The sequence below is a fragment of the Pavona decussata genome, unplaced genomic scaffold (assembly GCF_977016875.1).
Source record: "Pavona decussata unplaced genomic scaffold, jaPavDecu1.1 SCAFFOLD_2, whole genome shotgun sequence".
In the NCBI taxonomy this organism is placed as follows: domain Eukaryota; kingdom Metazoa; phylum Cnidaria; class Anthozoa; order Scleractinia; family Agariciidae; genus Pavona; species Pavona decussata.
The window spans coordinates 3,037,796-3,323,488 of NW_028145426.1; the positions used below are offsets into that span (position 1 = coordinate 3,037,796).

Consider the following 285,693-nt stretch of genomic DNA (forward strand, 5'->3'; position numbering starts at 1 on the left):
TCAGTAACTAGCATTTACATTTACAAGGATATCGCAAGATTGTTAACTAAGTTATCAATGAAAAGTTACCTGGCTCAATCGTTGTCGTCACTATACTCGGGCCTTGCCCTCTCAAAGCTTGTGCCTGGAGAATCCACGAAGGCGCAGATGAACCCGCATAACCTGCGAGGGCAAATGAACCCCTGTATTCTAGCACGATTGGTTCGTAAGCGCCAAGTCTCGGTAGCTCATCAAGAACCGGTCCACCGTACACTGAGGCCTCGTCTTGAACTGCAACAAGTACAATTTTCCTGCAAAAGGCAAATTGTGTCTAAACCTACCTTCAATAATGCTTTTCTAACTGTAACTATGTAATCCAGCGATGACCCCTCCCTTATCATGAGCTAAGGCTAGAACGAGAGTTAAAAGTAGTAGTAGTAGTAGCAGTAGTAGTAGTAGTAGTAGTAGTAGTAGTAGTAGTAGTAGTAGTAGTAGTAGTAGTAGTAGTAGTAGTAGTAGTAGTAGTAGTAGTAGTAGTAGTAGTAGTAGTAGTAGTAGTAGTAGTAGTAGTAGTAGTAGTGGTGGTGGTGGTGGTGGTAGTGGTGGCGGTAGTAGTAGTAGTAGTAGTAGTTGTAGTAGTTGTAGTAGTAGTTGTAGTAGCAACAGCAGCAACAGCGGAAGAGTCATGTTGCGATGAATGTTGTGATGTTACATGAATTACATCCAAGCAAAACTGGAAACTAGCTCCGTGACGTCACCGATAAAGTAGTAGGAACAACCGTTGTATAAAATGGCCGCCATCTTTCCTCTTTGTACAGACATGAGTTTCTTTCCTACAGTAGTCGTGGCAGTCGTAGAAGCAGTAGTTCATAGCACAAATTTGGCAAAAAGAACTCAGAAGCACTAGAGGTACGTTTATCGTCATTTGCTTTTTGACTGTGCCTACTCCATTTAGGTTCCATAATTGTGGCTTAACCAGGCTCTTAAAGTTGTACCAATTTCAACAAAACAACTGGCAGCTAATCCTAAATTGCACCAAATGGCATAGTGATAATCCCTGATCGCACCAAGTAGTTGAAATTATCAACAAATTATTATTTCACTTGGCCTTAAGAAATAAACAAGGTGTAAAGTTCTTACTCGCCGGACAGGCTATTCAGGTAGTTTGCTGCACTTGTTCCAGCTTTTGGGACTTTGTGGGTGTCAAATCCTCTGCTTTCCAAGAATACACCTTAAATATAAGAAGTAGATGAAATTGTTTCATATTCGGTACACCTTAATTGATAGATTGATTAATTGATTGTTTTCATTGTTTGGTTGATAGAGTAGATATGGTGAGGGATTATTTCATTGATTGATTGAATGACTCACTGACTAATTGATTTACTGATTGCATACAACACGAATGAATGAACGGATGAATGAGGGAATGAATGAATGAATGAATGAATGAATGAATGAATGAATGAATGAATGAATGAATCAATGAATGAATGCATGAATGAATGAATCAATGAATGAATGAATCAATGAATGATTTTTTAAAAGTTTTATCTTGTTGCCTTGCCTTTCTTAGTTGCTTTGTTTTTTTGGTCGTCTATTTAAACAAAAAATCGGCATGAACAACTTACCTTCCTCTGAGAAGGTGGCCACATTAAACCCTCTTGAGTAGACAGAGTACTCTTGATCGTTGACTTCGATGTAACCTCTACCACATCCAAATCTACCAGGATCATCACAGCCTTCACTCCGAAGAGAAACGTTCATTATGTTGGCTTTTCCGGAAAACAAGGCGAGAAGAGAATCTTAGCACACGATTATTTCGTCGCAGTGCAAGACAAGGCAACGCTAAGAATCTATTTAAGACTGCGGCGATAAGCAAAAGAGTGAATAAAAAACAAAACGAAATAATAAACGCTACACAGGGAAGAAACATTGTGTTCCTTCTATTTATATGTCAATGAATAGACCTACCGGGCGGTCCCTGCTCTAGTGAAACCCTCAAGTTGATTATGCTTTGTCCCTCGGCTCTCTTTTGCTGTTCTTGTGTAATCCAGAATGGTTTCTGTTCCCCGGCGTATCCAATAAAAGCAAACGAACTTCGGTATTCGCTCAATATGGGATCAGTAGCACCCAGTCTCTTGAGAGCGTCAGCCGCTGCATGCCAATAATTTGAAGCACTTTCTTGAGTTGCAATCAAAACGATTTTGCTGTAATGAGAAAACGAAATTTGTTAAGATGTTGTTAATAAAATGGTGGTCAAGTTTAAGTCAGCAAAATCAACTGCCTTATTCCACCCTCATGAAATAGTTTAACCAATGGATAATCGATTGATAATTAATTAGTTAATTTACAAATTAGCTACCTCTTAAACGACCGATTTTCACGGCTTGGCCATGTTGGGGTCTTTGAAAAAGTCCACAGTAACAACTTTGAACAAAAGTAATGTCGTTTTTTATTCAAGTTCATTTTACGGGATTTGTACACCTGAAATAAACCTTAGCCATTTTTGAACATCTAATGGGTTTGTTAAACAGAAATTGTTTTATGTGTTTCACTTTTTGCTCAAAGTACAACAGAGAAAGAGAAGAGCCATTGATATCTCGGAAAACCTTTTTTGGATATTCGAGAGCATGGACCAGAAAGACTTAGGACTGTAATTTAAAACCAATCAATGATAAAAGAATACCGTTCGAAAAGTATGGCAATTGAGAAAGAATAACCTGAAAGTGTGTAAACTGAATCCATCGCAATCTTTTGAAATTAAAGGCCCGAAAATGAATCCCAATCTGCCTCCATAAAATGTACAACTAGTGGACAAAAGACAAAAGGGTTGAGACTTACTCCCCAGTGATGGAGTTGAGATAATCTCTCATCATTTCACCAGCAGTAGTATCATTCTCAGTATCAAATGACTTGCTGTCGATAAAGGCACCTGCATAGGAAATGAAAAAAGGTATTGGTGAAGTGACAGTTCAGTATTTGGAAAAAATATTTGAAATGAATTTAGACTTTTTTTTCATTTTTCGTTTTTCTTTAACATTGCTGTTTTGAATCCAATAATTTGTATAACGCACGAATTAAAGAAAACAATTCGATACACTTTATAGCCCACTTTGAAAAAGAGTGATGGCCTGGGTCGAGAGTAGCTGCCCAAGCGATTGTGGGAAGGTTTGGGGGGACGTTGGCTATTGTCTTCGCATTTTTGCGTCCCCCCAAACAATCCCACAATCACTTGGGCAGTTACTCTCGACCCAGGCCATCACTCATTTTCAAAGTGGGCTATTTAGTCGGTAAAGTAATATATGAGAATCCCTATTTAACTTCACCCTCACACGAAAAAGAGGTTACTATGCCTATGAACCTAACAACACTTCCACTCAACCCCGTTTAGGTATAAATGGGTTTCCTGGCACTTTATATTGATTCGATGACGAGGGCGTTTGCAATTAAACTGTAGCCAATGAACGTGCAGGTTCTTTGCAAAACGTTTTTATCAAATGAATAAAATTTAAGGACCTGGAATATTGGAACACTGAGATGTTTTAAAACAAAATCGTGCAACGTTTGAATCAAGTTTTCCTCTACTTCAGAAAAATTTCAAAATTAGCCAGACATCGGCATAAGCAATAGTGGAATGTCGTCGTGCAGTCTGCTATGTGATAACTCTTTCAGTATTTTTCCGGAATCGAGATAGTCAAGCAGCCACGTTGGAACCCGTTGCGTTCGCGAAGGTCTGGTGTGGTCATTTTATCAGGGTTATTACAAAGAAAGACTGCATTCGAAGCATACCTGTTGTACCGTCCGCAACAACAACATTATGTCCCCGGTTTTTAAGTGAGCGTTCTACATTTTGCACCTTGATATAAGCAATACCACATGTGCCTGCTGTTTTAAATCTATCCTCGCAACCTTCACTTTTAACGTACATATTCAAGAACGTAACTGCAAAAACAAAAACAAAAACAACAAAAAAGAGATAATAATGTTCATGATGGTAATAACAAGAAGTTGGTAATTTTAATCTGTTCATGTCGCATGTATTTCATTTTTAAGGAACTGGGCATTGCCACGCTAGGTCAGGATTGCCATGAATATTAATTGTAATCGTATGAAACTGAAGATTAACAATACCATACTCGTGTGCATTTTATGGAGTAATCGTATGAAGTGGCGCATAAAGGTTAAAGTTTGAACACTATTAGCATACCCGTACAAGCACAAATCAGAAAACAAGGGCAAAATATTACTCATTTTACACTTTAGACTCATAACACTTATTTAGCCACTTATTATGTAATGTTAAACACAAGAGCAGCAGTGTTTTATCGCGATTTAAAACCACGAGGCGCAGACGAGTGGCTTTAGACCTGATAAAACATGTGCTGAGAGTTTTTTAACGGCTTCAAAAACATTCCTGGAAAAGAGTATATCAAGAGAGTTCACGACAATGATGTTTTTGTGAACGTTGGAAATTAGCATACGGGAAAAACATTTAACACCGCATACTAATAAGAAGGAGGTTTTATCGGGTTTTAAAACCCCTGCACGTGATATTTTGTCGATCATTTGATAGGTAAATGGGCTTACGAACTATTTATGAGTTTTTGAAGCTCCATTTTAAATGTTGGCATGGATTGTATCTAAAGATAAACGAAAGGATCCCACAGAAGTTTCAGTCCATAGTATTTGAATTTTCTTGACAGACAACCTCGACAGGAACATTAGCTATTTAACGAACCACATGCATCTGGTGCAGAAAATTTCCTTATGGGTGAACTTGAATTAAACACTAAGGATTTATCCGAAATATCATTAAATTTGTTTGACGAATTTGTAATAATACCTTGCTTACCTGAAACAGAGTTGCACAGATCTGCCATCTGTAGAATGAGCAAAAGGAAAACGAGAATCTTCATCTCTACAGACCTTTAGCGTCGTCGACCTGTGTATTGTTAACAGTGACTTAGATGAGTCAATTGCTACTCAGCTAAGGTTTGGTATTTTTTAAACAGAGGTACTTACAAGAAATATATTTTCGGTCACTACATTATGGGGAACGCATAAATACATTTATGAAACACTGGTAACACTCCTCTTAATTTTTTTACGTCAGTGTTTTATCCAGTATTATATCATGCAACAATAAAATTACAAATTAGAAAGAGTAATGATGGAAGGAAGTTTGGCTTTTGTTAATGAGATCTGAACTTTCGAGGAGCACTAAGTTAACCACGAAGCCATATAAACAGAACTGTTCAGGATAAACCTGCTTTTAAGGCAGCGAGCAATCTTGTTTCTCGCATAACGAAATTACACAGATAATGTGCAATTGCGTTAACTTAGAGGCAGCTGTCGTAATTAATTTCTTGTCCTTTTGCTCCATCTTAGCCCTTTTAAATTAATCACACCTGGAGCTGTAAAATGTACTCCGAGGTCTAACACTACTGTTTTTTCTTTCTTTGTAAGTCTGATTTAACAAGTTCAAGTCTTGATTTGAAGAAAGGTCCAATTCTCACCCTCTTCACTAGATTTTGCTTCTTGTTCCTTCTACATACCTTGTAAAAGGTTAATGTCATCTTCTTTTCAAATATAAAATGCTGGAATTCATTTGAAATGCTCTAAATTTGTTTAATTTTGTCGTAAGCGGAAATACTCACACACGAAATAGTCTTGAATTGTTTTAATAGAAAAATGCATTAGTATAGTTGATTTTGGGTGAGGAAATGGCATGTATCAAGATATTAATAATTTTGCATGAATATTGCCCCAAAATGTAACTACTAAAGGTTTTAAGGTATCAAAACTGACGAAAAAAACATATTTTCATGTCTTTACATTGATGCGTCGAAGTATTCAGTGTAGTAAATTTTACACATCTGATTTGATAACCAAAAAATTCATTCAAGTGACCACCAGCCATTGTTGGACGTTCTGGATTGTTCAAGCCTCAGACAGAAGAAAAGAAGGCAAGTGTAAAGGATATAAGCAAACCTTAATTCTGGGAAAACAATATTATGTAAAATTAGTACAGCCTAGGGAGGGGATAGGAAGTTACAAAACGTCAAAGGAAGAGAGAAACGTAGACTCTGTATAAGGGATAGCTTAAACAAGATACCCTTCCAATAGTTGTATCTTCCTGAAATAAAATTTGCTAAAAGAAGATGAATCAACGAGAAGGGTTTCGATTTTTCCGGTGGCATATTTTTTCATTTCCTTTATTCGTTTAATAAATTCAACAGGCACTTCAATTGGTCGACTCTTAATGGAGTGAATTTATTAAGAATATATCCTTTAGGGTTGACGGTTGCGTGATAGAGGTATTTTCATTCATTTTTAAATCCAAATTGCCTTTTGTTTTGGTCACAAAAAAGAGTCATAATGAGCGGGCTTCAACTCATGTCCAGTAAAAGAAACGAAACAACTGAAGAAGTTAGTATCATGAGTATAGAGGGACTAGTTCATTTCACGCAAAGTTAGTAGTTAAACTAAACCTTTCCGTGTGGCTAAAACAAATTGCAGTCATAAAACTACCCATGCATGGTTCATGAAACTAACATTAAATAAACGTTAATTCGTATAAAATCACAAACTCCGTAACTATCAAAAAATATTGAATTGCGTCGTAACCCACCTTTTGGTTTTCCAAGAGATGTAGTGAACTAGACGAAAACACCTTCCAAATGACTTGGGTGTATAATTGGTACGAGTAAAAGGTAAAATTTCTTGAATATATTGCTCGGCTATATGCAGACCGCAGCTAACCAAACACTATATTTTGTTCTGCACAGTTTTTTAATGGATTTTTTCTTGGGCTTAAAAGTGAATGGGGAAATAAGACAACAGTTTTTGAAGAATAAAGAATATTTTATTTTTAATTTCACTATAAACCTCTATAAGTCAAGTTTTGGAAGACAGTAACAAGAGTTTATAACTCGAGTTTGCTGTAATTATTACCACTTGATAAAATTGTTGCATTTTGCAGTTCACTGGGAAGCCAAACGGGTCATTGAATAACTAGGCAGATACTGGATAGCTTACTTATTTAACTTTGGTTCTCTTCGTTTCTGTTTAAGAAGAACGAAGAAAAATCTATTAGATGTGTCAAGTTTAATTTCGGCTACAAAAGTTTGTACAAGGAATAATACTTCTTGCAGAATTGCGCAAATCGCTGGGAAATGCAACAGCTCACTGAACAGCTAAGTATATACTGAATGCAAACTAATATTACCGTCATATTTGCTATGCAAATGTTGAAACTGGTAAATTGCACAAGTCTAGAATGAATATTTATATATTACAAATTCCAAGGCTTGTACTAAAATAAAAAGAAGGTTAACAGATCACATGGGACCCTCGGTGTCTAAAAAAAAAAATAAAATAAAAAGATATCACGAGAATATTAACCTAATAAGAAATTATTTTAAAAGACGATAACAAATACAACCGAGCGCATTTGTGAGTTATAATTATATGCACGCGGGAGTCTCAAAGAACAACGAAGGTAGTGGCTGTAGTAGCCGCCGGGGGCTTAGCACGTTCCTAGAGATTTCTATAACTCTTGATTGCTCGGGTAGTACAAGTAGCTATTTCTCAGTCTAAAAATTGTTTATTCGTGACAGGAAGATGTATGTCTACGAGGGCAAGTTTTTTCTCCGGCGTATCATTGAACGAGGTGCAGCGTAGAGAACTATTAATGGAAGACGGGTAGATTATTCCTATTTTTTTTGCTAGACACTTTAGGCAGGTTTATACGCTGTGCATGATATATTTTCGCTCCTGGCTTGAATTACGCGGCAAGCTCTGTCGTACCTTAAGATTTTTAGGGCTTGATTGAAATCTGCCGAAAAAGGTGATTTCAACGCCATAACACTGGCAAAAACTTAATACTACTTGCAATTGGTTAAAATGCTTACGGAAATTCAAAATGTCTCTAAGCGCGCCCCCGCTCTATTCGCGCGTCACGCCAGTCTTTACTGTTTACTTTATTCTTAACAACTTCTAACGAATCGTGAAAAAAAAGCCTAGTCTGTGCGGTAGAACTATGGATAATTTCTTCTTCTTTCACTCGCATTTTTGACTCCAACCAAAACTTGGTTATTAACTTAAAAATAACAGCTTTGTTTATTTTTCAAATGCTTTTTGGTTCAGTGCTGATTTGAATATATAAAGCGACCACGACGTACGTATTAAATCAGTTTTGTTCTTGAAACCATTCTGTTAAATAGCAAAAAAATCTTGCGCGATTTATTTTTATTTCCTATCGACATCAACAACATTCCCATCGCAATTTTCAACATTTTCTAGCACAATTAACAAAACTTGAAAAACTTCGAAAAGTGTCACCCCGGACTTAGCTTCATCTTTAGTGCCTTTCGGAATTGCATTTTCTTTCATCGCATTTATTTCTTCCTCAAAAATATCAACAAATTGGGAAGCGGCTATAAAATTAGTCTGTCCGCTGTAATCCCTCGTGTCAGTGAAATTCAAGCAGTGTATAAAGCAATCCTCGTGTAGTGAGATCAATAGAATCTCTCTAATTGTACTAAGATATATTAATTCCATTTCTTACATCACCGTATAGAAACCCATTTATCACATAAGATAAACAGCTGAGCAAATGTAGAAAAAAATCATTTTTCTGGTGTAAGTTAATAAGGCCCATGGCAGTTGTAAAATTGATTTTTAAACTCTGATTTATGCTTTACGCAGAGCAGTAAATCTACCATCAGTACCCTACCATCAGAATACCTTCAAATTTTCAACAGCGTAGACTCAAATTGTACCTTTAGTTGCAATTATTATATAACTGTCTTGTTGTTTAACTCTTTACTCAGACGCAACTTCTCTTCCTAATGAGTTCAATGAAACATTTCTCTTGGCAGAGTATTCAGCATCCAATTGACTGGGTGTACTAAACTCAGCGGGTTTTAGAAGCAAACCGAAGCATTAATGCGAGGACACCGGTCAAGGAGGATACATAATATCGCATTTGAACAAGATTTATTCAAGAAGCACCCTGCAAAAACGCTCTGAGTGAAAATGACTAAGCTGAAAACACTGCTACCACTAAAATTCGATCGAATTTGACTGGAAAATTAAACCTGGTAGACTTAAACAGACTCCAAGGTTTGTTTACAACTTTCGCACAGCAGATTGGAAAGGTCTTAAGGAGGATCTTGTTAAGGTCCCATGGGATACGATCTATCTATTTAAAAATAAAACTGAAATAACCATTAGGATGCTAATGATCAAAGAAATTGGCTAGATATTTGTTACGAAAAACAGCGACTCAAAACTGTTACCAACACACTAATAAATAGGTTCGGACCATGCACCTAAAGGAGAAATCTCGGTCACACCATTGGTTTTCAGAATTCCATTTCAAAATATTAACAAAACTTGTTGCATTCATTATAAGGTAATTATATACTACCGAGCATCAATGGCCGGACTTTCAAACACACTATCCCAGGTTTCTGGGCTATTGAAAACAACGGCTATTCAGCAAAGGTAAAACAAAACTCAACCAGCGATTAGATTTCCTGGGCTGGCTGCCGGCCTCTGTTAAATTAAGCCAAAGGATGAGATTTCATAGAGAATTTCCTCACTAGCATTAGTAACAAAATATGAAACGTGATTACAAAACTACATTTTCAGTTCACCGTAATTAAAGCCGAGAAAAGGTGACTATCATTAATTTAAATGAGAAATAAATCAAACTGTTAAGGACTATCGGATATTCTATATAACAAAGAATTATTGTCTGAAAGGTTGCAAAATGTAGACTGTAACGCGACATACCTCGCAATCCGATAAACTTGATGGAATGACCTGCTTACAATCTCCTTGAAATGACTTTGGTTCAAATTACGGGTGATTAAAAATGAATGATGCTCCATGAAATAACGCAGCCTTACACAAACAACAGCTATCTAAACACTGTACCTGATTTGTACATTTTATACGTAACATGAATTCATTCACAACCTTGGGCCTGAAAGCAGTATAAATGAGAAAATTATTAAGAGCACTTTTTCAAGATGTAAGGATCGTTTCTCTAAGAAATCTCCTTAAAATTTGATCGTTAACTTTAAACAACTACTGTTGGACGTTTGCTGTAAATTAGTTCAGCTACTACTTGATATAACTAGACAGTTCAGTGGGAAATCAGAGAGTTCTGTGAACAGCTAAACAAAGCCTGAATCCATCGCCACACAAAAAAGTAAAAATTACTCTCATTCCATTTAACAAACTTTTCTTAGATTAGGTTGCCATTGAGTAGTTCTTTTATTACACAATTCGAGACGATATGTCACGGAGGTACCTGTGATTTATTTTTAATAAAGGGCGAAGCTCAGTTAGTTTTTACAACTGAATATACAGGAAAGAAACAAACGCCTCCGTTTCTTCACCAAACGGTTCTCTAAGTCATCCAAAAATTAAATTGACCGGTTTTGTTCAAGTTAACTTAAAGAATGGAACTCCATTGCCTCTGTTTAACTCTGTTAAAGAGGCCAAATAAGTTCAATTCGCCCTTTGATCTGTTTTGCGATGACAGATAGCAGAATTATCGTAAAAAAAAGCGACAAATCTCTGAAACATCTCGCTGCCCAGTAAGTAACCCACCCAACAACAGATCCAGTGAACGTTGAAACATTTTCCTAGACATGCTAATCTCCTTTCCAACTTTTTTAGTGAAGGTAACTTGTCCCTTACTAAAAGCAAGAAGTCTTGTGATTTCCTTTATTCTCGCTAACCCACAAAAAAACTTCAATGTGCGTGTAATGTCCCGCATTTCTCTCTCTCTTGCCGTCTACTGCAGAGTAGGCAGGACGACACAATGTCCAATTTCTAACGCGCAGATTACACGAAATATTAATACGAGGACCCCGGTAAAGGAGGTTATTTAATATTGCATTTGAACAAAATAAGTTTCAGAAACACCCTGCAAAAACGTTCTGAGTGAAAATAACTAAGCTAAAAATACAGCTACCACTGAAATGCGGAAACGGAATCGATAAGGCTTTTATAAACCTTCTTGTAAAATTACCACAATAAAAAAAAACAGGAGATTTATCGACAACTTCCATGCTATTGTAGTATTTTTTTTTGTAAAAGCCTTTGAATAAAACCTTTTCCGTCTTCGGAGAATAAATGGGCGATTAGAAGATTTCACGAATTTCCATTTTTTATTGAATTTAGTTAAAGTAACCTGAGCCAATAATTACGAAGAAAAAAATTAACGTTACTAGCTGTAGTATTTTCAATGGAATTTTCTTAAACACCTCTAATTCATTTACAATTTATGGCAGTCTTTTTATAACAACTGCGGTTAAACTTTTTGTGCCGAAAGGCGTTCCGAATTGACCGTTAGTGGGCAGGCTGTGGTAAGAGAACTGGGCTTGGCCATTTTGTGTAGCGAGTGGTCACGAATTTCCTGAAACTTGCAGCTATGAAACTTCAGAGCTGTAAGGCTAATTTGATGAAGAGAAGAAAAACTCTGTCGTCGGATTTCAAAATTATGGGCATTTGTTTGTAAAAATAAGTTTAAGTAGCCATAACTGAAACCTGGCTTGATCAGTCAATTGAGAGTTCCGAAATATTTACTCACTCCTTTCAGGTCCATCGACGAGATCGCACAAGGCACGGTGGTGGAATTCTGCTCGCATGTAATATTGAACTGGGTTGTGTAAGGCGTTTGAATTTCGAGACGGAATGGGAAATACTGTGGTGCGAAATCATTATCCCTTCACATGGATCAAAATTTCTAGTTGGTGTCTTTTATAGACCGCCTTCATCCGATGCTGTTTATTTATGCGAGTTGCAGAAATCGCTTTCGCTAATTGATCGCAGTACTACAAACTTACCATTATTATTGCTTGGAGATTTCAATCTTCCTAATATCACATGGGGCGAGGTACCAAAATGCTATGATGCCTTATCGGCTGTGTTCCGTTATGTTGTGGATGATTATTTTCTACGGCAAATGGTATTTGAACCCACGAGAGGAGAAAACATTCTGGATTTCATTCTTACAAACACTCCAGAATTCTTAATGAACATTAATGTTTGCGAAGGCCTTGGAAATTCGGATCACTCCTCGATCGAATTTAACTGGAAAATTAAACCTAGTAGACTTAAACGGACTCTAAGGTTTGTTTACAACTTACACACAGCAGATTGGAAAGGTCTTAAGGAGGATCTTGTTAAGATCCCATGGGATACGATCTATCTATTTAAAAATAAAACTGAAATAACCATTAGGTTGCTAATGATCAAAGCAATTGGTTAAATCTTTGTTACGAAAGACAGCGACTCAAAAATGTTACCAACCGCACCAATAAATAGATTCGAACCACCTAAAGGAGAAGTCTCGGTCACACCATTGTTTTTCAGAATTCCATTTCAAAATATTAACAAAACTTGTTGCATTCATTATAAGGTAATTATATACTACCGAGCATCAATGGCCAGACTTTCAAACACACTATCCCAGGTTTCTGGGCTATTGAAAAAAAAAACAGCTCTTCAGCAAAGGTAAAACAAAACTCAACCAGCGATTAGATTTTCTGGGCTGGCTGCCGGCCTCTGTTAAATTAAGCCAAAGGATGAGATTTCATAGAGAATTTCCTCACGAGCATTTGTAACAAAATATGAAACGTGATTACAAAACTACATTTTCAGTTCACCGTAATTAAAGCCGAGAAAAGGTGACTATCATTAGTTTAAATGAGAAATAAATCAAACTGTTAAGAATTATCGGATACTCTATATAACATTTCTCATACAACGAATTATTGTCTGAAAGGTTGAAAAATGTAGACTGTAACGCGACATACCTTGCAATCCGATAAACTTGATGGATGACCTGCTTACAATCTCCTTGAAATGACTTTGGTTCAAATTACAGGTGATTAAAAATGAATGATGCTCCATAAAATAACGCAGCTTTACACAAACAACAGCTAACTAGACACTGTACCTGATTTGTACATTTTGAACGTGAAATGCATTTATTAACAACCTTGGCCCTGAAGGCAGTATAGATGAGAAACTTATTTTAAAAGAGCACTTTTTCAAGATGTAAGGATCGTTTCTCTAAGAAATCTCCTTAAAATTTGATCGATACCTTTTAAAAACAACTGTTAGACGTTTGCTTTAAATTAGTTCAGCTACTAGTTTTGATATAACTAGACAGTTTAGTGGGAAATCAGACAGTTCTGTGAACAGCTAAACAAAGCCTGAATCCATCGCCACACAAAAAAGTAAAAATTACTCTTATTCCATTTAACAGAGTTTTCTTAGATTAGGTTGCCTTGATAGTTCTTTTATTATACGATTCGAGGCGATATATCAAGGAGGTACCCGTAATTTATTTTAAAGGGCGAAGTTTAGTTACTTTTTACAAATGAATATACAGAAAAAAAACAAACGCTTTCGTTTCTTCACAAAGCGTTTCTTCGAGTCATCCAAAAGTTAAATTGACCAGTTTTGTTCAAGTTAACTTAAAGAAGGGAGTTCCATTGCCTCTGTTTAACTCTGTTAAAGAGGCCAAATAAGTTCAATTCGCTCAATCCGTCTTGGAATGACAGAAAGGTATCGTAAATTAAAACGACAAATCTCTGAAACATGTCGCTGCCCAATAAGTAACCCACCCAACAACAGATCCAGTGAACATTGAAACACTTTCCTAGACATGCTAATCTCCTTTCCCACTATTTTTCTCGCTAACCCACAAAAAAAATTTCAATCTGCATGGAATGTCCCGACTCTCTCTTTCTTCCTCATTACTGCAGAGTAGGCAGGACGGCACAATGTCTAATTTCTAACGCGCTCGTTGCCCATCACTGCTTATGCTTTTTTTAAACTAATAATTAATTATTGGTAATTAGACGTCACGTTCGTCTCCATGACATTTTGCCGCGCTCTCTCCTCTGTCTTCCTGTCGGGTAAACTCAGTTATACTTGCCCACCATAGAGTCTCCAGTATCTCAGTGGTTAGAGCATCCGACTAGATCACGGAGGGTCGTGGGTTCAAATCCCATCTGGGACTCGGATTTTTTCCGAGAATTCGTTTCTCCCTTATTTACATTTGATACAATTCGTTAATTATTAAAAAAAAAGAATTAGGATTGGAAGTATTCTATCATCATTAGCAGGCATATGCAAATTCTTTTAGTGGAAAGTACGCGAACGGACACTGGGGGATGTTTATTTCCATTAACGTTCAACAATGGTAGGAACGGTTAGCCTGGGTGTTACACCGTTCTTCACTGTCTAGTGTAGCACAGTCTGTTAAAATATACCAACATTTCTATGCCAAAAGGTAAGTAATGTTAGACGCCATAGCCATGAGATCGCTTTGGGTTAAACTAGGACAACATATTTCTAGCTCTTTCTTGCGTGTGATGGTACGCATTTTTTGGGAATTCGAGCCGGCGTGCAAGTAAGGCAATACAGCGTGCGTGCAGCTAACACAAACTACAAACGTTTTGTTGTGGCAACGCAATGAAGGTTTTGAAGACTGATGAATAACTTGCACATGTACATGTTGGCGCAAGAAATTACTCGTTAAGAATTGTCCGCTTCCTGTGTTAAACGATAGTAATTTTGGTATTTTTTATTTCCGAAAAACATTCCTGTTTTCCTCAATTTTCTCGATTTGCCGCATGTGAATATTAAATAAAGCTGTGAATGGAATACAATGATATCTCTGGCTCTCCTCTTGTAGTATCGTGCGTTTATTATGAAAGGACAACAGGATGTTATTAGATGAAAACTATGGTTTTCCTGGTTAAAAATAAACGATAAAACAGCGTGCAATGCGACAGGAAAATCCACACATACCAATCGCATTTCCTTCGTGCTTTCCTCGACGAACTTAGTTTCTGCAAGTTTGGCGACATCTTGCCCTTCGCGAAGCGATGAAGAATTCAGAATGACAAATAATTCTGCCGTCATCTTCCCTTGCCTTCCTGGCGATTGTATCAGTCAAAATTCGAGAACTGGTAGCACACAAATGTGAACTAGTGGGCAGTTTCGAAAAGTTCGCCTGTCGTGGTTCTGTCATGTTTATTTTTAATTGCGCATGTATTAGGTCACCTCCGTCAAGAGTATTCTATTTTAATTTCTTGAAAGTTTCAATTCCGCATGTCCTGTTATTTTTAAACGAGAATAAGAATAACTCGAACAATTCTCAAAATCTTGGCCTTTTAGTCGTTAACGTTTTACTTTGGAAAAATACTGAATACATATCCGTTATTGACCAAGCGTGAAGTCAAGATGGCTGGATATTGACCAAGTTCTTTTTCTGCGGAAAAGAGAACGAGGCCAATATCCAGGCATCTTGACCGAACAAGCTTGGTCAATAAAGGGTTTATTATATGGCTTTACCTTCAAGCTAAAACTACAAAAACAAAACAAACAGAATATGAAACTGTTCAGCTCAGAAAGAAATTCTTTAGAGCCGGTCGGTGTTAAGATTTACTTTCAGTGGATTTTTAGAGTACATGAGACAAGAAATATAAGTGATAGAAACCGACGTTTCGGTGCATCTTGCGTCATTATCAAGATTACATAATTAATGAATAGGCTAAGTTGAAAAGCGAATTTGCAAACCGCCTTTTTAATCTTTAATTATGTAACCTTGATAATGGCGCAAGATGCACCAAAACGTCGGTTTCTATCACTTATATTTTTTGTCCCAGGTATTTCCAAATCGTTTCTTATAAGATTTTTGGATTAGCATGATGAAATCGTGGAAAACAAGGAATCCTAAATTATCTTAAGGCTCTAACTTTATAATGGCTTAAAGGGAATATACAATTTTTAGTACGAAAAATTTAGATTTTCGCAAGTGCGGAAAATTTTAATAGAATCCGGAAAACTTGCCATTTTCAGCCGATCGTGCGGTGGCGTAAATAATAAACATTTTTATACAGTTTTCGGCCTGCAACAATACATTTTGAAATTATATGCAAGCATAAGCCGAAACTGATAGAACGGGTAGTCAGAAAACCGGGCGAAACTTTGGTAAGATTTTGTTCTTTACTTGGCTAAATTAAAAACGTGAGCTTCTTCGGCGAACTTAAGAAAAACACTTTTCTGAACCTAGAGAACTAATTAATTTACTACTCGACTTGAGACAATAAGTTTTACAACACCAATCTATCTAAGATATTACACAGAGAGCAACTCACCGATTCAACTCACATTCATTGTAACTGAAACAAAATTTTCGCTACAACAGGATAATTCCATTCTCTTTCCTTTCTTTTAGGTAAATGTTGACAGTCTACCAAACATTTTGTTGAGCGTTTTCCCCCCAGAACAAAGAGAAAATCGAAGAAAAGATTGCATTATTTCTCAGGATTAAACTTTCGATGCCAAGCGGACCGGCAACGTGTAATCCTGAGCGGGCAAGATAGCTCCATCTTGCCCGATCGGGTAGCCAATCACAGGGCAGGATTTGACCATCTTGCCCGCTCGCGGAGCCAGCCATAGCCAAATTATGGTGGCGCGCCGCTCCTTTTATAACCCATTTTATTTACTATTTTTCTTGTCGGTTACCTCCATAGACAGCAGATTTCCACTAGCTCAACAGAGAACCTGGCTGTTTGGTGAGGTAACGGTTCAATGTTTTAGCTTTTCAATTTATTACAAATCACGCCCTGGTGATGAATATTGAGCAGGCATTTGTTTTTGTTTTGCTTTTGTGTTTTTCGGGGTGTTGAGCAATAGACACCAAGTTACGTGAGTTGAAAGTGCGCAAATCCTGACAGGATATTTCATAAAGGTAACAATTAACGTAATGTAAGCGTGCTGTTTGTTGAGCTATCCAAACTTGGAAATTTTTGGAGAACAGTTGCGATGTTCGGGAAGGTTTATTTTGATACTGAAGACGCTTGGTCCCATCTTCTCTTCCTAACTTAATTAATTCCAAGAACGGCCTTCGAAATACCCCTTTGTTCCAGCAAAGGAATATGAATATATGAAACAAAGATGACTCATTTATTTGAACTCCCTTTTTATTAATGTATTGATTGATTAATTGAGAAATGCTTCATTGAAAAGAAACATTCATCGGCAGCTGGTGGTCCCTGAAACAGTAAGCAAAAAATAAATAAATAAATAATAGAATAAATAGAGTTAAATTCTTAATTTTTCTTGCGGAGAAAACGTATTCTTACAAAATAACGATAGAATTTAAAAATGAATTTCTCATCTGCATTGGTTTTGTACTTCTTTGCTGTATGCGTGATTATTCTTTCTCAACTAGCTAAGAGTAAAATGAAAAGTAGTCGTGCCTTGCTTGCAGGCTTTTTCCCGCGTTCGTCGCCAATTACATGTACTTCCCTCGAGTTCTTATTGATCTACATTTCAAACAGCATTTGCTCGTTTTATTTAAAAGTGGAGTCAATGTGTAGAACGCTTAACAGTTTTCGATTAAATAAGTTCTAGCTTAAGTTTTAAGATTGGTTTCAAAAAAATTACTCGAGGCACTTTCTCAAGACCAAAAATTGATCGCGCTCGTGTTCTCGCGCTTGGCAATGGTAACAAGAAATAACTTCGAGCTCTGATTGGTTAGTCTTGTCCGCTGTGATTGACAGGAGCAAGGGGGGAATTGAATATATGTTTTTAAATAAATAAATAAATAAATAAATAAACAAATACAGAATAAGTAAATAAATAAATAAATCAACTTTGTTTAACGAGGGTGACAGTTAACAGTCTGACGACTGACAAACCTGTGCGCCTCGGATTCCAGATCTAATTGGAATTTGAAATTGGAGGGAGGAAAACCGGAGAACCCGGAGAAAAACCCTCGGAGCAGGGACGAGAACCAACACCAAACTCAACCCACAAATGACGTCGAGTCCAGGAATCGAACCCGGGCCACATTGGTGGGAGGCAAGTGCTCTCACCACTGTGCCATCCATCTCTTTGGTTGTGGCATTACATTTAAAATCTCCAGATAATGAAATGTAACAACAAAGGCTGGCTGTCCAAGATCCAGGAATATGACTTGCAGCCAAATTTCTGAAGCCATCTTAGAATTGGATGTGTCCTGAAGCTGGTTGCATACGAGGATACGTTTCTTGAAAAGCACGCATTCGGTATTTATTAAGTAAAATAAAATAACATATACCAGTTTAAAAACCAACTAGGTTAGTCAAGGCATTCATCATCGGCTCCTAAAAACAAACATCAAAAAAAGTATTACTTATAAGAAACTTAAGTTCAAATAGCTTAAATCGTCATAATAATCATTTCGATCATCATGATCACCAGTTTATTATGATCATCAGTTGACATCAATACTGCAAACCAGATCGAGGGGTCAAATCTTTAGCTAACTCGCTTTAATTGGTTATTGTTTTTTTCGAAGACATAACGGTCCAACACCTCGCAAATTATTGACTTAACGTTAATTCGAATGAGGTAATTATTACTTCGTCAATTCCACGTGCTCCTTGCCGATGTCGGTTTGTTCCATCAAAGAAACAAATAAACAAACGGAAGGGTAATGGAAAAAAATTGAGTATTTGGGAGCTGCTGGTCTATGCATGTTTTTTTTTTCTTTTGTTTATTTGCCTTGTTTTGTTGTTTTTTGTTTTATTCTTGGTAGTTTCCTTTTTTCTTTTGGTTTAATTTTGTTGTAGTACTCTTGCAAGCTTGCTAATGAAAACTTCCGGGTTCCCATAGGACAAGTGAGTTCGAATGTGTTATTTCCTCCGATTTTTTTTTCTTATCATTTTCAGGGGGAGAGGAAGGGGGGAGTCTCCCTGGGTGCAACTAAAAATACGTAAACTTACATACCTGATTCTGCTTCGGGTTTTTGTGTGGCACCTACCAGTGGAACTGTAGTTGTAGGAGATGAATGAAGAAAACAGAGGTCAGTCTTAACACCAATTATCCTACTTCTTCTCTCCTTAATTTCCTTCATCTACAAGTATACTTTATACAAGTTCATCATAGAATCGAACCTTTTTAAGGGAACACTCAAATTTGCAAGGAAGTAAGTTTACTCCACACCACATGTGGCTGAATATGAGAGGTTAAATCGCATGACAATGAAGAGATCTACACGATAACCTGGCCGCTAATATACAGCTGTTTCGACAAAGGTTGTCAAAAAAGGTAAAAGCTTACGCGACAATGCCAAAAGGTAGTCTGTGAAATACCCAATAAATTTCAATAAAAGCTCAGAATCCGTATTGCCCACCATCTCGAGGCATTATGGATTCGAGGCAAAATGGATTCAGACTACTTTCGGCATTGTCGGGTAGAACTTTTACGCTTTTTTTGGACAACTTTTTTCGAAACAGCTGTAATCTCTCATGCAGGACTACATATTTGTCTGCTGTAAGCAAGATCGTGATGGAACCTGGTATTTGGATACGAAAATTACAATGGCATGTTGTTAACAGAAAAAAAAATTATGTTTTACTCATCAAGAGTCCATTTCTATAGGCCCAAAAGACGTGAAAACGTACAGAAGGCGTAAGCTCCTCTTCACAAGCTTTGGTATTACACCGATATTCGTAGAATATGACCGAACACTGTTAGTTTCCCTGTTGATAATTGTTGAAGCTTTTGGAACGTAAGTTGTGTGGACATATTATCCGTTTCGCATTCCTCCCTCCCCCCACCCCCCCCAAAAAAAGTGTGTTCAGCTATACAATCGCAGTGCCAGGTAACTTTCAACGAGATCCACACACGTGCCTTTTACTCTTGCAAGAGTACCGTATTTACTCCAATAAGCGCCGCATTTGAAAAAAAAAAAGTTAATACGCGCCGCCCCCGAATAAGCGCAGCGGGACCGATGCGGCGCTTATTCGAGGAATTCAGTATAACTAAAAAGACACTACAAAGCAAGTCTAACACAGCATTGGAAATCTCTTTTTATCAAGAGCGATGTTCTTCAGTTCAAAGTGCACCGCACGCCCATTAAGTTCTCTCTCTCCAAAATTCCTGCAATACGTGGTTCTGTTGTGAGAGCCGTGGATGTTGCCGGCACAAAAAAAAAAACAATTTCCGTACAGATAGAAAATACACCGTTAAATTAAAAGAAAAAATTCAGTTTTCGCGTCCAATTGCCAAATGAACGCCGCCCTCGAATACGTGCCGCATTTGAGTCGAAAAATTTAATAAGCACCGCGGCACTTATTCGAGTGAATACGGGCAATTAAATCTCTCATATACTGCCTCGATAGTGCCATACTCTGTTCTCAGGTCCGGTTCAGACTAAGTGCCCGCGCACTGAAAAGGACGTTGTTCAGACTACATAAGTCCTCAAGGAACGATCATTCTTGTTCGTCAATTTGGCGCCGCCATTTTGTTTACTTTATCGTAGAAAGGCATAAGAAAAAAACGTGAGAACTGAAAAAATTCTGTTCAGACACCAGTGCCCATACCAAGGAACGGTGCCTGAGTACCACCCTTGGAGGTACCAGTGCCCGTGCCAGGACATGGTGCCCAGATGTTTGTTCGGGCACCGACAAAGAGCTATGCTTAGACCAGCCCCCGTTCCCGAGAAACGAGTCCAGGCACCTAGTCTAAATGGGGCCTTACATTGTTCTATACCCAAAAGACGCCACTGAAAATTCATCGAACAGAAAACAAATCAAAGTGATAAAATCATCGGTTTACCCGTCTCGCAATTTGTTCCAGTATGTCCAGATTTACAATTGCAGCGGTAACCTCCAACAAGATCCACACACGTCCCTCCGTTCTGGCATGGATCAGGTGAGCATTCGTTGATGTCTACAGATTGAAATTGAGAATTTAATGTTAAACATATTTATTCCGTTATACTGTGTATAGGAAAATTGTTACAAATTTCAAATTTCTCGAGGTAACTGAGGCTAATTTTATTTATGTTCTTTATCAGCTATTATCTTGTCTTTTTTACTTTTCCCAAAAAGGAGGTTGATGTCTTTTTATTATTATTATTATTATTATTATTATTAGTATTATTATTATTATTATTATTATTATTATTATTATTATTATTATTATTATTATTATTATTATTATTATTAACACTGTATTGCTATTTTAAGCTTTCAGTCAGTGACACAGGTAAACTTGGAAAGAGAGAATCCAAGCTCTCCCAACAGGAGTCGAACTTATCACCTTCCAATGACGTAAGTCCGGATGCTCTACTGGCCACTGAACTACTGGAGACTCTTGGAAGCTAGGTCATTAAACTAGGTTCATGTGGCAAACATTCTGCATACTGCAAAGATTTGAACGCCGGTGGGTGGTTTCATGCAGATCAGTGGTAGAGCATCCGAACTATTTTAGTGGAATCTCTATTATTCGAAACTCTCGATTTTTCAAACCAAATTCAGTTTCCATAGGAGGTTCGAAAAATCAGTATTCCACTGTAATCGGTAAGTCACACGTTCGACTCAAGTTGAGAAAACTCGAATTTTCTCCCTCCGAGTATCCCTGGATCACTTACCAAAAAACAAACTATCACTGCACCAACCTGTCTCACAGTTACCACCAGTATATCCAGCTTGACAATCACAACGGTGACTTCCAACAAGATCCACACACGTGGCTCCGTTCTGACATGGATCAGGCGAGCATTCGTTGATGTCTGCAGATTGAAGATTTAGAATTTAACAATAGCATTACTTTTTTTCTGTTATGCTATGTGTACAAACTTCAAATCCCTGATCCAAAATCTGTTACTTGCTGTTCATAAGGTCGTTGCTTGTTTCCTCTTCCCAGAAAAGAGTTTGATGTCATTTTTATACTGTACCAACCTGTCTCACAGCTAGATCCAGTATATCCAGATTTACAATCACAGCGGTGACTTCCAACAAGATCCACACACGTGGCTCCGTTCTGGCATGGATTAGGCGAGCATTCGTTGATATCTACAGATTAAAAATTGAGAGTAAGTAATAATAATTTTATTCTATATTATGCTTCATTTAGAAAAAGTCCCTGATCCAACATCTGTTACTTGTTTTTCATGAGTTATTTGGTAGTTTTCTTTTCCCACAAACAATAAATGGTTGGGTTTTTTTTGTTTACACTGTACCAACCTGTCTCACAGTTTGATCCAGTAAATCCAGATTTACAATCACAGCGGTGACTTCCAACAAGATCCACACACGTGGCTCCGTTCTGGCATGGATTAGGCGAGCATTCGTTTATGTCTGCAAAAGTCAGAATTTAATAACAACGTTTTTATTTTGATGTCTGCAGATTGAAGATTTAAAATTTAGCAATGGCATTATTTATTATTCTGTTATACTGTGCGTATGGAATATATTACAAATTTCAAATCCCTGATCCAAAATCTGTTACTTGCTCTTCATAAGGTTGGCGCTTTGTTTCCTTTTCCCAAAAAAGAGACTGATCTGTCTTTTTTTACACTGTACCAACCTGTCTCACAGTTGGATCCAGTATATCCAGATTTACAATCACAGCGGTGACTTCCAACAAGATCCACACATGTGGCTCCGTTCTGGCATGGATTAGGCGAACATTCGTTGATCTCTGCAAAAGTCAGAATTTAATAGCAATATTTTTATTTTGATGTCTGCAGATGAAAATTTATAATTTAGCAATGGCATTATTTTTTATTCTGTTATTCTGTGCGTATGGAATATATTACAAATTTCAAATCCCTGATCCAAAATCTGTTACTTGCTCTTCATATGGTTGTTGCGTGTTTCCCTTTCGCACAAAAGAGTTTGATCTGTCTTTTTTTACACTGCACCAACCTGTCTCACAGTTGGATCCAGTATATCCAGATTTACAATCACAGCGGTGACTTCCAACAAGATCCACACACGTGGCTCCGTTCTGGCATGGATTAGGCGAGCACTCGTTGATGTCTGAAGATAGAAAATTCAAAATTTAATATCAACATTTTACATTTTGTTACACTGTGTGCAGGAAATTAGTTACAAATTTCAAATCCCTGATTTCAGTATTCTTCTTGTCACTTATTCTTATTTTTTGTTGCTACCTTCCGTTCACTTTGCTTGATATTTAACAATTATTCCATGAGCGCGCGTTGGATATGAGATGGTAAATAGCCAACGAGGCGCGAAGCGCCGAGTTGGCTATAACTAATCTCATATCCAACAAGCGCGAATGGAATAATTGTTTTATTAAATTCTCCGCGTTTGGACATTGCTGTTGAAGTTTGTTGAATTTTTATATGTTAGGAAAAAATTTCTTTCAAATTTAAACGACCGGATGTTGAGGCAACCTCCGACCGAAGCGCGCGAAACCTAATGATCACATGACACGTGCAGCGCTTTGCAAACGGAGTTGAATGAAAAATCGAAAGCGAAGAAAATCGGACACAGTCGGACATCTAAAATTCAAGAAACGTTTTATAAATGTACGAATTATAACCTTTCTGAGACTAGCATTCAAGTGCTTTTGAAGTTCCAGCTCATCGAGAAGCGTAATAGATGTGCACATTTGAGCAAATGTTCTACTGTGAAGCGAAGGAAGAGATCAGGGCAAGGACGGCTTTTTTCATGCTTTACTGAATTCCTCGCGGATGATTTAAAACACTTCAGGCAAGTCCAAGTGTACGAGGTACAACCTCACTGAGACAAGCATTCAGTGCAAGTTTTTAAACTTCAAGCTTATTTGAGAAGCGTAAGAGCTGTGCACATTAGTGCAAATGTTTTGCTGAGTGGTGCTGAGCGACGGAAACGGCCGCCGCTCGTACGGATTTCATAGATGAACCATCTGAAGTCCTCGTAAATTCGTAAAAACATAAAGGCAGGCATGAGGCTCTTCCTGAGAAATTTTTTCGATTGGCTTTAACTTCTTACCGCCAGGATTTGCAAGCCATCCTGAAATTTTTGAAGGTTACCGGTTGTTATTGTTGTTGTTATGTGATCTAAAAAATCGTAAAATCTTGCAATTTTGAAGATTTTAAGGGAAACTTCAGAGATACGTACCATTAAATAGTGTCATACCGAACTTTGTGGCTTTTATTGTTGTTATATTGAGATGGCATTGTTTGGTATTTCTTTCTTTTCCTTTTTTTTTCTACATTTTTCTGAAGAAACTTTTGCTTCCCGTCGAAAAAAATTTAGCTTAGCGACAAATGGGGCTTTCGTTTTCTATATAAGGTCAAACTACGGTATATGAGCTGATAACCGAGATTTAGTGAACCAATCAGAACGCTAGAAATGCAATATCCGAGGCTGAGAATTTAATAATTTGCTATTAACACTGTACCAACCTGTTTCACAGTTGCTGCCAGTGTATCCAGATTTACAATCACAGCGGTGACTTCCAACAAGATTCACACACGTGGCTCCGTTCTGGCATGGATTGGGTAAGCATTCGTTGATGTCTAAAAATTAAATCGATTAGGAAACCAGCCGATTAGCCTGAGTTAATAGCTATCTTATTCTTCCAGCGAAAGCGAAGTCTGAACATTTACTGCCAAAATTCCGTACTGATAATGGGCCAATTATTTAAACAGTCTAACTTAGGCCGCGGCTTAAGACAATCAGTGGGCCACCAAATCTGTTTATAAGTTGTTTATTTTAAGTTGATAAATAGTTTTCTTGTCTGGGATGCAAGCCTTCTTGTCACTGTCAGCAGCAGACAATGTTTAAATATGACTGTTGGCAAAATTGAAAATGGCTTAGAACGAGGCTTTGTTAAACACCGTCTAAACTGTCTTTTAATAACTGACCCAATGTCTTTTTCAAGGGCGCCGGAGTTTGGTAATAGCAGACGAGTGCAGTATGTTATTATTACGTCTAAACATGATCTTTCAAAATCGAGCGTTTGTTTTCCTGTTAGTTGAAAAAAATATGTATGTTTTTATTAATATCCCACTTAACACATAAGATAACTTTTCCATCTAAGATCGCCTTGTTGCTCCAAAACGTTGTCTTCTTCAGTTCTCGTGTGAAAACGGTTAAATTGAGCCATGCATGATACCTTTCGCTTTGGGAATAAGATTCCTGGTGATACCTACAACTAAACCAGGGAAATGGGTCTCACCTGTCTCACAGTTTTTGCCATTGTATCCAGATTTACAATCACAGCGGTAGCTTCCTTGAAGATTGACACAGGTAGCTCCGTTCCTGCATGGATTGTTGGCACACTCGTTTACATCTTTGAATAAGAGGAAAACCCTAACATTAATTTATATAATTAATGCAATCATAGCCCAGGAAAGGCTGATAAAAGTCACAGTAAATCAGTCAGTCACGTGATCTCAATAACCATAGAAACAACAGGTAATACAAATTATACTTAGAAGTGGATGGCATTAAAGTATCACAGATTCTATAACTTGAAGGATACTTTAAATTTTTCATAAGGGAAGGGTTTCACAGAAAGTTTAACTCCCTACCCTGTCACAGACCAAGTATTACGGAAACGCACCCTTTCCACATAAAAAAAAAACATTGTATTCCTTTTCGTATACCTCAAAGATAAGCTACCAAAGACTAAAGAGAGAAGAATATCCGCTATGTCATTGGGGCAAGCGTAACCTTTGCGCTGAAGTTTGGGCTCAGCTCTTTTTACCCTTTCTAATACGTACATATCTTCTTCGCGCCTATGACATGTGGTACAAAAGGCCAAACTATGGCTGTGCGTGGATCTAATTGCTGCCAGTTTCGGTTTATTGCGAGTCTTTTAGAAAGTCAACTTTGCTACCCTTTTCGACCAAGCCTTCCCGGCCAGACAACCTTTCGCCTCCCCTCCCCACGACAAATCACCAATGGCTTAGTACATGTAAAAGCATAGACTAAATTTACCTGCTTGGCAATTAGCACCAGAAAATCCGGACTTGCAAGCGCAGCGATAACTTCCCTGAAGATTAACACAGGTGGCTCCGTTCTTGCATTGGCTATGCGCACAGAAGTTTCGATCTGCAAGTAACGAAAAGTCAATGTGTTAGGGGAAACTAAAAAGATAGAAGAAAGGCTACAGACCACCGTGCTCTAATGTTCAGTTAAGAAGGAGAAATAGTTTCCTGTTTGAAAGTTAACCAAGGTTTCCTTCTCGCTCGTTAAAAATGTTTTGAAAAGCTAATTCTGAGCGTTTAAGTAGTCTTACAGTAGTCTTATTATGGTCTCAGTCGTAACTAAGGGACAAACGTCTTTTGGAAGAAACTTTATTGATTTGTTAGTTAACTTAATCGGGCATTGAACAACTGGTGGGCCCTGGTATTGGGTCATCCCCATTTTTTTTTTATAATCTCAGTAATAGTTGTTTTCGTCTGAAATCAAAATAGTAAATATAATGATTTTTAAAAGCGGATCAGATGCACTCTTTTTCTTTTTATCAGAATATTTAATAATTATTCCATGAGCGCGCGTTGGATATGAGATGGTAAATAGTTGCGCCGAGTTGGCTATAACCAATCTCATATCCAACAAGCGCGAATGGAGTGGTGCCGAGCGACGGAAAATGGATTTCATAGATGAACTTTTGTAACTGAAGTCCTCGTAAATGCGTAGAAACATAAGGCAGGCCTTAAGCTGTTCTTGAGAAATTTCTTTGATCGATTTTAACCTCTTACCGCCAGGATTTCCAGGCCTTCCTGAAATTTCTGAAGGTAAGCGGTTGTTTTTGTTGTCGTCGTCGTCTGATGTGATCTAAATCGTAAAATCGTGTAATTTTTCTGATTTTAAAGGAAACTTCAGCGATACGTACCATTAAATAGTGTCAAACCGAACTTTGTGGTTTTTATTGTTGTTATATTGAGATGGCATTGTCTTGTATTGCTTTCTTTTCTCTTTTTTCTCCATTTTTCAGAAGAAACTCTCGCTTCCCGCTGAAAAAAAAATTAGCTTAGCGACACCTGAGGTAATCGTTTTCCATATAAAGGGAGAGTTTCACGGTTCGGCGCATGTGCGAGCGATAACGTAAGCGCTGTCAAGTCAAGTGTTTTTGGACCAATTAGAAGCGAGTACACAACACCGGCGGGATACGGCGGGCAAGTCTCATAACTTGCTGGCGAAAAAATAAAACTGACCGGCCAGTGTTTCGGTCACGTTTCAGAAAGAAACAAAAAGGCTGTCCATGTAAAACACATGGCGATTTATGCAGCGCCGCTTCGTAAATGTCCCATGACATTCAAGAAATGCCAGAACTTTTGCGAACGTATACGGTTTTATTTTAGTACCATGTCGATATCTCGCCCCATCGACCTTTTTTTATTACGCGCGGTTCGAAAAGCCGAGAAGCTCCCTCAAACTTACGTACTTAAATCCAGTATTTCATCAGCATTCAGTGATAAACTTACTATAGTGTGTACGCTCGATAGCCTGATTTTATTAGACCAGCGAGAAGGCGAAGAACGAGAAATCCGCAATCTTCAAGAAGCGATGCGACCGTTTAGTAACAACAACACTGAGCGTCCTTCCGAGATGCTGGAATGCATTTGAGAAAACTCTGCCATGGTGGCAAATCAAAAGTACGCTTGCCATTCACAATAACCATAATTTTATAGATAAATGAATACCTTACAATAGATTTCGTAGTTTGCCGCAAATCTTTTGGATTTTTTTCTACTGCCCGCTATTCGAGCCCGCTAATAGACGACTACAATTAACTTGCACATTTGATCTCATATTTATTCGCTTCGCGTCTCGGTGTTGTACAATGTTTTCCATCCAAAGCAAAACACTGATGTTTGATGCTGTTTGCCCGTTAAATTCTCCGTTTTTGACAGTTGACTTCCATATGAACAAACAGTACGATTGAAATCTAGAAAATCCTCGCGAGTTCATCCAAAGCCAGTTGGTGACCTTTGCCATTTCCAGCGAAAGCAGATGTGCCCCGAAATCGTTGTCTATTTTAAACAGACTTATCTCTTTACCAATTTTTCATGTTTGGTGGACGTATCTTGTTAACCACACAGGATTTCTACATCCACTCCACTCTGTCCGCTTTAACTTCTGTGCTTCCAGAGAGTCCACAGAACGTCCCGTCGCCGGTCGGCCGCGACGTCTCCTTGCCGATCCATCGACAAAAATGTCGTTTTCGGATGCGAAAACACTTTTAACCTTACAAAAATCGAACTTATATTTACAACAGGAAACAAAGATTATAAAAAGTGAAGAATGAAGAGCGCATGATCCAAATTCGGGCGCGATTTCAACAGATTGTTCCATCACAAGCTCGCTTCGAATTTAGTGTCGACCCGTACAATTTATTTTTGAGCCGGTCTGCTCGCGCATGCGCTTGACCGTGAAACTCGGCCTATAAGGTCAAACTACAGTATATATAAACAATAGCCTCCAATTGGCGCGAATGAAAGACCATCGCAGTAATAAACACAACTAAGCAGCTGTGAAAAGAAGGTATAAAAGAATTCAAGCTTTAACAGGAAAAGCTCTCCAGTAACTGAACGTCAAAATCTTACAATCATGAAATTTTAACTCAGTTCACCCTTTTTCACAGTTAAGTTCATTAAAACGAAAGGTTGTACTTGTCTCCCCGCTTTGCACGCCATCGTGTTATATGTTTGTCCCTATAATTTTAATTGCTGCGCTGTGAAGATTAGTAACTGAATTATCAGCTAATAGCCAATTTGCACTTTAATTATCCTTTTTCATCATCACGTATGTCAAAGAAACATTACATCGAACAGCGTACTACAGACTATATATGAAAGCAGTTTGACGCAATGAGGTCAAACGCGTTTTTGGGTGTGGTCACATGACTGATGACGTCATCAAACTAAATTTGATATAACGAACATTTATGGCAAGTGTTATTTCCATGTGGTGTGGCATCCTCCTTGGCTTCAAATTGACAAAGTTATTTGGCCTTTGCGATTTTCAGTTGCAAAGATTTCTGGGAAGGTTCTTGTTATAATTATATATTACTTTTATCATTATTATTTTGCATTGATGTGCCTGAGCTGTGCTTGTGTTGGTGGTAAAACTATCCCTTCAGCATAGACTTTTGTGGGCCAATAGGCCAATACATATTTTAAAAGACGAAATATGGTCTAACCTGAATTTCCACAGTAACGCAAATGGCACGCTGGTGGCGGCTTGAACTCGTAGACGTAGTAACCATCGCAGTTACGAACCCGGATGTTTGTAGACCACATGCAGCAGTTGTCACTCCAGTGAAAGCACACTTTGACAGACCGGATGCCTTGAGCAACAGTGGGATGAGCTCCTGAAAGCCATCCTGGCGCGTGCGTACCGCAGCGGTTTTTTGTCACACAAGAGGTAGGCATCTCACTCCCGGATGAATCACTGAGTCTGTACCATTTGGTTGGCAAAGGACCGTCACATGTTGTACTGTTACCCTCGTATCCTCGTGCTCGCGAAGGATCTTCAAGGTATTGGTAGTTTAGACATTCTGAAATGATAAGGTATACCATAATTTTGCTGACAAGCGTTGTCTGCGTAGTTTGGCTGATAGACAAATGATGGAGGATCAGTGGTTTTATTTTTCATTGAAGAAAATTGATAATTGAACATAGTTCCTCTTGGCCTAAAAATGCCCGGATGAGTCATATTGCCATAAAAAACGCCTATGTATTGGGAACAAGTTTAGCGTGAATTGCAATATTAATTTATTAATGTCGACAACAGGTCACTCTCCCAAACTTATGAATCTACCGAAACTTCCGGCTTACGAAATGGTTGTTTAAAAATAAATCGTCTTAACGTCTTATATTTCAAGCGAACAAAAATCTTTTGGTGAATCGTTGCCTTAAAAACGTTGGTATTTTCTTCGCTAGACGAAACCAGACAAATAGAGTGAGAAATCATTTACATCCTGGTCATTCTTTAGACATGATTATTGTTCCTAAGTATCATCTACCATGAATTTAACAAATAATTCGCCCATAGTGCCCTAGGAAGTGATCATATCACCGGTTTCCTTACCCGGTGCAAGAGTGGGACCTGGACCTGAAACAAAACAAAACCAGTGAAAAGGCTTAGTGATCCAAATAAAACATAAAAGAAGAAATACGTTTTTGTCCACAAGATATGGAAAAAGTAGTTTAAAGATTTCTGCAATTTCAGTTTAGTTTATTCCTTAGTTCGTTCGTTCATTCATTCGTCCATTCATCAATTCATTCATTCATTCATTCATTCATTCATTCATTCATTCATTCATTCATTCATTCATTCATTCATTCATTCATTCATTCATTCATTCATTTATTCATTCATTCATTCAGTCAGTCAGTCAGTCAGTCAGTCAGTCAGTCAGTCAGTCGGTCAGTAAGTTAGTCAGTCAGTCAGTCAGTCAGTCAGTCATTGATTCATTCATTCACTCATTATTTCTTCGTTTCTGTCTATCGTTCTGGTTGGTTTCGCTCTGTCTGTGTATTCATCTGTTTGACTTTGTTTCTATTTTTCTGACCTGCATTTCCACAATACCGCAGGTCGCATTCTGGTGGTGCCTTTAACTCATAAACAAAGAAGCCGCCACAGTTTCTAACTCGGATGTTTGTTGACCATTGACAGCAGTTGCTATTCCAGTGAAAGCAGACTTTGGCGGTCTGAATTCCCTGGGCAACGGTGGGATGTGTTCCTGAGAGCCAACCCGGCGCATGTGTGCCGCAGCGATTTTTCGCTACACAAGAGGTTGGCATCTGGGTTCCGGACGCGCCTTGGAATCGATACCATTTGGTAGCCATTGATTTGTCGCATTGGCCGCTGTTAGTTTGGTAACCACGTGACCTCGTAGCATCGTCAATGACTTGGTAGGATGAGCATTCTGAAACAAAATTAATCCAAAATAGCAGTCTTTGCAAATTATAAGTCATAGTCAAATTACGGTCATTGTATTGTAAGCGTCGAAAATGTCGAAAAGTACCCAGTAGTTTGGGTGAGGAGCATAATATGCCTTACCATGGAAATTTCTGTACTGTTTGAAATGAACTCTGACGATTAAATGTAACTTCAGCATAATTTTTCACTCAAATTAACTCATAACTTTAGAGACTCGATTCAGATATTTGAAATAGTTGTTACTTTTCACATGGATTTAGTTCGAAGCTTGTAACTCGACCGAAGGGAAAACCATGTTTGGCAGGTTTGTTTTCCAATTAATTTTTTCAGTTGTCTGGAATATGGTTCTACGAGGAACGAATTTTATCTTAACGGGTTATCAATAAACATTGAAAATACTTCGTATGCCATCGGCAAAAGGCATGTACACGGCTCCATATCTACAACGACAACAAATGTTTTTATCCTTACCTTTGGCAGGTTGTGGGGAACCTTAAAAAAAAATAAACACATCATGGAATGCTATGTATTTGCCACAAATTTGTTAGACTATAAAATCATTAAGGTAACTCTCGAATAATGCAAGGAACATTTGTACAAACAGTAGCAAAGTGTAGCCGAATCTTTATGCAGATCAGGATCAGCAATGTTGAATAAAACGCAAAATTAAATGGGAGGCTGACTGGACAGCTAAAATAATTTTTTTGCCCAATATTTCGTTTAGACAAAACTAACCTACTTCAGAGGCCCCTGAAGAAGGTTAGCCATTAGCTAATACGAGCGTACCTTAATAGAGGAGATAGTTACAATAAAGGAACTTTTCTTTACTTTAAAGAATACTACTAAAGTACTTTTCTTTATACCCCGCAACTTCATTTATTAATCACACTTGTTATTGTATAGGAGTGCGTTCATCAATGGATGTAGATGTCCTTCCCATCATCATGATCGCTATCACAATTACGAACATCATCACTCGAGTACAGAATCATAAACTATGCTTGAACGATTTTGTTTGGAATGATTTTAATTTTATATTGTCGGGTCGAGAGATTTCTAACGGAGGTACTTTGTTCCATAATAATTCGGTCCACAATGATCTGTGGCCCATAGTGATTTGGCCTATAGTGATATGGTCCGTATGAGATTGTTCCATGGCGGCCCGTTTCTGACTCCGTGCAGTTCATAAGCTACACTTGGTTAAACGCAGCATTTTGGCAGAGGTACTGCGTCCCAGTCCATTTTGTTTGGCATATTTGAATTAGTTACGGCAAAATCGCAAGGTGTACCATAGGATTGATATATAATACGACATGCCGTTAATGGAGGGCTATATCAAACGGCGTGGTATGCTATCAGTCTGAAAGTTGTTCTGTTTCTTTTATTTGGAAAATGCCCTTTTAGCCTTCTGTGAGTTGCGAGGCAATAACTCCTATTTTCTTGGCATGTATATTATAAAAACATTAGGGATATTGCCGTTTGTATATCATTTGGTACGGTGCATCACAGCTAGGTAAGATGCGGATGGTGTTTGCAATGAGTGTAAACTGAAATGCAAGTATCGAAGTGAAATACCTACTTTCGTACATCTTACAGCATCTAATCTTCTCTATACAATAAAGCTTGTCACATGAACCCCTATAAATGCCAGTCATGTAATATCCATCGTCACAGCTGCTCAGGCCCTCCTTATCGAACGATAACCAATGTCTTGGTCGACACACTTTGCGTATGTATTGGGAAAGCCAGCAGGCTTGCAGCACTTTCCTTCTTCAATGTTATACAGCCAGTGACCTTCAGTTCGGTAGAAGCCTTGAAGGAAATGACCTGCTGGGCATAGGGCCCACTTGTAATTCCTGTAAAAAAAAAAACAACAACAAAAAACAAACAAACAAAAGATAGTTTAAACAAACGACACGAAACATGCGACGTTGAAAACATCAAAATGTGTCAAAACTGAAACGTTCCCTAGAAGCGCTCCTAGCTTAGAAAAAACAACAGAGATTTAAGCAGGCACTGAGTGAAAGCATTTTAATCTGTTCGTTGCCTCGTACTACAGGGACAAATTCGTGACTGATTGCAAAACGTTAGTTATTCTATTTCGGTTCCTGGACATTGTAGAAATCACCTTGAAATCACAGGTTTATCGTATGACATCGTCAAAATTACCAAACATTGGTTGGTTTAAGTTCAAATATAAACTTCTGTGGCAAAAAACAAAGGCAGTCACGTGTATCAGGCAAGTCACATGTGGTCATTCCACCGAACCGGCTTGGTTTTATGACATATAACACAGCGTTAAACAAGTACTATATGTCCTATCCCTGAAGTGCTTACTCCCTTATGGAAGACCTATTTGAGACCACTACATTTCGGACAAATAAACTTTCAGAGAAAAAGAAAAGAAAAAACATATATATATATCAAACAATGGCGAAGTTGTTCTGTCCGAACAAGAACGCACACCAAACATGTTATTTAATTTATATTTAGGTTACAAACACGCAAAAATGAAATTACTGGAATTCTAGCATTTCATAATAAGCAAGGCTTCTGAAAACTGTCGACAGTGTGACTACATTCGCCAGGGAAGTTTAAGATACAATGCAGAGGCGCGTTAGCAATAACGTATTATTTACTTTCTTGTGTTCCTAGATCGTGCTTTTCGGTGCTTTCAAAGTAACCTGCCTAAATACAACTGTGTTCAATAAATTTAGTATTATCTACACGCTGTATCATCTCAGTGTCACGCCCAAACTTTCAAGGAAAAGCGTTCTACATGGAGCAATAAGTCCTTCCACATGTTTTCGTCTGAAGTTTATAGTCCCCAATTAAAGGTCCGACCTTTTCCGTTGTTATACTGTAGACATTAAAGTATTTGATTAATACTTACGAATCTAGTGTACTCCACCAGTTTGCATATGTACAAGTGGATTGGCGTTCGCGATTTGGAGCGATGGCCTGACAACACTTTACTTCTTCAAGTAAATAGATTTTATCGTCATTGCCGCCGTGTGTATTGCGGTACATCCCTGTCATGTATTCTTTGGTCGATCCGCACGTCGACCAACCCCAGCGGTCAAAGCTACCCCACCAATTCGCCATTCTGCACTGACTACTGCTCAGATCCACCGTTAGTGAATAAATTAACAACAACGTCAGGAGCTTCATCTCGGCAAATGGTTACACCTTCAGGGGAAAGATCACCAGAATATTAAACTTAATTGAAACAAGCCTAGCAGGGAAGGTGGTCATTCACTAGAGGCATCTCGTCACTGTCATGCTGTGCTATTAGCAAATTGAAATGAGATAAAAGCATAGAAGCTACTGTAACAAATGTAATTTTTCTTAAAAATACAGTTTTTGGAAAGCCTTCAGTCAAAAGTTCGTTTCTACGGACACAGAACTGCCACATCAAATTGTTCCCAGGTAAATTGTGAAAATGTCGCGATAATGTTTGTGATAACGTTTGCTTGAGCATCAAAAAAATATATTAACGTTCAAATTCAGGGAGAGGGGGGAGGGGGAGAAGCCGAAAGGATTTCCAAGAATTTCTTCTCGTTTACTAAAGGATTTTATAGGTCAAGACTTCCCGAAATGCGTATTCTTTTGGAAGAAATCCGAGAATGGATTAGTTAAATAATTCTTATTGTTAACACTGGCGTACAACAGAAATTTTATGCGCGCTCATCTGCATGCTTCTTATAGAAAATTTGGATAATATTTTCCTACTCGCTTGGTCGATTTCATCGAAATAATTTGATGGTTGGCTGTATATTTCTCTACCTATCACGATTTCCCGCTTCCCGCGTTTTTTAAAGTTCACTTTTTCACAAAGGAAACTGAGGCGTGCGTGTCATCATCATTTCCAGTTCCAGGTTTCCATTCAAAACAGACGCAATTTTTAGTACTTATGGTTTCCTTCACAGTCGATTATGACAAACAACCCGAAGACGTTTTCCCGACCCAAATTTCAATGTCAAGCAGGGTATATATGGAAATAAAAATGGCAAATCTTACACTTTTATGAAGCCTACAAACTACATGACTTAAACACTGAAAAACGGTAGGTTTGCTGAAAAAAATGACTCTAATGAAGTTTTTGTCAGAGACTGATGTGACCGCTCCGTATTTATATAAACTTTGTAAACTAAAATAATGCTGAAGAAATGGTCTGATAAATGCTCTCCACTTCTCATGATTTTTATTTTGGAGCTAGAAAATTTTAACTTTAATTTACGTGTTAAATTATCTCGAAAAGAACAATGTTTAGCTGGGTGACTTATTTTTTTTATCTTCGTCACCTAGTGATGATCTGTATGGAAACCGGTTGTCAGTGGTGCAACAAAAAGGTTCCTTAACGTTAAAAAAATTCCAAAACTCAGAGTAAAATATTTTAACATTCGAATATTTTGTTCGAATCACTCGGACTTCATCACCGATGTGAATAATCAGGCGAGATCATGAAAATAACACAGCAGGAAAATAACATTTCCGGGAAAAAGGTTCCTGGTACAGATGACGTTTCCCTATTCGTTTCCCTCATATCTTGCTAATAAAAAGCCCTATTTCTGCATGGAACTCTACCTTGTGAACCAGTGGACAGCAGAATTGAAATTTTCTCGTCCTATCTGGGCAATTTTTGTAGTGGTACTCATAGCAACAAACCCTTTGGAGAATTTTGGGGGAACAGGAGGAAATCAAAGAAATCTGCATCACATTGATTTGCCATCCGTTCGCGCTGCACGTTGTCAGTTTTAGATAGGTCTCCATGCCAAACAACATGTCCTGAAGATTTTTTTTAAAAGATTTCTGTTTTAGGTTAAAGAGGGTTAAAAAAATCAAGAATAGTCCAATTTTCTTCCAATTATTCCGTTGTCCGTATAGTTTTGTGGATCAGCAAATTGCAAACCATTGGTAACTAGTAAATAACACCACTAGCACTGGTATGAAGGATGGAATTAAACCAATTTCACGTTATCAATATTAGAGGAGTCGTTATCTGATTCAATTGCTTCTTTTAAAAAATGGTCAACGAGGCGGCCCTTTTAAAAATGAACAGTAGAATCATAAATCCCATGTTCTTTCACTATCTTCAAAGTGCAACAGGGCAAGGCAAGAAGAAACCCTTCATTCATTTGGTACATAGCGTAAATTTTGATTCCCAAGAACAAAGATCACAACAAGGCGAAGTGTTTTGATAATTATGTTACTTCCTCTAAACGGTTACGCCCTCACCTCAATATTGCAAACATCTTATGACAAGAAATGCCTCAAGAAATGCTATATTTCACGATTTAATCACAGAATGGAATTAGGTAGTATGACCCGGCTTTGTAAAAGTCGCGTTATAATACTGTTATTCTTTAACATATCAATATCTTAACAACTAACGAAGGATAGACCTGTATTTTTGCAACAGAGCAACAGCTGATAAGCCAAAAACAATCCAAAATTTGAAGTTCCCGTCAAAATTTTACCACTAGGAGTTTTTACATACCTTTTATTCTCAGGTAGAAGGACAAATCACTTCAGCTGATAATCAGAGTTGTGGCAATCAATGTTACCTCAATGAAATTTCACAGAAAGAGGTCCGAACTTGAACAATAATACATTACTTTAATAAGCCAAAATATTTACCTAGAAAGGTCCAATTACGTCAGATGAACAGCTGTGCAAATGCAGTAATAAATTAAGTATTTTTTTTGTAAGTTAATGAGGCTTGTTGTGGTTGTAAAATTGTTGTCAAAACCCTTATTTCTTCTTTACGATCAGATTTTCATATCTCAGACTCAAATTGTATCTTTATTTTGAATTATAATGCCTCTGTCCGATTATTCAAACGATTATATCTTAGCAAATGGGTAAAACGGAACACACATTTTATAATTTGTACTGTATTTATTTTTATCTTGTAATTATCTGTTGTAATACTTTACTTTTTATGTTAATGTTGTGTAAATAGTGTGAAATAAATGAACCTTGAACCTTGCAAGGAGCTTTCGGTATCCGATTGCCCTTAGCTTTCCTCTAATAGCAATACGACTGTCAAATAGCAAAGTTTTCACTGAGCTGACTGAAGTGATCGAGTGTTTGAAGCAAACCGAAACACTAATGTGAGACGGTCAACGAGATTTGAAAAAGATAACTTTGAGAAGAGAGCACCTGGTGCAGACCAATGCAAACAACTCCTGTTAATCATAACAGCCCAAAATCAGTGGAATCGATAAAAGGCGTTTGTTGACTTTCGTTTAAAAACGCCCACAATGAATAAACAGAAGATTTACCTGCAAGCTCCAGCGTTTGACAATATTTTATTGGTACAGATCTGTAAAGTTGCAGTCGTTCCCAAAAAAAGGATCAGGAAATAGAATAATACCAACGACTTTTCAATTTTAAAACGCTGCAACAGATTCTACAGCTATTTTTTTTTTTTTTTCAAATATTATTCAAATTGCACGCCATATATACGAAAACTACAATGTTTGTTTTCGTTGAGTACTTTTACATTTCACACAATAAATTAAAAAGCGATTGTGTCGACAATGTTCAGTGGTTGAAAACATTTGTTTAGTGAAAACGGTTGACTCTCGTTAATTGTTAGAAGTCACGTTAATTATTCACTTGGTAAAATTAACATATCAGCGAATGGTTTAATTTTCAGAGAATACAAAATATGATTTTAGTAATAATAAAACAAAATAAAAAAAAAAACGCTGACCAAACTGGGTTTTGTTCATTTTCATTTTACCATTTTGAAATCCTTGATAAATTTTAACTGATATACCGTTCGTTGGGGGCATAGCTCAGTGGTAGAGCATTCGACTGCAGATCGAGAGGTCACCGGTTCAAACCCGGTTGCCCCCTTTTTTAGTTTCGATCGTTTTTTTTTTCTTGTCTCTTTTCTCTTACCTTACGATTCTTTTTTTCTCTCGTTGTTTCCTTTTTCGCGATTATTTATTATTCATATGTGTTTGTTGGGGGGAGGGGGAGGGGGCCTCACCATGCTGCCCGCATTATTTGGGATTTTAGATTTCTGGCATTGCAAACAAGTACAGTAGTGCAGTAATTTTAATTCATTTTCTGTCCCTTAGAAGCATAACAACGATGTTTATTTCTCAAAAGTCAAGACAGACTTAAGTTGTGTTTCTTCACATTAGGAAACGAAATTACCTTCTTGGAGGAAAACTCGGGTTAACAACGCTTAACAACCTATGGCGACTCATTTCGTAAACGGGGGCATAGCTCAGTGGTAGAGCATTCGACTGCAGATCGAGAGGTCACCGGTTCAAACCCGGTTGCCCCCTGATTCACTTTTACTTCTCTCATTTTTCCCCTCCATGTTTTTTTTCCGTATTATTTTGGCTAGTAGTTTGCTGGATTGTAGATACTAATTTTTGGCGCTGCACCACAGTGTAAAGACTGGTCAACTCTTTGGGTCATGTCAGGTCGTCAGTTTTTTTTACATCTCCTTTAGGGAGGGGGGTGGGGATGGGGGTGGGTTGTCAAAGTCATTTTCGATGTAGGATGTATGAGGTGCGTCACGGACGTATTGAAAACATCCTTTTCTTGAGGGGATTGGGTGGTGCAAACCTTTTTCGTTTTTATTGTTTAGATTTACTATTAGAGGAAGTTGGGTTAGGAAACTGATTCAAAACATGAAAGGAATTAGTCTTAATGTTAACCTACACGTACGATCAGCCAATGCTTGATGTAAAGTCATTGTGCCTGTTGGTCTGGAATAAGCATGGCGTGAACTACAAGATCATGGAGATACTTTTGAAGGTTTATATACCACGCCGTACAGAGAACCCACGATTTAACAAAGTGCTAGTGGAATGGCAAAATATCTTCGTTATAACTGGGATTCAGTAACGAATGTGTGACTGGAGAACTAACAAAATCCTCGGTAGTATCAGGATTTGACCCATGAGCAATCTGGTAATTTTGAAATGTTGATAAAGACAAAAAGAATTAAGTGAATATAAATCACTTTAAATGATCATTCTTATTTCTTTTGTTTGCTTTTTTGTGGGGGAGTGGGAGGGGGGCATTATATCAACTATTGGGTCACCTGCAACGAATGGACTCCCTCATTAAAAGAGTCTCACCATAACTGTTGTCATAGGTTACGGTTTACGGGGGAATAAAATAGAATTAAGGGGATTCCATCTCCGCTAAACTGTTTCCCTTCGAGTGATGACATTGCATTCGTTATTATCCGGGAAGATTTACTTTTGGGCTTCTGCAATGCGTCCGAGATTCGTCATACCGGGGTTGTGTTCCATGCATTTTACTGTAACTCTGGCCGAGCTGAAATATATCGTTCGTTGAAATGGGGACTTTGTTACAATGGGGGTTCGTTACATCGGAGGGATAAGATGGACTTTGTTGTATTGGGGTTTGTTACACCGGAGAGATAAGATGGCACCTTTCATCCGTACGTTACATATTACTAAACAATTAATGTACTTCAGTTGACTCTATTCCCATTTGTTCAGTCTGGTTTTATTAACCCTATTCATGTATCAATTACTTTCCAACTGAACTACAATTAATAAAAGCTAAATTAAATATTACTACGACATTTCAACAGGAGAGGTATATGGGTCTATAATATGATAACTTTTATTTGGGATTCTAATTTTTTTAAAATTGGTAAATCTCGATTTCTGTTTTCCCTTACAAAATGCATTGTATACAGCAATGAAAAAACTTTCAGCTAACAGTTTTTGTCTTGTCACTTCATTATTTTTGCTTCTTATATTTATGTTACACATCCCCTAATATAAAGCCCTTCTCAATTAAATTTTAAGCATAGGGCCAAGACACGTAAGGATATATGCTATTATACAACAATCAATAAAATGTTTTACTTTTTAATAAATAAATTTTACTCTAAGAGTGTTTTCAAATAACCCGTGAAATAAAGTTGATCGCCAGTTCCATGTAAACAAGAGAAAGAACTGAAGAAGTTTTCCAAAAGACGCGAGAAAAATAACTTACCTTTATCACACGGGTTTTATGGAATCACTCTTTTCCGGAATAATGCCTAATTTACTAATTTATTTCTTTTTTCTCAATCAATAAGTTGCATATAGAAACAAAGTACAGGTACTTTTAAAAGATATGAAAATTTGAGTCAACGGAGCACACGAACAGCCTTCCATTCTCAAAGGTTGTTACGTTAAACTGACAGGATTTCACTCTTAAAAGTATTAATAAAAACAGGAATTGCCGTTCAGATGCTTTCATTTGAACCGACATTTTGGGATTCTATCCATACATATTGTTCAATGAATGAATGGAAAGGTTCATTGTTCATTATTGTATTCACAAAGTTTAGCTACGGCAAGAAGCAGAAGCTGTCAACAAATTTTAAAAGGGGGACCGTCGTGAGTTGCAGTAATGGTACAGTGGGGTAGAAATTTCTTCGCAGCGAAAGTAAACCGATATAATAATCGTATATGTGGCTGGGAGATGAAGGACTCCAGGGCCAGTGCAATCTGCTCTGATTTTATCAGTGATCACAACAGTTGGAGAGAGTTCCTGAAATTCCTGGTCAGCACTCCCAGCATTCAGCTGGTTATACAGATAGTCAGGGTTTTGCAGCAGGAGACTTTTTGGTCAGCGTTAGGTAAACATGACTTGCGACCGCTTATTCGGGAAACGACGGTGGGTTTTATGTACATTAATAGTAATGGTACTTTTCTCATAAATTTCATCTTGAGAATTATTTTGGCTCTGATTCTCCGACACTTCTTTGCTCATTTTTTGTAGTTAGCTTCGTACATTCCCTCTCCACGCTAACACCAGGTACATTACCAGCAATGCAAGACTGCATCACACACTACAGGTCACTACTGGGGTAATTCAGCACTTTGTTATTGTTATTCCGAGAACCCCTTATCTGGTTCAAGGTAGCGATTAGCCTTTCATTGTTCGAGTCAACTGACTTAATCCTTCTCTCCTGAGCCTCGATGATCACCTGTTTGGCTTGAATTACTTCTTGCATCTCTTTCTGTTCCTTGCGCAGTTCCGATTCCACGCTCACCAGCCGATCTAGCAGTTCTTTCATTTCCTTGTCTTTCTCGTCTCGCAGTTGTTGAAGAGAATTCTCGCTTTCCGCTAGCCTTTCCTTGAAGGAAGCTACCAGTTTGTGTGTGCTGGACTCTTGTAAAATCAACTGTTCGTGAGTCGAGGCCAAGGTTCTCTTTGTCTCCAGCAGCTCTTCGCGCAGGTCAGTAAGCTCTTTCTCGTACTATAAAAGTGTAAGTATGTTGAAATTAATGTCGCTGCATTGATCGCTATTCAGTGCTTGCCCTTAAAAGCGATATTACCTCTGAAGTTTCTAAAACTTCCAGTAAGGAAAATAAAATAGAATAAAAACAACACTACAAGAATGTCCTGTTGGTTAGCTAAATTTATTTGATTGGTGTCACTAAGCACAGAATTTGATTCCAAGACTCAAACGTTGGAACCATCGTCAAATGACTTGACCTTAGATAGGGACGAAGACTAGAATAGAGCTAGTCAGCAATAATGGACTTTGATCAACAGTCAAAATAAACGCATCTAAAAACTGTAAAATGATCTGCTGTATAGAGTCTTTATGACCATTAGCTCGACAGTGCTCAAATATGAGTATTGGAATGAATATATATTTTTATTTGATACGTATTATCTGTCTGAGAGAACTTGGGCAACCAACATCAGTCTGTCTGGTTGGCTTGGACTTGAAGAAGGATTTTTTGTAAGAACGTTGGGCCTGAGAAAGGCTTGATTTAAAGAACATCCTTAGAACGTACGCAAGCCTGAAATGTACTTAAGAATTTAATTTTCTCGTGTGTTCTAACAAAAAAGAAGAAAAGTATATTAAGCGCAATAGTCCACGTTTGGCTTGAAAAGGAACTTATGACTAATAATAGAAATGCCGTGTTACAAATTTTAATATCGTTTAACAATGAATACGGTTTCATGGAAATCGGTCGCCAGGCTGTTTCGTAGTAGCTTTTGAGATGGTGTATACATGTATAATGAAACACCTTTTGTTTTTTCAATTGCAGTAACTAAGAACGTTTATATCTCAACCGGAATTGTAATCGGTCTTTTCATGTGTAAAAAAAGTATGACAAACGTAACCAAACAAGTAAAACTAAAAAGTGGCGTTTGGCCAAGTTCGCTTTAGTTGTGTTTAAACATGGAATGCGACGTAATGCCAACAATAAAGCAGGTTTAATTATAGCCACAATAAAACGAACTGACAGGGAATCATTTAACACAAAAGTTTACAAAAAAGATTTAGATTTTCTTATCAATTTTCTGGTCGGCTTTATAGTTGATCCACCCATAGATCTATGTGAACACTACAACAAACTTTTCTATAAAATCGCCTTCCAGTGGGTACTTGGTCATTTAGTTTAATTGTAGTTAAATAGAATGAATATTTATTAAGGATTACGATCTTTGTTGAATAAGTATACAGCCATTTCAATTAACGTTGTCGGATCAAAGTATAAAGCTAAAAGAATAAGTTCATCAAAATCATGTCTTGTCCGTCCAGTGAAGATATACGATGGCGAACCATTTGGATAAAGGAAATGTCAGGATATCAAATGGATGAGGTGGCACAGCCTCTTTGAAGATGTCTTTAAGCTTCAAGCTTTGATCCGACAACGTTAATTGAAATAGCTGTATGCCACGTAGCTATCGGGATATCAGTATTTTTGTCTTAAAGTTGAAGAACTGTAGTTATTGTTGTCCATTATTTTTGCTTGTCGATTGCTGTTACCTATATTGAATTAATTCTAAAACACAAAGATTTTAGTTCAAAGCTTACTGGGTGCCACGAAGTAAATTAGCTTTGGATTCTTCAATTTCCTTTTTAGTGCACTAAAAAAAGCTGATTTATAAAAACGGTTTTTCGTGTTTCATAATTAAACATTAGCCCATGCCGTTTACGTGTGTTTCCTTTGATATATGTTGAAAATTAAACAACCAAACCACTAAATATGAAAATAAAGAGTCAAAACCCGACCCACATCATCGATTGAAAAACGCTGAATTGAAAACATCTAACAAGTGGCTAGAAACAAAGCGCATTTTCATAGCAAATCTGACAAATATGAAGACATCAATGCTTACCTCGGCAGCCGTTTTGGGTGGAATAAAGTCGTAGCCATTGGCAAAGTCTTCGGGCTGTGCTCTTGGAGCCATTCGCTCCCAAACTGTCCTGTTATAAAATGGAAACGAAAGAAACCAAAATGAGACGCGAAGAGTGATCCTGTGTTCCTAAACTAGCTTAGGAGTAAAAGGCCATCATCCAAACTTGCGCTTAAATGTGTTTCAGCGCGAGCGGTGCACAAATATATTGCAACAAGGGTTGTTGTTGGTAAGAATAACTCTTGTGTTTGCTTTCCAAAGCAACGAGAAGAAAATTTGCATTTGAAAGGTGGAAGGACAAACGAAAACCACTTACTGTATTTAAATCTCAAGGGTATCAATAAGTAATTCGTGCCATTATAAGTACTCTCTTATCCCAATGAATGCAACAACGTAATGATCGTTTTAGTCCGAATAATAGATTTGACTTAATTCATCGCGCGTAGACCTAGATTGTATTCAATCCCTATAAGAATTAAATATTAGTGGCCAAAAATTGGAAACAATATCTTTAAGTGAAGGCCGCCGGGATAAGGAAAGAAAATGCTATTTTAGACGATTCTGACGATTAGTTTTTGTTAGAGTTTCTCATTAAGTCATAAAACAATTTATATCACGATCTATGCGGAACTTTTGAATAACTGTACAATATCACAATCTCAAGTTAAATATAATAGCTTCGATATTCAATTCGACTTTCGCTTCGGAACAGACATTCTGGTATCTGCTTCATATTTGTCAGGTAGCCATTGATGTGAAAAGAGAGACTGTCTCACGCAAGACATTACACTAAACCGCACAGCGGTACAGAATCAAACACTAACGCCCAGCTTTAGGTGCGGAATTTATTGAAAGAAGCTGACAGAAGGCAGGTAGGAAACAAGGGTATTAATGCTCAGTTGCAAAAGTAAAGATGCACTAAGATAGTTGTATGGCCTTTCACATTGCTGTTTATATACAAGAATCGATGAAATACATTTCCTTTCGAGCACTGAACTCGAAGCGTAAATTTCCTAATGCTATCCAAACAACTTTCATTTGAACTGGTATATACAGTAACGCCAAAGAAACCCATCGTCGTTAGGTAAAAAAAAATAGTGTTAAGAAACTACTCGGCCCTACCATTTGCAGTGACATCCATTGTAAAGTTGTGGGAAAATATATAGTGTCCTTTTCCCTAAAGCCACCCTGTTTTTGCCACTCGTACTTTAGGCCGATGTCGTTTTGTCGCTGTGGCAAGTGAAGGTGCATGTGTGTGTTGGAGGGGAGGGGGGAGAGTGGGGAGAGAGGAGTGGGGGGGGGGGGGGGAGGAAAGAGGGGGAAGAAGGGGGATAAATACGCACGCGCAAATCGTATGCACATGTCTTTCGGCCTACTTTGACGATTAATTATGACGGAAATCAAAAATGGTGTTTTCAGTTTACTCAGTTAATAAATGCTAACTGGTTTTAAATACGTTGCTTACTCGCTGCCTATCGTTGTATCCTCCGAAGTGGGTGTCCGTGGCATCTTCCTCACCCTTCTTCTGCACCCTCCTTCCACGCTACTCGCCACACTATGCCAACTCTCGTCACTTCCACTAGAGCTGCTACTGGTCCGGGAGGAACTGCGAGCTACGTGACCTGGGTTCAGGAACTTAGTTGAGCTCCCACTCGTGTGTGATGATCTGGGAGAAGAACGGGGCGAGGAAGACGAAGAATAAGCTTCTTTCTCACCTGATGACCTTCTGAGTGAGTCGCCTGTTCCATGCGGCGATGGTTTTGGTGAAGATGCCCTGGATGGTGAGCGTCTGTCGGGAGAAGACGTCCGAGACTGATCTGTTATCACAGAAGATTTGTTACCAGGCGAAGGTCTTCTTCCTTCGGGGCTGTATCGTTGGCGTGTGTCAGGAAGAGTCCTGGATAGTCTTTTATTTGAGCTATCTCCCTGGTAAATCACACGACTATCACTTGGACTCCCACCATCCACACTGGATATGATCAGAGGCCCCTCAGAGCGTGAACGACGGCGTGAATCCGAAGATTTGGCCGTTGTCGATCGTTTTTCGGACGAGCTTCGGTCACGTTCAATTGTACTCTGATCGCTAGTATCATCGGAATTAATCGCCCTTCTGTACGACCGCCGACGAAGGCTACTTTGTAAATCGTCGTTATAAGGTACTCGTTTCCTGGGTGACGAACCAGGAGGATCAACATCGGAAATAGGCGACAGAATCGATTTATCATAGCGAGACACTGTTAAACGTTCGGGTGGAGTCGAGGTCGGTGTGCTACCGTTATAAACGAGATTCCTGTCCAAGGAACTATCATCTGATGTATTTTGCGTCTTTCTGGGCGATTTCATGATCCTGATTTGTGATACAGGTGTCAGAGTGATGTTGTTCTTGTCTTGATCAGTAACTAGGTCTGACGAAGACGCCCATTTTCGGTGTGCCACCAGGCTTTCATTTCCAAGAGCAAACTTCTTTTCAGAGTCGACGTAAATCTCTTGGAGTGACTTGAGAATAAATTGCAGCGGGCGGAGGGCTTCGAGAGCATCCTAAAGGGAGTGCAAAAGTTCATGTGTTATTTTTTTAAGTGGATAAAGTTTGCAGACACTCGCACAAGGCCTCAAGATCCTTCGTCAATTTTGTTTTTGCTACTCTCACTTGCACCATAATTTCTATTCATGTTAGTCATTTGAAATAATTAAAAGTTGGGTTTAGTTGGGACAGGGTACTCCGTATCCCGAAGGCTTACGAAAGAAAGAGACATATTTTTAGTCACAGTCATTAAAAAAACTAACCTGGTTCATCTTGCCGGTCTGATCTTTTAAGATGTTGTACATAAGAGCAAGTTCCCGTCCGCTATCGATGATTCCTTCATACTGGTTTTCAGAAGTGTCAGATCTTGACTGTTGCTAAACAAAGCAAACGTAATACAATGTAAGTTCATTCCTTCAAAGGTTAACATACTCGAGGCCACCAGCAAACTTTCTTCGTTATGCAATGCCTTTAGAATTTCAAGGGCGTTCTCTTTATATCAAAGAGTTGGCCGACCTTGTTGAGGAAGAACTTTCACGGAATTCGTATGTACATAAGCTCCAAAAAGTGTTAATGTTAATGTTAATTGGTTATTTACGTGCACCAGACATGGCAGGGACACTCCAAAAACTGGCGCCAATTACTGTGGACTGTTGTCTTCCTAGTGAAAGATTTTCCGCCATTAAAGTTGTTCTTTAAAAACCTGTCTTTTACTTGACCATCACAGAACTGAAACATTGTAACTTACCGATATGTCATCGATGAATCTTCTCATGTTTACGAACTCTTTTTCAACAAATCCGTTCATGAAACCCATATATTCTTCTTTTCCACCAAACCTGTACAAACGAACAAAGCTTGTTGATAAACGGCAGAGGGTTGAATAGGTTAAGATACTGCTACGATCAGGGGCCTGTTTCTCAAAAATTCAGAAAAGGTTTCGTGCCTGAAAATTTTTTTCAAATGCGTTTTCTGTTCGCGCAACCTTTCTATTCTTGTAAAGTTTTCATCATTTTAGCTTTCGGAATTGTTAAAAGAATTTCTGGTAATGAACATTGTGCGCGTAAAATAGTTTTGGGGCCCAAATGTTTTCAGGCGGGTGAGAAACGCATCCCAACAAAGAGAAGAAGAAGGAAAAACGCCGGCATATTCTAATTTCGAAAATGTGCCAAAACTCTAACATTGTAGCCAATCCCCAGATATTTACCTTGTAAAGTTGGCCAAATTCTGCATCACCTTGGCAATCAGTGTTAGAGCTCTTGACGTTTTCTCGTCTGGATATTCTGTAACATGATCAACATTTAATCAGATTGAGTGCACTTATGACAAAGAGATTTCCCTGCGAGAGAACGGTGAACGATGCCCGCCAAGTTGTTTACTTTCGTTCATACAATACCACCAAAATTGTTACAATCGAAAAACAAAAGGCAAATATTATGGTAATATTACCAAAAAAAGAAAAAAGAACAATAATAAGAATACTCGGTAACGACTAAAGCAATCGGTTTGGGATACAGTCGAACCTCTTTATTACGGACACCAAGGGGACAGGAATAAGTGTCCGTATTATAGAGGTGTCCTTTTTAGAGAAGTAGGCTTTATATGGATTTCGGTCTCTCAGTGACCAAGTGAACTGTCCGTAATAGAGAGGTGTCCGTATCATAGAGGTGTCCGTAAGGAGAGGTTCCACTGTATTTGCAATGGACCCAGTGATGATAATGACAAAAGCCGGGTAATTTAGTTTAAACGTCTTGCAGAAATACTACTCCCGACTATGTCTACTGAAACGACATATATATCACTAACCTTGCACAAGGTGAAATAAGCTTGGAGATAAAATGGCGGGGCACAAAAACCGCAAGAAGATGGAACCACTACAAACAAAATGTACAAATGTCCTATTAGTTTACAATTGCTATTATTCTCCCTTTTCAAAACGCAAACAATATCTGACCAATGAATTTAAGCTGACCTGATTAATTTTGTACTCAAATCCTCACTTCCTCCCTCGCACCAACGACGGAATTCATGAAAGGTGGCTCGAAGATCACTGAGGGAAAATAATCACAGTGTATCAAAAAACTAAATGCCCAAATACACCTTTAAAATTAGGTATCCTTTGGTCATAAATTAGTGAGCTTCTGGAAATATTCTGTGGTCTTACAAATTCATACGTTATAAAGTGATGGTACACTGAAAAGTTTTGTAACAAGAAGATAACTCATGATAATGATGATGACGATGACGATAATATGAAATGTACGAAGCCTCGAAAGAATGATTTCTGATAATAGAGGCTTTAGTGAACCACCAAAAACAAACCTCTCGATTGGAAATAAGATTGTTGAAAACTAGTTTGAAGTTTACGACGTTGTCGTTCAATGAAAATTATCATCCGTTAATTAACTGTGTTTTTGGCCAAGACCATTTTAATCTGTTATTACAAAGAATTTGTTTTTTAAAAGTGCACATATTTGCAAAAGAGTTGTAACACGCACGATCCCAATGTAGATAAGATTATGATCATTGATTACTGATTTGCAGTGTCTCTCTTATTCTAAAGCGGGAGAACACTTCCAACCCTAATATGAATCAGAAAGGTGAGTCGCAAAAAATCGATGAATACGAAAAAAACACTATCACATCGAAGGCGCTTGCGAAGTCGCGTGTCAACTCCTTACCTTGGAAAGAAGCAGGATGAGCACATGATTAGGTTCCAGACCTTCTCGACAAACGTTTTTAGGTTCTCTTTATTGGACTCGATATTCCCGGATGTCTTTTTGGATGGGTCGACCTAAGAAGTGATTTTCGTAGGATTAATACTTGGTGGTGTAGCGACTCCAAAGTAGACTACACGCTACACCAATAGTAACACAGCAAATAAAAAATGCCTTCATTGTGTACTGATTTGTAACTGCCTATAAGGGCCACAATCTTACCTCGCAATCATCCTCAAATTCATAAATTGACTGAACAAAGTCTCCAAGTGTCTCTTGTAAATACTGAAAGACAAAAATGTACAAAGAAATTGCGAGGTTATGCTACCGTATTATGCCATTTCTAGGAAACGTTCTTTTTTTAACGAGCGAAAGCAATAACAGATGTATAATGTGTGGATTGAACCGACAAATTATCAGCTCCATGTGCTTGACAGTTAACTGGCTGGAGCGATGGAGCGATTTCACAAGGTCTCGTGGATTTGAGTCCCGTTTAACTGAGCCTAAATATCCTTTGCATATTTTCCATCCAGCTGATGAGGTCACTACAAGGATATCGTTCACTTATTTAATTTGCTGTTCACAACAGCAAATTTAAACTTAGTTAGGCGATCTAAAATATTGCCGTAACGTGTTTTCTTTTTCTATTATTTTCTAATATCTGTCTTAAGTTTTTTAAGAATCTACTTCCAGCCACCTTCGTATGAATTTGTTTAGGGCTAAGGCAAATACGAAAGAAACAACAATAATTTTCAAAAACTAGAAAACGTTGTTGAATTACCGATTCCCCGATCATTTTCATGTAAGAGTCCATGGCTTTCGTCGCAAAGGAATTGCCACGAAATACAAGGTTTTCATCTTCTGTAAGTGGAATAAAAATCATAACATTGAACAGATTAGTACAGCAAACAACTCATCATAACATCAGTAGACTTTAAAACATGAGAAAAAAACTTGAAGACTTGAAATTTATGAGCATTTCTTATATAATCAAAATGATTGATCATATTGTATTTATTTTTGTATGATGAACTTTTCAAACAGGACTGCTTTTTTATTGTTAAAAAAACAACAACATTTATTTACCAAGATTTTTAACTTCTTCCAGAACGATGCTTGCAAGAAACTCAGTCGCCTTTCCATTGGCCTGTAGGATTCTTAACAGCACTCGAGAAATCTCGTCCTTTATTGAGAAATTTATGGATGGAATAAGTAATGAGACAACCGGTTAACAAAAGAATCCAACCGCAATGCTTTAAAGTATTGTTTACAAACCTTAAGCTTGACGCTGACCACTGGTTCCAATGCTTGACAAATTGTCATGTAGTTGCGTTTTAAAAACTGAAATTAGAAACAAAAATGGCATAAATTTAAATAAATTAAAGGCAAAGAGAATTCTGCCTCATAAATGCCAACGGTTCAAGAAAAATGCACTCCATTGTGAAATGAATCGCAATGAAGATCTTGGTTTTCTATTAATAAGACCAACTCAATTCAGAAGTGAAGAAATGATCGTGATTAGATTAGTTGACTTTTCTGTGTTTGACGTCGAGTTTTGATTGGGTCTGTTACATTTAATAAGGCTGTTACGCCAGAACTTTTTCACAAAGCATTAACAACCAGAAAAAAACAAAAACAAAACAGGCAAAGAAACTTTACCTCCAGCAGTTCATTATAACACTTGACCGGAAGAATGGAAACTTTCTGGTGGAAGAGAGAAAAACAGCCAAGGTGAATGACAAAGAATTTTTAAATATCATTGAACGGGGAAAAACAAGCAATTAGGTTAATAATACGCGCTAAGATGTAACGGTTCATGAGTGAGAAAATCAGAAGAACAGCGTCATTAAAATACCTGATATTTAAAGCGAAGTCTTATGCTCGGTGCCTCTCCTCCGTTTGTTTTGTTGCTCTCCATGGTAACAGGATACCATTTTTCCACCTCAACCCCGATTTCCAACGAGTCAACTGGTACATCCACGGTGCCTGGAGGAGAAAGAGAGGAATGATGAGTCATAGCGAACAAACCATGGTAACCTGGCTAAATTGTGCAGAGGCAAATATTCCCCCTACCTCCTTTAAATAGTCGCCAACATGTTATTCTAAATTAGGAAACCTTATTTTTGAAAAAAAAAATAGCTTTTTCTTTTTTCATTTTTGCTAAATTGGTTGTCCCGCGTTGTTAGCTTTTTTTATTGCAGCGTGTTTATCACGTGGTGAACTATGAAACTTTTTCTCGGGACATTTTTTCTTTGAATATGGCTAAACTAAAAACTTCTAATGTAGCAAGAGTGTGGAACATTTTACGAAAACAAGGTTTTTCTAAAATGGATAAAACTAGGAAACAAGTGTTTATAACGTTGTCTGTTAATGTGACTATATTAGGACATCTCATTGAAAAGATATCTTTAGCACATGGTTACACCGGAAAACAAATGTATCGGAAGGAAATTTCGCCTAGGTTAGCAATCGTGTTTTTGAGCTAAAATAAAATTTTATCTTGCTTCCGGGGACAACATTTGATTCCAAAAACGATGTTTCTAGAACAGTGTTTCCGACTGCAGCTATGACATCAGATTATATTGAATCTTGAAATACACAAGTAGTTCGTTTCACATGCCTGTGCCACAAAAACAAAAACCGAGGAATAATTTAGTGTAAATTGGTAAAAAATAATCATGTTGTCATTGCTTACCGACAGGCTTCCTTTTCTCTTTCTTGTTTTTGCCATCGACTTCCTTGTAAATTTGTATCGTAACGGTCTTTACTTCAGGCAAATCACTGAAAAACATCGTGATAGACATTCATTATAACAGCAAAATTGACATTCAAGGACTACAGTTCTTATGTCGATTTGTCACCAAATTCTCTGAACAGGTGCTTTAAGACTGAGCATGCTCAAATCTTTAAGAAGAGTTTGTATTTCAAAACAAGGGCATTGAAGTCAGAGTGAGAATCGATTCGATCACAGGTACCCTTGTTGTTTCTTTATTCTCCCAAAATGATTAAAAAAATTGCCTCGGCGATGGTTGTGAAAGGTTGATTGACAGCTTAAATCAGGGATTTTACGCCAGGCCCCTCTTGTATTGAAAGTTATGCTTCAAGATGTTCAGCATTAACTAGCCCTTGTCCTCACAGGAAATAGATCTGTTTAAATTTAACTCTACGCTTTAGTTATACTCACTTGAAGGCAAAATTTTCTCCCCAAAATAAAATATCGGACTTGGTCTTGGAAGACGTTTTAGCGTAGATGACTTTGTCGAAAAACAGCTCACAGTAAAACCTAGAAAACAAAAATAGTAAGAATACGTAAATAAAACTTGATATATGGACGTGACCCATCAATTCTTTTAACGTGATATCACACAGTTTCGAACCTACGAAAGTGAAAGTAACCTAGGGAAGTCCCGAAAATTTCACATTTGCTGAATCAACACGTGCTATTAGAGAAATTGAATACGAGTCAACAGTTGTAGGACCACGAGCACAACTTTGGGAGAAAGAGAACTATGACCGTTGTGGCACTCAAGCAGGTGCACTGCTGTTTCTAGTTGCCACAAATTTCTCATGTTGATTGCTTACCGTCTTTTTGGTTTGTCTGTGAGGCCCTTAGCTTCCACAATCCACACTGTTAAGCCGATGTCTGTCCTGTACTGAACATCTCTTGTCGGCTGAATCGATTTCTTGATGCTGAAGAGCCAAAGGAACAATGTACATCGTCAATGCAATGAGATTTATATCAGTTGATTTTAAAAAAAGATTAGTATAAAGAACTAGAAAAGATTATTCAATCGAATATTTCTTTAGAAAAAAACAGTAAGATATATTCTCTCATTGTATCTTCTCAGGGAATGAGAACGACTTTCAGTACACGAATTAATTATTTAATCCGCAATGAAGTTTAAATATAAGATGATTTAAGCTCCTTCAGAGATCAGGTCTCATTCGTCAAATGTTTCACGACTAGGCAAATTAACATGTAAATCCATAAGGAAAATTGCGTTAAAGCATTATTTTAAAAAAATATCGTTGCTTCGATGTTAACAAAAATAACAAAAATTACAAAAATATTGGAGTACACTTTAAAAGATTCTATGAAAATTAATTTTCAACCCGTCAGCATGCGGACAAATAATACATTTCACCTGACTGGTCTTCTTTGTTGACGGACCATGTTAAAACACTGTCTATGTCTCTTGAGTTCACACGTTAATGATGAGACATCTCGGCTGCCTTTTATAATCATTTAAACTTCGAGTTAACTTGCTGTCAATCATGGAAATCAGCATGACAGCATCAGCGTTTTTCAGTTCCTTTAAAAAAATGATGATGATCCGTTTCCTTCCGTAGTTTCACAAGATGTCTCGCAATCTACGGAATTAGTTAATTATGTTTTGTTTCGTTTATGATCAACAGCTATCCATCAACTTTCGAAATAAAAAAAATGTGTTTTATTGCGCTTATGCCTCGGAAAGAGCGCATAAAAGTGAACAAACACAAATCACGTCCACGTGACGACAATTAACTCTTGTATGACGCAAAGAAGTCAAGCTTTCGATCTTTGTGAAGACAACGCGGAGCGAAGCAAGCGAATGCTTTCATCTCTAGCCATAGAACCCAAGCTTTCAAGCGAATGCTTTCGTCACTAGCCAAAAGAGTTAATTAAGGTGCAGCATTAAGCTGACAAGAGTAAATAAAACCAATACATTTTAGCGGAAGTCACAATGAATCATATGTTGAAGCAGGAAAGGGGCACCTTACCATATATTGTCATTTTTATCATTTAATTTCATTTCATAAAGAGGATCATAGAATATTGAAGAAAATCCCTACTCTAGGGTAACCAACCCTGGATAAAACACGTGGCGTTATTACTACCGCGATACAGTAGTTAATTATTCTTAGGGTCGATAATATTGTTCAGTGAGACGTAAAATAGACTGAATTAGCGTGACAGTATTATTGATATTTATTTAAACTTAAAAACCTTACTGTTTCGTAAAAAGTAAGAGCTGAACTCTGGTAGATAAAGAAACAGCTAGTACAATAGAGTAGGGTAGCGTAGCGTAGAGTAGAGTAGAGTAGAGTAGAGTAGAGTAGAGTAGAGTAGAGTAGAGTAGAGTAGAGTAGAGTAGAGTAGAGTAGAGTAGAGTAGAGTAGAGTAGAGTAGAGTAGAGTAGAGAGGATTCAGCTGAAAAAATGTGTTAAATTTGTACCTCACGACCCATTTTTCCAGCTCCTGAGAACTTCGACACGAGAAATACTTGGTCTCATGAGGAGTGGTTACTTGGAAACAGTGCTGCCTCGAAAGAATGCTGGGATGAATAGGGCGAACTGTCACGTGACCACTGATCGACAAGTCAACGCTGTCCTGTTTAAGAGACAATACAGAATAAAATAAAATTTAAGAAATCAAACGAGACGGCATTGTTGAGTAAGAAAACGACTCTTTTATAAATAAAATGCATTTCATATTTTTAAACCCGTTTATATTTTTTTTTCCTATTTGTTGCTAGACTAAATCAGATGTACGCTACCAGGAGCCATTACTCGGAGCTTGCAACTCCTTTATATTCGTGTGGCGGCGTTTTAACAGAGCTATTTATTTTTAGATTGAAGTTCCCACAAAGTTAGTCTCCCAATGGAGCCTTACTAACCTGTCTCGTGCTTTGCATAATTCTCATGTGAACCAAAATTTAAATTGTTTCTGGAAATAGTATTCCAACGCGTATCTAAAAATAGACCGGTTTGTGAAAACGGCATAGCAACGGCTTAGTATAGGAGATATACTCTTCGAGTAATGGGCTCCTGACGCGAACTAAGAAAAAGAAAATCATGTATCTACCTGGTCTATAAATTACAATTAGTCTCTTCATCTCTCTATCGAACCTCGAGTCAAACTTAGTCTGTGGATATTATCCTGTTCTGTGAACACCCAAACAAAAACTGACAAGCAGTACGTACTTCCATTAGACTCCAGAAGACATGAATGTGTGACCAGCTCTAAGGGATTTCTGCTCTGATAGGCTATACTTTCATGTGCTACAGTTTTTCAGTATTTCGCGACATAAACAAACAAACAAATTGGGGAAGGGGGACGGGGAGATACTGGAGAACGCGATAATGAAGAACATTAACTGTTAGCCTAAAAACCTCAATGTTGTTAAACTCGGTGTAACCTTTTAATCCTCCAGTGATCAACATTTCCCTTCCGCAGTTTGAACAAACATTGTTAACAGAAAGGTCACGGGGAAAAAAAAACTAGTTATACCAACTACGAGCTAAGATGCAGAAGATGCGGTGCAATGTGACGCGAACTTTGAACGTTATTTTCAAGTCCTCGGTTTGGCCGTTGGTCAGCAAAACGTTCAACAACAACAATATTTATTTACATGCTCCGTTGGTGTCGTTTCGTTTTTCTCAAATAACAATAAAATAACAATTCAAAAAAGCATAAAGTATGTTATCTTCGTTCCTTTTTCACCGCAGTCAATAAAGAAATAGCTTTTTGCACCACAAAGGAAACATCTTTAGCAAAAGAATGTTCTCAGTAAATTTCGGACGCGGGTTAGGAAGTGGTTTCTAATCTCAAATTCCTTTTCAATTTGTTCATTGTTTCTCTGAACAAATTAACGCACCACAAAATTGACTAGGGTGTAAACATTTAATATAATTACTATTTTAAAACAAAGGCGCTCTTTCAGCAGCCCTGTGCGTTGGTCAAACAATTGACCATGAAACCCGACACGCCACTGCAAACATTTCCGTAAGTAACTTTTATATTCGACCGACGTACAAAAAGCTGTTTCCATAAAGAAAGTTTGAATATGCATAATCTGCTCCTTTCGTTTTTTTTTCTACTTTCTCGTCTGAAAACCCACTTAGGATGTCACTTTTTCCATTTTTGTTGGGCCAGGGTTGACGTGAGGGTTATGATACAGGTTTCTATTTACTTTTCTTTCTCATAAAAGACAGAAATGGACCCTTGTCTGTCTTGAATACTGTCGTTTATTTGTGTTTGGCGTGTGTGCATAAAATGATCACGAAAAAACCATATCTTCGAAGAGCAGAGTCGGTTTCCTTATGAAGAAATATCGGTATTGTTTTCAATTATTCTAGTCGTTATATCTCCCTTTTAAGAAAGCGTCAACCATTCTGCGTTATTTTAGTTGGGCAAGACGTACAAGCGAAGTTGTTTGTAAAAAATTAGTTAACAACGCGGGCTATGCACAATTTGATACCAAAAGGTTCGCAAATAGCTTTGATGTTTACTGTCTAAAGGACAGACTATTTTTGAGCACTAACGTAACAGCAAAAAACGCGTGAGACAATGATTTAAGAAACGTTTCGAACGCAGTATGCTCTCAAGTCTTACGCTGTAGCGCAAAAGGAGATTCAAATGGTAGAATGAGAAAAACAGATGAACAAGACAGTATTCCTGTTCTTGATGTTATTTTGTTTGTTACTAAGCTCTCCCTCATTCTTTAGAAACTGATAATCTGGTAAGCAGTGCAAGACAGTTGTAGTAGAAGGACATCAGTTACTGTAACGTTATCAGCAACAAATGCCTTTTACACATAATATCCCGGCAAGATTTTGTCATAAAACAACCAAAGATGACAACAACAAAACCTTCTACCCACTCGCTCAATCACTTCCTCAACTTTGTATCTGGCTACTAACTTTATGCAGTCTACACAGCCGGCCCTGCGAGCTTTTTAAATAGCGAATAACTCTATCCAGTGGATAAATCGCTATCGATAAAATGTACTCCAACCAATACTGATTTTATCTACTGGACAGCGATTAATCTACTGGATAGAGTTATCTGCTCTTTGAACAACTCAGGGGGAAGATGTAGATAGCAGATGGATTGGAAATTACCTCTCCAAACAATACAGCTAGAATAAAGGCTATCATAGAGTAGACTATGCCGTATTATTGCTTTGGAAGTACTATTTAAAACAATGGATCACTTACAGTTGTTGTTTTCATTTTGTTATCCAGCGTTTCGTGTGATCTCCATCTTGGGATAGTCGATGGACTTAAGCTTGAAAAGCCGCTGTAAATTGAACCAAAGATCGCACAATCAAGACCAACTTCACCTTGGAAGCGAAGCTTCACTATCGCACGCTGGACAAAGCTCAAACGGCTTTTATCCTAATAACCAAACAGTAACTTGCTGTCACCGCCAATCACTCATAATTTATACAACTGTCGCCGAGACCAAATGATCGACAAATGATTCAGCTAATTATAGACGAATTGGATGAAATTAGGAAAGGTTTCTGAAAAGCAGCTAATTGGGTGAGAAATTAAAGCCATGTTATAAACAGGTGGTAATAGCGATCTTCTGACCCGAAATTCGAGAAAAAAAGTGATGTAAACATAGACTAATTTATGCATAGCACAGTCTCTATGTATTCTTCGGGATGTACTGATTTAGGAACGATGGCTCAATACTGTATGTAAATGTAATTATTAAACTTTCTATCTTTCGCTTAAATTCTTTTCTAACGACTTGCCAGGACTGTAGATACCATTTCTACAATTACTTCTTCTTCTGTCTAAGGGCATATTTTGAAATATATATCTTAACGTTGTCATGTTGATTTGAGTGCACATATTTTGCATGGCGGAAGACCTGGCATGACGCGATGCATACAAGTATCTGCCCACATAAAACTTGAAAGATCAAACAAATTAAGCAAACTATAGTCTTATGCTCTCAAAAACAGTCAAATGGTGAACGCTGGGCGCTACTGTCATGTGAAAATCAGGAGGAATGGAAAAGCTTTGTGAAAAGTAACTCAATATCGTATTTTAGCGCCTATGGGCACGGATGGCATAGGAAATAGACAATGCCAGAACAATAACGAAGTCAATCCTTTCGTCTATACGGCGGTGTAATCAAAGAAACATACAGGATATGAAACCAAAACAGCCTGGAGTTAGTCAACTATTACAATGACTTTGACGGACAAGAGAGGGTAGAAAGAACCTATGACTTCACAGATAGACTCTTTTTCTCCGGCGACAGTTTTACAATCAACTTCGCTCTAAAGAGTAATTTGGGCTTCGATCATAATAGACTTAATTTTGCTGCGAACGAATTTGCAAGGAAGATGATTGGGTTATGTTGGGCTATGCAGTGTTGTAGGGAAGTCGCACAAAACCATTTCTCGTGTGATAATTGCAGTCTTTGATGCCAGCTTACCGTGTTATGGTTCGGACAGTTTGTGTCGCATCCGGCGAAACGTAAATACTTGGCATCTGAATAAGGGCTCCGAATTGTGAATCATCCATAACATCTGCGTGAAGTTAATTACTGCAGCGTGCTCATCGTAGTCGCTTAACCTAACTGTTTGAGGCCACAACGCAACCTTTCCAAAACAACTTCATGGCTTCGGAATGCATATGGACCGAAGCAGCGTTTCAGAAGAACAACCCGCTCAAGGCTATTGCGTTTGAGCAATTACAATGCACAGGGATTAGCTGGTTTGCGCTGAATTTTTTCAGTTTAGTTTATTAAAGAGCAAAATACTTACAATGAGCCAGCTACCAATGGGAGGGAAGGGTTAATTAACGGCGCCACTCAAACAACTTTTTAATGAAGGTAACAACTGATATAATGGCCCATGTGCTCTAATGTTCTTTGACTTATTAAGCTCAATTACTTGATTAAAAAAAAGAGATTAAAGACCTGTTGTTCCAAAATTGCAAATTACTCACTGAAAGGAAAATTCATGCTGTGCGTGATTTACGATGAAAGGAGTTTAACAACGCAGACCTTGTATGAAAACAAAAATCAATAAATGACGATAAATCTTTTCAGGATCACATTGTTTAGCTATTCTCGTGTAAAAAAGATAGGTATGACAAACACCGTACCGTTTTATTCACCATCAAAAAACGTGAGAAAAACAAATCAACCGCGGCTGACTTTTGATGATGTGTATGAAATCCTTAAGTGTGGCCATTCAAACAAAAGCTACTGAGTACTGCCTTCTTTTGGCCCGACTCGCTATATTTTACTCAGAGGTTCAAACGTTTGGGTGTTTTGACCGAAAATCACAAAGGTGTTTTATTCATACGAAATCTATTCACAAATATTTCAAGGATGTCCTTGACAATGAAAAGTTAATCCGCACGAAAATACGTGAAAAAGGACCCGGTTTTCCCATAAAAAGTGCTTCTGTCATGCGGTGTTTTTAAGTACCATCAACCAATATCAACCAACAGCGGTATTTTTCCTATTTTTGGCAAACGTGAAAATAGCGAGATTGTAAAACACTTCTGCCTCAACTAATTGTCTTGATTTGGCAAAATCCATCTCTCTACAGCTCGTTATAATGCAAAAAGTTTCATGCAAGGTTCCTCTCCTACAGTAAGATATTTCAGTTCATTTTAGAAAGATCGTAAAACAAGCTAGATCGAGCAGAGCGTTTAGAAATTATGGGTTTGAAATTTATTTTTGGGCTTAAACACTTCTATAAGATAAGCCTGTCGATGAAAGTTAGATAAATATCATATTGGAATGAACCCAGCATGCCCGTTACATTGGTAATGATATGGCCAGCAATGCCTTCAACATTAATAAACTGCCTTTTTCAGAAATTTGTCAGCAGTCCACAACGTCGATCAATGGTAAATGGTTTGAAGCAAGGGCTCTCAATAGTCTGTCTAGTTGACTCGATTTTTTTTTTTCACAAAGATGATAATTTATATCAGATATAAATGAGCCAGAGATTGGTGATGAGGGAAAGCAGTTACAAAGGAAAAGAAAACAAACGAAAATCTGGTCAAAAATGTCTTCTTTCTGTGGTTGATCTACACTCTTTTTTATAAGAACGTCTACTTTTAAGGCTGAGGCTGAACGTTCTTATTATTATTGAGCCTAAAAAGTTCTTAAGATGTTCTTAAGTTATCTTTTATAGTATTTCAACAAATCTATGCGGACGTGACCAAGACACCTTTCATTTGGGTTGATTGGACAATATAAACTGAATTTTTTCATGTATTATTTTATCCAATGTTATACTGTTCATTTTTAATATATTTGGTTAGGATAAAATTGTTCTTAACTAACTCTCAGCCTGGGTTATGTTCTTAGTATGTTCTTAAATTTTTAGTTAATTTCAACCCCAACGTTCTTATAAATGGTTCTTATAAAATTGAAAGAGAGTGTACCAATTCTTTTAGTTCCCGAATTCAAGTTTTCTATGTTGCATCTGGCGCAACTCTGAGGTTTCGATATTCATTCATTCCTTTACCCAGAGCCACGTATAGATGTCCCCATTACACTTTTTTGTACGAACCTTTTTTATAAGAACGTTGAGGCTGAGATTAACTAAAATTTAAGAACATACTAAGAACATTACCCAGGCTGAGAGGCAGCTAGGAACATTCTTATGACGACCAAATGTTTTTAAAATGAAAAGTATAAATACGGATAAAATAATACAGGTAAAAATTCAGTCTATATTGTCCACTTACATGGACAAAGTGAAGAGTTGTTCAGAAAGCCCAGAGAAAAAAATTCTGCTTCCTTTCTTCAGGTGCGCTTCTGCTGCAATTGCTTCGACTTAGTGTTTCAAGCTTTTGAACAACTTCCGCTAGTCACCAAACATTCTAACACTCTAATAACCTCGAATAGTTCACAATATTTACAGCCTTTTTTAACAGCCTGTACTCACCCGTCATCATTGTTCGTGGTCCTTGGTACAAACAAACTTCTTGACCGATGTGATCTTAGTCCATCCGCAATTTTTTTGGAAATGTCCTGGAAAGAAAATATTCAGCATTAAACCATTTTTCCGCGATTAATTAGAGGCCATTGCAGCCGACATAATTTTAGCTACCAGTAATATTGCCGCGTCTCACATTTTTATTTCTTTGTTAAACTAAGAATTGAAATTTTGCGGAAATTGTTGATATCAGAGGCTGGGAATATCTCTTCCCTTTCAAAAAGGAGACATAGCTAACCTAGAACGATAAGATAATCGTTTTTGGAAATTGCGAACAAAACACGTAGTTTTAATTACAGCGTTATCAAAGATAAAATTTCCGCAACACTTAATTTATCCCAAATATAGTGAAACTTCATTTAGAATGTTGTAAAAACTATGATTGCTGTAAAAAAAACTCAATAAACTATCAGTGTTGAAGCAACTGTAGCGAAGAGTTCAGATGTTTCGCAAGTACCGCATTGGTAAAGCTGCGTATTTCCGAAATATTTTCTATTAATATCCAATAACATCTCCATTTTAAGTTTACTTCGTCTGAGAAACCGCTATTTGTCTTTTTACCTGCTAAACTCGACAGCTGACGCTTTCAGGCGCCTAAATTTCCTTTGATATTGTTTAGAAAAAAGCGCCAAAGCTTCATTGTCCGCTTAAGACAAAGCACATACGAGGCTAACGATGCCGGGTTTAATGGTCGAATGATCAATTTACAGAAGGCGACTTGTGTTGAAAACCGCAAGAACTTTTAAAAGCAGTATCAAACAGATATTGGCCTGATCCACATTTTTCCGCTGTCAAACGAAACTTGAATAATTATTAGGAGAAAACTAATTGCAGTTTTCTTGTTGCTGAGATTCAACAACATCTAAAAAGTAACAATTTCGACCAAAACACAAAATATGCGTTGACAATGAAGGGGGTGTCGTGTTGTTGATTATAATTATAACATGTAAATTCGTTGTTCTGAAGTTATATTTAAAAGTTACAACACCGCTGCATTACATTAGTACTTCAACGAAATACCACATGTTTCGCCACTCACTCAGTTATGGCTATTGCGCGATTTAGTTCTTGGTTTCGAAACCAATGCGAACTAAATTCATCAAAAAGCTGTTTCTCTTATCACGTGTTGGAAGCCGTAATTTAGAGATTAAAGATGCGTAGCGCCGTTAAGTAAACCGGAGCAGTCATTATTTCAAGTCACGAGTACCAATTCTCAACAGTACTTACCCTAGACATACAATGATACCTCACCGATTATTTAGATATTTTCACAAAGGCCGAGATCAGAGTTTAGTTAGATACCAGTTGACAGAAGGATGGTAGCTCTATCTACCGGAGCGAAGAGGATCGTATTCAAATTCTTTCACTGTTAGGCTCAGTATATAATATCACGCCGCGCCTGTTTATGAAAAATGCTGACAAATATGTAAGCCCCAGGCTTGCGACCGTGAGCAATATGGCGTCTAAAAGGACTTCATTCCTTTTTCCGTGGCAGATCGCCAAATTAGTAGGTGAAAATGACAATTATAGCCAGCTCAGCGTTCTCCGAAGGGACTTTTGTGAGTTTTGTTACTGAATGGAGATAAAGGGATCTCTAAATAGGAAGAAAACGGACAAGATGATCACCACGAGAATCCTGAAAGAATCGCGTGCCCTTTTGGATCTCATTACATTACCAATGGACACACATAAAAAATACGCTAGCAAATTGCAGAACGTTGCGATCTCATCGTTGTATAATCATCAAATAAAAAAAGTAACGGTAAACAATAAGTCTTTCATTCTTATTACTAAACATGATAACAAGGTTATAAGGTTGCGTGCAAAATTGGAATAAATTATTTCACAAAAGAACTAAAATTATTTGTTCACGTCGAATACACAGATGTTTTTTGAAACTTAAAAAAAATTAATTCAAATGTATTAAGAGAACGGGTCTCTTCGGCGATAAAAGATTGTTCAGCTCGCTGAGCAGCTTTCGCAAGGGGCATACCGTCGAATTCGGTCGAAGCTTAAGGCTTTCTAGGATTTCATAAACACCTCTTTAAGTTGTTTCACATCTAACAATATTACTGTCTCTTGAATACGGGTAAAAACTACACTGAATTTCTTAATATAAAGCGACGACTCTGCTAGCCTAACGTGAAAATGCCGACGACGTAAGACACTGTCATTAAATCGTAGCTTTAAGACAAATTTTGTCTCCCCGGCAACTGAAGTGGAACTTTACAGAAAGCCAAACATTACAAAAGAAAGTATGACAAACTGAAGATAAACGCTGCTCAACTATATAATAACACTACGTCATATTATCATCAAAGCCGTAACACCATTAATACGAAACAATACATTGTAAGATGGTTATCTCTCGCTTTAATAGTTTTGTTTTAAGGATCATTTGCAATTGGAATTGAACCTATTAGTGGAAGCCACAACAGTAATTCTCTTGCCAGATCGTCATACGGCTCTTTTAAGGTCTGTTTCAAAATTCCGTGGGTACAAAAAGCTTAACTCTTTCAATTACGAAGTCAAACGTTCGGCTACGCCATGTTGAATGGTTCTAACATCTGAGGCTGCATATGTATGAAATCATCAAGTGTGACCAATCAAATGAAAGCTTTTTGGAAGTACTTCCCTGTGGTGCCGTTTATTACGCCGTGTAAGGTTGTGGATGAAATCATTTAACTGTGACCATTCAAATTAAAAATAGATTGAGTAGTATTCTCCTGTGGTGCTGTTTATTTTACTGTAGGAGGGATGCTAACTTTTAATGATATCAGCAATTGATGTGTGACCGTGCAAACCAACGTTATTGAGTAGTATTTTTCTGTGGTGCTTTCACTGTACAAGATGGTTCCTTGAGATGAAAGCTTAAAGACTGACCACTAAATCGGAAGGCGACTGTCGGAACCGAGTAAAAAATAGACCATAAAATGAAAGTCACGTACTGACCAATTATATTCTGCAATATTCTGCAAACTCGACTCGTTGAGCTTCAGCGACGCTAATTGAGTTACATGGGTTAAGTTGCTTTTTTGGTGGGAGAGGGAAGGGAATCTTGGCAACTTAGCACGGCAACTGTTTTCATGGCAATGTATTCGTTCTTGACACATTACTTTCACTTCGATGAATAATTGTTAATTGTTTGAACTTTTCAATGTTGTTGAACGGTAGTAACTTGTGGGCTACAACTTGGGGGAGGAACAATGCAGACTGTAAACAGTCATTATCTTTTTCTTCAAAGAGGCAAAAATCGAGAACACAGCATTATGCGCTCGCCACTGTCTCAGGAAAATAAACAACAGACTGCTCACAGCCAGCGTGACAAACTTGGAATTGGCTGGCCCAGGGCAAGGGAGGAGTGGGGAAGGAAGAATTTAAGCATTTTCTCCCCCTCCGGCTCCCCATACGCTCCTAATTGCACCTGTCACGCAGCTTGCAGTTTTCACAAGACTGGTGAGGTCATATTTAAAATGGTGCTTCATAAAAATACTTGTCAATATTATACGGTGAATTAAAGGAAACTTACGCTCAGCTTTGAAGGGCGGGTGCCATTTTGTGATGACAACACATCTTCGGAGTAGAACCGACGTGAAAGACGCAGGCGGTGCACACGAGAAAGTCCTGCAAGAAATGAAAGAGGCAGTGATTGTCAATAACAACTGAAGATCAATTGAAAAAAATGAAATTAAATAACTAGTATATTCGTGGCCGCTTGTTTTAGTATGTGACCGAATCGCCAAAAATAGCTCTTCTCAGCTTGCGGCACATCAAAACTAAATAGCAACATTGGTAGGGATATAATGACGTAGGCTGTGCGATTCAAGCTACTGGAAGACTGAAACACTTCAACAATGCCAATGGCTGGGTATTTCTATTGACGTAATACTAGTTCTTATCCTCTTGATATCTAGATATCTAATCGCGATATTTTGCCCCCAAGATAGCATCTACCGGAAGACAGTATTATGACTGCGACTGCGGGAATCAAACAGCTGCAAACGAGGACTATTGGAACCGTTTTATTAAGAAGGCAACTGGAATTTAAAAGTTGAAATACCGAACTTGTGATGTCTGGGCATGTATCGAATCCATACCAAGGAACTTTTACGAAGGCTGATTTTCGGCGAAGGATTATTATTGAAGGGAATTTTGAGTTTAAATATTGATTGAATTTCACAATAAAAACAACTTGAAACACACTGAGCTAGCAGCTTACAACAGCACTCCATGGGGCATATATATCCGGGGGGGGGGGGAGGGGTTCGGAGTGAGGCGGAGGGACTGGGACTTATATTCGGAATTTCACGATTTCACGATATTTTTTTTTACTGAAGATGAAGCATAAATTAGAGCTTTGAAGAGTAATGTTAAATAACCGTTAGATTTTACCACTAGTTAGCATGCAGCTAAGGGAATATCGTCATTTTGATAGTCAAACGAGTGCAAACGCAAACAGCTGGAACCATCTGAATAGGCGAAATTCATTAAGGATGAGCCAAACTTGATATAAAGCGCCAAACATAGCCCTAGACGTAACGTCTTAATTCGGCGTTATATTTTGAAACAAGATGGCATGTACCACTCATACGTAACTGACTGAATGACCGACACTCCGAGACAAAACGTTGCAAACAAAAGCTGAACCGTCTTAAGTAGAAGATGCCGAATTCGAAAACGTGAAGTGAAACTAATACATGGTCATATATTTTTAGATTGAGCCTGTAGTAGCACTTCTTAGGCTCTCTAGTGGTGCCTTATTGTTATAGAAACGAGCTAGTGTGTATTGGAAAACTCTGAGAGTTAAATGGCTGCAAAAGAAAGGTAAACGTGAAAATAGCTACTCTTTTAAGATCCCCCATCTAGACGACTTATCTCTGTTTCGTTCTCACTAATAGCTAACGACGAAATCAAGTTGCTACATATTCTTGATATTTCTGCAACTAGTAACAAGCGAGCTCACAAGTACACTTCTCACATATTAAAACTTAAGCGAACTAATAGTAAAGGTGGAGGTGATGCGAGTGATAATTGAGACGAAACTTGGTCATTCTTGTCTTTAACACAAGACTTGTCTCATCGCGCTTACTAAAACTAACTAGACTTAATTTGCCTGCCAGTTGTTTATCACGCTAATATTACCACTAGCTCGCTATCATGACACCACTATACATGCATATTATCTGTTGGTAATGATAGTCATACTAAATAGTAACCTGAATTGTAAAGATTGAGGTGCAGAGTCTTCTTCTTCCTGTAAGAGAGCATTTTGAAGCAGATGAAATGTGTGTCCACCAGCTAACAAGCGAGTTATACACGTCTATCGGTCTGGCGAACACAAATAAGTGCAACATGCTAATACGTCAACACCGTAGTATATGCGTTGATTTCAAGTTATTGTGTACTGTTGGCAAATACTGGTCTATCACGAGGCGCAGATGTAAACAAGAAGGTTTGGAAATCCGAGATGACACGAAAATAAGGTATTTTGCAGTTGCGTAGATTACAGTTCCTCGACGAGCAAACTTTTTTAGTTTTTGTAGAAATTAGCTCTTTTTAAACGGTAATTTCATTCTTGGTCCAAACCAACGACTTCCAGAAAGTAGCTTCGTCACGCAGACTAACGTGATATTCTTGACCCCCTTTCGCTAATCCATTAACTCCTGCGTTGTTTTTTTTTTTTTTTTCACTAAAAGGCAATCAAAACCCACGGAGGCTCTCTTTTGGTTGTTACGTTGGTAAATTCCAGACAAATTGTCAAAAACTTTGCCGAATGACTTTTCTTCTAAATTTAGGTAAGAACTTCGACATTTCGTTTGGAGCATGCGCACAAAACAACATATTGGCATACACACGGACAGGTCTTGTTTTTCTTCATATTTCCGATGCTCTCTTCTTTTCTCTTTTACCCCACTTTCTTTTTCCCACCAACCGAAGGACCTATCTTTTTCTCCTAAATTGTTTTGCGCGTTCGTTTCGGTGCAGCATAAGTGAAGGATGGAGCCCAGCTCCCCCTTACGAAAATAGCTCTCGTTTTTCTTAAATAGTTCACACTACTGTCTGCGCTCGCATAAGAGAGATAGCATTGGTGTTTACATCAAATCCTGTTGCTTTGGTGTTCGTGGTGAATTGCCAATTTTTCTCACATTTGGGTTTAGATGGTTCTCTATTGAGCATCCAGAGTAATTCGCGTTTGCTTTATCACGTTCTTTGATTGGTTAGCAAAACTCGCTCCACTTTCTCTACCAATGAGAAACAAAACCAAAAACCAATCGTGACTTGCTCGAACGCGTTTTCCCGCGCTTGGCACCGGTCACATGTATTTGCTGCAAATTATGATTGGTTCAATGCTTGTTTGCGTGTGTTGTGATTGGCCAGACACTGAAATGAAAACCGCTCTAACACACTAGAATTTGATGCAAATGACCAAAATCCTCGTTTTATTGGGGTTTGGCTAATAAGTTTGACTAGAAATTGATAATTTTGATAATTTGACAATTTGGTAGAACTAATAAAAGGCAAATAGGATATGAAGGGGTGTACATGTCTCTTACGGTGCCTTGTGGTGGTATATTATGAGCTGTTCATAGAAACATGTAGTCCTTTACTGTGGAATACACAGGACTGAAAGATTTCCATCTCAGTATATTTATCTGTTATATTCGGGTAGAATTTAAAGTTTGGATTCCTGGTTTGTGTTAGTTATCAGGGCTTCTGTTCCATACATTTTTTGACGGGCTGAAGAATATCGTTCGTTATCAGTACCAGCGACTTAGTTACAAACTGAGAGGTTCGTTATGACGAGGTTCCACTCTTAATAACTGTTGAGCATTGATTTCTGTGCTGATATCTGTTTGTTTTGCTGTACGAGCTGATTGAAAGTGCGATGATAACAGTTGAGCTTGTGCAAAATAATCTAAGATTGAGGTACAGAGTCTTCTTCTTTCTGTAAGAGAGCATTTTGAAGCAGATGAAATGTGTGTCCACCGGCTCACAAGCGAGTTATACACGTCTATCGGTCTTGCGAACACAAATAAGTGCAACATGCTAATACGTCAACACCGTAGTATATGCGTTGATTTCAAGTTATTGTATACTGTTGGCAAATACTGGGTTATGACGAGGCGCAGATGTAAACAAGAAGGTTTGGAAATCCGAGATGACACGAAAACAAGGTATTTTGCAGTTGCGTAGATTACAGTTCCTCGACGAGCAAACGTTTTTAGTTTTGGTAGAAATTAGCCCCTTTTAAACGGTAATTTCATCCTTGGTCCAAACAAACGACCTCCAAAAAGTCGCTTCGTCACGCAGACTAATGTGATATTCTTGACCCTCTTTCGCTAATCCATTAACTCCTGTTTTTTTTTTTTCTTCCACTTAAAGTCAATCGAAAACCACGAAGACTCTCTTCTGGTTATTACGTTGGTAAATTCCAGACAAATTGTCAAAAACTTTGCCGAATGACTTTTCTTCTAAATTTAGATAAGAACTTCGACATTTCAGTAGGAGCATGCGTACAAAACCACATTTTAAGACACAGACGAACAGGCCTTGTATTTCTTCATATCTTCGCTGCTCTCTTCTTTCCTTTTGTACCCCATTTTCTTTTTCCTTTCAACTGCAGGACTTATCTTTCTCCTAAATCGTTTTCCGCGTTCGTTTCGGTGCAGCATAAGTGAGGCACGGAACTCAGCTCCCTCGTACCAAAATAGCTTTTGTTTTTTTCAATAGTTCACACCAATGGCTGCGTTCGCATAAGAGAGATAACATTGGTGTTTACATCAAATTCTATTGCTATGTTGTTCGTGGTGAATTGCCCGTTATTTTCATATTTGGGTTTAAAGCGGTTCTCTGTTGAGTATCCAAAGTAATTCTCGATTGTTTTGGTTTTGCTTCACTACGTTTTTTGATTGGATGGCAAAATTCGCGCCACTTTCTCAACTGATGAGAAACAAAACAAAACCAATCGTGACTTGTTCGCACGCGTTTTCTCTCGCTGGCCACCGTTACATGTATTTGAAGTGAATTGTGATTGGTTCATTGCTTGTTTACGTGTGTTGTGGTTGACCGGAGTAATTACTTTGGTTTTGGTTTTACACGACTCAAAATTAAAACTGTTCTGACACATTAGAATTTGATGGAAACTCCGGTGATGAATCTCTAATGCAAATGTCTTCACAAAAATTTTCGTTATCTCGCGGTTTGGCTGATGATTTTAACTGGAGTTGACAATTTCGGACAGTTTGGCAGAACTGGGACTGACCTAAAGCGCTGTACATGTCTCTTGGCGGTAGCATATTGTGAGCTGTTCATAGAAACATAGATAGGACTGAAAGATTTCCATCTCAGTGTATTTATTCGATATATTGGGATAGATTTTAAAGTTTGGGTTTCTGGATTGCAGAATTGTGTTCGCTATCAGGGCTTCTGTTTCATACCTTTTTGCTTGGCTGAAGAACGTTCGTTGTACCGGCGACTTCGTTACAAAGAGGTTCGTTATGACGAGGTTCCACTATTCTTGATTAAAATCTGTTGAGCATTGCTTTCTGTGCTGATATCTGTTGTTTTGCTGTACGAGCTGACTAAAAGTGTGACGATAACAGTTGAGCTTGTAAAAATAATTTAAATGTTACCAGTCCAAACGCGAGTTTAGTCCTGCGGTCCTGTTTCTGTTTCACAATTTTTTTAGCCAGAGATTTGCGCATTATTTCCACAATATGCTACTCCCAAGAGGCATGTACAGCGCTCTATCTCAGTCCCAGATGTTTTATATTTCTCAGTAAAATTGAGTAGTTCTGCGTTAGCATCAAAAGTCAGAATTATTTTGCACTATTGTCATCCGTGTGCTATTTTTTGAGAAAACATAAACGTAAATCTTACGTTTGCCGTTTGCCGTAAACGCGATTCTAAATCTCCCACTGAAAAATTTAGACGTAATTTAGTATTTTTTTAGCATTAAAATTAACAACTCACAGTCAACTCCGAGCACGCCAGCTCCAAGAAACAATACCAAGAAAGAAACAAGCAAAATCATGTGACTGTTTTCGTAGTATTAGCCCTTCGTCAGAACGAATCGAATTCGCTCTGACGAAGGATTAATAATTGAAACGTCAGCACTCGAATCTCTTTACGGTGGCCAATTTACCTTTAGTTATCAACTCCATTGATAACACCAAACATTCGTTTCTACTCCCTACTTTAGAAACTAACCCCCTTATTCATTTGTTTTCGCATTAATTTCTTTACAATGCCTTTGACAGCTTCGTTTTATAATTCTAGAAGGGTAGAGTGGCGCTCGCGGCGTCCAAAATGTTCTGAAACGTGCGAACTGCAGCCTGAATTTATCGCCAGCTGGCCACCAGGCAACAACTATTTCACATCTCCTGTTCTAAAGCGCCGATAGTTATTAAAAGGATTTCAATAAAATAGTAGAAACGAGGGGATAAAAAGCCAAAGAGGACCGCTTTGATAAAACAGCTGTTCATACTATTAGACCCTTCGCATTTAAAAGGGTCCAAAAAAGGGTTTTTCAATCACAGTTTTTGTCCGCTCCCGCCAAGCCGCACTATTTAGAATCTGAGTCTTCCTATCTCACGCTGGCATGGTGAAAATTGATCGGCCTATCGGATTGCGTGATTTTCTGCTCTGTAAGACTGCAATGCGTTTTCCGCCTTCCGCTTGCAAAATATAGTATAGCCCACTTCCTACAATCGTTATTCCATTCCATTTCCATCTAACCCTTTTAGGTGTACCGCATCACGCCTCATTTTTTGCGCCAATCTCGCGTATGACCGCCAAGCTTATTTCGGAACCTTATCAGTTCTCATGCCTTGAAAAAAATGAAGTGGAGTTACTTAAAAGAGCCGACAAGGCTCGCATTATTGTTGAGAAGCTTACTAAACTGGACATTGTTTTGAGGTATTAAAAACACTTCTGCAGTGGTGATGATTAAATGTCTTTTTGTTCTCTGGAAGATCACTTAATTTATGGTGATATTCAAGCTTAATGGCACGGAAACTTAAATTATTTTATTTTGTTCCGAACTAACCTCGCCTAAGAAACTGAAAAAAATATCGACAAAGACAAACAGTATTAGAGGAAAGCACGGCTAAATAATTTGTATTGGAGCAATTTGTAGTGGCGGGTACTTTAGAATCCACAGTCTTAAAACGTTGAGACCAGAATCGAGATTTGATCGCCCGAGAGGGTATCGGAAAGAAAAAACAGGAAACGAGAAATTTACGAATTTTTGTGAAATTGCAGTTCCAAACTGAACTAATAGGGTGTTTTCATTCAACATGTACATAAAAAACAAACAGTATCGGACTCAATATTTTGTGTTTGAATGGTCTGGCTCTTGGATGCAACCCACATTCTCAATACTTAAGGCCACTTTTCATGACTTGAACTTAATTCCACTCAGACAGTTTCAAAAAATCGCAAGACTGTTTCAGTGTAACATGATAACTTTAGATTATAAACAGATCATCTGTTTCAACATTTAAAGCTATTTAAATACCGTTGAAATTTTTCTATAAGCAAAGCATGCATTCAAATAAAAACGATATAGCATTACTGTTGGCTTCTTCTATACAAAAATTTCTATCAATTTTAGTTCAGATTATAATACAAAGGACTGCACTTTAAACACACACACCAAAAAAGCATAAAATACATTCCCTTTTAAGAATGAATCAATCACCTTTCAAGAACGAATCGATAATATATCTTCCCCTTTACATAGATTTCATTACCAGAATACAAAGAAAAACATTCGAAAATTACTTGTCAATTTGTCAACACATCCACTCTTCATCAGTCTAAGAATATTGGCTATTTTGTAGAAGAAAAAAAATGATCGATAGATTGATAAATAACCCACAGATTCTTACGCATCTAAATATTTTATAATTTTAAAACCAAAATACACGTGCCCTGATCAAAGAAAATATGCACCTTAGAAGTGCGTTAAGAAAACCACTGTTAATAATATAATTTTGCTAAGTTTGACAGGTAAATAAATTAAATACACCGACAAACAGAATTGATAAATACCGTAGTCCCTTAATTTAATTTTGGTGTTATCTGAAAGTAATTTTATTGAGGCCTTTGTTCATAGTCTTCAGCTGCACGTAGTATTACGCGAAGCAAACCCTGCGTAATTTGATAACTTTTCTCGTATGGGGTACTAAATAAGACTGATTCACGATCAAGAAAGGGAAAACATACTAAGAAACTACATTAAAATTATAACAACCAAAACTGAAAGAGCAAAACACGATATTTGCTCACGTGACTCGTGATTCACGTGATTTCCGTTGCTGGTTCAATTCCACTACGCTAAGGTCTAATTACTTTTAAAGAGGCAAATGATTGTTTTGAAATAATCCTCATTTTAGCCTGATAAAACCACTGCGAAAGCCGCGACGTAAGTCCAGCATTCAGCCCTTTGTGAGTGAATTTACTCAAACTAACAAACGTTTAATACTTCGTAAAACAATTAGTCGGAGACAAGGTGGGAAGCTTAAGATCGTTTGCGAGTATCAAAAGAAAAGCCGAAAACAACTCAGCTGCTAATATTGAAGCGAAGAAAGGACCTACATGTAATGGCATCAAATGTAAATATTTATCTACAACATTACAACATTTATAAACTTGACAGCAAAATCAACAGAAGAGAGCCACATTTTATAAGTCCTTGATCTCAAGCGGCAACATCAAAGGGAATTTTGGCTCCGTCGGTGTCTTTGATTGACACGTTAACAGGTTGAACAATGGTCAGTACAAAAACCGCCATCAGTGAAGAGATGGCGGAAAGTAAAACTTCAACCGAATATAGGCCCACTGTTTGTCACAAGTGATTGTATTGTTCGTTCGACGAAAATTACAAATCTTGGCCAGTCAATGTCCATTTTATCAAGACAAACAGGACCATCTGGCAGCAAAATCTAACATTTCTTCACTCAACCTTCACTATGGTTCTTAACAATAAAAGCTTAAAATAGGAAACGTAAAGAGAGAGGTAATTTGTCGAAACAATGGTAATTGGTTGTGGGCGACTAAATCTTGTAGCCCGGGGGCAGATATGGCTGTAAAAGGGTGCTTGAATTTGACCGAGGTTTCTAGCAATGAACACAGATCTCTGCCTCTAAATTTGCGGAATGTTTTCACGAAGCTAGATTACCCTGAATTGCCGCTATCATATTGAACACAACAGTACGTCATAAACAAAGACTATTGTAGCGATTTTCAAAGATCAACGAATGTAAACAAAGACCCGGTCTGCTTTGACGAGCTAAAGAAATTTTCGTTCTTGTTTAAGTTTGTTTTTGTCATCAGTTTTTCAAACAGTTAGGCTATTCTCTAATTGTTTAAAAAAGCAAAATGTAAATCGTATATAATATAGGGCGGAGGAATGTTTCGCCGGTTTTCCGCTGGAAAAACCATATGAGTAAGCTTAAGAATATTTCAACGCCGGTAGTAAAATGCACTCTTCATTGCAAAGTTATTCATCGATGAAATCGCGAATAAAATAATCGCAACGTTGCTACTGGGAAACTCTGGAGAGTTAGTTAACTTCCACAGTTCGTAAATCATTCAAAACATAATGCACGTATTCTAGAACTACAATAAAAAAGGATGTTTATTTATAATAGGTACTCTCCAAGTTTTGTATTTACTTGACAAGAAAGAATAGCGACTCGCTAGGAGGGAAATTATTGTTCAGAAAAAAAGTTATACACAATGTCAAAAAACGCTTTGAATTAGCATGAAAAATTGAATTCTGAGGCGTTATAATATTGCCAAAGCGCGGCACCATACTTTGGATGACTGACAGAATTTTACATATTCCGCCGCTTGTCGAAGTAAATGATAAAGGCACTAAAAGTGACTGATTTTAAAATACACACGTGAAATGACAAATGAATGGAACGTTACCTTCGTGTGTTGGATTCTCGATCAGATCTTGAGAGTCACACAGCTTGGATTTGATTTTGGTAGTGGCTGCGAGGAACCGCGTACAGTCGAGATATTCCTTGAAGAGATACAACAACAAGCATTACCTAGTCACTTAAAAACTTGTGTAAAGGCTGACCTCAGAACCATTCAACTCATACGTAAAAACAAAACAACATGTACTTACGATATCATCGACGAATGTCCTGAGTTTCTTCTCGTTTGAAAAGAGAACACAAAGTCGGTTGAGCCACTCGCTCCCATCCTCGGCTAAAAACGGACATGGAAAATTTCACAATGAGTAAACCCGTCCTGGCAGATCAGTTCCGTTCATAAATTTGTCCCTAGTAAGGTGCAGGCACTTACTTAATATAGTCAGCCATCCCTCTAACTTCTCAGCCACCATTGAAAAAACCAAGGTTGGAAAAACGTCAATTATTTCTGCATGAAATGACCACAATCTTTCCAATCCATGCGAGGAGCAGAGCCCTTCTCTGATTTTCTCACTTGCAATCTGGTTCACTTTGACAATATCAACTATTCATTAATATGCGAACGAACAACTTAGTATTTGTTACACAATCGACCAATCGGGTTGTCGCCCTTTGTTTAGTGATAATTGTCGATGTATCTATTAGGTTGCGCAGTCACATTTTTTGACGTGACTCTCAACCCAAATGAGACTATTAATCATTGTTTCGAACCGCATGACGAACGAAGCTACTTGAGCGGTTAATTTCTTGTATCAAGGACGAATAAAAGTCTTGTAAATACAAAAGAAAGGATAAGGAAACAAATGGGAAATGAGTTAACAATGTACGATTTTATACTTCCTAATTAAGTTTTCACAGAGGCAAAGAAGTTGGTTGCGAAACAAACCGGCCAAAGGCGTCTTGCTCGATTGATAGTTTTCAAACGGAACGGAACGGCAATTAAGTCACAACATTAGCGGGACACATATTGGTTTTCTAAGATCGTATCAACTTTCGTTTGTTTGTAAATAGCTTCAAGGCTGCCTCTATGTACAGCTTAGCAAAGACAACGCTTATAAAGGTGGAAGTTCACGAAAGTAATCCGAGTAAATCTGGAAAGATCCAACACGTTCTCAGTCTCGGAAATTCCAAGCGAGGAAGACGAGTCTTGCCACCTTAAGGAAAAAACACTTTATAAAGTTATGGCTGGGAAAACAATGGAATGAGATGATAAGTTAAGTGCAAATTCATACACAAAGAGCTTAAATCAGTAAGGGCATCCTTGTACGAAGTGCAACGTCAAAAGTATTTTTGGAGAGCGAAAATATTAGACAAGAGTTGTTGAGTTTTGTTGTCAATCTATACAAGAGGGAATTGGACTATTTTGCGTCACTTACGTCAAATCTTCATACGCTTCGTTGCTTTTCCAAGTACCCCATTTGGTAAACTCGTATAATGGATCAATATTGATTTTCCAACTTCTTGAGCAATGTTACAAATGAACTGAACTTGGTTCAGTTGAACTACATGGTCTAAAAATAACATTTATGGAAACGGGCAGGAAACAAAGCTGAAACGCCAAGGATTTTCAGTTTTCGACGAAAACGTTGGGTGCCATGTTACAAGATGGCACCTTTTATTTTCTTTTGTCCCAAAGTAGGCATAACTTCTCATGACCAATAATATCTCGTGGTCCTGAAATTCAAATTTGAAGTCAGTTCTTTGATGGGCCTGGAACTAAGCGCATCAAGAGCGTGGAATTTTTTGGCCGGCATGCAGCAATAACAAAGTAACTTAAACCACTTTTTGCTAACGACTCCCGTGTTTCAGTACCCACTCAAAAGCAAGACTCATATCGACCGCTGGCGCATGATTTACTGCACAAAATTGCTTCTTAATTGCTGAAGGTATAATGCAATGAAATGTAAGCTTGTTGTGTAATTGTCAAACATTCTAGAATTCGAGAAATTGGTATGGTTTGGCAGTTTTCTTAAACACGAACATTTTTTTTAAAGAAATCATCGAGAAAAGGAAAGTGTTACGCCCTAAGCAACAGGAACTTTATTTTGTTTCCTAGTGTGTGATTGTCAACCTTAATTCGATTGAAATTGGTCAGAGGAAAACGTTCAGTCTTAGCCTCTTGACTTTAGACATAATAAACATTTTTTTACAAGAAACACTCCAGAATGAACCACTCTTCACCTTCAGTCTCAATGCCTTGTCATTGTATCAAGTTTCAATGTTTCAATGTCACCACGACAACGAAGATACAGGTCAACCCCCTGGATCGTACTGATATGCTGTTCTTTGAATCCCAGGGTAGTAGTCCTTAAGTAATGGTTTCTTTACGAACCGGCGGTCCAGCTGAAGTATGAACACTGCGTTTCGAACATTTTCTACTTTAGAGATCGCCGCGAATCTCCTAATTTTATTACATCTCTTCGAGTTTTATTGTTTTCCGCAATACCGTCTCCCAACCAGTTAATTTGCCCTCGCACCAGTCCGACTCCTCATGCATCCGCTGATGTTAGTTACATTTGATGCATCCCTTACCGACAGATATTCCAGTTCTTTCCCACATCCCATGCAGAAGAGGGAGCACATGTCGCATCCCACGAATGTATTTTCAAATCATATCACTCAATTCCATATTTCCTCCATCAGTTATGCCTCATCTGGCACGTCTCGCCAAAGTGTCTTCCTCTCGTTATCCATTGCTGTACAACTGATCTTAAAACACTATTGTTCCTCCACCGATGACCTCACATTTGCCAGAATGGGTATAATACTTGCAGGAACTTTAGATTTCACAATAAAGGAACTTACATCCTCCAAGACGTTTTGAAGGGAATGTCACGTTCCGAAGGATTTCTGGTTTTCCGTAAAAACAGAGCGCCCCGAATATGTTCAGCATTTCCTTTTTTTACCACGACAGTGGTCCATACTGCTCACCGGAACCCACTAGATACCAAGATTTCCTAAACAGTTTCACCAGCACTAAAAATAGGTACATATACATCTGTAGACTAGCATCTCACTATTCCCTGCTGTACTGTATTATGTAAAGAAGACAAAAGAATCTTTGAGGCTCCTTGAATTAGTGACGCAGTGTCGAAAGTTTTTATGCAGCGAGATCTGATCAGCACATGAGTAAACCTTAACCCGCACGTGTCACTGGAAAATTAAATGCATTATAACTTGATTCCTTCTACGAAAAATCTGCCATTAACCAGCTCAAGGAAGAAGACAAAGCAAGTGTCTAGGTTGCTACATTAACAATTAAAGGCGGAAAGTTATTGAAAACAGAACCTTTAATTGACCCTTCACAAGAATCAACCATCAGAGGAAGTAGATTTTGTTTACAATTAATCGATTGGTTAAATTATACTTAACTATTAATTAAAAATATATGCAGCCAAAGAATAATCTAAGGTGAAGAAATAAACAAGGAAAAATATAGATACAACAAAGAAATTGAGGACAGTTCCACAGCAGTTAACAAATAAATAGCGTATACTATATTAACAGAAGGAGCTGAGTCTATATTTTTTAACGCTTTCCTGCATGGCAGCTCTGCAATATAGTTGTTGGTAATTTCTATACCTTTTCGGGGCCTTGATACTTTATAAAAGATTTTTTTTCTCTCTAATTTGCTTTCCCCCCTAACGATTTAGGGCAAATCTCGCAAATGTATCTGGTCTTTCTGGGCTGTTCCTTCTTTGCCGTAGGAAAATGGATATTTTGAATGCAAACTGCAGCTGTCTTTAAGATTTTTATACGCCCAAACCTGAAGAAAAAAAGAATAGCGTAAAAACATATTTGCATCGATGGAAAAGTTAAAATAATGGTTGAGTTTTGTTAACAATTGCCCTACGAGCATGCATAATCTAGTATTTCTTTTGCTGCGGATGTCAGAGAAAGGGTTCTATGTCAAATGTTTGAGTAGCTTTGATCAAAATACACGAAAAATCTCCGTGACAGTGCCTCTTTAAGTGGTTGTGTGCGGTTTAACGTTATGAACATTGAAATGAAAGCTGCTGAGTAATTGTTCTGGTACTGCCTAGTTTTCAGACCTATTTTGACTTTTCGGATTAGGAGCTCAAGAGTTAAAGACCATATCTACTTCGTTTACCGACGTCAACACGCCATGAACGCCCAAAATAGAGCAAAACTCACAAATATATCGACCTATGTTTACTGTACAAGCCTGCGCCGGTGAAGAGGTTTCCTTCCTGGGCTGGATCTTTCGTCAACACAGGAAGCTAGATATTTTACATGTAAAGCAGGGATTCTGATTCGTGCAAACATGTTTGTTTGGTGTTCTCGTTGTAAAATTCCGGCGGTGTTTATTTTTGGCCATATTTTGAGGCATGCAAGTTCTTTATATGTTCTATATCATACGTCTTTAACCTGCTTTAACCATTCAAGTAAAAATTGCTGACTGATACTTATTTTTTCCATAGTGCTGTCTGTGTGTTTTGAAACCATTTGACTCTATATTTTAGGCCCTAAAAGTTAAAAGATCTTATCTTCCACGTTTGCCGGCGTGAACACGCAATGGCACCAAAAATAGAGCAAAACTAACAAATATATCGACCAATGTTTACTGTACAAGCCTGCGCCGGTGAAGAGATTTTATATAATTACCAGGCTGATCCTCCACTGACGCAGAATGTTGGACATACGTGTTTATAATGCTATGTGTGGGCTTTTTGTGCACGCAAACTTGTTTATTTAACGTTTACATTGTAAAAAGAAACAAAAAAGGGCGTCAACCTTAAATTGTGTCGCGTGATTCTATGTGGTTCAACGGTGCAACCATTCAAATGAAAGACTGTCCTTTTTACTCCCTCATATCGTGTTTGCTCCTTAGCATCATAATCTATCTTGAGTTTTCGATTTTGCTCACTTTGGCAGTGTAAGCCCCAAAATAGTGCAAAGCACTGAAACCCCCCCAGTATATTGACCTATGAACTTACCGCGCAGAGATCTCTTCTGGGGCAGTTCAATCGCCTACGCGCAAAGCGGGATGTTTTGAACGTAAGGCTATGAATAGCATTTGTATACACGCAAACTTGTTTGCTTTATGTTCACGTTTTCATGACTTTGAGGGTATAATACTGGTGAAAATTCCGGTGCATTGTCTTGTAATACCCTGTATGGAATACGTCTGCTTCTAAACCTAGTATCTCTTCAGACGGGCACTTAACTTTGGCTTCCGGAGAACTGTACTAATTATATGGAATTACTATGAGTCTGGGAAGCCAATCAATCTCAGCTGACCTTTCAAACTTTTGTCTGGTTTGCGTCAGCAATTAAACAGTACTTCATTCTTCAGCTGCATAGAGGAGGGAAGTATTCCATGATTAAGTTTCCTTGCCTGAGAAAAGAATACAACTGAAGTAAGGTGTAGGACGAAAACTTATAACTTGTAAACAAGACTTCAATGAATGCCCAATCCTAAAGCGTCTCATACTGGACTGTCAGAGTCAACTTTGACCCATCACTTTCTAAAAGTATTCAAGTATTAAAACTGGAAAAATAAATTTGTAAAAGGTCAGTTGGAGAAAATTGATTAGCAAAGAGCATAATAGAAAAAGAAGACTGCTCTTCAAGCATTTTAATTTCAGTTTAAGATTTTTGCCAGACAGTAGCTGGGGGCATTTTATGCAACGTTCCTCGCTTGCGTCCAATGTTATTCCGGCGCCAGAAAAATGGAAAAAAAGCCGAAGCACAGTCAATCAGTTCAATATCCTCAAAAAATGAGTAATATACTATTCTTTCAGAGGTGGATGGTCGAACAGAGTACAGATGCCATTGTTCTCTACTGCCCCTTAATTCTTTAAGTGGTGGCTGAAATGAGAAATGCGGGCCTCAGTAAAACAACATTTCATGAATCAATGGGTTTTCTCATGCGGCAACGTTTGGCGCCCAGTGTTGGTATGGACTACTGAAAGTAGCTGGGAGCACTATTTATTTATTTTGCAAAGGCCTGAAACACCCAAAGAACTGAAACCTAGAAGGCACGATGTACATCACATTCTCTGGCTCTTGGCAAAAAAGCTATTTGTTGACATGCGCCGAAATGAGTAGCTAAAATGCAAACTTTTGTTTGAAATAATAAAGCAGTGTTACCATTGCCTGCAGCAAAATTCACAGTTTTTGACGGAACCAAGACCACCAGTTCTTGGTGCAGGGAGAAACTCTTCAAAAACCATTTTAAAGGGATAAAAATGTCGCAAGTGCTGATCGATAGTCGTCCATCGAATGGATTACATTTTATTTCAATCACATTCAAGGTTTGCTAATCGCAAGAAGATACAGAATTCGAGTAAACAAATTCTCTTTGAGTGCTTGGTACAATAATTTTCAAATTAATAACTGCGATATTGACTCACTCTTATAGCACGGCAAAATAATTAACCTTAATGGCCACAGATCAGCGTTATACAGCATCTAGTTCCCGACAATTAAAATTTTTGCGTCATGTGGCACAACAATCTAAAATTATAGAAACGCGGTTTCATTTTCCAACTGAGAGAAAAAAAAGGGGGGGGGGGGGGGCGATAAAGGCGAGCATGGACGGGTGTGGTTGGGGGAGTAAAACGAGGAGCATCAAATTCGCGTCTGCCATCTCTCAACGTGGCCTGGGTACCACGTGCCCGGGTACTCCTCAAAGTTTTGGGAGTAGATGACCGCACCACACCTCGAGCCTCTGACCCTATTTCAAACCAAAAAGATATCTGCTTTTCAACCTTCCTATCGTACAATCCTTTCTCTTTTTCAAGGCAAAACGGCAAAAATACCCTTTCAGTTCGGACCAAAACAGTTGACATCTTTTCCATATTTCCCAATAAGACGACTTAAAAACCACATCCTTTGGGGGTGAACACATCCACGTACCTTCTAGAAAGGAATACGTCACCCCATCGACCCATCCATCTTTGGCAATGGCGCTAAATCTGAAACGATGGAAAGCAATACTATCAGGGGGTGAGTCGTAGACTCTAACACTCAACATCGTGGAGGGAATCGCTACAATGGTGAACCCTTCTACTTCAACAGTTAAACCTTGACTCATATGTTATATGGTTCTAGTCTTCTTTCCTTGTGAATTAAATCTAAAACGAGACCATTACGATGAAAGTTCTGCCGAGCAGCAGTTTCATTTGTTATTTTGCAAAACTGATCTTTCTTGTTTTCCTTGCCGTTGTTTGGGCGCTCCAGGAAGTGCAAGGGTTAGGTGTCTTGATCCCGTGGGAACTGTGAGAAATACAATGTCCAGATTACCATAAAAGGTAGTCAGAATAGCCTTCGTTATTATCGGAAAAGCAAAGGAAACGACCACGCCACTTCCTTTCATCTTTCTTCCTCTAACTTTGCGCCAACTCACGCAACAGGGCATCAATCTTTTGTCCCAAAACCAAGACTCGTTTATCCTTCTTTTTGTGATAACTTGATCCGGAGACTATAGCCTTGACTTTAAACAAGCAATTAGAACAAAAATGCGCAATTTTCAGGCCGTTCAAGTTTGTGCGTGAAAACGTTATAATTCCATGCAGATAACCTCAACTGCTCCAACAACCTCTCTCGAGCTCTATACCTGCCTTCTTGAGACCCACGCGAGCCGTCTGCCGACAACGCCAGTATAAAAAAAAAAAGCGCTGGGACACCACCGTATCTAGATTTTATCAGTACTAGAACAAACGAGTTTTCACGTAATGATATTTGAATGTCGCGCGCGCACGTACGAGCAATTTTTGAGGTAATTTCAAGCCAAGAAAAGGGAAATTTTTCAGGGGTGTCTAAGAAATTGAAAGATCAGCGAATGCTATAATTAGTGTAATGCGGAGCCCAGATCCCTGCCAGACATTGAAGTAAACATTGGTTAAAAATATTTGGAGATATTACACTTGTTTCTCCGGCCCTGGCTTTGATAACGTCAGCGGGCTCTTAAACCCATTAAGTGGCTTTCGATATTATATTAGTAGAGCAATGATGCCACATCGCTCAATACTAATATTTTTTATCCGAGTCGTATGCGTGTCTTTAGCGCGACCTGACTAAGTTCAAGTTTTAGTTTCAAAACTGTACAAGATCCCAAATTTTATTGCACCACACGAAAGTACTACTCAGTACTTAGCTTTTCATTTCATAAATCACAGTTGAGGAATTCATTTCCAGACTCGAAAGTTTAAGAGACACCTTTGAAAGCTCAATAAACAGTGCAACGGGAAAGTACTGTTCAAGAACTTTCAATTGAATGGTCGGCACACTTTGGGATTTCGTTCACAGATTTGATCAGATAAACTGCGGCGCAAGAAAGTACTGCTTAGAGAGTTTTAAAAGAGAAATTCTAATTAATTAGAAAATTTTATTTGCAAAATAAACCTCTTATCTCAGGCGCCGCTCATCTCGCCATTCAGTTGGCGCCTCAAAACTTGTTTTCCTTCATTTACAGTGTCAGACAATGTTGCCATATTGCCACAGTGCGTGTAAGAATGCAGTGTCATTCCATATCATATCATATCTGCTGTGAAAATCGAAAACTACGGAGGAATACGTTCAGGAAACAATATCAGAACTAACGAGTGGGCGCCAACTTAGAAAGGTAGAAGTCTGCGAACAGTAAAATTATGAAGCCACTGGCTCTACTTAAAATCAAAGTGAAGCCTAATTGAATCAGCTAATATTAAATGGAGTTTGACCAGTCTCTTAAGCTGGAATAATACTTTCCAGAAGTAATGTTCCTTCTTAATAATTTATAAAACGGTTCTTGAGAAGACTTCCTTCTTGACTAAAAAAGGAAAAAAATAACGGTTGAACAGTGTCAATTTTTCCTTGTCCGAAACCGTACCAACAACTTATTAGACAGGGCAACCGTTAAAATAAAAAAAATAGGTCATTAACAAGTTCACTTCAACTCGGTCGCAACTGACAGCGGGCTAATGTCTCAGAGTCAATATTTTCGCTGTAAACAGAACAAATGACTCAACTTCTTACTTCTTTTTACAGCAAGATCGTACCTACACCTTACCCCTCCTTCAACAAGTTTTTTTTCTACGGAATGTCATACCCCATTACCGTCCAATATTGGCAATATTGTTACAAACACTTTACAAGTTTTAACACTCCTTTGTACCATGTAGTCGATGGACGAGACAAATTGCATCGCACTGAGTTACAAATAACTTTCTGGCTACTTAAATAAAAATAGAAGGATAGCATTTTATGCCAATAGTAATCACAGATCAGCGAGGTGCATTTGGACTGCAACCACTACGAGGCATCTATCGCACAAATTCACTGCAGGATTGTAGCAACTGTCACACATACACTCTTCAGAACGCAGCAACAACATCCTTTTCGGAGCTAGGATAACACCTTTTTGCTTATTGTTTTTGCCCCATCCTGCAAAAACTTGTCAAAGCCGCCAGACGACCCTGCAATGAACAGCCCCGTCAAGGCCTTTCACCATACTGTTACTACTGAGACAGGTTACAAGTTCCTCTTGTAACAGTCTTTGGTGCCATATAAGTTGATGATCGAGAGGGAGCACCTGGTAATGCTGTGTGGCCTTCAGTAATAAAATTACTTTCTTGAGCAAATCTGACTGATACAAGAACAGAAGAGACCTTATTCGTTGTCCTCAATGTTGCCCAATTATAGACTCGTGGCCATCTCTTTGAGCATCATTTCCTAACTTTTTCTAAACGCTTGAGGAAATACGTTACGGTAAGACTAGCTAATACTTAAAACAATTAAAGGGTTCCTTGAAGAACTACAATGGGAAAACAACTAATATGATCCAAAACAGACAATCTCTAAGTTGTCAAAATCGTTCACTGTTCTACCTCATCTTCATGTAACTTTAACAGGTCAAAAATATTACAATATAACTTTCCTTCACAATGATTTCACAAATAAAATACCTTAATGGTTCATTTGAAAATCATTTCCGCAAAACGATTTCAAGATGAGACCAAAATGTTTAATGATTCTCGAGCCTGCACTTGATTTTTGATGTTCTTTCAATGACTAGAACTTGGGAAACCTTAGCAAGACAACTGACCTCACCTTCTCCTGGGAGCTGACAAAGGGACACATTTTGTCAAACATTTATTCTCTAACCGTTCTGATTTTGCTTTTCAGTTGTACAGTCGTTTCACTTTTTACAGGTCTGTGACCTGGTGTCATTTTTGCATTTTTGATCCCTTGCTTGCATAAGAACTTATCATGATGTCATTAAATTAAACATGCCTTTTCGGTCGTTTAAGTTAGCTCCAAGGAAAACTTTTCTACTGACTAGAGAAATCATGGAATGAACGTGGTCAGTTCATGGATTGGTAACTAAAAAAGAAAGCCACACACACGAATCTTAGATCTAATCCGACTTTTGGGAGAGAAACTATGGAAAATCACTCCTGGCGTAGAGTTTCACCATGCACAAGAGTTTGATATGATACACCAGAAACCTGAATGGACAACAGTCCACCCTTACACACCTGTTACATTGTTTCTTTTCCGTTGCAACTATACAAAATGGTTACTAGGGAATGAATCTTTGAGATCTCCTACAAAACGCTGCTCCTAAATGAGTGGATTTTCTTGGTCAATAGCACTGTTGGTCTCCAAAAAAGGACGGACTTTGCACTCGTATTGAAAGACCTAACTTTTGTTCAGTAAAAAGCAAATGGATCCTAGCATCTCACTGACTGTCCTCACAGTCAGTGACTGGAAATAACATTCCGCTTCAACCGCGAAAACGTGGGAACCCTCTGGAGGTAGTCCATGGCCACATTTTTAGAAATTGCGGTCCAACATTTTTTGCTTCACCTGATTTCTATGCAATAAAATCCATATTTTTCTGCAAAAATGGTTAACGTAGTTATAACTGTCCATTGCGACTACAAAGTGTGGTTCTGCGAACACCTTTTCGATGGGCTTCTTTTGTAAGGTTCGTAGGCAAACCAAAAATCTTTGACGATGAAAATTGCGTCACTCGAAACACACCTTTTACAGCAAAATCTATCAACCTCGTTCCCTGGGTGGGCACGATACCAAAAAGTGAACAATATAGCCCTTTTAAGATAGCAACATGTAGCAAAGGCTTAGAAAAAGAAAAACAAAGACAAAACCATCAAAATCTCTTGACGACATATATTACAGTTCCTTAAAATAACAATAAAAATAGTATATATTACCTTACCCAGAAAGTGAAAAAACTCGACACCTGAGAGTGCATGCAATTGACAAGATCACCCTGCGGCTATCGCAGCATACTTCCACAATGCCTAAGAAATCAACCTAGGGAAAATCCGGAATTTTGGGTGCCCATGGCCTCTGTTACAAGAAGGAAAAAGATCACCTCTTTCACACCCAGTGGTCAGTTAAACAAACATACTAGGACCGCTTGGATAGGTTTACTCAGAAAGAGAGAATATGAGGACCTACACTTCCTTTCAATGCTGCACTACATACAGATATAAATCTCCAGTCAGCATGTATAATCAACATCGCAAAATGGAGACAACTGGTCGCCTTCTCAAAGCCCTCGTCCTTTGATTTCACCTCCTTCAACTAGGCGGCAACCACCGTGATTGTACAGTAGCGTCACGCAATCTTTCCTCCCCAACGTTTGGGAGGAAAGATTGTGTGACGATTCAAAAGAGCGTTTGCGAGGGAGGCTACCGTGATAGAAACAATAAATAAGAGAACTTTTCTCAGCCAAAGTAAATTGGTCATCGAAAATTCAAATTTCGTCTGATTCCGCTGGCCGATATGCCATACGCTACTTTAACTTTGGAGGGATTCGAGAATCGTATACATTTTCTTCTTCTAAAATGTTAAAAGAAGTATATTCTAGCTCTCACTCTGGCAGTTTGGATATCTGAAGTTGCTTAGCGATAGCAAGAACTTTAGGATTTTCAGGTCACTTATTTTCTGGAATACAAGGAATATGCCCCATGAAACGTAAAACGTGTCCTACGTGAACTACTTTGGACGTTTTTCACGATAGTTCTTTTTGTCTTGTTTTGTTTTTGTTTTGTTTTGATTCCGTCAAAATGGATGATGTCGTTTTTGAGTTCTTCTCGTGTACGTGTAATGATCCGATTTGGGGTCTTTGTTCAGGTATGTCGGCACTCCAAAAATGTTCCAGGAACTTCCCATGAAGGGTGGACGCACACCAAAGTGAGCGTTAAACATTGCATTGATGGAAAAGTTTCCTGTTGTATTTAATCCACTTGCAGTCGGTGCTGTTTCCGTGGTTTGCCCGTTGGTGAAGTTTGAGTTTTTGTCTTGTTCAGCTCTGGCTTGTGGTGTTCTAGTGGAAAGCAACGTATTAAAAATATTAAGATAAAAGACTATGGAAACCATTGATGAAGTCTCCATAACAATTTCTTGTTAGTATCCAGGGTTTATTCTAGAAATTGGCCAATGAGGGCCTAGTGGGCCCCCTTCAGTAATTGAAGGGGGCTTTTTTCATCTTTTTCTTTTTGTTTTTTCCTTTTTTTAAGAAAGGAGGCCCCAAAAGCATATTTAAACTTCTTTGTACCGTCTACCCAGTAGGTTCGATTCCTCCGCTCACTCGGATCCGGCTTTCACTTCCAAAACAGCAGCTGGTAATCGAGCCTATCCATTCAGAAGCAGCTCAAGAAAGTGCAGAATACGAACACAGAAACAAAAGACGAAGGGAAAGGCAATTGAGACAGCCTGAAGAGGCTATAAATTTCGAAGTATAGAGCGGGGGTCATATCAATCTTAACGTCAGTGATGCTTTCGAATACTTTATTTCAGAAAACAAGGACTTATTCTTGGGCACAATTTTGTGCGCCCCATTTGCCGTGCCAACGTAAATCGTATGCCGCATTTGTTAGAATTGCGGCAATCTCACAAAGCTGCTGTCTAGAAAAATCTCTGATTATCTTAGCATTAGTTTGTAGTGTACCTTCTCCTTCTCCTTCAGCTTGATTATACTGGTGTCAAAACTTGGAAACATTTCTGTGAAAATCTGTAATGGTGTACGCTAAAGGATTCTGTTCTTTAGAGATATTGTAAACCTCTTCATGTGGTCACTTCATAACAAACCGAAAACGCCAAATTTTTCACTGAAAGAAATTCTTTCCTGAATTTTTTTTCTCCTTTAAAAGACCGTGCATACACCCCTTGAGTCTTTCAACAAAGTGATTCATTAATTTCTGACATCTTACCGTTGCATTTCCCTCATCCAGTCACAGACAAACCGCCGCCAGTGCGGCTTGCTTGCTCGCTGGTCAGAAGATCGTGTAGCGGAATTAGGTGGTGTCAACAAAAATGTCTGAAACAAAAGCTTGTCACAAAAACCTTCTGATTGAAAAACCTCCCTTGTAAAATGGATCTGGCCTTTACTTTCGATACTTTTCAATCAACCACCAAAGTGTAAACAACTGCCAGACAACAACTGCACTTCTGTGCAATCACTATTTAGTAAAGGAAAAAAGTTTTAATGGCACTCAACTGTTTTTGTTGTGGTTGTGCATCAAGCTGTCCAGTCACGGGCTGTTGTTGAATGAAGGGAATTTCAGCCGACGTTAGATGCAGCGATCTAACTCTTCCACCACTATTGCTTCTGTTAAAATCGTTATTGTTATCAACGCTTGACGTGTCCATCGCTTCCACGATCTTGGTCGACTTGGCTATATCCGCTGACCCTCCACGGGTCGAGTGCCGGCTATACGAGGTAGCACGAGCAGCCAAACCACGTGACACGTTGTAAGCCTCGCATCGAACGTGATTGGGCGTTTCGGGATTTCTAGTGTTTTACGAAAGAAGGCGAGTCAGGATGGCTACACCTGATTCGAAGTTAGTAACTAGACAATTTTTTTTTTCATCAGCTGAAAGTACCGTTGATTAAAGTGAGTTGTAGTTGTAGCTGAGAACAAATTAGTACACTAAGTGAACGAAGTTGTGAAATTGTGGAATGAAATACAAGTTTTCCCATGAATATTTGAAATGTCATATATGTGAACGGCGGATCAAATAATAATATGTACAAGACCAAAACAGTTATGCATACATTAACATTCATGTACTAAAACTTTGATCCGCAGTACTGATCAGCTTTCAACAGGCGCGAGAGTCCAATGGTAGAGCACTACGCCGGTATCATAGTGGCATAGCTTCGAATCCCGTTTAAGACTGAAATTCTTTCAGGTTTTCTTTTCGGTGCTTTTGTTTTCGTCTGTGACGAATTTGTCTTTCATTCCATTATTTTTAAAGTTCAACCTCACTGTGAATACAGAGTACCTACGTATTAAAAACCTGTGAATGACGTTCCTTCCCTCTGTTAATATTCTAACACTTTTATTCATTCATAACATTTATAACGCCGGAGTTCGAACATATGCAAGGAAAGAGGAAAGAAAGTTCTGATTATTAAATTACAATTGCGCCACCTTACCCGAACTCCATTTCCCTCGTCACAGACCTCCTCCCTGCCGATGAACCTCGGGAGCCTGGGGCAGAATTTCTCGACGAGGGTCTCGGCACAATAGGTGGTAAGTTGATATCATGAAGTGAGTCATTAATCCTGAGAATGTCACGTGACTCCGCTTCTTTCCTGTGCACCGTATCGTTTGATAACAGTGAAAGCTCCCGACCACTGTTTGGTCGAGATGAAAGGCGACTTGAGCTGGACTGCCGTCTTTGCAGTAGAGATGGTTCACTGTCACTTTGGCCTGCGGGCGAGTTCGTAATAAATGACATTTTGACAATGGTGGCATTGAATTCTTCTTCAAAGACTAGGGCTAATTATCTTTGACAAGGAACCTATTCGTGTTGCTTCGAGACGACATAAAATGTCAGTTGCATAGAAACACTCCGCTGGGCCGCTGTTTTTCAAGTTTACCTAAATGCAATCTCTTTTAATCTTGTCCGGACGTTTGCCCATCCACGCTCCTTTTTAGCTTCCTTGCTTTGCCTTTGTGTTTTTCTGTAGCTTTAGGCAGTTATTGAGAGGTTTCATGACCTAACCCTTTGAGCCGACCTTTTTTCAATATCGGTCAATTGTGCGATCGGGAGCGATTTTACTATACCCTCCCACAATGCCATAAACCCTGGATATGATTCTTGCAAAGTTACATTTCTCCGCCGAATTGTGTTGTGGTGGGACTGAAAAGTGAACAGCGGGCACTTTTAGAAAGAAAAGTAAGTCATAAATAGATGTATCGTTAATTGTATCGATATCCCGTTTCCATATCGTTGTTCGTATCGTCCGAAGAGATACCAACATATATCTGTATCTTGGTAAATTTATTATCATTGAAGTATTAGTTGCCAAATGGTTTCTTTTCCCGTTCAAATTACCGAACAATACATTGATAAAGGGAACAGAGCGTCAGAGCTTGGCTTTGCTCGTTTAACAATAATTTAATGACCTACTGCAATTGAGACATATTGATCAACAACTGCCGCAACATTTGTTTGTGTCATGGTGTCATGCTTGCTCAAGTAATTCGTTGATTATCCTTACTTGTTCTTCTGTATGGATGAACTGGGGGCCTTCCTGACTGAACAGAGTTCTGAGCGAGACGCTGACTTCGACGAGGTATATGGCCAACAGCTGCAATTAAACAAAATGATTGAAAAAAATAAGAAACGAAGGAAAAGGTTTAAATATTTCGGGGTAATTTTTACCATCTTCTTTTACAACCTGATTGCGGATTAATTTTACTGATTAACTGGCTGACAGACTAATTGATTGATTGATTGATTGATTGATTGATTGATTGATTGATTGATTGATTCATGTTACCTTGGAGATCAGAGAAGAAGTGCTCATGGATAACAAAATTATTGGCCTGAAAAGAAGAAGACAAAACTCTGCTCAGTATGATAATCTAAAACTTGACTCTGAGGATAATAGAAAGTCTAGCTGCGGAGTCTTGACAGCGACTAATGTTAATGAATAAATACTGTTTATCCCAGGTTATTTAACTTATTGTGGTGAATTTATTGCCTGTAAATAATCATAACCAAACGTCGATTTACACTGTGGCGTAAATTTTCAGATGCCTATGTTGTGGTTCAAATTTATCCTTGGTTTACATTTTATCGTCCTATTGTTCTTGGGTATGGTAATGTATGATAATGAGTTTGAAACAATGGAAACTAAAATTTAAACCAAGGATAAAATTGAACTACAACATCTATAAATGTGAACGCGTACGAAAACAGAATGAATTAGAAGTAAAAGGCTTATTCCGATCCAAAACACAGAGTCTACTGGTATCGCCAACGGAGAAAGTTTAGAAAATAACCCCAAGTGTTAGCTACGTCGATCCACTGCAGGACCGCAACTGCCAATAAGTTTTAGGCTGCGTTTTCTGCCTCATTGTATTGCTACTCCCGTGAACTTTAAGCAACAACATCATTCTATCCAGTTAGAAAGCAGTCCCTATTGTAATTCCCCGTCCTCAGTTGTCACTTTGTCAGTATCAACCATCTATTAGTATGTCAATTTTCAGTTCTAGCCTATTTAAATATCTGCGTTCACAAACTTATTTTCTCTTGATAATGGAGTCAAGATGACTCCGAAACGTCGATTCCTAAATCTCTCCTGTAATATTTGCGTACCACATCTGGGATGTTTTTGTTTGGCCTACCTGGGGTATAGCATTCTTCAAACCATAATACTTCTTCAGAAAAGAGACAAACTTATGAGACGGTCTGTCGATGGCCAGGTGATGCACCATTTTACCCTCCATCTGGGAGAAAACAGAAAGACAAATAGTTGCACTAAATCCTATAAAGAAAAACTTCCGTACACTCAATGTATTTTCACAGCTGTCGGTATTGTACGTAAACAACCAAAAGACCATAGATTTAGAGTATGAGTATGAAATTGAGTACAAGTACCATTTTGGCATTTCAAACCAGTTATGTTCTTAATTCTGATGCTCCACGTCCATTGTTGCTGACAAGTATAAGAGGATATTCAAGGAACGAGATTGGTACATGACAGATTACCATCTAGAACATGCGCATTAGCTGTTTGAAAAGGTATACTCAACAAAGCCGGTGACAGACAAATGACAATTGTTGCAAATACTGTCCAACAAAAGGTGAGCAGTGTATTGCATCGTTTTCAACGCTCAAAGAAGTCACTCAACATGTTAAACGCTGCTGAAAGTAATAGAGTAAGTAATGTACGATCAACGTATTAGAAGGTAAAATAAAACGTGAAGTGTGTCGTTCGCTTCATACTCAATCCAATGCAGCACTCCTGTAAATGTACTCTGGTCTAAAGGAGCCTTACACAAAAGGTGAGCAGTGTATTGCATCGTTTTCAACGCTCAAAGAAGTCACTCAACATGTTAAACGCTGCTGAAAGTAATAGAGTAAGTAATGTACGATCAACGTATTAGAAGGTAAAATAAAACGTGAAGTGTGTCGTTCGCTTCATACTCAATCCAATGCAGCACTCCTGTAAATGTACTCTGGTCTAAAGGAGCCTTACACGCCATTAGCTAAGTAGGATATGTTCAAACTAGAGATGAACTGTTTGCACTAACACACCTTAAGCATGTGTTCAAACAGCCTCTTGCCACAACCTGTTCTCTGACGGGACTCGTGTACATAAAAATCCAGTACACACAACGGATTGACTTCATATTGTACACTTTGCATATCCTGGTGAGTAAAAACAATATTTGCCATTACTAATGTACGAGGCACTATAATCTACATGTACATGTATACTTACGGTAAGATCCTTTAACATTAATTTCAGCAATTCTCGGCCTTCACTCATTAACATTTCCTCGTGGCACTCTACAATTTCAAGAGACGTGTAAGCACAATGACCGGAGCAGAACCCAAAACTATAGGGGTAAATTGAGGTATCTCCACGAGGTATTCTCAGCAAGTGTAAAAGAAGAATTGGGAAATCGAGATGTTAGTGTAAATGCATATATGTAGCAAGGCCGTTCCTGGTCAATTTTGAACCCCAGGAAGCAACTGGAACGTTGATCATGTTACTGGCTGAAATTTTCACCAATGTTTTTCTTCTTTTGTGCAACGTTTGGAAACTTCTTTTTTGTTGTTCCTGGCAACTAATGCATCTGAGAAATTGATAAAATCTACTGACAAAACCGTTTCTTTTCTTGGCAAAACAAGCAAAATAATACTGGGGACGCTAAGACAGTAATTAGTACGAAATCCAGTTGCCCTGTTGCCTCAAATACAATGAAAAGCTGGAACATATATTTAAAATGCAAGCTTATTCAACAAAAATTAACACAAATTTATAGCTCATTGATGTATTTGTCACATTACTTACAAGTAAAAATAGCTTCTTGTGACCAACTTTTATTATTCCTACTGCTGCTCCTAAGCCACTAAGAAACATGAAAATGATTGCAGATTACTCTCACTGGAGATTTAATTAAAATATCAACTATATAATAATTATGTTGTAAGTGATTTATTAAATGTATATACTGAACATCAAGGTCCCGCTTTTGAAAAAACATCTTTGAAAATCAAACAAGTCATTTAGTAATATGTGTATTTAATTAAAATTTGCATAATTTATTTTGTAAAATTCTGTTATTCACATTAAAAGTTCTTTACTTTGGAAACTTTCTCCAGATCTATCACATTTCTTTCTTTCTTCTTTTTCTGAACTGATCATTATGGTTTTTTCCTTTAATTTTCAATACTTTTATCTTAACAACATTCGTAAAACAGGTTTATATAAATAATAATTATATATTTCTAAAAAACAATGATTCATGAAGAGGAAACACCATAAATGAGGTTTGTAAAAGTGATTTTAACTATTATCAAATTTGGTGAACTAAATTGCTTTGAATGTCTCCTAGAATTATTAATGGTTTGAAAAGCTACATATCAAACAGTTTGAAAGAGTGTTTCATCTGATTTTTAGACACCTTGAAGTTGGCTTAAAAAGCCTGCCCTCGTTTTCAAATCACTTCTCATTGTTTGGAAATTAGATGAAACACTTCCTCGTGTTTAATATATTACATGTAAAAAGCTTGTCACACACGGTCTTACATGAAAAAAAAAATTCCAAGTCTATTTAATGGAAATCTGGAAGGCCATGGGTTCAACCCCCACTGGGGTCTCTGAATTCCTTTTTCATAATAGTGTAACAATGTACATCCCTGGTGAAAAACCTCACAGGATCTTCAAGGATCTTTAAAGATCTTCAAAGACCTGCCAAAGATCTTTAAAGATAAAGATCCTCAAAGGATCCTTATAGGATCTTTGAAGATCCTCCAAAGATCTTCAAAGATCCTGCATATGCAAGATCTTGTTATACTATCTGCAAAGATCCTCAAGGAATTGGTAAGGATCTTGCAAGGATCTTTGTAAGATCCTTGCAAAGATTCCTGCAAAGATCTTTGCAAGGATCCTTCAAGATCCTCAAAGATTTGATGAGGATCTTTGAAGAATCTTACAAAGATCCTTTTAAAGATCTTGCAAAGATCTTTGCAAGGATCCTTCAGGATCCTCAAGGATTTAATGAGGATCTTTGAAGAATCTTACAAAGATCCTTTTAAAGATCTTGCAAAGATCTTTGCCAGGATCCTCAAGGATTTAATGAGGATCTTTAAAGAATCTTAGAAAGATCCTTTTAAAGATCTTGCAAAGATCTTTGCCAGGATCCTCAAGGATTTAATGAGGATCTTTAAAGAATCTTAGAAAGATCCTTTTGAAGATCCTGCAAAGATCTTTGCCAGGATCCTCAAGGATTTAATGAGGATCTTTGAAGAATCTTTAAAAGATCCTTTCAAAGATCTTGCAAGAGATCTTTGCCAAAATCTTCAACAATTTAATAAGGATCCTTCGAAGATCTTGCAAAGATCTTTGTCAGGATCCTTAGGGCTCCTAAAGGATTTTTAAATTAAGCTGAATTATCTTTGACGGATCTTAAAAGGATCCTTGATAGTAAGGATCTTGCAAAGACCTTTGCCAGGATCCTTCATGAGCTTCAAGGATTTAATGAGGATGTTTGCAAGACCCCTATGATAAATAGAAAAAAAAGGTGATGGAAAATAAAAGGCCATTACACTTGCAATTACAGTGTAGGCATTTGGTAATTTATTTTATTAATCAATAAGACCGTTTATTCAAATACACTTCGCAGTCCAAAGACTGAATTGCGTGTACAAATAAATTAAATTGTATGAAACTGAAAAACATAAATATATATACAAAATATAGAAAAAAATTTAATAATTACAGGTAACATATAATAAAGAAGAATGCATAGAACTCTGCGAGAGGAAAAAGGACATGATTTAAAAAACTACATACTACTACTAATGACTAATAATAAAAGAGTTCTTTTAACGATTGGTCTTGCACACTGGAATTATAAAACGGTTATTGCTCCTAAGCTTGTGGGATGAAAGGGCAGGTGGAGGCAGCAAATTTGAGCGTTTGTGGTTTCTTGATGAAGATATAGAGTTAAAATAGTTTGTTCGAAAGAAAGTCACACAGATCTGCCTGCTTTAGTAACAAATACATTTGTCACTTTTAAAATTAAGAATCAAAATTTCTGTTTCTACTGAGTTTGAGCTTCCAGAGTAAATAATTATACCTTAAAGGTGTCGGAAAGTACAGACTGTTGACTAAAACTCTGAAAGTTGCAATAATGCAATGTCATCAATACTGTTGGTTTTTTGCTTGGAACTATTGCTTGGATGTCTCAGAGAAACGGGTACGTGGAATGTGGAATTTCGTTTTGGCAATTTAAATTTGTGATATGTTGCACCAAGATTCCTGCTTTGTATGGCTTCCCACCAAAGGATATAATTCAATAGACAAATAAATAAGTTTACTCAGCTGATTGTCTGATCAGTGCTTGTCATGCAGCATGATAGTGTCTTAGTGATACTCAGACTCAGTAATTCATTCTTATAAATAAAGAGTGATTTCCAATAGCTAAAAGTTTGCTCACAGTCTTCATCAAATGATTACCCTGTCGCTTTCTTGCACAATACTTCTTTTATAAAGGAAACAAGGAAACCACCGGGCCAAGAGCGGCAGCCATCTTGGATTTCCATCAGACTTGGAAGACTGGGCAAAGCCAAATTTGGTCAGCAGCTATACACTGCAGGCTCGCAGAAAGACCGTTTCTTTTGGATTTTCGCAGGACTCAAGAAAACAAGGCACATTTCCTCGGTTTTTTCTTCTTTTAAGCAAGAAAATGATGGCTTTAAGCAACAAATCGTGGACAACTACTTTCTAGAAACAGGTAGGCTTTAATATCAATGATTTTGATAAAAGACTGGCTTGAAAATGTGATGCACAATTCAACCAAATGAATGCATGTGCTTCTGTGAATTTAGCTACAAATTCATCTGATCTCGGTTGTCGAGGTAGTCATTTCCTATTTATTTTTAAAATAAAACATCTACAAACGTTTTTATGGGGTAAGTTTGTAGTTGTAGTGCTAGTTGAAATGAACAATCAGATGATTGTAGTTGTACTGAGAATCAATTGCAAGCTTTATTTGTGTGGTGACTTATTCGATCGAGTACAACATTACTTTAATTTGCCTGTGATTTGATTGAAGTTGAAGGTCATTTGGTGGAGTATTATAATGCCCACATGTACAATAAGATAGCACCATCAGTTAAAAACGAATGTGAACACTGTAATCACACAGAAGAACTGACTAAAGTGCATGATTTTTTCTCTTTTTGCTGTAGATCTTCAACTCAATGTTGTTGTCAAGGCCGATACCCAAGACTGCAGCTTCAGAGTGTGTGAAGTCACCAAATCCTGCCCAATAAGCTAAGTCACTTGTAAGCAGGGGAGCCTATTTTTAACTGATTTAGTATGGTTATGAATTGTGACTTCTACTACTATATATACTACTCAGGAACAATGAAAAAATAAAAAAATTTGTAACTTTGAGCCTTGAATTCATTACTTGATGTTTGATAGTTTAATAGAAAATTAGAGGGTCAAATTGTTTAGGTCATGTAAATTACAAGCAAATTGGTACTTTTTTGTCTTTTAGCACTGTGCTTGCACAATTATTATCCCTATCAAATTTTTATAGTAGCACAACATTTGCTGATGTTGTGATTGCACTGTTTTGTTACATTATTCATTATCTAGAATATAGTTATTCCACATTTTGTGGGTCATCACGAGGGAAAAACTACAATTTTTCTGAGCCACTATAAATGTGTTAAAGTTGTGCAGACAAGGCAGTAACTTTTAAGTTTTGTTAAAGGCTGATAATTTAGAGAGGGATTTTGACTTGCACTAATGTTGTGAACAACATCTGTTGAAATTTGTTGCACTGTGTAGCCTTGTCATTAGAACTTTTGTACATAATCAGAGCTTGCTATAAGTTATTGTTTTTCTGTTATTATGTTTTCTTGTACAAACGTTTTCACTGGCAACTGTCAAACCAAATTTTAGAATAAAAATTATTATAGTTTCTTGTACATTAACATTAGGATCGTGATCACCCAGGCTTCATGTTGTAGTCAAAATTTTGTCCATCATGGTTGAGGTAAAATATCCATCTGCTGAATATTATTCTTTCACAATACATATTAAAAGTTATGTTTCTATTTCTGATTTTATTTACATAAGTTATTTTGTATCGATTTAGCATTGTAGACCTACATTTATATACAAATAAATTCCTGAATCTTAACTAAAATAAGTTAGGGATTGTTCAATAAAATTATCCCTTTTATGACATGCTGATGTTCTTTTTCATCTACATACTACATGTACATTCTCAACAGCTTATTCTGAGACTCACCGGAAATTTCAGTCACAAATGTTTTTGTGATTTTGGAAAGTTCAAAGTAGTACAAGATCTTGAAAAGGTTCATTCAAGATCCTTGAAGATCTTTTGCAAGATTATTGAAGATCTTCAAAGATCTTGGCAAGAGCTGCAAAGGATCCTGTAGGATCCTTGAAGATCTTTGGCAAGGTTATTGAAGATCCTCAAAGATCTTGAAAAGGTCTGCAAAGGATCCTTGAAAATTCTTTTAAGATCTTTGGCGACATAATTGAAGATCCTCAAAGATCTTGGCAAGTTCTGCAAAGGATCTTTGCAGATCCTCAAAGATCCTGGCAAGATCTGCAAAGGATCCTTAAAGATCTTGACAAGATCTTGGCAAGATCTGCAAGGATCCTCAAGGATCTTTGAGGATCCTCAAAGATCTTGGCCAAGATCTTCAAGGATCTTGGCAAGAAAGTTGAGGATCCTTAAGGATCTTGGCAAGGATTTTTGAGGATCCTTAAAGATCTTTGCAAGATTGTTTAAGGATCCTTAAAGATCTTCATAAGGATCCTCGAAGATCTTCATGAAGATCTTTGAGGATCTTTAAAGATCCTCAAAAGATTTTCACCAGGGATACTTTCTCTTTTGAAGAAACCAAGTCATATTTGAAGAGCTCAGAGCATAGCCGACCTACAGTATGTTGCATTTCAGATCGCTTTTGTTGTTTTACCTCAGATTCACCAGCGTTCTTGCATGTGGCCTTGAATCCTTCAGGAAACGTTGCTCAAATGTTTTTTCACTGCTTTGTGCATCATTTGTAAATTTAAAAAACTATGATTATGGGCAAGATTTCCACAAAGCAGTGGATAAAACATTGAAGCAATGTTTCCTGAGGGAATTCAAGGCCCCATATAAAATCTCTTGTGAATCTGAGGGTGAGTTTTTTTGGATCATTCATTCACTCAGATCATTCGGATCATGGTTTATCAAAGGAACCGATGAATCCTTGTCCAGAGGATTCGTCGGTACCTTCGATGCACCATGATCCGAATGTTCTGAGATCACATATTCGTTTTTGGATTCTCCCAAAAAACGCACCCTGAGCTAAAATAACAAAAAGGGACCTGAAATACGAAATAGGTCGGTTTATTTAGACATTGTTTAATTTAATAAGGTGTCCACAACAAGCAAGCTGATTGAACATTAAAACAGTGGCATCGTTGAAAAAATAACAACACCAAGAAGTGCCGGAAGAGAACACTCACTTCTTTGCAGAGGGGTCCTTCATAATGTAAAGCCTGTGATCTGAATGCTGCAGCTTGATTGCACTGGTAATTGGTGATCGTAAGCCCTGGGCCTAACAAGATATTTCAGTTTAAAACATTAATTTTGTAACTGAATAAAGATTCACATTATTGTATCACCCTGATGGTGATTTGTCAATTGTTATTAAAACAGTGCTTCCTGAAACTGCTGCAGTATTTTAGCGCCATTTATGCAACTCAACAATTGATTCAACAATGACAGCTTCACTTCTTAGGGCATATCCTCAGGGAACCAGGGAATGAATTGGTCAACAGGTACGCCCTTTTCCACCCTAAACATGGCAAACGTAAGCCCGGTCCCCAAAACCTGATGTTTCATCAGTACACTGCCATCGTAAATATTATCAGCCAGGCATACCCACCAACGCCAGAAGAGATTCGAAGCATGGTAAAAGACCGGAAGGTGTGGAGAAAGCTTGTGACCGACTGCAGTGTCGTTGGCTGATGATGATGATGCATATGCTGGAAAAGCAGATCCTAACAAGGGCTTTTGGTTACCAAGCATTTTTCAGAGATAATTGCGCAAATGCATGGAAATGCATGCAAATGCATGAAAATGCATGGCTACCCCCAATCAATTTTCTTTTTGGATTTTAAAAGCCCTTGCTAAACCCCCATAGCATTGTCATAAACTGCATATTAGCCAAAAATATCTTTGAATTAATAGGAATTCTCCTTAACAAATTAAAGGTTTTCAAACCATCCCAAGGTGTGCAAAACATACGTGCAGCAGCAAAAGGATGCACCATCCTGTATACACTCACCCTTGTTGAAGCATCACCCATCTTATCAATCAGTGCCTTGAGTTGGTTCTGCTTGTTTGCAAACTCATAACTTTTTCAAAATATAAAAATAAACAAAGACTGTGTCAGCCTACTTGTATGGCTACACTAGAGGCCACTAACAAGATATTGCAGCTGTAACTGCAATTAAGACACGACTGCTACTCAGAATTTGAAATTGACCAAGTTTGAGGCTGGCTTAGAATTTCGTGCAGACTGAGCCAACTTCTTTAAAAGTGTTATGATAACCTAGAGTGTGTGTGTACCCTTCCAGGTTACTCAATCGTTACAAGTGACAAGAGTATGTAAAGTTTTGTAATTCCACTTGTAAATTCAGTAAACTTTAATAAAACCCTGTCAACCCAGCCCCACTTATCAAATTATCTCAAATTTCTGCCATCTCAATGCTTCACTTCCCTGGAGTGTTTAAGGTGGTGGAACTGACGACTAAATCACTCTGTGTATCATGGCTGTATTTTAACTACAGTACTTAAACCCAGTTCCAATACCTCTCTTCTCATGCACCATACAGAGCACATGTGGTATGCACATTATTGTTTGGCATTGGCGCAAGATTGGTGTAGTGTCCAAATCAGTTTTCCTGACAGAGTCAATAACAGGAAAGACAAAACCTCAGGGCAAGAAGAGCTTGCCAAATAATACAACAAGAGTGGAATTGTGTTACGTGTGGTACGTACACTCACACTGTATGGCATCTGGACTAATGAAACTAGAATTAGTTCAACAACTTCAAATGTCACTGTGCTGGTGGATTCTCATCAATTTTGTCTAATTTTTATTTAAATCAGTCTGTTGGTTGTTATGTTGCTAAGTACCTATAATATTATGATTGAATAAAACAGAAAATGTTAAGCCCCTAGTCAAGTCTGATGCTTGTTTTATAATTTTGTTTGGAGGGGAGGGGGTGCGTTGGACCCATAATTTTTAGGAGGGGGGTATAGGAATTTATGGCATTGTAGTGTAGTATGGTATATACAGTACCTAGCATTTGTGAAAGCGGTAGCACTATTTCATCAATTCTTGACCCAGTATAGTGGGTTTTGATACTCCATAATTTTTCTTGTTATTGCGCTTTCAGCCATCCCCTAATGTCCTCTTCTTTATCCCTAAAATTGTCAAGGTTGTTATTTCGAAAATAAGGGACAGAGTTATCCCTGAAACTTATCCCTTAGTTACTATAATATTATTGCTGTATTTGGCAATTATTCCTTTTCCCGAAAACCCTAACAGGGCCTCAGGTTTTGAAGTTTTCAGTCTGGTTGCTATTGAAAACACTCTTAAATTGACAACAACTTGACTACAATAATTTACTCATGTATGATACATGTACATGGGACTAAAGTAACTGTTGCCTTATGATCCGGTTGAAAATATTTCTCGGTCATTTCAGAGCTCTTTCTGATCTTTCTATTTTTTTACCCTAATTCATATTTAGTAATTGCGTCCATAAAGCAACAGTTATTCACAACCAAACTTACCGGTCATTTTTCACTCGAGACCGAAATGGTGCTAACTTATCGTCGACCAATGTGATGGCATCAGGTAACAAGTCATTGACGTTGAAGGAGAACTCCATTTACAACGCTTCGGTTGATTCCACAAACATAACAGCAAAACCACATAACTTGGATCAAAACATCTTTGTTCTTACTAAGTTAACGCTACAACTCCTTCCATTTTGAACTCATATGTAGTCCATTTCCCGTAAATCTAGAGCCAGGGCAAGCTTCGCCATAGCGACATAACGCCGGTTGGCTTAATTATCAGCTCCTTCGGGTTTCGATCACTGATGCGTCCCTTTGTGGGGTAAATGTGATGCTCAAAAACACCTGAAAATGGTTGGCGATTTGATTCCTCGTTTTTTGACGTTCCAAAGGTAAGATTTATGGACTTATTATCCCTTCTTTGAGCAGTTCCCTTTAGCAACCGAAGACTGTTGTTAAACCGCATTGCGGGCTCTTTCATAGTCCTGCGGTTGTACATTAACAGATTTTTGCCTGGTGTACGGTTGATGGAAAGTACTTTTGTCTTTTTATATAATTTGCATAATGCAATTCCAGGGATTTGATTGGCTTAGCGGCCATGGTAAATGAGCCATTATGCCATCCCCGAGGAATGGCGACCACTAAATTGTCTTCTGGCCTGAAGACTCTTGAATACAAGATTGGGGTTTAATACAGGAAGTAAACAAGGAGTGCCCTTAACACCTTCTATCAAGGCTTAACCAGTTGCCACCACTCACACTACCCTCTTCTACTAGAAACTTCCTAAGCCCATGCAAGTAATTCCCCAACATAACTTTTACATTTCAAGCTTAGGTTAAGGTCTAGAAGACAGAAACTTTAATCTCTAGCAATCTACAGGTAAATGTCCCCTTAAGCTAGAGGCTTCACCCAAAAGCAAGTCTTGTAACAGTATCCTTCAATTGGTAATTGCAAAACAGTACACAATTTGCACCTTGCAGATGGTGGTAACTAACACTTTAGTGGAACTTTCAAACAGATAAATGGGGTATGAGAATGCACAGTCAAACTGATGCAAAGATAAGAAACTCAGAATAATTTCAAGTTTCCATGAACCCATGATGAATGGAAGGATTTCATAAGCACCAGAGGTTTTATTTCTTCTTCCTTCGCAAATAAATCTGAACCACGAAGCAGCAATGATGAACTTAAAATAGCTTGTCACCGCTTCATGACACAATTTTGTTTGAGGAAAAGAAGAAAAAAGACTCTTGAGGTGAGTATTGCAAGTTTAAACAATTTTTTTGCGATGTTATACCTATGCATATTGATATAAAAGGCTATGCCACCATTCAGAGTACATGCTATGCTAAGAGACATCAGGACAACAAGCTGCTTGTTCTCAATTTTATTATCTGGTGACCACAGATATCAAGGTAAGCACTTAGTTGCGCTTTCTGCGTGTTCGCTTCTTCTGCACGCCAGTCGTGGCCCGCTGGCTGCGGAGGATGGCACATGCCCGCCTGACTGCAGCATCTTCCAAGTCTGGACGGTAGAAGCTCTTCCCGCAGAGATTCTTGACAGTCTTCACGGTGCGACGGGAATTGCTGGTCATGGTTACCTTGGATAAAACCTTTGCAGGCTTGTTAACATCTGCAGAATAACAAGAATGAAGCATTAAGCAACAGCATCCTTACCAAGGATTAAATTCACTTATGTAATTTCCTCAGGTCAACCAGGATGATTCAAACACTACTATTTTTGCGGTCACACAAATAGCTTGTACTTACACTTGGTCTTCTTGGTAGTGAGGACCACCCCCTTGCCAGTGGGATCAGCTGTAACTCCAATGGCCTGGCAATAGGACAAAAATGTTAGAAAAATTGAACGAATTAATTCATCTTGACACAGTACAGGATCTCACAAGCATCACCATACATCTTGCAGAAAACCCTCTAGATATTCACTTTCATATAAATCTTGTTGTGTGATGACCAGCGAAAGACAAGATTTAGCACACCATTTTCACTATCTTGGCACATAATTTTTGCCAGCAATTTTTGTTACAGTATGATGGCATGGTTGTTAACTTAGCAGATCTGATAAAAACATTTCCAGTTAGTCAACACTCACATATTGCACTAGCTGATGCACAATGATGGGGTACAAGTGTCAAGTAATAAGCAGAAGTTGCTACAAGGCATACACTTCAAGACAACAAATCAATATCAGATCAAACAACAACTGAGTTCATTATTTTATTGTACCTTTTTGTTTACCAATCCACTATTTTTAAATGTATGCCTTCCAGTGAGGTTGAGAGGCTCCTGAAAGGGAAAGCAAAAACATAACTCATTAATTTATTTCCCCCTGAATACACAACCAAATAAAATAAGATGACATGTTTTAAAGGGGCACTGTCACGGCGATTTTGCTATATTTACGTCAAAATGGCTCAAATATTTGACAAGGAACCTTTTTTCTAACATGAAATTGCTGTTAGAGCACCAGGAAGAAAATATTGAGAGATTTATCCAGGGAAGAACAAACCATAAGCAGTTTTGGACAACTTCTCTACAATACACAGGACAAACTTGAGAAAATTGGCCAAATTTTTCGAGTTGCAATCCATTTCCATCCTAGCTATCCCCAGCCAAATACTGTATAATTAATACTAGTTTCTGTGCATTAAGGTTATTGTTAACTAACTGAACCATTATTTTGACCATTCTATTGATTCAAATATGTTTTTTGGCTATTCAAAGTGACACCAAAAATCGGTGACACTGTCCCTTTAAATTATTGTACAGTGAGATCAACAACTTTTCCACTGCCAGTGGTACAAAACTACAATGCAATACTCCAGTGATAAGTACTACCAACATCACTATACCTTTGAAAATGTTGTTCCTTGGTTCCTCAACAGGAAACAGGAGTTGTTCCTCAAAATCATCCACTGCAAGTCAGCTGACATTTTTGCTGTTCAAAATAATAGATGCAAAGAAAGGTTATCTATGTGACTCAGTTGATTCTGAAGAAAAATACATGTAGAAGCATTTTAAAGACATTTATGCATCAGTCAATTCTAAAGTCCCGGGAATTAGGATTTTTCGAAAATAAACTGGCAAATACCCCTTGGACGGGAGAAAACAGTTGTTCAAATGCCCCGGGGTAGTGGCTCAAAAATGTTTTATTTTCTTCGTTTCTCAACTTCTTCAATAAAATCTAAGCTAATTCAGGCCAAATTTAGTCCTAGTTAGGTCTTGTTTTCCACAGTATTATAAAACATTGGTCATTCTGCAGCTGTAGTGCCCCATTTATGTCCTATCTAGATGTATTCAAGAAGGAACTTACTGAATTTGCCAATGAATTGGCCATTAAAAGAAGTGACAAAAGTAAAAAAGTGAGATGGTCAAATGCTAAGGGATAATTTGGTGGTGGGCTAACACCTAACCCCCGGGATGGACAGCGTGGAAAAATGCCCCACTATCGCCTGGGCAGGGGGGGGGGGGGGGATGGGAACAGCTGGAATTAACTGATGCATTCAGAAGTTTACTTCATGAGATGTGAAAATATGACATTGAGGGGAAGAATCAGCATTGCACATGAATGTTGCCAAGGAGACCTTACGCTAAACTATTGCCTGTTAACTTATATGTTAACTAGTGATGGTTGATGTGGGGTGTTCTCTGTATCTGTCCACTCTTCTACAAAACGTTGGTGATGTGTTCAGTGATTTCAACAGCATTGTTGTCTAAAATAGGGGTTTGTTGCCAAAATAGGGGAAAGTGCAATAAATGCCACATCTTTTCAATGAATTATCCACCTTTTTACGACAGTAACAACCTATCCTGTTAAACAGAACGACGAACGAAGGCGAACAAAGAAGAAACGACGAACCAAATTAAACAGACACGTTAAAGTTTTAAACACAGACGCGACTTTTTAACACATGATAGACGCAGTCCGCTTCGTTTTCGACATAAACGTCTACACCAACATATAAAGAGGTTACGAGTTCGGTAACGAAGATATCAAACGTTAAAAATCCAATACAAAATGGAAAATTTTATAGCTAAAAGTTCGCCTTACCGCTATAAAATGGCGACCACGAGAGAGAGGGAGAAAGGAGCGCATGTGCCAAGCAATGCAGGGGGTCCACCCGAGCCAGTCTCTCACGGCCATTGAAGGAGAAACAACACGGTGGACAGATGTGATCGAATATAACAGATGAGAAATCGGTTATAATCTCGGAACAAAATAATGGGACGGACAATTATAATAGAAGAATCAGTTGCTGAATATATATCCTCCCTCTATGGCAAGCATCAGTGGCAATTGGGATTAATAATTGGACAGGTTAGGGTTTTTAGCTCGCCTCGCACTACACTATCGCACACTTTTTAACTTTTAATAAGAATACAGGGACGTAGTTTTTTCCCGATCGACGACCTAGGCAGAGGGAAAATCTTTAAAATCTCAGGGAAGATTTCTGCACAGTCCTATACATTAATCATAATGCACTTCCTGACTCAAACTCTCTTCACCGTTGCTGTTTGCACGGAGAGGGGCCAATAATGATTGCAGTAGTGGCGCGTGTTTAATTGCTGACTGTATGGGGCTATGCATAAATTTTTTTCCAAATTTCATTTCCATGTTGCTGTTCTACCCAGATCTGTGTGTTCCTATTTTTAAAATTAATATGAAAAAATTTAGCCTCCCTCGTTAAGATATCACACAAACCGTAAAAATAAAAATAAATAGATAAAAAAATGAAATAAGTAAGATAAGTAAAGCTTTGCCTATTATATGATACAGTATAATAAAGGAATAAGTATAATAAATGCTAAATTAGGCAGGGATAGACAACAGCAGTAAGCACTTGTGCATTCAAGATAGTCGGAAAATAAAGAAAGCATTGTTTCATTCCTCTGCAGCTTTCTCCACAGCGAGATTACATTGTTCATTTATCCAGAACACCTGAACAGTCAGGTATGGATTTACATATTCGTATAGATATTAGAAGTTATAATAATTGAAGGGCTTAGTGTATAACAGACCTATAGTGCATTTTAGATTGATTTTTATTGTTTTAACTAAGCACTGCTTTGCAGCTTCATTTTCTGATAAAACGGGAACCTTGCCCATAATCATAGCTTTTTATTGCAAACATTATTACAGTGCAACGAACTCAACTGGGGCCACCCAACATTGATCAACCAATCACAGGTCACGTTTACAACAAAGGAGTCTGGCTTTGGTAGTTTGTAAACCAATCAAAAATGAGAAACTTTCAAAGTGTTGGTTTTTTCAGTGGCCCCGGTTGAGTTCGTTGTACTGTAAGCATAAAGCAATTGATTCAATATTGGGGCAACATTTCCTGAAGGAATTAAAGGCCAGTACATGCAAAAAAAAAAAACCGGTAAATTTATCTGAGCTAAAACAATAAAAAGTGATCTAAAATGCATTTTAGGTTCAGGTTACGTGCTGACCTCTTCAATTATTACTTAATGAGTTTCACACCTAGCTCCCCTAAGTAACCCCCACCTGCTACTCCCTTACCCATCTGCTTCCTTGGGATATGAATCAGTTCTAAAAACAATCTAAATCTAGACTGTACAAAACTCCCTTGCGGGATATGAGGTGCACTCAGGTCTAGTAACAAGTGTTTATATTGTAGGTTTTGCTTCCTACAAAATGACAGTCTATTGTAGCCACTGTTTTTTGTCTATTGTTTCTAATGCTTGTTATATACATGTGCATGTATTAGACCTTAGTATATACTGCACAAGTGAATAGTACTTTTTGCGTGAGCTGATTGGCTAGCTCGGAGGTGATTAGCCAAGTACTATTCATCTCTGAGCAGCCGAAGTGAAACAAGATGGCTTCCTGTTTCATGTGTTACTTAACTAGAGGAAATTATTTCAATAAACGAGGCAGCTCTTTAAAAAAAATACATAAATGGCAACAAAGTTTTGTTTGATGACATTAAATGGTAAGTTACAGTATTTAATCTTTCCGACCTCATATTCTATATATTCTATATTCTATATTCTATATTCTATTCTCATATTGTAAGGTGAAAAATGAAATTACAATCCCTTGTTTACTAAAACTGCCGTGCACTAAAATTACAATGAAAACAATAAAACATCTATTAAATTATATATGTCAGCATGGTTTCAACAAGAAGACGAATTTATAGAAAAATAATTTGAAGAAATGACACTGTGGGAACTAAAGAATTAAGTGTCTCCAAAAGTTTTATTTGTCTGCAAGAAAGCTGGAAGGAACTTTCTACAATAAGAAATCACTTACCGCATGGCAAGCGAGATTTTAAAATTTCATACCATTTGTCGGTATATTGTCTGAAATAAAATAATTTTTTGGTCCACTAGTTATTCAGCTTGTGTGGTATATACAAAAACAATTATTCACCTTAGTGTTGGTGAAAGTGGTGGATATTTACCGAGCCGCTTCGCGGCTCGGTGAATAATTGTTAATTATTCATAAATGGCGGTCAATAAATTATTCTAGCTTTTATTTTTATGATAATTAGGCTCCCTAGCTATATAGCCTCATTAGCATGTGCAAAATTCAATGGAATTTTTGCTGTGATCTAAAATGGGTCAGTTAACATATGTATATCAATTTGTATTTTTAGAAGCAGAGAGTAAGCCATCCACTTTGGAAGATATTGAGAATAACTGGATTATAGAACATGCGCGGCAGGTACAATGTAGATAGTGATAGTTTGTTGAGAAGTACATCACTACATATATTTGGAATGGTGAATAATGTGTACATGTAGGTAAAGGAAAAGAGAAAGGACCAGTGGAACTCCATCATCAATCTAGTCACCAACACACAGGCCACAAAATCTGGGGGCCAGTTATTTAAACAGAGTCTAACTTAAACCACGATTTAAATCAATTAAGAGACCTGTGTATCTATTTGCAATAAGAACGAAGGTAAATGTGTGTCTTAAGTCAATTGCAATGCTATGTAGCCTTCTTGATGCCATTTGCAGACATTGTAGAGAATGCTGAACTGTGCCAGGATCAGCCAGATTGAAAATCAGTTTAGACCAAAGTTCTGTTAAACCTCATTTCTGGATTTTTTAAGTGGGTGATCAAATTAAAGCTTTTTACAGCCCAGTCCCAGGCATTCTCTCTTGCAGCCTATTGTCTGCTGAAAGTCTGAAATTTACCCTCAGTGTCCACACATTTTGATTTAGCCTGGGATGGTAAGTGTTATTGGGTGATGCCACTGCACAAACATAGAAACCAGGCCTAAACAAGCCAGAATTGAAATGCTGAGGAAATAAGCTGCTCAAGGTGTCTATACATAATTTAAGAAAACTACTAACTAAAGGTTATTTGGGCCAAAATAAAGTTACCATATAAATGAGATTGAGTATTAATGGAGTGTATTAAAATAAAATTATAGGTGAGGTGACACTTTATCCACTTTTTATATTACAGAGGTTATTTAATAACCTTTAAAAAGTGGATTAAACAGCCTTTTGCAGCCGTTAGTCTTGTTTGTTGCAGTGCTATTTTTAATTAATTTTGCTTTAGTCATCCTTTTCTTTCATTCCCAAGGTATCAAGAATGTTAACAGGAGGCTTAGATGTGATCGGTGTCTTTGCATTTGGTCCTCCAGACATGCTCACCAAGTCTCAAACAAAGCTTCGTCAACTGCTGTTCTCCATTAACAAGACTGTTCAACACAAACCTGCGTCATACTTTGATGATTTCAGTCACAGTAGAGTCTTGCTTCAGATTTGCTCTGCAACCAAAAAGTATCCTTCTCATTGTATATGCTTGTAACTGAGTTAGGTTGCTAACTAAAGAATGACTTTTTTGTGGTACATCTTGAAAAATTAATATGGTACTAAATTATGTCAGCTGAGGTATTAGTAGTATTTTTTTTTGTTTAAATATGGCTATCACACCCTTTCATTTCTGTGAAATCCTTGATTGTTAGTTCACAAGATCTGCAGTGAGGAAGCAATGTCAGTAACAGGTGGCAAGGGGGAATAAAGGAAGCTTTTATAAGCTTTCATAAGCTTCAAATTTTCATGCCTGATTCAGTTTGGAAGGTTTCAGCAAGCCAGCCATCTCTATAACATACGTATCTACCCATATTAAAGAGAAGCTGTTTAAATTCCTTAACTTGCTTCTCTCAGAATCACTTGCAGGACTGTTGATGTATCTGATCAAAGGGTAAATTTAACAAATTATGAAACTTTATTCAACAGACTTACTAACTTCCACATTGCTTGATGAACAAATTAAGCCTGCTAAAATCCAGTATCAAGTCAAAAAATACTGTTATCAATCCACTGTGTTTTGCATTGCAGGCCACACCAAACCCCACTGAAGTCAAGTACCAGTCCTTTGCTTCAAAATGGCTCAAACTAGAAACCTCCCTTTCATTACCAAATGGTCAATTCACTGTTCCAAGGAAACTGGAGAGATCCAGTCTTCAGAACCAAATAGCGGTAATTTAAGTAAACATTGTTAGCAGACTAAACCAATGGTAACATAATAGTGTCGGGTAGTTAGACAACCTCGGGCACCCCTTCAAATTTGGGTCTGGAGACTATCAGTCCGGAGCAGAAAACTCCACTTCGGGTCAAACTAGGACCAAAAGATAAGGCATCTCATGCCCAATCTTGACATTGACAACAGCAACAATTTATTCTACCAGATCCATCTGCTTGATTGTTTCCCCTCGTCTGACCAAATTTGCAAAATCTGCTCCCTTCTGTAGCATGTTCTAGTTAACTTTGAAAGGCATTGATTGTGAACCAAAGAAAACAGTCAGTAGGTAAAGGTCTCTCCAACTTTTTGTAAGTTTACCATTTAATTTGTGATGTCAGGAAGCCAGCTTTGTTGAGTTTTTGACACAACAAGTTTCAGAACATTATACAAAATGTAACCCTTTAAGGCCAAAATGCTGTCTTAACAAACTAAAAGAAACACACACATACCCACATGCACAAGGGCCCCCTTCTCCCCCTCCCCCCCCCCTCCCCAATGACAGTGCCCCTTAAGGCTGACAGAAAGGTGATAAACGAAGAAATTATAGTACATAACAACCAAGGACCTTGGTTTTTTCATGTCAATCCTGACCAGAGACATTTCATTTCAGACTAGTGCTGAGACTACAGAGGTGACATTTTGGCTGCTCCTAATCGGCAATCAGGCCTAAATTTCTGAAGGGTCAAAATTCAATTATTGCTCTGAAACATCTGCACTCCTTCTTCTTCCAGCCTGCCCCCCTTCCCCCCCCCTCCCAACCCCACTCATCCCTCCCCTTATTTACTACTCTGCTCCTCTGACTTACGCAAAATTCTGGACTTGCCACTGTTGAATTTCAATGTGAATAAATATGACATATTAATTTAATTTCATGAGGTCTCTACTTCAATCTAGATAGTAATCTAAACATGTACCTAATTCAATTAACAGTGTAGCATCCACAACATGTTACAGAACATATCAAATGCCTTGTGTACAGTGAATGGAGAACTGTGCGTAGATGAACAGCTTCTTCTACCAGTTGAAAAATCAGGAAAATCAAGCCATACAAACTCCAAAACCGCACAGACGTTTAAGGTTGACATCTTCTCTGAACAGGTAATGAATTGTGCGCAAACGAACAAGTACCGTTTTGTGTATGGAAATTATTTTTGTCAATAATCAGTGAGAATAATATTCGCTTAGATTTAAAATACCATTTTACAAAGCTAATAAAGTTAAGGAAACTAACTCTTTTAGCCTTGTAAAATAGTATTTCATATTTTTTTTTCTGGGAGGCGAGGGGGGGGGGGGGGGGAGGCAAAAACACGGTTATTTTAGTTGATGGACAGAACCCTACAAATTATGCAAACTTCAAATTTAACATAAGGTAAATAATAGAGATGCTCTGCTGGAACCAACAAGTTCATTTGTTTTGCATTCACAAACTATCACTGAAAAAGTAAAACGGCGAGTTAACTTATTGTACAATAGTTTATCGCTAGTTGCACCACTGAAGACAGTTCAAAACTCATTATGGTTTGTATATATGTATTTATGTTGTAGGTTAAAATGAATCCCAGGTTAAAATGATTTCAACCTAGGTTGAATTGTATTTTCCTTTGTTTCAGATGTAAATTACCCAACCTCAACAAAGGAAAATACAAATCAACCTAGGTTGAAATCATTTTAACCTGGATTCATTTTAACCTACAACATTTACATTCAAGGATAAACAGGCTTACCAAAACGTGCAGCAAAGAAGTCTGTTGTGGATTTAACTTAATCACTGACGTTCATTGGCTATATGGACAATTCCGCCCGAAAGTAAGTTACCAGTCGCGTCTCTTTTCTCGCGAGACGCGACTCGCGTCTCGAGAGACGAGAGTCGCGTCTCGCGAGAGGGTAGTAACTTACTTTTGAGTGGTACTGTATTGACACAACAGAGCTAACATTTAGGCACGTTATGTTATCATTTTCGTCGGTTTATTACATTAAGTACAACTGTGTTGAAAATAAGACAAAAGCTGGCCAGTGTAGCCACATATATATCATCATTGTGGAATTCTCTTTCTAGGCATGTGGTCCTGATGTAGAGGAAACCGAAACGGTAGCTTCACTGTGCGTGAGTGGATCGATGTGTTGTCGAGCTTATGTACATCAAAAAGCTACAGTCAAAGAAGCGATTCAGGTATATGTACACTAGAATGAATATGAAGAAGCGTTGCTCCAATGTTTTATCCGCTGCTTTGCGCTTCGTTTTGTGATAACAACGGAAATCTTGCCCGTAATCGTAGGTTCTTATTGCAAACGAAGTGTAAAGCAACGGAAAAAACATTGGAGCAACGTTTCCTGAAAAAATTGAAGGCCACATACAACCATTCGGTGAATCAGAGCTAAAACAACGAAAAGCGATCTAAAATGCTAAATAGACTTTCCCCTCTTATACGAATGATGTCTAAAAGACGAACACTTCTCCAAGATGGACTTGTAAAGACAGATGTATACGTACAGTACATGGATGGGTCCTTGCTATACTTTTTCAGAGCTTTACTTTTCTTCTCCCTCTGATAATTTCTGACGCGATCGTTTATAGCTAACAGATGAGTTTTCCAATACTTGACTTCCCTTTTTATTCTGTAGCTCACGGACGTCTGAACGGCAGTTACCCATTTTCTTGTTGTTTAAGACGGACAGCGTGTAAGACAGACGCTTACACTGCAGTGTTGGTCTCTACATTTTTGTTTCATCCAAGATATGTTTCATCACACTTTTTTCCTCGCTCTACGACGGACAACTCTACAAAACAGAAGCGTGTTTTTGGTCAAAGACCAACGCCTTCTCAAAGACAGCTGCCTCCTAAAACCGACTGTCTCTCAGTTCGTCGCACTGCAGCTTCTCAACTCTACTTTATATTATTCTATTTTTTTCTCCTTTAGGCTTTAAAATACGATGTTATTCGAAGTTTTTTGTCTCGATGTGAAGTGTTGTGTGAAGACATCCTAGATAACCAGGAAGAGAAAATAAATAAAGGTTTGTTTGTTACCGCATTCAAAACAAATGAAAATGACTTATTTACTTTTTGGTGAAGCATAAATGATCTGCCTTCTATTATATTAGAGCCCTTAGATTAGAGAAGATCAGTTAAGAGTAGGTATTTATTTCGGTACAAGTTCGCTGGGGACACAGTGCTAACTAATCCAGAAAATACAATAAGACAACTTGTTTAACAATTCTCTGCTTTTCATTTTTTTTGATGGCTAGTGTAATCAACTTGTAAGGTAGTTTCCAAGCGTATAACAATCACCATCAATTTATCAATCATGCAGTCAAATGAAATTAACCAATCAACTTTATACATGGCAAAAAGTACATCATAACAATTTTCGGAGATGACTTGACAACATTAAAAACGAGCCAGTAAACCATGTTCTCCGTTTTCTTTTCTCTCAGAAACCTCTTCGTCGTGGACATGTCCTCAAAGAGTGTTCGCCCCTCTTGGTGCCGGGGCTGTTACAGTGTGCGACTACGTGTTCAAGGACGAAACTTTGAAGGTTGTCGTTAAAAGGACGATTTGTTGATTTTTGTCTTATTAAAGTTATTATGTAGTCAGCGTCCGGATTCAAAAACCTCTTCTATGTTTAGGCAGATAAGTATTGTTTCGTTTCCTAACAAGAAGCTTTCGTATGCAACCACTAATTTAGACACAACCTAAGCTTTGTAATCCTACACACGAACAAACAAGAATTATTTGACTCGACTTTTACAGGAATCTCGAGAGAGAATGACAGAGCTGCTAGATATTGATCCCAAAGAAGAGGACTTTGAATGCAAGGAAGAATTCCCAGGTAGGGTATCAATAGAGGGGGCATTTACTGGTAAGAGTTACTATTTAACCTCCCAACCGTGAGAGTTATGCCCCCCCCCCCCCCCCCCATAGAGTTAGAGTTATCACCACCCCCCTTCCTCTGCAGGCTTTTCAATTTACCTAAAGTGAAACATTGACAAAGTTTCTAGAAGGTATCCTTCAGAAAATGTGAAATTTTCCCGATTATAATTTAAAATCAAATTTTCTAAGTTATTAATATGGTTACCTATCAACGGCATTTGAAAATTGTTTGCCGGAATGCTCTATTGATGGATCGCAGTACGTCGGCTGGGAACCACCGATTTGTCTTAAAGTGATTGCTGAATTTAAGGGGGCAATTTACCTAAATTTGAATAAAATTTAAAGAGGTTTTAAGAAGGGATAGAAGAAAGAAAATGATTTTTGGAACACCAACAGTATCCGTCTATTAATTATTAAATACAAACTCTAATTTTAAAACTTCACTAAATCTTCAATATTTCTTATTTCTCTTAATTTAACCAATCCTTCTAAAAAAAACTACTCCTCCCAAATATATCCAAAAATCACCCAAAAATTCACAAAATACCCCACAACACAGATTCACGGGATAATGATAGGGTTTTTGGATTGCTTGAAACGTGAATGAGAAATTGCCATTAAAGCCATGTCAAGTGGCAGAAAAATGGCGTTTAGGTGAATTGCCCCCTTAAGTGACCGATATTTGTCGATTCACTTGCTAGTGTTGTTCTATTTGCAGATGTACACACAGTGAAGAGTTTAATGGAAGAGATGGAAAATGATAGCAGCAGAGACGAGATGACAGAGGACGAACCAACTGAACAAGGAATAGCAACCCGCGTAATAGGTAAGAACAGACCTCAGATGATAGAACACTGTTGTACTTCTCAAGAACGATCAAATTTAAATGGTATATAAGTCAAATGCTCTGCTACTAAAGGCTTGGCTAGCAGCTTAGACTGCGAGCAGATGTACGTTGTTCCTCACATACGCGCGCAAAGTGACGGTATGCAAATTAGAAAAGTCAACTAGTCTCTCGCCGTTCGCTAGATCCATCGCGCGGCACAGAACTTAGGAGAAGAAATAGGCTGCTCGCAGTCTACATCGATCTTAGTTTATAAAATCTTATAGGCGTTATATTCCGATCAAGGTGGCCTGTCTTCTTATGAGGTCATGTGACCTTTTTTTAATACCGGCCATGATACCTATGGCTTTCGTTTCTTCCCATCTTTGTAATTGGTATTATATTGTAATGAATAAACTTGTTTGCGCCAAGCTAAACTGCTTGACGTCTTCTTTTGGCGTTCAAATTTTCATGCTTGACTCTCACGAGACGATTTTTAGTCTAGCAAATGTCCATGTTAAACTTGAAATGGCCGTGATATTGTGGAAATACCCCGCTTTATTCAAGCCGGCTTTCTTTCTTTCTTTCTTTTTTTTCGCAGGTGCTGCAGTTGGAATCGTTGTTGCTATGGTGGCGGCTGGGATTACCTTTCTTTGGGGAGAACAGGCGGGATGAAATAAAACGCAAAAAATAGAGAATATTATTTGAAATTAAATGGAATTAAATTATTAAAAGATTTGACTGGATAATGTAAAATGGCGATTTTCACTCATGGGATCTCTTCTCTACCTCAACCATTTATAAAAGTCCTTCCCCACTCCCCCCTCCACCCCCCCCCCCCCCCCCCCAAAAAAAAAGGAAAAGAAAGATCCACTACGCTAAGCTATCCTACAATCCTTGGCGGAGCCCAACTCGTACCCAGACTCTCCATAATTTCTGGAGTAGCCAATTGAACAGTGTCTTTCATTGGTACTGTTCGTTCTTCGATACTTATACAAAATGAAATTTGAGAAAATTTTCATATTCTTGCTATACCTTGCGCTCTCTTGTAAGTGAAATAGTAACAAAAAGTAGGCGTACCAGTTTCGTGGCCAGAGAGAAAGGCATTCATGTCAGCCCAAACTGCAGATTCTCATACCCCGCGATACGTTTTGGCATTTTTGTTTGTTTGTTTGTTTGTTTTGTTTTTGTTTGGGCCTCTGCCCAATCTCTTCCAGAATCCTCAGGCTCTTTGGCCAGCGGTTGGTTGCCAGGAGAGACTCTGGGGAGATCGAAACAATTTAACTTTTTGTTGATTGGCTGTCCCGTAACGGCGCTGCCTTCCACTTGGACTGTTTTACTGCAGAGATCCTGGAGTGAAAGAATTCCAGCACCCTCAGAGTCTCTCCTGGCGACTAACCGCTAACCAAAGAGCCTGGGGACTCTGGGTACGAGATTCAGCTCCCTGCCCCTTGTCGCAGACCAAACAGTTTGTCAGTTCCTCGGATAGGAGTCTCTCAGACACTCCTTTGAAACAGACCTGATTTTTTCGTTCGACATTTACATTTTGTGAATTCTTATCTGCCCACGCACTGTTCAGTAAGTACGCTAGCTGTTGCTCGTGCTGAATTTGAATTCGAGTCTCGCAATGAGGGTCGAGCGATAAGAGTGGCGCAACGAGTTGTAACAGTTGTATTTGAGCCAACCCGTGCTGACCTGTTGAGAAATCATTGATACAATATATGTTTGGATTATTTTACGTGTGCGTTATTTGTGGAGAGAAGTTACAGAAGTAAGCTATCATTTTTTTTTTGTTTCCTTTAATCCATTCTTTCATTTTGAGCGTTTGTAAGGGCGAGTGCAAACGGTAATTGGTTAGACTTTAAAATACTGTACTTCGATGCGTCATTGGACTGTGAATCAAGCGCTTCCCCAGACTCTCGGCTAAGAGGGAAAGAAATCGCCTTCTTCAGAGGATTTCTAAGAAATGGTCTAAGGCCTCTTTCATATCGGATTAACTGCTGTGTTACTGGGCCCTCGTGCATGAACAAGTTTCTCAACTGAACAAGCCAGGCCCTATTTCTGGCCATAAGAACTAACATGGTTGCTCGTATCAGCAGTGACCGAAAGCCTAATGTTGTCTAGATGGAGTGCTTTCTATATTATCTCCCCGACTCAACAAAAACGTATGACGTTTGATGATATGGAGCGCGCATAAGATGATCGTTGGAATTTGCTTTTATAACTTTTTTTTTGTTACTTCGTTCTGTGACGCGCAGATGGGAAAAAAGATTCATGACAAGATGACAAAGTGCCTGATATTGGCAATTTTAATCCTTAAGTTTTAAAATTGTCAATATGAGACACATCGGAATTATCACAGAAATTTCTCGCCCTTTACATAAATTGCTGAACTATTTTATAATTATTGGAAAGCTTTTTTGTGGAATTGCAGAAATAACCAAATTCTATACCTAACAGTCATGGATTTAGACTTTTCAGTAGTTGCTAGCTGTATCTCCTGCTGTAAATTTGTGCTTTTGATGATATATTGTCAGAATAATTAATAAAATTAATTTAATTTATCAACTTTAGTAAAGTTGATAGGAAACTCTTCAGGAAATACTTAGCGTTCCCTGAGGTTGTTCCTAACAACTTTAACGATAACAAAGGTAGCAGTATACAGGATGTTTCTCCCATGAACCTAATTTAATGGCCTAAGCTCAGTGGTAGAGCATCCGAACTAGTAATCGGAAGGTCGTAGGCTCGACTCCTGATAGGAGCACTCGGATTTTTTTCCGAGTATGCCTGTGTCATTCACTGAATAATACATAATTTTCAAGGTAAGGTTTGTTTTTAAAATTACAAATCCTTGAGATCGCTCGCGGTACTCGGAAACGTTACATTTCACTTTTTAACGAGGAAAAAATGGTCGTGGATATATCGATTGTTGCGAAAGCAAAATTTGCTTCAGGGAAGCAAACACTCACAACAATTGTCGCGTTTCTCTGACAAGAACGGGAAACATTGGGAGGATATTTCTGATTTAGTTTATAAATTTATCGCTAGTATCCACTGAATGCAGGGAATTTCAAATTCAACTTTGAGCCTCGGATTAGCCTGCAAGGGACCTTTTATGAAACAGTGGTGACGTCATTAACTTCAGAATATTTTGTAACTTTTGGCTTCCTTCCCCTAATCCAAGCTAACCTTTCTTGATTTTGTGTAGATTTCAACGTCGTTGATGGCGCAGAGCAATTGTTGAAGACTTAGAAGTTGAACTCACTGTTGACATTCATGTCCATTGAAGTTCACCTTATGCCTATCAGACAAGCTTTTCCCCCGTGACAGTGGACACAAGGAACATTCGGCGTCTTTATAGTATATCATTTGCTTTATGATACTGATAATTCTGTTTCTACCTGGAGTGAAGTAAGTACTACGTAAGAGTCCTTTTGGACTCTTCAGTCGACTCAGCAAAAACGCGTGACGTTCGATAGTTAGAGCGCGCATAAGATGATCGTTGGAATTTACTTTTATGACGTTTTTTTTTTACTTCGTTCTGCAACGCGCACTTATTCAGTTGTGTCACGATGGAAAAAATAATCCATCACAAGATGAAAACATGTTTGATATTAGCAATTTAAATCCCAACTCCAGTTGATGGGAAACTCTCCAAAAAATACTTAGTATTGTCTGGGGTGTTTCCTAACAACTTTAACAAGAACAAAGGTAAGGATTGTTTTTAAAATTACGAATCCTTGAGGATTTTTGGAGTAACTGGCAGGAACAATAGAGGGTGCATACTAAAAGTCGTTGCTTAGGGCATTATAACATTTTTTCTTTTTGTTTCTTTTTAATTTAAATTACAAAGCGGACTATCTGCTTCTGTATTCTTTTAATATCTGCAGCCGTTTTTGCTAAATTAGTAAAAGTGCTCTTTCGTGATCTTCCCTTAGCCTTTTGTTTGGGTTTCGTTGTCATGGTTTCTTTGCTCTGACGTATTAAGTGATGTCTCTCGCGGTATTCGGCTGATTTGTTGGAAACGTTACGTTTCATTTAGTAACAATGAAAAAATGGTCGTGGAATCGATTGTTGCGAGAGCAAAATTTGCTTCAGGGAAGCAAACACTTTGAATTTTTCAAACGTGCTTTCACAACAATTGTCGCGTTTGTTTGCACAACTACGGGGAAACATCGGTAGGATATTACTGATTTAGCATACCACAGTGACCGACTATCGCGTAACGCGCAATCTGATTGGCTACACAGGTGCCGTCTATCGATCGATAGACGGCAGTTTGTCAGAGCGCGCGCGATTTAGCATGGATCATTGCACAAATATATCAAAATTAATGAAATAAAAAGATTTTTTTGCTTGATAGATCGATCACTGAGGTATGCTAAAACAATTAGACGGCTCGCTCTCGGTTTCTATCGCCTTTGATAGTTGGCTCGGGGCTTCGCCCCTCGCCAACTATCAGCCGATAGAAACCTCGAGCTCGCCATCTAATTGTTAATTAGTTTATTAATTTATCGCTAGTATCCACTGAATGCAGGGATTTCAAATTCAATTTTGAATCTCGGATTAGCTGGAAGGGACCGTTTATAAAACAGTGGATCCAAGCTAATCTTTCAGTCTTGATTTTGTGTAGGGTTCAACGTCGTTGATGGCGCAGAAGAATTGTTTGTCCATCGCCGGCTTCATTGTTTATGAAGACTTTAGGTGCACACCTCAATGGTGGCTGTGAATTCCTCCATTGAAGTTCACCTTATGTCTATGTGACACGCTTTCCTGGAAACAGAACTAACAGCGTCACTACAATGTTCTGAGTTGTTAATCTTGTTTCTACCTGGACTGAAGTAAGTATGTTAGAGTCCTTTCGGAACAAACTCTTCACACAGGAATTACGTCAACCACTCAACTGAAGGCCACTTAACCTTTAGCAGCCAAAGCAGCTGAAAAAGTGCAATATGAAGTCCATTTGAGAGGGAGGGAGGGAGGGAGAGGGGGAATGTCGAAAGGTTCCAATCCTAGAAGCCTACAAAAGGTATTTAAACTTGATAATACGCAACTTTTTTGTTCTCCTTAAAGAACAAGAAGGTTTGTTTGTAATTGTCATATTGACAATAAGTCATGTCGCTAAGCTATTAAATCCGCCAAAAAAAGACTTGAGTATCACTTAAAATGGGCACAAAACGACTGCTTGAAGTTAACCTGCGAACAAGCTCTCTCCTCTTACTTCTTTGTAATTAATGATGTCAGAAAAACAATTCTGAAACACGAAATTGTGAAATTCTTTACAGCATAGGAAAACACAATGTATAAAACGAGACAGACTAAAAGAGGCTTTAAGGATACCAGCACAAGGGAAGTAAATGTCGCTTCTTGTTCAACTCTTCTCTTTCCCTCAACTACTCGCAGTTTTCACACTCTCAACAGAGCAACTTTCATAACAAAACACAAAAATGTAGTAAGAAATCATGTTTATTTCTCGTGTTTGTATGCTTAACGACAACTTTTCCGTTATTAGCACCAAGGAAGGGTTTACACAGTGTATTTCATTCGTACGTTTTCCAACTTAACACTGCGTTTGCAAAATCTCAGGGGCACCCAACGGATCGTTTCGGTAAATTATCTGTTCGGAAGTCCCTTGATCCCTTACAACTTTCTGAAGGGAATTTTCACCTCGAACTTTCGTGATATGAGAAACTTAAGGCCTGGTGTTTTTGCATTGATGAAAAAATGTCGTTTCGGGTACCGAAAAAAGGTCAGCTAATATTTTCGCAAGGGTGATAAGACCTAAGGTTTTCGGGAAATGGACAAAAATGACCTAGTAATTTCGAAAAGACTCAAGTTCCCCTGGAATGACCGAACAGATAAAAAATATTATAGTGCAGCCTAAAATGAACCTACAGAGTTTTAAAGGCGTTCCAGATAGCCTAAAATAGCGTTTCAAAGGATCTGAGAGAAAACGGTCGTTGGGTGCCCCTGAAATCTTTCATCTTGATAACATACTAAAAGAAAATGTTTAACGTGAAATGAGTACGAAACGCTGATTGGGTCGTTATTGCTTGACATAGAAAAAAATGCTCCTAATGGTATAAATTTATGGACTTGAAACGCTTTCGTGTACACAAAAACAGTGAACAAGCGGGAAGCGTCAAGATTGTCCCAAGGAACCATGGACCGGTTGTTCGATAGCCGATAAACGCTAATCCCAAATTAAAATTTAACCGAGGTTTTAATCTCGCTTTTATAAGCTTAGTTGAAAATAATGGTAAAGACAAGTCTAAGTTAAAATCGAGGGACAAAAAAATTTGAAGAAATTTTATTAATTTGTAATTAGACTCAAATCAAAGTTCACGTTAACCCAGGATTACCTTAGGCCATGTCCACACGTATCCGGAAATTTTTTTTTCCGCAAATTTTGTTTTTGCGGATGCGAAAATTTTCACGTCCACACGCGGCGTATTCGAATCGTTTTCTGCCGTCCACACGTATCCGATTGTATCCGGAAATTTTCTGATTTGCTCTGGTGCCCAGCTCTTTTGCCGGAGAGAATCCTGAGATGAACATGCGCATAATTGCGATTTAGGCGCCATTTCTTTCGCGCCATAGCCACTGCGAGGTGTAAACAGTCGAAGCTTGTAGTTTATCACTCGAAAAAATGTCTAAATCTACTGAAAAAGTCAAGAAAAAATATGCTGATACATATAAATGTACCGATGATGAAGTTGAACTACTGCTGACAGTCACGAAAGAATACAAAACGAAGCAAATCGCCAAAAGCATCGACTGGGAATCTTGTGTTGACAAGTATGGCGAGATTCACGAAGCTTACAGCGCTCATTATCCCTCGCCAGAAGATGCTGCTGTATTGGTTGTGTAAATTTATCACAGCTGCATTTATCTGAACGCATGATATCAAACTAGAAATCAGAGCAACTAACAAAGAAGCTACAACCTTGCTGTACGCCATGTTTGTTTATAATGCTCGCCGTAAAGACTGGATCCAAGAGAATGACGAAAGCGTATTCGAAAATTTCCGGATACGACCGTCCACACGTATACGTATTCGTATCGGATAAAAAAATTTCCACTCTGGAAAGCGTTTTCAAAAATTTCCGGATACGCCTTGAAAATACGTGTGGACGCAAGCCGTATTCGTAAAAAAAAAATGCGTTTTCACAAATTTCCGGATACGTGTGGACGACGCCTTAATCGGGCTTTGAACAACTGGGCCCAGGTGTGCAACGAAACCCTATTTAGCTATGAGAAGACAACAACCGCACTTATTTTCCGTTTAAATTTAACTGTGTAATGCATTACCTTACAAACCGAATATGAATTACTTTTATAAAGCTTTAAAATAACACGCGTATGAAATTATTTTTTGTTCAATCTTGTTACAAAAATTTGTCATCACTTAAGTTAATATATAATCTGAATAAATAAATATAACATGAATGTATATTTGGAGATAAAAACTTAAACAAATTTAAATTAAATAGCTATATAAAGGCGCTTTATACAAAATTTATAGTAAGATATAAAAATAAAAGAAGCCCCGACAAAACACATTAATTTTGAAAGTTACAATGTCTATTCTCTGCTTACAAAGTATAAAAGATCGACAGTCGGCACCAAAATGTCATTTATATATGAGCCACAATTACTTAAATTGTGAAGTATACATTTTCGCGAGTTTCTTTGCTCTCAAGGCCGCCATCTTGAATGTATCGTAGAACGCAGTCTGAAGACGAATGGACTAAAGATTTGCGTTACGTATAGGGTTGACGGCGGTTCGAATATCAACCGCACAGCGCAGAGGATTATAAGTACGCGAGAACAGCGAAGGTTGGATAATTTCAGTTGCGTAGCAGCAAATAAAGTTGCCCTTCTGCAGATGTTATCTCTTGCCGGATCGTATCAAGTCGGACGCTATATTACCCAGCATTCTCTTGGACAGTTGCTGCATTTTTCTTGCAGCTTTGTTGGCCACATCGAGCGATTGATGGAGACGGTAGCTCTCCAGCTGAAACAAATAAAACGACAAGTTTAGACGATAACAGTGTAACTTATCATTTTACATATACGCGCTCTTTGGAACAGTTTGCGTTTCCGTAACTCGAAAAGCAGATTTTAAGCCAAAACGTTAAGCACTTTCACAAGCAGTTATTTAAGTTCATATTCAACACTTCATTATTTTGCAAAGAACACTTCGTATTTGAAAACCTGTCACAGAGACGACGTTTGGATCTCGTTTAAGGGGAAGTTAAAAGTTAATTTTGAGGAGACTAGAAAAAATCAGAGAAATAAAGTCTTTTTACAAGCTTCCAGGTTGCCTGGCAAAGAAAGATGACAATTTGTTAAACTAGGTAAAAGAAATGGAAAAGATGTAAAGTTCATCGTGTCATGAGCAACAGACACAGAAAAATCTGAATTACTGACGGAAATCGAACCCATGATCCTCCGCACACCGGTTGGATGCTCAAACCGCTGTACTAGTGGGAGACTAGTGACGAGACAGTATGGCGGCGTACGCCAGGCCATGGGCTCCATTTCCGTAAGGCTTTTGTCTTTATTCCACACTTGCGACAAGACGAATATTCCTTTTTTTTCTTCCTGATAGCCTGCTGAAAATTCTCTTAGAAAAAAACTGGAAGAATTCCCTAAAAGAAAACCTGGTGCCAATATGTATAAGTATGTAGGTAGCTTGCTACATTCTGGACTAAAAGAGAATACATACAACCAGAGAACATTTATGGAGGCTTGACGTCATTGGAATCATATTTGAAAGCGAGGCATATCTGCCTTCGCCCATCACAGAAACTACAGAGAAAATAATTATCTGGATATTTTCTCCTGCCACAGGGTCACCAACACAACAGAAGATTAGGCTTGCGTTGTCCTTCGTCAAACGCAATGAAAACTAAAATCTCACCTCATCCCCTTGATGGCCTCCCCAGCTGCTGCGGTTGCCTGTGTAACTTCTAGCTCGGGAATGCTGCCTGCTGCAAAGATAACAGATTGAAACATTACAAACAGTTAGTGGGACAAGTCTCACAACTGGCTCAACTTTACACTTTGTCTACTTTAATTAACCTAAACCACATCTTTCAAATCTATAAATGGCACATAGGTGTTCCAAGAGTGTTCACTGCCTTGGAAACTTAAAGCAAAAGAAGTTTTCAGTTAATACCCAGGAAATAACCACCTCCAGCAGACAATTTCGTTTATTTCCCATCAATTCTGTCTGTGAGAAAAGTGCCAGTAGCTTAACACACCAAACTAGACCTTGCATAGAGGAAACAGAACGCAACGTTGCGAGATCTAACATGCTAGTAGCCTTTATTTTAACGAAGGACGGAGCGAGAAAGAAAGCAAGCGACGTATATAAGGCGCGACTTGGGATTGTCTATTGACGCGAAAAGTTGTTTCTCGATTAATCAGGGAGAAATCCAGAATCTTGATCTTTTAACACGAGATTCAAAGGAAAAAAAAAGGTCTGACTCCAGGTTAAGCGAGTCCAACCTGCTGTGAGTGGACACGCTTTTGGTACAGAAAAACGCACGTTATGTAGAAATGGGTCATGACTTGTGAGATCTACCACTTGGAAAACATAACAAAACCATACATTACGATATCGTACCTTCTTGGCACAGGGTATCCCTCGTCACTATCGGATTCCTCGCTATCAGAAACATCCCGTTCCCGCCGGGTCCTAGATTTCCCTCCGGGTAGATGATGAATATGATGTACCATGGGTGTCTCGATTAACCCCCCGGCATTTATCACAGGAGCTCCGGGGGTTATCACCGTGGTTGGTAAGACGGGGGACCCGGCCGCCACCCCCGGGTATGTGTGAGTGTGATGATGAACGGGTGATGAAACCACACTAGCAAAAAAAAAAAAAAACGGAGAAATAACGTTAGCCACTGTTCTGGAAGACTTGAGAATCCAACAACGCTGGAAAGAATAGGGTATAGGCGTTTTGTATTAAAAGAACAGTAAACTGTAATAGGCTTGAAAAAATGTAGAACAGGCAAGCAAGACAGTCTCAAAAAGATAGAAATGTCAACTTAATCGTAAAAACGATTTTTTATGTCGTCATCTTACCACGGATTGCTTTTTGTCAGTTCATATTCCCGTTGAATTTTAGGCTACCACGAAAATACTCCAAAGCGACTGACCGTCAAGACAGAAATCCTCCGAAGTTTTGTGAGCTTTCAATTGAGTGCGAGTAATATTAGACAGTCACGGGAGAGCAAATCTCGTTCCTGAACCCATCCTTCTCTACCACAGCCGTACTCACTCTAGCACTGAAAGCATTGGTTTCTGCTAGTGATTTGAGCGTAAATATTCGCATAAGGTTGCCCTTACTACAGCAAAAGCACAAGAAAAGCAAACGTGCTTGTTTTAAGTGACTATTCTTACGCTTATGTTAAATCGATTCCGAGTGAAGACAGAATTTTCTTATGCTATGCTTGTGTGGTTGTTGTCCTGTTGAAAACAAACCTTAACGATTCGTATTGCAGGGATGAAAAGCCAAACAGACCCATACCACATGTTCATACTAAGCACCCTTCCCACCCTTGTGGTATAGTTCTATCACTTACTTGTGGTAGTAGGGTGAGTATAGTGTGGAAGTCGCTGCCGGTGTAGTAGGATGGCGGACAAAAGTGTTGGTTGCTTGCGGAGTGTACGGTGTCTGTGTCTCGGTATGGCGACGAGGGCGAGGGGAGGGTGGCCGTGTGGTAGCGCGTGTTGTAGCTGCCGGGGCTTCCTGTGCCGGACCGGAATAACCCGGGTAAAAATAATTTCCGTGGCTATGAGTCCCTGCACCTCCACAAAACGGACACAAAAACTGCATCAAGAAAACTTCGGGTGTTTGAGCGGGTGATGGCGGGGGAACTGGTGCTGGGGGTGGGGGATGGGAAGGCGGTGGGGGAGCTGGAGGGGGCGTGTCGTATTCCCCTCGTTTCATTTCCCCAATATCCTTGGCGAGACCCTCTACGCGTTGCCGAAGATCATCGTATGGCGAGGGACTTTTTGGTTTGTCTCTGCTCCGAGACATTTCATTCGCCAGAGCATCGTACTTTTTCTGTAGGTTGTCGTACATGTTCGCCATCTGTTGCTCGGCTCCTCGCCGGGCCATCTCGCGCTCGAGATCATCGTGTCGTCGTCGAAGATCTTCGTACATCTGAGCCTGCATCCCACGAGCGTTTGCATCTTGCTGTAGCTGAGCTCTCAAGTTCTGCAGTTCATCTCTTAGCTTGTCAACAGGATCTCTGTAAGAGCAGAAAATATGGGTTCGTTATGGTGACAATACGAAAACGAGCACTGTCGACACACTACACCAATTCAACTTCACGCTAAACCAAGATTTGCGTCAAATTTTAGTTCAGTTTTGACATTTCAATGGTTCGCCGGCGATACCTGACCATGCTTAATTATCGTGCTTTCAGAATTGGACCCTATTCCATTTTTGTTGACAAGTCTATTTGTTCAAAAATAGCATGCCAGTTTTTGAGCCTGTCAGGTAAAAACATTCCATATTACTGTAAGTTGCCATATACAAGAGGAAAAAACAGTTTTTATTTGAAAGCTACGTCAAAGAGAAACTGTCAAAGAAAACGTTTCTTCAGTGTCCAAGAAAAATGAAAACAACAACAACAGCAACAAAATAAAACTTGTCATTTGAAGGTTATGTGAAATCAATGAAAACTTGCCATAGCTTGCCCAAAACGCGAACCAACAGAAACTGTCAATTCAAAACACGTGTAATAATAAAACATTCAGAAAAACCTACCGAGGACAAAAATTCCCCTTCTCCCCTTTTTAGCCAAAATAAAAGACTCAAACAGACTGGCAGAAATCCTCTTTTTTTTTTTTTTGGCCATAAAACCGTATTCAAATAACGCGAACTGTAGTTTGACTTCATTAGCTTTGAAGCAACGTACTTTGCTGTGTATATAGTACTGACCTGCGGAATCTTCTCTCATTATCACTGTAACCACTGCTGCTATCATCTCTTCTGGACCGTCTGCCAGACCGCACGGAATCACGGTCCCCAGGGTAACTGCGCACGCTCTGTTTATCCATAGGTCGCGGGCCTAACGGCGAAAAATAATGATTGAAATAAAGGCCAAGACACGATTTGAATTAAGTAAGCTGACGTACTGTTTTCCTTTTACACCTTTTAATATGAACAACTGAATACAAGGCTGGTGAATAGAAGCCGCGAACCCGGTTTTTAGAAAACATACAGCTATGTTTTGGGAAAAGGCTCATTGTTAGCAAATAAATTGTACAAACTTGAAAGATCTGATAAGTTGATAGACTAAAATAGGGCTTAATTAGTGGCATTTCATTATTGCGCCCTGCATGAGAAGGACTTTGCTCATTCAGTATGAGGTGAAAATTCTATTTGAAGAAACGTTTAGCCTCAATTTACTGTTACAAATACACAGGAAAAGTGTACTTTGTAGAAAAATGGTTAGGATATAAGCTGCACGGCTGATCATGTTTAGTAATATCAATCAATATAAAGAATTTTAAAGAGCTCATCCTATCCTGAACTTCAAGAACGGAATGTGATAAAAACAACGGAGTTTATTAGTAAATTCCGCTAACCAAAATGACTTAAAATTTCTGCAGTTTTTTTTAATAAGAATACGTGGGTTTGCGTCACGTTTTAGCTGCACTTGATAAGTTGCCATAGGTGAAAAGTATCTGTATATCCTAAACATTACTATTTAAATATTGACAACCCCGATTTAATGAACATGCTTTCGCGAGGATATTTTTGGATCGCTATATTTGATGTCTGTTGCAGTGCACGCAGCAGTGCAGGGCAATTTCCAGATGTTCGCAGGAATTGCGAACAACTATGCGATTGTTAGCTTTCATTATCACTACCGATCATACATGCGAGAACAGACTTTAATGTTGAATGATTCCTTTTCATAGCAACCTTGAGGTCATGACTGTTTACAATCGCAACTGATCGCTAACGCGCGTTCGAATTAGATCTATGACCGCGTCGACAAGGTTGATTTGCGTTTTATAAGAGAACTGGTTGGTGACTACTACCACGACTACGACATTACGAAAGGTAGCTGCTGACGAGACTCCAAATCACAACACTAGTTCTAACAAGATTCCATCAGGGTTGTGAACAGAGATGGTAACACTTACGAGATTGGTCGATGGCTTAGACAAAATCAGCAGCATACAACTTCACCTAAATGATTTGATGGCATGCATTCACCAAACTACCTACTAACGAGCTCACCGACAGTTTTCATATCACTGCACGCCTATATATTATTAATATTCAACTATCAAATCTTCCGCGAGGAAGATACTCTTAAACCCTACTGTATAAAATCATTTACCTCCAAACAGACCCTCACGTATAAAGAACATATCCTGCCATTTGTAACCAAAAGTAACAGCGCTATATGATGAACGGATATAAGCGCGCGTCGTGAAATACCCACCAGTATCTGCTTATGACAACAGTGCGATAACTACTACATGCTTCGTTTTTGATTAGTTAACTGTTAAATAAATGCCGTATAATATACCTAAAAACAAAAACCAGTGTCTTCCTCGACCAGTCTCTAAATACGGCAAAGATCCTGAATAAATTGAAGAACGGTTAGCGTGTAATTGCAATGAACGAAGGCGACAAAATCTTCACTTCACAAAAGCAAGCGAAATACCGTAATATTTGATGAAGGTTCTCTGAAGCATGTAAATCGAATCACGTTGGTAAAACGGAACAGTTTGTTGACCAAAACGCAGGACCTGGTGTTCCCACTAACTTCAGAGTAATTTAATGGGTAATTAGCGGACAGCATTTCTAGCTGCCGCACCTGTCGCCTTGAAAATTGAACTTTAATGAATGCGCGTTTATACCAAAAATACACAAGGCGAAAAACTTTCGGGCGAATAACGAAAACTAACCGCAAAAACGCGGGGTATCAAAATTGTTTATCAAAATACTATCCCTTAATTCAACATGAAATAAGACAAAATAAAATTTGCCGACAAGCAATGAAATATTTTTAAACAATAACCCATGCTTCTTACAGATTCATTTCTTCACTCCTTCTTGACTTCCTTATGCCTAAATTATTCCAAACAGTTACATTCGAAAATTAGTGTAAAAAACTTTAATTTAATGCGAACAATAGCTGTAACTGTACCTCTCCCTTCTATTAATAATTAAACATAAAAACTATCAAAGAGAAATAAAAGAAATGACATCACGATATATATGTTTTGTTCAGAACTCGCCAATACTCTTCGCCGTTAGTGAAAACTTTCCATACATGCGGTACAAAGTATTTATTTCTCAGTAATTAACTGATTTGCATCACAGTTCAAAATAACAAAATAAAATTTCTGAGCATTTTCGTGAAAATAATGTTATTACCCACTGAAATGTACGAAAATTCACCCTTATAATGAACACACTCTGATTGTCTCTGTTCCTACGTGCGGAAATGAATTGCAAGTTCACTCGGACGAGAATTTAAATTTAGTTCACAAGAGTACAAGCAAGCTAAACCGACAAATGTTATTCTGTTTCGCGAAAAGAATTCTTATTTATCTGTTACAAACGACTGATATGCATCAAGCGGTGAATGTTTATTTTGTTTGAAAAGAAAACAACTTCGTTTGTTCAGAGACGCTCATGAGCTCTCTTCAGATCTAAGTGTTTGAATAGGTTCAAATTTTCAGTCCAATAGTTCAATAGTTCAAAGACATCTCGTATGACCATGGTTATAATTACAGTAGTGCTATTTCATATCACTTATCCTTACCCGTGCTCCTTATCGGAGTTGTTGACTTCTCGTGACGTGAGGGGGTCTTTGAAGTTCGTCCCGCCAGTCCACTCTGCCCTGATCTCTCTCCAGCACCGCCATCGTACAAGCTCGGAGACGATGCGTGCCTTCGTAAACTGTCGTCTAGTCGTTGGACTCCCTCGTTATCCGATCGGGGTGTAGGATGGGTCGGAGTGTGTCGATGACTTCTCCTTTCTCTCTGAGATGAGGGCGTTCGTGTCGGAGGTTTTGGATGCGTTGATTCAAGAACGCGATCTTCTTCGCTTTCAGACAACGACTGAAGAGAAGATCTTCGACGTCTGAGATCTCTGCTTCTTGGTACTAACTTCGGCGTAATTTTGGGCACTGTGGTACGGAGTCTATCATCTTCAGTTTCGGTGGCGGATTGCTCTTGCAGGGGAGCGTTTCGAAGTTTATTCTCGGAGTAAAACGTCGGCGGGATATCGGGCGACTCGTGCCCTCGCGATATCCGACTTCCCTCCGAGCCGAAGAAACCGCTATCGAACCCTCTCTCAGAGTCGGCAGTTGGGTTCCGATGTTTTCCTCTTCGTTGAGTTTCTTTTGGTCTGGAAGCTCCGTCAGGAAGAAACAGAGGAGTCGAAACACGGCTGTCGCCTGAAACGCTCGCTCTGTGAGGACGCCCATGGGAAACCCGTGACGGCTTGCGCACGTTTTCCTCGTGCACCGCATTCAAGGTCCGCGGGAGATCCCGAGAACTGGTGCGCCTGCTCCACGTGTCCTGGGGCACGTGGGATTCTCGTGGCAAACTACGATTGCTAAGGGCGCGATCACGTGGTTGAAGCGTCTCGTCCGGATCTGCTGCGATTCCGGGGTCACGCAAGTTATCGTAGTCAGGTACAGACCGTGGCAAACGAGATGATTTGGAGCTTGCACGAGAGCGTTTGCTGCTGGCTTCACTCAAACAACTGTCCTGGCGCCCGGGAGGAGGAGGAATTCCACTCACACTATGACGCAGGGGACTGGAGGAAGCACGCGGGGATCTAGTACTGCCGGGGGAGGTCTGAGGGGAAGGTAAGCTAGAAGAAGGCACGTCATTGTCACCGTCGTCCTCAGGGGGTGGGGGTGAATCAATGTCAACTGTGTTGGCTCGACTGCGCTGACTGTTGGTTCGTGAACGCTGTCCACCGATTGAGGAAACTGACAAGCGATGTGGGCTGTGAAGACAACAAAAGTCACCGTTAAACAAAAGCCAAACAACAACGCGAAGGCTAGGCTTCGTTGTAGAAAGGTGTTAATACCGGGAGCTTAACTTGTTAGTACATCAATGACGTTTATTTTATTTCCTGGGCTTTAAATTCGCAAAATTTACATCGTACAAGATTGCCTGATGGATATTTCGGGTGTTAAATTTTCGCGCAAAAATTAAAAGACATACCTGACAGACATTTCTGCTTGCTTCAGATAAAAATAAATTAAAATAAAATAAAATAATAATAATAATAATAATAATAATAATAATAATAATAATAATAATAATAATAATAATAATAATAATAATAATAAATGGGAATTTCAGTGGCTTTCGCAAAGTGGCTATTTCTTCCACTGTTTCCAGGTCGAATTGGAATTTGGGAATGTTGGTAATTACTTCAATTAAACACAAATCAGCATTTGATCGTCCGGCGAAGCGACATCTGAACTGAGTCTTGACCTGAAGCCTTTTTGTTATAAATAACTATTATTTCCAAAGTGCACAACAATCTTCGTGTACCTTGTATTCGACAGGGACCCTTCTCGCGACCTGTGGTGCGCTCCTTGACTATTAGCGAAGTACTGACTGCCCAGGGGCTCAGAGGCAGGGTCTTGAATAACACTCATGGATTCGGACGCGAAGTACCCAGACTCTTGTAGGTCCAAAGGTTCGGCGTGGTCACCAAGCCCCTAGGAACAAAAATAGAACATCGATAAAATGAATAAATAAACATCGATAAATAAATTCTTTAACACGAAATTTATCTTCGCCTATCAACATTGACAGGGCGAAGAATAAGAAAGAAGAAAAGGTTCTGCGGAGGAGATGCCGATATCGCATTCAGTAATTTTGCCCTCTATGTTATAATACTTGTAACAGTCATTCCAATTTCAAACCTACCGGTTTGAATTGATTTGGTTCAAGTAGTATCCTAATTAAATATGAAGATTTTTAACCGTTTTCGGTGGAAAACTAATCATCAACAACTACAGTTCAGTGCTAGCTGAATAAACTGATGAATCAAACCAACCAAGTAGAACACGAAAATACCGAACCAACGGAAAACAGAATTATGGAACAGGACCTAAGATTATATTTAGAATAAAGAATACGAATAATTTTAACAAAGATAGCTTTCTAATTGCTCGAATCTCCATTGCAATGTTATTTTGAGTTTTTGCATGAGCAAAATAACGTGTTAACAAGTGGAAAGACGCCAGTGTCATATCATTACATCACAGACAACTCAGTTCTCACCGAAAGCCACGATCTGCCGTCCAAAAACACCAGATAAAACTCTTCCAAGGAACCGTCGTTTCCAAAATAATCCATACTCTCACACGAAATATCCGCTGTTCAGCTTACGTAAAATCCCACACGATTTCCTTCCAAACGGTCGTCAGAACAGCCAAGCAACATGTTTCGTGGCGAAGTCTATTGAACAAATTTAGCTTATCGCGCTTCGTATTTCCAAATATTTGCTGTCAGCTCCAATGTTGGACCGCGTACATTTTGCGACGCGAAATTGTCAAAAAGAACAACACATTAAAATTGTCGACGGTTGTATTGGCCTGCCTCTCAAATCATTATCGCTCAGATAAGAGCGATAAAAATTGGACCGAATATTGTTTACGCAATTTAACTTCACACGGCGTTATTTCTCGTAGACAAAATCGCACAACAACGCGTTTGGTGATGAAAGATGATTGGTTGGCAGTTCAATGTTTTGATGCATGTCTTGCCACATATTACATGCAGATATTCCGCTTATAAGTTTCGCCTGCCGCCAATATTATCTTATGAATCTTTTTGGCAACAATATACGTAGTATGACAACAACCGATTGGAAATTTTAACGTAGTCAAATAGTACGCCATTGATTCACGTCTTGTCAGCCGTCCAAAAAACTGACTCAATTCTGCTCTAAATTCAGCGAAACAGCAGGAGAAACGAGTCTGTATTATACACGCAAAGTGTCATTTAAATATCTTCTTGAAATGCGACTTTAGATTTGAATATGCAAAGGTAATTGGTTTTGTCTGGGCCACTTAATTTTTGACAAAACCATTGCCGACGTAAATACGTAAAAGAGGCATTTTGCTTTCAAGACGTAAAATTAAAAGGAAGCATTGTGGTTTATTTTGAGATATTATTTCACCTGTTTGTTCTCAAGTTCGCCATCGCTATCTGGAAGAGGACCTGCAGACAAATAAAATAATAATATTATCATGCAATGTTTCATTTCAAAACAACAATCATTGCCATTGCTTCAACGAAAACAAGTCACTCCGACAACGCTTGTCGTCTTCAACAATTTTACAATTATCATCACAATCACCGTTAGTAGAAGAGAAACTTGAATCAGTTATTTACATGTGATACAAAACATAAAAATCTAGAGAAATCTTTTTCTTAATACCTAACGAAAATCTTCTGGTATATTCATCTTCTCTGCCAACGGAATTCAACTCGAAATCCTCAGCATCTTCAGAACTGTTTCCGTCTCTAAAGACGAAAGGGAAAGCAAGAAAATTAATTTAAATCCCTTTGCACGTCTCTTAAGAGTGATGAAAAAGGACAGATTTTGTTAAAACGTTCTTTTCGAAAACAGTGATGATAAACGAAAAGAAAGCAGACGAAAGTACTACCTTAGTAATCGCTTTAATTGGATGATAATAGTTATAAGCTATTTACGAAAAAGAAACTTCGCCATTGTTTTCAATCGTATGAACAACAACGGAAATGTTTCTATAGTTTTTACGATTGCAGCAATCACGCTGATAAACGACTAAATCCAAGTTTGACTTTATGCACTCTCGAAATGCAACGATCGCTCTACCGATATAAAGATTGCACAAGCGAGATTTTTCCACCCGGGAACTAAATGAGCCATCCAACATTGTTGACCCCTCTTTTTAAAGTTCGGTTTCTTACGAACTGAAAAGCACATGAAACTAGGCCCAGTTGCAAGATGCGGAATTGTGTTTCACTTTCTGACATTTTAAATTCGTATTCATAAGACTAACAGAACGACGTAAATCCCTTTTCCATGTAAGGTTCGATTTGTTGGCAATGAAATGAAATACTATACAGCAAACCGTTACCACAAAAGCCATGTGGAAATGATTTGATAAATGTCTGTCAAGTTTCTAAAATCTCAGCAAACTGTCAACTTTTAACGCACCTTGATATGAGAGCATTAAAACACTTAAAATGCGGGCGACTTAACTGAGATTTAAAAGCACTCAGTAACGTTTCGCAGTCAAATGATTATTGTATTTTGATATTTGAGTACTTTCAATGCAAATCGTGGTACAGAAAAATTTCTTCTGGTTTTCAACGCAATGAAAGCTTGCAATTAAATCAGACCAAAAACCCTTCGTTGAAAATTAAAATTGATTACAAATCAGTCATTATCTGGAGAACAAGCGTCATTAAAAGCGACATAACAGCGAATGATCTTCACCGATCTCGAACCACAAGATAACCGATCCCAAAAGGAAAACTTTAAAATCAAAAATTACAATAACTTACGCATTTTCTAAAACAACAGCGACAAGCTTTTTTGGCTAGCAACGACAAACAACACAATGGATACATTTGGTCAAACCTTAACTTAGAGAAGAAACCCGCCACATGAATCGAAAACAAAACAAAACAAAACAGGTGGAATAACCCGACTCTTCGACTCGACTACTGGACTTTGAGCGAAACGCCATGTTACCTCATAAGATGCAGCGATATACCATAAATTTACAAATATCCCATAACTGATTTGTCCCGTAAACGTAAATCACTTTGAACGTACAACACATAGAAAAAGACATTTACATTGTCGAGGCGGCCCAACGCAAGATTCTTACGATTTCTTCATCTTCGGTTCCTTCGTCGCTGCTTTCCAATGACGCTCTAGCCGCCATGCGTGATTTATCTAATGATATTATCGTCGAAGCGATATCTTTGGAATAACATCCTCATATAGCAGCATCCGATTTAAACACCACTGTCAGAGAAATTACCATATGCTATATTGACTTATCTACCTGTCGTTGGATATCGCTACGAGACACCTGCCCGGGAGACCAATACGGCTATTTATTCATGCATGCAAAATAATGCACTTTATTTTTCTTAAAGTGTTTACAGTAATCTACTACCGGTATTATTATTTATATATCACAGTAAACTGTTTGAAAATATATTAAGTCCTTTAGATAGAGTAATGGAAATTAACGCCGTGACTTTGGGAATTTTTCTTGTAAGAAAAAGTTTGATTTGCGACATCTATATAATAACATTGAATTTTGAAGAATAAGAAAGCCAGGAATAAATGCAACAATTTAAGCACTTTACTAATAACATACCAACTCAATGATCCCCTAAATTTAATACAATGCTGCATTATTTATGTGCGGAAATCGGAATCAACAAAGCTTTTATACAAGGCAAAAACTTTACCCCTTGGGTGCTGTGTTTACCTTTTGTAAGAGAACCAAAAAGCACATTTTTGGATAACTTTCTGAAATGTCATTCAACTGTTAATACAGCTGTAGCTGAAGGCGGGGAGAACAATTAGCGCCATCATAAAGTAATACTCAAGAGCTTTAACTTTATGGGATTTGAGAGTTCACTTCAATCTTGAAAGAACAAGTTGCTTTCAAATCTCACACAAAGAGTACAATGTATTTTCTTGGCAAACGCTTTTAAATGTTAAACATTTAGAAGGTGCCGTTTTTACGGTTCAAAATATAGTTTACGAGCAAACTGTCGGGGGGGGGGGAGAAGAGATCTCGCTCCTTCTCCCCTTCCCCTCCCCCGAGAGCTTGCCCGCAGGCTATTCAAAATATCATTCACCCATTCTTGGTGCCAGCGACAACTTGTCACTAAGCCAGCTAACTTACCTGTTTCAGAAAATCTACACTAAAATCTTAAATAAAGTAATGTACCTTGCTGCATCATTTCCACTTGCCTCCTTGATGTTTCTCAGTCTCTAAGAACAGAAAACACAAACAACTCAATTAGCAGAAATCAGGAATGCAAAAAGGTATTAACAATAGTTGAAGCAAGGAGAGGGAGTAGCGTCACATCACACACTCCACCCACCCCACCCCCCCCCCCACCCCCAACGTGGAAAGGTGGGAGTGACATAACAAGCCACAGAACGTCTGTGTAGGAGGGGGAGGGGGGTAGCCAGCTTCAATGGCATTTGAAAACTTGCTGTTATGTTGTTCTTGTTGCTTTGTGTGATATTTTACTGAAAAACAGTGATATCCCAGCCTCTAAAATGAAAGTTGGGAACATCTAGAGAAGTCTTGGGCCATTTTTGGAAAATTTTCCAAAACAGGGCAATGGTGTCCTTCATCATCATCAGTAGGAAATAATTTATGGTTTCTCTTAAGCACTTTAACACAAACTGCAGACTGAGTTTCCCATCACTACTTCAAATGTTAATGATTTACAAACTGTACCTGCATTAAATTCTGTAGATCAGGTTCATTTCCTTGGTCTCCTGTAGCTGCTTGGGGTTGGCCATCTCTTGGCCTACAAAAGAGAAAGACAGGGAAAATAAATCTTTACAGTCAACTCCCGATAACTCAAACCCTCACTAACTCGAACCTCACACTAACTTGAACCAATTTTCCTTTCCCTTCTGATCATTTTCTATATAATTTTACCCTTGGTAACTCGAACTCCCGATAACTTGAACCTTTTTCAATTTCCTTTGAAGGTTCGAGTTATCGTGAGTCGACTGTATTACAATAAGTCTTGCTGAGAAGAATAAGCTGAATCACAACAAAATAGAATACAGCTTGTAAATTATAAACTAGATGTTATTCAATGGAAAGTCACCAACCCAATTCTAACTTACAAAATTGTAGTTGTTTGTTGTAAATTTAGTCCACAGCTTCAGTGAGAAGCAGGAGTCATAAGCATTGACAAATTTAAATCTAAACCTAAAAGTAACACAAAACAGGGGAATAAACGGTCAGGACTGGTAGACCTGTGTACCTGTTCAACAGCTCGCTATAACTGTTTCTCCTGGCTTCTTGATTGGGCACCCTGCTTAATGGTGTTTGACTTCCCAGTTGGTCAGATATCTCCTCGAGTCTTAGCCCACATCGATACAACTGCAACATGTTGAAAGACAAACAAATCATTATACCATGCATTGTTTACTTCAAATTCTTTCACTGAGCTCCACGTATCAACAAAAAATAAAATGATAAAATCACACTTGGGCCATAACTGACCTACACAGCCTGGCATGTGGGGTGCCCCCGCCCATCACTAAAGGACTCAAGGGCCTGTATGCATTCTGTGAGCTGCTTGCTCACTCTAGAACTACAGCTTTAACAGGAAATTCTGGTATAAAATTCCTGGCCTAGCCATTCTCACCTTCACTTGTCAATCAACCATCAGAGCCAGAGACAACTGACAAACAACATGCGTCTTTTTCTACAACCCTTACTGGGAAAATTGGCTTTGTTTTCAGAGAAAACCCTTTAAAACTGATGTCTTAAATTGTTATGGTGATCTTATCAAACTTTGAGAATATTTTATTCAGAGGAGTTTGAGTCGACAACTTGCCACTGCTGAGGGCCATCTAAATTTGCATATCGAACCAAAAAAGGTGTGAAAGACTGGCTTGCTCAAGATTTTATAATGGAACTTCTTGTTTAACCCACAGTGACCAGAGATCTTTATTTCTTATTTCATTCCTTCACGCATGATAACCAAGAGAAATGTGAAAAAAAAAAGATTATAATAATAATTACATGTACAAATAAATTACAAATTACAAATAATGAACTAAGCAACAAGCTGACCCACAATACCACAGAGTCAGACCACTGTTGTAAGAGTTACATGTATTCTCAATTGTTTGCAAGTTTTGATCCCCTGACTAGCCTGGAGTGTACCAAATTCTTTTCTCTGTGAACATTTTATGAAAGTGTATCCATTCATGCAAAATTCAAAGCAAGTCTGTGCTCTTGTCACCCAAGTTTCTGCAACTCCAACAAACAAAACTTTGAAATGCACAAACTTAAACAAAAATTTGGCATGGTCCCTCAAGTGAGAAAAGCCCAGAAAAGGTCAAATTCTTTTCACCGATGTCTCATTTACAAAAGTCATTGGGGAGCTTAAGCAGCGATGATGGCAATGGCAACATCACCTGAAAATATAACTTTATTTCATTTGTGTTACTTTGCGATTATTTCAACTTGCTCAACTTCTACAAAAACGGCTAACTACCCAGGAACCAAATTGGTAGGAGTGGTATTGAAGTCAAGACAAAAAGGCAAAATTCACCGTGGTGCGATCACGTTGTCGGAAAATCCTAGAATTTAGTCATTTCATGCTGTAGGTTTGCAGAGGACAGCAAAGAAATGTACCAAAATGTAAAACACACGTGCAGAGCGATTGTTTTTGCTCAACCTATTTTTTGTGGCAATGTCGCCGTCATCGGCATTGCTTAAGCTCCCTATTATCATGATACACCACACGCTGCTACACTCAGTCCAGTTAAAATGCCCCTGGTAAACTCAACAGGGTCCGGCCATATTCAGGGAGCAGCAAAACCTATGTATGATTGTCTGGGACAACTAGAAATTTAGTTCAGACATGTAAATCTTTGACATGACTTGCCCGTGGGGCAAGCACATTTCCAATTTTTGATTGGAATCAGTCATGATCAAAACTAAACAGTCAGACTCCGTAATGAAAAACACTATTAACATTGTGCATGATATTCACTTTAGGTTTAGAAAAGATTTACTATTAACAAGGCTAAAAATGTTGTAAAAAAAAAACTACCTCCAGACCTCTCAACCTCAAAACACTAAAAATCTGGAGACTGAGGTAAAAAAATCTGGAGATTGATCGACCAGCATCTGGACAAAACCAAGTAAGCACAGGTGCTAATCAAAAGAAAGTGCTATTTCTGCCATTTTGAAAATGTGAGTAACCAAAATGTGAGAGACTGGTAAAGAAAACCTAATTTGGCACATGTCTTCTATATACAGTCATGGACTGTGTTTCCAGCAAACAGGTGGATGAACTTAGGGTTGTTTACTAACTATCGATTGATTTGCACAGAATTGGTTCAAGAAAGTCATCTAAGCAAGCCAAAAATGAAATTATAGAGGGAAATTGTACCCTTTCAGCTTGAAACTCTGTTTAATGTGAGATTTTTGTGTCTCGTCATGAGACAGTGAGACTGAACTGAAACCCTGTGAGTGTCGTGGCAAAATTGTGAGACTTGAGAGGTATGCACCTGTTCTGAGGTAACTTACAATAACATTTATTTTGTAGCCTTGTAAATAGTTTACAAATTATAATGTTGATGTTAATGAAAACACATCAAAAGTCACATGTTATATTTACTTTATTTCAAAATGCATTTTGAATAAAACCTTTTTGGGCAAGCACCTTTTTTGGTTTTGGACAACCAAATTCTCTAAGATGGTTGTCTGAAGGAAAAATGAATGACTCTGCCTATTCCCAGCGGGAGGGGGGGGAACTAAGGAAGAAAGCAAGACTCATAGTCCAAACAAATTGAAGTAGGGGTAAAAAGTATGATGAAAGTGCTCAGTCAGACGTGGTATAAAAATTGAAAAGGCAAAGTTACTTACTTGTCCACTTAAACTATCCTCTGGAAGAAAATCACCAGTAAAACTGCAAAAAGGAAACAATTTTTAGTTACAAATCAACTCATTTATCAATGCTGAGTTTAGGCCTGCCCAATAGTAACGTGTCTTGTAACAGAACACAAACAAAAGTAATAAAAATAGAGGAACGGTCACCAAAGATAGAATTATGCATTAATTAATCTTTAAATAACTTCCCCATTTAGGGGCATAAATAAACAATAGCCACTATTTGGCGCGAAAATATGCTCAGATATTTGTCCGTGGACATTATATGTTCCAAGAAGCATACAGTTTTCCGAAAGCGAAGCTCGAGGAAAACTGTGAGCTTCCAGAAGCAGATAATGTCCAAAGACAAATATCTGAGCGTATTTTTGAAGCCAAATGGAGGCTATTGTGGTTATTATCCTTCAAATATTTTTCGCAGCATGTAGCAATGAGCTTGAGTATTTGAACATTTTGTTTAAGCACAGTTTACCGTCAAAAACGTTTAGAGTGTATGTTGTTTCTGAGACTGATACTACTTTTACGACCAGCAGGTTTATCTCTCCTTCTCTCACAAAAGCAAGCCATTCCCCAATCTTGACATTAATGTTAATTGTAAACAAGATGCGCCTTGAAGTTTTTGAAATTGGGGAATATCACTTAGGGAATATCATCGGATTTTCCCCAGTTTTAGCTGGGGTATATTTGGTCACGTGAGGCGTTTAGACCAATCGCGTGCGAGCGAAAATATTTGATGGATTATAAGAAATAATATTTCTATATGGAGACCACTGTGAGGCGAATTTGCACGTTGAAAATTGGGGCTTAAATGGGTACCTCCCCATAGTCTCAAACTTATGGCATTCAACATAGAAAGAACGCACTCCTAATACAGATTGGAGTTGAGATTGTATGAGACAGTTGATCAACATTACAAATGAATGGATCTTGGGACGTGTATCTAGCATCCCCTACAGGTTTGCAGGGGTGGATGACATCATCACCAACTTGGCAAAGAAGAGAGAGTTGGGGATCGAGATCATCAAATGCATTCCCTAATCATTGATTATTACTAAGTTTATTTTCTTATTTATTTCAGGATGTGTAAAAAGGCAGGTGAAAATACAATAAGACACTTGGTCAGACCCTTCTGGGTATTAATCACCTAACTGTCCCGATGAACATTTACAGCGTGAACTTTTATCTCCTATTGCTCACCACTGTGGTATTCTACTGGGTGTGCTGTATTTGAATTAAAGTCGCATAATGATTGTGCGATAAGACAGTCGCGAAACAAGTTTTGAAACGAGTTGTAAAGGTTGCAAGATTGAGCTAACCCGCTGATGAAGCAACGTTTGTATTATTGAGCTAACCAGTTGAGAATTAATGTTGGAACAGTTTACGTGCATACATCAATCGAGGAGAAGTTACAGAAATCATATTAATTCCCAATAAATGATTTATCTCTACATTTGCTGAGTTCTTTGTCTTCACGGAACAGACATACTTGTAGCTCTGCACGTCAGACTGTACCTGGTTTTGTTAATATTTTTATCTTTATTGCACCAATGGTAGCTTTATATAAAAAGTCTTCAACCATGCCTAGACTGTAATAATTATTGTTTTCAATACATTTTTAAGGCAGATACGTGTAGGTGTGTTTGGTTTTAAAAGAATTAACCTCAACAACTGAAAGACAATTATTTTATAGCATTACACTGTGCATATGTTATTTTGACTCTTTTCATAATATTACTATATAAAAAGTCAAAAAACATATAGGTGGATGAGAAATAACTGTGACACCTGTCTTTGCCAAAACATCCCATATCCATACATGTACTGTATACACATGGTGAGTTCAAAATTAAATAAAAATAATATGTGAAGATTTCTGCACCACTGGGAAATGTCTGATGTAAATCAAAACTAAAACTGTTTTTTTTTTTGTTACAAAATCTGTCATGGCTGTGTAAAATAATATTGGCAGAGGTAAGTTCCAAGTTTAAGGTTTAATCTTTGTTGTGGTGTTATCCTTGATTAAATTTTATTTTCCGTTGTTTCAAACTTGTTATCATACATTACCATACCTAAACAATGGGACGATGAAATTTAAACCAAGGATAAATTTAAACAAAAGTCTGCCTGACTAGTCAGCAGATTTTTAAGATATCTATAAGAAAAGTTTGCCCATTGTTGTTATAGTAAATGGCATTTTCAACAACAACAAATCATATTTTGATGTTCCTGCTGAGAAAATCCGGTTTAATTGGGCAAAAAAGGCCCAGGCTGTTATATAGGGCAGTTATACATGTATCTTATTAAATACCTTTTATGATCGGACCAGGGATTAATACATTTTACGACAAACTTGTTAAGTGTATTTTTTAACAATCAAAGAGCATGTCTTTGAGCAAATAATTAGACAAAAAGACTACACACAACCTACTAGCACATGTAAATCTGCAAAGACTAAAGAACAATGGATTTGTGTTTTGACAAGACATACCAAAGGCGTCAGAAAGCAAAACTACTTTTTGTTTTGAAATGTACATGTATAGACTTTATTTTTTTCATTTCAAAATGCAATGCACAATTCCGGATCAGCCGGAGAATCTTAATTTCGCTGCTTTTTGAACACGCAGATCGCGTTGAAACTCAGAGGTTCCATCATAAATCATTTAGCAGCTTAACTTGGACAAAACGAAAGCTGTAGACCTGTTAAACCAAAAAGTCTGAAAGCAATTTCCACTAAAACGAAAAAAATTAAAAGTTAATTACCACATTGGAATATTTCACACTTAAGTCCTAAAAGATATCCATATTGGTTTCAAAAACGGGGGTGATTTCTCGGCTCAATATACAAGGACGTAAACTTTGTACTCTAGCAAATGACAAGCGTTTCGGAGTGGATTTGTTTTGCGACTATCTTTGTGTTGACAAAAATATACAAACAACATTTCCGGCCGCGTATCGTAATCGGTATATTTGACCTTCGCGACAAAAAATAACCTTGAAATTGCCTTCAGTTTCTCACAATTTCACTCACCTTTCGTCTTCAAATGATTCAGGATCTCTGCCGCTTTCTAATCGCCGGATCTGAGCTAATTCTCTTTTAAAATTCTCGTTTTGAGCTTTCAGTTGCTCGCACATGTCCCGCAATTCTTGAACTTCGGGCTCCCCCCATTGCCCCTCCATAACATGGTCCTGTAAAGCATCTACATCTTCTTGAAAATACTGTACTTTAGACGACAAAGCTGCCCTTAATCTCCCCGCATCTGGACGCGAGGGATTAAAACCGGCGTTTGCAGTTGAATTTCGTTGGTTGCCATTTTGTGACTCAGTATCAACACCTCGACTTCTCCCTTCGTTCGTAAAACTGCCTTCGCTTAAAACAGCGTGGCCACTCCTTGGAAATCTGAAAGTACCAGGCTGTTTATGAACTGTTACACTTACGAATGAGCTTTGTTGAGGTGGAGGCAAGTCGCTGTACAAGTTTAGTTTAGCTCCTATTCGAAGTTGATCTATAGTGTTTTCAGCCTGGGCATACTTCTTCAGCAATTCGTCGTAATCGCCTTGAAGCCGTTGGTACACCTCATCTCTCTCTTTGCGAACTGATTTCTCCTCCCTTAAACGTTCGTGCAAATCAACTCCGGAGGAGATCTCCGAAGAGCTTTCCTGATCCGACAAACTTCTTCGAGTGCGTGAATTTGTCGGTTGGTTTCTGAATTCAGCCATTTTACAATCATGCTCCTTTCACGCGATCACCAATTTTCTCTCGTCGTTTCGAAAAGGATTTCCACCAAATACCAACCACATTATCTTTTAAGCACGTCCCTGTGTTCTTCAGTTTCTGTTTCGATGGTCTGCTCGGCGGAATCTGAGAAAATCGTTGGGCATTTTCACTGTTTAGTCACTATGCTACGACAATTCTTTTCACTATCGATCACTTTCCTTCCATGGAAACGAGGCGACGCCAATGCCCTGGCACAAGACAAAGGCCTCCAACGAATGCTCGTCTTCTATTGGCTGGTTTGAGTGCACATTAACTGGCTTGTTTATTTTAGCACTGAATGATAAAAGGAATCGTAACATGACGGGCTTTTAGAACAACATATGACAACAAAGAAAAGGAAATAGAGACGTCAACGAGTCTTGACAATACAGTGAACAAGTATGACGTCAATTATTTTCAAACTTTTCCGTACAGACAAGAACGAGAAGCAGTTGTATTCGCAGGCTACGAACGAATATATATACAGTATATATTTTATCTATTTTTGCTAAGTTAATTACTATCTTTATGAGGAAAAAATTTTACAAGTCGACAACATGAGAGAAATGTTGAAACTAGTCGGGAGCCCATTCTTGAGTGATTAGAAAAAAAATTTCCAACTGAGGCCTCTTAATTTTTAATCTCCCTGATACGCAATCACTTTCAGCGAGGTAAGAACATATCATGATCAACAACTGAATGAAGACTCAGTAGCAGCCAACTGGAACGCAATTACTTTTCCTCCTTTTATTATTACCAAACCACACAAACGAGTGTTATCTCTCTCTTGTTTCTCAATACAATATTTTAGTTTTATTCAAGCTAAGATTTCTTTATTTATCTATTGACACTAAAGACATGAAAGAAATCGTAGCTAAGGTAGTCAGACAGAGAATTGAAGTAAAAACCCCTGGCAATTCAGTGCCTTGTTTTTGTTAAGAAATGTTTGATCAGAGAATAGAGGGAACGTTAGATAAAAACCTCTTTTGGGATCTTATCCTTTCATTTTTCATCCATCCATTCATTCATTCATTCATTCATTCACTCATTCATGGCGTTCGTCCGTTCGTTCACTCACGCACCCATTGACATTCATTCATTCATTCATTCATTCATTCATTCATTCATTCATTCATTCATTCATTCATTCATTCATTCATTCATTCATTCATTCATTCATTCATTCATTTATTCGTTCATTCATTCACTCACTCATTCATGGCGTTCATCCGTTCGTTCACTCACGCACCCATTCATTCTTTCATTCATTCATTCATTCATTCATTCATTCATTCATTCATTCATTCATTCATTCATTCATCCATCCATCCATCCATCCATCCATCCATCCATTCATTCATTCATTCATTCATTCATTCATTCATTCATTCATTCACTCATTCATGGCGTTCGTCCGTTCGTTCACTCACGCACCCATTGACATTCATTCATTCATTCATTCATTCATTCATTCATTCATTCATTCATTCATTCACTCATTCATTTCATTCATTCATTCAATCATTCATTCATTCATTCACTCATTCATGGAATTCGTTCGTTCATCCATTCATTTTTTCATTCGTTCATTCGTTCTTTCGTTCTTTCGTTCGTTCGTTCGTTCGTTCGTTTTTATTCATTCATTCATTCATTCATTCATTCATTCATTCATTCATTCATTCATTCATTCATTCATTCGTTTATTCATTCATTCATGGTCTAGTTCGAACGTTCGTTCCTTTGTTCATTCATTCACGATCATTCAATAATTCATTCATTCATTCATGGCGTTCGTTCGTTCGTTCTCTCGATCACTCACTCACCCATTCGAATGTCATCTCCCAGCCCAAATTACTAAAAACAAAAGTCCCACCTTTTTACTGTTCAAGCAAGCAAGCTTTTTACTCCGGAACCTATTCTGAGTGCCAAATTTGGAAACATTCCATGAAAGGTGGGAAAACATAACTACAGAACTCAACATTTGTTCAATGTTTTTGTACTCTAATGAAGGAAAGAATAATAAACTGATCAGCAAACTTTTCTTATATTTTTACGTTTAACCGCGGTCAAGTCGAGGGCATACCGTATTGCGTCACGTGAACGTCAGCAACACTAGTTACCAGGATGCACTCGGCCGACCAATATTTCGTGATTCCTCGACCTCATGTTGAATTTCAGACTGATCTTTAAAAGACATCAATTGTGCACGTTCTATCGGCTGGTTCATACAAAAAACATCATGAACAAGAAAGAAAAAGTCTGTTTTCCTTCAGAGAACAAACAGGGAGGTTGTCCTGGAGTTCTTACGGGAGACACTAGCAAATCAAAGATGGGTCTCGTGGTTTTGCAAGAATGGTGGGGCATGAACGAGGTCATCATCAATGAAGCTGCAGACATTTCCGAAAGAGGGAACTTTGTGACTCTCGTGCCCGACTTGTACCGCGGTAAGATTGCCACGGATCATGAAACCGCAGGGCATTACATGTCTGATTTGGACTGGCCAGGAGCGGTGCAAGATATTGCTGCGGCTGCTAAGTATTTGAAGCAAAAAGGTAGGTACGCGCCCAGGATGGGGGCGGGGGGGGGGGGACTCTCTTATATGAAAGGGGCGGGGGTGCTCTCGTCTCGCTTAGGGGTGCAAATTTCGGATTTTGGTCTCACTTAGGGTGTCATGGGCTAAACGCCGTTACATTTAGCCGTGAAGGTCTCGTTTAGGGTTGCACGCGGAAAGTCAGTGTATTTTTAATTTGTCTGAGTTTGAAAATGGTATCTTTTCGGGCTCAAAAAAAGGTTGGGCCATGCCCAGATTGGTCTCTTTTAGGGGTTTAATTCAAGATTTCTGACGAGCATCCCCGCCTCTTTCATATGGGAGTCCCCTCCTGTGGGTATGCATTCATACACACTCTGATGTACTGTAGGTACAGTGGAACCCCAATTTTACGATCAGTGATCTAATGATATTCCGATTTAACTATCAACATTCTGTGTCCTGCCAAATCTTATTTATTAAATCGGGAGTTCGTTTACAGCGACCTGGACCTGTTTTAGGCTATGAAGTGAAGCATTAATTTTATAAAAATTCTCGGTTTTCACTGTCACGCCATTGAAAAAAAAAATCGAAACCGTTCCATGAATGAAGTCAAGAAATTGACATGGTATAGAGGATAAATAAATAAGGCATCTGTCCAAGTGTCAGGTCTGTGCGGCATTCCGTACTCGAGTTATTTGACAAAATGTTCCACATAAATTTATAGAGCTTAGTATGGAGATGCCATGTTTGTGTCCCTCTGAGGGGCACAAACATGGCGGCCGGAAATACGAAAAAACATCTGAAGTTGACTTTTGCCAGAAAAGAGGTTTGTTTGCCCTTGTGAATTTTCGAATGTTTAGATTAATATTTCTTCTCAAACTTAAATTGTTTAGAATGCTGAAAATCACCCGAAGAGTCATTTTTAAGATACGGAAAAGCTCTGTCACGGCCGTCCTCCTTATGTCACGCACGATGGAAACTCGGAAATTGGAAGTGTTCTATTTTCAAAAGGAAGCACGACATCGAGCTAAGAAATTGTGAACAGACATATTTTTAGGTAATCTCTCCTTGAATGAAGGTAAAAATTTTGTAGGCCTCCCAGTTTTGAATTCTAAAATTTGGTGACGTCACGTGAAAACCAAGAATATCTGGTAAGATTTACGAACAGCCCCATATTTAAGACTTATGTACACATTTTCTGACCAATGCATCAGTCAATTCCAGCAGGAGCTGATCATGACATTTTAAGAAAAGATTCCATCTTGAAGATAACATCATTTTAATTCGCAAACCTAAGTTGTCAGGTTGAGTTTGGTATAACCTCGAGAAAACATTTACCTTTAGAAACATCCATGAGTTTCTGTTGTCCTTGATGGACTAGCAAACCTGGAACGTAGTTCACGTCTTGGCATATAAACTCCTCTATCACACGTACACACGGTTTGGAAACCATGTGTGTCAAATGCCAGGGGGTCGCACCTGGGTATGCAAATGCCCCACCCCGGGACTGTGATAAAATTGCGAATGCCCCACTCCAGGGACTGACAACGTGAGCAATTGCCTTTACTGATTTCCAGTGCCTCACCTATGTCTAGCCTTTTTAGTCGAGCATTTTTATTACGAGCCCCTGGCTCGGGAGATTGGGCGACCACTCCCTTTAACCCCGAATAAATATTGTATTGTATTGTAGCCTATCCCTGAAATGAAGGCATAAAAAGAAATTTGAACCCCTTCATATATAATTATTTAGATGAAACTGAAATAGTGATTGATTCTTTGCATGAGACCCCACAACCCCCACCCTCCCCCTCCCCCTTCCACCCATTGCCTGTCTTAAAATGACATGAACATGACAATAAAAAGATTTCCTCACATTGTCCATGTTTATATGCTGCAATGAAACAAAGTGAAACTCAAACAAGCAGAATAAATGTGTTTTAGGAGATTTCCAGAAACTTTTTGAAGGTTATGATGACCTCCATTTTCCTTGTACAGTACCGTTTCAAGCCAATCTTGTACCCAGAGTCCTCAGGCTCTTTGGTCAGCGGTTCGTCCCCAGGAGAGACTGGAGAATTCGAAAAAATTTCAATATTTTGATTGCCTGCTCCATAACAGCTTGCATTGTTTTAGCGCAGAAATCCTGCGGTAATGAAATTCCATTACCCCAGAATCTCTCTTTGTGACAAACCGCTGGCCAAAGAGCCTGAGGACTCTTGGTATGAGATTGTTTTTAAGCATGATCGTAGATAACACATTAGCCAGAAGGGAATGCAGATGTTCTATTGAAGCCCATTGTTTGAAAATATTCAGTAAAAAGTTACCATATTACTGGAGATATGCCTCTTGGATGCTGACATTTCCATGTCACTTAAAACCGGTACAGCCACAAAAATAACAAAATAATGTTCCCAACTTTTTGTGAATTGTATCTCCCAACAAGTGAATTCCATTACGATATGTTTGGATATCTTCTTTTTTGTGAGGATTTTAATCAGACGAATCAAGCCATATGCAGTACACATTTTTACTGTACCCAAAAGAATCAAGCTCCTCAACATAAACCATAACAATAGGAAAAATTTCCGAGTCCAAAAGTAACAGGATCTTATATTCAAAGCTACAAAATACAGTTGTCGGTGGTTGTCTTGTCATAACGTCCAAAATACCCTCTTATTTTGTAGGTTGTAACAAAGTAGGTGTGACTGGCTTCTGTATGGGAGGAGCCCTCAGTCTTGCTTCCGCTGCGTTAATCCCAGAGATTTCAGCTGCTGCTCCCTTCTATGGCATCCCCAGCTCTGATCTCTGTGATCTGGGAAAGATCAAGATACCTGTGCAAGCTCACTTTGGGAGTAAGGATAATCTTGAGGGATTCTCTTCACCTAAAGATGCCAAGGCTCTTGCAGAGAAGTTCGATGCCGGAGGAGTGACTTATGAGCTGTTCATGTACGACACTGGCCATGCATTTACCAACCCAACAAATCCGAATTACACCAAGGAAATCTGTGATTTGGCTTTAGGAAGGATGGTAGAGTTCATGAAGAAGCACTTGCAGTAGAAAATATCTTGTAACTTTAGGTAAAACATTTAAATGCAACTCTAAAAGAATTGGCAGTTACTCACAAGCACTTCATGCATCAGTAAACAAGAAAACAGGACGATGGAAAGTAAAGTAAGGAATATTTTTTACAGAATTAAATGATACATGGTAGGTATTTTGCTGTGTTAAGATGAATGGGACTTCTCAGATGAGGTGCTATCCATAAGATGGAGTGATGAAGCTGCAACAATGTAGTGTTTATCAGTCTAATTAATTCTTCAATTATTGGGACTTTGCTTGTAAGGATGGGACTTGCAATGATTTGTTATCTTCATTTTTAGTTTTGAATGCTTTTAATCACGAACTACTCAGTTTTTTTTGCAAAACAATTAACTTCAGTTAGTATCTTTAACTGAACCTTAGCTGTGTCCCAGTTTTTATCTGTATTTTAGTTTTATTTTAATGTATTTTTAACCTTTATTTTAGAGGACCCTCCTCCTCCAGGTGAGTGGAGGCCTCCTCTTAAAATATTGTTTTGATTATTTTATTATTATTAAGGACAAAAGGTTAATGGGTTGAAGCAAGGCCTGTACCTTAATTGAGAAACCAGAGAATATCATCTGCAGTGTAAATTTTTGTGGTGGAAGGAAACTGCTTAATTTTCTTCTCAGTATCACCTCAGCAAGGAAATGTGGTCCATGCAAGGTAAAGAAAAATTCTTTGACCTTGACAGGATTCAAACCCATTTCCCCAGGATTTTGATCACTGATGGACCAAATGTCCTCACTAGGGCAATGCGAAATTTAAGTGGTTTCCTTCCCACACAGTTATTTACACTCCAGAGATAATTATCTGATTTCTCAGTTGTATAATCAGTACTGCACAGCACAAAATTTCATTATCCCTTGATTGTGTTATTTCCAGCTTTACTCCCAGTTAACTCTTGTGTAGCAAAGTATAAAAAAACTGCTGGGGATAACTGTCCCCCAAAACTGCCTGATGGATTTTTTTAATAAAGATTTTGACGGGGACAGTTGAGGATTTATACCCAACTGTTATTTGATTTTATGTCAAACAATTTACTAAGTTAAACTTAAATTTAAAACCAGGTACAGATGTCATGACTAGAGAATGCAAAAACATTTTTTTTCTATTGAATAATTAGAATTGTGACATTTATTGCATTCGACATAGAAAGAATGCACTCCTTATACCGATTGGAGTCGAGATTGTATGGGACAACCAACGTTCATTGCCATGAATGAAAGGATCTTAGGACATGTATCAGGCACCCCCTGCAGATTTTTCAGGGGCGGATGACATCATCACCAACTTGGCAAAGGAGAGAGAACCTAGGATCGAGGTCATAAAACGCACTCTCTAATCCAGTTTTGATTATTACTAGTTTATATATATATATAAAGTAGCAAAGGGCATTCACAAGTGATTGTCGTGTTGACTTGCAATATCAAGAATAAGGCCCCGTTTCCGGTTCTCGGGCATGGACACTAGTCTGAACAGAGCTTTTTGTTGGTGCCCGAGCAAAAATCTGGGCACCGTGCCCGGGCACGGGCACTACCTCCAAGGGTAGTACTCGGGCACCGTTCCTGGGCACGGGCACTGGTCTGAACAGAGCTTTTTGTCGGTGCCTGAGCAAAAATCTGGGCACCGTGCCCGGGCACGGGCACTACCTCCAAGGGTAGTACTCGGGCACCGTTCCTGGGCACGGGCACTGGTGTGAACAGGATTTTGTCAGTTCCTACGTTTTTTCCTCATGCTTCCTTACGATACAGCAAACAAAATGGCGGGCGCTAAATTGACGAAGTAGAACACAATTGCTCCTTGGGCACCAAGGAGTCTGAACAACGTCCTTTTTAGTGCTCGGGCACAGGGCCCTAGCACGGGCACCTAGTCTGAACAGGGCCTAAGAGCCAGCCAATTACTGCTGTGGTTTTCCTGAACAAAATAGTATAACTTTGCACTCTCAAAACAAAAAAAACTAATGTGACTGACCGGAAGTTATGAAAGGTTCATGTTTCTCCTACCCCTTCCAAAACAAATGGGGAAAATTATACAGCATTCTTAGATTAAAAGAAAGATACCTTGACTCTCCAGTAAATCAATGTCAGTTGCATGGAACTGAACACCTAGTTTGAGTTTATACAAAAACCAAAATAAACAACTTTATGTGTACAAGAATAGCTATCAACCTAGGAATAACAGAAATTTTTAAAAATGAGCTTTTCAATCTAATTTATTGAATTTTAAGCTACAAGTACAATTTTTAAAAGAAAATAGAAAAATGAAACAAAGCTAACTTGACTTGAAATATTTCTCCTGTATTCAAACATCTCCAATGTGTATCTCCCTCAAACAGAACCTAAACATCAACAAAAAAAATCACTCAATTTGACTAGAAAACGATGCAATTTAACGTATAATTTATAATGACTCGATCGTTTTTTAATTGTTCCGCGGTGTACTAGTTTGGAACGATCTCTGAATATTGTGCATATTATGTTACCAACCACATGAATTCATATCACAACACTGGCCTACTATTGTCCGTATTAGCTTGCAATTTTAATATTATCTTTATTAAAGATTAAAGGCTTCTTTTAGAAAATTGCTCCCTCTTCAGAAAAAAAAAAAGACTACAAACATTTTAAAGGTGTGCATGCATACATAAATATTTGAAGTTATCTTACCTCCTTGATTGACAGAGCTGTCGGAACTTCCGCCTTCCATCGACACAGCAAAACCCCTTCTACTTTTGACATTTATCACACTAAAAAATTCCTTCAACCCGACAAATCTGCTGCACCAAGTTTGCAAAAGTCAATAGGGAACTTAAGCAACGGCAACGAAAACGTCACCTGAAAATATGACTTCGCGTTACTTGCACTACTTCGCGATTATTCCAATTCGTTCAATTTGTACAATGTGGCCGAAGTATCCGGGAACTAAATTGATAGGAACGGCGTTCAAGTAAGGAAAGAGAATGACAAATTCACCGTCGTGTGCTCACGTTCTCCACAAAACCTTGAATTTGGTCATTTCACGTTGTTGTTTTGCTGATGACGGCAAAGAAATGTACCAAAATGTAAAACGCACGAGCAGAGCAATTGTTTTTGCTCATTAAACCTATTGTTTTGTGGCGTTCTCGTTGCCGTCGCCGTCGTCGTTGCTTAAGCTCCCTAATGACCAACAATAAATATGATGTAAACAGTCTGTAACATAAAGCATAAACTGTATTCAGAGACTGGGGCTAAGATAATTATTCCAACATGGCATACAGGTAAAATCATTGTGACAGTAGTCATCACGTTGATATTTTTGCTGGTTAGAACGGAACATTTCCACACAGTCACGCAGGAAAAATACTAAGATGAGCGTAGGAAAAATTTGATCGCTTTCAAACTTGAAAACTTCTGCAAGTTTCCTAGCGCTTAAAAAGATCCTTGCTACCTAATACAGGGAGACGTCTAAACACTGCTATTTTTTATCCAAACGTCTAGAACAAAGGAAGGACAACTAAAATTCGCCCCTTCGGCCGCCATATTCGTTTATGAAATTGACATGTTCGTACGTGTGTATCTGTTTTGGTTAAATTTCAAGATCCTTGGTTTAATTTTTATTTCCCATTGTTTTAAACTCATTACCTGCATACATTACCATACCCCAAAACAAAGGGAAATAAAATTTAAACCAAGGATAAGATTGAACCACAACATATCCGTGAGTACAAAGTTAGTACAAAGAATGGGTACTAGCAATCTCGTCCACGCTGGGCTACAAGCGCAAATTAACCAATCACCAACCCTTGCTACCACGTTCATACGATAAGCAGATTTGTATAGGTACTAGGTGCTATGAAAAGAAAATTGGAGCTCCGCTTGTAGGGTTGGCCAAATATATATATATATTATTTTTACGTTTAACCGCGTTCACGTGAACGTCAGTATGCACTCGTGATTCCTCATGTTGAATTTCAGACTAATCTTTAGACATCAGTTGTGCACGTTCTATCGGCTGGTTCATACAAAAAACATCATGAACAAGAAAGAAAAAGTCTGTTTTCCTTCAGAGAACAAGCAGGGAGCTTGTCCTGGAGTTCTCACGGGAGATACTAGCCAATCAAACATGGGTCTCGTGGTTTTGCAAGAATGGTGGGGCATGAACGAGTACATCATAAATAAAGGTGCAGACCTTTCCGAAAGAGGGAACTTTGTGACTCTCGTGCCCGACTTGTACCGCGGTAAGATAGCCACGGATCATGAAACCGCAGGGCATTACGCGTCCGATTTGGACTGGCCAGGAGCGGTGCAAGATATTGCTGCGGCTGCTAAGTATTTGAGGCAAAAAGGTAGGTAACGCATTCATACTGTTCTTATATACACTCTGTTGTAATGTATATATGTACCAAACATTTAGGGAAGAGATAGAGGATGTGGTGGAAGGCTGGGCGAACGTACTGGTGCGTTTGACCTATTTTTCCATCCTTGCTTGTAGTAATTTGTCATGAGCTGTAGACAAATAGATCAAATTGAGAGGTTTGCCCAGGGTGCTACCTTACCATTTACATGGAAAACCCGGAAATTCCGTTCGCAAATCCAATGGTACGCATCATTCCACATGGAGTACTCCTGAAATTATGGGTTTCCTGTCAAAGTAATGGACTTTTATTACTCCTTTTGGAATTTACAGCTGGTGTTCATACATTTTGCATGTTATCCATCTTCTGTTAAGACAAGGTAGATCATTTTGTATTTATACCGAAAACTAATCCATCCGGGTGGCTTCAGTAAATGGTAAGCATCCCCTTTTTTAGGCTACGAGGTGCATGAAGCATTCGCTTTTTTTCTTGTATTTTTAGTCTTTCACATGCACATTCACAGTGATGGGAAACCTTTGTGAATTATAACATATAAATAAATAAATAAAAGAGTTATGAACAGCCCCATAGTTAAGACTTAATTGTACACATTTTCTGACTAATGCATCATTCAATTCCAGCAGTGCCCATCCCCTCCCCTGGGGCCTCCCCTGGGCTATATGCTCCCTAGGGTGGAGACACATAAGCTTTCCAAATGCCTCGGGGTGCAGACAAAGGAAGAGGGCAAATGCCCTGTCCCCGGGGATCATTGCCTATCAACACAGACAAGACTTTAAAACTAAACTCTTTTATTTCTTTTTATTTTGTTTTGAATGGTTTGCTAGTGGATAGCTAATTGACATGAAACAATTTGTTGTTAAGTGATTTTCCCTGAATATTTGACAGTTCGTTGAATCAAAAACCAAAAAGATAAGTGTAAAGTCAGCAAACACACTCAGATTGCAGCGGATGTGCCCCCGAACTGGGAGCGATAAAAGGCACTAGTATTTGCAAGCAGGCAAAGTTTTCTGTGGAGCTGATCAGGACATTTTATAAAAAGATTCATAACATTTTAAGACACAAGTTCCATCTTGAAGATAGCATTATTTTAATTTGCAAACCTAAGTTCTTAAGTGCACTCCAGGTTGAGTTTTATATAACCTTGAGAAAACATTTACCTTTAAAACCATCCACAAGTTTCTCTAGTCCTTGATGGACTAGCCAACCTGCAACATAGTTCACGTCTTGACATATAAAAACCTCTACCAGATATACACACGGTTTGAAAACCATGTGTTAATCAATTGCCAGGGGGTTGCACCTGGGTATGCAAATTCCCCACCCTGGGCTGTGATAAAATTGCAAATACCCCACCCCCGGGACTGACAACGTGAGCGCAAATATCTCGCAGTTCCCCAAGGATTAGGGGGACTGATACATAAATACTGATCTATTCAGGCTCGCTGTTTCAGTTTGTGGAAAAGGACTAGTATGACAGTATATGGCTGTAGGGAAATCTTTCCAGTGCCTCACCTTAATATCTAGCCTATCCCTGACATGAAGGCATAAAAAGAAATTTGAACCCCTTCATGTATAATCATCTAGCTGAAACTGAAATAATGATTGATTCTTTGCATGAGACCCCACAACCCCCTTCCTACCCCCCTCCCACCCATTGCCTGTCTTAAAATGACATGAACATGCAAATAAAAAGATTTCCTCACATTGTTCATGTTTACATGATACAATAAAAAGTGAAAGCCAAACAAAAAGAATAAATATGTGCTTTGGGAGATTTCCAGAAACTTTTTGAAGGTAACAATGACCTCCATTGAGTTATCCTGGTACAGTACTTTTTCAAGCCAGCCTCATACTCAGGGTCCTCAGGTTTTTTACCAACAGTTGGTCCCCAGGAGAGACTGGAGAATAAAAAAAAAAGTAAATTTTTTTATTGGCTGCCCCATAACGGCTTCTATTGTTTTACCGCAGAAATCTTGCCGCGATGAAATTCCAGTACCCTAGAGTCTCTCGTGGTGACCAACCGCTGGCCAAACAGCCTGAGGACTCTGGATATGAGATTGTTTTCAAGCATGATTGTAGAAAACATATTAACCACAGGGGAATGCAGAGGTTCTATTGAAGCCCATAATTGTTTGAAAATATTCAGTAAAAAGCTACCAAATACTGGAGATATGCCTCTTGGATGCTGACTTTTCCCAACCTCATTCCCAGGGTCTCCCCTCTTAACGTCCCAGGGAGCGACGCTCGGACGTTAAGAGGAGAAACCTTGGGAACGAGGTTGTGCTTTTCCATGTCACTTAAAACCGGCATAGCCACAAAACGTTCCCAACTTTATGTCAATTGTATCTCCGAACAAGTGAATTCCATTATATGTTTGGATATCTTCTTATTTGTGAGGATGAGGATTTTACTCAGACGAATCAAACCACATACAGTACACATTTTTACTGTACCCAAAATAATCGAGCTACTCAACATAAACAATAACAATAGAAAAAATTACCGAGTCTAAAAGTAACAGGATCTTATATTCAAAGCTACACAACAGTTCTCGGTGGTTGTCTTGTCATAACGTCCAGAATACCCTCTTATTTTGTAGGTTGTAACAAAGTGGGTGTGACTGGCTTCTGTATGGGAGGAGCCCTCAGTCTTGCTTCTGCTGCATTAATCTGAGAGATTTCAGCTGCTGCTCCCTTCTATGGCACCCCCAGCTCTGATCTCTGTGATGTGGGAAAGATCAAGATACCTGTGCAAGCTCACTTTGGGAGTAAGGATCATCTTGAGGGATTCTCTTCACCTAAAGATGCCAAGGCTCTTGCAGAGAAGTTAGATGCTGGAGGAGTGACTTATGAGCTGTTCATGTACGACGCTGGCCATGGATTTACCAACCCGACAAATCCGAATTACATCAAGGAAATCGGTGATTTGGCTTTGGGAAGGATGGTAGAGTTCATGAAGAAGCACTTGCAGTAGAAAATATCTTGTGTTTTTAGGTAAAACATTTAAATGCAGCTCTAAAAGAATCAGCAGTTACTCACAAGCACTTCATGCATCAGTAAAATATTTTAAGAAAACTGACAATGGAAATACTTTGAACTGCAATTTTAAACACTATATAGCTGTCATAGGGGTGCCTTTTTTAGTGTTTGAAATCAGGATTAACATTAATAAACCTTTTACAAATGGCAATGGTATAGTAATTTTATATATCGGTGAGCCTAATGTTCAGCAAACTGAGCTCCTGAAGAAACAATCACACACAAGAAATTAAATGACAACTCAGCTGTACCACAAACCCTGAGAAAAGTTTGCACTCTTTTTTTTATATGCTCACAACTCTTGCAAAAGGATAAGGGAGTGATAAAGTTAGTACTCTTTGAGAATTAATTTGTAAGTTGTTCGCAAGTCAACCTGAAATGTGGTTTTCACCAAGTTTAAGCAAACTTGGTGGGTTGAGGGGGGGGGGGGGGGGGGCAGAGAGGGAGAGACACATAGTGGCAAAGAGCAATGACAAATAAATAATTAATTTTTTTATTGCTGTTCTTTATCTTTTTCAATCTCATTGAGTCAGTGCATTGTTTCATTTCTAATTAAAAAGTGTATCTTGAGGAACACATTCAACTGATATCAATCCATCAACATCCACTGCAAGTTCATGTATTAAGAATGAAACAAGACTTCACCAAAGATTCTTGTGTAGAAGGAATGGCTGCCCTTTGTCTGGTCTCTCACCATTGATCTTTCCGGCTTGGTTGTACCTGCCAGAGGCTGAGCCTCCGCCGGCTGAATTCACAGGGTCATAGAGACGCGCAAGCCCCTCCACCACGGCAAGGTGGCAGTCCAAGAGAGGGGGTAGGAATAGGGTAAAATTATTTACCCTTAAAAACTTATACTTTTAAAACTTATTCTGTTAAAACTTATTGTTATTATTCACCCGACGACATGTCTACATGATGTCCAATAAGTCTGTTATTCTCTTTTATCAATTCTCTAATTCTCTTCATGACAACAGTAAACCATTCGTATTCACATGATTGACTGCATATCCACACTATGTCCAATACGCCTGATGCTCTCCTTTATTAATTCTCCAGCTGATGACAATGCAAAACTACTGCTTCTAACTTCTTGCTTCTTTCTGATAAAGTCCTCAAATGCTTTCTATATAAAAAAAGAAGTTCATCTTAGCAATGAGATCTAAAACATGCCTTGCCAATATATATGCACATTGTTGTTGTTTGCTTAAAACTCTGCAAGTGTCCTAGGATTAATGGTTATACAGTCAACTCTCTCATAGCGACCACTTCTCGTAAGCGACCACCTCCCGTAAGCGACCACTTCGTAAACAACCGTTTTGTTTCTCAGTTAAATACTGTTTCAAGAGCTCTCTTGTAAGCAACCACCACTCAATTTCTTTAGAGACCGCGACCACTTTTAAGGCCAGAAATTACACACATTCTTTTGTTTTCTGTTTCCGGTAAGCGACCACCCAACATAATCACGTATGATCGTTAGTAAATCATTACTTGGAAGTGACAAAAGTTCAATTTTTAATGATGCTACCCCAGACTGCTGACAGATAATAACAGTTTACAGACAGAGAAGATGGCCAATTAGATCTGTAGGTAAACGGGACAGATCTGTTCCGAAATGTTATACAAAGTTTCATCAGAAGAATGACTAAATGTGAAAAAATCAAATAAATTAGTTTCTATTTGCCTAATTTAGCTGCTAAGGTAAATTACGCTTATTTTGTTGATTTTTCCCGTAAGCGACCACCTCCTGTAAGCGACCACTTTGTCGTGCACCAAGGGTGGTCTCTTACGAGAGAGTTGACTGTATGTTAATTGATTTATGCATAAACATAAGGCATGTTCCATGTCAGAACTGGCTGGGCAGATTAAGAAGGCCTAGTTATACAAATTCCTTAGATTGGCACAGTCAGAAAATGGTATGCACAATTTTGAAGGTATTCAAAATACAGGCATATGACTGGTACTTCAAATTTTTGCAGTCCAATTACAAAATAGCTGGTCTGGCCTGCCACTTCTGATAAAATAATAAGAATTTAATGAAAGGTGCCTTTAGTTTTAGAGCAAAACACAAACACAGTCCTTTCTGGGAAGTCCTGATTCAATTTAGCAGTTGAAATGAAATCTGTTAAATGTGTTTTTTGTTTCTTTGTGTAAATGTTTAAGTCTTAAGAACTCAACCACTTCCTCAGTCAATTGATGGCTTGCATGTGACGTTGTGGCGGCCATGTTGGTGGACAGGAACAATAAGATTTTTCTCCCCTGGGAGTTAACTTCCATTTTTATGCAAACTATGTGAACAAATCGTCCTTTGCTTAGCTTTGTACACCAACATGGTGGCAATGCAAACCACCTATAGGCAGTGTATAACATCTACCCCAGTAAGTTTGCCAAATCGTTAACTTCACTTTGCTTACCAGTCCGCCATGTTCAAGTATCCATCTTGCATATACTTCCAAATAATCTTTCTTTTCTGATCCGATGGTCGAATAGAGTTCACCCAAAACCGCCATTGACGCTGTGACTGTAGACCACTGTTGAGCACCCTCAAGCACACTTTTCAATAGGTCCAGGACTTCCATGTCGTCGATACTAACTCGCTTTAGCTGTTCCACAACTTGAGAAATGTGCGCCTGGTTGTTTCCTCTCGTGACAACCAAAAACTCGACAATGTCCGCGTATTTAAAATCAAAACCAGTAACATTAGCAATGTCCGCATCAACCGAACTGCCAACAATTCTATCACGATCACCATTTGTAGACTGGTCGACCTCAGCAGACCCAACCATACCATAAGCTTCCAAAATAACATCAATAGTAATACATATCTCGGCAAATTTTAACTCTTCCAACAATTTGTAGCACTTTCTACTCAAAAGAAATTTTTTGAGAAAAGACATATTAGTAAACGACAACTTATTATCATCCAGCAAAAATTCGATCAACCTCAAGACATCACCGTCATTAATAACATCAACGTCCAATTTCGAACGCGGAATATCATTAATACACCAAAATCTAAAGGCTTCCCGATCATCTCTGCCCAACGAACTTACAAAATTTAAAATAAAAGATTTGAACAAAGTAGAATGCTCGTAGTTCTCACGCTTCAATCTTGAAGTGGCTGAAGACTGCGCCATGATGAAAAGAAAAACAACGCAATCAGATACCCGGAAGTATTATCAGCACTGCGCATGACAGTGCGTAGGCTGAGAAAAGATCATTCTCGACCCCAGTGCTTACGCTTCTAACAATCTGAATGGTTGAGAAAAGATAACATCGGCCTAAGGGAGGTGACGTCATCGGGTTATTCACGATCATACCGGAAATTGACTAGCCTCCCACGCAGTCGTTTTTGGGGGACTCGTATTACCTCCTCCTGGGGAGGAGGAAATACGATTCCCCTAAAAGCGACTGCGTGGGAGGCTAGAAATTGACCTGCATTCAGTCTCTTTTAGTAGTAATGGCGGACGACGTCGGTGAAATAGACTTCGAACGCTTCTTAGGATTCGTTATGGTAGAATACAGAGTTCTTTCTACTTTCGTTTCTCGGCGTCTGAACACTGATCTCAAGGATTTTACGCTCGATTTGTGGAAGAAACGTGGAACCATGAAAACAGTCAAGATTTCCTCAGGTAACATCGGCCTACGGGAGGCTAACATCGACCTAAAGGAGGTTAACATCGGCCTACGGGAGGTTAACATCGACCTAAGGGAGGTACGTTTTATAGCACCACGTTTGTATCGTATGTATTATACTGGCACAATCGTACACATGGAAAGCTTATTTGCAAGCATTAAAACTTACAATTGTGCAGGGGCTTTTCTAATCGTTGACCTGAGTGTCATTTCATTTATTACCAACTCATAACATCCACCTACAGGAGGTAAACATCTACCTAAGGGAGGTTAAGATTTTTATAGCACCATGCAAGTAGGTATTATAATAAGGAACGATTGCCGTTTTAGAATAAATTTATTTATAAAGAATTATTATTATTATTATTATTGTTATTATTATTATTATTATTATTATTATTATTATTATTATTGTTATTATTATTATTATTATTATTATTATTATTATTTGAAAAGCTTTTTAATCTCACTAGAATGAGATTAATGAGAGTTTTCTAATTTTTTTATTTACACTGATAACATGGAATATATTATTATCAATATTATTTTTTGGCAACACACTGACCTACGCTGGGCCATTTATATTCATCTAATGAAACACTTTCACAGCCATAAAGATTTACTGTGAGAGGTGTTATGGGTTAAAATAGAAAAATTGCTGGTGCATTAAAATAGCATAATAGCTGTTATGATGAGTAAAGGCAATTGTTTTCTTGTTGTTGTTGTTGTTGTCATTTTTTCTTGGTTGACCTCATCAACCTGTAATTTCCACATTAAATTTTGCTAGAAGTGACTGTTTATGACTGTTGAAATGATAGATCATTTTTAAAAATATAACCCTTAATATGTCAGAATTTATTTCAATTTAATTTGTGATCACTTACAAGAGGTTTGACTGTTTGACTGCTTACTACAGTACATTAACAATATTGGTTTTATTTTATTTCTTTTCAGAATGCAATACTTAAACTGTGCAGACCACTGAAGAAACTGCTACTTCAAAGACACTTAGAAGCGAACTAAATCTGAAATTTTAATTTCAGAAGAGCATTTCCATACCTTTTCGTCGGCCATCGTGAGATCTCACATGCTTTTGAATGCAAATCTGCGGTTAGCGGCTTTCCACAAACTTTCCCGTGTGGGGATACCCTGAGTTAATTTTTAGCGCATGAAATGAAAACACTCAGCGACAGCGAATGAAATTTAGCGAGCGCGAATGAATATCAGCGATAACGAATAAGTATTAGCGACAGCGAATGTAATTTAGCGAAAGCGAATGAAATTTAGCGATAGCAAATGAGTATTAGCGACAGCGAATGTACAATTTAGCGATAGCGAATAAGTATTAGCGACAGCGAATGTAATTTAGCGAAAGCGAATGAAATTTAGCGATAGAAAATGAGTATTAGCGACAGCGAATGTACACTGATTTAGCGATAGCGAATAAGTATTAGCGACAGCGAATGAACAATTTAGCGACAGCGAATGTAATTTAGCGATAGCGAATGTAATTTAGCGACAGCGAATACAACTTAGCGAATATTGAAACATTTGGACGACCATAAAGGAAAGAACTCTTATTTCCCAAGTTATCCGTGCCGATGTTGAGGCGATGTTGCCTTGCTGAAATCATATGATGATCCGCCTCAATCAAGACTATAATAACTATACGAAGGCTAATTTAAGTGGAGCAGCAAAATCCATAGCCTAATGTCTTTGGCTCGAAAAAGGGAACGGCCAAAAAAGTACATCTTCAAACTGAAAAAAAAATACCTCATAAGAAGGTCATCTACAGCTACGAATAAGAAGCAGACGATGGTAGGGAAGTAGAGAATGAAAAGGAAAAATCTCTCTTAATTGTTTATACTCAATTCCTGTTGAGGAAATAAAACTGCCTCAAGTCCTTAATGAAGAACGTGAAATCCAGATAAAATAACTCAGAACTGAATAATTTTCTATTTAAGTCCGCAGGACTGAAGTGAGAAGAAAATAAACTTTTATTCAATTTCATTTTCAAACATTCCAGTTTGTTCATAGAATCATAGTGACCAAAAAGGAGATTAATTTTCAGAATTAAAATTAAGGAAGACAGTGATTGTGTTTATTGAGGTGAATTAGACTCTATTGACCACAGCTTTATAAATTGTCAATTCACCTTGTTCGGCTACACTCAGAAGGTGTACATTTTGCACTGATTTAACACAACTCTCAATTACACGACCAATCTTAACTTAATTCGTCTATCATCTTCTACTGAAATATTAAAGAAAAATTAAATACGCTTCTTAGTTATTTTTGAGCTACTACATTTACAGACGAAATTCCAGAATGATTCAAAGCATTGATAATCTCTAACGTTTATGAATATAATAAGTTAAAAATAAAGAATTGAGTCTTATTCTTAAAAACGATCAATGGGTATCTTTATGTGGATAAATTTACAGGTCCCATGGTGTATAGGTTCTTTGCACACTGTTCAGTGTTGTTGTGTGTTGTGTACATTTTCATGTATTTTTTCCTGAGAACAAAATTGCTTTGCAACTTGTTTAATTGTTTGTAATATCTGTTTGAACAAAAATGTAAATAAAGATTAAAATGAAAGATTAAAATGAAAGATACGTGTCAAAGTATAAATGCGTAAAATTTTTGTCGTCATATTTGACCCGATTTTCCGACAATGCTACGACGATTGACGACACTTGCCGGTAAAGTGCAAAGATGCTCGGACGATTTCTAAGTGTTACCCAAGATGTCCAAAGATTTGAGAAGATTGCAAAAGGTAACCAAACAATTTCTAAACAAAAGTTACTCAGTAGAGGGATTTGATGGAATGTTTCTTTTGTCGTAATTGAATCAAATTTACATATTTTTTTCCGGTTTAACGAACTTTTTGTGAGATGTCGTTTTTTTCACAGCAGGTTACGGTTATGGCACGCAAAGTGATACGTGATGACATTAATATGATGTAAAAAATAAAATGCGCTTTATGTCTGATTGCCCAGGCTATTTTTGGCAAATCAACGTCACTGTATTGACTTTCATTGTAATTGTTTGAATTTTTTCCAGCGCGCTGATTGGCTCGTAGCTGATTGTCCCGATAAGAGTAGTGTCAATAGCAATGAAGTCAGTAACGCGCGCGCTTTCTCAACTGGAAATAAAGCCAATTTTTCCATGTTGTTAAAAAAAAAAACAAAAAAACAAACAAACAGATGGCAGTTTTCTATGGTTTATAACCTATAAGCCACAAAATGACGCCATAAATCTTCAAAACTTGGCAATGAAACCACTCGCAAGCTCGTGCTTCCAGTTGAACTTTGAACATTTATGGACCATAGCAGCCTCGTTCCCAGGATACGGGAACGAGGTTAGTTCTGCATAAAAGAGAAAAGACCACGGTGATTTGTCGTGATATTCAGGTTACCATCGCCGCGCGCCATCAGGTACCCTTCGCCATCATGTCATCACAAGCACTAAACACCATCGCTGACGAACTTCAACGGGCAAGCTACAAGGCTGTTCTTTTACAGATTGTTCACGGGTTGGAGAAACAACAGCAGGAAGAGCTTCGTTTTTACTACAATGGCCTTATTCCAGGAGAAACGACAGGAACTTTGAACATTCTGCGTTCGCTAGAAAATGTCGGGAAGATTTCATGGATGGACGTCAGTTCACTGAAGGAAAGTTTGTGTGTGATAGGAAGAAATGACCTTGCCGAAACCTTGACGGCATATGAAATCAAAAGGAACCTTAAAGTTCTTCTTGATATCTATGCGAGCAAAAGGCGACGTTCGGAATGGCAGTGTTATCCATCTTCCTCTGTTGAATTGGTTGCTGGACGTCTCGTGAAAGCTACGACGGAAGAAATGGATCAGGTGGCGGTTAGATCATTGTTGGAATCAAGAGAGAATATTCAGGAGGTGCTGAACGGTTTTGAGGAAGAAATCGAACGCGAACTGTCAGATCCCTGGGATAAGCTGACGCTTCTTGTTATCATCACTGGTGAAGCCATAGTAATGGCGAACGAAGAAGGTCGCCTAAAGCCGGAAGTTCTGAAGTTTTGTTCCACTGCGGCTATCGACAAGCTTTGTTCTCGGATGATGGATTTGGGGACATGGGTAGGCTAATCAGATGCAATGCATTTGCAACGTTTATTTGTTATTTTGTTCCCGTATATATCCGTCCTCCGGGCGAAAAACTGTTCAACAGTTTTGCCCATAAATTCTGTTGAATGTTGAATAGAAATCAGGACCTCCTCTGCAATACGCCCCATCCTTTGGTGCATGTGATTGGTTCGAAAGTAGCACGTGATCTTTAATTTACACAAAGCGAAAGAAAACAGAAAGTAACCGCGACAAGTTTCAGGATGCATCAACACAGCTTTTAGAAAACCAGGGTCACATACAAATTTAATGATCACGAGTCAAAAGTCGGGTTCTTGCCCACATCAATATGCTACACTTGCATTTCTTGAAAGTGAAATTGCCAGTTAACGTGAGAAGCCCTGGCCTTTTTCCTCCACTCATAGCACTTAAAAATCAACCGATCAGATAGGATATTCCACCAATCGATGGGAGCACCCAACGACATCATACACTTTAATATGTTGTCTCTTGTGTTCGCAGATCGTTCGATGTCCTATAAAAGGAATATTTGCGTAATGTGATTTGTTCGGATTCTTAGCTGAAAATTCAAGTCTCAGAACGTTTTAGGAAATGAAATGTTATCAGTCCAGAATTCGAAAATGCCAGCTGATCTTATTTCGCATTTTTAACGTGATATTCACCCCACCGAAAACGAAAAGAATTGTTTTTCCAGTGTTACAAAATATTGAGCTGACCTTTTGCCCAAGAAAATTATAGATTGCTTAAAATTAATTCCGAATTTGTGATGCGAGTGATGGGATCATTTCAGTTAAGCAAAAAATCTCCTTTAGCTTTTAAAATTGTCAAGCTTAAATACGTTTGGAAGAGTGCTTCTACTGGAAGAACATAGTGAACGTGTTGCACTTCCCTTAGAACACTGTTTTCCTCAGTGATTCCTTTTCAGTCAAATGATTTAAATGTCAGTCAGTATACATGCAATTTGAAGAGTGATAGAACTCGCAGAAAGGATGTAGACCATCCTTTCTTGATAATGCTAAAAAAATATTATGGTGCACCTGAAACTCACTGTTTATATATATCTTTCCAGAAAGATTTCTGTGGCCATGTCGAGGAGCGCTGCAATCTGGTCCAACGTCAACACCACTCAGACGTAGGAAATGCGTTCATGAAGGAAATAGCGGAAGTGGTCCAGCAGTTCAAGACTACCACCTTTTTCCAGCAGGCCACCCCTCCCCAATCTTTTACGCATGTTTAAAATAGTTTCATGGTAATCTAAATACTTAAGGCTGGTTTTCACTGGCGACGGAGTTGGAGTCGGAGTCGTAATCAGAAGCGTAGAGTCTATGATCTAGTGAAAACAGCGTTCCGATTCCGGAACGTAAGCGACGGAGTCGTAAGCGGAGTCGGAAGAAAATGGAAACGTTCTGATTCTTCTGACTCCGATTCCGTCGCGCTTATGACTCCGCTTACGACTCCGATTCTTGATTTTCACTGGGTCATAAGCGCTCTTACGACTCCGCTTACGACTCCGACTCCGACTCTGTCGCTAGTGAAAACCAGCCTTTATTATACCTACAACTCCGCCTGGATGAATCTGCTTGTCAGTGACATCTTGCTGGTCCCAAGCCCAGATAAAGGAGGAGGGCTAAACGGATGATTACCGACACAACTCTCTGTCTAAAAAAAGAAATAAAAACAAAACAAAACAAAAAAAAAGGAAAAATTAAAATATGAAAAAAAAAAAAATGGCAAAACAAAAACCAAACACACAAAAATGAAAAAATAGAAATACAAAAGGTTCAAAATCAAAAAATGAAAACAAGACAAGAAGGAAGCGGTAACAAAATGAAAGAAAAGAAACAATATGACTGATGGCGCAACAATGTTAACAAAAACGTTAATAGTTTTAAAGGCGGTTCTAATATGTATCATGAAGCAAAGAAATAAACATTTCTTTCTTTATTCATCCATGTCTTTTTATTTCACATTGTGTTAGGTAACTGTGGATACGAGTAGTCCCGCAGTGAGGCCGCGCCAAAAATGAGGAAAAATGCTTTGAAAACCGTATTGAACTAACCAATGATTCTTGTGGGTTGTCTTGCAATAAAGTTGCACAAAATTGTCACAGAGAAAAACAACTAATTGCCTAGTTCAACATCTCATGAAGTGCACATTAGTGGAGGTTTACCTTCATTGCGGTTACTTTCAATTGTTTAAATTGGGCATACTCTTCTTTAGTAGTATGTTCAGTTTGCATTTCTGTTGCGTTATAAGCCTAAGGATCCCGGGAAAGAAAGAGAGGGGTGGGATTTGGAGTGAAGTGTAGGCACGTATATATACTGTATCAGGTTTAAAAACGAGTATATTGATTTTTATCAATCATGATCTGAAAGTCCGAAGCCGGTTATGGCTTTTACAGAACGGGTCTGAAAAAAATGAGTCCAAGTCCGACATTAAGTTTTGCAAAATTACTCATTTTGGTCAGAAATATGGTTAGGGCCAGTTTTATATCCTCTTACCTACACCCAGCGAAATACGTACGATCCCAGAGAGCGTTTGTGTAGGTAGACTGTTCATAGTCTCCTACTTTTCCGTCTGATTTTCGAGATTCGTCCACTTCGGTCGAACTCCCGCCATCTTGGTTTAACGGCGAAGGCAACTTGGGGGGAGTGTCTGAACTACCAAGGGGAGCGGGAGTAGGTACCCTTACTAGGGCCCCCCCTTGGTAGTTTAGACACTCTCCCCAGGTGGCGCTCGCCTTTACAAACTGGCGGCGGGAGTTCGAAAGCGTGCGAGTTTTGAAAAGCTCGAAAAGTCTCGAAAACAGGAGACTATGAACAGTCTATTGTGTAGGAGAACTAGGTTCCAAACTGACCGGGCGGCACACTCAACCAAAAATCCAAGAAGTAGCCCCTAACAGGGTAACAATCGCATAAACACTCTGTTCAACTCAGTTTTAGGCTACTGGGCTCTTGTACTGATACGCAGTATTTGTTATAACTATGCCTGGTTGTTGCCGGCTGATTTAGTTACAAACATCGTGAGTATAAACTGAGAGGGCCTTCGATGTTTAGTTTTCTGTTTTTCCTCCACACACCTTGAATTTCAAATACAGTAGATAGCTGTTAAAACTCGATATTAACCTTATTTAATTTCTAATATCAACACGTATATTCTCCCTTCTATTTTCTACATATTTTCTGGTGGGACTAGTTGAAAGAATTCGTTTATCAATCAATGCCTCTTTGCTGGTCATTTCCTTCATTCTCATTACCTGTGTGTTTAATCAAGCAGTGGTATTGTAAGGAGAAATTAGATGCCGATCACTGTTGGGACTTGACGGATTACTCTAGTGATTGGCCCTAATGGAATATCATGCATATGAGGATGTCTTTCTGTTCCTTCTGTCACTTTGTCCTTTAGTTGAGTGTTGGTAGCCATTCTCGAAGCCAGTGGTGCCAGAAATGCCGCACCAGCTCTTGTACACGTCTCCAACGCTTTCTTGGGCTAAATTGGCTACTGTCAAATGATTCTGGAACAAACTGGCCCCCCAACTGTCCAAACAAGAAGTGATTAGGGGTGAGTGGTTCATCATCAAAGGGGTTTCCTGGCTGGTACATTAACTGCCTCGAGTTAATAAGAGCTTCAGCACCCGTAAAGGCAATTGTCAGTTCCTCGTCCGTACCATCCACGCTTCCCAGTATTGCATATGCTGCTCTCTCATTGGCCGCTTTAATCATTGTCTCAGGAGCCAGAGGGGGGTTAAAGTTCCACTTTACACCTCTATTTGCAACCGAACTTGTGATCCTGTCTTGGTCCAGTTGTGCAACTAGCTCCCTGAGCTCTCGCTCCGCTCCTACAAAATTACTCCCATTGTCAGACATCATCCTTTCTGGAAGGCCTCTTCGATTTGTCATATGGAAAAATGCATTCAAGAAGGAACCTGTATCAAGCCCGTATGCCATCTCTAGGTAAACACTCGTAACAGCAAGCATGTCAATAAGGATAGGTAGCACTTGGTCCTCCTCTTGACCCTTCCCTGTACGGTCACAAATGATCCTGTGCAGTCGACTGCTGTTCGCGCAAACAAGGGCCATTTTCAGTCGGATCTTTGGTAGTGGGGCGATTATCTGCTTTGCGGCCTTCGCTTTCCCTTCGTCGGCATTGGCAGCCTTCTCTTTTCGGGGGGAGCAGGGATGGTGCAGTGGTGAGAGCACTCGCCTCCCACCAATGTGGCCCGGCGGTTCGATTCCCGGACTCGGCGTCATATGTTGGTTGAGTTTGTTGTTGGTTCTCGTCTTTGCTTCGAGAGGTTTTTCCCCGGGTACTCCGGTTTTCCCCTTTCCTAAAAAAACCAACACTTCTAAATTCCAATTCGATCTGGAAAGTGTCCCCAATTAGTGCTCTGCGCTAAATAGATTGACACTTTAATAAAGTGATTTATTTACTTAATTATTTATTTTGTTATTTTTGTTTTACCTCACGCATATCTTCTCTTGCCTGCATGATCCAGAATCGAGCCGACAGTAATGACTGCGTGTGATTGGTTCCCGCTGAGTGGTTACTTCCCTCATGATAAGATTTCACGATCAGCCTTATCACCGAACTCTTCCTTGGTAGAATGAGAGGGAACCTTGCATCAAAGAGTAAATAGCCAGCATAGGGCAGTCTGCCATCCGATCGAAGTAGGCCATCTTCGTCCACATATCGGGGTATTCTCGTAAGACGTGACGTCATCGACGGAAGCAAGCGTTATCCCACCTTATGTTTCCCTTGGTCCCTTCGAATTCAGTCCGATTTCATCAGAAGTAGCTCGCAGCTGAGAAACATTTTGCCAGGAAAAAAACTAAAGAGGACGAAAAGCCCATTATAAGACGGCCAAAATGTAGCCATCTCTGAGCGGTAAACGTAGTTCCCGCCGAGAAAGTTCAATAAATATTGTTTCTTGTGAATCTTTAGATCATTTTATGACTTTTTTAACGTCATTAGAAGAAGTGTCGAGGAAAGAAATCTTATTCCCCAAATTTTTCCAGCCGATGTAGCATTGCTGAAATCGGACAAATTGTTAGTTGGTCTAAATTCCCTCTTGACTAATTTAAAATAACCAACTGGCTTCTCCGCAAAACAAAACGAATTATTTTTCCAATGATGTCAAAGTCTGAGATGACCTTACGCGAAATATGCATTTATAGAACTCGAGCTTTTCATCGGCAGATTCCTGTAAGTTGATCCTTGCATTGCTAAAATACTAGCCAGTACACATACTCATCTTTTAATATTTATTTCCACTAAATCAAAAAAAAGAAAAGGTATTTTTAAGTTAAGTAATTGCACCCTTGTCCCAGAGGTTTTGTTCTTCTATCAATGGAAACAAAGAAGAAGGAAACCTCTTTGTATAAACATCTTATTCTTTATTTTGACCCGGGGGGGGGGGGGGTACTCCCAAAAAAATTGGGTAGGGGTGTGCAGCCCGCTTCCCAAAACTCTTAGCCTATTTATGACCAAAATTTGCGATTTTCCCTACCCTATGTATGACCTGACAAAAAATTTGATACCCTATTTATGACCTGACCCTTAAATCAATACCCTGTTTCAGACCTGCCTTAAAAGTATTTCCCTAGTTCAGACCAATGTTAAAGGCGTGACAAGCCGTTGCGGCTCGCACCACGTACACAGTTGCCGTAAACATCATGATGAAGAAGTAGCTTCTTAAAAAACGAATTCAAGACTAGAGTGCAAAAATCGATACCCTATTTATTACCAAAATGGCAGCAAAATGGCTAAAATCGATACCCTATTTATGACCAAAACGGCTGAAAAACCATACTCTTTGGGGCCGCACCTCCGGGCTTTTTGAAATGTGCTTTATCGAATATTAGAGCTTTTTAAAACAGTCGCAATTGAATCGAAGTCATACTTTTTCGGTTAGTTTATATTAGATCATCCAGTTTCTCTTTTATCCACAGGCTGAGACACGCAAAGTGAAAAGTGATGACATACATTTGTACCTCCTGTTTGTACTTTGCATCGTGTAAAAAAAAATAGGCACTCGAAGGAGTGCATGTGGTTTCAGCTACCATAATGAAAAGTTATTGGTTGAGGTCACACTGGAGAAAGTTAACCATGGTAAACTCAAGTTTACCATGGTTAACGGCACCGCAAGTGTGACCCCCAATTTTCAGTTTACCATGGTAAACCTAACTCTGGTAAGTTGCCCTGACAACAGCGGCAAGAACAAAGTTGACTTGACCCCAGATAAGAATCTAGTTACCAAAAAAAATAGGTGGGTACATCTCTTGTCTATCTAAACCATGCTTATTTTGTTGACAGTCTGTCATCTTTTTGGACAAACGCAGTAATTACAATACATTTGTGGATTCATATTTTTTATAAACATGAAATTTATTTTCCCGCTCATTCGCGCGTGTGTTTGAGTCCCTTTTAACGAGCTGGCAAATGAAGTCGAATGTTTCCCGTGTTACCCTGAAATGGTCTTTCCAAAAGGCTCGAAGGAGCCGGTTATTATACATTTCCTCAAACCATCCCTGTGGTCGAGGGTAAACCCAGGCTTGCCTGCGCGCTCTTCTTTGTCTGTGTCTTTGCCATCTACGGTTAATTAACGAAACCGCTGCACTTTCTTTGGTCCCAAGATCTAAATAGTTGTGTGTAAGAAGGAAGTGAATTCTACGTGCTCCTCTAAGCAGCAGAATTAAAAGCAAAATGGGAACAATTGAAAATGCAACTCTCTTGTTGATCCATAATTTTATTACGCGCTAAGTCACAGTTCAGTAACTTACCGCCGATCAGTGAACTCACGCGACATGTCAACATTTAGTGTACTCGTCACGTATAAGTTTACTGACCATGCGAAAAAGTGTACATGGAAAGCGTCAAATCTATTTTATGCATCTATTTTATGACTTTGACAGCTTTACTACGGTAACTAGGTGGTTGCGCAATTTACCTTGGTAAAGCAATTTTTACCATGGTAAAGCCTCTAATGTGACCTCAGCCATTGTCTGTGTTCGAGTGACCCCAAAAAAGGTCATTGTAAGAAAATGAAAGGGAATCTCTTCAAAGATCAATAAATGATAAAAGGTAGTCTATGACTGCATGTGGCTACTGCCTTATTTTTGTAGAATATTGCAGTCTAGTTGCAGTATAAAAGCAATGTTATATAAAATTCAGAGGGATTAATGAACAGTTCTAGTCAGTGCCAAAATGTGCGTTTGTTTCCACTTTAATACACTGGGGACAGAAATAGATATGGTTGGGATCTCTCATGGTTTACATCGCTGTTTACATAAGATCGCATGGTCACAAGAAATTCCGTGAATCAAGACACACAGATAAACAAACAATAAGCTTTTTTAATTGAAAAATTTATCCAGACAGACCTGTGTTCACGCCTAAAAAGGAAATTCGTACAATTTTCGTGAAGCGATCCAAGCGAATTGCGAGTCACTATTGTAGAGCACAATTTCTCGACTGTATTAAACCCCGATTAAACTGAAAACGTTTTTCGAAAATTTCGCCAAAGCTATTTGAAATATGGCAAATCGATCAATTTAACATAAAGCACGGTAAAATTCACATTCCAGCCTGTAGTATTTTGTAAAGTGGATTTCCAGGAGCGCACACTGGCGAGAACGTCTACAGCTCATGTGATGATTTGCAGATCTTGTTTTGCGATAGCACATGTTTCGCCTTGACACACTCTCAAACAGGAATTTCTTCGCTATGAAATCACTGATTTCCTCTTTTTAAGCAGCCGAGTGTTCCTTAGAAGTTTTTCTTGTGATTTACAGTATTGAAAACCTGTGTTTTCCTTCCAAGAACCACAAACTGCCACCTTGAAAATCCACGCGTGAGAGATCCGGCAGTCATTTTGAATTGAATACAAGGATATTCCGTACGAATAAAGCCGACTGAGATCTCGTAACCTGTCGTGGTGAGCTTTCGGCATTCCGAACCTTGACGGAAAATGCACTCACTTTGCGATCGCACATGTTTTCGACTTCACACAATCTCGAACAGGAATTTTTCCGCTATGAACTCACTGACTTTTTAAGCAGCCGAGTGTTCCTTAGAAGTTGTTCTTTTGATTTACAGTATTGAAAACCTGTGTTTTCCTTACAAGAACCACAAACCGCCGAAAAAACCGCCCCCTTGGTGAGCATGAGGAGACCTGGCAGCCATTTTGAATCTTCCGTACGAATAAAGCCGACTCAGATCTCGTAACCTGTCGTGGTGAACCGTCGGCATTCCGAACCTTTACGGAAAATGGACTTACTTACTTACTTACTCACTTACTTACTTACTTACTTACTTACACAACACGACGACAATAATAGTGGTTTCAGCTTCAGAAGCTGAAACCACAAAAATGTCTAATTGACGTCAAATCGACGTCGATGGTAGTGCCCTTTTTTGGAGTTGTTTGAAGTTCCAGAGTATATAAAATGTTAGGTGCGCGCTCGCTTCTCCCCGCCGCCGCCCGCCATCACGTCATCACAGACACTGAATACAATCACTGACGAACTTCAACAGGCTTACAAGACTGTTCTTATAGAGATTGTTCACGGGTTGGAGAAACAACAGCAGGAAGAGCTTCGTTTTTACTACAATGGCCTTATTCCAGGAGAAACGACAGGAACTTTGAACATTCTGCGTTCACTTGAAAATGTTAGGAAGATTTCATGGATGGACGTGAGTTCACTGAAGGAAAGTTTGTGTGTGGTAGGAAGAAATGACCTTGCCGAAACCTTGACGGCATATGAAATCAAAAGGAACCTTAAAGTTCTTCTTGATATCTATGCGAGCAAAAGGCGACGTTCGGAATGGCAGTGTTATTCATCTCGATCTGTTGAATTGGTTGCTGGACGTCTCGTGAAAGCTACGACGGAAGAAATATATCAGGCGGTTAGATCATTGATGAAATCAAGGGAAAATATTCAGGAGGTACTGAACGGTTTTGAGGAAGAAATCGAACGCAAACTGTCGGATCCCAGAGATCCCTGGTATAAGCTGACGCTTCTTGTTGTCATCACTGGTGAAGCCATAGCGGAAGCTTTGATGGCGAACGAAGAAGGTCGCCCAAAACCGAAAGTTCTGAAGTTTTGTTCCACCGCGGCTATCGACAAGCTTTGTTCTCGGATGATGGAACTGGGGAGATGGGTAAGCTAATCAGATGCAATGCATTGACAATGTTTATTCGTTATTTCGTTCCCGTAAATATTCGTCCTCCGGGGGAGAAAACTGTCCACCTTTTTCACTTTTGTGCCATAAATTCAGTTCGCAAACTCATTAATAATTCATCGAGAGAAAACGAAGGAAATCACTACGGATATGTGTACCGAATTACCATAACATTTCGCCAACTAATTTAGCCTTGAATTTCTCCAAGAATTATTGATTGTTTGAGAAGCCATATCAAACACTCGAAAGTGTGTTTTATCAGATATCCAAAAACCTCGCAGTCGCTTAAAAAAACTCGGCTGCGCCTCGTTTTTTCAACCTACTTCTCAGTGTTTGGATTTCTGATGAAACACGCTTCTTTGTTTTTGATAAATTCCTTTGAATACTGATTCCTTGTATTAAACCAGGACCCCCTGTGCAATACGCCCCCTCCTTTAGTGTGATCAGTTCGAAAGTAGCATGTGAACTTTACACAAAGTGAAAGAAAACAGATTTAGTCGTGATAAGCTGCGTCATTTAACCAGGTTTATAGATCACAAGGGAACATTCTGGTTCTTCCCCACCTCAATATGTTTCACTTGCATTTTTTCAAACAACATCCGATCGGATGGTATATTTCACCAATCGACAGTCGCACCCAACGACAGTATCAAAGCAAAATAAAAACTTGTGTGTGTAAGCTAATACAGAATGGTGGACAGAATGATCTGTTTGGAATTTTTAGCTGAAAATTTAAGTCTCAGCAGGTTTTAGGAAATGGGATGCCTGCACTGCAGGCTTTGTCGAACCGATGCCTAAACGGAAATCCACTCCATAAAAAAAAAATTAAAGGTTTGATTGTCAATTTCTACTTAAAGTTTTCGTGTTCATTTAGTAAAGCTTTTCGTCCGTCTTTAATATTTGTCTTCCATGAATGAGTCAGATATGTAATATGCCCTGGGTCATGACGTTTACCGAAAGCTATTTCCGGTATGCGAATAGATAAATAGGAAATATAAATAGCTCTGAATAGCGAGTCTCTCTGTAATGACGTTTTCAGAACGAAATTCCCGGTATTATCTCGAGTACCGTAACGCAATATTTCAATTGCGAAGGGAGGATAGCTTTAAAAATCTGCGAAGCGTACAAAAGAAATAAATCATGCACAGCATCACGCGTAAATGCCAGTGTAGGCATATTGTTCAAATTATGTCGCCTCTGCATTTCAATTTGATTGCATGTATGCAGTGCTTGGCAAGCGTTTCCTATCCCAGCAGCAAGGGTAATATAAATCACTTCCGCTGAGTTCAGCATATTTCAAACAACATGAGTGAAGAAAAAGACCGCATATAATGCAATCCATGAATCAGACTACTTTCTGAAAAACTCGGACAGCCACAGATAAGTTTTATTTCAACATAAACTTGTTATGACGTTTCAAATTTGTTTGACCGATCCAGAGTCTTAAAATATCTCTTCTCTCTCTTCTCAGTCACAAGCGAAATAGAATGTACATGATCCCTCGATTCCGCTCTTACTATCCGAGAAAGTTGCTTATCAGGTTTGAAAATACTGAACTACCGAAGTCACCTTCTTTTACAATCTTTTTAAGACAAAAGGGTCGTAAAACAGAATGTTATAATAATTATGACTTTATGCTTTAAAATTCCCAGTTTTATACCGTGTTAAGGAAACATTGCCAACCTTAATAAGTTTGGACAAATGTGTTCACTACACATGTATTTTGAAGAATGATGGAACCAGGACGAATAAAGACATCCCTTCTTGATGAAACGGAATAATGTTACGGAGCAATTGAAACTCACTGTTTATATATATATATATCTTTTCCAGGAAGATTTCTGTGACTATGTAGAGAAGCGATACAATCTGGTCCACGGCCAAGACAACCCAGATGCAGGAAATGCGTTCATGGAGGAAATAGCAGAAGTGGTCCAGCAGCTCGTTGCAACCCCCTTTTTCCAGCAGGCCACCCCTCCCCAACCTTCTGCGAATGTTTAAAATAGTGTTATGGTAATGTAAATAGATATGCAACTCCGCCTGGATGGATCTGCTTGTCAGTGATATCTTGCTGGTCCCAAGCCCAGATAAAGGAGGAGGGCTAAATGCCGGATTTCCAACACAACCCTCTGTCAAAATAAGAAAGATAAACAAAAGCCAAAAAAAAAAAAAAAAAAAAAAAAAATAGAAAAAAACCCAAACACACAAAAAAGAGAAAAACATGAATAAAAATACCAAAAGAAAATTGAAACAAGACAAGAAACAAGCTGCAACAAAATGAAACAAAAGAAACCAAACAAACAATCTGACTGATGGCGGGCAAAGTTAAGAAAAACAATGTAAATAGTTAAGGCGGTTCGAATATGTATCATGAAACAAAGAAATAAACATTTCTTCTTTTATTCATTCACGTCTTTTTATTTCACAGCGCGTTGGGTAACTGTGGATACGAGTAGTCCCACGGTGAACTCGCCTCAACAAAAAAGCGAGAGAATGCTTTGAAGACTGTATTGAAATATCCAATGGTTCGTGTGGGTTTTCTTGCGAATAAAGCTGCGTCCATATTTGGCACAAAAAAAACCCAGTTACAGTCATGCAGTGGATATTTGTAAAAGTTTTCATTTTCTGCATTCAGTCGCGGTAAGTTTTTGCATTTCTGTCGCGTTATAAGTGGAGTATAATCCGCCTGATATAGAGCGAATGGGTTTAAAAACGAGTGTTATTTTTTTCTGTCTATCTTGATCTGAAAGTTCGAAGGCGGTTATGGCTTTTACAGAACGGGTCTGAAAAATGAATGGGTCCCGGTCAGAAATGGCGTTTTTTCAAAATTACTTATTTTGGTCAGAAATAGGGTTAGGGTTTGGAGTCAGTGCTACCTATACCTAACGATATGCGTGACAAGCACAAAAAAGAAGAGCGTTTGTGTGAGAGACTAGGGTTTCCAAAAACCGGGCGGCACTGATGTAGTATTTGTTATAATTATGCTTGGTTGTTGCTGGCTGATTTAGTTACAAACATCGTGAGGATAAACTGAGAGGGTCTTCGATGTTTAATTTTCTGTCACCCTCCGCGCACCTTGAATTTAAATACAGTAGGTCTATAGCTGTTAAAACTCGATCTTAACCCTATAGTTCCTAATATCAACGTTAACATGTATACCTGAGCTGATTTTCCAGTTTTTGTTAACTTTTCGTGAGATATTCATTTTTTTTAGCATTTCCCATCGAATTTCGGGTCAATAAGTACATAGATTACAAGAGTCATTAGGAGACGTTTCTAAGACAAAAATATTGCCCCCCCCCCCCCCCCCCTCCCTCTTGCCTGTATATGGAATTATTTGTTTGGCCCAGTCAGTCCCATTCTCTCTCAAATGTCTATCAGAACCGCACAGCGATTTCGTTTTGAATTCGGCGCGCTCTGAGCTCATAAGAAATTCATTAGATGTAGCTTTTTGTTTGGCTTCCTGAAGCAAAGTCTTCCTGAGGACATCATTAAGTCTAGTTAGGGAAAAAGTCTTACGAGAAGCAGCTTCTGCCTCGTCTAATATCCTCCCTGCAGTTTTTTTTTTTTTCGTTTCAGAGCTAAACGGGTAAACAGTCTACTCGGGCTGAAACTGACAGGGCAGCTGATATTGAGAGCTTTTCTTCAGGAGGTAACAGTCTTTGGCGTAGAAAGTAGTTCTAGTCGGGCAGGGTGAAATTATGGGGAATTTTTGACCCTGTCAAAGATTTAGTATTTTTTCTTGTTGAAAACCGGCCGTACGATCTGTCCTGTTCAAACGTTCATTTCAACATCCGGGACTTAATGTAAAATGGCGAGAGAGAGCAAGAATTGGAAAGGATTTTGTCTTGAAAAAGGGTGAGTTTGAAAAGCAATTCGATTCTTTTTTAAGCTTAAATTAGGTATGCTTAGCAATTCATGTGTGTTTAAGTTAAATTGAGCATCTAAAAAGAAGGGGTTTTTTATAGTGGCCAAAAGACTAAAACTTCACTTGGAAAACAACTTCTTTAAGAGAAAATCGCTGACTCACTACAAATGCAGCTCGTTACAAATGATCCTATAACGAAAACAGTTCCTTCAAAAATCCTCTACTCTCAGCAAGGATCTAAATTCTGACAATTCTTTAAAACCATTTAAGGTCTAGGTAAAAAATTAAACCTTAAATTGCTGACTTGTGTTGTGTTACACGACACCAATAAACCCTTTTAGCTTTTTTTCGAAGTAAACGTTTCAACGTTGTTATTTATTGAAGTTGCTCTTTATTCGGGTTACTTTAATCATTCAGCAGTGTTGTATTGCTGTTAATTATGTTAGATATTGCGGTTAAAATAATAATGAGTACAGTGTATTGATTGTTTGTTTATAGCGGAGCTTTTTTTTTTTCAGCGCGCGCGCGGATCCTAGCCTGCGTGGCAGACAGTCTATACAATCCCTCGGACTATATCGAGTTCTCTAATGGTCTTGAGTGACAAGTCCGGCTGCAACGCAGGCTAGCGGATCCTCGTGGGTAAGAAAATTTGGTAACGCGGCGATGCCAGAAATTTTGGCTGGATGGCTTGCTATAAAATTTTACAGTTTTTGTTTTTCATTTATTACTCCAATGATATATTTGAAGTCTGTTTTATCGTTAGTGTAGCTTTTTTCTCGAACTTTTAAGCCTCGTCTACACGAGCAATTTTTAGGTGGCAATTTTTATTTGCCCGTGTAGATGATGAAAAATGAGCAATTTTTATGTGACAACTGCATTTGCTGAAAAGCTGGCGTGTTAGTTTTTATGTGGCAAATAAAAATTGCCACTTAAAAAAATTGTCCGTGTAGACGAGATGCCACATAAAATGTGACAATTTTTTCAACGTCTAGCCCGTCTTCTGACTTTCGCCATCTTGCTTTTTGCCTTTCCATGGTCATCTCCACTGTGCGAAATATTACTGACGCAAATTAACAACAAATATTTGTCGAGCTATCTACGCGGCCAAATAAAAATTGCCACATACAGTTGCCACATAAAAATTGCTCGTGTAGACGGGGCTTTACGCATGGATTTCTTGATAGGCAAAATTTACTAGAGAGTGACAGTGCTACGTAGCGCGCGTAGACTGTTCGCAAACCGGCCGGTTCTGCCTCGATCATCTTAAAACCTAAATAAATAAATAAATAGACTTTTAGACTCGGCTTAATATACACATTTATACTTTGCACTTTATTAACCCTATCTAGACCCAATCAGTGTTCGACACTAACGCTTGCCCGATTGCCCGGGGCAAGTAAAATGATTCAATGGGCAAGTAAAACTACGGTAAAAGTTGCCCGATCGGGCAAGCAGATGTTTTGCTCCTGTCCACAGTGTGTCCAGCAGGAAATAAAGCGAATTGAAAACTCTTTGCCGTCAATTTATTTATTGTGTTAATATGGGTACCTACCTTGGGATATTTTCATACCCGTTAGCCGTAAATCGAAAAAAGATACATATTAGTTTGAACAAGATACAACAAAACGAGCACGAAACACTGTGCACAAAATCGTGGCCGCCATGTTTTTTTTAACCCGCAAAGAATGTTGGTAAATTTACCGTACCCAGGCTCCAAGCGGCCAAATTTACGCTTTGTATTTTCCCGGGATATCGATAAACGGCGAGCGAAGCGAGCCGGCGATTTTTTGGGCAACCAAAAAATACGCTAGGCAACAAAAAATAGAGACCTGGTTGCCCAAAGGGCAATTTAGCAGGAAAGTTAGTGTCGAATACTGCCCAATTTTTTTTTGTGTTTTTTGTTTTTTGTCTTCTGCGGTCGGATTGTGCGTCCCCTCAATAACTTCGTAACATGATAAAAGCTATGACCGTGAGACTTGGAGGATAAATAGTACGTACAAAGATGTTGCCTTTGAGGTCCGCAACGCGAATTCATGACGTCATAATTAGGTCATGATTGCAAAATGGCGGACATCTTGGATCCGCCATCTTGGATTTCTGGATTTCCCCAAATATTCAATTCAGGAAAGAGCAGGAATTGAACAAAAGTGATCAAAACCAGTAAAGGAACACTAGTTTAAGCTAAAAACATAAAAGTTACGGACAGAAATGTAATTTTTCTCCATTTTAAAAAGGGATTTTCTATTTTCTCTTAAAACTGGCTGTCTAAAATTGGTTTGCCGTGGTAACATTAGGCTCCTACGCAGCCGTTTGTGGGGAGGAGCGTTGCGTGACGAGCCTAAAAACGGCTGCGTAAGAGACTATGGTAACATCAATGTAAATCAATACCAAAGGGCCACATTACATGTAAAATTTTCCCGAGATAAATGTCTGAATAAGTCCTGAAGTTTCAGGGTGATTTAATAAAAAAAAAATCGTTCAGGTTCAAAGTCGCCGCGGGCACAATCCTGAAGCTTATTTTTTATTTGAAAGAACAGCAGGTGTTCAACACCTATGTGTTTTACTTGACGGCAATAAAGGCTCCGATATTTCCTAAACTGAGTGAAATCTATTTTTACTGAAAAATGTCCCGTAACACCTTACTTTGTTTCGTCCAGATCGTTTGAAAATCACATTTTGACAACCGTAACTCTGTGCGCAAGCGTACTGATCACATAAGAACTACTGTGCAAGGCATAACGTTGGCCTAAAGCTAAAGACGGGCGAGCCGAGGCATCAGTTATACGTCTGGACGACCTAAATCGTCCGTCTTTATACAGCCCCCACTACACAGGACGAACTATTTCGACGAACTAAAAGACGCAGTAAAATTATTATTAAAAAACATTTGTTACAATTTAATGGCAAAGAATTAAAGGTAAGTGATTTGATTTAATTTGCCTTTCCAGATGCATCATACGTTTGTAGCATCAAAACGGGGGACGTTGATTGATTCTGTGCGCCTTAATAGCAGCTCGATCAGTTCCGAAGGACGACGCTTTATTTGTGTTGAAGAAAAACCGTTCGATTAACAAGCATTCCAAGTTCAGTTTTCATCATAGCACGACTAAACAATAGACGTAAATGTAGGGGTCTGTTATGGTAGGTCGGGGCCTGATATGGTATGTCGGGGCCTGAGATCGTATGTTGGGGCCTGGTATTGGCGGTCTCATATTGTAAGCCACGTTCCAACTCTAGTAGCAGCTTTCGCTTTCGATCATGCGTGCGTTTCAACATGAGCATACCGGCGTGGGCATGAGTATGAACACACGCATGGTCGATCATGACTATAATCATGATAATCTCGAATTGTTTTATCGGCGCCTAGATCTCCCAAATGGCTGTCGATAAGCCCTTGATTTATCGTTCGTCATTTAGATCGTCCTGACGCATTATACCTTTGGACGAGCTAAATCGTTCGAGAGTGCGTCTCACATTTTAGTTCCGTCTTTCATGACAAGACGAACAAAACTGACGTCAGCTGTGATGTACTAAAAGACGTAGTAAAAATATTTGCCCAAAGTAGTCCAGACCTTGCTAGACGCATTTATATACGTATGTAGTATATGAAAAATAACCATTGATACCACCAAGGTACATCGCTCAGTTGTCGCTTTCGATCATCATTCGTGAAGCTTCGTGAGTACCGGCAAATTCATGCGTTTTAGCATGAGCATATAAGCGTGGGTATCATCACACGCATGGTCGATCATGACTATAATCATGGTCATCATGGTGATCACGAATTGTTTCATCGGCTCCTCGACCAAGTAATAATGTTGCTTTATTCCCCCAAATGACTGTCGATATGCTTTATAATTTATCGTTCGGCTAATCACAGGCGTCCCAAGCTCACGTTTAGAGAAAGCGAAAAATTAATTATCTATTTATTCATATATGCGTCACGGCTGTATGAGTTGGAACGTGACCTTTCATCTTACGCGGTGTTAGGTTACACGAGAACCGTTGAAAATTTGAGCGCTTTATAAGACGTTGTATGGGGAATAAAATATCGTTCATTTAGAACGCTAAATACATTAAAATATCCTCATTTTTTACGTAAGATGATTATAAAAAACTCACCTCTTGTGTGTCCGTTGTGCTTTTTCGTTATTTTCGCTGTTTTGGGCTTTTTGTGCCACCACTGTTCTCTCCTTCATAAGACGGACTTACGTAAAAAATGAGGATATTTTAATGTATTTAGCGTTCTAAATGAACGATATTTTATTCCCCATACAACGTCTTATAAAGCGCTCGAATTTTCAACGGTTCTCGTGTAACCTAACACCGCGTAAGATGGAAGGTCACGTTCCAACTCACACAGCCGTGACGCATATATGAATAAATAGATAATTAATTTTTCGCTTTCTCTAAACGTGAGCTTGGGACGCCTGTGGGCTAATGATCATTCCCCGGTCATTCCCATTTATCGCGAGATAAAGAAGGTCGGGCCTGTATGCGATATCGCCGGTATTTTGCCTTTGAAAGTCGCGGGAGTGTGGAAGGGTATGTGGACGTCATTGCCGCCATGTTGGTGCACAAAACAAAAGAAATATGTGCACATATAATATAAACCGGTTTGCATAAAAATGAAGTTTGTCTGAAATCTTGTTGTTCCTGTGCCCCATGGCCCAGCATGGTCGCTATGACGTCACATGCAAACCTCATGAGATTGTCATGTGATTAGATGTGACTGGTGTGATTAGAGACAGTCGCCATCCAAGTGAAATCAACATGGACGAACGTCTGATGCTTTGTAATTTGTGCTACATTTTATTGATATTCTTTGTTCCCCCGACACTTGGAGATTGGCAAGATGGGGACGATGGAGTAGACAGACCCTTAGGAGACCTTACTGAGAGACCGGTTATACTAAATTTCGAGGCAACACCGGCAGATTGTGCGGCTCTTTGCACGAGCTACAAATTCAGTGGCTGTAAAGGCTGGGTGTTTTTCAAAAAAGAATGCGGTGGTCAGTTCAAGCCTACATGCCGATTGAAGGCCACGTTGAACGGACAGACAAACAACTCTTGTGCTGTAAGTACATGGTAAAAGTCTACGCTCTGTAAATGCTTTAAAGTTTGAAATTCTTACGACGACTTTTACATAACACGAAGCGAGTATAGTCAAGTGATCGTGACGCAGCCCAAAACTTCATCACGCAAAAACCTCTTTTGATTCAAATACACAAGGTATGGAAAAGCTTACCCGAGAAAATGGAGTTCAACATAACACGAATAACGGAAAGATTTCCACACAGCCCCATACATTAACATGCGCCACTGTCACACTAACCTTCTGCCAAATAACTACCTGGAAGGATCATCCGGCTCGCTAGAGTAGCTGTTTAGATAGCGGAAGTGATATTAGAGATAAAATTTTCAAAATCATTGGGAACACCCCCTATACTCGGAGTTTTTTATATGTAAAAGTAAGCGCTGACATTAGAGCTACACTACTGACAATACAATACGAAATGCGGTAAAGTAGAGTCAAACCCCATGAGAAATGGGTGTCGTCTGCATTCGATTCATGAAACCCTGTCGGTGTTTTCCGCCATATTTTATGCTGTAAATGTGATAACAATGTAAGCTTATGTTCTTCAAAAATCGCTAGCCGCCTTTCAGCAATACAAACAACAACGATAACTTTATTTATCCATGGTTAAAAAAATCGTCAGGCAATGATACAAATTATTAAAAATAAACTAAAACTAATAACAAACCTATGGAGCTCTAGTTATAAAGAAGAAATTATGATAATAAAAGGTGCCTGCTTTCCATGAATGCCGTGCAATATGCTAACGTTCGTAATCACTGCAGCCGGATTTGAAGGAGGAGAGAGTTCGTGCTTGCCGCAGCTCAACAGGCAGACTATTCCACAGCACCGAACCTCTTTAACTAAAACTGTTTTGGATATAATTGGTTTGGGGCAGTGGAGTAGCTAGCTTGCCCTCAGAATCCCTTAGAGAATAATTAGAGGTTTCATTTTGATAGGTAAACATAGAATGCAAAGATTGAGGGGCAAGGCCATTTAGAGACTTTAAGATCATAGTTGCTGTTTGAATTTTCCGTTGAGTCTCCAGTTTTTTCCAGCCCAAAGATATAAAGAGATCATCAGCACTGGTATCATCAGGAGAATAGGTCAAAATATGGGCGGCACGATTTTGAAGGTTCTCCCTGTAAGGTAGAAATGTATTTTGAAGAATATTCAGCGTCAACAAGCAAATGACGATTTGATACTGTGCTTGAGAAGAACTTCAAACAGTGATCTACATTTCAAATCTATGGTTGCAAGTTTTTGTTTCGCCTCAAAGGGACAGAGAACAATATGACTCAAAGTTTGAATTATTTACCTCAGCGGGCAGAAATTTTGACTCAACGTTCAAATTTATTTCTTCAATACTGTGAATGCTGCCTCAACTGGCAAAAAATGTAAACATGTGTAAATCTTCTGGAACTCTGTCAGATTTCTTTCCACGTGCACTTTTAACTGATGTCATCGTAGGCATGAATATCCCGGATAATAAAACATCAACCAACTGTGCATGCTTCTGATCTTACATCCGAAAAAATTTGGATTTTTTCTGCTATCAAGATTAGCAATGAGCAAATTGTATTGGTATCTGCATCACCAAAGGGTATAGTTTTAGCCATTTTGGTCGGAAAGGGAGTATAGATTTTTACCATTTTTGTCTAAAACTGTTAAAATGAGTATGGATTACTAAGGTCTGAAAAACAGCACCAGAAAATGATATTTTGATCCACACACCCCATCAAAAACTCCAAGTAGTACCCCGCTGGGAGAATACCCCATGTTTATAACTTATTTGTTTTGAAAAATGAATGGTATTGTTTCAGGGGTTTCAAGTGCTAGGAAAGAAATGAGAACACAGCTTTTCTTCCAAAGCCGCACTCTACGTGCTTCTGGGTGGTCCGTCTTTGCAAATTTTGTTTTCATCTAAAACAGATCCTGTAAAATGTTAATTGGGCCTATATACAGTTCCAGGAAATGTCTGTACCTACCCTGTGGAAATCATTGGAAATTCTGAGGTTGGGTGGGGACATTGAGAGGGGGGAGGAGGGTGGGGGTGGGTTTTTCTGAGGACCCAACTTAATTTTTAAAGGAAAGTGTGGAGCTTGATTTGTTAATTGGAACTTTTGGAGGATTTGGGAGTCTCCCTTCTGCTTCAGAGAGCCTACACTAAGCTATTCTGTCTTAAGTTTAGAATATGTACTATCTATTATATCTACCAATAAATATTATAAACTGTAGATTATTTCTGGAACGACACACTGGTACAAGAATGAGTTGTATTACACTCTTTCAGAGCCAAGCAATGAAAACAAAATTTAGAAGTCTAAGATTTGAAGACCTTTGGGAAAACCATTTTTTATAAATATTGACATTACATTTCATATAAGAAGATATGGAAAAACATTTTAAAAGAAATTTTAAATAGCAGTTTACGTGTAAAAATGAATAATGTCAACTAGTTAAACAATGTCAGCTGAGTAAACAGACTCCATCATGCAAAACTGTTTACTTTGCTGACATTGTTTAATTAGTTGACATTGGCTGAGGTCACACTAGAGGCTTTACCAGGGTAAAAGTTGCTTTACCAAGGTAAATTGCGCAACCACCTATTTACCATAGTAAAGCTGTCAAAAAAGATTTGACGCTTTCCATGTGCACTCTTTCACATGATCAGTAAACTTATACGTGACGAGTACACTAAATGTTGACATGTCGCGTGAGCTCATATCGGCTGTAAGTCACTGATCTGTGACCTGGCGTGAAATAAAATTATGGATCAACAAGAGAGAGTTGAATATTCAATTGTTCCCATTTTGCTTTTAATTTTGCTGCTTAGACGAGCATGTAGAATTCGCTTCCTTCTTACATACAACTATTTAGATCTTGGGACCAAAGAAAGTGCAGCGGTTTGTAGACGGCAAAGACACAGGCAAAGAAGAGCGCGCAGGCAAGCCTGGGTTTACCCTCGACCACAGGGATGGCTTGAGGAAATGTATGATAACCGGCTCCTTCGAGCCCTTTGGAAAGACCATTTCAGGGTAACACGGGAAACATTCGACTTCATTTTAAAAGTTGTGAAGGACGAAGAATTAGCGCTGTTGAAATCCATGTTCGCTCAAACACACGCGCCAATGAGCGGGAAAATAAATTTCATGTTTATAAAATATGAATCCACAAATGTATTGTAATTACTGCGTTTGTCCAAAAAGATGACAAACTGTCAACAAAATATGCATGGTTTAGATAGACAAGAGATGTACCCACCTTTTTTTTTTGGTAACTAGATTCTTATCTGGGGTCAAGTCAACTTTGTTCTTGCCGCTGTTGTCAGGGCAACTTACCAGAGTTAGGTTTACCATGGTAAACTGAAAATTGGGGGTCACACTTGCGGTGCCGTTAACCATGGTAAACTTGAGTTTACCATGGTTAACTTTCTCCAGTGTGACCTCAACCATTATTCATTTTCACAGTTAAACTGCGGTAAATTCTAACTTACAACCTTAATAATTTGCAGTTGATATTAAACGGTGACAGGATGACTCCAAAATGACATGTTCTTGCATTTTATAAGTTTATTTTAATTTAATTAATATTTTTGCCCTGTACATACATTTTCAGGTATCAGGTTTTGAATCACCACCTAAAATGTTTTGGGGTGTCTACCACCCACTGCCAGTGGGGAATATATTACCTCAGGGGTGGCTTAGAAACCAGCTGGAATTACAAGCCAATGGACTGTCAGGTGAGGGTACGGGAGGAATTGCTTCAAAAATTCCATGGGGAGGGTGTTGAACAACCGTTTGAGTTGAGGCAGGGAGGGGAGAGGGGGGTTGTCCAGTCTCTCACAAAGTGAAGTTGTAATACAAACCTGAGTAACCCCCACCCCTCCCCTGGATGGGATGCAAGTCAATCACAGGGTTACCCTAAACAGTTTGTTGCCAGTATCCCAAGTTTTTGTTTGACAATTTTAATGTGCTGTCCAGTTTTGGAAATATTGAATGGTTGCTTGAATGGCCAGGATTTCAGGCTACAGTAGAATGCTGTTAACTCGAACTCCTAAGGGAAACAAAAAAACAAGTTGAGTTAGTGGGGTTGGTGTTGAATTTTTAAGTATCCTGTTTAATTAAAGCATATTGTGATTTTATCTTTCTTTCAGTCACAAGTCACTTTGGTACTGACAATAAGTTTGTTTTGCAAGACCTTTTCATATGATAAGAATGTTAAGTTTGGGAATTTTAGGCAATACTTTAAGAACATATTAAGGAGAAAACAAGGCTGAGATCACCGTTTCCATACATGACACACGTCTTCAGTAAAGATTAAAGATTTCAACTGTTTGATGTTTTTGAGGTTTACTGACTGATGTTCTTCAAATAGCGTTCGAGTTATCGGGGTAGATTAAAGACAAGAAAAGGTAAAATTAGTTTGCGTTAGCGGGGTGTTTGAGTTAGCTTACTGAGTTATAGTAAATGACTGAAAAAGTGGGTTCAAATCCCGGGGAAATTGAATTTTGAATGTGTTAGCGGGGAGTTGGTGGTAGGCGAATTCGAGTTAGCGAGGTGCTACTGCATTTACAGTTTATTCTTATTGAGAATAAATTTATTGCCAAATTTTCAGGACACCTTCCCATGTTCTGGGATCAAGTACAACACTCAGTTTGGATTGGTGGAAATTCTGATGCGGCACCTGTTCACGAGAATGTACCTTACTGGTTAAACGGGATTGTACCACTCGCATACCAGTTGGGCGATGCTAGACTTATTGGTTTTGTCCACAAGTACTTTGATTATATATTGTCACACCAGACTGAGGAAGGCTGGGTGGGGCCTGATGATGTTAAAGATGGAAATATGTATTGGTCTAAATTCCCATTGCTTCTTGCCCTCAGACAGGTAAGCACAGTCACTGAGTTTATGGAACCACCATTAGAAATTATATGTTTGGATTGAAACACAATGAGATATAAGCTAAAGTGCATACTGGATCCTCTACAACACACACATAGTCACTCACCTGGGCTTTCAAAAGAGGCTGGGGATGGAGTATTTTCCGGCTATTAAATGTGAGTCAGGGCTGCTTTGTAGTATATGGTATGTTGTTCTTCAATCCTGTCCAAATGTAGTTTGGGCAACTTGCAAAGTAACATGTGAAGTATGCCCGTTGTAAACTGGATCCATATCAACAGTCACCATATGATTGTTTGAACTGTTGATGGAATCATGTAGACTGTAAACACCATGAGAAGTCAGCATTGCGCTGGGAAAGGGGGAGATGCCATTACACAATTTGTGGACTATATAAGCTTTGCTGCGAGTGATATAGTTGTGCACATAAGTCTGGCCTGCCTATATTAGCACTCACTACCTGCGTGCCAGTCTTTTTTTTTTCTTGGTTGGAATTTTGAATAAACTTGAAAGTTGATAAGTAACACTGTTTGCCATTTGCTAAGTAGAACATTGCCAAATGGCTGTCTGATAAATAGGCAGTCTGTAACTATTGATCTAGCATCCTGAACAGTTTAGTAATTGTTGAGGCAGTTTCCTTTCAGTCATCACTTTTTATCAAGCCTGTTTGACTTTATTCTGTGTACCGGTAATCATCTTGGTACCCAGTATATATGTTTTAGCCACTATCAAGTTATTTTAAGTTGATTATCCCCCTGTTCTTCAACAGGGGGATATGTTTAAATGTAAATTTATGGCATCATTAACAACTGCCTACTTACATCATATTTATAGCGATACCACAGTAGTTATATTTTATCTTATTGTTCTTCTTTGATTAAATGGCAGTACCATGAAGCCAACAGCACTGACACCCGCGTGATCCCTGCGATTATGAAGCTTCTAAAATGTATTCATAAACGTCTCTTTGTCACGCGTCTTGGTTACAGCTGGTCTGGCGCACGCTGGTATGACCTTGTTCTCACCGTGCACTGGATGCTCAAGAACCACCCCTCAGGGGAGGAACAGATGTTGTGGGACCTCGCAGAGCTACTGCATGAGCAAGGGTTTGATTGGAAAGATTGGTTTGGTGGTGATCAGTTTCCAACAGGGCCAGTTTCAAAATACTCCTTAAACACTCATGGGGTGAATAATGGACAGGCTATTAAATCAGAGGCTGTGTGGTAAGAGGGATAATAGGGAGTTTACGAAACCACGACGGCAACGGCGACGGGAACGTCACCAAACAAAAGAATTAATTAACAGAACAAAAGCTGTGCACGTGCGTTATAAATCTTTGTACATTTCTTTGTAGTCCTCTGCAAAACAACAACGTGAAATGACCAAATGCTGCGTTGTTTGGAGAACGTGCACCACCACGACTAAATGTTGAATTTTTATTTCAAATCTTATCGCTGTGTTTCGGATTGAGTTTTGGAACAGTTTTGTCATTGATAAACAAAGTAAATGACTTTATAGTATCGCGAGATTCGTAGGCAAAATATAAATTTATTTTTTAATCGACGTTTTCCCCGGGGTCGCGTCGTGGCTTCGTAAACTCCCTAATACTGATTGTGAAAGCCTGTGACATATTTTCTTATGTTTTTTTTCTTATGTTCTCGCACAGGTTATTTTTCTACTGGAGTTTACAGCTTTCATTTTCTTTGCATTATGTCACTTGTCTTGCTAGTTTGGCAGGGTTTTAACACTGAGAATGAGCCAGTAAAAGCCTATCATAGACTGAGAGACACCCGTTATTTTAAGCTAGCAGGGCTCATTTCGGATTTGGATTTGAAAAGAAGGTATTTAAGGATGGACACACTGTGCCAGATTGCAAACAGTGTGTTCACAACTGACCTTCGAAACAGGGACTGATAACCAAATAATAAGGAGTTGACCAGCACATTGCGATGCAAGTGCATTTGTGTTCATTTGAGTGGCAAAAATAGAGAATGTATGATGGTCTGTTTTGCCGGTGTGGCCGTCCAACATTTCAAATTTGACAGGCACGTGTAACATGAGGTTTCCAGTACCCCCTGTAAAACCTTCTTTATCAAAGAAGGAGATGCCAAGAGGGCCCTGTGTCCCTACCTTAAACATCATTAATTTTAGTTTCTACCACTTATGTGTATTGATACTGATAACTGAATGAAGCATATATTACCATAGCTTAGATACAGCTGTTCATGTAAGTCTCTTGAGTCGTTTCTCCCTGAGTCCCTAGCTATAGCTTTCAAATACACGTAGATAAAATACATGTAGTGTTTAACTCAGTAAAAAGACATAAAAAAGTGAAAGTAAGTTATTTACCCATAGAGCAGAGCAAACGTTTCTGAGTTTAACACTTTTTACTGTATTTGTCCCTGTCTGCCATTATTTAGGTACAAACAGTCTCAAGATGACAGTGATATTGAGTCCACTTATTTGCGCATACAGAAACTTGATCAGTATCATGGTCAGGCATCTGGTATCTTTGGCTGTGATGAGCACCTGGCTGGCAACATGCCTTCCAGAGGTGAGATTGTATCCAAGGTTTGGTCCCTCTTTGGATGTAGATGACCTATTTGGAAAGAGCTTAACCTATTTCTGTAACGTGAACCAAGTAGGAATGTTACTATTTCCCTGATAGCCCAGCACAGAGCTACCCCAAGTACTCCATATTTTTTCACTACTACCCATTTATACTCCTCTAGGCAGAAAGTCTGCACGATGTGCAGAGACTAACTTACATGTAGATTCCCACATCGTACATGAAAGTACAATAATGGTTGTTTATTGTGGAATGTCTGACACACTAACATGACATGGTACTCCCACTTAAGGTGGCCGAACACAGCTTTCCAGTATACGGGTGTTAGTAAACATTATTTGAAAACTACGTACTTCTGAGTACCCAAAAGTACATGTAGCATGGTGCAAGATTAACTAAGAAGGAATAAATTTTGATACTTCTTATTGAGCAAGGTGCCGTTGCCATGGCAATGCAGAAAGCTATTAACGATCAAAAAATAATGGTTTTCCTTAATTTTTAGAAAATGCACTTGTTAGATTTTTTCAATTTTTTGTATCCAGAAAAACTCACAAAATACTGACGTAGTGACGCTGCTTTTATGTAATTTTAACATGTTGGTTTTGCACTTTAATGTTTTTTGAAGATACTCTCTGTTAGATTTTGGTTTTTGTTTGTAGGCGAGTTATGCTTTTAGAGAACTACTGTTATGTCAAATTTCACCAAATTCTAACGAGCGTTTTTTTAGAAAATGAAAGTGTTTGTCTGCATGCACAAGGAGATGCCTCTGGGACTAGCTTCAGAGGCCTGGCCTATGTTTCACCATAACCATGTTTGACCGCCTGGTCTGTTCATATGTAGTTCAACTGTTTTCTAGCCTGAAACCTCATTATGTAAAGAAAAAACACTTTGTGGAATCCCAATGTGTTATTTTCTTATGCCTTTACCCTGATAACACAATCACTTGAAATATGTGGGGTGGGGGCTTAAATGACACAAGAAAACATTGGCATTAAAGTTAAAACTATCTTCCTTACACTATATTTGGCTACAGTCATGAAAGTTAGTTTGCTTTCGACATTAATTTTGTAGTTTATGCTGCTTTCTTGTGATCTACTGTTTTGATTTCTTTGCATCTTCTTGTTTTTGGATACTGCGGTTTTAATACCACTCCACTGCTTGATCATCTAATAATGTTTTGTGCTTCATTTCCTTCCATTCTCTATGTCAGGTGCTGAACTCTGTACTGTCGTTGAGACAATGTTCTCATTTGAAATGTTGTTCCACGTTATTGGTGATCCGAAGTTTGCTGAGAGAGCAGAGCAGTTGACATACAATGCCCTTCCTGCTACAATCACATCAGACATGTGGGCCCATCAGTACCTACAGCAGAGTAACCAGATGCAGGCTGTAGACACGGACAGTCATGTGTGGGGGAGTGATGGTCCTAATGCCACACTGTAAGTGAATGTATCTAATACAGACAACTTCACAGTTTCTCATGTTTGAATTTCAGCATGGATAAAAAAAACCATCATCACTGCCATCGTTATTGCCATTGTGCAGTTCTAGAAAATATCCATACTACCCCATGGAAAGTTTTTTGTTTTGCATCCCCCCTCCCTTTTCCCCGTGAAATTCCAGTTTAGCTTCATACTTTGTCTCTAAAATCTTGGCTTTTAAGATCCCCCCCCCCCCTAAGAATTTCTTATGACCTTCCATAGGGTGGTAGGGTGGGTAGGGATTTTGTCTGGAACTGCACATTGTCATCCTTTTCATCATTGTGTGGTATTCCACTTTCATACTATACTAACTTTAATTAATAATACCTACCCTTGTAGCTTTCGTTGGTGACGGGAAAGCAGCGGCCAGTTTTAACTCTGTCATGATAAGTTGGGGGCTAGCAAGGGTTTGACTGCCAACAAGGTGGCTACTTTATATATATATTTATTATTTATTGTTCTATGGAAATCCTATGGTACTGCATGCATGCATGTGGTACTATGAATTTAATAGTGGTGAAACATCAAAGTGACTTAAAATCAAAGCTGTTAATACACTAATCATGACAAGCTTTCCCTCTTTAAAAGATCACTAAATCTTTTAAATCGTCTTGTTCTTCTGTCTCCAATGTGAATTTGGCCAACAATACCAAGTTTTCTATAGCCTGTGGGAAACAAAGCCAGAAAAGAAAAGAAAAGGCATTTGCTCTTGTAGGCTAGTTCTGTGAGGAAAGACCGCTGAAATTTATGAAATAGTATTGTGTGATTTGTGTTGGTAATCCTTCTGGTACACGTAGCTTACTTTTTAATTAATGCCTTTGATCTTGTCTTGTTGCCGTACTGTAGGTTTGGTCTGGCACCCAACTATCCATGTTGTACGGCCAACTTTAACCAAGGATGGCCAAAGTTTCTTGAGCACCTGGTTATGGAAACTTCCGATGGGCAAGGTTTGGTTGTCGCAATGTATGCTCCTGCGTATGTCAAACACACACTCTCCAATGGCGGAAAAGTAGTCATGAACATCACAACAGACTATCCGTTTGATGATACAGTCTTCGTTGATGTTGACTGCGGTGTAGAGTTGTTGCTGTTGTTGAGGATACCCTCTTGGGCTGACAATCCTACCGTAACAGTAAACATGGGCGTGGCGAGTAGTGCACTACCTGGTGGGTGTCAAAAGATTGAGATTTTTCTTTTGTTTTGATTTCAGCATTAGACAAAAAAAAAGAAAAGAAAACAAAGCTGTGAATTGTGTCAGTATGCTAGAGCGGTTTTCAATTGAGTGTTGTAAAACCAAAACCAAAGTAATTTCTCTGGCCAATCACAACTGATGTAAACAGCACAATTAGCCAATCAGAACTCTAAGCAAATACATGTAACCTGCGTCAAGCGCGGAAACACGCATGCGACCAAAAACAATTGGTTTTGGTTTGGCTTCCCATTGGTTGAGAAAATGGCGCGAACTTTGACAACCAATCATAGAGTCTAGTAAAGCAAAACCAAAGCAAACGTGAAATTACTTTTGACACTCAAATGAAAATTGCTCTGTTAGAAAGTATGAAATGACAAGTTAAATTTCAGGATTTTGGAAGGGTGGTGCATATTCACAGCACAAAAGTTAAGCAAATTTTTCACTATTTCATTGAGGGCTGAGAGCATAACCTCCTTGTGTCGAATTTTAGGCTGTTTTTTCGTTTTACTCAAAAGTTTCTGAATTTTTTGCATATGACCTTACTTTTATCAGAGAACGTTGCTGTGTTTTTTCCACTGGTCAATTCTTGGTTTTCGAGAAAAATGAGGCCAGAATATCAACATAAGGTGGTAACGGTTCAATTCTTCAGTGTGTTTTTAGTTGTGTACTTGGTTTCTTGTCGAACACACTGTCCTTTTAAACGGTATAAAAGTGTCGGTTAGTGCAACCAATAAAACATAATTTTAATATAATTTTATAGTTCTCAGTAGATGCTTGTACAAACCTCTTATCATTTGATCTCCAGTGTAAGAATTGTTTTCTTAAGTCTGAGTTTAATTTACGTGAAGTTTGTTGTGCTTGTTTGTCCTGCAGACACTCTCTTTAAGCTGACGTGTACAGGGAAGACAAGCGTAGTTCTAAAGTTCCCCATGAAAATCAAAGTTACCAGGCGATACAACAATGCAGCATCTATATACCGAGGGTGAGTGTTAATTACTTGCTCAGTGGCACTGTTAACTGCCCGCTATTTTCCTTGTGATTGCTTACGTGTAGTTTGGGAGAACAAATTAATTCCAGAGATAGCTAGGTTAAAATAAATAAATCACTTTATTTAAGTGTCAAATGAATATATTTAATCCAGAGCACTAATTGGCGACACTTTTCAGACCGAATTGGAATTTAGAAGTGTTGGTTTTTGACGAGAGGGGAAAACCGGAGTACCCGGAGAAAAAGCTCTTGGAGCAAGGACTAGAACCAACAACAAACTCAACCCACATGGGACGAAGAGTCCGGGAATCGAAACCGGGCCACATTGGTGGGAGGTTAGTGCTCTCACCACTGGGCCATCCCTGCTCCCACCAAGAGGATTAGCTTAAGGGTGGGGTCGGTGCACTGCTGACTACCGTTGTTCGTATTCTTTTGTGGCAATGATCTTCTTGTAAACAAGCTATGTATGGGAAATACCAGTTGCCATGTTTTCCATCTGGTCTCATCCCCTCAGTTTTATGCACTGTCCAGCCTTTATTTGGTGTGTTGCTTAAGATAGCACCATAGCGGCTCAATGAAACCAGTCTTCATAATATTATTCGGGCAGTACATGGGGAAATATAGCCTGCGTCGCAGACAGCAGCCAATCAATCAATCAATCAATCAATCAATCAATCAATCAATCAATCAATCAATCAATCAATCAATCAATCAATCAATCAATCAATCAATCAATCAATCAATCAAGAGGTTTAGCTTAACACAGTTATGATGTTTTTTTAGTCCTTTGCTCTACGGTCTCCACATCGAAGAACAGTTTGAGACTCTTAATCGCTATGAGTTCAAGAGTAGGGATTATCAAGTGACCCCAAAGTCACCGTGGAACTATGCCATCAGACTGAGCAATGAGGACTTCATCGTAGAGGACAGAGGGATAAATGAAAAGTATCACCCATTCTCCATTGATGGTGCTCCGTCCCGGATCTATGCTAAGGTACGGTGTTAGAGTAACGATGTATTGCAAGCGTTGAGATCATGAGCCATGATACTCTCCTGCAACCTCGCAAAATTGGAGCGATTTTTGCGTTTGCGAGCTAAAATAGGGTCTGTTAGGGAAAGGTTGTGAGTAAAATCGTAAACAGCGACAACCACAACAAAGATTTAATGGTGCAATTGTCGACCAAAACGGCTTGAAAAGCATGTGCAGAAATCTGATGCCCCATTTATACAGGCTATTTTGATGCGGATTGAGCCACGCTTTTGACATTAACTCCAAGCGGTTTTCTTAGAGCGCATAAAGTGTGAATCGAAGACACGCCTAGGGTCGCATGAACTGAAGTACATGTAATGTGCGCGGATTTAATGTGAACCAAAAACACACCAAAGATCGCACGCACTGCGCTTCCATTGCAACAGAATGCCAATCGAATCAGACTTAAATTCACCGTAAGAATTGGCAAGTTAATCACTTCATGAACGGCTTCCGTGCTTGACTGGAAGTGAAAATTTTTCTATACCCCCAAAAATTTTGCGTTCACTAAAGTAGTCCCCTTATTGATTCTTAAAGTTGTATATATATATTTTTCGAATCCTGTTGTTTGCAAAAAATATATAGTGGTTATTACAAGGCGGAGCGAAGATATGAATTTTATAAGTTGGGGAGAAAAAATCGCACGAGGAGCCAAAAGAGCGTCTGCGAGGGAGGCTAACATCGCCTGTGCTAGTGAAGCTCTCATCCCTTTGTTACAAACTATTCGTACACTAATGTTATGGTTCTGCTACTTTTTAGGGCCGACGTTTGGATGCGTGGAAGGAAAGTAGCAACAGCGCTGGCCCCCCTCCTTACTGTCCAGTCAGTTCTTCTAACCAGCTCGTAGATTTGACACTGCTGCCGTTTGGAGCCACTGATCTGCGTATGGCTGAACTGCCTGTTCTAGACGAGTTTTGATAGCAATGTGCGTGTACATGTGCGCTTACGACTTAGCGTCTTTAAAAATTTTCGTATACTTCTTTGCGATTTAGATTGCTGATCAGCCTTCAGGTGATCAATGTTTGTCAAACGCAAACAAGAGATTCCTCTGGTAACCAGAGCAAAGCAAACCCTGTAAGTCCCAGTAGTGAGGAGTATCTAAATTCTCCTTACGACATCACTGTTTCATCAAACATGCGAGTCATGAGAATGAATGGTCTGATCACCAAAATAAAATTTTTATTGATTTTAAACAAATCCTCCCAACTCTAGAGCTATTGGCAGCATATGGAAGACAGTGAGGAGAATAACCTGTTGATGCTGGGTCTTAAAGGGTTAAAAGAGATGAATTAAGGCACAATTTACAGGTTGCTTTTCACAAAGAATACAATTTTAACTACACTGTACAGATCATAGTAATCGAAAACTGTGCTCTGTCTTTTTCCTAGGCCACTCACCCTTCAAATCATCACTGCAGTTTTTGCCAATTTTTGTGGAGCTTGCATATTCAGCATTCGACACGACAGAGATTTGACGTATAAAACGTATAAAACAAGTATAATTATAGAATTATAACTAGTTGCGTTCGATGTAGGATAAACGCACTCTTTTTTTCTTTTTTTTTTTTGCAAGGGCGGATGACATCACAAAGGAGATAGATAGAGAGCCTGGGATCGAGATCATCGAACACAGTCCCTAATCTTTGATTATTACTAGTAATAATAAGGCTCTCTCTCCTTTGCCAAGTTGGTGATGATGTCATCCGCACCTGCAAAATCTGCGCGCGGGGGGTGCCAGATGCGCATCCCAAGAAATTATCCCATACATTCTCGACTCCAATCTGTATTAGAAGTGCGTTCTTTCTACGTCGAACGCAATTAATTAATACCTCTGCAAGGGCTCCAAAATGTCCTTTGGTTCGATTTAGACACGGAAGTTTGGTCGTTGACGGACGATATGTTACGAAATACGAAAAGAAAAAAGGAAACTAGAGGTATTTTGTATGAACTCGGAAAATTCTAAATTTTCTTTCAAGGTCAGCAGTTTTGCAGGGAACTTGTAAAGTTGTAGCTTATATGTACAGAGACGTTATTAATGTTTTGTATAATTATTTACGGATTCTAATTCAATTTCAATTTTCAATGTGTATAAATTAACAATATATCGTAGTTAAGGGTTTTTTTTAAATATTTTCTCCTATGTTATTCTGCAATGGAAGTGTACTAATTGCTAAGTCAAAAGAATGCACTTTTTCTTTCCTTCTTTTATTTTTCTTTTGTCTTTTTGGCACAAATAAATAGTTGGTTGTTGTTATTGTTGTTGTTTTGGAGTGGCTTGATCATGAAACCCTGGGGGCTTTCGGTCAAACGTTCCCGTTCGAGGTTTCGATAAAAATTTAGCTGCCGAATGGAATGGTATTTTCCGATTAAACGCAACCGACTTGAAAACAAACTCGTTCCATTCACGATTATTATTATTATTATTATTTTATTTATTTATTTATTTTTTATGCAAACCGGAATAACAATCAACTTCCTTCGGAGACTCCCAAGTAGCAGGATCAATGGTACAACCTTGCTAGAACCCCCAAAATTTGGAAATCAGTTTATTCCGCAAAATTTCTGTTCCGTTCGATTCCTCGCCCGAAATTTCCGTCATTTTGGGTCGAATGGAAAGCGGCCTCTGTTTACTTGAATGAACGCCGAGGCGTTTTATACCGCGTCAGGAACTTGAACATGCAGGCACACTAGCCCTTCCTGCTTTCCACACCGTCTGGTTTGTATTTGGTTGAAGTGAAGATTGAAATTTGGTGTAAATAGTTTGCACCACTTCAAAAAATTTACATGTGAATTCTGAAACTCCACCAATTCCAGTAACAGACATGTATTTAAAATAATTACGAGGAGTTAATGTTTGATCTAGAAGCGAGTTTTGAATTTCGAAGTAGCGACGGGCTGTGAAGATACTTTGCAGTTTTTGCAATACAACATCAAGCCTTTTGACTGAAAAGGAAGACAACAGCGGATACTGCTGTAATGAAGTACGTGAAACGAACGCTTTCAAAGAAAATAAATAAATAGGACTCGATTGTAAACGTGATTCCTTTATAAATTTTTGTAGAACTAAATTAACGTCCACTGTGGGACTCGAGCTGCCTACATTTTCTGTTCACCTCAAGCTCAGCTTCAAATCGTTTTATATTTCCCTCGTGACACGCTTTCACTTCTGTCACCGAATTAGGTCGGTGACCACAGGTTAAGCTTTGCAATCATGCACCCGAGTGCGGGGAGGGGGAACGCCCAAAAGGGAAAGGCGCGAAGGGCCCACCCGATGGAGTACATATAAAGGAAAAAAATTTGTCCACTTCGACTCTGCAGAAGCTGGACAAATTTAAATGTTTTGATTGGCTGCCCGATAACGGCTTCCGTTGACTTACCGCGGAAATCCTGCGATCAAAAACTTCCAGTACCGCAGAGTGCTCTTTTGGCGACTAACCGCCGGCGAAAAAGGGTCCAAGGTCTCTGATTAACTCCTTAGTAGCCCTCTTACACTTGCTTGTTTAGTGACCTGGCCTTTAAGTGGAACCAAGGCTGGATTTGACTCTGTTTTGATGCGAACCACGCTGCCTTTCGTATGAAAACCTCGTTGCTCGTTTATTTAGGTTAAACTTCGGAGCTCGATGGATTTAGAATACTTTACATTGGATAATGCAATTTACCATTATCAAAAACTGGATCATTGTATAATGCTATTCCAGGGATTTGACTGGCTTAGTGGCCAACGCATATGAGCCATTATACCACTCCCGAGAGATAGCGACCATTGAATTGTCTTCTGGTTGTTCTTGCAAAGCGAAATGAACAAGATCTACTATTCCACTCGCGCTTGTTGGCTATGTGATGATTATGGCCAACTTGGCGCTGCCCGCCTCTTTGGCTATCTACAATCCCACATTCAACGCGCTCTCGTGGAATAATTGTTCATTATACCATTCCCGAGAAAAGGTGACCAGTAAAGTTGAGTCAGCAAGATCTGGCATAGCTTATTTCTCAGACGCTCATTTTTTATTGCGTGACGAGCTAATAGTGCGTCTGCCGGGGAGGCTAGATCTAGCAATAATTCTCGGTTTTAAACTCTTATTCCACTCAATGCAAGCTTGATGGGTATAGGATAGTCATGTCGAACTCGGTGCTATGTTCCGCGGGGGCTATCCATAATCTCTAATCTCTAATCGCGTGTTTGTGCAATAACTTTTAAACATAAACTAAATAAAAGTGTTTGCTAGTGTCACATGACACCACTCCATCCATGACATCACTGACTGCGTCTTTCAAAATGGGGAAAGGACCTGAAACGCAATGTTGAAGTAATTTTATTATATTTGCCACACAAAAATTACAAAAAAAGATACATTAAAACCAACAACAACAAAAAATTTGCAAACCAATTGTTAAATTCAAAGTGTGTTTTCTTATTCTGCTGGCGTAGTTTTATGGTATCTACAATTTCGATTAGAAGCTATGTATTAAGCGATTTCTTAGATCACGTGATCTTGATTTTCCTTAATCAAGTGATTACTTTTAACCGTGGACATATATTTGTACAAGGCAAATCTAGTTAAGACTATCTACGAGATGTAAAGGATTAACTGAACTCAAACAGATTTGCTTTTATTATTTGGCTTATATGCTCCCCATTTTACACATTTAACAAATCGACGGCGGTTTTCTACGGTCTATACCGTTATAGACCATGAAATGACGTCAAAAAATGTTCAAAACTCAAGTGGAACCACGAGCCACAGGCGAGGGGTTTCACTGCCAAGCTTTGGACATTTTATGGCGTCATTTTATGGTCTATCAGAGTATAGACCATAGAAAACTGCCGTCGATTTGTTTTTTACAATAACATGGAAAAAGTACGAGCGGAATTGGCCATTTTTTTTTTCGTTGAGAAAGCGCGCGCGTTACATCTGACGTCATTTTTATTGTCTGTACTCTTATAGACAATAGCTACGAGCCAATCAGCGCGCGGGAATTTGGACAGTTATTATAAAAAAACACTATAACCACTGAACCCAATTAGTGGTCACGTGACTGGGATTCGAACGTGAGAGCGACAAGAACGTTTTGTTAATTTTTGGAAAGACTGGACTACAACTTCCATTCCCTGTATAACATATCGAATGAGCCAGTGAGAGACAACATTCTATTCAAGTGCTAAGTAGTTCAGTCTTAAAATTAATGAGTTTGTCTTGTGTAAATAGGGTACTCTGCATTGAGGTATATGAAGTGTGAAGGGAGTCATATGTGCTCGGTGTTCGAAGGAACAGTGTGCGCCGTCCTCCGAACGAAATAGTGAGTTATCTGTTGGCCTGAAAAAAAAATAAATAAAATTTGTCACAAATTGAACCGGTCCGCAAACTGTTTGATGACCTTTTAGCCACCGTTCAGTTAGACTAGACAAAATAATATATGCTGGCGTGGTTGTTGTCTGAAAACGAAACAAATGTCAAATATGACCTTTTATGGTATTGTCTTCTCACGAGGTGAATATTAAAGTTATAATACTTTGGACTGCATCACACTTCTGCGAAATGATACCACAACGACCATGTCGCCTCATACTTTGGACGCACTGATTGACGAACTCCAACAGTTTTACAAAGCCGTTCTTCTTCAAATTTCTCACAAATTGGAAAATAATCAGAAGGAGGAACTTCGCTTTTACTGTTCTGATGTTATTGTTGCAAAGGAAGACACCCGGGCCTTGAACATTCTACTTTCATTACAAGACACTGGGAAGGTTTCATGGAAAGATGTGTGCTTCTTGAAAGAAGGACTCTGTGTTATACAAAGAATTGATCTTGTCAATACCTTGACAGCATTCGAAGTGACGAGGAATCTGATAGTTCTCCTTGATTTCTATGCGAGAAAGAGCCTAGATTCGGAATCGCATGATCGCCGTGCCTTCCAGTCAGTGGAAACGATGGCTGGCTACCTGATGTTAGCAATGGCGGACGTGGCTCGAAGCTTCAATGTCCACGGGGCGGTTGAAGCAATGTTGCAGTCAAGAATGGGATCCGGAATGAAAAAGATATTGGTCGATTTGGAGGAGGAAATCGATCGTCAAATGTCAGATCCATGGAGTAAAATGGCTTTTCTCGTTGTAATTACTGGAGAGATGATAGCTGTAACTCTGGCCACTGACGAAGAACGAACAGAACGACATCAGAAGGAGGAAACATTAATTAAGTTTTGCTTCACTGCGGCTGATAAGCTGTCTTCACGGATGATAAAACTAGGAAGTTGGGTAAGCTTATGAGGAGATCTTTCTGTACATTCTTAGTCTGTAATTTGTACTTTCGTACGATGGTGACTTCTGAAATAATCATATGTTGTCCGCCATGATGAGGTACACGCAAATAAACTGATATCTGCCAGTCTAGCGATTTGACCTCGCTGTACCATTCGTTTTGAACGTACGTTTTGATATGAATTGTTCCAAACCGACGCGCTTAATTAAGCTTTTACAGATTGCTACCCGATTTAATCGAAGTTATTAGAGGAGAAAAGACGTTAACTGAAAATCTAACTTCAGACCATTTCTTTGAACGTCATGGCATGTAAAACGCTTCGACTCGCTTCTCTAGACTTTTCCTGCTCTGCACAAAATCGATGAGAGGATACTAGCTTGCTCACAGCGTACGCTATAAAATGGATTCCAGTAACCTGAGAAAAATCAGTTTTATATTAGGATTATTTTCTGCATTGCAAGCACTGCAGTAGTCTAGTTCTCTTACTATTGCTGTTTAAACGAGGGTTATTCTTAGCTACTGCTGGCTCTTAACCGCACATTGATTAAGAACTGACAAGCATTTGGCCATAAAAAATCGAAACCTTGGCATTTAAGGAAGGATGAAAAGAAAACATTATCCGCAAACATCTAGGTACTATGGTTTCTGAAAGCGCATGAATAAAAAAAAAAGGACTTTAGATTCGGCAAGGCATTGCAAGCATCAGGATTTTGTGTACAGTGACTTCCACATATTGTACATCCGAAAGAACAACTTTGGCTAATCAGTCTACTAAATGATCTACCAAGGAACTCGCATTTGACATGCTGAAAGGGCATTTCATATGTTTTAAAACATTTAGGCAATGCAACAAGCATTTTAAAATGAGCACATACTATTTTCCATGCGACTGAAACAAGTAAAAACATACCTCTTTCGGCATGAGCGTAAATTCTCGTCAAGTTTAAGTAAGGCTGACGCAAATAACACTGTGTTGTACTAACATGAATAATAGGCTTGGAAAAGGTTTTCTTTACCCTTTTAGAGGGCATGATTAATTTCACTGACTGAATGAAAATTCAGAATGGGCGATTGTTAGCTGCGTGGTTATAGAGTTATGATAGCAGTGGTTGAATTGGATATGATGTGAGACTGTGTCACGTCTAATGTTGGCCTGCCAGAACGTACTGGCTAATATTTTTGTTCTATGGTTTAAATTATTCTTTGATTTATCTCTCTTTTACTGTCAGTCATGAGCAAATTAATTCAAAAGGAAACTCGAATTACACTTATTTTTCTATTGAAATGCAACAAGTTGGTGAACGATTCTACTCCTTCACTTCAATATTCTAGAATATACAAATAGCCTAAAAATCCACGTAACTTTTATATTTTCAGGAAGATTTCTACGACTTTGTAGAGAAACGTTACAACTTGGTTTACCGTAAAGACAAGATTTTGCTGGATGCTGGAAGCCTGAGGCTGAAGAAGAAAATAGTTGACTTGGTTCAACAGTTTAATGAGAGCAGCTTTTTCAGCTCAACACACAAGTTCGGATCTACTGACCAAGGCAGATTATCAGACCCTTGAATAACTGCAGGGTCAACACTGCAACTACGGTGTCATTTTGTACTCAATATTCAGAGCTCAATCAATATTCAGAACTCGTTGAGAGATTTGTGCTTCAAATGCAGCAACTCCTGTTCTTAGCACGAAGTAACTGATAGTTTTTTCTAGTGCTTGAGGGTACTTAATTGTATTTTTTCTAGAGGGGATGATTGACATTGAACTCCAAGTGGTATTTGTGTTAGGTGTCCAAAATGATTTAACCCAGAGTGGCTCGGTTCTAGCGATCACATTGTGCACCCAGTGAACATACACAGTGCAGTTTCAGGCTATGTTCACAAAGGACCGATTCCAAATGGATCTGGTTCAAAATCGGAACTGATGAAGGCATATAAACTGCTGTTTGAAAGCTGTTTCTTGCCCTTTGCACCTAAACAGCTGCCTTATCCTAAAATGTAAAACAGACTCTGTCCGGACTGTTCTAGACCAACCCTTTGAACATAGGCTGAGGGGAAAAGGCTGACAATTTGAATCAGAAGTTAAGTTTAGATTTCTCGCAATAGTAACATTTTAATTCTAGACTTCATATCTAATATTCTGTAAATGATACTCATCACTCATATACCTAACGTATATACTGAGCACTTATTCGATTTTCTGATGATGTTGTCTTTTGGGAAAAGAGGTTGTCCTTAAAAAAAAAAAAGAAAATAATGGAATTATACCGGTGAAATAAGAGTTACGTCAATGCGTCAATAAAGTTTTCAGTTTTCAATGTTCACTGCAGATCTTCGCTGATTTAATAATGAACAATAAACACGTTGTTAGCAATCTACTACACCCTCCTGTTAGGGCTTTTCTAACTGGCTCTAGTTTCCTTTTATATTATTTTACTATCTTTTTGTAGCTAATCCTAACAGATTTTTTCCATAAAAGTTTCAGGTACACTGAGATGAAACCTCAAGGAATAAACTTAACGCCTGACACAAACGTCAGTGATTTTGTCTAAATGTCTCGCTGATGTAAACTAATTAAAAGTGGTTCCCTAGGTTGTGGGATGGGCGTTGGCCAAGGAAACTAGCCCATCAAGAACCAACATATACTACGGAACAGTATCATAGTAAGAATCTTCCACTGGTAGCACTGGTGGTACTGTCAACAGCGAACGCAAGGTGATCGAGGCGATACAAACGACAGAGTCTCATGGAGCGACGGGGTGAAGATAGATTATGTATTTAGGAACGATGCAAAACGATTATCAAAAAAGATGCAATCCAGAGAGGAAACGAAATGGGGGATACCCGAAAACCACTTGGCACGATAAATAAATACCACTCACAAGGTAGCCTAACTAAAGGACATTGAAGCGCCTTTTTTTACTCTGAACTGGAAAGAACAACTTTAAACTAGCGAAACGTAGAAAAAGTGTGGTTAGCTTGTACTCAGGGGATCATTCTCTGTTATGCCGTCTACCGCCTTGACATGTCTGGTATAGGGTACTCTACCAGAAGCACCAGGCTCCTAGCCGTGGCATAGCTCGAAAGCAAGGATTCAAGGCAGAAAGCTGAGGGTCCCCAATAGCCTAAAACGGGTTCTTCAATCCTGCCACCCCGACTAAAATGTTCCCGCATTCCTGTTATTCCAAGGGTTTTTATCGCCCGGCTAATCCCCATCCGGGTCATAAGTTCCTTACCTCAATGGTAAACTCTTTTTCAGTGCGTTAAAATTCTTTCACAGGAAACTCAAACACCGACAAGTAGGTTCAACTAGCTTTATATTTGTATCTCTTTCCACCAAAACGAAGGTGGTGGTGGTTTGATTTTCTTTGTACATTTTCGTCACCGGACTTCCCGGATCTCGACTCTATAAAGTGACATTTCACGATTCACGCTTCGTTAAATCGCCAAATCCTTTGTACCTTGCATAAGAACAACCCCAAATCTCGCTCCTTCTTTCCTCAAAAATCCTGAATCCCGGCCTTCAAATTAGAAAAACTGCAAACAAATGCAGTATATAGAAAAAGCCTTATGGCAGTATGGGAAAACACTTGGGCCAGGTTGGTGGGATAGGACTGTAGTTGAATTAGAAATTCCCATAAGCAAAAACATAAACTGGTGAACAACACTTTACAACAACACTTTATTAAAAATAGACAGTTACAAGGTGTTTATATACCTACCCGCAAATAGCTGAAACTAGTCGAGGCGGGTAGGCATGTTTATACTTAACTAAATACAAATACATTTGGTGTTTACAACTGAATTGACTGAAATAAAAGTTAAATAAGTAGTAAGCAAACAAGTGGCAAAAAAAGGGATTCGCTAGCTGATAGAAATTAAAGGATTGTTACGTATTCACAAGCTTTTCATTATTTCAAGAATTGAAGAAGGTGTAAGGTAAACATTTTCTTGAATGAAGGAGCTGAATGAACTACATCATGTTAGACGAGAAGCTTTTAAATGGAGACCTTTCTGTTTGATAACAGTGTCGTAGCAGCTCAGGTTTTTAGAGGAAGAAACTCTAGTTCTAACAGGTCGCCTTGACGTCAAATAGTTCAATTCAGTTTAGAAGAAATAATGAAGCTGAAATAACACTCCGTTGACGGAGATGCGATCAGTATTGCGGGACAGGTTGTGTGACACAGTAAGCAATGTTGCTGAACCGAAACAAATTTGAGCGATTATTTATTCATTTGCTTTGTGGATATCTTTAAACAAACATCGTATGCGGAAGCTGGTAGACCTTATGCTTTCCTGTCCTACTAAATAACTTGTTATGATATCAGCTAGTTAGGAGAGGTGAAAATATAACATTTCAACAACCGGTCGACAATAATAGACGCAATATATTCAAACCAGATGTATTAATAATGTGTTGCTAAGGTGATTGCAGAGAAACGTCTCTGCATTGCCCTATTATGGTGCTATTGACAGCTGTCAATATTCGGCGGGTATAAAACGTAGTGCTCACACATTCATCAAACCACCACCAACACAACGCCATGTCAATACCAACTTTTGACAAACTGATTAGCGAACTTCGACAAGCTTACACTGCCGTTCTCCTTCAGATTGTTCACGATTTGGAGAAAGATCAGCAGGAAGAGCTTCGTTTTTATTATAGTAGGTTAATTCGGGGAGAAACTAGTGGAACCTTAAACATTCTACGCTCATTGGAAAATGCTGGAGTGATTTCATGGATGGATATGTGTTCTCTTAAGGATAGTTTGCGTATAGTAGGAAGATTGGATCTTGTTGATACCTTAACTGCATTTGAAATTAAGAGGGATCTGGCAATTCTGCTTGCCTTGTATGCAGGAAAGAGACAAGGTTCGGAGATGTGTTCCCACCTTTCCTCCGTGGAACTGCTAGCTGAATATTTGGTGAAAATTACGACGGACACGCGATTTGATAAGCAAAGCTTAACATCATTGATGGAATCAGGAAAGAGTGTTACAAAAGTGCTTAAAAACTTTGAGGAGGAAATAGATCGTAGATTGTCAGATCCATGGAGTCAACTGACTTTGCTTGTTGTAATCGCCGGAGAAGTTATAGCTGAAGCCCTCACGAACATCGAACACTGTCACGAGGATCGCGGAAGGCCGGAAACATCGAAGTCGTGTCTTAACGCGGCCGATAAGCTTTGCTCTCGGATGAAAGAACTGGGAAGTTGGGTAAGCTGATGAAATGTATTGATAGATTTTTATTTTAGCTTTCCGCCAGGATAGGAATAAGTTAGAGAGTTCATATTATAAATATGAGAATCCTTACATAACTGTGCTATGTTCATTTCTTTGACCGAGAAACATCATATTAACGGTGAAAGCGAAAGCAACGCGAAATCGAGGAAGTTGCGCTTGCTTTAGAAAACAGTTTTTAGTATTTAGCCTTTGAGGAGCCCAGGGCGACACGAAAACACTGAGAAATATTTCAGAATAGATAATCTGTCAACCGATTCAAAAGAAGAGCGTGCGCCAAATAAACTTAAGATGTTAAATCAGCAACGTATGTGCACAGAGAACGAATTTTTTCATGATACCACATAAAAGAAAGAGAGTTGACCAACTAGCTGCGCGAATCTTAACTGTTCTAATAACGAATTGTTCAGAACAAGTTAAGAGAACAGCGTTCGCCGGCCTAGACTTATCTTAATTTTTACACGGAATGCCCGCAGGGCAGGCCGTGTCTAGGTTTCGGTCGGGTATCTTTTTTTACGCGGGATGCCCTGAGGGGGCATACCGTGTCTAAAAACGGGTCGATTTCTTTTTTTACGCGGGATGCCCTGAGGGGGCATACCATGTCTAAAACGGGTCGATTTCGTTTTTTTTTCTTCCTCGTAGCTACAAATCTGTACATTAATTTATTCATTAAACTCTCCCCTCTCCTACTCGGGATGTATTGTTCTGATTGTCTTCAACAACAGCAGGCCAATCAAAATCTATTCTTGTCGCTTCTATCGCGAGGGAGGGGACCCACTCACCCGTACCTGTGTGACGTCAACGCATCATTTGATTTATCCATTAAAGCTGGATTAAATTGTGGCGCCATATTGTTAACATGTTCTGGACTCAAGTGTGCCGTTTTCAAACGGAAATTTCACCATTTTGAAGCGGTAAATCGAAAGAATAACTTCTAAGAAGCACTCGACATCTAAAACGGTGGAAATTGGAGAGTTCCTGGCGAAGGAATCGTGCTTTCTTTGACAGTCTTAGACCACAATTGCAGACAGAAAAGAGGTCATTGAGAAGCTTACGTTATCGCAATGGAATTCCCGTGAATTCCCTTGAAACCCTGAGTAGCGCAACACAACGGAAACAACGTAACGCGATCTTCGTGACTCAAACTATTCCATTAGCAAGGATGGTTTTATAAATCTGCGAAGCACACAGTTGGAATAAATGAATCAGCCACGGCATCTCGCGTAATGCCAGTATAGCAGGCATCTTGTTTTGTTTTGTTTTCTTTTTCTTCCTCGTAGCCACAAATCGGTACATTAATTTATTCATTAAACCCTCCCCTCTCCTACTCGGGATGTATTGTTCTGATTGTCTTCAACAGAAGCAGGCCAATCAAAATCTATTCTTGTCGCTTATATCGCGAGGGAGGGGATCCACTCACCCCTACCTGTGTGACGTCAACGCATCATTTGATATATTTATTAAAGACGGTTATCGTTATGGAATTTCACACATTTCCGGTGATAGTCGCGTAACACAAGGGAAACAACGTAACGCGATCGTCGTGACTCAAACTATTCCATTAGCAAGGATAGTTTTATCAATCGGCGAAGCATACAGTTGGAATAAATGAATCAGCCCCAGCATCACGCGTAATGCCAGTATAGCAGGCATCTTGTTTCTTCATTGTATACACAAATGTGCACATTAATTACGCGGGATGCCCTGAAGGGGCATACCGTGTCTAAAAACGGGTCGATTTCTTTTTTTTTTTTTTTTTCTTCCTCGTAGCTACAAATCGGTACATTAATTTATTCATTAAACTCACCCCTCTCCTACTCGGGATGTATTGTTCTGATTGTCTTTAACAAAGGCAGGCCAATCAAAATCCATTCTTATCGCTAGGGAGGGGACCCACTCACCCTTACCTGTGTGACGTCAACGCATCATTTGATTTCTTCATTAAAACTGCATTAAATTGTGGAGCCATATTGTTAACATGTTCTGGACTCAAGTGTGCCGTTTTCAAACGGAAATTTCACCATTTTGAAGCAGTAAATCGAAAGAATAACTTCTAAGAAGCACTCGACATCTAAAACGGTGGAAATTGGAGAGTTCCTGGCGAAGGAATCGTGCTTTCTTTGACAGTCTTAGTCCACGACTGCAGACAGAGAAGAGGTCATTGAGAAGCTTACGTTATCGCAATGGAATTCCCGCAATTTCCCTTGAAAACCTGAGTAACGTAACACAAGGGGAACAACGTAACGCGATCGTCGTGACTCAAACTATTCCATTAGCAAGGATAGTTTTATCAATCGGCGAAGCATACAGTTGGAATAAATGAATCAGTCCGGGCATCACGCGTAATGCCAGTATAGCAGGCATCTTGTTTTTTTTTTTTCTTCCTCGTAGTCACAAATCGGTACATTAATTTATTCATTAAACTCTCCCCTCTCCTACTCGGGATGTAATGTTCTGATTGTCTTCAACAACAGCAGGCCAATCAACATCCATTCTTGTCGCTTTAATCGCGAGGGAGAGGACCCACTCAACCCTACCGGTGTGACGTCAACGCATCATTTGATATATTTATTGAGGACGGATTAAATTGTCGCGCCATATTGTTAACATGTTCTGGACTCAAGTGTGCCGTTTTCAAACGGAAATTTCACCATTTTGAAGCGGTGAATCGAAAGAATAACTTTTAAGAAGCACCCGACATTTAAAACGGTGGAAATTGGTGAGTTCCTGGCGAAGGAATCGTGCTTTGTTTGACAGTCTTAGACCACGACGCGAGACTAAAAAGAGGTCATTGAAAAGCTTACATTATCGTAATGGAATTTCACACATTTCCGGTAATAGTCTGAGTCGCGTAACACAAGGTAAATAACGTAACGCAATCGTCGTGACTCAAACTATTCCATTAGCAAGGATAGTTTTATCAATCGGCGAAGCATACAGTTGGAATAAATGAATCAGCCCCAGCATCACGCGTAATGCCAGTATAGCAGGCATCTTGTTTATGCATTAAAATATTGCCTCCCCTGGTAGGGATGTATTGTTCTGATTGTCTTCAACAAAAGCGGCCCAATCAAAATCTATTATTCGGGCACATATCACGAGAGAGGGGACCCACTCATCCCTTTCTGTTTGACGTCAAATTATCATTTGATTTATTCATTAAACCTTGATTAAATTCTACCCTCTCCCAGAAGAGATTTATTGTTCTGATTGTCTTGAACAAAAGCAGCCCAATCAAATATATTATCGACGCGTATATCACGAGGGAGGGGACCCACTTATCTCTACCTGTGTGACGTCAAAGCAAGTCATCATTTCGAAAAGTTGTTTTTGTTCAATGGCGAACACATGTATGAATTTAAGACTCTGATCTGCCGTCTTCAGAGAGAAAACGAACCTTTTTCAAGCAGTAAATCGAAATAATAACTTCTAGGTAGTACTCGACAGTATAAACGGTGGAAATTGGGAGAGTTCACAGCAAAGAAACTCCGCTTTAAAGAACAGATCGAATAATCAACGCGAAGGATTAGAGCTAGAGGAGGCCAGACCAGTTCAGCGGGGTCATGACGTTATTGCATAGTTATTTCTGGTATGATTCCTAGTAACACAACGATAAGTATCACGCAATATATTTAAATAAAACCATTCAGACAATTATTTCAATTGCCAAGGGGGGATAGTTCTTAAATATCTGCGAAACATACAATGGGGAATAATTGGGGCTACATTAAGCATTCCGTGTAATGCCATTAGAGGGGCATCTTCTTATCAGTTCTTAACAACACTGATCGGGTCATTGAAGCAAATACGAGAGGTTTGTTGTTATTTCTTTTTATATATAAAAAAATGGCTCAACTTACATAGAGTTGCCGAGCCGCGTGATGGAAGATTCATTTAGTACTTGACGCTTTCTTTTCAGGAGGATTTCCGTGACCACTTAGAAGGAAGATATAATGCAGTTTACCATCACCAAGGGACAGTAGCAGATGCCAGCAGCTCGTCTGATGACGAGAAGATAGCGGAAGTAGTTCAACAGTTCAAGGACACTAGTATCTTTTTCCTCTAGACGGACTACAAGCAGACAGGATTATAATTGATTAGTGCTCGATAACGGCAAAACGGTCGATTCATAACGAGACAATTCATAGTGCTAGATAACGGCAAAGCGGTCGATTCATAACGAGACAATTCATAGTGCTCGATAACGGCAAAACGGTCGATTCATAACGAGACAATTCATAGTGCTAGATAACGGCAAAGCGGTCGATTCATAACGAGACAATTCATAGTGCTCGATAACGGCAAAACGGTCGATTCATAACGAGACAATTCATAGTGCTCGATAACGGCAAAACGGTCTATTCATAACGAGACAATTCATAGTGCTCGATAACGGCAAAACGGTCGATTCATAACGAGACAATTCATAGTGCTCGATAACGGCAAAACGGTCGATTCATAACGAGACAATTCATAGTGCTCGATAACGGCAAAACGGTCTATTCATAACGAGACAATTCATAGTGCTCGATAACGGCAAAACGGTCGATTCATAACGAGACAATTCATAGTGCTCGATAACGGCAAAACGGTCGATTCATAACGAGACAATTCATAGTGCTCGATAACGGCAAAACGGTCGATTCATAACGAGACAATTCATAGTGCTCGATAACGGCAAAACGGTCGATTCATAACGAGACAATTCATAGTGCTCGATAACGGCAAAACGGTCTATTCATAACGAGACAATTCATAGTGCTCGATAACGGCAAAACGTTCGATATATAACGAGACAATTCATAGTGCTCGATAACGGCAAAACGGTCGATTCATAACGAGACAATTCATACTGCTAGATAACGGCAAAACGGTCGATTCATAACGAGACAATTCATAGTGCTCGATAACGGCAAAACGGTCTATTCATAACGAGACAATTCATAGTGCTCGATAACGGCAAAACGGTCTATTCATAACGAGACAATTCATAGTGCTCGATAACGGCAAAACGTTCGATATATAACGAGACAATTCATAGTGCTCGATAACGGCAAAACGGTCGATTCATAACGAGACAATTCATACTGCTAGATAACGGCAAAACGGTCGATTCATAACGAGACAATTCATAGTGCTCGATAACGGCAAAACGGTCTATTCATAACGAGACAATTCATAGTGCTCGATAACGGCAAAACGGTCGATTCATAACGAGACAATTCATAGTGCTCGATAACGGCAAAACGGTCTATTCATAACGAGACAATTCATAGTGCTCGATAACGGCAAAACGTTCGATTCATAACGAGACAATTCATAGTGCTCGATAACGGCAAAACGGTCGATTCATAACGAGACAATTCATACTGCTAGATAACGGCAAAACGGTCGATTCATAACGAGACAATTCATAGTGCTCGATAACGGCAAAACGGTCGATTCATAACGAGACAATTCATAGTGCTCGATAACGGCAAAACGGTCGATTCATAACGAGACAATTCATAGTGCTCGATAACGGCAAAACGGTCGATTCATAACGAGACAATTCATAGTGCTCGATAACGGCAAAACGGTCTATTCATAACGAGACAATTCATAGTGCTCGATAACGGCAAAACGTTCGATATATAACGAGACAATTCATAGTGCTCGATAACGGCAAAACGGTCGATTCATAACGAGACAATTCATACTGCTAGATAACGGCAAAACGGTCGATTCATAACGAGACAATTCATAGTGCTCGATAACGGCAAAACGGTCTATTCATAACGAGACAATTCATAGTGCTCGATAACGGCAAAACGGTCTATTCATAACGAGACAATTCATAGTGCTCGATAACGGCAAAACGTTCGATATATAACGAGACAATTCATAGTGCTCGATAACGGCAAAACGGTCGATTCATAACGAGACAATTCATACTGCTAGATAACGGCAAAACGGTCGATTCATAACGAGACAATTCATAGTGCTCGATAACGGCAAAACGGTCTATTCATAACGAGACAATTCATAGTGCTCGATAACGGCAAAACGGTCGATTCATAACGAGACAATTCATAGTGCTCGATAACGGCAAAACGGTCTATTCATAACGAGACAATTCATAGTGCTCGATAACGGCAAAACGTTCGATTCATAACGAGACAATTCATAGTGCTCGATAACGGCAAAACGGTCGATTCATAACGAGACAATTCATACTGCTAGATAACGGCAAAACGGTCGATTCATAACGAGACAATTCATAGTGCTCGATAACGGCAAAACGGTCGATTCATAACGAGACAATTCATAGTGCTCGATAACGGCAAAACGGTCGATTCATAACGAGACAATTCATAGTGCTCGATAACGGCAAAACGTTCGATTCATAACGAGACAATTCATAGTGCTCGATAACGGCAAAACGGTCGATTCATAACGAGACAATTCATACTGCTAGATAACGGCAAAACGGTCGATTCATAACGAGACAATTCATAGTGCTCGATAACAGCAAAACGTTCGATTCATAACGAGACAATTCATAGTGCTCGATAACGGCAAAACGGTCGATTCATAACGAGACAATTCATACTGCTAGATAACGGCAAAACGGTCGATTCATAACGAGACAATTCATAGTGCTCGATAACGGCAAAACGGTCGATTCATAACGAGACAATTCATAGTGCTCGATAATGCAAAAAGCGATCGACCGCTTTTTGCGTTATCGAGCAGTATGAATTGTTTTGTTATGGATCGACCGCTTTTTGCGTTATCGAGCAGTATGAATTGTTAAGTTATGGATCGAAGCCAGTTGTCATCCATATTACCAAAGTGTGAGGCAGTGATGGATGATAACGTAAAGAAAAAATAACATTGAAGCAAGTCAATAATTAGTAAAAAAAAAAAAAAAAAAATAATGGAAAGACAAAATAAAACAAAGAAAAAATAGAAAAAGAAGAAAACATCTGAAAAATACCAGAAATACAAAGAACACAAGACAAAGAAGAAACAAACAAGTAAAGAACAAACAAATAACTATGGTGGTTTAGTTATGTCTAATGTCATGACACATGTATACAAAAATCAGGATGTGACTTATATTGTATGTTCAAAGGTTGAACTACACAGTACTCTACTGAAATAAAGGATTTGACGTGACATCAGGTCTCTATGTGTTTAATTGGTGGCCACAATCCTTCATTATGAGACAGTCGTTGTAAAATCACCTCTCGAAATGGTCGCAATAATTCAACTGCTTTCAACTTCATGGGCCTTGACTTTTTTTCCCATTGCCTTGTAACCTGTCCGTTTTCCCTGCCTAGTTATTTTGAATCATTTTTCATGAGCTCACCAACCGGCTAAGATGATTTGAACTGACAGCAAGTAGGCTACGTTACTTGAAACGGCTCAGCAGTTTGTTGCAATGGGGTGAAAAAGAACTTATTGGCAAAAATGCCAAAGTCAGTCTTAAGTCAGCTTGGCATTCAACTAAATGTAGTGTATCTATCTAGTTCTGCCATTTCGGTCAGTTGCTAAGAACTTCACGTGTTTATTTATTAGCAGTTTCAACTCCACAGCTGTCTAATTTATTGTACTACAAATTATGTAACACCACCTCGCCACCTCGATGGGATCACCACCTTGTAGTGGTGGGGTGGCTTGCCTCCATGCCCCCTAGAGGGACTTTCAACTCCTGGCAGGACCAACCATGTGGGACTGGCCGGAGGGTAGAGGTTAGTCAAAGAGTGTGGTTCCCTTGTCCCCCAGGTTGAGAGTTGAGTGTAAGACTAGCAACCTTACCCCTTAAAAGATAGTATGCTACAGAAACCGAAACCAATATAGAAGATAACAGTCAGAATGGGGAAGGTCGTCCCTTAAACAAAAAAATGAAGCCATTGGGGCAAACCCAATTGGGCACCCAAGGACTAATAAATTTGCTCCATCTGAAGTCTAGGACGAGGATTGGCTGTTGGAATGTAAGAAGTTCGTCTGTTCCAAGCAATCAAACTCGCTAAGCTGGCAAGCGAACTAAGGAGGTACGGAATAGCTGTTCTTGGGGTATCTAAGGTTAGGTGGCACATGTGCATTTGGAACATCAACATCAACATCAACATCTACATTCATATACTCTGGCAAGAAAATGAGGAGGGTGTGCATTAAAATGGGGTAGGACTGCGTATTGCAAAAGAGGTAGTAAAGAATATCTGATGGAGTGGGAGCCCATCAATAGGGAGCTTAAGCACAGACGTTCGTGACCCATAGACGGCAGCCAAAAGTCGAATGTTTCCTTTTCAGTGACGTGGCTTTGCTCCTTACCACGGACAGGAAAAGCTCTTGTTGGTGACTGTGGCTTGACGTTACAAACGTGATGGCGTGAAAACGTCCCAAAAAGGCAAAACTTCAATTTCCGGTTGTCTTTCTTGGCTCAAAAACGTCTGTGCTTAAGTTCTCTAATTATAAGTGACGTTTTCGCGTCAACCAGTTTAGTTACATAATAATCAGCCAACACCGTGTAAGGAAATCAAATCACTTCGTTTATTGAATGCTCTCTCTTCACTCATTATAGGTAAACTTATTACAAGTTAGATCTTTCCAGTTTTGTCACATTGACATTTTCCTTCTAAAATAACAGTAACTATCGCACCATGAACTAGTACTATAACTACTATTGTTCAATTCACTGATCTGAAATTGTATTGACTTATTAATGCTGACATTGAATCGCCAAAAAGAACAAGATGAATTATTACATTTGAACTTGTACTGACATATTGAATTATACATCTTGATGTACAGTTGCATGGACTTTGACATCGCTCAGTTTCATAGTTAACAACAACAATATTGATTATTGCACCTTGAACTTGTTCTACTGACGTCACATCGTATCCAATTCTGCATCGTGATATTTATGAAATTGTATTGACTTTGACACTGTACTCTTGTCTTGCAAAAGGTAACAATATTTATTGTTACGTTTGAATCTTGTGCTGACATAAATGTTGCTCCGCCATAAGCAAAATTTATTTTGGTTTCTCGACGTTGGTTTGTTTTTTGACATTGTTTATTTGTTGCTTGGTTTCGTTTTCCTTTTTTCTTGGTATTTTAAAATTGGTATTTGGTAATTGATTCTTAGTAATTCATATTTAGTAATTGGTAACTGGTATTTCATAATTGGTATTGGGCAATTGATATTTGGTAATATTAAATATTGCGCCTTTTACTTGTATTGACACGTATATTTCATCCCGTTCTGCATTGTGATATGCATGGGATTGTACTGACTTGCATTAATTGTTTCGTTTGAATCTTGTGCTGACATAAATGTTGTTCCGCCCAATTTATCTTCCGCCATAAGTAAAATTGATTTTGGTTTCTCGACATTGGTTTGTTTCTTGACATTGTTTATTTGTTGCTTGGTTTTGTTTTTTGTTAATTGAATTGGTTTCGTTTTGTTTTCCTTTTTTCTTGGTATTTTATGATTGCTATTTGGGAATTGATACTTAGTAATTCATATTTAGTAACTGGTAACTGGCATTTCATAATTGATAATTGTTAATTGATATTTGGTAATTCATATGTATTTATTGGTATTTGTTTATTAGTATTCCTAATTGATATGTGGTAAAAAAATGTTGTTTTCTTTAGCTGTGAACTGCGTCAGTTATCTTCCTATTCACAGTCAAGCTGCTGTCATGAGACGTCTCATTCTCTGGACAGTGCACCTGGTATTTGATATTTGGTAACTGGTATTTGAAATTGATATTTTATCGTATTTGTTAATTGATTTTTTCGTAATTGTTATTTGTTAATTGCATTCTGTAAATGATATCGATATTTGTTCGGTATTTGTAATTGATATTTGTTAATTGGTATTTATGGAACTGCATCCTGGAAAAATGTTGTCCTCTTTAACTGTTGAACTGCATTAGCTATCTTTCTCTTCACAGTCAAGCCGCTTGCATCAGACTTTTCATTCTCTTGACAGTACACCTGGTTGTACCGTTCCTTAACAAAGTTGCAGAACGTTTCCTGAAGAGAAAGATATAGAATTATATAGGTTGGTGCACGGCATTCATCACTAATCTCAAATTATTTGCTTATTTGCCCATACTGGCTCATGCGCAATCACAAGTGCTTTCGTGCTCAGACTCTTGTAAAAGTTTGTTAATGTAGTTATACTTTTGCCCTCCTAAGCGCTAGATATCATGAATAGTGGATCTCCATTGGATAGTACTGTAACGAAATCTACTAAAGAATGCAGAGGTGTTCAGTAGAGAGACAAATCTTAAGTGCTTGTCATTGGCAAAATAATTTCAAAATGCTCACTGTTCGTCAGTGGTGTCTGCATTACTCGGAAGATGACTTGCCCAATGTTCGTGCCCGCCATAAAAAGGAAAGAAATCAGTACTCGCTCTGAGTACAAGAACCACTGCACTTATCTCGAACTTAATTTCGTTTTCGCATCCTGCTTTTCCAGCATCCCACCGACAAACTATAGCATTGTTATTTTATTCATGATACACTTCTTATAGTTGGATGTTTACAAAGAGTCAATAAAACAGAACAAAATACAAGAATACAAGTTGCAATGGAGATGATAATTGAACCTTATTTATACCCAAGGCAGCCTAATCGCACTAATTTATCCCTCAATTATCCTAACTTTGGTAAACTCGAACACATTGTTGCATAACAGACGATTCCAGTGAACTCTATTTAATTTTGAAACAGTTTTTCGGCGGCGGAAAGATTCAAAATACTCGAGAAACAATTTTTAATCTTGAAATACTTTAAAATGCTCTAATGTAAAGAAAAATGCATAGCTTTATACCGTCAATAAACTAGGAAAATTTCTACGGGAACTCTGAAATCTCGCCGGTGATGTTCAAAACTGACATGTTAATTTCAAAACTCCTTTCAAATTTCAAAAATACTGGCCAAGCGTGACATGGATTGACTATAAATTTAAATGTATCTTGTAAGCTTACCCAGCCTCCCAGCTTGATCACACGAGTGCAAAGCGTTTCAGCTGCCGTAGAACACAGTTTTGGTACTTCCAGCTTCCAATGAAGTTCTTTGTTTTCCAAAACATCTCCAACCATTTATCCTGCAATGACGACAAGGCAAATCAGTCTTCTCCAAGGATCTGACATTTCACGATTGATTTCCTCTTCAAAAGCGATCAGCACTTCTGTGCCGATTCCCTTTATCGTGTCCATCTCCGTCAATGATCTAACGTTGGTGACATCGAATCCATCCCGGGCTATCTCCGACATTAAGGTTATCCAGCGACTAACTCTACCGACGCAGAGCGACTTCGGGTCCTCGCCTCATCCTGGCATAGAAGTCAAGAAGAATTATCAGATCCCTCTTGATTTCGAACTCGGTTAAGCTGTTCGCAAGATCCGATAGTTGTATCACACTCAAAGCCTCTTTAAGAGAACGTACATCTAGCCATGAAAATTTTCCATCGTTTTCGAGTGAGCGCAGAATGTGTAAATATCCAGTAGTTTGTTCCGAAATTCGTCCTGTAAAATAGAAGTAAAGTTCCTTCAGCTGATCTGTCTCCAAATTGTGAACAATGTGAAGCAGACTAGCGTTGTAAGGCTGTTGAAGCTCGTCTGTCAGTTCGTCAGAAAAGCTCAAGAAGCTTAAGAAGGAGCTAAAGCGGGCGAGGAGAATGCGCGAGAAGCCGTCCTTTTATACTCTGGCATATTAAACAGCACCATAATGGAGCAATGCAATGACGTTTGGAGCTTCACAGACAATAATCATATGACAACATGCATAAATTAACGGTCTTAATATATAAATAATAAATATTCAACATTACCTCCCTTTGTTATTTTTAATTTTTTTTCCTTTTCAGGCTTCCGTTCATTTATACTCCATATCCGTCCAGCACTGTTCGTGTTAAACTAAACAAAGGGAAGTCTAGTTTAAGCCGCAGATGCCTATGAAAACATTGCTTAAATTTGCAGTTCAAGAACGTTGCAAACGGGTATTGTTACTACGTGCAGCGTCCTTACCATAACTCCATTCAAGCCGTGCTTGTTTTAGCCTCCCGCGCAGTCGTAGACGCACGACCATAACCTTTTGCATTCATATCACCGTTTCCGTTTCAAAATTAATTAATTCCATAATTTAATTATACGAAAACATAACGGCAATTTACTGTAGAGTTAATAAATATTGAAACAAATGGTTGCGCCTTAGACCATAACCTCCTGTTTATGTTTATGTCAGTGGTATTTCTTTTGGGGGAAGACAGCATTTCACTTTTTGATCGTAAGTAAATTATAATGAATTAATAAACACGCCAGATGATTGATGACAAATAAGGCATGTTGCCTTAGTGATATCATTATCGTTCATTTTTATAACGTCATTGCATTGCCCTATTTTGGCGTTGTTTTGACATTCTGGAGCATAAAAAGTCGGTCATGCACAGGTTTGTCCGTCCGCCGCTGATGACACCCGCCATGTCATCACAAACTTTGGACTCTCGTACTGACAAACTTCGACAAGGCTATGCTGCTGTTCTGCTTCAGATTGTTCGCAATTTAGAGAAAGAGCAGCAGGATGAGCTTCGTTTTTACTGTAAGGAATACATTACAAATAGAGATAGTGGGGCTTTGAGCATTGTGTGCTCATTAGAAAACGCGGGGAAACTTTCGTGGAAAGACGTTCGTTTTCTAAAGAAGGCTTTGCGTGCAGTACAACGACTGGATCTTTGCAAAACTTTGACTGAATTCGAAATCAAGAGGGACATCATCATTCTTCTTGATTTCTATGCGAGGAAAAAGCAAGGATCTGAATCGTTTTGTTTCCGGCATGTATCCGAGAGAGTGGAAAAGGTAGCCGGCTATTTGGTGACACTTATGACCAAGTTAGTTCAAGATCGCGTCGATGTCAGCAACGCTGTTAGATCGTTGGTGGAACCGAGGAAAGGCATCAGGAACGTGCTGGTGGAGTTTGAGGAGGAAATCGAACGTGAGTTGTCAGATCCATGGAGTAAACTGACCTTTCTCGTAGTCATCGCAGGAGAAATCGCAGCTATCGCTTTGGTGAACGAAGAACATCTCCAAAAGCCGGAAATACTGAAACTGTTTTCCACCGCAGCTGATGAACTTTGCTTTCGAATGGTGAAAATTGGAAGTTGGGTAAGCTATCAAATACTCATGACATTGTGATACATATTCATTTTGCTTCCGCAAGTGTGCTTCTAAGCTTGAGTATAGGAGAGTTCGAATGACGAATACTTTCAATGTTCTTAGAAATTGACCTTGCACTACAAGACGCCCCCCTCCCCCCCCTATGATGTGATTGGTTGGATAGTAGCAATCGATTTAAACAGAAAGCGAAAGCGGAACATATTGCTATGCTCTACTCATTGCTGTCTGCACGGATACATGTTGTTATTCTAGCTAATTCGGCTGAGAAACTCGATTTTCGGATACCTTACTGGCTGGATGTCTAATCCGAGCGGCCTTCCTAGGGTCGTTCCGTTTTAAAGTGTGGTGAACGAAGTTAATTGTTAAGTGGTGTTTTATGATCAATCGATCCTAGAGCAAACTTGCCAGGGCATAAATGACATGGTCATCTTTATAGGACTCTTATGAGTTTGTATTATGTAGTACCTTTTTAACTTTCGCAAAGCGAGGCATCGCGTGTCTGCAGTGTAGTGAAAACTGTTAGATGAGGGAACCGAAACATGAACTTCGAACGCAACTGAATGCGTCAGAAATAGGATAATATTTATCAAGACCCGGTAAACATGCACTTTTCATATTGTAGGAAATTAACACTTGTGTTAATTAGGAGGGGAAATTTAGTTTTAAATGGAGAAATAAACCCGGACGAGAAGCCACCTAGGTTGCGGACATGCGAAAAGGGTCCCTTCCCGATCTTTTAAGGCATAAGCGCTGGTAGAAGAAGAAGAAGAAAAAACGTAGTTACCACAAGTACGCTGTTCTACCGTAAGAAAACGTTCATAACTACAAATTAATTTCCTACTAATACAAAGCTTTACATGTAATAAAAAAAGCGTGCCCAAGACTATTGCGAGTGAACCTAAAATATCTTAAAAGATGTATTCAAAGGTTAAAGTACTCATTAAAAAAATACATCTGCTGTTGATGTTTTGAATTCCCCCTTTCTATTAAGTAGGCATTTGCAATATGGGAGAGAGATAAATGCAAATAAAATCACGGAAATGAATACTTAAGAAAACAAAAAGCGAGTTAGATAAACCATGATTTAACACAATCGAACTTCGTAAAACGTTAATTTTTACAAGAAGGTACGAAATGTTTACCTCGTCTACTCTTGAACCGCTGGTGCCGTAAAATGTACGGGTTTAGCAGCACGAGGAAAAAGCCTGAATATTAAGGCGTATTCTTCTATATAATGGAGGGGGTTCGACGGGATAAAAAGAGAGCAAGATAATGTAAAATTAGTGGGCGGAATGCAGAATTAAACATTTTTTGATAAGCACGGAATGAACTTAAAAGTAGCAGTCACGCACTTCTAGCCACTGAGGAATGTATAAGGGACAAAAAATTAACGGCAAAAATTAACTGGCAAATTAAAAACCCTTAAGGTCTTTTCTTTGATAGGACGTGTCAGCATATAGTGTTTAAACACTAGTTTGAGCGAAATTCTAACGCTTTTTATTCTGATTTGTTCTTGTCTTTGATGTAACGGCTGTGTTATGTAGTTATAGCTTTTTATTCTGATTTGTTCTTGTCTTTGATGTAACGGTTGTTTTATGTAGTTTATAGCTTTTTGAGACCTCTGGAAACCATATAACTGAAAGGAATACCTGTTGTGATAATGATGATGATAATGATGTGATGATGATGATGATGGCCTTTCTTTTTTATATTATATTCCAGGAAGAGTTCTGTGACCATGTAGAAGAGCAATACAATCGTGTCTTCTGTCAGCAGAATGCAGTGTCGGATGAAAGCAGCTTGACTGACAAGAAGAAAATAGCTGACGTTGTTCAACAGCTAAAGGAGTCAACGTTTTTCCTGTAGAAAAAATCCCGAAAAAAAATCTGAAAAAAAAAATCCCTCAAGACGAGGATACACTGAAGAAAAAAACTTTGAAAAAAAAAATCTGAAAAAAAAATCCCTCAAGACGAGGATACACTGAAGAAAAAAACTTTGAAAAAAAATCTGAAAAAAAAATCCTTCAAGACGAGGATACACTGAAGAAAAAAACTTTGAAAAAAAATCTGAAAAAAAAAATCCCTCAAGACGAGGATACACTGAAGAAAAAACTTTGAAAAAAAAGATCTGAAAAAAAAAATCCCTCAAGACGAGGATACACTGAAGAAAAAAACTTTGAAAAAAAATCTGAAAAAAAATCCTTCAAGACGAGGATACACTGAAGAAAAAAACTTTGAAAAAAAATCTGAAAAAAAAAAATCCCTCAAGACGAGGATACACTGAAGAAAAAAACTTTGAAAAAAAAGATCTGAAAAAAAAAATCCCTCAAGACGAGGATACACTGAAGAAAAAAACTTTGAAAAAAAATCTGAAAAAAAAAAATCCCTCAAGACGAGGATACACTGAAGAAAAAAACTTTGAAAAAAAAAAAATCCCTCAAGACGAGGATACACTGAAGAAAAAATCTTTGAAAAAAAAATCTGAAAAAAATATCCCGCAAGACGAGGATACACTGAAGAAAAAAACTTTGAAAAAAAAAATCCCTCAAGACGAGGATACACTGAAAAAAAATTTTGAAAAAAAAAATCTGGAAAAAAAAATCCCTCAAGACGAGGATACACTGAAGAAAAAAAATTTGAAAAAAAAAATCTGGAAAAAAAAATCCCTCAAGACGAGGATACACTGAAGAGACAAGACAAAGCCAAGAAACCAAAAAAATAAACACAAAATGTTGGCGGAAAAAATTGTGTATTTTGTTTATTGACTAGGGTACGGCGTCTTGGAAAAATGGTCTGAGAATTCTCCCTTTCCAGAATTTATGATTGGTCGTGGTGAGGATAGAAGTGAACACACCTACCTTACACTCCTATAACCGGTGCTGCACCTTTCTTCCATGCCATGTAACAATATTGGTTGTTTAGGTCTCACAGGACACGCACAATATAAGTTTTGGTAATAAATTTCCAAAGAGGTACCCTGCTCCCAATCGAATTTTCACATTTCCACTCTAACTACATTTTTGGCCCATATGGTGACTGCTCCATTCGAACCGACACCATATACCTTATGGTGCTAGTTTTGGGAATTTGTTTACAGATCAAGACATGTTATCATTGACGATGATTTCTGTAATTCTCCCAACCTGAATTCTTGATCAAGAATGAGATATACTGTAAGAGGAAAATCAATGGTGATTACTATTGCCATTGCCATAGTAACGCTTTTGGTTGCACTCTTCGTGAATACCAAACTGCTTCGTGTGGTAAAAGGATAAGCAACATGTAGCTCTCCCCTGAACGATCCAAATGTAAATTCCTTTTTAGCCCCTTTTACAGATTTTTTTTTACATATCTTCGCATGACTTCTAAGGCAGACCTGATAGATAAGCTGCCGCCACATTGTTTGCTTGTACTCGCCCCAGTCTCTCATAACTAGAAAACGAAACTGTTCTGCTCGGGCATAAATTCTTGACAACTGATCAAAGAGGTAGCAGAATTTACGAGGTTTAGTATACGAAAAAAGACTTTATAACTCTTGCCTGGGCAGCAAATAAGGTCATAATACTTAGAAATGATTGCATTTCCACAGAAGAGGCGAGATGTTACTGAATAAACGTGTTAAGGCAAGATATAACGTACTATGTGAAAATATGGATAAGGGAGTTAGTTTCTAAAGACATTGCGGTGCTGCGTCGGTGGGGAGAAAAAGCGAATGTTTGGTTTATCAACAGAGTTGATAACTTAAGTTAAATTGGCCACCGTAAAGAGATTGGAGTGCTGGGACGAGTTGCGTAAAACTTCACTGCGGGCGTAAATGGTATTGTCAGACGTTTAAATACTGAATGTGACTGGGCTGAAGGTCTGGCGTTAGCAGTTACGCCCGACGTTAAATTTTATGCAAGTCACCCTTGGTATTTTGAGCGTTAGCCCTTCATGATCCGCTCCGGCTGACGAAAGTCTAACGCTCGAAACGTCGCAAAGCTTATTCTTATTACATCAAAAAGACCACGCAGTCACTCATTTAACTTCATTTTAAGTACAATCCAAGATCAAGGAAGGGGAACCTACTGAGTCCACACAATGCAGTCAACGCCTAGAAACCGAAACCCTGAAATAAGTGGAAGGATATCCTCGCAACAGAGGTCCCTTTTCAAAATGTCAAAACCGAAGGTAACAATAATCTATGGCACCCAGAAGTAAATTTGCAGAAATCGGGTCTTAGCCTTGTGACTGCATCTTTTTGTCAAGTCTCAGTCCCGCCTTTCAGTATGTTCTGTAGCAGTTGGCAATATAGCAGGAAGAGTAGGCAGAAAGAGGTAGAAATGTAAGCTCTAAGGCGTTTAGTGGAAAAATCAGTTTGAACTAAGCGGAAAATAGTCGCCTATGGGGGACAAAAGCGTCGGCTGCGAGTACAGTTTGAGACTCGGGCAGCGCTCTACCAATAACAGACCACTTGGCAAGTGAAATAGAAAAAAACGTTGTTGCACGCTACAACAGGCTTTTCTTGATTTTGAATTTATTTACTCATTCTCGTCCCCTGAGCCGCGATCCTTTGGTAGTTAAAAATATATACTTATGTAGTGCCAAATCGAATCACCAAAAGAAGGATTGGAAGTTGAAAATTAAAATTATCTAAAGAAAAAAAAATTTAATACAAAACTCACCATTTAAAAGCCATTAAAAGAGGATAAATTTTTTGAAAGTCAAGTGTCTATGGAACTGCAAAGTCTTAAATCCAAAGGTAGAGTGTTCCACATTTCGGTGCAGCTACTTCAAAGGTACGGTCCCCATAAGATTTTAGACGAGCACTTCATACGGTCCACAAGAGAGCTTGCTCGCAGGCTAGGTAATGGCAAGGAGACCTCAAGATTTCACCATGCTTATAACAGAGCCTGGGGCCACCTCGGCCGTCATCAAAAAAAAGAAAATATGTTGCCTCGTAAGTGCGGCTTGGTCAATTCATGATTTCACAAATAAAAACTGCAACATTTTTGGCCTTGAAGGTGAAAAAACTAGATGAAGAAGTAATTGATATTGGAAGAGAGTTCCAGATTTTTGGACCTTGGTAAAGGACTGAGATTTGTGCGACAAGAATGCGATCGATAGTGGTTGGCTGTTCTGGTGCTATGATTATGCACTTGGCTACTTGTTAAAAACAAATTCAGAAACATTGGAGGAAACATGAATTTGGCTATTGGAAATGAATTAACTTATGGGACGGATGCAAGACGTAGTCTTGTAACAATAGAGAGATTTAGCATCGCGTTTACGGCAAACGGCAGCCTGAAATTTTCTCTTTGATGAAAAACAATGAAGCTTTTTTGGTTTAAGCTTATCTCCACCCAGTCGGCGACAGCTATCGAGCAAACACAAAAAGGAGAGAAGTGAGTACGAGAAACACAAGTTTATGCATTTTTGAACAAACAGCGGCTTGACGTTTCCCGTTTGGCGTTAGCCGTAAACGCGAAGCTAAATCTCTCTATTATCTCAGTAAGAAGCGCTCTTGAACTGAAGCAAATTCAAGTAATGTTTTGACAGGTTAGTTGCGGCTTAAATTCGATCTTGCTTTTTCCCCTTCAAGTCTTTGACGGATATGGAGTACAATTGGATGGATGCCTGTAAAGGCGGACTTCCCTGTGGTACTGAAAGACAAGCACTCTAGCGTTTAAAATAAACAGAGTACGTAATGTTCGATAATCAGTAATAAATACCATACGGTCACGCTAATTATCCATGTTGTCGTGGTTATAAGTCCCACAACGTCATTACATTGCCCTATTATGGTGCTGCTTAAAATATGCCTGAGTATAATAAGACGGCTCCTGATCCTCGCAATTTCTCTTCGCCGATGACACCCGCCATGTCATCACACCATCTAGAAAAACTTGATGCCGAACTTCAAAAAGCTTACAATGCTGTTCTGCTCCAAATATTTGATGGTTTGGAGACAGATCAGCAGGAAAAGCTTCATTTTTACTTTACCGGACGCATTTCAAGACGAACTACTGGAACTTTGCATGTTCTTCGCTTGCTGAAAGACGCTGGAGAAATTTCATGCCTCGACGTACGTTCTTTGAAGGAAGCTATGAGAGAGATACAAAGATCAGATCTAGTGAAGAGCTTAACCGCCTTCGAAATCAAGAGGGACTTGATAATTCTTCTTGACTTCTATGCCAGGATGAGGCGAGGATCGGAATCGCGAAGTCGCTCTTCGTCGGTAGAGTTAGTCGCTAGATGTCTGGTGAACCTAATGACGGAGATAGCTGGGGATCGATTTGATGTCAGCAACGTTAGATCACTGATGATGGAACCGCGGACAAAGAGTATCACAAAGCTGCTGATCGATTTCGAAAAGGAAATCGAATGTAAAATGTCAGATCCTTGGAGCAAACTGACTTGCCTGGTCGTCATCGCCGGAGAAATCGTCGCTGAAGCTTTGGTGAGCGAAGAACCTCGCTGGGAGACGGAAGTAGCGAAACTGTGTTCTACGGCAGCTGATATGCTTTGCACTCGAATGATGAAACTAGGAGGAAGTTGGGTAAGTTGACGAGGAGGTATAACTTAAAACCTAACTGTAATAGCTGTTTGTTTTTATACAGTAGAAAATTAATAATCCTAATTATTTCCTTACTGTGTATAAATACACCACTTCCTTCAATGTGATTGGTTCGTAAGGGACACGTGATCTTTTCCCAAACTGAAATCGAAAGCGAAACGTGGACAAAAAGCGGAAGGCCAAGGAGTTGCAAAAATAATAGGTCTTATCACGGTTTTTGACGCCATTTTGACGAGTAGGCAAACAGGCTTGAAATAACAGTGTTTGTATGGAAATCAGATGTCAAATAATTTTCATAAAACATCGCTTCTGAAAAATTCATGAATTGGAAACTTCTGGCACTAGGAAACGGAGTTTAAGAAAAAAATTGGAGGGATGTAGCTGTGCCAAAAAGCGTCCAGTCGTGTTTTGAACTTTCCATACATTTCCCTGTATTTTTTTCCCGCGAACTATTTTTAGTAGCAGAAACTGTGTTCCACCGCAGCTAACGAGCTTTGCTTTCGAATAATGAAACTTGGAAGTTGGGTAAGCTATCAAATACTCATGACATTGTAATACATATTTGTTTTGTTTTCACAAGAGTGCTTCCAAGCTTGAGTATAGTAGAGTTCGAATGACGAATGATTTCAATATTCCTAGAAATAGACCTTGCACTACAAGATGCCCCTTCCTATGTTGTGATTGGTTTGATAGTAGCAATCGATTGTTTGCTGAAAGGGAAACAGAGAGCGAAAGCGGAACATGTTTGCTATGCTGTACTTATAGCTTATTGCTGTCTGCACGGGGTACATGTTTTAATTATTGCTAATTCGAAACTCGGTTTTGTATTATGTACCCTGTTAACTTTCGCAGAGCGCGAGGCATCGCACATCTGCAGTGTAGTGTAAACTGTTAGATAAGGGAACCGAAACATGAAAACTTAGAACGCAACTGAGTTTCAGAAATAGGATAATGTTTATCAAGACCTGGTGAACATGCACTTCCCATATTGTGGAAATATTAACACTTGTGTTAATTAGGAGGGGAAATTTAGTTTAAAATGAAGAAATCTATCCGAACGAGAAGCCACCTAGATTGCAGACATGCGAAAAGGGTTCCTTCTCGATGTTTTAAGGCTTAAGCGCTGGTAGAAGAAGAAGAAGAAATGTAGTTACCACAAGTTCGAGAGCGGAGGTCTTCTGTTCTACCGTAAAAAACGTTTTTAATTCCAGATTCATTTCGTCCTAATATAGAGCTGTACATGTAATGAACCGTGCACATAACTGTTGTGATATCACGAGTTAACCTAAAATTTCCTGAATGATGCATTCAAAAGTTAAAGTACTCTTAAAAAATACAGCTGCTGTTGACATTTTGAATTCCCCCTTCCTATACAGTAGGCAGTTGCAATATCGGGGAGAGATAAATGCAACTAAAATCGGGGAATAAGTACTGAAGAAAACAAAGAGCGAATTAGATCAACCATAATTTATTACGCGGGATGACGTAGTCAGCCGGCGTCTTAAATTCGGTAGCGCATTCCTTTCGTGTTCTCGGGAGTTAAAATTGCCTTGTTCTTTAACTTTCCCGTATCCCGTGCCCGTCCGGAAAAAAAATTGTGTGATTTTTATTGGCTGAAACTTCGAATCACGTGCAAGTCAGGTTGGATTGGACTATGGATATCCATGATCGCACAAGCAGCAAAAAAGATACTGCGTCAGCAAATATAAAGCCAAGAGTAAGCTTTATACTGCGTAGAGGGACAAAGTGGAGGCAAGTGTTTTTATTCAAAGTAAATAGAAGCACGTCATGTCATGATCTCGTTATTAGATTTTGCGATCGGGCTAGTAAATTCTGCTTTGGAGTTCAGTCCACGCAATCTTCAAGTAAAAATAATTTGAAACATGACTAACTCTAGCTAAATAAGAATTATTTCAATGAAAGCTAGTTTTCTTTATTATGCTTCATTATTCAATGAACGCACCAAAAAGGTTTCAGTGATCCTGTGCTGCGGTAATTAAGAAAGTTATTCAGTTGCGTTTATGGTTCACATGCATTTCAATAAATTCTGCACGGTATGTATTAAACAGTTGATGAAAATTTATCGACCGCTTCCTTTTGCTTCCCCATTAATTACTAGCTCTAAGTTGCGAAAATGAAACATTTTCCCCCTCGAACCTCTATCAAAGCTGACAAGATAAAAAAAATGTTCGTTTCACCAGAAATTTGCTTAATTTTGTTTACGACGTCACTGATGCGTGACATGGTACTTTCCGCGGTAAAAGCGGTAAATCGAAAGAATAACTTCTAAGAAGCACTCGACATTTAAAACAGTGGAAATTGGAGAGTTCCTGGCGAAGGAATCATGCTTTGTTTGACAGTTGTAGAAACACGATAATACTGAGAACCCGGTCTTAGAAGAGGTCATTGATAAGCTTGTATTTAAACGTTATCCTTATGGAATTTCCAGTTCTACCATAAGTAGCGAAACACATACGCGATGATCGTGACTCAAACTATTCCATTAGCAAGGATAGTTTTATCAATCTGCGAAGCAAACAATTGGAATAAATGAATCAGCCACAGCATCCCGCATAAATGCCAGTATAAGCATCTTGTATAACAATCTGAACTTCGTGTCACGTTAATTTTTGCAATAAGGTACAATCTTTGACTTCGTGTACTCTTGAACCGCTGGTTGTCTTCCTTCACATTTCGGTGAATGAAATGTACAGGTTTACCAGCACGAGAAAGAAGCCTGAATATTAAGGCGTATTCTTCTATATATAGCTCTCGCTAAGTGCCAACGAGCAGCCATTCAAAAGAAATACTAATTGGTAATTTGAAGACACAGAGTCATGTTTTGGGCACGGCATTTTTTTGTAGTGAAGTATTGAAGACAATTTGAAATGTGTTGAATTGTTATGTGAATTTTTTCGATCGACAGTGGAGAATTGCCAAAATGGAAAGGGATTTTTGGTTTTAAATTATCGCGAAGCAAACAATTGGAATAAATGAATCAGCCACAGCATCCCGCATAAATGCCAGTATAAGCATCTTGTATAACAATCTGAACTTCGTGTCACGTTAATTTTTGCAATAAGGTACGATCTTTGACTTCGTGTACTCTTGAACCGCTGGTTGTCTTCCTTCACATTTCGGTGAATGAAATGTACAGGTTTACCAGCACGAGAAAGAAGCCTGAATATTAAGGCGTATTCTTCTATATATAGCTCTCGCTAAGTGCCAACGAGCAGCCATTCAAAAGAAATACTAATTGGTAATTTGACGACACAGAGTCATGTTTTGGGCACGGCATTTTTTTGTAGTGAAGTATTGAAGACAATTTGAAATGTGTTGAATTGTTATGTGAATTTTTTCGATCGACAGTGGAGAATTGCCAAAATGGAAAGGGATTTTTGGTTTTAAATTATCGCGATATTACGGTTTCAACAAAATAATACAGAACAAAAATGAACCCAACAATAACTTTTTTTCTTTTTAAGTAACAATTTCAATGTTATGACGTGCTTGGAAAATGAACAATAGAATTGTACATTTCATTGACAAAATCGTTCTTTGAGGCTTTACACAGAAACTTACATGCATTTCGTTCCGAGGCTAGTTGTATAGTTTAGTGACTCTTTAACATGTGAGCATAAAGAGTAACAAATTATGTGTTTTCGTATTCGAACAGCTGGCAAAGGACATGCACAAACTGTTTGCTTTGGGATGCATGGGCCAGTCCGATGTTAATGGTATTGACCCATTATGCACCAGCCTTTTCCAGAGGTTTTCCAAAATTCAGCAAAATTGGCAAAGTGGTTATTTCCTACCCCATGTGCAGTAAAAATACATAACTTAAGGCCATGTTACACGAGGCGATTTTTCTTGCAACTTCCAACGCAACAAACGTTGCGTTACAAGTTGCAAGAAAAATTTGACGTGTAACACCCCATTTTGCAACTGCAATTGTTGCGTTGCGAGTTGCAAGAGAAGTTGAACTATCCTCTACTTTCCGCAACGTTGCAAGACAAGTTGCTTGCGTGTAACATCTCCTCTGCAACTTGCAATGTAATTTTGACACAATGAGCCAATCAGAGCGCGTCCTTCGCTCGCAGGAGATTTCAAGATGGCGGCAGTTGTAAAGAAAAGAAACTGAGTGACAACGAAAAAATTGAACTGTTAAGTTGCGAAAAAATTGCGAACGTGTGACACCCCCTCTGCAACTTGCAATGTTTTTCAGTCATCATCATTGCGTTGCAAGTTGCAAGGAAAATTGCCGCGTGTAACATGGTCTTTACAGGGCAAAAAAAAGCAACACCCCTTTGGTCTAAGATAGTTAAAATTACCACCGTATTTACTCGAATAAGCGCCGCTGCGCTTATTTCATTTTTCGTGTCTCCTGTGCGGTGTTTATTCGAGGGCGGCGCTTATTAAAAGGTTCATACCACAAAGCGAAAACATTTTGATTGTACAAACAAACACTGACAATCTCCTTACTGCAACAGTTACAGGAATGAGAAAGATAGAGGTTGGGCTTGCCGCACCGGCGAAGTTTACAGCCTTCACTCAAGAACTGAAGAACGCGAACATCTTGAAGAGAGAACTAAATGAATGAGCACCAAGATATACTCACTTCGAACTGAAAAACATCACTATTGATGAAAATAAATTCCCATTGCTGGCTTAGAATCGCATTGCAGCGATTACAGTGTATTTTTATCATCTTATGGAAATACTCAAATAAGCGCCGCACGGGAGCTGCGGCGCTTATTCGAGGGCGGCGCTTATTAACCATTCCGCTCCATGTGCGGCGCTTAATCGAGGGCGGCGCTTATTCGAGTAAATACGGTAATTATGGAATAAAATACACTAGTTGCCAATTACAATTTTTCCAAAAAACAAACTTGAAGGTAAAAATTTCCGAAATTTCGATGAAATTTGATCCGCGCATCACATGGGTGAAATTTAATCCGTCTCGAGAGCATGTGTTTGTTTACGCAAGATTACATACGCACAGTTGTCACGTTTTCTCAATAAAAATAGGAAGAAAAAAACACACAGAAAGCTTTCCTAAATGAAAAATTTATTCAGAAAAGTCTTTGTTTACGCCTTAGAAAGAAACGCGCATAATTATAAATGCGGAATGAGAGACGCGCAAGCGATTTGAAGGAACTACAAGTCCGTTTCGAAGCGAATTTATCGACCCGTGCGGGGCACGTTTTTCAAATCGGTCAGTATAAAATGCAGACTAAGTATAAAATGCAGACTGCAGACTGCAGACTGGGTATAAAATGCAGACTGAGACCAAAACCGTCTTTTCGTTAAATAAGTGTCACACAATCACGTTTCCGAGATCATCTCCCACGAAATTGACCTTATTTTTGACCCATTTCTCAACAGTTTGTTTTCTTTATCTCGATTTGGTAGCTATCATTTCCTGAGGCCCTTTCTTCACAAAGAAGACTACTCGTCAAAATGGCGTCGTAAACCGTGATAAGGCCTATTAAAACTTTTTTGATAAGCAACAAATGACGCACTTCTAGCCACATGGGGAGAAGGGTATAAGGGAGATATGTTTGAGATGGTGGGGTAGGCGGGAAGTAATACTGGCAATATTTTCTTTCATAGGAAGTATCAGCATATAGTGTTTAAACACTAATTTGAGCGAAATTCAAACACTTTGTGTTCTGATATGTTCTTGTCTTTGATAAAATGGTTGTTTTATGTAGCTAATAGCTTTTTGAGATGACTGTTGCATAGATTTTCACACAGCTCTCTGGAAGAGCATGTAACTGGCGGGTGATGATGATGATGATAATGATGATGATGATGATGATGATGATGATGATGATGATGAAGGTGATAATGATGACGATGACAATAATGATGATCACCTTCCTTTTTTATGTTTTCTTTCAGGAAGAGTTCTGTGACCACGTAGAAGAGCAATACGATCGTGTCTTCTGTCAGCAAAATGCAGTGTCGTATGAAAACAGCTTAACGGTCAAGAAGAAGATAGCTGACGTGGTTCAGCAGCTAAAGGAGACAACGTTTTTCCTGTAAACGGTCCATAACGTGTTACATAACCAGTATGGAAAGGTACGCTAAACAGTCTAGTGGTGGAGAAAACGTATTCAAGTAAACGGTCCACAACGTGTTACATAACCAGTATGGAAAGGTACGCTAAACAGTCTAGTGGTGGAGAAAACGTATTCAAGTAAACGGTCCACAACGTGTTACATAACCAGTATGGGAAGGTACGCTAAACAGTCCAGTGGTGGAGAAAACGTATTCAAGTAAACGGTCCACAACGTGTTACATAACCAGTATGGAAAGGTACGCTAAACAGTCCATCATCATCATTTGGTCCTTTTCCCTTTAAGGGAAATGGGGCCTTAACGCTAAACAGTCCAGTGGTGGAGAAACCGTATTCAAGTAAACGGTCCACAACGTGTTACATAACCAGTATGGAAAGGTACGCTAAACAGTCCATCATCATCATTTGGTCCTTTTCCCTTTAAGGGAAATGGGGCCTTAACGCTAAACAGTCCAGTGGTGGAGAAACCGTATTCAAGTAAACGGTCCACAACGTGTTACATAACCAGTATGGAAAGGTACGCTAAACAGTCCATCATCATCATTTGGTCCTTTTCCCTTTAAGGGAAATGGGGCCTTAACGCTAAACAGTCCAGTGGTGGAGAAACCGTATTCAAGTAAACGGTCCACAACGTGTTACATAACCAGTATGGAAAGGTACGCTAAACAGTCCAGTGGTGGAGAAAACATATTCAAGTAAACGGTCCACAACGTGTTACATAACCAGTATGGAAAGGTACGCTAAACAGTCCATCATCATCATTTGGTCCTTTTCCCTTTAAGGGAAATGGGGCCTTAACGCTAAACAGTCCAGTGGTGGAGAAACCGTATTCAAGTAAACGGTCCACAACGTGTTACATAACCAGTATGGGAAGGTACGCTAAACAGTCCAGTGGTGGAGAAACCGTATTCAAGTAAACGGTCCACAACGTGTTACATAACCAGTATGGAAAGGTACGCTAAACAGTCCATCATCATCATTTGGTCCTTTTCCCTTTAAGGGAAATGGGGCCTTAACGCTAAAAAGTCCAGTGGTGGAGAAAACGTATTCACAGTAAACGGTCCACAACGTGTTACATAACCAGTATGGGAAGGTACGCTAAACAGTCCATCATCATCATTTGGTCCTTTTCCCTTTAAGGGAAATGGGGCCTTAACGCTAAACAGTCCAGTGGTGGAGAAAACGTATTCACAGTAAACGGTCCACAACGTGTTACATAACCAGTATGGAAAGGTACGCTAAACAGTGCAGAGGTGGAGAAAACGTATTCAAGTAAACGGTCCACAACGTGTTACATAACCAGTATGGAAAGGTACGCTAAACAGTCTAGTGGTGGAGAAAACGTATTCACAGTAAACGGTCCACAACGTGTTACATAACCAGTATGGAAAGGTACGCTAAACAGTCTAGTGGTGGAGAAAACGTATTCAAGTAAACGGTCCACAACGTGTTACATAACCAGTATGGAAAGGTACGCTAAACAGTCTAGTGGTGGAGAAAACGTATTCACAGTAAACGGTCCACAACGTGTTACATAACCAGTATGGGAAGGTACGCTAAACAGTGCAGAGGTGGAGAAAACGTATTCAAGTAAACGGTCCACAACGTGTTACATAACCAGTATGGGAAGGTACGCTAAACAGTGCAGAGGTGGAGAAAACGTATTCAAGTAAACGGTCCACAACGTGTTACATAACCAGTATGGAAAGGTACGCTAAACAGTCTAGTGGTGGAGAAAACGTATTCACAGTAAACGGTCCACAACGTGTTACATAACCAGTATGGGAAGGTACGCTAAACAGTCCAGTGGTGGAGAAAACGTATTCAAGTAAACGGTCCACAACGTGTTACATAACCAGTATGGAAAGGTACGCTAAACAGTGCAGAGGAGGAGAAAACGTATTCAAGTAAACGGTCCACAACGTGTTACATAACCAGTATGGGGAGGTACAGTTTGCAGGGCAGAAAAGTTTTTAAAACTGGGCAAGACTGAAACTGAGGAACACTGTTCTCCTTTTTTAAATATATCTTAGAGATAAACCAAACCAAAAAAAACAAAAAAAATCACGAAAAATGTCAAAACATAGAGGAAAAAAAATGGAAAGAAGAGAAATTAAATTTTGAAAAATTCGAAGAGGACAAAAAAAAAATGAAAAACTGAAACCCCCTCAAGACGAGGATACACTGAAAAAAAATTCTTGCACAAAAAAAAAAAAAAGAAAAAGAGATAAAAAAGAAAACTGAAACCCTCTTTAGACGAGGATACAATGTAAAAACGACAACTTTGAGAAAAAAAAAAAAAGAAACAAAGAAAAGCTGTCAACAAACCAACACAAAGTTAAGAAACAAAGAAACAAAAGCGGAGAAACAAAAAAATAAACACAAAATGTATGGCGGAAAAAATTAGAAAAAAAAAAAAAAGAATCGCGGAATAAAGGAATTGAACAGATGTGTTTTCGTAACTTTGTATTCGCTGGTGTATTTTGTTTATAGACTAAGGTACGTCGTTTTGGGAAAATGGTCTAAGAATTCTCCTTGTCCAGAATTTCTGATTGGTTGTAGGGAGGATAGAAGTGGACACACCTACCTCACACTCCTATAACCAGTAGCGCACCTCTCCTCCACACCATGTAATAAAATTGGTTGTTTAGGTCTCGCTGGACACGCAGATTACAAGTTTTAGTAGTACATTTTCAAAGTAGCACCCTGTTTCCAATCGAAATTTGACATTTCCACTCCAACTGCATTTTTGGCCCATATAGTGACTGCTCCATTCGATAATCGACAACAAGTTCCCTATGGTGCTAGTCTTGGGAGTTTTTTTAATTTTACAGATCAAGACATGTTATCATTGACGATGATTTCTGTAATTCTCCCAACCTGAATTCTTGATCAAGAATGAGATATACCGTCAGAGGAAAATCAATGGTGATTACAATTGCCATTGCTAAGTAACGCTTTTGGTTGCACTCTTCGTGAATACCAAACTGCTTCGTGGGGTAAAAGGATAAGCAACATGTAGCTCTCCCCTGAAGGATCCAAATGAAAATTCCTTTTTAGCTCCTTTTAAAGATTTTTTTTTCGTATCTTCGATCGCATGACTTCTAAGGCAGACCCGATAGATAAGCTGCCGCCACATTGTTTGCTTGTACTCGCCCGAGTCTCTCATAACTAGACAACGAAACTGTTTTGCTCGGGCAGAAATTCTTTACAACTGATCAAAGAGGTAGCAGAATTTACGAGGTTTAGTATACGAAAAGAAAAAAGACTTTATAACTCTTACCTGGGCAGCAAATAAGGTCATAATACTTATGAATGATTGTATTTCCACTGAAGAGGCAAGGTGTTACTGAATAAACGTGTAAAGGCAAGATATAACGTCTAATTAACAATTATTCACCAAAGTGGAGGTGAATAGTGATGGACCGGGCGAGGTAAATATCCATCACGTTCACCGACACTGAAGTGAATAATTGTTTTAGTATATACCACACAAGCTGAATAACTAGTGGACCAGAAAATTACTTTATTTTTAACAATATACCGACAAATGGTCGGAAATTTCAAAATCTCGCGCGTCGCGCGGTTAGCGATTTCTTAGCTTAGAAAGTTCCATCTCGCTTTCTGGTGGACAAATAGAACTTTAAGGGATACTTGTTTAGTTGTTCCGGTGTCATTTCTTCAATTGTTGTGTTAAATTCGTCTTGTTATTTATACAATAGAGCAAAATATTAGATGTTTCATTGTTTTCATTGTAATTAAAGTGCTCGACAGTTTTCGTAAACGAAGGCACCGATTTCCATTTTTGCCTTAGAATATAAGGTTGGCAAGATTCAAGACCTTACCATTTAATGCCGTCAAACCAAACTTTGTTGCCATTTATATATTTTTTTTAAGAGCCGCCTCGTCTATCGACATAATTTCCCCTTAAAGTGACCGTGACGAAAAGGGAAGCCATCTTGTTTCTCTTCGGCTGCTCGGAGGTGAATAGTACTTGGCTAATCACCTCCGAGCTAGCCAATCAGCACGCGCGAAAAGCACTATTCACTTGTGTTATATATACTAACTATGTGAAAATGTGGATAAGGGGGTTAGTTTCTAAAGAAACTGTGGGCCTGCTCGGTGGGGAGTAGAAACGAATGTTTGGTTTAAACTAAAGGTAAATTGACCACCGTGTAAACATTCGAGTACTAGTGTTTCGAGCGTCAGCCCCTCGTAATTCACTCTGACGAAAGTCTAACGCTCGAAACGTCGCACAGCTTATTCTTACTACATCACTGAGACCACAGAGTCGCTCATTCAACTTCATTTTAAGTGAAATCCAAGATCAAGGAACGGGAACCTACTGCAATGCAGTCAACTCCTAGAAACCGAAACCCTGAAATGAGTGAAAGGATATCCTTGCAATAGAGGTCCCTTTTCAAAATGTCAAGACCGAACTGATAACAATAATCTCTGGCACCCAGAAGTAAATTCGCAGAAATCGGGTCTTAGCCTTGTGCATCTTTTTTTCGAGCTCTCAGTCCCGCCTCTCAGTATGTTTTGTAGCAGTTGGCAATATACCAGGAGCGGTAGGGAAAAGGAGCTACAGATGTAAGTTCTAAGGCGTCTTGGGAAAAATCAGTGTGAACTAAGCGGAAAATTGTCGCCTATAGGCACAGATTGGTACTGGTACAGATTGGGACTCGGGCCGCGCTCTGCCAAGAACAGACCACTTGGCAGGTGAAATAGCAAAAAAAAAAAAAAAAAAAAAAAAATTGTTGCAGGCTACAGCTTGAGTTCGAATTAATTTACTCATTCCCGTCCCCTGAGCCGCGATCCTTTTGGCAGTTAACAATATATACTTATATTGCGCCAAATCAAAACTTGCTCGTGGCGCTTTACAATGAATCACATTAAAAAGAAGGATTGGAATATCAAGTTGAAAATTAAAATTATCTAAATAATGTTTTTTTTTCAAATACGAAAATCACTATTTAAAAGCCATTTAAAAAAAAGATAAGTTTTCAAACGTTTATTTGGAAATCAGGTGTCTATGGAACTGCAGTCTTAAATCCGAAGGTAAAGTGTTCCGGCATTTCGGTGCAGCTACTTCAAATGTACGTTCCCCATAAGATTTTAGACGAGCGCTTCGTACGACTAAAAGTCTTTAAGGCGATCATGCCCTGAGCGTACGACATGATGTTTTGTAATGGAGTAAATTCTCAAAGTAATAAGGTGCGGCACCACGGAGAGCAGTCTCAAAAGGGAAGAACTCTGGGGTCGAGAATGAAACCCGGAGTGTCCTCGGAATGTCCCAATCTCGTCCCCAGAGCCCGCTTTCCTTTTGATCAGCAACAAGAACGTTCTTGGTGCCGACCAAAAGAAAAGCGGGCTCTGGGGACGAGAATGGGAGTGTCCCTTGGAGTGTCCAGGATCAGGTCCATCCCAAGATGCGCAGAGGGTATGTGCAGTAGCAAAACGAGGCACCATCCTTAACAAAAAGATTCAAACCTTCCTGTGCCGTTTTAGTTGACACGCAAGTGTCATGTAGAGAAAATATCAATGTATTATTGTCTCAAATCTTAAAGGTAGCAATTTTGTACATAGGGTGTATGAGACTGGATGAACCTTAATATGGAAAGAAATGTTTCTGCAGTTAGGAGCATTGTACAAGACACAAGCAATAGTTCAATACAACATCATTTCACAATTTTATAATATCGATCGGCGGTTTCAGGAAGACCATCCCCCACCCCACCCCCTCACTCCGACTAGCTGTGTTCAAGTCTTTGTGGCCAGTCCCTTTCTTGGTTTCACTCTGAAATAGGACTAAGGCTTCCAATTTTAGCGGTTTGACGAATAATTTTCAAAAGCGTTAACGCAAAATTCATGGTCAGGTAAGACGAAGCATTAGCTGAAGGACATCAGTCTTCACAGAGATTGACCTCTACCACTTTTATTCAACTAGTGCCATCAGCCTGAGATATTACAATACTGTAAAGATGTTCCGGTCTGATTATCGATCACTTTGAACAATCACACTAAAACACTACTTATCGAGTTGTACGCTTTCATCATCATCATCATCATCATCATCATCATCATCATCATCATTTATCTGCCTTACTAAAAGAAAGAAATCATTCAATTTACAAGTCAAGGTAATGGCAAGCCAGCGAACAAGCTCTCTTTGGGGTGGGGGCCCCCACCCCCAAGTGAGCTTGCTCGCAGGCTAGGTAATGGCGAGGAGACCTCAAGAAACCACCAGGCTCATAAGAGAGCCTGGGGCCACCTCGGCTGTCATTAATAAAAAGAAAATATGGTGCTGCGTAAGTGCGGCTTGGTCAATTCGTGATTTTACAGATAAAAACTGCAACTGGATGAAGAAGTAATTGATATTGGGAGAGAGTTCCAGATTTTGGGACCTTGGTAAAGGACCGTAAATTGCTTAAGATTTCACTTATGTCCAGGATCGATCTTGTTAGCAAAACTTGTTAGCAAAAATTTGCTTGCAAATTATTTTCGCAATTTTAGCAAAAAGAGATTTAAAGAAAACTGCTATTAGAAAAGTATAGAAGAAATAGCAAAAATTACAAAAGTAGCAAGACTTTTTCTTGCTATGTGAAAAGATTGAGTAACAAATATGGCGAAAATAGCAACAATGACAAATTTAACAAAATTCTACACTTAGCAAGGGAAAAGGTCAAGTAGGGCTTTGAGAAGTCCGCAAATTTCGCAAAAATCGCAAAAGTAACAAGACTTTTTCTTGCTATGTGAAAAGATTGAGTAACAAATATGGCGAAAATCACAAATCTAACAAAATTCTACACTTAGAAAGAGAAAAGGTCAAGAATGGCATCGAGAAGTCCGCAAACTTCGCAATAATCGCAAAAGTAACAAGACTTTTTCTACTTTGAGAGGGGTCAAGAACACCCGTGCATCAATTTTTTTTTCCTAATAATAATGGTTATCTTAACTGGGATACGTTCTTTTCCAGTAATTATGTAATGGGTTCCATTTTGGCGAAAAGGAAATCATCAGTTACAAACGTGAGGCTACTTATAATTACTGTCAGTAGCAAAATACTGTAATATCAATCTGTGTATGCTTCGTTCTTCCATCAACATACAGCTACAATGCATTAAAAGGAGTTTCGCTCACAGAAGGGGGCAAGTTTTAGTAACAAACGGAAACGTAAGCAGAACTTTTCATAGCCAAGAACCCACCATAACAATCGTTACAAAATATCAAGAACAGCAAATTGGGGGAAATGAAAACGGGTCATGAGATCCGCGCATTGTACATGAATGTTTCTGTCCAATACCCATAGTTTTTAAACAGGGATTGCTAGTGATCTGGTAATCTTTCTTTTTTAAATTAAGGCTTATAGTTGAACAACCACCACCAAGTGAATATTATTAAGATGTGTATGCCAGTTCATTTATTTTAAATAACAATATCAGTTACAAACGTGAGGCTACTTATAATTACTGTCAGTAGCAAAATACTGTAATATCAATAGGCCTTATCACGGTTTTCGACGCCATTTTGACGAGTAGGCAAACAGGCTTGAAATAACATTGTTTGTACGGAAATCCGATGTCAAATAATTTTCATAAAACATCGCTTCTGAAAAATTCATGAATGAGAAACTTTTGGTACTAGGAAAAGGATTTTAAGAAAAAAATTGGAGGGATGTAGCTGTGCCAGAAAGCGTCCAGTCCTGTTTTGAACTTTCCATACATTTCCCCGTATTTTTTCCCCCGAACTATTTTTAGTAGCAGTTTAGGGCTGGTTCGCTATACAGACAAATGTATGGAAAGTTCAAAACACGACTGGACGCTTTCTGGCACAGCTACATCCCTCCAATTTTTTTCTTAAAATCGTTTTCCTAGTACTAAAAGTTTCCAATTCACGAATTTTTCAGAAGCGATGTTTTATGAAAATTATTTGACATCGGATTTCCATACAAACACTGTTATTTCAAGCCTGTTTGCCTCCTCGTCAAAATGGCGTCGAAAACCGTGATGAGGCCTATCTGTGTATGCTTCGTTCTTCCAGCTACAGTGCATTAAAAGGAGTTTCGCTTCGGGCCCTTCTTGGCTTCTTTACTTTCTTAGTCTTTAATCTTGTTACATTTGTTATTCTTGCGATTTTTGCGATATTTGTAATAATGTTTTTAGCTAGCAAGAAAAATCCTTGTTACTTTTGCGATATTTGCGGGCATTTCGGGGCCCTTCTTGGCTTTATTACTTTCTAAGTCTTGAATCTTGTTACATTTGTTATTCTTGCGATAATTGTCACGGGTGTTTTTAGCTAGCAGGAAAAATCCTTGTTACTTTTGCGATATTAGCGGACATTTCGGGGTCCTTTTTGGCTTCTTCTTTTTCTAAAGCCTGGTTCTCATATGCAGCCGACCTACCTGCGATGACCTGCGTTGTAGTCGCCGGTTGACGTGATTTTTCGACCCAGGTGCATCGCAGTAGTGGCGCAGATGTACCTGGGACGTGCCACCGGTGAATTTAAAAAAGCGGGCGTAAACGGTATCATTTGGCGCTCTTTTCAGCATTCCTTCAAAAAACATGGATAGAACCCTGGTAATTCGTTGCCAGTCTAGTTTTCGCTAGTTTTGTTGCTTTTAAGGAGATACCTACGAGGAAAGCGTGAAGAAAAACGAGTAAAACGGAAGCGGAAGTTTTAGGTTCGCCCTATGCTTCGAGAAAGGAGCCAGCACGGACAGTATCATACTTTGTTTGCTGCGTTAAGGCTACACGACATATTTCTTCAGGTGAACAGAATGGCCAATTTGTCTTCTCGAGTTTATCTTCTTATTTGGTAAATGATTTTTATCTTGGACGTAATGAATTGTGGGCTATATTTGCCCCTGGTACATCGCCGACGATCGCCGGTTCCGTTCACATAAAACGTTTTTTTCGCCGGCGTTCCGGAAGAACCGCCGACCTGCCTGCGAAGTTGAACTCAAGTCAACTTCGCAGGCTTGCCGGCGGCAAAGGCCTGCGATGGTTGTTGCTGCCGACGGCGTATGTTCTCATATGTCGGAACAGTACCCCAGGCAGTACCGGTGGCTGTGTCGCAGGTAGTTCGGCGGCATATGAGAACCAGGCTTAAGTCTTGAATCTTGTTACATTTGTAATTCTTGCGATATTTGTAAATGACTTTGTAACATAATTTTTTCATCAATTATTTCTTTTGCGATAATTGCGAAAATAATTTGCTACCAAATTTTTGCTAACAAGGTCGATCCTGGACATATCTCTGGCTCGCACAACGCGCTTTTGCAAGTAAAATATTCTATTTAGGTTGACACATATGTGGACGACCAGGTGGAGTTACAGTAAGTGATGTAAGGATAAATTAGCGGTTCAGCCGTGGATTTTCCGACGGTTAGTTTACGCCTGCACGGTGTAACTGGACTTATGGGACGGATGCAAGACGTAGTCTATGTGTAACAATCCCAGTAAGAAGCGTTCTTGAACTGAAGCAAATTTAAGTAATGTTTTGACAGGTTAGCTGCGGCTTAAACTCGATCTTGCTTTTTCCCTTCAAGTCTTTGACGGACATGGAGTATAATTGGATGGATGCCTGTAAAGGTAGTCTCCCTCGCAGCCGGTTTAGTGTCGTCACGCAACGCTCCTCCCCACTAAAGGCGGACTTCCCTGTGGTACTGAGAGGTTTAAAAACAAGATGCCTGCTATACTGGCATTACGCGAGATGCTGGGGCTGATTCATTTATTCCAACTGTATGCTTCGCCGATTGATAAAACTATCCTTGCTAATGGAATAGTTTGAGTCACGACGATCGCGTTACGTTGTTTCCCTTGTGTAACGCTACTCAGGGTTTCAAGGGAAATTGCGGGAATTCCATTGCGATAACGTAAGCTTCTCAATGACCTCTTTTCAGTCTCGCGTCGTGGTCTAAGACTGTCAAACAAAGCACGATTCCTTCGCCAGGAACTCACCAATTTCCACCGTTTTAAATGTCGGGTGCTTCTTAGAAGTTATTCTTTCGATTTGCCGCTTCAAAATGGTGAAATTTCCGTTTGAAAATGGCACACTTGAGTCCACAACATGTTAACAATATGGAGCCAAATTTAATCTGTTTTTAATAAATAGATCAAATGATGCGTTGACGTCACACAGGTAGGGGTGAGTGGGTCCCCTCCCTCGCGATGTAAGCGACAAGAATGGATTTTGATTGGCCTGCTTCTGTTGAAGACAATCAGAACAATACACCCCGAGTAGGAGAGGGGTGAGTTTAATGAATAAATTAATGTACCGATTTGTAGCTACGAGGAAGAAAAAAAAAAAAGATGCCTGCTTTACTGGCATTACGCGTGATGCTGGGGCTGATTCATTTATTCCAACTGTATGCTTCGCCGATTGACAAAACTATCCTTGCTAATGGAATAGTTTGAGTCACGACGATCGCGTTACGTTGTTTTCCTTGTGTTACGCGACTCAGACTTTCACCGGAAATGTGTGGAATTCCATTACGATAACGTAAGCTTCTCAATGACCTCTTTTTAGTCTCGCGTCGTGGTCAAGGACTGTCAAACAAAGCACGATTCCTTCGCCATGAACTCACCAATTTCTACCGTTTTAAATGTCGAGTGCTTCTTAGAAGTTATTCTTTCGATTTGCCGCTTCAAAATGGTGAAATTTCCGTTTGAAAACGGCACACTTGAGTCCAGAACATGTTATAAACAATATGGCCCCAAATTTAATCCGTTTTTAATAAATAGATCAAATGATGCGTTGACGTCACACAGGTAGGGGTGAGTGGGTCCCCTCCCTCGCGATGTAAGCGACAAGAATGGATTTTGATTGGCCTGCTTCTGTTGAAGACAATCAGAACAATACACCCCGAGTAGGAGAGGGGTGAGTTTAATGAATAAATTAATGTACCGATTTGTAGCTACGAGGAAGAAAAAAAAAAGAAATCGACCCGTTTTTAGACACGGTATGCCCCCTCAGGGCATCCCGCGTAATTAATGTACCGATTTGTAGCTACGAGGAAGAAAAAAAAGAAAGAAATCGACCCGTTTTTAGACACGGTATGCCCCCTCAGGGCATCCCGCGTAAAAAGAAATCGACCCGTTTTTAGACACGGTATGCCCCCTCAGGGCATCCCGCGTAATAACAGAATACGTAATGTCCGATATTCAGTGTTATTATTCGACATTCACGCTAATTATGCATGTTGTCGTGGTTGTAAGCTCCATCAAGCTCCATAACGTCACTGCATTGCCCTTTTATGGTGTTGTTCAGAGTATGCTCGAGTATATAAAGCGGCTCCTCGCAATTTCTCCTCGCCGCCATCAGACTCGCCATGTCATCACAACTCACAGACAAAGTCGACAAACTTGCTGACGAACTTCAAAAAGCTTATAATGCTGTTCTACTCCAGATATTTGACGGTTTGGAGACAGATCAGCAGAAAAAGCTTCACTTTTACTTTACCGGACGCATTTCAAGACGAACCACTGAAACTTTGCATGTTCTTCGCTCGCTGAAAGATGCTGGAGAAATTTCATGCCTCGACGTAAGTTCTCTGAAGGAAGCTTTGAGAAATATACAAAGATCGGATCTTGCAACGAGCTTAACCGCCTTCGAAATCAAGAGGGACCTGATAATTCTTCTTGACTTCTATGCCAGGATGAGGCAAGGATCGGAATCGCGAAGTCGCTCTTCGTCGGTAGAGTTAGTCGCTGGATATCTGCTGAACTTCATGACGGAGATAGCTGGGGATCGATTTGATGTCAGCAACGTTAGATCACTGATGATGGAACCGCGGAAAAAGAGTATCACAAAGCTGCTGATCGATTTCGAAGAGGAAATCGAACGTGAAATTGCAGATCCTTGGGGCAAACTGACTTGCCTGGTCATTATTGCCGGAGAAATAGTGGCTGAAGCTTTGGCGAACGAAGAACCTGGCTGGAACCCGGAAGTACCGAAACTGTGCTCCACGGCAGCTGATTTGCTTTGCACTCGGATGATGAGACGAGACGGGAGTTGGGTAAGTTGTCGAGGAGATACAACTTAGAATTTAACTTTAATATCGATTAATAGCTGTTTTGTTTTCGTACAGTAGAAAATTTTATAATAAACATAACTATTTCCTTTGTGTATAAATACACCCACTTCCTTCAAAGTGATTGGTTGGTAAGGGACACGTGCTCTTTGCCCAATTTGAGATTCGAAAGCGAAACTTAGACAAAAAGAGGAAGGCCAATGGATTGTGGAATTAATTCTGGAACCTTGAAAAAATTTAACCGTACTTTTTGAGCAACATCCTTGGGTTGATTTACTTGTGTTTCGTAAAATATGAAGACAACCTCTATGGCAAAGCAACTGGTTTTTACAGTCATGCAAACACCTTTTTTGGTGAACATGAATCCGCATTTTGCAGCGGATTTATTTACTTCTAGCATTGTTCTGCGATCCACTATTTCCGGTAGCGCTTACAAAGGCACTGTAACGGCACTAGCATGGCAATGTCTTTTATTATGAGTCAGTAAAGCCAAATGAACTCCAATTTGGGATTGGGAGCGACTATTGTTCAGCCTTTTTGATATCTGGAAATGTTCATTTTAAGGAAAAGTTCTGTGACCATGTCATGGAAAGGTACAACCAAGTCTGCCATCAAGGGAATGAAACATCTGATGCCAGCAGCTTGATGAAGAAGAGGAAGATAGCTGATGCAGTTCAACAGCTAAAAGACACAACTTTTTTCCAGTAGGCAAATCAGTGTACATGAATCTCCTTTTAGTATAAACCAAACCAGTGGATATGTGTTTTTCGCCTGCTCTGATTGGATACTGAAACACCGGGTAGTATTTGCTATTCAGCCTCTTGCACAGTTGTGGATTTGTAAGCGAGCCTTTTTTTTTTTTTTTTTTGCCAGTTTGTCAGAAATGAAATGTCAAATTGGCTATCCACTGGTTTATTATGTACTAAAAGGATTAGTATTCTGATCTAAGTGTCGGTGGATACGATAAAGATTTAGCTTGAGCCGTGAATAATTATCCACCATTAACTACAGTAATACAGTAATAACTTCCAGTTTTAGTTTAAATAGTCCAGACACGGAATGCAGCAGAAAAAAAAAAAAAAAAAGAAAATTATAATCACCTAAAAATTGAAAAAGAAAAAAAAATGATAAAAAAGGAAAACAAAACAAAGAAACCACGAGAAGAAACATAAGAAAACAAGTCAAGATTCACGAAACAATGGTAAGTGACCAAAATGATGGCCTGCGGTTACTTATACCATAAGATAAACATTACCACTTATAAGGCAGCGCCTTATTAAAGTCACCAAACGTTCAATGCGGAACATGTGACAATATATGGTACTGTTACTGTTGGCGGACAGTACAAAACCACTGAAATATATTTAAAGATGCAACAGTCATGTACAGTCATGTTGTTTCTTTTGACGGACTGCTTGTCCACATACAAAGCTGAACTGTCAGTGTACAGTTTCAAGATGCAGACTGCATCAAATGTAAGTATTAATACAAAATTGATGTATTGCTATTTTGCCGAGACAACCGGTCAAGATGGAAACTGACCAGTGTCAAAGTCAATACGATGTTTATATGAAGATACACAGTTGAATACAGTGTATATATTTGCAGGTTCAAGGTGCAAAACTGATAACCGTCGCTATAATGTGAATGTCCCGTTTGAATACTTCTACTTATAGAACAAATGGCAGCTTGTTATATGTCTTGTGGAATAAACAAAATAATTTGTTTTCCCAACTAGGTGTTGACTGATTTTTAATGTAACTTAGTTGACACGTATGGTTGTTAAAAGGGAAAAGGGTAGGGAAAACAGCCCTTTTCAAAATTTATGTTCCAACACTGTTAATACTAGAGGATGTTGCTGTGCTTTCAGAGAACCTGAGACAGACCACAAAACAGTAGTTTTTTTCCTTAATTTATACATGGAGAAGCTGATCACCGAAAGTGGATAAGAAAGAAATAGAAATTCAATAGCATTGCAGTGTGGATTCTTAAAAGATAGAGATCGGTCTCCTGAATATGTTTGTATTACAATTTCGATGTTTTCCACATTTTAATCCTCTGACCTCTTTTAAAGGGTCATGGAGATTTTGCTGTAGAATCAAACTGATCAAATTTTTGTCAAAGGACTTATTTTACTGACATTATTCTTAGAGCACCGGGAAAGGAGTAAAAAATTAACAAGTGATTTCTCCGAAAAAGAACAAACTAGAATCAGTTTTTGCCGATTTGCCACAAATTACACGCAAAAGAATTGGCCAAAATATTTTAAGTTGCAATCTATTAACCATTATTTTAACATTTTCATTGATACAATTTTTGTTTGACTATTCAAAGTGACTCTTAAAATAAGTGACATTTCAAGCATCAAAACTCATTTCAAATGAAGGATATATCGAAAAACATCTACAATCGTGCATCATCGTTGACTGACTTCAAGGATCTATAAATGTTCTTTTTAAAGCTAACAGCATTTGACTATTTGCAGCAGCATGTGGCATAGCACGTTTTGGTAAATTTCTCTCATAATTTGCCAACCGCTAAACGAAAATCTCTCCAGTCTGTGGACGAACAGATCTAATGAACCGTTGTTACTTTTGGGCTCCCCCCCCCTCCAAAAGCAAAAAAAGGTGCACAGTAACTTCTAATCTCCAGCTTTAAACCACTCCTTAGTTAAAATGTATCCTAACTATTGTTTTTTTTTTTAACAACACACTATTGTTGGGTTAAGGACACATCTTAACTTAATAGGAGGGCTTCGTGAAGCTAGTCCATGATCAGTTAAAAAAAGAAACATTTGTTCTGTGGTTGGTCGCAGCTTCAAGACATTCCAGGGAAGGCATCTCCGTTTGATTCTGCAATAACCTTGGCTTTTGGCCATGAGACAGTTTTGAGAAGAAACAATGTCCATTTGAATCTTATTTCATATTTTTTAACGTTATATGTGCAATGATAAGCTGGATACAGTATTTTAACTACTTTGTATTTTATTTTAACTGTTATCGAAAGACCTTTTTTGTTTTCAGAACTTTATAGCTGACAGAGCTTTAAACCATTATCACACATTGATTAGAAACGTTCTACATAGTAGGTAGTTTGAACAAGATTCAGACGGAGGAGAACTGCAAACATGGACCCTGATGCTTGGAAAAAAGCCATATATTGTTATGCATTTTAAAGCGTTTTAGAATACATAGTTCATTGCATTGCTTTTTGTGTTGGCTATAAAAGGTGGTATGGCAGTATTAAGGTTTTGGTGAAAGGGTGGGTTTTCAGTGAACAGGTTTTCTGGTCACAACCATCAGTTACATGTACAATGTTACCACAGTGATTTGTAGACAGTTTAGCCACACAGCCATCATATTCTCAGTAATTTCTGCACTCTATTTACATGTAGTTAAGTACTGCCTGACACTCTTGACAGTTGTGGTAGCCATGGATGGTTCTTTCTCCACACACACTGTCAGACGGTATGAGCTCCCGCATGAGTCTGTACAGCTGTTTTCACACGGTCATACCATGGTTTCATTGATGTGTTTGTCATGAGGTCTTGAAAGGCATCCAATCCTTCCAGTCCACTTAATACACCATATACAGCCTGAAAAAAAATTACCACATGTGTACCTTCAATAATGTTAGAGCGGATTTCAATTGAGTGTCCTGAGTAATTTCGCATTTGCTTCGGTTTTGCATTACTACGTTCTGTGATTGGTTAACAAAACTTGCACCACCTTCTCAACAAATGAGAAGCAAAACCAAAACCAATCGTGTTTTGGCTGCACACGTTTTCGCACGCTTGGTGCAAGTTACATGTTTTCGCTTCACATTCTGATTGGCTCCTTGTGTTGTTTACATCTGTTGTGATTGGCTAGAGCAATTACTTTGGTTTTTGGTTTTACAACACTCAATTAAAAACCGCTCTATAGACTGGAGAAATGCTGCCAGAGGCTACCATGCAGCTAAAGAGGTTTTGTCCTTCTCAAAATATCAAGACTTAAGGTCAGCACAAAAGAAGGGACTAGTCCCTGCGACTAGTCCCCGTGGCTAGTCCCGGGGACCAAGTCCCTCCGTGTGAATTACCCATTTTCATCAAAAGTTTAGTTGCAGGGACCAAAATTTGGTCCCTGCAACTTGTCTTACGAATTCAAACACCCACAAGTCCCCGGGACTTGTCCCCTCAAATTATGCTGGTCCCTGCATGTGAACCGTTGTGGGACAAGTCCCTGCGACAAAATGAAAATAAACCAGTCGCTGATCAGTATTTTCGCTCCCATAACCCCTTACGAACTTCGTTTCAAGATGGCGGCCGACGGTGAGGTTGAACAAGTATTTTAGTTCTGTTTGTATTTAAGGCCTTGTTTGAATAGCTGCTGTTTTTCTGTTCTGAATCAATAGTACACCAAACTCTAAAAAAGAATAAAACCTTTTGGAAATTGTAAATGACTGACTACTTGTATAGATCGACAATGTGCTGTTTTATTGAAAATTTATTTAAAATTTAGTAACTTCGGTTTCACTATTTAGAACCGCTCCTTTTTTGTCTCTACGTTTCCCTGAATTTCAGTGAAGGCGCCCTAAATTTTGCTATATTTCAATGTGTAACAGGTCTCCGCGTGTAGTTGTCCCCGCGACTTGTCCCATCATGTAAACCCTACAGCGGACTAGTCCCTGAAACAAGTCCCTGCGACTAGTCCCCTTGTGTGTGCCAACCTTTAACCCTCTCACTCCCAAGAGTGCCATATGGCACAATAAGTCATTACACGTTCAATATTGGGTCAATTTGTATACAATTTGGACACCAAACAGATCTTGGAGAGATCTGCACAATGGCAGCATAGAATCTTACCCCCCTCCTACATAAGACATGATTAACCACCCCTCCATTTTTTTGTAACTTTTTCCTCTTACACTTTTAAGACCAAGTCACCATTTGACAGGAAATTATGTGCTGACATCTGCAAATTAGGCTATAGTTTAGGGGTATACCTAGTGTATACGAGAAGTAAGATGTCTTTTAAGGTTTTATTTTCTAGTTTAAACACTTTTCATTCTTTCCTGTTACTTCCCTTGTCTTAGCTGGAATGATTTCTACAATGCCTCAGATAAAACCTTTAAATTGGTGTATTACAGTTGGTGTAGGGGTTTACAGTTGCCGTTTTACAAAAATACGACTTTTCTCATGGGAGTGAAAGGGTTAAGATAACAATAACCTGTGGCTTTGTTCAGGGCCGATCATCTAAACAATGCTTAGACAAGGTTTAACAAAACTAAGAACTCAAGCCAAGTCTTAAACTGTTTACATTGGGTCAGACTGCTTAGATGGTGTACAGCCACATACCAGAAAAAACAAATACCCACTTAAAATGACCTAAATGACCTATTATAATAATTTCATCGGGCATTGCGGCGTATTTTGCGGGCTAAAATGAAGAATTCAGCGGGCTAAAATATATTTTAGCCCGCTGCTCTGAGCCAATAAGAAAGAAGAAAAAAAGGTAGCCAGCCAATCAGAATTGGAAGCCATTCAACTGTTCGCGCCGTTTTCTTGTTTCTTTGACTGGAAGCGCTGCCATCTGCAAAGAGATTGTTTTGAGCTACAAAATCGATGGAAAACCTAACGAAGAAGCAAATTCTCAGTCGTCTGAGCTAGATAAAGAGGACTTTAATACAGAAACTCGTGGGCGATGGGTGGAAATAATGCCTGTAGTAGCTCCACGGCCGGAGGCGATGTGAATCTAACTTGTCTTCTTTGAGCGAAACCAGCTCAGTTAACTTACACAATTAATTTTAACAGTCGTAAGAGACTATTTCTTCGCAGTTTACAAAATTCTGTTATTTTCCTTTTGAAAACTTAGAAGCAAAGATTCTTATGACAAAATTTGCGGTGTTCTACCAAAGTTTTAACTTTTTGTGACAACGAAAGCTTTTGTACAATAAAATAAACGCCGACGCGATTCCGGCAGCGTTCACTGAAGATATCGCGATCGCTTACTGTACTGTCTTTGATTCCTTTTGTGAATGCCCTCTGAAATTATTATAATAGTAATAGAGTTGATGTTCTTGGGCGTAAATATGTTTTTGGCCCTTCTCAGAACTCATTTTAGCCCTCGCCTGCGGCTCGGGCTAAAATGAGCCTGAGTCGGGCCAAAAACATATTTACGCCCGCGAACATCAACTCTATTGTTATATCGGTGATCGCTTTTCATGCAACTAGTTTCTTCTTATAGCTACATGTAAAGTGCTACATGTAAGTCCAAAGGAGTCCATAAGTATGGTCGGGTGGAAAATCAGGCAGCATTTTGCCAGCTGCTGGTACATTTTGAAAGGGCTGAGCTCTGCCTGGAAAACACCTCTAAGCAGGGGAAACTGGTAGAAAAATTAAAGACATTGTAGAAGACTTTGAGTTAGAATTAACATAATCATTGTCTTAAAGCAGCATTTTTCCAGAGGTGTTTTCCCCCAAATGAAAAGGTTGTAAAATTAAGCCCTACCAGGTCTGCAAGATTTGGAGCACTGCCCCCCATGAACTTCCTGCGACCAACAGCACGCATCCACTTTTCAGCTTCCTCATACATAGCAAGACGAACATCACTTTGTAAATTGTACCTGAAAATGTAGCAAGACAGACTTATTATTTGCTGTTAACAAGAGTAGACTACAGCTATTTGGAAACCTGACCCACAGGATTGTTAGTTGTGATACTGTCACCATCACTGATCAAAGTCAAATTAATTAATTATTTATTTCTTTAATCAAGCCTGTTGCTTGTAATAAAGGGTGTTTAATTAAGGATGAACAGTCATGCTCTTAAAGTTCAATTTATGGCTTCGTTTCACATTACAAAAAAAAATTAAATAAATAAAATAATAATAATAATAATAATAATAATAATTAAAATTACCAAAATGTTTCAAACATATTTCCCCCACAATAACTATGACAATTTTTGTTTGCTAGATCATGATAGCTATCATTTAAGAGGGTCATTTAAATGACATAAAGACATCAGGTTTAACTGAGTAAATGGTTAACTCAGTTCTTGTCATGGTAAATACACTTACTTGTTTTTCACATGTTTCCCTACAAAATACATGAAGACTGGTCCAGCAAGGTATGTTGTATATTTCTCAAACATGCTGAAGTTGCTCTGCTTAGTAAAATACTCAAATGCCTGCATGGCCTCCGATGCAGTGCGGTATATATTTGGTGATAGAGTGTGAACAAATGTGTTGTCAACCCATTTCCGCCATTTTCTCTCCTCTCTGCAAGAAATCATGACATAATTATTTATTAATTTTTTAGCAGAGTGAAATATATGACAATTCACACTATATGAGCTGCGGAACAAAGATTAAAGAGAAGAAAGACCTCATGATTGCAGCAATGAATGTAACTCAAACAGCTGAGAAAAGAAGGCCTGAAATTTCAATTCTCGCTGGAATGGGATTTTGAACCCACAGAAACCCCCAATGAAAATACAGACCAGAAATAATGAAATTCAAAGTACATGAACTGCAGACAAAACTAAATAAAATGTGATGCAATTTGTGCATGTTTTCAAACTCCAAGCCTTCACACTGTAGATAAAACCTAATCACACCAAACTTTGCTTTTCAGCAATGATTCTTAACATAATTTCAATAGTAGTTTGAATCAAGTTGCATGTGTATTTGCAACTTATGAAATAGCTGTCAAATCCATTGCACCTTGATCTGTGTGCAAGTGTGTGAAGCAATCATGTACATGTACATGTATATGTATCACTTCTGTCTTTACATGGATTAAAACATGGTAAAGCAGTTAAGACACTTAACATAAGGTGGCCGAACACAGTTTTTCCAGTACACAGGTGTTACTAAACATTATTTGAAAACTACGTACTTCTGAGTACCCGAAATTAGCATGGTGCAAGATTAACTAAGAAGGAATAAATTTTGATACTTCTTGTTGAACCAGGTGCCGTTGCCATGGAAACGCAGCAAGCTATTAACCGTCCACAAATAATGGTTTTTCTTAATTTTTAGAAAATGCACTCGTTAGATTTTTTCCATATTTTGTATCCAGAAAAACCCACAAAATACTGACATAGTGACGCTGCTTTCATGTAATTTTAACAGACAGATCTCCTGTAAATGTTGGTTTTGCACTTTTAATTAATGTTTTTTGAAGATAACCTCTGTTAGATTTTGTTTTTGGTTTGTAGGCAAGTTACGCTTTTAGAAAACTACTGTTTTGTCAAATTTCACGAAATTCTAACGAGCAGTTCCTTAGAAAACAGTTTATTTCCATTAAAATAACCAGTCACAATTTTTTGCTCAAATGCGCATGCGTGGCTTTTAATTAGGGTTTCTCAGAAAGATGATAAGCGTACAAAAAGGCTTAGCTCATTGTGAACTCAATTTCTTTGTTCGGTGATAAATGAAGAGGGATCCACAAACGAGAAACTAAGTTATTTTAAGAGCAAAACTTACCTTTTGGTATAAAATCGAGTGGTCGATAGTATTTGCTTACTACAACCCTAGCGCGCGCTGAATAGCATCACTAACAGAATCTGTAAAGCGCGCGCAAACTGTGTTCGGCCACCATAAAGTGTTATATTTTTGTTGCTGTTCTGACAGATAAATCTCTCATGTGTACATGTATCTTTTAATTTACAACACAGGTGTAGAACTTGACTAAGTTAGCTCCTTCTGGTTGTTTCTGGTGCCCTGTAATCACATTTTCCTGTGATTGTTGTAGAGTTTTCTTTCTTAGTGCTAATAACTGCTGTTGTTGTTGTCTTATTTGTTTTTTACTCTACAGTCACACTAAATACTTTCTTAAAATTTGTCTGCTCTGAAATTGATTCTGTGGAAGACAAAGTTGCTTTTTCTCATTTACGTATATCCCTGACTCAGGTTATTTAAGACTGAGTACATGTACACAACATCCAGAGCATCAGGATGGACAGGTCTACATAATTCATCACAAGCTCTCCATCATGTGTTCACTCCAAAATTGGGAGACAGATTTATTATTACTTACCGGTAGTTTAAAATATTATTTCATTTCATCACTAACTAGTATTCTTATTTACAATTTATAGTACGCCTACTTTTCCTTTTCTGCAATGCTCTTGTCTACGGCCTCTTTGTGCATAATGAAATATCTGTTGGCATATTCTGTCTCTTCTTTTCCATCAGCTGTTTGCATCTTCATCTCAGGATAGTAAATCAGGATCTTCTCTAAGGAATCATGACCCAGCATCAAGGAACGAAGAGCGCTGATGATGACTGATGAGTCGTTGATCTGTTGACAATAAAAATGCTACATGAAGAAAAAGAAGGGTGGGGGTAAAGGCAAAGTCAAATTCAGGACATCACAGGAAGCCCATACATTATGACAACAACATGTAGAACTTAATCTAGTGTGTCAAGCATGTGGCAACTTGGCCAGAATTATTAGCTTTTTGAAGATGATTCCAATTTATTGCACTGTACATCCTTACTATGCATACAACAATGCATTAATAAACTTGACAGGCAAGTGCATATCAATAACATAGCAGGTTTTTTTTTTATTCTAAGCTCAGTAGAGCTGAACATGAACAAGTAGAAAGACTATCTTTTTGTTATTACATTGCTTTAGCTTGGTGATCATCCTCTTTGTGTTGAAAGATAAAAAAAAAAAAATCATCAGATCAGATCATTTCCTTTATTTATCTTTCTATCAGACAGTACACTAAAGTGTATGACGGTCTTCTTTTTCTTATAGAAGGCAAGTGTGAGTCAAAATTTCCTCCTACATGTCGCATCTCCTCACAGGAAGCATTTTCATATGCGCTGTGGTTTGCTCGCTTTACTATCCGTAAGAAAAATAAGGGACTGCTCATAGCCAATCACAGAGAGAGAGAACTGATCAAATAGCCTTATACTAAAAACAATCACTGAGAGTTTGAAAACATATTTGAATGTCAAGGGAATCATCTCAAGATCTTATGTGCAAATTTAAGTGTTTCAAGTTGTTTTCACTGTGAAATCCATCTAATTCCAAATTACATAATTCCCTCCCCTAAAAAGTCCTTCAATGAACATACATGTAGACCAAGGCCTTACTTTGAGAATTTTACAGTAAAATCATGTTGTATCCCCTTTAATTTTGCACAAGTGACTGTTATTCAATAATTATTGTGATCAATATATCAAAGCTATAATATTTTGCAATCATCAGGATTGAAATTCATTTCATATCAAACATGAAAGATCAGCCAATAATTATGAAAGGAAGAATAGTTCACTCTGTTTTGCAACAATCGTGACTACCCCATGGAGGATTGGGGTGCAGGGGGGAGTTGGGGGGGGGGGGGGAGGTGGGGAATCAGGTTTGATGATCTAGAGCTGGTCTCTAAATATTCGTCTCCAGACGAAACACGTTCAGTTATTTAATCTCACCTGCTTGTCATTCGCAATAACGAATGGTACTTTCCTGTACTTGGAGAAGCTAATTTCTTTCTTCCATAGTGGATTCACCTCCACAACGGTGTAATCAATGCCATAGTAATTGAGAAACGCTCGTACTTTCCCGCAGAAGGGGCAGTTCTGATATTGATACAGAGTAACCGAAAGTTTGGGGGCTTCTTGATTGAAAATGGACTCCAATTCGGCCTCGGAAACTTTTATCGGGCGAGCTTTGGCATCACTGGAAAACGTGCAATACGATAGAACACCCGCAGCAGCAAGGGTTATGCCACAACTCCCCGCCAAAATAGCCGTGAATCGATGACTTCTTCCAAAACCATTTGATGTGTAGCTACTCGAGCTGATCAGTCGCCTTTCCGCACAGTTAGTTCCACTGCTAAACAAAGATTTGCTGAGCGATGAGTAGAAATTTAGACGAAACACTCTTCTGGCCGCCATATTGATTTGTTGGTCGATTTGTTATGCAATGACTTGTTTCCAGGACTTCTCTTCCATGAGAAAGATAGGTCAGAAATAAGTACTCACGGGGCAACCACTGGACTAATGTCCTATGAATTAGAAATGTTACTTCTTTCATCGTAATTTCAACCTACTCTTTTGAAGACGGAGAGTCGTGTGTTATCGGTAACAGATGTAATTCCGGTCAGTATAAAATGCAGATTGCAGACTGCAGACTGGGTATAAAATGCAGACTAGGTATAAAATGCAGACTGCATGTAATTCTCTTAAGCTAAAAGTGAAGCCACTCCCTTTTCTCGATTGCGAGACCTGACAAACGTATACCCTTAAAAAGGCTGCCTGAAAGTACGTAAAATACGTCCGCCATTCACTCAACTACTTGAACCGACAAATTTTGTGCAGCAGTTTCCCTCTCGTGACGTCATCTTATCATCTTGGCGGCATTGAAAAGCGAGAAAAAGCAGTCGAAATGGTCAAGTTCTCGATCTTCCCCTACTTCTACCAAAAATGTCTCTGATTCCAGGTCTAAGACCCCGTCCACACGCATCCGGATATTTTTGAATCCGCAACTTTTTCTTTCCGGATACGGCTATCGTCCACACACATCTGGCGAAATCGCAAGCAAATCCGGAAATTTTTGACCGCTCTCCAGAGTACAAATTTTTGAATCCGATAACATTGTTGCAGATTCAAAAATATCCGGATACGTGTGGACGGGGTCTAAGTAACGCGAGTGGTAGTATTGAAGACAATGGCGATGATTCTCAGTGAAATGAAGGGAAAAGATGACATCACATTTTGCTCGGCCCAAAGGAATGCGGCCTCTGGGAACAAAATACAGAAAAAGATGGTGTTGCGAACCTGAAACGGCCAATAAGCATATAGTAAGCCCTAACTTTTGCAAAATTAGTCCCTGCACTTAGGGCATTGTGTTCGAATTTTTCTGTGCGTTTTTACGAGCAATTTTAAGGTTTTCGCACTCTAAGAATTATGGGTAAGCGTACCAGTCGCCATCGTTTATTGCAAATGGTTGTAATCCGACGCATGGGCAGACGTTTGACCGTTGTGAATTCTATCCCAGAGGTGCTCTTGCGGTAGTTGCCGAACTTTCAATTCCAGTCTTGTATCTAACAATGACGAGTTTTTCATCTGATTTCCCCCTTATTTTTCATTGGACATTGGACAGATAAATCTGAGTCAAGAGTCAAACCGTCCAACAACAACAACAACAAAAACATTTTTTTTTTGACGTAAAGACTGCGGATTATGGGATTGTATATTTATGTTTTAGTACAAAGGGAAACAACATAAGGCAACAATCGTTACTTCTATAATACAAAATAAATTATTAAGGGCACATTTCTACAAAATTACTTTATCAAAATTGCTGAAAAAAAACCCCTCCATTTCCCTGCCTTAGACAAGTTTTCTAGCCGGCGTTTTTACTGAAAACCCTCGAAATCAAATCAGTCCCATTTTTTTTTTTTTATATATATATTACACTATTTGGTTAGGAACACAAGAGAAGAAAAAAGTTCAGTAATTATACATACATATTGAAATTAGTGTGCAGCAGGCAAAAAGTAGCCGAGCTTTTGAGGTGGCTGCTGCTTATCCATACAGAAAGGAATATTATAAAAATAACATTATTACAGTCAATTCACGTCGCGTGACCAGTATTCCCGAGAATGAAATGAACATTCGAATTTCTCTTTGTAATGTCCGGCACGTGAATGGAATGTTAAACATTTCTCTGGAAATCTTTCCGAAAAAGACGCATTAAGACTCCATTAACAGAAAAAAAAAAGATTCAAAATACTTGGGAAACAATTGTTATCATTGAAATACTTAATGCTGTAATATAAGGAAAAATTCATAGTTTTATGCCGTCAATAAACTAGGGAAATTTCTACAGGAACTTTGAAATCTCGTTGGCGATGTTCAAAACTGACATGTAAATTAAAAAAATCCCTTCAAATTAAAAAAAAAAAAGGTAATGCGTGACGTGGATTGACTGTAAAACTCCCTTCCAACGTGTTGTAGAGGGTGATGGTTGATCACGTGAAAAACGATTAACAGCCCTTCCCATGAAGCTCAGGGTACAATTCATGTTTGATCTGTTGGTGACAGCGAATACTATTATTATTATTATTATTATTATTATTATTATTATTATTATTATTATTATTAACATTGCCGATGTTCAAAACTGACATATATAAATTTCAAAACTCCGTTCAAATTTCAAAAATACCGGTCACGCGTGACGTGAATTGACTGCATTGACGCCTTCCCCCGTTCGGCAAAAACCAAAACCAACCACGCATGCGTTTTCCCCCGCTTTGAGTCAGTTCCACGTTATTGCTTCGAGTTCTGATTGGTTCATTGCGCTGATTACGTCTGTTATGATTGGTCAAAGTGACCAGCTTGGTTTGGCTTTTACGACACTAAAATGAAAACTACTCCATTGGAAACTTGACTTGTATTCGATGGACTAAAATCCGACGGATAAACTAGAGCTTGTTTAAGTTCCGACAAATCATTCACAGATGGAAACGGGAGCAACCGCCCGGGCCCGCGCGCGTTTACACACACGAGAATAAGCACACTACGGTTAATAGTCGTCCAGGTAAGGAAGCTCAGCAATTCGCAGGTTAGTGGCTCCATACGGCAGTAGTTCTATCTCTCTGAGCGGATTGGATGAACGAACAGGAGAGTACGGAGGGGCGGCGGCGCTGTTTTTCAGCTCTTTCCAGGAATCCAACAGTCGTCCCTAGAAACAGCAAGAATAGATAAGTATTCTAGTGGTTTTAAAGGAAAATAGCACGGTTGAGCTCCCGTCAACAAAGTCGACTTCTGCCTCAATTTTAGCTACGACTTTTACATCAGCGACAAGCAAACCATTTGGAGTATGATGAGTGACGGTTCACTTAGCATTACAACAGATACTGCAGAGTTAATTCTCTGATCCATCATTTGTGTCCTTAATGCTAGCGGTACAACATTCACTGTATCCTTCCAATTCACATTCGCCGCGATTACCACCATAATCTCCCACGACTTGCTCCCGCCTGGCCTCGTAACTCCGTCGGTAGAAAAAACGGTGATCAAATCATGAGGTCGTGGGTTCGATTTCCGCCGAGGACAAAGCTTATTCTCTTTACAGTGCAATCTCCCATTTCTTCACTAGGGCTCAGTGAGAAATCATAGGTTCACTTAGCATTACAGCATATACTGCAGAACGGGTCTTGTGCACTGACTGGTCTCATGGTACAAAACCCGGGGTATTTTGTGAATTTTTGGGTGATTTTTGGGTATACTTGGGAGGAGTAGTTTTTCTGGAAGGATTGGTTAAATTAAGAGAAATAAGAAATATTGAAGATTTAGTGAAGTTTTAAAATTAGAATTTGTAGTTAATAATTAATAGACGGACACCAAGTTAGTCCACTAGCAACCTGGGGTGCTCTTGCGTGGGTATCAACTGTCTGTTAGTGTTCCAAAAATCATTTTCTTTCTTCTATCCCTTCTTAAAACTTCTTTAAATTTCATTCAAATTTAGGTGAATTGCTCCCTTAAGCAACGACGACGGCAACGGCAACGAAAACGTCACCCGAAAATATATCTTTATTTCATTTGTGCTAATTCGCGATTATTTCAACTCGCTCAACCTTTACAAAAATGGCGAACTACCCAGGAACCAAATTGGTAGGAGTGGTAGGAGAAAATGAAAAATTCACCGTCGTGCGTTCAGGTTCTCCACAAAATCTTAAATGTGGTCATTTCACGTTGTTGTTTTACAGGGGACGGCAAAGAAATGTACCAAAATGTAAAACGCACGAGCAGAGCAATTATTTTTGCTCATTAAACCTGTTGTTTTGCGGCGTTGTCGTTGCCGTCGCCGTCGTCGTTGCTTAAGCTCCCTATTGCCTCTACGTGCACATACACTCCAAACACCCTACCTTAACTCTGATCCGGACAGGCGAACCATGAAACGAGAAGGGAGGCTTTTCACTGTTCATCCCTGACTCGATAACGACGAAGTCCTCATTTCTCAGTCTGATGGCATAATTCCACGGTGATCCCGGGGTCACTTGATAATCCTTACTCTTGTATTTATATTTATGAAGAGTGGTGAAATTTTCGTGAATGTGGAGACCGTAGAGCAAAGGACTGAGAAATAAATAATTAATAAACAAATAAATAAATAAATAAATCAATCAATCAATCAATCAATCAATCAATCAATAAATAAATAAATAAATAAATAAATAAATCTAAGTGTCAATGTCTTTAGCGTAGAACACTAATTGGGGACACTTTCCAAATCGAATTGGAATTTAGAAGTGTTGGTTTTTGAGGAGTGGGGAAAACCGGAGTACATGTACCCAGAGAAAAACCTCTCAGGGCAAAGAGGAGGACCAACAACAAACTCGACACACATATGATATGTCGCCGAGTCCTTCCCGATCTTCTCCTCGTCTAACTGTAACTGCACAGATACTACGAAAATGCTTTTTATTTATTAAATAGCATATAATGTAAGTACTGAGCTGAGCTAGTGATAAACACTCACCCTCTGTAAATAGATGCTGCATTATTGTATCTCTTGGTGACTTTGATCTTCATGGGGAGCTTGAGAACAATTTCAGTTTGACCTTCGCACGTCATCTTGTGCAGGGTGCCTACGGGAGGTCGGGAAAGACAAAGAAAGAATAAGCGAACATAAGACATTAAACAGAAAGTTTCTCTTTATGGAGAGGCAAACACAAGCACCTTGAGTAATGGCGTGCTGTTGACTCTCAAGCGACATCAAAACCTCATAAAGAGAAATAAAAAACACAAAACAAAATCGAGAACAAAATAACCCCACTAAAAATACGATAATAAGAAAGAGACCCTTGTTGTTACCGGCCTGGTCAGCTGTTTGTCCGTTTAATAGTTGAAATTGAGAAGTGAGTTGAGGAAACGAAGTATCACCGAGTTTCTTTTAACCAACTTCGTAGAGAAATTCAAAGCAAAGTTCACTCGGGCTAATGTTATGATAATTAGGATGACAATTCCTTTGTTTTATCTTCATGAATTATCAACGAGTTTGGGAGCTAAAATGGCCAGCTTCTTTTATTACCGAATTTGTTGCTGAATACTGGCGATATGATAATTCAAGATGTTTTTAACTCCCGTTTAACATGGAACAGGAATAACAGACACCTTTTTAAAGGCATCTACAAAGCGGCACAGAATAGTTTCAAGTCTTCAACAGGCACAGCCAACACACTGGAGAAATCCAACTTCCTCAGATGAAATTTATTAAGTAGTTACTGTCTATTAATAGACGGCCTTTATTCAAGGACGCTTTGCCTCACGGCACGTTAGCGAAGTTTCTGCGAAATGTCGTGGGAAATGACCCTTCCTTAAACAGCTTTGAATTTTATATTGAATGTTTAATACTGGACTCCTATCTATAAGAAAATCTCAATCTTTCTAATTAACCCTTTAAGTCCAGTATCAAATTTCTCCTTGTAATATCAATGCTTATTCAACCCCTGAGGTCATGAGAATTAAGGATATGATCATCCAAGGTGAATTTTCTTGATATATTAATAACTTCCCCCAGTACTTTTATAAGAAAAGTATGGGGACAAGATAGGAGAATTTGTTCTTTGATATTAGGGGTTAAAGGGTTAAAGCACAAAGGATGCTATTCTCTGGTTAAACCATGACCCACCAGATAACGCGGTTTTCGATACACCCCTGTTTACTGTCACGGTAGGATTGTCAGCCCAGGAGGGTATCCTCAGCAACAGCAACAAATCTACACCGCAATCAACATCAACAAAGACTGTATCGTCAAACGGATAGTCTGTTGTGATGTTCATGACCACTTCACCGCCCTTAGAAAGTTTGTGCTTGACGTAAGCAGGAGCGTACATTGCGATGACCAGGCCTCGCCCGTCAGCAGTTTCCATTACCAGGTTTTGGGCGAATTTTGGCCATCCTTGGTTGAAGTTGGCCGTACAACATGGCCAGTTGGGCTCTAGACCATACCTACAGTAACAAGAAATTAAAAAAAAAAAAAAAGAGTGACTAGTTGAAGGAATGGAGATTGACGGGGGAGGGGACGCTTCGCTTTAAAGCGGGCACATCAAAATATAACGGACTCTAACAATTTGATGGTCATTAACACAGTTGCAGTAAAGAAGAAAGTCTATTAACTTCTTTCCTAACTTTTTTCTTTGGGGGGGGGGGGGGAGGTGTAAAGCGAGTAACAATTATCTTAGATGGTTTCGATTCTGCCAGCTCCATTTTCCCTCAAAAAAATTTAATGGGTGGAATCTTCTAATTCACTTCAAACAGGCCCTTAAAACGACTTAACATTGCAGTGATCATCTTTGGAACATTCATTTGCACAACTCCTATTAGAGTGAGAAAATATTCCTCTGTATAACTCTCGGATAGGGTTTGTGTGAGTTTCAAGAATCAAATTTACCCTGCCACTTGCCCATTTAAAATGACATGGGAATCAGGTTGTGAACTGTTTTCACTTCACTTTACATTGGATAAGTAAGATTAATCATGACATGTGTTAAGACCAGGTTTTTACATTTATACCAATAGTTGCGGTTACGCTGACTTCGATGTTTTACTGTCCATCACATCAGGAACTTGTGTCTTCCAACATGAATTTGGTTCTTGATTAATTCTATTGTACACCAGCAATATCTAATAGCTCAATTTGCTCAAATTGACCAATTTTGCTAGCTTTAGCTCCCTGCAGCCCTGATTTATCCCAAACCTAATAAAGGGCATTGTGGACATCAGAACTGCAACTAAATGATGACGATGATGACAACTACGATAATGATAATGAAAGTGTTTCTTTTTCCATTCATGTGTAGAAAATACAAAACAAACAACAAACGACCAAAACAACACTACAAAGTGGTAACCTCTACAATAGTAGGTCTGTTCACTCACAGTGTGGCAGCAGGACCATCGTGTGTCCACACATGATTGTCCGTTTGTTTAACCTGCATCTGGTTACTCTGCTGCAGGTACTGATGGGCCCACATGTCTGGTGTCATTGTAGCAGGAAGGGCATTGTATGTCAACTGCTCCGCTCTCTCAGCAAACTGTGGATCACCAATAATGTGGAACAGGACTTCAAATGAGAACATTGCTTCCACAACAGTACAGAGTTCAGCACCTGAGGAACGGGAAGGTGCGAAAAAGTATTGCTCAAATGCATTAATAATTCATCACAAGAAAACAAAGAAAATCACTACTGTGACCATGGTTTGGATATGTGTTCCTAGTTACCATAAAATTTCGCCAATTTTAGCCTTAAATTTCTCCAAGAATTATTGATCATTTAAGAAGCCATATCAAACACCCAAAAGTGTGTTTCATCAGATATCCAAACACCTCAAAGCCATTACAAAAAATTCTTGTTTTTGCAACCTACTTCTCAGTATTTGGATATCAGTGGGGTGGAAAGGGATTTACTAAATTTATTTGAAAGAGTTGAGTAGGCTGAGCTCTGGCTGCACAGGTCTAATAAGCCCCCGTGCAGTACAACATCCCCTTTACTTACTTCACTGTAGACACAATCTCACCTCTGGAAGGCATGTTGCCAGCCAGGTGCTCATCACAGCCAAAGATACCAGATGCCTGACCATGATACTGATCAAGTTTCTGTATGCGCAAATAAGTGGCCTCAACATCACTGTCATCTTGAGACTGTTGGTACCTAAATAATGGCAGACTGAGATAGGTAAACTGGGCCCAGTTGTTCAAACCCAGATTAAGCTAATCTTTAGTAAGCGTGAACTTTGATTCAAGTTTAATTTATTTTTAATAACTTATAAAGACTCTTAAAAAAGATTTTTGTCCCTTAGTTTTGACGTACATGTAGACTTTTCTTTACCATTAGCTTAAAATTAGCTCGTAAAAACATTTTTAATGAGCCTGATGAAAACCTTGGTTAACTTTTAATCGTGGTTTAGCCTTAAACGGCTTTTGAACAACCGGGCCCTGAAGGGCATCATACCATGCAAAAGCATGACCTTAAATTTGGTACAGAACAGGGGTTGAGTTCTCTTCAGTCATTTTCAGTTTAAATGTCAGCTGGTAAGTGAACTTTTGAATCCAAATCTGTCCACCATTTATAGCCCACTTTGAAAAAAAAAAAAAAGGATAGCCTGGGTCAAGAGTAGCTGCCCAAGCAATAATTATTGTGGGAAGGTTTAAGGGGACGTTGGCTACTATCACTGCATCCAGCGTCCCCCCAAACAATCCCACAATAGCAGTTACTCTCAACCCAGGCCATCACTCATTTTCAAAGTGGGCAATAGATCTCTGGACTCCCAGGCTACCTAACTAGGTTCCACCACTACTCATTTAGTTTATTTAATAGACATTCTATGGACCTTTTTCAAGGGAAGGGCTTCTTTTAAAGTCTGACTTATTATTCAAGGGCTATGCATTTGGCTTCAAGCCCTAGGGCTTCAAGTAACATGGGCTATATAGTCCATGGTTGGGGCTAACTCCCACTGCTTGCTGATAAATGTGTCAAAACCATGGGGGTGAGGTGGGGAGGGGTTTAATTTGGTTTCTTCCCTAGGCTAGCAATTGAGGAAGGAATGTTGAGGGAGGAATGTTTTGGCAACATCCTACAGTCCAGTGCCTGGCCTTAATGGTGGACTGACTGATGCTGACACATAGCTTAGAGACTGATGGCTAGGTACAGAGGGGGCTGGCAGTTGTCCCTCAAAAGCACATGGGTGAGAAGGGGTGCATTTGAAGACTGACTTCAATTGAAGTTCGAGCCCTTTACAGTTTGTGGGCAGCAACATTTTTGCAAATCGGAGGGGAGGACAGGGTGCTCCCATATGTACGCTACACTGTATATAGTGGTGTACCATTGTGAAGGGTAAATTTTCAAGCAGTTCAGTCTGGGATACAGTAGGATATAGAAATTAGAGAGTTTTGGTCTACACCAAGATATTCTTTCCGGAACAAGTCCCAGGAGTAATAATTACGACTCAAGTCTAGGATAGGGTATCAAAATGCAGCTGAATGTGGTCTGTATGTTAGGGTACAGGTAACTTCAGAGTCCCAGTGGCACACCCCCACCAAAAAATCTAATGAGTACTCCCTCCCCTGGGCTTTCAGTCCAAGCTAGCCTCTTACCAAACAGCCTCTGATTTGATAGCCTGTGCATTATTCACTCCGTGTGTGTATAAGCTGACGTTTGAAACTGGCCCTGTTGGAAACTCATCACCAAACCACTTTGTCCAATCAAACCCTTGCTGATGTGAAAGTTCTGCGAGGTCCCACAACATCTGTTCCTCCCCTGAGGGGTGGTTCTTGAGCATCCAGTGCACGGTGAGAACTAGTTCATACCAGCGTGCTCCCGACCAGGTTTCACCAAGAGGTGTGACAAAGAGGCGTTTATGAATACATTTTAGAAGCTTCATGATCGCAGGGATGACACGGGTGTCAGTGCTGTTGGCTTCGTAGTACTGTTGATACAATCAAAGAAGAATAACTTTAAACAATAGAAACTACTACTCCCAATAAAGATCAAGTGTAATAATGGATCCCTGTAAAGTGAGTACATGAGAATATAGTTTTCATTGTCTGACACAGGCATACTCGGAAAAAGGAAATCTGAGTACGCATGCTCCTATCAGGAGTCCAACCTAAGACCTTCAAATTACTAGTTTGGATGCTCCACCACTGAGCTACAGGAGACAGTCTTGTTGGAGCAAAGGCCATTAAACTTGGTTCATGGGACAAACATCCTGCATACTGCTAGTGAGTACATGCAAATGTTGACCTTGAAAGGGTTCAGAGCCACCTTAAATTTTCAAAAATTGGTAAAAAGTTGTATCTAAACATGCTGGTTTACAGCAATAACAAACACTGGGGGCACCTAGGTTGTTTTTGAGTTAAATTAACGACTTAAAGGTAAGATTAGGAGTGTTTTAACAGGTCATACTGTTGCTATGGTAACCTGTTATGTTGAGGAAATGGCCGTAACCCTGTTGGCCAATGTTTAGGTTTTTGCGTGATACCATTATTGTTGCATCAACTGATAAAGAACGGCAGTAGTGTTCCATCAAACCATAAGTGCTAGTGGAAACCAGTATGAGCCACCTTAAATAGTGATTCAACAAACTTAAACAGGCTGGGGAAAACATTGAGGATATGAGCTTACCTGTCTGAAGGCCAAAAGCAAAGGGAATTTAGACCAATACATATTTCCGTTTTTAATATCATCGGGCCCCATCCAGCCTTCATCAGTCTGGATTGACAATATATAATCAACATACTTGTACGCCATACTAATGAGATCATTGTCACCCAACTGGTATGCCAGCGGTAAAAACCCGTTTAACCAGTAAGGTACATTCTCATGGTTACGGCCATCGGAATGTCCACCAAACCAGGAAGAATTTATTAGTTCTTTCCAGAACATTGGAAGGTGACCTGCAAAATTTTTTATAACAAAAACATTAATTTTAATTTCATATGCTAACAAATATTGGTGAAAAATTACAATTTATTGTTATTTGAAAATCCCATGCATTTTTAGCAACTACAGCCACTTCCAACAAATTATTTAATCAATCCAATTATCAAGGACAACGCGTCAATCAATAAATGGGAAATAATTTCCTGGGTAGAAAATCATATTCTTCTCACACGGCCAAATAAGACTTGCATTACTGCAGCTTTGTCCAATGTAATAAATACTTGACTTTGGAATTTTTCAAATTGAAAGTATATATAACTGGTACATGTATACACTGTCTCATTTAGATGAGGGATAAGGGGTTCACTAAACACAAATTTGCTAGGAATTTTGCCTCTGTTTTAAGTTAGCACAAAAGTCTTTGAAATACAAAACAAAAATATCATAAAATCTATCTGCAGTACACATTGAAACTGGGCAAGTTTGGAGCAGTTTTTACCCTTATTGCCAACAAAAAGAAAAAGAAAGAAAGCAATGTACAGTTGAACCCTGTTAATATGACCATGAAACATGATGAAAGGGCCATGAAAGTGTCGTTTTAATAACGGGGTGGTCAGGTTAACGAGGTTGTAAAACTAAGGAAATGACTGGACTTTCAATTCGTTTGGGACACAAAAAAGTGGTTGTAATTTAAGGAGGTGGTTGTAACACGGGGTTCTACTGTATGCCCCTATTGCAGGACGCCCTTTAACTTAAGACAGACACATGTCACAAACTCCAGGTAATAAAACAGGTGGACTAATAATTAAACCTTGCTTGTTACAAAACTGAACTACATGTATGGTTGAAATACTTTGCAAAGAAGTTCCAAAATAGACTACATTTCCAATGTTCCAATGTCTATGATTTGACTGGCATCAACTTATGGGAAGGTCATGACAAGGGTCTGTTTAATGCACCTGCACCGCTTAACTCTCATGATAGTCAGAGGTTGAATAAGCATTGACCTTACAAGAAGAACATTGATGCGGATCACTGTTAGGGCTTAAAGGGTTGAATGTCCTCACCTGAGAGACCCTTGGCTTGTATCACCAGCTGCTCTTTTAGCCACCCCTGTGGTATTATACTTCGCAATGGCAGTGGATGGTACACACCCCAAAACATTTTAGGGGGTGAAAGAAGACCTGATACCTGAAAATGAACAGGAAAATTAATTCGAAAAAACTTGCAATAAGCTTACTGGTATACATGATTGTACGTTTCATGTCATTTCAGCTGTAGCGCTCTGTAGGGGTAGAATAAAAGTTGTTGTTGTTGTTGTTGTTGTTCATAATGCAATGCCAAGAAAAAAGGTTACATGTATTTTTCAGTGGTTTTTCAGTCTAGACCTTTAACAGTGTTTCTAAATACATGCACTTTGGATGAGGGTAATTTACTGCTAACATGTGTACTTATATTTACAAGTACTTGTTGTTGCACAAAATTAATGCACTCTCGATAAAATGCAGTATTGCATATTTCAATCACAATGCTATCTCTGTAAACGTATGAAGGAAAAGTTGCTATGTAATGTTTTCAAAGTTATCAAAATTACGGCGAATACAATTCGAGAACTTTCAAAAAATTAACTTCATTATGCGATTTCCTATAAGCTAACTTATTGCTACATTTTAAGCCTGTCCCTCGTAGCATTGTGAACCCTGACAAGCGACATGTACGGTGTCGGAAATGAAATAATTTGTGACGAATCACAAGTCTGACAACCATGCAAATATCAAGCTAGCTTATATATCAAACTTGGATATTGTACTTACAGCACAAGAGTTATTTGTTTGATTGTTTAGTGTGTCCTTCAATCGGCACGTAGGCTTGATTTGACCACCACAATCGCGTTTGAAAAACACCCAGCCTTTACAGCCGGAGAATTTGTAGCTCGTACAAAGAGCCGCACAATCTGCCGGTGTTGCCTCGAAATTTAGCTCGATTGGCCGCGGACTGAGGTCTCCCAAAGGTCTGTCGACTCCATCGTCCCCATCTTGCCAATCTCCAAGCGCCGAGGGAACAAACACAATGAACAAAAAGCACCACAAATAGTTCAGAAGTTCACCCATTTTGTACGCTATAAACGTAATCGACGGGCAAACTCTCGAGAGAGGAAGAGAGAGGACCCTGGGAACGAGGTTGATCAATCACATGACTGCGTTATGACTAGCTATGAATACTTCATGTATAGAGACACAAATTGCTTCAAAAAGTTTTCCGAGTTGCTTTGAACCTCATTATGAAAGCGAGGCTAAGTGCAAAGTTTTTGTCACGAAAATATACAAACAAAACAAAATTTCATATGAAAAGTTTTGCACTTAGTCAGGGGCGCATTACTCCTGACTTAGCCTCGCCTTCATAGTGAGGTTCACAGCACTCGCAAATTCGGACTACAGGAGTCAAAGATATGATGACATTTTTGCATTGAGTAAATATAAAACAAAGGTAACAGTAGAAAAAAAGCCTGTTCACGGCTTGGCATATCATGATATGTACTGCTTAGGTAAACCTGATAGCTGTTCAGCTTCGGATGCCGTTCAAGGTACCTATTAAGATCGTATAAGTTACTGGAAAAGGGTGAGCCCCCATCCCCCCGCCTAAGGGTAAGTGGGGGTCAAGGAGGTCGGGGGACCCTGGGGAGAGAGAAAGTGGCCACCAGGCTGCCTTCAAACATGTGTGACCAAAAACCACCAAACTTCGCGACTGTACACTTTAAATGGGAACTGTTGTTCCCATTGTGACCAAATTTTGACGGACAGGCTTTAAAAATCGCTAAAAATTCACTACTAGGGCGTGAAAAAAGGTAACAAGATGGCAGAAAGCACCCAATGACGAAACTGTGACTTGTCATACTTTACTGCGAATGTTTGAAATTGTCACGTTTCAAAACAATCTTCTTGGGTGGTTGCGACAAGAGTACAGCTTATGCACAGCTTTTACAGTCGCGGAGCTTTTGGATGACAGTGAAGTCTTCACCGTGAAGAGTTCTTTCTTGCGGTGGAATGCAATTTAACTTGCTCCACTCGTGTTCCTTTAATTTAATATTTCGATATGTACCAATTTGTCAGTAATTTAACGATTGATTCACGCTTTCAAATCAACGTTTCTGTAATGTATGAACAAAGCCGACTAGTTTTCACAAAGTTACGAAACCTCGTTCCCAGCTCGTAAATCGGTAGGCCCTGGGAATGAGGTTGAGAGTAAGCAAGACAAATGAATACACCTTTTGCTGTTCATTATGAGAAAATACGCATCCATTTGCGTAAAATGGCGACCAATTGGGCGAAGATACATTCATTAGCGCCAAAGGACGAACATTTGCGCTTTACTCAGATTCAATAACGATGTTTGCATTTTTATCAACATTCAAAAACATTTTTGGGCATTCTTATGCGTCATTCGACATACAAAAGAGAAAAATATACTTTCATTTGCGCTAATATTCAAGTCATTAACACCATCTTGAAAGTCAATAGAGGTAATAGACAAACATTAACGTGCATAAATCATTTATTAACATTTTTATCACACTGTTTAAAATTCAATAGCATTCCTGGACGGCGTTAGTGTGGATAAGACAAATATTAATGCGCTTGTACAAACGATCTTTAGATTCAATATACAAAAATCGATTTTCAATTGAACAGTACAATTTCAAACAATTATTTTATTCTTAATTTTAGTTTACCCTTCAATAAGCTCTCTATTCAAACATCTTGGCAGATAGGTCTGCATGAAGCGTTACCATTGCGCACTTTTAGCTGCGGTCACAGTGTCGATGTTTCTGTGCAGAGCTTCAAGCAGTTTTTTTTTTTCGAAACTCCCCCAGTGGGATTCCTCGTGCTCTAGCCTCGTCTCTGTTATCCATACGTCTTTGAATTTCGGGACGTGAGATGTCAGCCTTGATTGCTGCTTTTAGACAGCAAAAAGTCTGGTAAATTAGGTATTGTTCAATTGAAAATCGATTTTTGTATATTGAATCTAAAAAACGCTCAATTGTTTGTACAAGCGCATTAATATTTGTCTTATCCACACTAACGCCGTCCAGGAATGCTATTGAATTTCAAACAGTGTGATAAAAATGTTAATAAATGATTTATGCACGTTAATGTTTGTCTATTACCTCTATTAACTTTCAAGATGGTGTTAATGACTTGAATATTAGCGCAAATGAAAGTATATTTTTCTCTTTTGTATGTCGAATGACGCATCAGAATGCCCAAAAGTGTTTTTGAATGTTGATAAAAATGCAAAAATCGTTATTGAATCTGAGTTAAACGCAAATGTTCGTTGTTTGGCGCTAATGAATGTATCTTCGCGCATTTGGTCGCCATTTTACGCAAATGGATGCGTATTTTCTCGTAATGAACAGCAAAAGGTGTAAATGTCATGAACTATGTGGCCTAGCTGCCACGAGTCTCCTGTCGGCTAAACAGCTAGTACACTTGTAGAGCATCCGGACTAGTAAACCGAGGTCATAGGTTCGACTCCTGAACGGAGAACTGTAACTTTTTCGAGTTCATCTGTGTCGTGGATTGAGTAGAAGTGTATGTCTAATTTAAGTATGGATTTGTGTGGAAAACTTGCCAGAAGTGTTGTTTGGAGTACATTTGCACCGCTAGATAGTGACTTATCCTCTGGAATAAGTTATCCGCTCTTTGAACAACCGGGGCCTGGGTGGTAAGAAACAGTGTAGTTTTATAAACAACACGGTAGCACAGAGCTGGCGAAAAACATTCAACACTAAGATGGACAAGTGTCCCATCCAATGTGGGTAAGGAGAGTAAACCATTTCCGTATACTTGCTATATGCGAAAGCGCTCCAGCCACCTAGCTAGGCTTGAAACGCCACTCTTTCCACCACTAAGGAAGTTCACAGCTAACAACAAACCAAGTACTCTTTTTCGGTCAACAAAAAGAACATTTATTTCTTCTATACTTACTTATTAATTGGTAATGAGCTGATAGGGTTGCATTTCAGGGTGCAATTTGTTGTTATCAAGAAACGAGAAAAAGGATTTAAGGGATAAGCTGTCCATAAAAAAGTATATTTGGGCCGAGTATAAATAAGGAAAAAATAACGCGAAGAAAATCACACATTTACTGCAATTTAACCTAGACTCGACTTGCATAAAATCTGAGGGTGCGTTCCTTTGGGATGATCCAGATCAGGATCAATGATCCAAGATCACTCGGATCATGGCGCATCAAAGGAAATGAGGAATCCTTGCTCGGAGTGGATTCCTTGGTTCCTTTGATGCACCATGATCCGAGTGATCTTGGATCATTGATCCTGATCTGGATCATTCCAAAGGAATGCTGATTGGCTTGTCCGAGTCCACACAAGTAAATTTATCCTCAAGGGTCATGTGAAATCAAAATGTTGAAAGACGAAAGTGAGAGACTTTGAAAGTGCCTCAACAGATGTCTTTAAAAAATCGTTAGTGTGAAAACCGAGCTTTTAGGATACTCAAACTTAACGCGTATCATTGGGTATTATATATTATGGGTCAGACAAGTTGTGTGCATTGGGCTTCTTTAGCCACTTGTAAGCTCAAGTTGTTTCCAGAGCTAAGCCTGTAACGAGGTAGGTCATTCACGTGAAGAAAAAAGAAAGAAACAAAACAAAACAAAAACAAAAACAAAAAACAAAACAAAACAACAAAACAAACAAACAAACAAATGGGGAATTTGGTGCATAACAGCCTTGGCTAACTACATTTTTGATATCATTTCCCAAGATTCTGCTGCACAGAACCAGTTCAAAAACAGAAGACTAATAAAATAAACAAATCAACGTTTTTAGTGTCCATGTTTTTAGCACGGATTACTTACTGGGACCCTCCCCAAGTCGAATTGCAATCCACAGTACCGAAAAAGATAGCTACTGGTACATGTACCCATAATTCTTAGCGTACGAAAACCCTAAAACGCTCATAAAAATGCACAGAACAGTTCTAAAAACTTCAAATCAAGCATACACAATGTTGTTAGTACAGGGACGAAATTAGTAAAAGATGTGGGTTTCTGTGTGCCTATTGGCTGTTAGGTTCGCAAGGTATCCTGGGAAAATGTAACGCTGCCATCTTTTCCCGATTTTCTGTCTATTATTTCTGCTAAGAGTATATTCGAAATGGCAGTAGTTCCTTGTGGTACCCAAGGAAAATGGAAGTACGATCATTTAGTACAACTGCTTTATGATAATCGATTTAATACTTTCTTCCAGTAGTCCCCAAATGATGTACTTTATGAAGGACATGTCAAAAATACTCAAGTAATGCTTAATGAAAAATTTTTCATTGATTTTGCTTTTAAAATAAACATTGAACCAAAAGTTAGTGAAAATTCGTTTCCCGATAAATTCATCGCAACTATTTAATTAAGTATAAAAAGGAACAAGAAGCACTAACGGTCTACGGCACCTAAATTTCCACAAAAAAACTTGACTACAAATAAATAAAAGATATAACAAAGACTACCTACAAAGTTAACAAGTCAAAACTTGAAGGTGTACCACATAAAAGAACAGAAATGGAGAATGAGTAAACGAGCCTACACAAAAACGTGCTTAATAAATTACAAACAATGGTAACATTTTCTTGTCTAGTTACCATGCAAACTAAAATTTCTTCGTGAGCGAGTGTAGTTGGCGAATTTTGGATTTTGGGATTACGGTTTTCTGCGATTTTAATTTATTACTATAAGGTTAACACGGAGATAATGCGTTTCTAAGTTAATTCTAAGAGAATCTGGCTTTGATGAAATGAAAAACTGAGGTCACGTTGTGTTACCAGGGCGACACATCACGCAACCACTAACCATCAAGATAACGATAATCATTTACTTATTTAAAATTGCGAAAATTTGAGGTACATGACAAGCCCTAGACGGCAAATAAATGTTGACAAACTCGTGCTCTCACACGACAAAGAGCTTGGCGTTAATTCTCTCGGTTTTGTAACCTTTCTGGCGTTTGAACTCAATAGCAAGTGTTGAGCAAACATTACTATGTCAAATGCACGCTTGGCAGCCATCAAAAGTGTTGGCAAAGTTTGCACTTGTCGCCCATAATTTGCCAACTGTTGTTGTGTCGTTCACACAGCCAAAATTGTACTTGCCAGCACGAGTTTACAAACTTGTTTTTTTGCCGTGTGAATGCGCCTCAGCTTTAAGCTATCAATTGAAGAGAGATGCAATAAAAAGGGAGCCCTATTCGACTTTGTAGTCCATTCAAATCATTGCGAGCTACGTGTATAAAGAAGTAAGTTCATTTTCTTTCTTGTTATTGTGTCTGGCACTGTACTCCAGATCTGGGATGACCAAAATCTTCGTCTTCGTCATACGCGTTACCCTGAAACGACAAACTCCAATTAGCCTGAGTCACCAATGGGGAATTATTAGTCAAAACCAAGTGACCAATGGGGAACGACTCTATCAAAACATGGTCATATCAGATGTTCAGTTCCTGATCAAATTTAAATTAAATTATCTAACAACGTCGATTTTCCAGGAAAAAAAAAAGAAAAAGAAAGAGGAAAGCAAATATTGTTGTTGCTGGCCAAAGAGTATAATTATTCCGAGGTTGCCCAGAAGCACCATGGCCCCACAAAATCAACATATTACAGAAATACGCCATTTGGCACTTGTACGTGAAGACAATTAAATCTGCTCCCTTTGCTTGATATTCATTTTTCCAGAGAAATGTTACGCCAGGGTCATTTTTCCTTACCGCGTGTCTTTGACGTCTGGATTCCGCTGGATCGATTTTAACAAGGTCATGTTCCTCCGCGTCATCAGGAACTAGTACCTCTTGCCTTGGAGGAAGCAGTTGTTCCAGCTGAGAAAGGTGGGGCGACGTGATGAAGCCATCGGGTGGAAAGTTTACCTGGAGATTAAAAACAGATTGAAGTTACAGCCACACAAGCAGTACCACAAGACCCGCTTATCATCTGTTTTCCTGTGGGGGAGGGAGTGCAGTGGTCAGAAAGTCACAAGTCAACGTCGTTAATCATCAATTCTGATAAACTCATTAATAATTCATCAAGAGAAAACAAAGAAAATCACTACTGTGACCGTGGTTTGGATATGTGTTCCTAATTACCATAAAATTTTGCCAACTTAAGCCTTGAATTTCTCCAAGAATTATTGATCATTTGAGAAGCCATATAAAACTCTCGAAAGTGTGTTTCATCAGATATCCAAACACCTCGAAGTCGTTTAAAAAAACTCGGCTGCGCCTCGTTTTTTCAACCTACTTCTCAGTGTTTGGATATCTGATGAAACACACCTTCTCGTGTTTGATATATTACTTACATAACTCAGTTGAGACGGTAAAATCTTACGACATCACACCGACTGATAAAAACTAATAACAACGGCAACCTTTGGAACTGCCCCAAGCTAGTAGGAGAAACTACATATGCAACCCGAGTGCGACTTGAGTGGGGATACAGTGCACGCAAGCGCAGCGTGGGAACCCCATCTCAAGAAAGATGTAACTTGGCTAGAAAGCGTCCAACGTAAATCAGCACCATGTTGCTCACAGAATTAAAGCCGATGCGCGGGTTTTACGGATATGATTAATTTGTAATCTGCAATTTGTTTGGTTCCTCATTGATTGTAAAGCCACACGTATGTTGTGTCTATTTTAATTTGTTAATAAAGATTAAAGATTAAAGATTAAAGATATGATCAAAGACCTTGGGTGGGACACATTGAAACTAGCAAGAAGAAAAGGCCAGATTAACGGAATAAGTCACAATTTGATTGACAGACAGTACAACGTACCAGAACCTGATCCCTCATCCCAAGTATAAAATCTCATATGCTAGCAAGGACGTTTTTACGTTTTCATATTTTCCAAAAACTATAGACGAACTGTCTCCTCGAGGAGACTGTTAACGCAAATTGTTGAGATTCTTTTAAACTGAAGTAGTCATTCTTTTTTAGTAATTCGCCTTAGCGTTTTAGAAAGTTTTAAACCCCGCGTACATGTACCTTCCTTCGTCACATTATCTGATCACTAAAAACGTAAATCGCGATGTTTTCTTGCTCAACAAAAATTGTGATCTACGTTGATCGACAAATGTTGCCCTGTCGGCACGTCCTGAGTCTTCATGAAAGTTGAATGGAACAAATCAACATGATTGAACAATGATGAACTGAATAAGGCCAGCTTGGTTTCCATTTAGCAATGTCCAACATGCCAATTAAATCAGATTAAGGGGGCAATTCACCTAAACGCCATTTTTCTGCCACTTGACATGGCTTTAATGGCAATTTCTCATTCACGTTTCAAGCAATCCAAAAACCCTATCATTATCCCGTGAATCTGTGTTGTGGGGTATTTTGTGAATTTTTGGGTGATTTTTGGATATGTTTGGGAGGAGTAGTTTTTTTTAGAAGGATTGGTTAAATTAAGAGAAATAAGAAATATTGAAGATTTAGTGAAGTTTTAAAATTAAAATTTGTATTTAATAATTACTAGACGGACACCAAGTTAGTCCACTAACAACCCGGGGTGCTCTTGGGTGGGTATCAACTGTCTGTTGGTGTTCCAAAAATCATTTTCTTTCTTCTATCCCTTCTTAAAACCTCTTTAAATTTCATTCAAATTTAGGTAAATTGCCCCCTTAACAATTATTCCACGAGCGCGCGTTGGATATGAGATGATACATAGATACAGTAGCCAAAGAGGCGTCGATTTGGCTCTAATGATCTCATATCCAACAAGCGTGAGAGGATTGTTACTGAGATCTTAATGACTTTGTTCTCCATGAACAACCGGAAGACAATAATATTTGACGACCACTATTTCTCGGGCATGGTATAATTAACAATTCGATTATGAGCTCGTGATTTCTATCGCGTGATAGCTGATGAGGGCGCATCCCCAATCAGCTATCACGCATAGAAATCAAGAGCGAATAATCTAATTGTTTTAGTATAAATCTACTAGTCGTTCAAAACTTAAGAAGTATATTATCCAAATCCTCCTCACAGACACTTCGAAAACGTGAAGAGCGGGTTAAATTTTGTTGACAACCGCTACTCACCATCTATCACAGAATAGATAGCGGGTAGCGTAGCCAATCAGAGAACGGCATTCGCAATAGAACGCTAGTAGATCTATACTAACGGCTGATACATCATGGCCGCTGAGCGAATCAAAACTGTGGAATTGCATTATCCAAGGATCACGTTTTTAATAATTACTGATGTCAGCCAATCACACATTCCTTGCAGTCGAACAACTAATAAACCTAATAGCTTCTAAAACATTTCAACATACCATGAACTTGATTATAAGCCTTCCTTTCTCAAATGGACTTTTGTATCTTGGCATTCCTTCGTCCATCACACATTTCATGTCACCTGTACAGAAAAGTGTTGACCATACATTACTAATGCCCTTATGTTATAGTAAGCTGGTGAAGATGTTCGAAGATTATACTCTCGCTGACTTATATCACGACTTATTAGATGATTCTACTGTATGATCAAGGGCCATATAGACATACCTGGACACATACCTTCCAGCATTCACAGAAATTAGGATTTAATAGAGTATTTAAAAGCGATTATACACCCTCTGCTTATCTGGATTTGACCAGAAAGATCTCAGAGAGAGTACAAAAATAAAGTATGTATGTACGTGTCTATGTTCATTTCATAAATTCCGAAACGTTATGTGAAACCAAACTGAATACATTTTGAATATGTGAATGAACATTGCAGTTGTGTACATAACTTAATAAGTAGTTGTAAAAGAAAGCCTGAGAAAAATTCAGGCTTGAACGGGACAAATATGCAACTGCTCAAGTTGGTACACAAATGTGACGGTCATTCACTTATTCATTCTTTCGTCCATAGTTCAAATCTATCTATTTCATTTAATCCACTTCCATAAATGAATGGTACTTGCCAGGTTTAATAATATCTCCAGGAAGAGATGTAATAAGAATGTGCCTTTTGTCCAACGTTTCTATTGTTTTTTGAAAGCCGCAAAGTGCTTCAACCAGTTCAATTTCCTACAAAGAAACAAAAAAGGTAAATTGTCTATAATGTAATCTAAGTTTTACAAGAACACCACTCACACAAGCAGAAAAACACAACTGGGCACATATGTATTTTTGACAATAAAATAAAACCTCGCTTACGGGAGGTGGTCGCTTATGAGAGTCGAACCGTTGGGAGTTTCTTCCGCGAACAGTTCTGACACATCTACTTATTCGAAGAGAATTTATTGCATACATTTTCCTTGTCATAATAAGAGCAGTGTTAAGTTGTAACTAAAAGTTCCTTGTAAATTCAGAAATAGCGTAGTACATACAGTGAACATGCAGATCAGACCATGAGTCAAGTGGTTGCTTACAAGAGGTTAAAAAACAATGAAAAATTATAATGCCATCACCTCAAAAAGTGGTCCTGGTTGCTTATGAGAGGTGGTCATTTACAAGAGGTTCCAACTATAGGGCTTTGACTGGAAAAAAAATTTGGTGTTTTGGATAGGTGGTTGCTTATGGGAGGTGGTTGCTTACGAGAGGTGGTCACACATGAAGGTTCAACTGTATTGCCGAAGGTTTGGAAACAAACTCAGCCCTCAGATCTATGTTTATGGGGATTCTCATGTACATGTAAGGTGTAAGCATAACAAAAAGGAATGCGGACTGGTATAATGTAATTAGGATTGTTTACAATGTGGTTAGGACAAAAACAATGACAAAAATAATGAACAGGCTTTGAAACAAGTCTGTAGCATACATGTGATTACTCTGAATGTAGTTACCATTTTCAAATGTAAATCAAGTTCCTCCCGCTTGAACACCGGATGTTCCTTCTCATCAAGGATGATGATTATGTCGCCAGGTTCAATGCCAGGCTCCTGGTCTCCCTCATTACTAAATGTTATCTTCTGTCCATCTCTCATTCCCTTCACAATGTGAACTTCCAGGATTTTTCGCTCTTTGACTGTTTTTCTACCTTGACAGTTTTTACAGCGATCTTTTTCTACAAAAGATTAAACATGGATTTTAAGAAAAATGTACAGCAAGGCAAGGTTTTTGAGAATACTTAATTGAGGTAAATGCCACGAGGCCTGTTATCTGTTTTCCAGACAACCTTCTAAGCATGCTAAGTATTTCTTATAACGATTTTAAAATTTAGCTCTCAAAAGCAATGTTGTACATTGTATCTCCATTGCGAGGCACTTATCAGGCCTGGTAGGTGCATGTAATGGGGCTTTCACCAAACAGGTCCAGGGAATGGTTATTGAAGTCTCCTGCTATTGTTCCCTACTTTCTGCAGGATTTACAATGTAAATTCTGGTGAGCTATCATAGATAACCTGAAAAAGGTTGATTGGTACAGAACTGCTCAAAAGTAAGTTACTGGTACCACCCTCTCGTGAGACGTGATTCTCGTCTCAAGAGATAAGAGTCGCGTGACAGACAAGAGTCTCGTCTCGAGAAACAAGACACTCGTCTCTTGAGACAAAAGATGTCTTGCAAGAGGCTGAAAAACTGTAAGTACTAAGGCTTGACTTTTTAGCAAGAGTTTCACAAGAATATCAAGTTGAGTGTCAGTGTTGTTGATACAACAGTACAGGAGATATAGAGAGTGCAAGAAAAGCTCCTTCTTACATGTACATTGTAAGTCGTTTTACAACAAGGCTAAGGAATACAAAACTCTGCCATTGATTTGGTGTTTTGTGTCGCTAATGCAGGCATTATTTTTCCTACTAAACAAGTCTGCAGATATCGAAAACTCCCTACAACTGTAAATGCCAAAGGATAACCTGGATGCTCCACTTCTGAGACTGCAAATCTTTCACCCTTTCTCTCACCTATTCCTACCTTTGTCTATGTTCAGGAACTTGGATTAGGGTTAGGCTTTCTCATCAAGGCAGATTAATTTGGTACCATATGGAGCTAGCATCCTGGTACAGTCAACTCCCTTTATTTCTGACACCCTCGGGACCCTGAGTTAGTGTCCTTAATAGCGAGGGGCTGTAATATTTAGCGGGAATTTATTTCAGCCAAACGCCTGTAATATATTTTTGCCGGCGATTAAGCTGCTGTCCGTATTATCAGGGTGTCCATAATTGCGAGGTGTTGGCAAGGCAATAGTCAACTGTATTGCCTACATGTAAATGTACCCTGTTAATGCATTTTTGGTGTTGCCTGTACCTGGTACTCTTTCCCCTTGTCCGCCACAGTCTCTGCATTGCGTTTGAATTTGCTGCACCATCCCTGCTGTAATCTGGTGGATCCTAATGTACATTCCACTGCCATTACAAGTATTACAGGTTACAACTGAACCCTACAGACAACAAAGAAAGAACACTATATTAATAATTACATGTAATAATAAAGAATTAGTGATATTTAACTGTGTGCACTGACAACATCTGTAAATGCTCAAAGTACAGATTTTTCACAGCCCATGGTTAGACAACTGTTGCGCTGAGTCAGTAGCCACTAGGGCAAGTAATTTTAATATTGTAACAATTAATACAACTTACAGCAAATCTTAACCTCTTTGACACCAGAAGGCATATACCTGTAACAAATCTAATTTCAGGCTAAAATGAATAAAATCTTGACCCTACTTCACTAAAGAGTGGTAGCGAAGAAAAACCTTATCAGGCCCAGCTGGCTCTTTTGAAATGTCCACTTTAAAAATTAGCTTCAAGTATTTGTGTTCTGATGAAGTTTCAGCTGGTGATAAGATCAGCGAAATTTGCCGGTAGCCGGCTCTTAGTGACATCTTTGTTTCAATCCACCTGGTTCACCACAGGTCCACACTAGTACTCACCTTCTTTCCTCCATGCCCCTCACACTTAGGACAGATAACATTTTTTTGCAAAGCCAACTGCCTTGTTGTACCATTGTACATGTCTTCAAGAGAAACCTATCAAGATGAGACATCCAGTTACGATTAGAATGAATAAATGAATGAATGAACCTTTCTTTAAGTGTGACATACAAGTGCAAATTCTAGCGCCAAGCAGCACTAATTGGGGAAGTACATATAACAAGAAAGCTATGGTATAACATTGTAAAAAGGTAGATAACTGAGGTTACTCCTATACATATTTATAGACTGAAATGACCACAAAGAGACAGATACATCACTAATCAAATACGTTTAGAATAGGTTAATGTGTACAGTTGAAAGGAAAAAAAAGACTGCGTCACACTAGCTATTATAAATAAAGATAAACGCAGGCACAACATAGTTGTAATGAACAAGATTCATCACTAATTGAATAAGTTTAGTAAGCGTATGTACAATTAAGACAATAAGAGTGTCACTTTAGCTGTTGCACAAGTAGCAAGAGACATAGCTGCTATCGCCTAACAACAAAATTTTCCTACAATGGATCATTTCTAAAGGGCCTTTACAACATGCATCTACATACAACTGTAATGCTGTCAAACAAAATGACTGAACTTAAAAGGTTGGCAGCTAATGTTAATCACCAGCAAGGAGCTTTCACTTCACATCATTACCCATTACAGTGTAATTGCAATGTCAAAATAAGGAATTGTAGAAAATGCAGAAAATGACAAAAGCAGCAAATCTTTTTCAAATCCATTACAAGAAATGGAAAGAAATACTTATGGTTATTAGCTCCCATGCTAGTTGTTTCTTACTTATTGTTTTCAAACTATAAGCCAACTATATTAGCAATCAGAACCTTAACTTGGAGGTTTTTTTTTCATGCCAGATACATGGACCAAGGAAAAGACTCCTTCTTAATAATAACAGCAGCTAACCCACAATGCTTTTTTTCCAAAATGAAGATAGTGAGCGATTTAAAATTTGGATCACTTGGGGGAACCAATTAGAATGCTCCTTTTAATCCTTCAAGCCCAGTATCAAAATCCAAATTCTCTTCACTATGCTCTGTTTTTTGTTCTTATGGTACTGTTGGAAGAATTTGCTTGAACATTAAGCCATTTTATCTTTGGTGAATGTTTCTCTCACTCTTATGGCTTACATGTTTGATCAAGTACATGTACAAGGACCAAGGAGAACTTAGATCTTATACACTGACTAATCATGAAAAAGTTCAGCCACATAATACATGTAAATACATCTTACATGTATATCCACTGCTACAATCGTCGACAATAATCTTGGGAAGATTCCAAAGTTCTACCTCGATTTGACTTTCCTCCCCTCCCCTGTTTCAATGTTGAGCTTAAAAAGTGAATCTCTCTGTGTATATGGATTGTGGGAATTCCAACATTGAACAGGGGGCAGGGCAGAAGGGGAGACGACAGACAAAGGCCTTAACATACCAAAGTAATAAATGCGCCGATGTCTCTATTTGAGACCCACTTTCTGTTGCCTTGTTGAGTAACTTTCCCAAAACAATTTGTCGATGATTGTAGTCTACATACTCTTTTCCTTCTACTTCTAAATCTCCAGCATTAAACATCACAATACCTTAAGCTGGTGAATCATATCTTTGCCCTTCCGCTCCCCATGATGTCTGTGTCGGCCATGACCAGTTCCAAAGAACATGTCAAAGATATCCATAGGCGAGTGAAAGCCTCCCATATCACCGCCGCCGTTCAGGGCTTCCTCCCCACCCTCATCATAAATTTTTCGCTTCTTCTCGTCTGATAGGACTTCATAAGCATGGGATATCTGCTTAAACTATAAATTAAGACATCAAAATATGGCCCGTGTTATTATAAACAATAAATAATTTAGTAAGTACATGTAAATAATTTAGTAGGAATATTGTGTAGTAGGAATATTGTATATTATCTTTAATGTATTTCTGTTGTTGTATTTCTAGTAAATGGCCAAAAAAAAAAAATGAAATGAAAAAAAATACGGTGGCCTAGTTTGGAACTAAGAAGGAAAATGTCCAGGTTAATGCTATATAAATCATTATTGTACAAGATGAATCACGGGCTTATTGACATCGATGTTAACCATTACAATGTATCTTCAACCCCATACTAGCGGAATCAGAACTCACAGAAGCCAAAATTACCTGTATTATGGATTTATTCAAGATAAGACTGCAAATGATGTTTGTCAGTTTTCCTTTTTTCCTAGACATATTAGAGTGTAGAATAGCCTTCCAAAGGATGCAGTTGAAAGTAACTCTCTTGAGATTTTTAAAGCCATATTTTTACATTACTTATTTACCCAATTAATTCTGTTTAACTTCGTATTTAAGTTTTATCCTTATTACAGTTGGTGTGACATCTCATGGATTTTACCGACTAAAAGACAGAATAAGGCTTCTATGTAGCATTTGTCTAACAAAAACACTGTATGCTTCTCGGCACGTGTGTCTACAATGTATCTTGTCACATTTTCTGCTACAAAGTTCCATTTTTTGTTATCTCTAGTTTACCTTTACTGCAATACTAAAAACTCGTTACATAAAGATGGTTCGCTTTGTGGTTGAGCAAAATATACAGCAAAACCATAACAGCTCACATTTTTACTCAACACAACGTGTAAGAGATAACTGCACACCAACTAATAACATGAACATTTCACTATTTTCAGCAATATTCAAATAGATTTTTACCAGTTAACATCTGCAAGATTTATACTGTTGTTACATAACCATCGTGTCCAAGTTACGAAAGCAAAAACCTGAACAATTCTCCAAAACAGAGAAATATACCAGAAACTATTGCTGTAAGTAACACCAGCATTAATTAGTGTGTCATTTGATTAGAGTATGCTGGGAATCTGCAGGAGTATGCCAAGACTGTATTTGTTCTCTCAAGATATGTTACAGAACCATTCTCACGATCGCTAATAGTATTATGATACAAACAGGGGTTTATATTTGGCAGCAAAGACGATTAGGAAGAGGATCTGTCACAAATTACAGGGAATATGTTGCTTTCGATGATAAGAACATAAGCTTAAAATAATCATCAGCTAAACGCCGGCAAGTTTGTTATATACTGCACGGCGTTTTGCTGTCTTAGGAAAAACAAAGCCCTCGTCTTCTAAATTAATGCAATCTCGATAAATAATCTTTTAACTAAGCAGCAAGCACATCGCCATTATAAGTACACGATTTATTCAGCAAAAGATCTTGCCAGCCTACATTTGAATAAGACGCATATTTCTTGGAATTACCAACCACTGATGAGTTGGGCTTTCGTTCTAAAAGCGTCGAAAGCGAAAAACAATTTTTGGGTCTTAAATTAGAGTTTAACTTTACCTTGTCTCCAGCATCTGGATTTTTATCCGGGTGATACTTCAGGGCGAGTTTACGATAAGACTTCTTTATTTCACTGGAAGTAGCAGTCGGTGAAACGCCAAGGAGATCTACAGAATGAAATCGACCGACCATACATGCGGTTGTCATGATTTCATTTTATACAGCCGGCGAACAAACAATCGCATCGCCAAACTGAGTTGAAATTCAACAAAATTCACCACAAAGTTGACTCACTGAAAGCCACCTTAAAATACCTACCGTAGAACGTTGTTTCTTTAACCATAACTAAGGCGAAAGTCCCTTTGAAAAGCAAAAAGGATCTACGGAAATGGACTTCGACGGCTGTGCTGCTGAATGGCTACCGCACCGTTTCTTACGTTTTCCGCTGACGCATGGAGGTTGCATTCACGCGACACAGCGGCAAAACGCAATGCGCATGTGCCAACCACTGAACTTCCGGTCGGTGTTGTATTTCCGGTTAGCTATTAAAACCTATTGCGTAAACAAAAAACTCCCGTTGCGCGAAGTTTAAAAACAAAACTCAAGAGTTCCGAAACAAACTTAAGCAAAAAAGTTGTTTTCCTGGTGAGTAAATTTATTTTGCTGTTTTCAAACCTTTGCACCAAGGGGTTTGGTGCTTGCACCAAGTGCGAAAACCATGCTTGAAGATGCGACTTGCTCGCGCTTGTGAAGAAAAGTTTTGTTGTCCGTGGTTGTTGTTGTCCTGTTGTTAAAATGTTGTTCCTCGCAAGACGAGAAGTGTGGTAAAAGTTTAGATAAACGAAAATGCGGAGGCCGTCATTACTTCTTGACACCTCAGTTAGCCAGGGCCGCTGAACTTCCAGTTGGTTCGATAGTTTGCCGGGTTCACTGGGACGAAACAACCGGTGTTCGGTTACTCAGGAAAACTACTCTCGAGCTCTCCACAAAAACGGGATACCTTCTCGACTTTATGCCGTGCTGGACGCTGTTGGAAAGGCAGGTAATGTTCCTTATCGTCCGGGAACAAGGTGCTGCAACAAATGTGCTGAGAATGTCGACCAAGAAGAAAAGTTTACCACGTATGCAGAATATAAGCCGAAAGAGGCCCAATTTCGGTTCTGGGTTGTGCATAATTTTCCAGTGGATGTGCAGCAGGTGTGCTTGCAAGAACCACCGTGATAAAATAAAAGTACCGGATCCTGTAGTAAAGGAGCAATAAATTGCACTACAAATAATATAAAGAGCAAGGCTAATTTCACAGTCAGAGAAATATATTTTTCCTTTCCAATATTTCAAACGGCACGGCCTTTCTTCATCAAACATACCCTGCCTTGCTCTTTATATTATTTGTTCCATAATTTTTAAGTTTGCCTTTTACTTTCACATACAAAGATAACTTCATGATTATTAACGTTGCTAAGTTTGCAACCCCAAATAGTAACCCTTAATAAAGTAAACGCATTTTTCCCCAATTATTGTATATATTTAGCAAAAGAAATAATAATAATAATAATAATAATAATAATAATAATAATAATAATAACAATAATAATAATAATAATGATAATAATAAAAGAGATTGTAGAATAGTGCTTCCAAATCAGGACACCTGGAGTACAATACAAACTTCTTTTGGAGTTGTGAAAGTCAAATTGTCATGGAGATGTCCTAGTAGAAAGACATGTATAGAACAGCATTGAAACAGTTTTCAAAGCCTCATCAGGTCAGTTTAACTACACAACTACTTGAACAAAAAAGAAAAAAAAGAATCCCAGTAATATAATAGAGATATTTCAGTAACAGCATTTCTACCAAACATCCTTCTGAAGGATTACACTGATCATCAACATGTATATTTCACTATAAAAATAAGCAATATCAATATTGTAATTTTTTTTTTCATCTGCTAGAGGAGAACAAATGTAACTTATACAAAGGCACCCCCAACCCCAGAGGGAATGAAATTAAGCCCCAGTATGAATATGCATATTCTGATCACAATTTAAATATGTGGATAATATAATTATCCTCCACATATTTCTTATGTTACTAGTTGTAAGAGTTTATTTAAACATCTTGATGGAGTATGTGGTGACCATTAGTTTCTACTTATAAAGATAAAAAGTTCTGCATCCCTTCTTCGTTATTTTTTTCCAAACATTCATTTGATTACCTGGTAGAGAGATTCCAGAGAGCATTGCACCAACACCATGAAAGCAACATTGCACTTGCACTGTACACACCCTCAGAGATGGAAAAGTTTGCAGAGAAAAATGCACCTGGTCTTTTTAATCTTATTCTACACTATAATTGGATTCTTGGATCATAATCAAAATATTATTTTGCGAGATGATCCAAGAATGTGTGATGAGCATCGTGTATTACAAGAAAAGAGAACAGTTGTTTTATTGCATATCATAGGATATTTCTGGTAATCTTGATTTACACAATACTTTCTTTTAAGCTGACTTGACTTGTCTCAGGTATATTTATTTTCCTTGCCTAATGCATATGAGGAACACTCCTAAGTTGAAATAAACATGTTTATCAACCATAACAGCAGACAAATCTAGAATCTACCTATACTAAGATTGCACATTTGATTCTTCTTTCACCATGAGGTTTCCACATACAGAATATACTACTATCATATGAAACCCCTGAAATGAAATAAACAAGAAAAATTTAATTATTTTCTTACATTTTTACTTACAGTGTATATAAAAAGGGGGCTACAAATAATATTTATTATTATTTCAGGTCACAGAAGACACATTTAATGCATGAGGAAGAAGGATTATTTATTCAGCAACATGGGGCATCCAGAGATGTGATAAATTCTGCCAGAAGTTTAGGCTTCAGCACCAATCCAATCTTTTTCTTAGTTATCATTTTTTACCTTGGGCAAATTTAGGCTTTTGCACAAATTATGCTAGCATTTTTTCGATCATTTTGGTGAAGTAAAAGCACCAACCATTATTCGAGCATTTCAGTGGCATTTCCATTTTTTGAGAGAGAGAAAGAGAAAAATTAAAATAAAATGACAAATCATTTTAAATGAAACGCCAAGTAGCCTGCTTGGGTCAAAACTTGGCGTCGCGAACAGAAGCAGACGCTTTTCACCAACTTATTTCGCAACCAGAACTTTTTTCAGCCATACTTGCACGCATGTTTTAACATTAGCTTCATGTTAAATGCTTTGGTGACCATAATTTTCAAAGTTTGAAGTCATTCATTTACCAGACAAGATGACTGAGTGAAAGGCTTTGCGTCGTTGCTTATAATAACATTTGAAACAGATAGACCTTGCTTCCTTTGGTCTAATTAATAAAAAAATATATAAATGAGAATTTGTAACAGCAGTCTTTCCAAGAACATTCCATGTGTTGAAGAACGGACAAATTGCAATAGTAGCTATAGAGCTAGGTGTTAAAACACGATTCACCAACCGACAAAATATTCATAACTTGGGCTGAAATGGCGGGCGAACACGCATAGAATCACATTTTTGGACGTTTTTTAAAAGATAATCAGTACCACTCGACTTTAGAATCAATCATTGTAAGAAATTATGGTGAGCTTACCTTTTCTTTATCATTGGTCCACTTCATCTTTAACATTTGGTTAATGATCCACAGCAGGAAAGTTTTTAAAAAACTTCAACAGATCAAAACATAACCCTAACCGGAAAGCGTGATCTCGACCGGAAATGCCAAAAATTGGCGCATGCGTAGACGTTTTGCCGCTGTGTTCATTCACGCATGTCGCAATAATCAGTCCCAGGACCCCTCCCAGGACTTCTCTTTCTTGATCAAGCTAAGCCCAGTCCCTAACCTGCGATAAGCACAACGGAATCCATGAGGGGCTTGAAAGATACGTGGAACAACCCAACAACAACGTATCCCAGCGAAAAGCGAGGGAGGCTTAACTCATAAAGAGACTAGCTTAAAACTTTGTCGCCAGGCGGCCTTAACAAACGAAATGAACTTTAGCCATGAATCATTTTTAGTCTTCTTGTTCTTCTTCTTGTTCTTCAGTTCTTGTTCCTCTTCTTCTTCTTATTCTTCTTATATTCTTTTTAGTTTTTCACGTAACTCCATCTTACAAACCTCTATAAACACTATGTCATGTACACTGGTCAACAATTAACCACTTATCTTTACGCTCAAACAAGAAGCGGTTATTCGCAAAATCATCGCGCTAAAAAGTGAATTTCGATATTACGTACTACAAAGAATATTAAAAATAATTTAAAATGGTTACAAGGTTTATCTGTGGGGCTGGGCCTTAAAATTTCAATAAAATAAATATTAATATTACGTGTTTAATTTCAAAACTAATATTATGGTATTCGTAAGATATGATAAGTTAAAAAAATGTGTCATTCACAGGCCGTGAGCGTGAAGGCACATTAAAGAAAAGAAACGCTTTTTGAAACGTTCTGCCTTCATTTGATATTCAAAAAGCGATGATCTACCGCCTATAACGCAAAGAGCGCCCGTTTCGCGGATGCCCGAGTCGGCGGGATAAGGTGGCGTGGCAAAAGCGCGATCCGTACTCCTTGATCGTGTCGAATGTTTTCGTACAGTGCCTCTCTTCTTGTATGCAATGTCGTGCACCCTGAGATGTCGAGGGCCCTTCGTGTAACGGAGTGCAGTGGATATACATAATGCGAAGAGCACCCTTTTGGACCGGGCTCTCAATTCTGTCTGATAGTTGGACAGACAGAGATGAATGCCACACCCAGCAGCAATATTCATGGACAGACCTTACAAGTGCAAAGTGAACGCACAATGGGGTCAGGAGGTGGTATCCCGCTACGCTAAAGTACCCGCGGGATGTGGAGTCTCTTGGAAGCCTTGCTTACAACTTCGTTAACGTGAAGGTCCCACTTAAGAGCAGTTATTTTCTCTCATTGTAACTCTGGCCCTGAGAAATATACTAGTGGTACTCTGAGTTGAACTATTGGCCCAAATAAAATTGTCTTTTGCCGTAGTGTCAGTCCTGCAATCAGTTTAGTCTAGTATTTTTATCAAGGAAATAAGTGTAATTAGCAAGAAGTGATGTAATATTACTGAAAATAGATCTCCCGCGATAAAATGGAACTTTTCGAATACGATGCCGGTTGAATTAAACCACATGACCGTCATGACGTCATGACGTTTTCGACTAAGTTAAGTTTTCCGGTGTCCGACACGAGAAGACGAAAACTGCGTTATCAAGAAAATTTCCACTTTGCCGGATAGCGTTTCGGTAACCAGTTTCTTCGTATGCGGGTGAACTAAAAAAAAAACAACAGAAAAACCTTTGTATTTTCAAACGAAAACGAATGCAGAATACGTGCGGACTACAATATAACCACGTGTCACAACTTTAATAAAAAGGGAATTAATATTTCTTCTTTCGACGAAACGGAAATTCCGTACAGTACTTTCTGAATGACGATGACTTCCTATATTCCGATATAACTATTTTCAGTGACAATTTAAGAATTTAGAGAATTTTGTGATTTCATTTAAAATCAGTTGATCATGAGCGACTAAACTGATTGGAATCCGGATTTGTTATAACTAGTCTTCGCAGTAAACCTTTCTGTGGGTTTTTTCTGGGCGTGTTCTTTTCAGTCTTCCGCTTCCAGGACTCATTGGATGCGAATACAAAAAAATTAAAAAAATCATAAAAAAATGAAACAAAATGAAATAATAATTGAACAAAATGAATAAATAAATAAATTGAAGCAAACTGTCACGTTTCCATTAATAAAAACTTTTTCATAAGGGGTAGCAACCCACTGAAACCGCTGGCCACGGCTAAAGTTCGTCGA

The 285,693-nt window shown here is 38.7% G+C and overlaps 21 protein-coding genes, 1 long non-coding RNA gene, 2 other non-coding genes and 2 pseudogenes across 42 annotated transcripts in view; 14 read left to right on the forward strand and 12 right to left on the reverse strand.

Moving 5' to 3' along the window:
* LOC146490043 (uncharacterized) overlaps positions 1-4,926 on the reverse strand; it is an 8,682-nt gene extending 3,756 nt beyond the window's left edge. Inside the window, exons 1-7 of the mRNA XM_085124688.1 lie at positions 4,835-4,926; positions 3,772-3,924; positions 2,824-2,914; positions 1,954-2,189; positions 1,611-1,754; positions 1,120-1,210; positions 70-290 (exon numbers count right to left, since the gene is read on the reverse strand). Of these exons, the coding sequence (XP_084980814.1) occupies positions 70-290; positions 1,120-1,210; positions 1,611-1,754; positions 1,954-2,189; positions 2,824-2,914; positions 3,772-3,924; positions 4,835-4,898 (1,000 nt within the window). The 5' untranslated portion in view covers positions 4,899-4,926. The remainder of the gene's footprint in view (positions 1-69; positions 291-1,119; positions 1,211-1,610; positions 1,755-1,953; positions 2,190-2,823; positions 2,915-3,771; positions 3,925-4,834) is intronic.
* Positions 4,927-22,626: 17,700 nt separating this feature from the next.
* On the reverse strand, positions 22,627-33,887 carry LOC146490044 (uncharacterized; annotated as a pseudogene).
* A 3,624-nt stretch (positions 33,888-37,511) lies between these two features.
* On the forward strand, positions 37,512-37,583 carry Trnac-gca (transfer RNA cysteine (anticodon GCA)). Its single transcript has one exon. It is a non-coding gene; the product is annotated as a tRNA-Cys (tRNA).
* Positions 37,584-37,951: 368 nt separating this feature from the next.
* Positions 37,952-38,023, forward strand: Trnac-gca (transfer RNA cysteine (anticodon GCA)). Its single transcript has one exon. It is a non-coding gene; the product is annotated as a tRNA-Cys (tRNA).
* A 2,358-nt stretch (positions 38,024-40,381) lies between these two features.
* On the reverse strand, positions 40,382-73,353 carry LOC146490047 (ras GTPase-activating protein nGAP-like). Of its 4 annotated transcripts, XM_085122654.1 has the most exons (25): positions 73,187-73,353; positions 73,008-73,090; positions 72,803-72,899; positions 63,393-63,487; positions 59,813-59,898; positions 56,097-56,178; positions 53,333-53,487; positions 51,699-51,806; positions 51,301-51,399; positions 50,812-50,897; positions 49,972-50,102; positions 49,776-49,820; positions 49,392-49,457; positions 49,203-49,299; positions 48,898-48,977; positions 48,339-48,401; positions 48,081-48,193; positions 47,372-47,449; positions 47,206-47,273; positions 46,607-46,682; positions 46,148-46,238; positions 45,663-45,776; positions 44,344-45,416; positions 42,861-42,948; positions 40,382-40,977 (listed from the first exon to the last, which is right to left on the reverse strand). In XM_085122654.1, exons 1-25 carry the CDS (start codon positions 73,224-73,226, stop codon positions 40,567-40,569), a joined length of 3,525 nt encoding a protein of 1,174 aa, XP_084978780.1. In that variant the 5' UTR covers positions 73,227-73,353; the 3' UTR covers positions 40,382-40,566. The 4 variants fall into 4 exon arrangements, with proteins under 4 accessions (XP_084978780.1, XP_084978833.1, XP_084978905.1 ...); XM_085122707.1 differs by lacking the exons at positions 72,803-72,899; positions 73,008-73,090; positions 73,187-73,353 and adding an exon at positions 65,080-65,229; XM_085122779.1 differs by lacking the exons at positions 63,393-63,487; positions 72,803-72,899; positions 73,008-73,090; positions 73,187-73,353 and adding an exon at positions 61,091-61,234.
* An 11,182-nt stretch (positions 73,354-84,535) lies between these two features.
* On the reverse strand, positions 84,536-99,642 carry LOC146490048 (uncharacterized). The gene is made up of 11 exons (XM_085122939.1): positions 99,164-99,642; positions 97,647-97,716; positions 96,823-96,914; positions 91,112-91,169; positions 90,349-90,462; positions 89,436-89,537; positions 88,586-88,631; positions 88,304-88,393; positions 87,233-87,509; positions 86,291-86,584; positions 84,536-85,117 (listed from the first exon to the last, which is right to left on the reverse strand). Exons 1-11 carry the CDS (start codon positions 99,259-99,261, stop codon positions 84,853-84,855), a joined length of 1,506 nt encoding a protein of 501 aa, XP_084979065.1. The 5' UTR covers positions 99,262-99,642; the 3' UTR covers positions 84,536-84,852.
* Positions 99,643-100,541: 899 nt separating this feature from the next.
* Positions 100,542-103,277, reverse strand: LOC146490049 (large ribosomal subunit protein eL28-like). Its single transcript, XM_085123135.1, has 5 exons — positions 103,241-103,277; positions 102,042-102,127; positions 101,416-101,475; positions 100,939-101,002; positions 100,542-100,801 (listed from the first exon to the last, which is right to left on the reverse strand). Exons 2-5 carry the CDS (start codon positions 102,120-102,122, stop codon positions 100,593-100,595), a joined length of 414 nt encoding a protein of 137 aa, XP_084979261.1. The 5' UTR covers positions 102,123-102,127; positions 103,241-103,277; the 3' UTR covers positions 100,542-100,592.
* A 35-nt stretch (positions 103,278-103,312) lies between these two features.
* On the forward strand, positions 103,313-113,144 carry LOC146490050 (protein odr-4 homolog). The gene is made up of 13 exons (XM_085123044.1): positions 103,313-103,507; positions 104,086-104,140; positions 105,813-105,880; positions 106,753-106,952; positions 107,340-107,376; positions 107,514-107,654; positions 108,628-108,795; positions 109,754-109,867; positions 110,616-110,709; positions 111,130-111,230; positions 111,446-111,524; positions 112,284-112,391; positions 112,990-113,144. Exons 1-13 carry the CDS (start codon positions 103,412-103,414, stop codon positions 113,061-113,063), a joined length of 1,335 nt encoding a protein of 444 aa, XP_084979170.1. The 5' UTR covers positions 103,313-103,411; the 3' UTR covers positions 113,064-113,144.
* Positions 113,145-117,836: 4,692 nt separating this feature from the next.
* Positions 117,837-141,042, reverse strand: LOC146490051 (uncharacterized). 3 transcript variants are annotated; one of them, XM_085123317.1, is made up of 15 exons: positions 140,124-141,042; positions 137,075-137,117; positions 134,451-134,569; positions 133,910-133,982; positions 133,388-133,431; positions 130,861-130,946; positions 130,600-130,640; positions 128,961-129,130; positions 127,208-128,403; positions 124,357-124,486; positions 122,990-123,661; positions 122,023-122,268; positions 121,315-121,381; positions 119,587-120,405; positions 117,837-118,750 (listed from the first exon to the last, which is right to left on the reverse strand). In XM_085123317.1, the coding sequence occupies exons 1-14, from the start codon at positions 140,810-140,812 to the stop codon at positions 120,280-120,282; spliced, it is 3,702 nt and encodes a 1,233-aa protein (XP_084979443.1). In that variant the 5' UTR covers positions 140,813-141,042; the 3' UTR covers positions 117,837-118,750; positions 119,587-120,279. The 3 variants fall into 3 exon arrangements, with proteins under 3 accessions (XP_084979443.1, XP_084979379.1, XP_084979520.1); XM_085123253.1 differs by having other exon boundaries at positions 121,315-121,384; XM_085123394.1 differs by having other exon boundaries at positions 121,315-121,377; positions 122,022-122,268.
* A 1,943-nt stretch (positions 141,043-142,985) lies between these two features.
* LOC146490052 (uncharacterized) lies at positions 142,986-147,449 on the forward strand. Its single transcript, XM_085124901.1, has 2 exons — positions 142,986-143,401; positions 146,061-147,449. The coding sequence occupies exons 1-2, from the start codon at positions 143,014-143,016 to the stop codon at positions 146,432-146,434; spliced, it is 762 nt and encodes a 253-aa protein (XP_084981027.1). The 5' UTR covers positions 142,986-143,013; the 3' UTR covers positions 146,435-147,449.
* A 2,872-nt stretch (positions 147,450-150,321) lies between these two features.
* On the forward strand, positions 150,322-154,134 carry LOC146490053 (uncharacterized; annotated as a pseudogene). The gene is made up of 2 exons (XR_014867589.1): positions 150,322-150,782; positions 153,412-154,134. The product of XR_014867589.1 is annotated as an uncharacterized LOC146490053 (transcript).
* A 220-nt stretch (positions 154,135-154,354) lies between these two features.
* Positions 154,355-157,059, reverse strand: LOC146490054 (uncharacterized). Of its 2 annotated transcripts, none has more exons than XM_085091524.1 (2): positions 156,262-157,049; positions 154,355-154,973 (listed from the first exon to the last, which is right to left on the reverse strand). In XM_085091524.1, exons 1-2 carry the CDS (start codon positions 156,982-156,984, stop codon positions 154,839-154,841), a joined length of 858 nt encoding a protein of 285 aa, XP_084947650.1. In that variant the 5' UTR covers positions 156,985-157,049; the 3' UTR covers positions 154,355-154,838. The 2 variants fall into 2 exon arrangements, with proteins under 2 accessions (XP_084947650.1, XP_084947698.1); XM_085091572.1 differs by lacking the exon at positions 154,355-154,973 and adding an exon at positions 155,485-155,930 and having other exon boundaries at positions 156,198-157,059.
* A 248-nt stretch (positions 157,060-157,307) lies between these two features.
* LOC146490055 (uncharacterized) lies at positions 157,308-158,506 on the forward strand. Its single transcript, XM_085087917.1, has 2 exons — positions 157,308-157,562; positions 158,438-158,506. Exons 1-2 carry the CDS (start codon positions 157,308-157,310, stop codon positions 158,504-158,506), a joined length of 324 nt encoding a protein of 107 aa, XP_084944043.1.
* Positions 158,507-160,878: 2,372 nt separating this feature from the next.
* Positions 160,879-173,190, forward strand: LOC146490056 (uncharacterized). Of its 2 annotated transcripts, none has more exons than XM_085128708.1 (2): positions 160,879-161,598; positions 172,618-173,190. In XM_085128708.1, exons 1-2 carry the CDS (start codon positions 160,939-160,941, stop codon positions 172,783-172,785), a joined length of 828 nt encoding a protein of 275 aa, XP_084984834.1. In that variant the 5' UTR covers positions 160,879-160,938; the 3' UTR covers positions 172,786-173,190. The 2 variants fall into 2 exon arrangements, with proteins under 2 accessions (XP_084984834.1, XP_084984779.1); XM_085128653.1 differs by lacking the exon at positions 172,618-173,190 and adding an exon at positions 162,674-163,552 and having other exon boundaries at positions 160,880-161,598.
* Positions 164,806-166,727, reverse strand: LOC146490057 (uncharacterized). The gene is made up of 2 exons (XM_085091678.1): positions 166,066-166,727; positions 164,806-165,931 (listed from the first exon to the last, which is right to left on the reverse strand). The coding sequence occupies exon 2, from the start codon at positions 165,852-165,854 to the stop codon at positions 165,006-165,008; it is 849 nt and encodes a 282-aa protein (XP_084947804.1). The 5' UTR covers positions 165,855-165,931; positions 166,066-166,727; the 3' UTR covers positions 164,806-165,005.
* A 6,196-nt stretch (positions 173,191-179,386) lies between the features above and the next one.
* LOC146490058 (uncharacterized) lies at positions 179,387-194,144 on the forward strand. The gene is made up of 10 exons (XM_085125667.1): positions 179,387-179,728; positions 183,347-183,470; positions 184,346-184,620; positions 185,521-185,855; positions 187,053-187,186; positions 188,412-188,640; positions 189,529-189,848; positions 190,748-190,856; positions 191,645-191,855; positions 192,651-194,144. Exons 1-10 carry the CDS (start codon positions 179,426-179,428, stop codon positions 192,807-192,809), a joined length of 2,199 nt encoding a protein of 732 aa, XP_084981793.1. The 5' UTR covers positions 179,387-179,425; the 3' UTR covers positions 192,810-194,144.
* Positions 194,145-197,396: 3,252 nt separating this feature from the next.
* On the forward strand, positions 197,397-200,473 carry LOC146490059 (uncharacterized). Its single transcript, XM_085125476.1, has 2 exons — positions 197,397-198,143; positions 199,525-200,473. Exons 1-2 carry the CDS (start codon positions 197,445-197,447, stop codon positions 199,714-199,716), a joined length of 891 nt encoding a protein of 296 aa, XP_084981602.1. The 5' UTR covers positions 197,397-197,444; the 3' UTR covers positions 199,717-200,473.
* A 2,187-nt stretch (positions 200,474-202,660) lies between these two features.
* Positions 202,661-207,513, forward strand: LOC146490060 (uncharacterized). The gene is made up of 2 exons (XM_085125578.1): positions 202,661-203,365; positions 207,309-207,513. Exons 1-2 carry the CDS (start codon positions 202,694-202,696, stop codon positions 207,453-207,455), a joined length of 819 nt encoding a protein of 272 aa, XP_084981704.1. The 5' UTR covers positions 202,661-202,693; the 3' UTR covers positions 207,456-207,513.
* A 4,392-nt stretch (positions 207,514-211,905) lies between these two features.
* LOC146490061 (uncharacterized) lies at positions 211,906-215,127 on the reverse strand. The gene is made up of 2 exons (XM_085126754.1): positions 214,384-215,127; positions 211,906-213,424 (listed from the first exon to the last, which is right to left on the reverse strand). Exons 1-2 carry the CDS (start codon positions 214,495-214,497, stop codon positions 213,269-213,271), a joined length of 270 nt encoding a protein of 89 aa, XP_084982880.1. The 5' UTR covers positions 214,498-215,127; the 3' UTR covers positions 211,906-213,268.
* A 711-nt stretch (positions 215,128-215,838) lies between these two features.
* LOC146490062 (uncharacterized) lies at positions 215,839-219,006 on the forward strand. Its single transcript, XM_085126644.1, has 2 exons — positions 215,839-216,558; positions 218,293-219,006. Exons 1-2 carry the CDS (start codon positions 215,839-215,841, stop codon positions 218,434-218,436), a joined length of 864 nt encoding a protein of 287 aa, XP_084982770.1. The 3' UTR covers positions 218,437-219,006.
* A 3,345-nt stretch (positions 219,007-222,351) lies between these two features.
* On the forward strand, positions 222,352-231,656 carry LOC146490063 (uncharacterized). Of its 11 annotated transcripts, none has more exons than XM_085126164.1 (5): positions 222,352-223,107; positions 229,030-229,446; positions 229,864-230,160; positions 230,441-230,916; positions 230,997-231,656. In XM_085126164.1, the coding sequence occupies exons 1-2, from the start codon at positions 222,367-222,369 to the stop codon at positions 229,171-229,173; spliced, it is 885 nt and encodes a 294-aa protein (XP_084982290.1). In that variant the 5' UTR covers positions 222,352-222,366; the 3' UTR covers positions 229,174-229,446; positions 229,864-230,160; positions 230,441-230,916; positions 230,997-231,656. The 11 variants fall into 11 exon arrangements, with proteins under 11 accessions (XP_084982290.1, XP_084982446.1, XP_084982366.1 ...); XM_085126320.1 differs by having other exon boundaries at positions 230,441-230,698; positions 230,779-231,656; XM_085126240.1 differs by having other exon boundaries at positions 230,441-230,678; positions 230,759-231,656.
* An 8,883-nt stretch (positions 231,657-240,539) lies between these two features.
* On the forward strand, positions 240,540-242,331 carry LOC146490064 (uncharacterized). Its single transcript, XM_085126843.1, has 2 exons — positions 240,540-241,226; positions 241,806-242,331. The coding sequence occupies exons 1-2, from the start codon at positions 240,540-240,542 to the stop codon at positions 241,947-241,949; spliced, it is 831 nt and encodes a 276-aa protein (XP_084982969.1). The 3' UTR covers positions 241,950-242,331.
* Positions 242,332-244,202: 1,871 nt separating this feature from the next.
* On the reverse strand, positions 244,203-252,154 carry LOC146490065 (prostaglandin E synthase 2-like). The gene is made up of 5 exons (XM_085125771.1): positions 251,669-252,154; positions 250,333-250,526; positions 248,300-248,500; positions 247,730-247,844; positions 244,203-244,836 (listed from the first exon to the last, which is right to left on the reverse strand). The coding sequence occupies exons 1-5, from the start codon at positions 252,131-252,133 to the stop codon at positions 244,702-244,704; spliced, it is 1,110 nt and encodes a 369-aa protein (XP_084981897.1). The 5' UTR covers positions 252,134-252,154; the 3' UTR covers positions 244,203-244,701.
* A 2,323-nt stretch (positions 252,155-254,477) lies between these two features.
* LOC146490066 (uncharacterized) lies at positions 254,478-264,787 on the reverse strand. The gene is made up of 10 exons (XM_085126944.1): positions 264,446-264,787; positions 263,699-263,822; positions 262,374-262,645; positions 261,344-261,675; positions 259,768-259,901; positions 259,130-259,358; positions 257,880-258,199; positions 256,728-256,836; positions 256,114-256,324; positions 254,478-254,927 (listed from the first exon to the last, which is right to left on the reverse strand). The coding sequence occupies exons 1-10, from the start codon at positions 264,740-264,742 to the stop codon at positions 254,769-254,771; spliced, it is 2,187 nt and encodes a 728-aa protein (XP_084983070.1). The 5' UTR covers positions 264,743-264,787; the 3' UTR covers positions 254,478-254,768.
* Positions 264,788-267,236: 2,449 nt separating this feature from the next.
* LOC146490067 (uncharacterized) lies at positions 267,237-268,466 on the forward strand. The gene is made up of 2 exons (XR_014868390.1): positions 267,237-267,816; positions 267,988-268,466. It is a non-coding gene; the product is annotated as an uncharacterized LOC146490067 (long non-coding RNA).
* A 401-nt stretch (positions 268,467-268,867) lies between these two features.
* On the reverse strand, positions 268,868-280,292 carry LOC146490068 (dnaJ homolog subfamily A member 1-like). Its single transcript, XM_085128095.1, has 10 exons — positions 280,146-280,292; positions 279,888-279,994; positions 278,129-278,341; positions 276,488-276,583; positions 275,860-275,992; positions 274,462-274,682; positions 273,598-273,703; positions 272,965-273,047; positions 270,403-270,558; positions 268,868-270,024 (listed from the first exon to the last, which is right to left on the reverse strand). Exons 1-10 carry the CDS (start codon positions 280,168-280,170, stop codon positions 269,956-269,958), a joined length of 1,209 nt encoding a protein of 402 aa, XP_084984221.1. The 5' UTR covers positions 280,171-280,292; the 3' UTR covers positions 268,868-269,955.
* Positions 280,293-285,693: the final 5,401 nt, after the last annotated feature.

Bases quoted from the DNA above. Each gene is read 5' to 3' on its own strand.
- LOC146490057 (XM_085091678.1), bottom strand. From the start codon at position 165,854: ATGACGCCGAGTCCGGGAATCGAACCGCCGGGCCACATTGGTGGGAGG.
- LOC146490055 (XM_085087917.1), top strand. From the start codon at position 157,308: ATGGCGGACGACGTCGGTGAAATAGACTTCGAACGCTTCTTAGGATTC. The intron at 157,563-158,437 runs GTACGTTTTATA...ATTTCTTTTCAG, and splicing joins TTAACATCGACCTAAGGGAG to AATGCAATACTTAAACTGTG.
- LOC146490061 (XM_085126754.1), bottom strand. From the start codon at position 214,497: ATGGTTGGAGATGTTTTGGAAAACAAAGAACTTCATTGGAAGCTGGAA. The intron at 213,425-214,383 runs GTAAGCTTACAA...CTTTCTCTTCAG, and splicing joins TGATCAAGCTGGGAGGCTGG to GAAACGTTCTGCAACTTTGT.
- LOC146490058 (XM_085125667.1), top strand. From the start codon at position 179,426: ATGGACGAACGTCTGATGCTTTGTAATTTGTGCTACATTTTATTGATA. The intron at 183,471-184,345 runs GTGAGGGTACGG...CCAAATTTTCAG, and splicing joins ACAAGCCAATGGACTGTCAG to GACACCTTCCCATGTTCTGG. The intron at 189,849-190,747 runs GTGGGTGTCAAA...TTTGTCCTGCAG, and splicing joins GGCGAGTAGTGCACTACCTG to ACACTCTCTTTAAGCTGACG.
- LOC146490052 (XM_085124901.1), top strand. From the start codon at position 143,014: ATGTTGAATTTCAGACTGATCTTTAAAAGACATCAATTGTGCACGTTC. The intron at 143,402-146,060 runs GTAGGTACGCGC...CTTATTTTGTAG, and splicing joins TAAGTATTTGAAGCAAAAAG to GTTGTAACAAAGTAGGTGTG.
- LOC146490049 (XM_085123135.1), bottom strand. From the start codon at position 102,122: ATGTCAGCTGACTTGCAGTGGATGATTTTGAGGAACAACTCCTGTTTC. The intron at 101,003-101,415 runs GTACAATAAAAT...TCCTATTGCCAG, and splicing joins GTGGATTGGTAAACAAAAAG to GCCATTGGAGTTACAGCTGA. The intron at 100,802-100,938 runs GTAAGTACAAGC...GTTATTCTGCAG, and splicing joins CACTACCAAGAAGACCAAGT to ATGTTAACAAGCCTGCAAAG.
- LOC146490065 (XM_085125771.1), bottom strand. From the start codon at position 252,133: ATGGCGGCCAGAAGAGTGTTTCGTCTAAATTTCTACTCATCGCTCAGC. The intron at 248,501-250,332 runs GTAGGCGTACTA...GATTTCTTGCAG, and splicing joins AGCATTGCAGAAAAGGAAAA to AGAGGAGAGAAAATGGCGGA. The intron at 247,845-248,299 runs GTAAGTGTATTT...CTACATTTTCAG, and splicing joins GGGAAACATGTGAAAAACAA to GTACAATTTACAAAGTGATG.
- LOC146490048 (XM_085122939.1), bottom strand. From the start codon at position 99,261: ATGGAGTTCTCCTTCAACGTCAATGACTTGTTACCTGATGCCATCACA. The intron at 88,394-88,585 runs GTAACATGAATC...GTTTAATTGCAG, and splicing joins CTTCTTCTCTGATCTCCAAG to CTGTTGGCCATATACCTCGT. The intron at 86,585-87,232 runs GTAAGGTGGCGC...GTAAAACACTAG, and splicing joins ACGAGGGAAATGGAGTTCGG to AAATCCCGAAACGCCCAATC.
- LOC146490047 (XM_085122654.1), bottom strand. From the start codon at position 73,226: ATGGTGGCTGAGAAGTTAGAGGGATGGCTGACTATATTAA. The intron at 51,807-53,332 runs GTACAAATTTAA...TTGGCTCTTCAG, and splicing joins CTGGAAAAATGGGTCGTGAG to CATCAAGAAATCGATTCAGC. The intron at 48,194-48,338 runs GTAAGATTGTGG...ATCACTTCTTAG, and splicing joins AATTTGAGGATGATTGCGAG to GTCGACCCATCCAAAAAGAC.
- LOC146490060 (XM_085125578.1), top strand. From the start codon at position 202,694: ATGTCAATACCAACTTTTGACAAACTGATTAGCGAACTTCGACAAGCT. The intron at 203,366-207,308 runs GTAAGCTGATGA...CTTTCTTTTCAG, and splicing joins TGAAAGAACTGGGAAGTTGG to GAGGATTTCCGTGACCACTT.
- LOC146490054 (XM_085091524.1), bottom strand. From the start codon at position 156,984: ATGGCGCAGTCTTCAGCCACTTCAAGATTGAAGCGTGAGAACTACGAG. The intron at 154,974-156,261 runs GTAAGCAAAGTG...TTTTTTATATAG, and splicing joins TACTTGAACATGGCGGACTG to AAAGCATTTGAGGACTTTAT.
- LOC146490063 (XM_085125872.1), top strand. From the start codon at position 222,367: ATGCCTGAGTATAATAAGACGGCTCCTGATCCTCGCAATTTCTCTTCG. The intron at 223,108-229,029 runs GTAAGTTGACGA...GTTTTCTTTCAG, and splicing joins TGAAACTAGGAGGAAGTTGG to GAAGAGTTCTGTGACCACGT.
- LOC146490066 (XM_085126944.1), bottom strand. From the start codon at position 264,742: ATGGGTGAACTTCTGAACTATTTGTGGTGCTTTTTGTTCATTGTGTTT. The intron at 263,823-264,445 runs GTAAGTACAATA...GTTCATTTTCAG, and splicing joins AAACAAATAACTCTTGTGCT to GTATCAGGTCTTCTTTCACC. The intron at 256,325-256,727 runs GTGAGTGTTTAT...TTTATTTCTCAG, and splicing joins GCAGCATCTATTTACAGAGG to TCCTTTGCTCTACGGTCTCC.
- LOC146490064 (XM_085126843.1), top strand. From the start codon at position 240,540: ATGTCATCACAACTCACAGACAAAGTCGACAAACTTGCTGACGAACTT. The intron at 241,227-241,805 runs GTAAGTTGTCGA...GTTCATTTTAAG, and splicing joins TGAGACGAGACGGGAGTTGG to GAAAAGTTCTGTGACCATGT.
- LOC146490062 (XM_085126644.1), top strand. From the start codon at position 215,839: ATGCACAGGTTTGTCCGTCCGCCGCTGATGACACCCGCCATGTCATCA. The intron at 216,559-218,292 runs GTAAGCTATCAA...ATTATATTCCAG, and splicing joins TGGTGAAAATTGGAAGTTGG to GAAGAGTTCTGTGACCATGT.
- LOC146490051 (XM_085123253.1), bottom strand. From the start codon at position 140,812: ATGGCTGAATTCAGAAACCAACCGACAAATTCACGCACTCGAAGAAGT. The intron at 133,432-133,909 runs GTACAGTTTGTA...TTCTGTTCTTAG, and splicing joins ATCTACAGAATTTAATGCAG to AGACTGAGAAACATCAAGGA. The intron at 123,662-124,356 runs GTCAGTACTATA...CTGCTCTTACAG, and splicing joins AATGAGAGAAGATTCCGCAG to AGATCCTGTTGACAAGCTAA.
- LOC146490059 (XM_085125476.1), top strand. From the start codon at position 197,445: ATGTCGCCTCATACTTTGGACGCACTGATTGACGAACTCCAACAGTTT. The intron at 198,144-199,524 runs GTAAGCTTATGA...TTATATTTTCAG, and splicing joins TGATAAAACTAGGAAGTTGG to GAAGATTTCTACGACTTTGT.
- LOC146490056 (XM_085128708.1), top strand. From the start codon at position 160,939: ATGTCATCACAAGCACTAAACACCATCGCTGACGAACTTCAACGGGCA. The intron at 161,599-172,617 runs GTAGGCTAATCA...TATCTTTTCCAG, and splicing joins TGATGGATTTGGGGACATGG to GAAGATTTCTGTGACTATGT.
- LOC146490068 (XM_085128095.1), bottom strand. From the start codon at position 280,170: ATGGTTAAAGAAACAACGTTCTACG. The intron at 279,995-280,145 runs GTAGGTATTTTA...TTCATTCTGTAG, and splicing joins TAAAGAAACAACGTTCTACG to ATCTCCTTGGCGTTTCACCG. The intron at 275,993-276,487 runs GTGAGTACTAGT...TGTTGTCTGTAG, and splicing joins AGGGGCATGGAGGAAAGAAG to GGTTCAGTTGTAACCTGTAA.
- LOC146490050 (XM_085123044.1), top strand. From the start codon at position 103,412: ATGGGACGGACAATTATAATAGAAGAATCAGTTGCTGAATATATATCC. The intron at 106,953-107,339 runs GTATCCTTCTCA...TGCTTCTCTCAG, and splicing joins ATTTGCTCTGCAACCAAAAA to AATCACTTGCAGGACTGTTG. The intron at 110,710-111,129 runs GTTTGTTTGTTA...CTTTTCTCTCAG, and splicing joins GGAAGAGAAAATAAATAAAG to AAACCTCTTCGTCGTGGACA.